The sequence below is a fragment of the Oncorhynchus clarkii genome, chromosome 23 (genome assembly GCF_045791955.1).
Source record: "Oncorhynchus clarkii lewisi isolate Uvic-CL-2024 chromosome 23, UVic_Ocla_1.0, whole genome shotgun sequence".
In the NCBI taxonomy this organism is placed as follows: Eukaryota; Metazoa; Chordata; class Actinopteri; order Salmoniformes; family Salmonidae; genus Oncorhynchus; species Oncorhynchus clarkii.
Genome location: NC_092169.1, coordinates 29,896,804 through 30,168,942, shown reverse-complemented (window position 1 = coordinate 30,168,942; position 272,139 = coordinate 29,896,804). Strand labels below are relative to the sequence as shown.

General features: G+C 41.8%; 6 protein-coding genes and 2 long non-coding RNA genes across 16 annotated transcripts in view; 5 read left to right on the top strand and 3 right to left on the bottom strand.

Moving 5' to 3' along the window:
* The first annotated feature begins 4,356 nt into the window (after positions 1-4,356).
* LOC139381682 (transmembrane protein 100-like) lies at positions 4,357-16,666 on the top strand. The gene is made up of 2 exons (XM_071125375.1): positions 4,357-4,805; positions 14,884-16,666. The coding sequence occupies exon 2, from the start codon at positions 14,913-14,915 to the stop codon at positions 15,387-15,389; it is 477 nt and encodes a 158-aa protein (XP_070981476.1). The 5' UTR covers positions 4,357-4,805; positions 14,884-14,912; the 3' UTR covers positions 15,390-16,666.
* Positions 16,667-31,168: 14,502 nt separating this feature from the next.
* LOC139381269 (small integral membrane protein 36) lies at positions 31,169-31,575 on the top strand. The gene has a single exon (XM_071124734.1). It carries the CDS (start codon positions 31,210-31,212, stop codon positions 31,573-31,575), a length of 366 nt encoding a protein of 121 aa, XP_070980835.1. The 5' UTR covers positions 31,169-31,209.
* Positions 31,576-38,842: 7,267 nt separating this feature from the next.
* LOC139381236 (syntaxin binding protein 4) lies at positions 38,843-146,897 on the bottom strand. Its single transcript, XM_071124700.1, has 24 exons — positions 146,755-146,897; positions 146,507-146,580; positions 144,509-144,604; positions 141,317-141,389; positions 139,140-139,214; positions 133,775-133,866; positions 133,011-133,191; positions 132,334-132,460; positions 132,043-132,149; positions 131,434-131,737; positions 131,235-131,307; positions 129,118-129,218; positions 127,833-127,929; positions 113,817-113,938; positions 112,703-112,792; positions 112,519-112,584; positions 105,675-105,857; positions 102,440-102,556; positions 101,537-101,586; positions 93,934-94,066; positions 51,959-52,106; positions 49,171-49,530; positions 45,250-45,461; positions 38,843-41,130 (listed from the first exon to the last, which is right to left on the bottom strand). The coding sequence occupies exons 1-24, from the start codon at positions 146,871-146,873 to the stop codon at positions 40,915-40,917; spliced, it is 3,216 nt and encodes a 1,071-aa protein (XP_070980801.1). The 5' UTR covers positions 146,874-146,897; the 3' UTR covers positions 38,843-40,914.
* A 26,204-nt stretch (positions 146,898-173,101) lies between these two features.
* LOC139381872 (cytochrome c oxidase assembly homolog 11 (yeast)) lies at positions 173,102-182,110 on the top strand. Of its 7 annotated transcripts, none has more exons than XR_011628589.1 (6): positions 173,117-173,222; positions 177,475-177,871; positions 178,248-178,403; positions 178,775-178,900; positions 180,279-181,423; positions 181,564-182,110. XR_011628589.1 is itself a non-coding variant. In XM_071125698.1 (5 exons), the coding sequence occupies exons 2-5, from the start codon at positions 177,539-177,541 to the stop codon at positions 180,477-180,479; spliced, it is 816 nt and encodes a 271-aa protein (XP_070981799.1). In that variant the 5' UTR covers positions 173,102-173,222; positions 177,475-177,538; the 3' UTR covers positions 180,480-182,110. The 7 variants fall into 7 exon arrangements, 5 of the variants coding, with proteins under 5 accessions (XP_070981799.1, XP_070981800.1, XP_070981803.1 ...); XR_011628590.1 differs by having other exon boundaries at positions 173,133-173,311; XM_071125698.1 differs by having other exon boundaries at positions 173,102-173,222; positions 180,279-182,110.
* A 198-nt stretch (positions 182,111-182,308) lies between these two features.
* On the bottom strand, positions 182,309-183,060 carry LOC139381873 (uncharacterized). Its single transcript, XR_011628591.1, has 3 exons — positions 182,874-183,060; positions 182,573-182,689; positions 182,309-182,375 (listed from the first exon to the last, which is right to left on the bottom strand). It is a non-coding gene; the product is annotated as an uncharacterized lncRNA (long non-coding RNA).
* Positions 183,061-185,169: 2,109 nt separating this feature from the next.
* On the bottom strand, positions 185,170-187,597 carry LOC139381874 (uncharacterized). Its single transcript, XR_011628592.1, has 3 exons — positions 186,141-187,597; positions 185,755-185,992; positions 185,170-185,272 (listed from the first exon to the last, which is right to left on the bottom strand). It is a non-coding gene; the product is annotated as an uncharacterized lncRNA (long non-coding RNA).
* A 3,677-nt stretch (positions 187,598-191,274) lies between these two features.
* LOC139381871 (RAB40B, member RAS oncogene family) lies at positions 191,275-242,892 on the top strand. Its single transcript, XM_071125696.1, has 6 exons — positions 191,275-192,218; positions 225,260-225,320; positions 229,087-229,147; positions 239,941-240,018; positions 240,570-240,792; positions 240,960-242,892. Exons 1-6 carry the CDS (start codon positions 192,077-192,079, stop codon positions 241,265-241,267), a joined length of 873 nt encoding a protein of 290 aa, XP_070981797.1. The 5' UTR covers positions 191,275-192,076; the 3' UTR covers positions 241,268-242,892.
* A 13,139-nt stretch (positions 242,893-256,031) lies between these two features.
* Positions 256,032-272,139, top strand: part of LOC139381390 (caskin-2-like) — an 81,129-nt gene continuing 65,021 nt past the window's right edge. Inside the window, exons 1-2 of one of the 3 annotated variants that reach the window (XM_071124879.1) lie at positions 256,032-256,444; positions 258,223-258,808. In XM_071124879.1, the coding sequence (XP_070980980.1) occupies positions 258,715-258,808 (94 nt within the window). In that variant the 5' untranslated portion in view covers positions 256,032-256,444; positions 258,223-258,714. Of the gene's footprint in view, positions 256,445-258,222; positions 258,809-272,139 lie in introns of those variants that run through there. The other 2 variants (XM_071124877.1, XM_071124880.1) reach the window with 2 other exon arrangements.

Below are 272,139 nucleotides of genomic sequence, written 5' to 3'. Positions count from 1 at the left end.
TGCCTAAGGCACGTTCACGCAGATGAGCAGGGACCCCGGGCATCTTCCTTTTGGTGTTTTTCAGAGTCAGTAGAAAGGCCTCTTTAGTGTCCTAAGTTTTCATAACTGTGACCTTAATTGCCTACCATCTGTAAGCTGTTAGTGTCTTAACGACCATTCCACTGTTCTATAGTTTATGGTTCATTGAACAGGCATGGGAAACGGTGTTTAAACCCTTTACAATGAAGATCTTTGAAGTTATTTGGATTTTTACGAATTATCTTTGAAAGACAAATCCTGAAAAGGGACATTCCTTTTTATGTTGTCACTGAAAAATACTGTTGGCTGCAACTGTGTTAAAACCGGTTTAAACAGAGTACTGCAGATGTATATTTTGCAGTTGTGAAATTATTTTGATGTAATATGAAAGTAGAGGGCTCGTAATCTAACGGCAGAACAGCTAAATGTGTCGTTAGATGCTTTTTTGCCCTCCCACATCACTGTATATACACACAGAAGACCTCCGCTAAACATAGGATCACATGGTTTATCTGTCTCTCTGTGACCACGATAACTTCAGAACAAAGTTGACTACAATTACAAAGTTGCCAATGTCTTTGCAATTAATACAAACAACCAACGTATAAAAATATGGTTCAAATAAAAATCGAGATGACTGCATTAAAATATAAATGCAGTAGGCTATAGGCCTATTTCAATCATATTGAAATACATTTCATGTTCAATAAATTAACTGTAATTTGTCTCAGTATATTAAATGATTTGTAGCCTAATGTGCGCAATGTTGTGCAAAATCTGTGATTTAGTGCATTTTCATTGGGTAACGCCTTGATCATACCGATAGCGTCATTGCAAAATAGTATGCAGCATCATCTGGATGTGTGCCTCAAAAGTTCACCATTCACCTTCTGCCAAGCCGTCTACACATACAGTTTGACTCATAGGTTCGATGAATCATTTCTACAAGCATGTCACCTGTGCAACTAGAGAAAAAAAGATCACCTTTACTCCACACACAAAGACACATACAAAGCTCTTCCTCACACTCCATTTGGCAAATCTGACTATAACTCTATCCTCTTGATTCCTGCTTACATTCAAAAACTCAAACATGAAATACCAGTGATGCCTCAATACTACGAAGTGGTCTGATGAAGCGGATGCTAAACTACAGGACAGTTTCGCTAGCACAGACTGGAATATGTTCCAGAATTTATCTGTTGACATTGAGGAGTTTACCACATCAGTTACCATCTTCATTAATAAGTGCCTTGACAACGTCATCCCCACAGTGACAGTACATGCATATCCCAACCAGAAGCTGCCGCTTTCAAGGAGCAGGACACTGGCAGCATCATGCTGTGGGGACGTTTTTCAGCGGCAGGGACTGGGAGACTAGTCAGGATCAAGTTAAATATGAACGGAGCAAAGTACAGAGAGATCCTTGATGAAGACCTGCTCCAGAGCACTCAGGACCTCAGACTGGGGCGAAGGTTCACCTTCCAACAGGACAAGGTGGGAGTGGCTTTGGGACAAGTCTCTGAATGTCTTTGATTGGCCCAGCCAGAGATCGGACTTGAACCTGATCGAACATCTCTGGAGAGACCTTAAAATAGCTGTGCAGCGACGCTCCCCATCCAACCTTACAGAGCTTGAGAAGATCTGCAGAGAAGAATGGGAGAAACTGCCCAAATACAGGTGTGCCAAGCTTGTAGCGTCATACCCAAGAAGACTTGAGGCTGTAATCGCTGCCAAAGGTGCTTCAACAAAGTACTGAGTAAAGGATCTGAATACTTACAATACCAGTCAAAAGTTTGGACACACCTATTCATTCAAGAATTTTCTTTATTTTTACTACTTTCTACATTGTAAAATAACAGTGAAGACATCAAAATTATGAAATAACACTCCTCCTCCATGTTTCACGGTGGGAACCACACATGCGGAGATCATCCGTTCAACCACTCTTCATCTCAAAAGACAAGGCATTTGGAACCAGAAATCTCAAATTTGGACTCATCAGACCAAAGGCCAGATTTCCACCAGTCTAATGTCCATTGCTTGTGTTTCTTGGCCCAAGCAAGTCTCTTATTATTATTGGTGTCCTTTAGTAGTGGTTTCTTTGCAACAATTCCACATGAAGGCCTGATTCACACAGTTTCCTCTGAACAGTTGATGTTGAGATGTGTCTGTTACTTGAACTCTGTGAAGCATTTATTTGGGCTGCAATCTGAGGTGCAGTTAACTCTAATGAACATATCCTCTGCAGCAGAGGTAACTCTGGGTCTTCCTTTCCTGTGGTGGTCCTCACGAGAGCCAGTTTCATCATAGTGCTTGATGGTTTTTGCGACTGCACTTAAAGAAACTTTCAAAGGTCTTTGTTCCGCATTGACTGACATTCATGTCTTAAAGTAATGATGGACTGTCATTTCTCTTTGCTTATTTGAGCTGTTCTTGCCATTAAATGGACTTGGTCTTTTACCAAATAGGGCTATCTTCTGTATACCACCCCTACCATGTCACAACACAACTGATTGGCTGAAACGCATTAAGAAGGAAAGAAATGCCACAAATGAACTTTTAACAAGGCACACCTGTTAATTGAAATGCATTCCAGGTGACTAACTCGTGAAGCTGGTGAGAGAATGCCAAGATTGTGCAAAGCTGTCATCAAGACAAAGGGTGGCTACTTAAATATATTTTGATGTGATTAACACTTTTTGGGTTACTACATGATTCCATGTGTGTTATTTAATAGTTTATAATGTCTTCATTATTATTCTACAATATAGAAAATAGTAAAAAATAAAAATAAAAAAACTGGAATGAGTAGGTGTGCCCAAACCAGTCATATTCTTTTTTTTCATTTTTTTTTATACATATGCAAAAATATCTAAAAACTTGTTTTCGCTTTATCGTTATGGGGTATTGTGTTATTATTGATGAGGGTAACAAATTATGTAATCCATTTTTGAATAAGGCTGTAAAGTATCAAAATGTGGAAAAAGTCAAGAGGTCTGAATACTTTCCGAATGCACTGTATCTACAATATGTCAATTTCCTCGTACCTGTCACGCCCTGGTCTTAGTATTTTATGTTTTCTTTATTATTTTGGTCAGGCCAGGGTGTGACATGGGTTATTTATGTGGTGTGTTTTGTCTTGGGGTTTTTGTAGGTTATGGGATTGTGGTATAGTATAGTAGTCTAGGAAAGTCTATGGTTGCCTGGAGTGGTTCTCAATCAGAGTTAGGTGTTTATCGTTGTCTCTGATTGGGAACCATATTTAGGCAGCCATATTCTTTGAGTGTTTCGTGGGTGATTGTTCCGGTCTCTGTGTTTGTTTGCACCAGATAAGGCTGTTTAGGGTTTTGGTCATTATTATCTTTATTAAAGATGTATCGACATAACCACGCTGCATTTTGGTCCTCCTCTCTTTCGACGGAAGAAAACCTTAACAGTACCCCTACACATCGACTCGGTATATCGCCGAGCTGTCATTGGCCATTGTGTATTTGTTCCTTCTGTTTCTCGTGATACAATTGTTTTGTTTAAAAAGCATGTGACAATTAACATTTGATTTGTTTCCTCATAAAGGATGATGTAATCCTCCTGAGGATGAGCTGGCCAATCAGCAGTCTACTGTATGAATATTTTTTATGACCAGTATAAGCCATTCTGTTGTTCGAGTATGCCCTAACCATTCCAACACAGAAAAGCTGCTTTATAACATATTTAATTACAATTTCTTGGAAGGAAAATTGCTAGTAGATACCACAGACGTCCAGTCATTCCGCTAATGCTAGTTAGCATTGGCTCTCAAAACTACCTCTAACTTCTTTCATACTGGAGAAAGAGACATCTGACTGAGGAGGTAGATAAACGGCCTCATTTCCAAAATCCCGAAGTATCACTTTAATTATAGGTCATATTTAATAGAAATCTGGAAACACTGGAGAGTTAGTTACTCTAAAGGCCATTCCTCGTTAGTACATAGGTACTCGTTGACACCTTGACACACTAGTAGAACTGAACAACATGGATAAGACAAAGTATTATGTCATAACAGTAGACAAGTTAATTTTGCAATTATGTTATATACACTACTGGTAAAATAATCAAAAACTAATTGAATTTTTGTTTGAATACAGAATCAGTTGTGACGCTATGGTCATAAAAATTGCAATTGTGTTTGCTGTATACTTTAAAATAAGGGCTAAGGGTGGAAAGGGTTAAAAGTTTCCTTGCTCGTTCAGTAGGTGAGGGGGAGAGGAAAGTCGTGTCTCACAGACACTCCCCCCTTTAGCTATTGATTTCCCCCTGCGTGATTCTCCAAGACGATGTAGACCAGATCATTGCAAAGAGCCACAGCTTTCTAGACATGCCTGCACGACACATAGACAGTGTATAGAGAGAATAGGAGTGAGTGGAATGAACGGTGGTAGGCTATATATCTCATTCTGGGGAAACCTCTGCGCATATAATATGCTGGTGCTAAAGTTAAACAGGATAGTCGTATATTCTATCTGTATTTGGACAAAAAAAACGACCTGATAATGGACAAAAAACGAATGGATGACATACAACTTCAAGCTCGAGATGATAGTGAATAGGCTGACGGTTGCATTCCCTTACCACAAAGACGCACTGTTTCAGAAGACTGAAGAGCTCCAGGATACAGTAAATTCAACTGATGTATTTTACCTTAATTGTGAAATTCACAGTTATTGGCACTGAATACTATATTCCTGAAACTACAATATATTCATGGGTTAAGTGTAAAATATGGAATCAGTCAGCATTTTAAGGTGAGTAATTAGATGGTTTTTTTCATTCAAAGTAATCTTTATCACGCGCGCCTAGGCCAACGAATATTGCATCACATACTAGTTGACATCGACAGAGAAGAGTTGATGACGGATCCCAGCTAGCACATAACGTTCTGAGAACCATAGGTTTCTTCAAGCTTGGTGAGAGCGTGGTTGACCTATGGTTATATTACATACAATCTTTCTGGGAATGGTGCAGGAGAGTTGCTTGGCTTTGGAACATTCTCAGCACAAAAAAAAAAAAATCTTGGTATTTAATTACTTTACAGTACAGTTCCTCCAGCATTCTGAGATTCTGCAATTATAAAATGTTTAGCAAAATCAACAATTCCCTGCATATTATGCGAGGGTGTGCAAATTTGACCAATCACCACACTATTTCCACATAAAACAGTCAAATAATCGCAATATTATTGCATAAAACTGACCCATCACAGCAATACAAAAAGAGGGCTGATAATTTCAACCAGTCACCGCACATTTACTGCATAATATGGTTCAATCAAGCCACACGTCAACATTCGTCAGCGCATTTTCACTTTGCATATTGCCAATGGAAAATGTCAGAATTGCTGCAGCAAAATCAAGCTTATTTGCCTGCAAATATCACAAAATCCTTGCAAAATCATAGACTACTCTATGGATGCAAGGACTGACCATCCATGATATCCAAATTATTTTTTCATTTATGTTTTGAGGCTATATAGTGTTTTATTTTATTTACAAACATTGCAGTAAAACAAGTAAATATGTTGGGTTCTGATGGGGCACGACAGTTTAACTAAGCTCATTAGGCATTTATAAGTTATGTTATTCAAGAATCAATGGATATATATCATTAATTTAGAATTCCAAAAATTTATATAGCAACTGCAGATTTTCCCTTTAACAGAACATTTCCTGAAGGTTCAAACATGGTTTACATTTAATTCAATTTGTGGTCATGTTCTGTGGTAATTTCAGTACTTCAGCATAACCTTTCCTACATGCTTCTATTTTAGGCCAGGCATCACAGACTGAAATTAAAATTTTGAATCTACCTATAAATGTTTTGATTTGTTGCTATTTTGGTTCATTAGTATTTTCAAAAAATAAACATAAAAATGTCAACAATTTATATTTTCTTTAGTTTATCATACTAAAGTCATCAACATTTTAATGAATTTCTACCACTTTAAAAAGGACATACATCAATCATTTAAAAATTCACTACGTTGAATTACTGTACACATAATTTCAAAACCCATTTCATAGACAATGTTTTCAAACTGTACAACATTTAGTAACTTACTTTGAAGAGATGGTTATTGGGTTTAAATAGGCTTTTGTCATTTGGTACTCTTCATTCAGTGTACTTGTCTTTAACTGCCATTTCCCAAAAGTCAGACTCTTCCCAACTCATTATTCTCAGCTTCAGAAGCATCTACATTTACCACATTTTGTATGGTTATCCTTAGATATATTCTCCAGACGTGGCCAGAGGGAATTGTTTATATGCTGTAAACATTTTATTTTACACTGATCAAAATTATAAATGCCCATGTTTCATGAGCTGAAATAAAAGATCCCAGAAATATTCCATATGCACAAAAAGCTTATTCCCATCAAATTTTGTGCATAAATTTGTTTACATTGCTGTTAGTGAGCATTTATCGTTTGCAAAGGTAATCCATCCACCTGACAGGTGTGGCATATCAAGAAGCTGATTAAACAGCGTGATCATTACACGGGCACAACTTTTGCTGGGGACAATAAAAGGCCACTCTAAAATAGGCAATTTTGTCACACAATGCAATACCACAGATGTCTCAAGTTTTGATGGAGCATGCAATTGGCATGCTGATTGCAGGAATGTCCACCAGAGCTGTTGGCAGAGAATTTCATGTTAATTTCTCTAGCATAAGCCACCTCCAATGTTGTTTTAGAGAATTTGGCACTACGTCCAACCGGCCTCACAACCGCAGACCATGTGTACGGCGTTGTGTACGGCGTTGTGTACGGCGTTGTGTGGGCGTTGTGTACGGCGTTGTGTACGGCGTTGTGTACGGCGTTGTGTGGGCGTTGTGTACGGCGTTGTGTGGCCGTTGTGTACGGCGTTGTGTACGGCGTTGTGTGGGCGTTGTGTGGGCGTTGTGTATGGCGTTGTGTACGGCGTTGTTTACGGCGTTGTGTACGGCATTGTGTGGGCGTTGTGTACGGCGTTGTGTGGGCGTTGTGTACGGCGTTGTGTGGGCGTTGTGTACGCCGTTGTGTGGGCGTTGTGTACGGCGTTGTGTGGGCGTTGTGTACGGCGTTGTGTACGGCGTTGTGTGGGCGAGCGGTTTGCTGATGTCAACATTGTTAACACAGTGGCCCATGGAGGCAGTGGGGTTATGTTATGGGCAAGCATAAGTTACATACAAAGAAGTCAATTGCATTTTATTGATTGACAATTTGAAGGCACAAAAATACCACAACGAGACCCCCGAGGCCCATTGTGAGGCAGATGCATATCTGTATTACTAGTCATGTGAAATCCATAGATTAGAGCCTAATGAATGTATTTCAATTGACTGATTTCCTCATATGAAATGTAACTCTGTCAAATCTTTGACATTTTTGCATGCCTCCAACACCTCCAACTCAATCATCAAGTTTACAGGCGACACAACAGGACTAAGCCTGATTACCAACAATGACAAGACAGGGAGGAGGTGAGGGCCCTAGCGGAGTGGTGCCAGGAAAATAACCTTTCCCGCAATGTCAACAAAACGAAGGAGCTGATCGTGGACTTCAGGAGACAGCAGAAGGAGCACCCCAGTATCCACATCGACCCGACTGCAGTGGAGAAGGTGAAAAGCTTCAAGTTCCTCGGCGTACACATCACTGACAATCAGAAATAGTTCACCCACACAGACATTGTGGTGAAAAAGGTGCAACATTGTTTCTTCAACTTCTGGAGGCTGACAAAATGTGTCTTGGGCCCCTAAGACCCTCACAAACTTTTGCAGATGCACCATTGAGAGCATCCTGTTGGGCTGTATCACAGCCTGGTATGGCATGTGCAGCGCCCACAACCACAGGGCTCTCCAGAGGATTGTGCGGTATGCCCAACGCATCACCGGAAACACATTGCCTGCCCTGCAGGACGCCTACAGCACCCGATGTCACAGGAATGCCAAAAAGATCATCAAGGACATCAACAACCCGAACCATGGCCTGTTCAGCACGCTATCATCCAGAAGGTGAGGTCAGAACAGGTGCATCAAACCTGGGACCAAGAGACTGAAAAACAGCTTCTATCTCAAGGCCATCAGACTGTTAAATAGTCATCACTACCCAGCCCCCAGCCTACCCAGTATGCTGCCCTGAACTTAATTTGTGGAATTTCTTTCCTTCTTATTAACGCGTTTGATTGAGCCAATCAGTTGTGTTGTGACAAGGTAGGGGTGGTATGCAGAAGATGGCCTTATATGGTAAAAGTCCATATGTGACCCATTTCAGGAAACTAGGCATATGTCGAAGGGTACTAGTTCAAAGGAGAGCCGTTTGAACGTTATCTTTAAAAAAAATCTAAATGCGTTTTTTGTCAGAAATGTCTTCTCGAACATGTGAACTTTCATGTGCTTTAATAACAAACTTGTTTGCCACCTGTAAATAGAAATAACATTGTTAAATTACGACCCTAGTTGGTTTAGCCACAGAAAAAGCCAGCAACTTTCCCACTAGCCATGATTGGCAGAGATAATGAGTGGGCTGGACATGCAGAAAGATGAGTTTGGATACCATATAGCGGGGCTTCTGTCTATTTGAACTGGTCAGTATGTCTAGGTAATGCAAATAGTCTGGGTAGCCATATGACTAGATGTTCAGGAGTCTTATGGCTTGGGGGTAGAAGCTATTTAGAAGCCTCTTGGACCTAAGATTGGCGCTCCGGTACCGCTTGCTGTGCGGTAGCAGAGAGAACAGTCTATGACTAGGGTGGCTGGAGTCTTTGGCAATTTTTAGGGTCTTCCTCTGACACCGCCTGGTATAGAGGTCCTGGATGGCAGGAATATTGGTCCCAGTGATGTACTGGGCAGTTCGCACTACCCTCTGTAGTGCCTTGTGGTCGGAGGCCGAGCAGTTGCCATACCAGGCAGTGATGCAACCTGTCAGGATGCTCTTTTCAGTCTCCTGAAGAGGGAATAGGTTTTGTTGTGTCCTTTTCACAACCTCCTTGGTGTGCTTGGACCATGTTAGTTTGTTGGTGATGTGGACACCAAGGAACGTAAAGCTCTCAACCTGCTCCACTGCAGCCCCGTTGATGAAAATGGGGGCGTGCTCGATCCTCTTTTTCCTGTAGTCCACAATCATCTCCTTTGTCTTGATCACGTTGAGGGAGAGGTTGTTGTCCTGGCACCACACGGCCAGGTCTCTGACCTCCTCCCTATAGGCTGTCTCGTGGTTGTTGGTGATCAGGCCTACCACTGTTGTGTCATCTGCAAATTTAATGATGGTGTTGGAGTCGTGCCTGGCCATGCAGTCATGAGTGAACAGGGAGTACAGGAGGGGCCCCTGTGTTGAGGATCAGCATGGTAGATGTGTTGTTACCTACCCTTACCACCTGTTTGCGGCCCGTCAGGAAGTCCAGGATCCAGTTGCACAGGGAGGTGTTTAGTGCCAGGGTCCTTAGCTTATTGATGAGCTTTGAGGGCACTATGGTGTTGAATGCTGAGTTGTAGTCAATGTATAGCATTCTCACATAGGTGTTCCTTTTGTCCAGGTGGGAAAGGGCAGTGTGGAGTTCAATAGAGATTGCATCATCTGTGGATCTGTTGGGGCGGTATGCAAATTGGAGTAGGTCTAGGGTTTCTAGGATGATGGTGTTGATGTGAGCCATGACCAGTCTTTCAAAGCAACGGGCAGATTACCTTAGTGTTCTTAGGCACGGGCAGTATGGTGGTCTGCTTGAAGCATGTTGGTATTACAGACTCGGACAGGGAGAAGTTGAAAATGTCAGTGAAGACACTTGCCAGCTGGTCAGCGCATGCTCGCAGTACATGTCCTGGTAATCTGTCTGTCCCCGCGGCCTTGTGAATGTTGACCTGTTTAAAGGTCTTACTCACATCGGCTGTGGAGAGAGTGATCACACAGTCTTCCGGAAAAGCTGGTGATCTAATGCATGTTTCAATGTTATATGCCTCGAAGCGAGCATAGAAGTAGTTTAGCTCGTCTGGTAGGCTCGTGTCATTGGGCAGCTCTCAGCTGTGCTTCCCTTTGTAGTCTGTAATGGTTTGCAAGCCCTGCCACATCCGATGAGCGTCAGAGCCGGTGTAGTACGATTCGAGCTTAGTCCTGTATTGACGCTTTTCCTTTTTGATTGTTCATCGGAGGGCATAGCAGGATTTCTTAAAAGCTTCCGGGTTATAGGCCCACTCCTTGAAAGCGGCAGCTCTAGCCTTTAGATCAGTGCAGATGTTGCCCGTAATCCATGGCTTCTGGTTGGGGTATGTACGTACAGTCACTGTGGGGACGACGTCATCGATGCACTTATTGATGAAGCCAATGACTGAGGTGGTGCACTCCTCAATGCCATCAGAGGAATCACGGAACATATTCCAGTCTGTGCTAGCAAAACAGTCCTGTAGCTTAGCATCTGCTTCATCTGACCACTTTTTTATTGATCTAGTCACTGGTGCTTCCTGCTTCAATTTTTGCTTGTAAGCAGAAATCAGGAGGATATAATTATGGTCAGATTTGCCCAATGAAGGGTGAGGGAGACCTTTGTATGCGTCTCTGTGTGGAGTATAGGTAGTCCAGAGTTATTTTTCCTCTGGTTGCACATTTAACATTATGATGGAAATTTGGTCAAATGGATTTAAGTTTCCCTGCAATAAAGTTCCCGGCTACTAGGAGTGCCGCCTGGGTGAGCGTTTTCTTGTTTGCTTATGGCGGAATACAGCACATTCAATGCTGTCTTAATGCCAGCCTCTGACTATAGGGGTATGTAAACAGCTACAAAGAATACAGATGAAAACTTTCTTGGTAGATAGTGTGGTCTACAGCTTATCATGAGATACTCTACCTTAGGCTAGCAATAGCTCGAGACTTCCTTAGATATCGTGCACCAGCTGTTATGTACAAAAATACATAGTCCGCCGCCCCTTGTCTTACCAGACGCCGCTGTTCTATGCTGCCGGTACATCGTCTAACCAGCTGTTGATATTGTCGTCGTTCAGCCGCGACTCTGTGAAGCATAAGATGTTACAGTTTTTTATGTCTTGCTGGTAGTTTAATCTTCCACGTAACTCGTCGATTTTATTCTCCCAAGGATTGCACGTTTGCAAGCAGAATGTAGAGAAGTCGGGGCTTATTCGATCCCCTACGAATTCTCAGAAGGCAGCCGGCCTTTCGCCCCTCTTTCACCGCCTCCTATTCACGCAGATCACGGGGATCGGGGCCTGTTCCCAAGGAAGCAATATATCCTTTGCGTCGGGCTCGTCAGAGTCATGAAAGGGAAAAAGTATTCTGCTAGTCTGTGGTGAGTCTTGTGGTGAGTCTTGATGTCTAGAAGTTATTTTCAGTCATAAGAGACAATAGTGGCAACATTATGTACAAAATAAGTTAAAAAAAGAAGTTACAAACAATGCAAATAAACAAACAAAAAAATGCAATTGGCTGGGGGCACGTAAAAAGTCTGCCTTCTTCTCTGGCGCCATCTTAAACGTATCGCGTAGTAAAACTGTGTAAGCCGAATGTCAATTGTAATGCAAAAAAATATTTTATTAATGTCTACATTCAACTTGTAAAAGTTGATTGTGATATGATTCAGATTATTTATTTTATTTTGGGGTGTTGTCCCGCCGCAGGAGTGGGCAATTCCAGTCCTCCAGGGCCTGATTGGTGTCACAGTTTTGCCCCAGCCCCAGCTAACACACCTGACTCCAATAATCACCTAATCATGATCTTCAATTTAGAATGCAATTTGATTAAACATCTGTGTTTTCCTAGAGATTGAGAAAAAGTGTGACACCAATCAGGCCCTCGAGGACTGGAGTTGCCCACCCTTGTGCCTGGCCTTAAAGTCATATTCTCAAATTGTTCAGAGAACTTTAAAAAAGAACGTTCTTCTGTGGGAATTTCAGCACTTCCACAGAACATTCCACACAAGTTCTACAGTGCCTTGCAAAGATATTCATTCCCCTTGGCCCTTGATATTTTGTTGCATTACAACCTGTAATTTAAATAGATTTTTATTTGGAGTCCATGTAATGAACATACACAAAATAGTCCAAATTGTTGAAGTGAAATGAAAACAAAACTTGTTAAAAAAAATATATATGTAAACTGGAAAGTGGTGCATGCATATGTATTCACCCCCTTTCCTATGAAGCCCCTAAATAAGATCTGGTGCAACCAATTACCTTCAGAAGTCACATACTTAGATTGCACACAGGTGGACTTTATTTAACTAAGTGTCACATGATCTGTCACATGATCTCAGTATATATACAAATGTTCTGAAAGGCCCCAAAGTCTGCAACACCACTAAGCAAGGGGCAAGCACCGCTATGAAGACAAAAGAGCTCTAAAAACAGGTCACAGACAAATTTGTGGAGAAGTACAGATCAGGGTGGTGTTATAAAAAATATCCGAAACTTTGAACATCCCATGGAGCACCATTAAATCCACTATTAAAAATGGAAAGAATATAGCACTACAACAAACCTGCCAAGAGAGGGACACCCACCAAAACCACCAGGCAAGGAGGGCATTAATCAGAGAGGCAACAAAGAGACCAAAGATAACCCTGAAGGAGCTGCAAAGCTCCACAGCGGAGATTGGAGTATCTGTCCATAGGACCACTTTAAACCATAAACTCCACAGAGCTGGGCTTTACAGTAGATTGGCCAGAAAAAAAGCCAAAAGCCATGTGGGAGACTCCCCAAACATATGGAATTGGGTACTCTGGTCAGATGAGACAAATTTACGCTATGTCTGGCGCAAACCCAACACCTCTCACCACCTCGAGAACATCATCCCTACAGTGAAGCATGGTGGTGGCAGCATCATGCTGTGGGGATGGTTTTCATCAGCAGGGAATGGGAAACTGGTCAGAATTGAAGAAATGATGGATGGCGCTAAATACAGGGAAATTCTTTAGGGAAACTTGTTTCAGTCTTCCAGAGATTTGAGACTGGGATGGAGGTTCACCTTCCAGCAGGACAATGACCCTAAGCATACTGCTAAAGCAACACTGGAGTGGTTTAAGGGGAAACATTTAAATGTCTTGGAATGGCCTAGTCAAAGCTAAGATCTTAATCCAATTGAGAATCTGTGGTATGACTTAAAGTTTGCTGTACACCAGTGGAACCCATCCAACTTCAATGAGCTAGAGCAGTTTTGTCTTGAAAAATGGGCAAAAATCCCAGTGGCTAGATGTACCAAGCTTATAGAGACATGCCCCAAGAGACTTGCAGCTGTTATTGCTGCAAAAGGTGGCTCTAACAAAGTATCGACTTTGGGGGATGAATAGTTATGCATGCTCAAGTTTCCCATTTTTTGTCTTATTTCTTGTTTGTTTCACAATAAAAAATGATTTTGCATCTTCAAAGTGGTAGGCATGTTGTGTAAATCAAATTATACAACCCCCCCCCCCCCCCAAATACATTTTAATTCCAGGTTGTAAGGCAACAAAATAGGAAAAATACCAAGGGGGTGAATACTTTTGCAAGCCACTGTATTTAATGTCATATTTTTACTACATTCGGGGAATGTTCTACATCCACAAAATAACTATTGCATTTTGCAGCATATGATGACTCTTTGCTTCTTGAAAGTCCAATATCTGATAAACTTGACTGCTGACATGCAAAGCATTTTGGGACTGTATCAACAGTGGACTAATGAAAAAAAGTTATATTTAAGCAATGTTTTCAGAACTTTCTGAGAATGTATGGTTCTCTTTTATGCTAGTTCTTTGCAATAAAGAAATGTAAAAAAAAAAAACATCCACATCAATTGTCTCTAAATTCCGTTCTCAGAAAATAAACAAAACTTTCCCTAAAAAAACACAAGAAAACTTTAGCAATGTTCAGAAAACGTTCTAAGATTGTTATTTAAAAACATATATATTCTGTTCTCAGCATCAACAAAAATCTCTCTAGCCTCTATCTTGGTTAAATGTGTTCAGGTGTGTTGGCTGCGCTTACTATTTGGCCACACCTGATCTTATGGAGTGATTGTTTCCTTTGAAATGGGTTCTGTTTGAATTGACTAAAATGTACAGCTTTGTATGCGTAACAAAACACAGCATCCTAACTCTATCCTGGTGGTGCAGTGGACTAATTCCAGTGATAGAGAACAGGAGCACACAGCTTCAAATCTCAATGATGCTGTATCAGATTTTTTTTAAACAGTTTACATGATTAATGCCTAAACAAATGAATGTCCTACCCAAAATAAGTCTTATTGGAACATTCAGTGAAGGTTTTTAGAAAGTTATTCAAAAACCTCGAAATTTCGTTCTTAGAGTGTTAAGAAAACTTTCAATAATAACCACTACAAAACTTTAACAATATTTAGAAAATGTTCTCAGAATGTTATTAAATTACCTTCAAATAACCCCAAAACCATACGTTCCCACAACTTCCAAGGAACCAAATGTGCTAGCTGGGATCATAGCGTTTTTTTTTATAGCTTTAGGCTACATTATTTATTTCATCATTAGAGCGGACTGTTTATCAAATTGGCTGGCTCCTGTTTCACAGAGGTGTCGTAATGTTAGCTGCCTTTCTCTGGGAAATTTGACAGTTATGTTGCGCACTGTCGACGCCTCACGTCCAACTGCCAACAATGCATCCGGTGGAAATATTACTGCCAGGGCATAGACATTGGCACAGAGATCTTTCATTTCAATGGGAACAGGCTTCAATTTAGAGACCTACCTCAACTCACTGTAATTCAGTAAATTGTGAACTGCTGACATCCTTTATTTTTGTGCTAATCCTTAAGGTGTAGTCAGGGTTTTCTCTGTTTTGTTTTCAATATGACTAAAATGTATTTTTCTCTCTCTGTACGCCACGCTGATTGACAGACTCAACAGGTTGACCACTGAAAATTAAGATGGCCCACCATTTCCTAGCTAACAAAATCTCTATGCCAGATGACCCCATCTGCAGAAACTCACCGAAAGTCCCAAAAAGTGCCATGAAAATGCCAACATCAACCTCCGAGAAAGTCCCCAAAGAGAAATCCAACAACAACAAGAAGGACTGTAGCGTCGTCGTGACGACTGTCCCGTTAATCAACGAGATGCAGCTGACAGCGGCCACAGGTGGGGCGGAGATGTCGTGCTACCGGTGCACAGTGCCATTCGGCGTGGTGGTCCTCATTGCCGGTATTGTGGTAACTGCTGTGGCGTACATGTTCAACTCACACGGCTCCACCATCTCGGTGCTGGGGCTGGTTCTGCTGTCAGCCGGGCTGGCTCTGCTGGGGTCCAGTGCCGTCTGTTGGAGGGTCCGGCTGGGGCGGAAGAAGGACCGGAGGAGGGAGAGTCAGACGGCCCTCATGCCCAACCATGGTGTCTGTGTGGTCTGAGCCCTGAGGGAGATAGTCACTGTTAAATAGAAGTTTGAACAATTTGAAGTTTGAATGAAGAGGTAATGAACAGAGACTATTAGAGAGAGATGAGGGATGTCAGAGGTGGTTGGGTATGAAGGACTCACACATTGTCCAAAACAGATGCTTAGCTGAAGGACTAGAATGGCCTAGAAAGACAATCTGTACTGTAGGTAAGATCCTATCTGTAAGGACTAGAGTGGCCTACAAAGACTGGCAGGTAGCCTAGCAGTTAAAAGAGTGTTGAGCCAGTAACCAAAAGGTTGCTAGATGAAAAATATGTTGCTGTACCCTTTAGCAAAACAAGTACAACCCTAATTACCTATTCAGTTGATATACTGCCTAGAGATCTAGATGAACACAATTGTTCATCGGGTGGGGAGGATGTTGTAACTTTAATGTGTTACAGAGTTAATGTTTAAGTTTATTAATCCTCCCCCCTGATGAACAATTGTGTTCATCTAGATCTCTAGGCAGTATATCAACTGAATAGGATAAGAGTGTCTGCTAAATTACAAGGAAGACCAAGACTGATCATGAAGATGGAATAACCAAATTATTGGAGAGGAAGGATGGAGTAGGGTAAATTTGCCCATAGATTCTGATCTTCAGGCTCTTTTCATTTTCCTTACTAATGGTTAAGGTTAGGATTGGGGTAGAGGAAGCTGATCCTAGATCTGTACTTAGGGGAAACTTCACCCTGGAGCAGAAAGGATAGTTGCACGGAGGACCATGATTCTCCATTCTACTATACTCATGCATGTCATGTGATGCATCTGTGACTCTATGGCTGCTCAATTGATGTTTCAAGTGAACATTTCATAGGTACTTATGTTATGTCTTAGATATGAAGACAGTAGCTGACTTTACAGGATCAAATCACCCTTTATTACTGCGTAAAGTGAACCTAGGAAGTGATTGCCTAAATGAAGTCAATGTATCTCTCAAGTTCGATATGCATGATTTTTTATGCTTCCAATGTAATTTTGTAACTGCCTATTATGCCTATTATTGATTAATTTGATACAGTTTGTGCCAAATGTACAGTTTTTCATTGTTAGTATAGTACAAGACCATAGCTGTGGCAAAGCAAGTTGTGGTTTCATATGTACCATTGTACTCTGGTAAAGTTGTATTTTCATGATATTTATGACAAATCTGTTGATATATATTTGGAATATTTGTGCCACTACACTTAAGATGTTAAATCCATGTGCCAATAAATCTGTCAATCAACCAATAAATCAATCAACCAATCAAATGACATTTTATTCGTATATATCCCTATTAACAAAAACATCAGTATCAGTAACTAAGACTAAGCCATTTCACGTTGCTCTCTGCATATTGTATTTCTAAATCAAGTTTGGGGAGTTTGAGGGGACTGGACAGTGGTAGTGGGGTGGAGCAGTGGGGGTAGTTGTATTTATAGTGTGTGTTTACGTTGCTTAGCATCCTTCCAACGCCAACGGAGATAATCAAATCATTGGGTTGCGTCACTGTGGGGCTACCGGCTACAACACGTTGTCGCTTCCAAGGCTCTAACTTTATCTCCACTGGAATGGAGCATGCAGGGAATGCTATGGGAAGAGAGGGGGGCAGAGTGAGCAAGGAAGAGAGGGAGAGAGAGGCAGAGAGAGAGAGAGAGAGAGAGAGAGGGGCAGAGAGGGGGAGGAAGAGAGAGCCATAGGGAGAGAGAGGGAGAGAGAGAGAGAGAGTGTTGCATCACTCTGACACCGGAACTGTAGATCCAACAGTCATCACTTTGAGAGTTCTCAATAAATACACAAGGGAGTATTCTCTTACAATCCACATAAACACACACACAGAGTCCCAGTACTTGACGTAACTGTGGAGGATAAAATAGACGTAGGCGATGAAATGTGCAATGATACAGTAGTAGAAAATTAAGTCATGATGTCCATTGGCATCATGACTTAATATAGAGCACTACTTTTGACCACTTGTGCACTACATGAAGGGGGGGGGGGGCATTTCAGACACACACTAACCCCAATTGGGCAATAGTTAGATAGAACCCTATATAATCCTGTTAGCCTGAGTGCCAGCCTGTTTGTTCTATCATCCCAACTCCCAATGACAGCAATGGAGTACACAAGAGCACAGACAGATCTGTTCCACTCAGTCCCTCCCTTCCTGAGAACATTGTTGGTGTCGGATTCAGGAACCAGAGGTGTGGCAGCAGTGTCCCCCACTATCTCACGCGCGCACACACACACACACACACACACACACACACACACACACACACACACACACACACACACACACACACACACACACACACACACACACACACACACACACACACACACACACACACACACACACACACACACACACACACACACACACACACACACACACACACACACACACACACACACACACCTTGTTCCCTGTGAAAGGGCCTGGAATGCTACCACAGGGAAATGGAAAATGGACTAACTATTAAAAGGGCTAAGGGATCAGAGAGAGAACAGGAAGAAGGTTAGTAAGACTGTGAGACTACACACCCTTTACTAAAACTTTGAACAATGCCCCTCCACTCCACCCCAATGCCCCCAGATGCCAATTGTCATCACTGGGCACCGCACTCTGTTTATTTAAGTGAATATGATCCTTAATAAATCGCTTCACACCTCTGCAATGGGCTTTAAAATAACCCTGTTCCCAGTCAGCATTGGTTATATAATTATACTGTAGTAATATCAGTAAAGGTGCGATGAGGACCATGACACGGTGCTATTCGCAATTTGACGTTTGCTGCAATGCAATTTGACAAATGTCTAGAATCTAGAGTCAACAGGAGTTTGTGAGATGATGCAGTTATAGTGTTTTATAACATTTTATGTTACATGTTTGCAATATTACACTGAAAACCTGATTCTGTGGTTCCAAGTTTTCACATTGCTTGTCTCCGGCAGGTGTAGTTGCTATGAAGTAGGAACATTGCTAGCCAATGACAGTCAGTCCCTTTATTTGTGTAATAGAGCTAATTTCCTACCTGCTCCTCTCCTCTGCCCGTATCTGGCCAATTAACTGTGTGTGTATGTATGTGTGTGTGCGTGCTTTGGCGTGTGTGAGACAGTGGCTCAAAGTAATGGCTGCTGATGGTAATCCATCCTATCACAGGGAATCCTGTGTGTGTGTGTGTGTGTGTGGGGTGGGGGGGGGGGGGGGGGGGGGGGCATCCTGAGAAGTCAAGTCAAAAGTCATTCTCATTAACTTCCTGTTCCTGTTTTCAGACTTCAGTCAGCATGGCAATACAGACCCCTTTTGTTACGCCACGATCCCAAGATTCATTTAGTGGTGATTTGGAATATAAAATAACTTAGAACTTCTGTTCTGCATTAGTACTTTTGATGTCAGTACACTCTACCCACATTATGAGTACTTGAAAGCATGAGAGTACTTTTAACAGCTGTCCCAAAAACTCCTTTAAACTTCTGAGATTTCCCCACATCTGCACTTGAGCTGCAACCTTGTTGGTGGGTTTCATTTCAAAAGCCTTTTATTTGGGGCCGAGTTGGGAGGGATGTAGGCGTTGCTGGATCTCCAAGAGGGAGGAGGACTGTTAAAGGAGGTCTGTGGTTGCGTCACAAATGGCGCCCTTTTCCCCATAAGGCTTTGGTCAAAATTTGTGCACTATATTAGGGATTAGGGGGCCATTTGTGATTCAGACAAAGTTTGTGAGTTCAGCTGTGACCTCTAGCATCAAATTTGTATTTGATTTATTTAACCTTTATTTAGCCAGATGAGTTAAGAACAGTCTTGAAAGAAGATCGCTCGTTAATGTTTGTGACAGCCAGGGTTCAAACTGAAATGTCCATCTTTTGAATAAAACATAATGTGCAGACTATTTCCACAACTAAACAGTCTGAGATACAAACAGTACAAGAAAATATAAAGTCCACTACATTCTTATTGGCATGATTCTTTAGGGACCAGAAACAGTTTTCATAAAGATGTCAAAGTAGGAGTGCTGATCCAGGATCAGGTCCCCTCTGTTAAACACTTCTTAGGGCTGCAATCCCGTTAACGGGATTGATATGACAACAGCCAGTGAAAGTGCAGGGCGCCAAATTTAAAACAACAGAAATCTCATAATTACAATTCCTCAAACATACATGTATCTTATACCGTTTTAAAGGTAATCTTGTTGTTAATCCCACCACAGTGTCCGAATACAAATAGGCTTTACAGCGAAATCACCACAAACGATTAAATTAGGTGACCACCAATTCACAGTAAAACACAGCCATTTTTCCAGCCAAAGAGGAGTCACAAAAAGCACAAATAGAGATAAAAATGAATCACTAACCTTTGATGATCTTCATCAGATGACACTCATAGGACTTATACATGTATGTTTTGTTTGATAAAGTGCATATATATATAAAAAAATCTCAGTATGCATTGGTGCGTTACGTTCACTGTTCCAAAAACATCCGGTGATATTGCAGAGAGCCACATCATTTTACAAAAATACTCATTATAAATGTCGATGAAAATAAAATTCTTAGACAGAGAAATATAGATATACCTCTCCTTAATGCAACCGCTGTGTCATATTTTTAAAAAACTTTACGGACAAAGCAAACCATGTAATAATCTGAGTGGGCGCTCAGAAAAAAAAAAATAATTATCCGCCATGTTGGAGTCAACAGAAATCAGAAATCACATCATAAATATTCCCTTACCTTTGATGATCTTCATCAGAATGCACTCCCAGGAATCGTAGTTCCATGATAAATGCTTGATTTGTTCAATAATGTCCATTATTTATGTCCTAAGTAGTTACTTTTGTTAGCACGTTTAGTACACAAATCCAAACGCTCGTGCAGGTCCAGCCGAACGTCGGACGAAAACTTCAAAAAGTTATATTACAGGTCGAAGAAACTTGTCAAACTAAGTAAAATAATCAATCTTTAGGATGTTGTTATCATAAATATTCAATAACGTTCCAACCGGAGAACTCCTATGTCTGTAGAGAAGCAATGGAACGCAGGTCGCTATCATGTGAAATGCGTGTGACCAGGACCTGGCTCTCTACCAGTAGAAGCCTCATTCAAGTTTCTAAAGACGGTTGACATCTAATGGAAGCCCTAGGAAGTGCAACTTGATCAATATCCCACTGTGTATTCAATAGGGGCTGGGTTGAAAATCGACCAACCTCAGATTTCCCACTTCCTGTTTGGATTTCTTCTCAGGTTTTTGCCTGTCATATGAGTTCTGTTATACTCACAGACATCATTCAAATAGTTTTAGAAACTTCAGAGTGTTTTCTATCCAAATGTACTAATAATATGCATATATTAGCAACTGGGACTGAGGAGCAGGCTGTTTACTCTGGGCACCTTTCATCCAAGCTACTCAATACTGCCCCTGCAGCCATAAGAAGTTAATATAATGTTATACATTATTATCTAAAATCCCCTCCTACTCTGACACTCTTTGTGAAAACGGGCCCAGATGCTTAGCTTCCTAGCCTTTTACTACAGTAGAGACTTCACAGGGGGTATTTCAATTATGTCCAGTTCCAGTGATTCACATAGACAAAGACCTGTTCAAATACTTTTGCTTCAAGCTTTGTAGTGAACTCCTAAAGACCATGCAGCTACCCAGAAAACATGTCCACATTGGCACGATGTGGGCCCAATCTGGGTGACAATATTAGCGCCACATAGACTGCCCACATTGGGCCGATGCGCCTTGGCTCATCGGCTCCACATTGGCCCAGTGGTGGCAGTCCATATCTGATGAGGGCAGCCCTCACTTTGCCTGAATTAAGCCCATCTTTTCCCAGCAAACATGACTACATTGGCACGATGTGGGCCCATTGCCACATTGGACCCATGTAGAGTAGGCTGCTGACATTGGGCCAATAAGCCGTTGCTCATCGGTTAGGTTCCACATTGGCCCCAAGGCAGGTGGCCCCAAGGACAGCCCTCACTTCGCCTGAAATAAGCCCACCTTTTTGGATCGGCTGCTTGTTACATTGTATCAGAAATGTAACAAAGTTTTTACTATCATATACACTGAGTGACCAAAACATTAGGAGTAGAAACGGAATAGAGCTACGCACAAGCAACATCCTAGAGAAAAACCTGGTTGAGTCTGCTTTCCAACATACACTGGGAGACAAATTCACCGTTCAGCAGGACAATAATCGAAAACACAGGGCCAAATAAACACTTGAGTTGTTTAACAAGACAACGTTAAATGTTCCTGAGTGGCCAAGTTACAGTTTTGACTTAAATTTGCTTGAAAATCTACGGCAAGACTTGAAAATGACTGTTTAACAATGATCAACAACCAACTCCAGTCAACCTCCTCTGCTTCAGCCAACTTCTATGTTGATGTCCTGCCAAAGAACACAACTTTTTTTTAAATTAGTATATTTATCATGGACCATATATAAAGTATTGCACAACATAAGTATTTCAACAGTAGAGCTTTTTCCCATCTGTTGCCCCTGAAGATGGACATTACATTAAATGAAGAAACAGGCCATGGCAGTCATGCTAGCACCTTGTAAATTCTAGGTTTACAGGGCAGCAATTTCATGCATTACTAGTATACTACTGTTCAGGGCTGGGTTTACCTGTGTGAACTGAAACTGTAGGTTGGTAGCACCTTAATTGGGGATGATGGGTTCGTGGTAATGGCTGGAGCAGCGTAAGTAGAATAGTATCAAATTCATCAAACACATAGTTTTATGCCATTCCATTTGCTCCGTTCCAGACATTATTATGATCCGTCCTCCCCTCAGCAGCCTCCACTGTGTTGAACCATTGGTTACGCTTGCAAATAGGGGGAGATCGCAAATGTCAATTTGTCCCAGTCTGATTTTGACATGCACGCAGTAGGTCACTTTCTGAAATAATCCATTCTATTTTCATATTTACAATGTGTATGAGTTCACTATGTACAGTACATGTCCTGATGTGTGTACAGTGCATTCGGAAAGTATTCATACCCCTTGACTTTTTTCACATTTTGTTACTTTACAGCATTATTCTAAAATGCATTAAATCGTTTTTTCCCCTCATCAATCTACACAGAATACCCCATAATGACAAAGCAAAAACAGGTATTTTTAAATGTTTGCCAATTTATTAAAAAAAATTATAATAATGAAATATCACATTTACATAAGTATTCAGACCCTTTACTCAGTACTTTGTTGAAGCACATTTGGTAGCGATTACAGCGTAGAGTCTTCTTGGGTATGACGCTACAAGCTTGGCACACCTGTATTTGGGGAGTTTCTCCCAGTCTTCTCTGCAGATCCTCTCAAGCTCTGTCAGGTTGGAAGGGGAATGTTGCTGCACAGCTATTTTCAGGTCTCCCCAGAGATGTTCGATCAGGTTCAAGTCCGTTCTCTGTCCCGAAGCCACTCCTGCTTTGTCTTGGCTGTGTGCTTAGGGTCGTTGTCCTGTTGGAAGGTGAACCTTTGCCCTAGTCTCAGGTCCTGAGTGCTCTGGAGCAGGTTTTCATCAAGGATCTCTCTGTACTTTGCTCCGTTCATCTTTGCCTTGATCCTGACTAGTCTCCCAGTCTTCTCTGCAGATCCTCTCAAGCTCTGTCAGGTTGGAAGGGAAATGTTGCTGCACAGCTATTTTCAGGTCTCCCCAGAGATGTTCGATCAGGTTCAAGTCCGGTCTCTGGCTGGGCCACTCAAGGACATTCAGAGACTTGTCCCGAAGCCACTCCTGCTTTGTCTTGGCTGTGTGCTTAGGGTCGTTGTCCTGTTGGAAGGTGAACCTTCGCCCTAGTCTCAGGTCCTGAGCGCTCTGGAGCAGGTTTTCATCAAGGATCTCTCTGTACTTTGCTCCGTTCATAATTGCCTTGATCCCTGCCTCTGAAATGCATCCCCACTGCACCATGGTGCCAGGTTTCCTCCAGACGTGACGCTTGGCATTCAGGCCAAAGAGTTCAATCTTGGTTTCATCAGACCACAGAATCTTGTTTCTCATGGTCTGAGAGTATTTAGGTTCCTTTTGGCAAACTCCAAGCGGGCTGTCATGTGCCTTTTACTGATGAGTGGCTTCTGTCTGGCCACTCTACCATAAAGGCCTGATTGGTAGTGCTGCAGACATGGTTGTCCTTCTGAAAGGTTCTCCCAGAGTTCTAGAGGAACTCTAGAACTCTGTCAGAGTGACCATCTAGTTTTTGGTCACCTCCCTGACCAAGGCCCTTCTCCCCCGATTGCTCAGTTATGTTACTGATTACAACCAGTGCCGGCCCTAGCCTTTAGGGAGCCCTAAGCAAGCTGATGTGGAATTTCACAGGCAAAACGTTTAAGTGACCCCCCTCTTGACAGCAGAGAGAAACATTCTACCTTCTTGCCCTTTGTGCTGTTGTCTGTGCCCAATAATGTTTGTACCATGTTTTGTGCTGCTACAATGTTTTGCTGCTACCATGTTGTTGTCATGTTGTGTTGCTACCATGCTGTATTGTCATGTGTTGCTGCCATGGTATTTTGTTGTCTTAGCTCTCTCTTTATGTAGTGTTGTGTTGTCTCTCTTGTCATGATGTGTGTTTTGTCCCATATATATATACAGGATATATTATCCCAGGCCCCGTCCCTTTTGCCTTTTGGTAGGCCATCATTGTAAATAAGAATTTGTTCTTAACTGACTTTCCTAGTTACTTTTAGAGTATATATGCTACAATTCTACTAATTTTGCTATGGGGCATATATATATATATATATATATATATATATATATACAGTGCCTTGCAAAAGTATTCGGCCCCCTTGAACTTTGCGACCTTTTGCCACATTTCAGGCTTCAAACATAAAGATGTGTATTTTTTTGTAAAGAATCAACAACAAGTGGGACACAATCATGAAGTGGACCGACATTTATTGGATATTTATTTCTAACTTTTTTAACAAATCAAAAACTGAAAAATTGGGCGTGCAAAATTATTCAGCCCCCTTAAGTTAATACTTTGTAGCGCCACCTTTTGCTGCGATTACAGCTGTAAGTCGCTTGGGGTATGTCTCCATCAGTTTTGCACATCGAGAGACTGACATTTTTTCCCATTCCTCCTTGCAAAACAGCTCGAGCTCAGTGAGGTTGGATGGAGAGCATTTGTGAACAGCAGTTTTCAGTTCTTTCCACAGATTCTCGATTGGATTCAGGTCTGGACTTTGACTTGGCCATTCTAACACCTGGATATGTTTATTTTTGAACCATTCCATTGTAGATTTTGCTTTATGTTTTGGATCATTGTCTTGTTGGAAGACAAATCTCCGTCCCAGTCTCAGGTCTTTTGCAGACTCCATCAGGTTTTCTTCCAGAATGGTCCTGTATTTGGCTCCATCCATCTTCCCATCAATTTTAACCATCTTCCCTGTCCCTGCTGAAGAAAAGCAGGCCCAAACCATGATGCTGCCACCACCATGTTTGACAGTGGGGATGGTGTGTTCAGGGTGATGAGCTGTGTTGCTTTTACGCCAAACATAACGTTTTGCATTGTTGCCAAAAAGTTCAATTTTGGTTTCATCTGACCAGAGCACCTTCTTCCACATGTTTGGTGTGTCTCCCAGGTGGCTTGTGGCAAACTTTAAACAACACTTTTTATGGATATCTTTAAGAAATGGCTTTCTTCTTGCCACTCTTCCATAAAGGCCAGATTTGTGCAATATACGACTGATTGTTGTCCTATGGACAGAGTCTCCCACCTCAGCTGTAGATCTCTGCAGTTCATCCAGAGTGATCATGGGCCTCTTGGCTGCATCTCTGATCAGTCTTCTCCTTGTATGAGCTGAAAGTTTAGAGGGACGGCCAGGTCTTGGTAGATTTGCAGTGGTCTGATACTCCTTCCATTTCAATATTATCACTTGCACAGTGCTCCTTGGGATGTTTAAAGCTTGGGAAATCTTTTTGTATCCAAATCCGGCTTTAAACTTCTTCACAACAGTATCTCGGACCTGCCTGGTGTGTTCCTTGTTCTTCATGATGCTCTCTGCGCTTTTGACGGACCTCTGAGACTATCACAGTGCAGGTGCATTTATACGGAGACTTGATTACACACAGGTGGATTGTATTTATCATCATTAGTCATTTAGGTCAACATTGGATCATTCAGAGATCCTCACTGAACTTCTGGAGAGAGTTTGCTGCACTGAAAGTAAAGGGGCTGAATAATTTTGCACGCCCAATTTTTCAGTTTTTGATTTGTTAAAAAAGTTTGAAATATCCAATAAATGTCGTTCCACTTCATGATTGTGTCCCACTTGTTGTTGATTCTTCACAAAAAAATACAGTTTTATATCTTTATGTTTGAAGCCTGAAATGTGGCAAAAGGTCGCAAAGTTCAAGGGGGCCGAATACTTTCGCAAGGCACTGTATTTTTTTGTTGCCATTTTACAGCTAATTTCCTGCAATTCTACACATTTTACCACATGGTGAAGATACATTTTTGCAGTTTTGAAGTGAATTTCCTGCATCTACAAATTCTTCCATGACATACCAAGTTAATACGATATCTGAGTGAGAGTGACAAACAAAATCAATGGGGGCCTCCCTGGAGATTAGGGCCCATGGGCATGTGCTCTGAGTGCCCAGTCGGTAATTCGACCATGATTACTACATGTTTAGAATCTAAAACATTTTAGCTGACATGGGCTAATTAAGTGACTGCAGTGACTGACATAACAAGACAACAACTGTTGATGCACAACCAAAGTTCAAAATTGCACCTTGTGTACTAGTCTAACTTCTTCTTCTTCGATGAGGTTTAACAGCGGTTGGCATCCAATATGTTGCATAACCGCCACCTACTAGACTGGAGTACCACTCCCTTATACTTTGCTTGAAAAAATAAATAAATACACAAATACCCTACCATCTAACACTACACTCACAAAAAAATCTAAAAACAACACCACCCTACTCCACTATTTAAATCTATTTAGTCCTACCTCAGGCCAACAACCTGAAAGGACGGGACACCACCACTTAACACACCTTGTAACTCTTCTGATGTCAAGTCTCGCGCACCCAAATACCTTTCTGCAGCTGTCACCACAACCTCAATCTTCCATCCCTGCAGTACAGTTGATAACCATTGCTATAAATGCTAAAAATCCAATCTTACTGAAGCATATATCACTTGTTGGCCTATCCCTCTGTACTGGTACAGATCTACTACTGACACCACACTACTGACACCACTCCTCTCAGGATCCCTCCCCCTTGTCCCTTGACCCATCTTCCTCTACTTTTTCACTGCCTCAGCATACGACAACTTTTGCACCACTCTAGCCCTGGAAACCTCAACCTGCCTCTTTCTCAAGGGACATATCTGATCCCCACCCCCATGGGCACCCCTACAATTAGCACATACCACTTCCTTCCCCAATGCTACCTAATTCCTTTGTCTTATGCCCTTCTGAACACTTCTGACACCTAGGAACCTCACTCCTACACACTTTTACCACATGCACATAAGCTTGACACCTTTAACAACCGATTCCACAGTACCCAACTCTGTTTTCACCCACCCTGAAACCACAAATGGATCAGCCTAAAGGCAAGGGTACACTTTTTCCAAACATTTCACTCCTGATGTCACAGACTCACCTTTATCCTGACCCTCATTGCAAGCCTCGGGCTCCGAGAACACCATACCTACCACCTCCGATACTTCGCCCTCATTCACTTCAGCTCATTATGTCTTCAGCTCACTATGCTTACACTTTCTGCCATTCATCTTTAACAAACCATCTCCCCTTTTGTCCACCATTTTTAACCGACTCAAGCTCACCGTCTTCCTCCCTCCACTCAAGTCCTCCTCCGTATTCCAAGTATATGTCTCCTTATGATAATACTGCAATTTTCCTGTCATACATCTTGTTCTTGCATTCTCAAGGGACGCCATTTAACCGGCTGTCACAATCTCCGTACAATCAGCACGAACCCCTCGGGATGTAACGCTCAACAGTGCATTCCACTTATAATGCGCTGCATCGTCTTGATGTTATTTCTTTATTAAAAACTACCGCAACGCTTATCAATTTCTAACAAGCGCATTCTTCCAACCAACATCTCGTGTTGATAGCTCACCAAATGTGATTCAGCCTGCCTTCTCTGTGAAAATGATTCCTGCTGATGGAACAAGACCGTACTATTCTAACCTTCAACAGTAAGTTGGGACCCCCGACTGGTCGCCTATGTCGCTTATGGCTAGGGCCGGCTCTGCAGGTAACTAGTATCTGCACTGTAAAACCAGATGTTCTGGCTGCTCAACCATTTTAATGAAACCGATTACCTCAACAACATTCAGTTAAGAAACTGAAATAGCTTAAGTGAGCAGTACTGCCTTCATATGAGTAATACAAGTGCAGTTTGTTTTAGTACAGTGTACTTACATTTAACACCCCCACTAAGCCAGGCCTCCAATCATTTCCCAGTGTGCCTTGGCTCTTTAAATTAATTGTAGAGTTACCAACCATGACTGAATTTGCTGGTGACAGAGACATTGTTGTTGAATTAATTTATTATCAGTGCAGTGAGTGAGTTCCTAGGTGAATATTATCATTGAAACATTTTATATATTGTAAGGCCTAATGCAGTGGCCTGAAACCCATAGTATGAAGGTCACATCAGGCCTTGCAAGAAGTGTTGCAAAATTCCACAAACTTTCCAGTAATCTTCCAACCAGGAGTTCTGGAAAACCTGGGAAATGTTTCAGAATTTTGCCACCCTAAATCTAAATGGAATCTAGCCAGTGTTACGCTAACCAACAGTTTACATTTGAATTCACCCACAACCCACATACAGTTGAAGTCAGAAGTTTGCATACACCTTAGCCAAATACATTTAAACTCAGTTTTTCACAATTCCTGACATTTAATCCTAGTACAATATCCCTGTCTTAGGTCAGTTAGGGTCACCACTTTATTTTAAGAATGTGGAATGTCAAAATAATAGTAGAGAGAATGATTTATTTCAGCTTTTTTATTTATTTCATCACATTCCCAGTGGGTCAGAAGTTTACATACTCTCAGTTAGTATTTGGTAGCATTGCCTTTAAATTGTTTAACTTGGGTCAAACGTTTTGGGTGGCCTCCCACAAGCTTCCCACAATAAGTTGGGTGAATTTTGGCCCATTTCTCCTGACAGAGCTGGTGTAACTGAGTCAGATTTGTAGGCCTCCTTGCTCGCACACGCTTTTTCAGTTCTGCCCACAAATATCCTATAGGATTGAGGTCAGGGCTTTGTGATGGCCACTCCAATTCCTTGACGTTGTTGTCCTTAAGCCATTTTGCCACAACTTTGGAAGTATGCTTGGGGTCATTGTCTATTTGGAAAACTAATTTGCGACCAAGCTTTAACTTCCTGACAGATGTTTTGAGATGTTGCTTCAATATATCCACATAATTTCCCTCCCTCATCATGCCATCTATTTTGTGAAGTGCACCAGTCCCTCCTGCAGCAATGCACCCCCACAATATGATGCTGCCCCCCCCGTGCTTCATGGTTGGGATGGTGTTCTTCGGCTTGCAAGCATCCCTCTTTTTCCTCCAAACATAAAGATGGTCTTTATGGCCAAACAGTTCTATTTTTCTTTCATCAGACCAGAGGACATTTCTCCAAAAAGTACGATCTTTGTCCCCATGTGCAGTTGCAAACCGTAGTCTGGCTTTTTAATGGCGGTTTTGGAGCAGTGGCTTCTTCCTTGCTGAGCGACCTTTTCAGGTTATGTCGATATAGGACTCGTTTTACTGTGGATATAGATACTTTTTGTACCTGTATCCTCCAGCATCTTCACAAGATCCTTTGCTGTTGTTCTGGGATTGATTTGCACTTTTTGCACAGAAGTACGTTCATCTCTAGGAGACAGAACGCGTCTCATTCCTGAGCGGTATGACGGCTGCGTGGTCCCATAGTGTTTATACTTGCGTACTATTGTTTGTACAGATGAACGTGGTACCTTCAGGTGTTTGGAAATTCCTCCCAAGGGTGAACCAGACTTGTGGAGGTCTACAATTGTTTTCTGAGGTCTTGGCTGATTTCTTTTGATTTTCCTAGGATGTCTCACAAAGAGGCACTGTGTTTGAAGGTAGGCCTTGAAATACATCCACAGGTACACCTCCAATTGACTCCAATGATGTCAATTAGCCTATCAGGAGCTTCTAAAGCCATTACACCATTTTCTGGAATTTTCCAAGCTGTTTAAAGGAACAGTCGATATAGTGTATGTAAACTTCTGACCCACTGGAATTGGGATACAGTGAGTTATAAGTGAAATAATCTGTCTGTTAACAATTGTTGGAAAATTACTTGTGTCATGCACAAAGTAGATTTCCTTGCCAAAACCATAATTTGTTAACAAGGAATTTGTGGAGTGGTTGAAAAATTAGTTTTAATGACTCCAACCTAAGTGTATGTAAACTTCCGACTTCAACTGTATATAATGACTGCCAGAGTTAGGAACTGTAGGAGGAGACCCTAAGCCATTTAAACTGGAATTACAATTTCAGTAACGGGTGCAAAAATGAAATGATTGGATTAGTTTAGAAATGTTTTATTTATCTTTGTGTAGCATAACATTTAATCCATCAATCACTCAATGTACATGCAAAAACACAGATATTAAAAACAATTCCAAAACATCAACCTTCAATGGATCATGCTGGGAAAAAAGTGCATTTGTTATCATTACAAAATGTAGTTGGTGTGACATTCATTTAGTTTTGAGTCAGAACCATATTTAAGTAATAATGACCATTCATTGACTTTGATTACAACAAGTTAAAAATGCCTTGGGGTTTACAGTGTGCAACAAATTATATTTAAGAAAGTAACCTATCCAAACCTGCTCATGTTTATCATCTCATTTGTTGCACTTAATTTGCTGTCCAATAGGTGGTGACACGTTGTGTTATAGTGACCCTGCCACTGTGACCTTATGATCCAGCAGTGGCTTCCATCAAAGGTGAGACTTAAAAGAAACAGCTTTTGGTACTTTCTGTCCCCAACAGGCATCCTTCCGTTGATCTCGTCATGTCCTTGCAGACTTGATTTCTGTTCTATCATCCCTTGTGGTCACCGGTTAAAACCACAGAATGTTTTAGCCTGGTGGTCCAGTCCACCATGCACACAGTCCCTAAAACGTTGTGTCCTTTCTACACAAGATACTATGTTCTCATACACAAAGCACTTTACCAAACTATTACATAAGGGGAGAGTGGGGTATGTTGAGCCATTTTTTAACTTTCAGCATCACTACATCAAGTGGAATATAGTATCCTTTCTAACAAAGAGATATTTATTTCAGGATGTTGTGTATCCCTGGAAATAATCTGAATTAATGTAAACATAATAGTTTGAAAACTGCATTTGAGTGTGTGTTATGTTGACAGTCCAACAATAATTATGTCCTCCATTTAAATTGTGTATAATTTGGCTTCCAGCAAGGCTACTGTATGTGCAGTTGACAAAATTAAAATGGTGGCTTAAGTTATTAAACTGAGCTATTTTAATAATTGTCAGGAATTCAAGGTTGTCGGAGAGGCGTGGATTAACACGATGCACAAAGCCTTCATATCCACTCTGATCTGATCCCTCACTCTCTATCATTTGCTCTCTCTCCCCGATGCCATCATCTCTCTCTCTCTCTTTTCTCTTCTCTCTCTCTCTCTCTCTCTCTCTCTCTCTTCTCTCTTCTCTCTTCTCCCCCCAAAGGCTCTGGCTCCTCTGGCCGGTACCCTGTCGTTTCTTCCTTTTGCGGCAGCGGGATATGAAGCATCACCATGGGTTTCATGGAATTCTACCTTGAGATTGACCCCGTGACCCTGAACCTCATCATCTTGGTGGCCAGCTATGTCATCCTCCTTCTCGTTTTCCTCATCTCTTGCATCCTGTACGACTGTCAGGGGAAGGACCCCACCAAGGAGTACGCCCCCGCGCCCCCTGCGCCACCCAGCCAGTCGCCCATACGCCTGGTGATCATGCAGAACTCTCCTACCTCATCTCGCTGTGAGCGGCAGAGCAGCCAGAGTCAGACCCAGAACCAGAACAACACGGCTCCTCCAGAACCCAGCAGGAACGACTACGAGCCACCAGCGCTGACGCCCACCCCCGACCTGGGGAGGGAGAAGAGAAGCACCCTGGTCTGACAAGGAGAGGGGAATGAGGTGGTGGGTCCATGACTGAAGAGAAGATAGATACTAAGTACTGGAATTAGACAATGAGGAGGAGAGAGGGAGGAGAGGAGAGATTTGGTTGTATAGACAAGGACTGCACTGGACTGGATGGCATTAATTGCTGCTGTTTTGTACTTTCTTTTTGATATCGCTGAGGGGAAAGCTAAGAAGGTAAGCAGGGAGTTGTTGTTGGTGTGTGTGTGTGTGTGTGTGTCCCTTTTGCCCTCAGAACAGCCTCAATTTGTCGGGCATGGACTACAAGGTGTTGAAAGCGTTCCACAGGGATGCTGGCCTATGTTGACTCCAATGCTTTCCATAGTTGTGTCAAGTTGTCTGGATGTCTTTTGGGTGGTGGACCATTCTAGATACACATGGGAAACTCTTGAGAATGAAAAACTCAGAAGTGTTGCAGTTCTTGACACACTCAAACCAGTGCGCCTGGCACCTACTACCATACCCCGTTCAAAGGTACTTAAATCTTTTGTCTTACCCATTAACCCTCTGAATGGCACACTTACACAATCCATGTCTCAATTGTCTCAAGGCTTAAAAATCCTTCTTAAACCTGTCTCCTCCCTTTCATCTACACTGATTGAACTGACATCAATAAGGGATCATAGCTTTCACCTGGACTCACTTGGTCAGTCTATGTCATGGAAAGCGCAGGTGTTGTTCCTAATGTTTTTTTACACTCAGTGTAGTTCAAAGTTGGCATTGGTGAATGCAAGTAACCCCAAAAAAGAAGTCAATCCCTAATGCAGATGTTTTACACTGGGTTCCCCCGTCAAATCAATCAATATATCCAGGCTGTTACCACAGTTTGTGAGTCATCAATGTGATTAGTTAATTGAACACATTTTTTTTAATGGAAGGAGACATTCATGGAAACATTAGCCCAATTCCTTTTGTGGGATGTTTGGAAGAACATGCAAATAGAATAGTGATATGAGACAGTAAAGTGCTTTTAACCTTAAGTCTTGCATGCAGGTGTGACCTGGCATGTAAGGGAAGCTGCAGTAAGGGAATCCCCCACCCACATGTATGCTCGCAGACATAGAGACAGATAAACAGACAAACAAACTCACACACACACACGCACGCACACAATTTGGCATGCAAAATTTGATAAATTATGAATGATCGGATAGACACACGATGAATGCATAACAGCAATCCAAGAACAGGCCGACAGTGAGACACTGGGGGACCACTCCCCTATGATAAGAACATTCAGTGACCACCAGACCCTACTATCATCCCCAACCCCCACTACTATAACAAGTCTCCGTCTCTAAGCCGTCTGCTTCTGTTGAAACCTGTCCATCCTTGGCCCTCCAAATCCTGCTTTATCCCGCAGGCACAAACCTCATCAGCAAAATGAATGTGGCCTGAGAGCACAAAGCCTCCCAGTCAATGAATGAATGCATGTCTGGCTTCACTCTGTCAATGATTGACTTATATTAGGTTTTAACATATGAGCGTGATGTAAAAGCACTGTGAAACATTGGCTATTGTAAAAGAGTTAAAGCCAGACGCACTTTCATCCAGAGTGACTCATGATAGGTGCATTCATATAAGGAGGCTAAAAAACAGACCCACAGGATGTGTTCCAAATGGCACCCTATTCCCTACATAGTGCACTACCTTTGACCAGAGCTCTGGTCAAAAGTAGTGCACTATATATGGAATAGGGTACAGCTCTGATCAAAAGTAGTGCACTATATGTGGAATATGGTGTATTGAGACACATACACAGTTATGGTAAACATTTTTTTGAGGGGCTTTCCAAAAAGGCAACCTTGCATATTTAAAGCATCTGTTTTAGTGATCAAAGGAGTGAAGCTATTTCAAAGAGGGGCACTTTGAAAACCTCAGTTCTGCTATAATTGTGTCATGTTGAATTGTACGTTTCCTCCATGTTATGTCCCTAAGCCATCAGCAGTAACGTCTGGTGCCCGCTGGGACAGATGTGGACACTTTTAGCATATAGATAGTTTTACTTACACAAATGCATGTGCTACCAGGAACCCCTATGGCAGTTTAAAATAGAGATGCAGTGTGGATTACATAAGATAAAGAGCATGAACATGACTAGAAGAGAGACATTTACATTTGGACTACTACCCCATCTAGTGTCTGTTTTAAAGCCTAACATTGGGCTTTTCTTGTAGTGTCCAGTGTTCCATCTGATGTCCCGTAGTTGCCTGCCCTGCCTTGTCCATATTCCCCATCGCTGAGCCCTTGTAGGTGGCAGCCAGCTGGAGAATTCGCTTGAACCCTGCAGCTTTTCAGAGCTCAAGCCAATAGCCATCATATTTGCCTTAACTGCAACAGGTGTAGGATCTTAATTTGATCACCCTGTTTTGCAGGATATGTAAACTTGTAGTGTATTCAAGATTTTATAAGGCTTCTAAGTTTGTAATGTCCACTTCAAAATGTCAGACTTGATTTGCCCTAACTAAATATGTGTCAAACCCACTACAAAAATGCGATTCTGCAGTTTAACAAAACGTTGGACTAATTACACAATAGCACTTGCATTGTAGCCTGTTTTGAAATGTTTATTATGAAATTGCACTTATCCAGCCTACATGCTTGTAAATACCCTTTGCTATGTTGTTTTTTAATATGTGATCTTGTCTGAATGTTTTATGACTGCTGCAAAATGTTATTGCCTCTGAGGTCATTAATGCTTTCTGAATCTGAAAAATCTCCTTTACTTATAATCCACCCAATAATACACATTTCCTGTTGCTGCGGGATTATTTTCCTGCTGTTAGAAATTACTCAAATGAATATCCTACACCTGTAGTTACAGTAGCTAACATGCATAAAGTAAGGTTTAGAGCTAGTGTTTGGTTGGGTTAGCTCGCTAGTTAGTTTCGATGCTGTAATAGCTTGCTATATCATCTCTACTAATGCATCAACTGAAGCTATACATCAGTTGAAGGTAATGTCTCCTCTCGCTGTCTTTCCCCAGGGCAGCAGACCAGTGTGCAGTCATCACCACTCAGAAACCAGAAGATCTCGGACATTATGGAATCACTCTTCTCTCCTGTTCACCCCATCGCTACACTGTTGGGCATGAATATGTCAAAAGGGCCAACCAACGATGCCCTGCCACACCTCACTAAGAAGGAAACACCGTGAGATCAGAATCTACAGTACACGTATAATGAAGGAACTATGAACTCACAGAGAACTGCAATACCTACAATACCGTTCTCTTCGTCCACTGGAAAACTACATATTCCATGCACCTTTTCTGCTGTAATTCTTGAAAAATAATTATAGTGTCTAGCTTCTTGGACAAAACAGTGTCTACATTGTAATTTATATGCTGCACTTGAATGACAATGACTGTTTAGGACTAGGTGTACAACTATTTCAATGAATGTCAGGCCTCTTGGCAGCTAGCTACTGTACTAAATGGAAATTTAGCTGACACTTTAATCCAAAACAGATTACAGGTAATACATATTCAGAATATGACGTCAATTGTGGGAATCAAACCGTCAACTCAAACCAATCAACCAATGAACCAACCAACGAAACAATCAACTGACTAACCAACCATTCAACCAACTAACTAACTAACCAAACATCAGAACCATTCAATGGGCTCGTTCGACATTGCAGCTGACAGTGCAGGTGACTGCCGACTGACTGATCTACAAACTACCTTGCATCACAAACAACTACTCATTATAATTTGTAGATCAGTCGGATAGTTACAATTTATCCAGGATACATTATAGTTTCGCAAAGATTGTCTATTATATTCACGATAGTCGATTGACCACTCTAACAATAGAAATACATGTGCTCAAAGATGAAAGGCAGGCGGGAGGAAGCTAGATAAGGTGGGACCATTCTGGCCAATGAGAGGGCAGATATGCGTGTGAACAACAGGCCATAGAGTTAGATAGAGGACTCATATTTGTAACTGTGGTATTATAGCGTCTGTGACAGCATGGGCAGCACCATTGAAACTATGTCCATTTCAAGGTAGTCCATTTTCTTATTCATCGGCTGATTGCTCCCAACTCATAGGAATCCCCACATAGTTGACAACTTTAAAATGGTGGAAGCCCTCAATGGCAATATGCATTTTAAGACAGGTTATATCCATCATGAGCCATCCATCTGTCTCTATCACAACAGGCACAACTCCGAAACAAAGTTGTTTTTTTTCAAAGTTATCGAAATGCCAGTTGCGTCCACTTATATCAGTGCATTTGAGACAATTGAACCATTATGAAACTTCTATTAGATCAAATAAGCCTCAGGTAGAAAATTAGCAATTCAATTCGACACTCTCTCATTGACCTCCATACAAAAATTCATTGACTGGAGTAGGATGTGCTGTGACTGTCCTCCGCTCAGCCACATCAAGACTCAGTCACGTCAAGTCATCCACTCTGCCACGACTTTGAAAAGAACCAAGTCAGAGAGTCCTGCCACCGTGGGACTCGACATGCTAAAGCCTCTTACGTAAAACATTTTTTATTTTAAATACTATGGCCTGCTCAGCTCGGTTCCCATCAAGACCAACCAATGACATGACCAATCACAGCACCCCATTTGCAATGTGAATTGCAGCAAATTATACTTCCCACGGGTTTGATGAATTAGTCAGACTCAACTCCACAGAGTATTATAAAGCGAGGGCTATGTATTCCTTCTGATATCTGCTCTGCTTTTGTCCTCTCTGCAGGGTTACAAACATTTACTCTTCCAAACAGACCAATTTGTTTTGGTCATATTCTGGGCTTGACATCAGTGGTAGTGGTACTAATAAGGTGTGGACATCAGTTAAGTGACTTAGTCTTGTACGGGAGATAAGTGTGGCACACAAGAGGGAGGATTTAAAATCAAATTTGACTTGAGCCAATGTTCAAGTGAACTTGGTAGCCTGGGTCGTATTCATTTGGTATGAAATGGAAGCAAACAGGGAGGGACTACCTGGACTTTTTCAATAAGAAACGGTATTATCTACATGTACACTAATGAATAAAACCCAGGTTTTGGGAAGGCGTTATACATATCATGTAAATTACTAACTGTTGCTCTCAAAATACAGAATATAATTTATCAAATGTAATTTTTGTGGTACATTATTACTATAGTGCATGAATATATAGCACATTAAAAGTATCACAATAGTATGACTAGTCCAAGACCCTCTAAATAATATTGTATAAAAAAAAACGAAGAACTAAACTAGCTCCTGGGTTTGTGTAGGCTACATAACAGAGAGAAAAAGTAAGACATTCTACTACGTCAGAATTTCAAAGTGACTATACCAAACCAGCATGATACAGTACATATAACACACACACACACACACACACACACCCCCAGAGTACAGTAGTAGGCTATGCTATGGGAGTGGAAAAGAGACTTTTGGAAACAGTATGTCATCTGATACTTAAAAAAAACAACAAGATCAGCTTTAGAGACATTTCTTTCTATGTTATTTTCCGAAATGTGTGACATGCAGATGGTTATTGAATTCTATCTTGTCTTGTTGCTTTTTTTCTCACCGAATGTCATAATGTGAAACCACCGAATTGAACCAAGAGGTCGTAGATTGGTTCCAAATCGACCCGCCTTTTTTCATCACCCAAAGGATCACATAACTAGCAGATGATATAAACTGTTTTATTGTGATCATGAGAAACATAATCAAAAAGACAGCATGTAAGTGCCCTGGGGAACCCATCATCTGGGGAACCCATCATCTGGGGAACCCATCACCTGGGGAACCCATCATCTGGGGAACCCATCATCTGGGGAAAAAATGCACGCACAAAAAAAATCACACAAAAGGAACAAATGAACATGAGATTTAACATACAGTACAAGTCAAAAGTTTAGACACACCTCATTAAAGGGTTTTTCTTATTTTCTATACTGTAGAATAATAGTAAAGACATCAAAACTATTAAATAACACATATGGAATCATGCAGTAACCAAAAAAGTGTTAAACAAATTCTTCAAAGTAGCCACATTTGCCTTGATGACAGCTTTGCACACTCTTGGCATTCTCTCAACCAGCTTCACCTTGAATGCTTTTCCAACAGTCTTGAAGGAGTTCCCACATATGTTGAGCACTTGTTGGCTGCCTTTCCTTCACTCTGCGGTCCAACTCATCCCAAACCATCTCAATTGGGATGAGGTCAGGTGATTGTGGAGGCCAGGTCATCTGATGCAGCACTCCATCACTCTCTTTCTTGGTCAAATAGTCCTTACACAACCTGGAGGTGTGTTGGGTCATTGTCCTGTTTAAAAACAAATGATTGTCCCACTAAGCCCAAACCAGATGGGATGGCGTATCGCTGCAGAATGCTGTGGTAGCCATGCTGGTTAAGTGTGCCTTCAACTCTAAATAAATCACTGACAGTGTCACCAGCAAAGCACCCCCACACCATCTCCTCCATGCTTCACGGTGGGAACCACACATGGTGGAGATCATCCGTTCACCTACTCTGCATCTCACAAAGACATGGCGGTTGGAACCAAAAATCTAGTTGAATAGTTGATGTTGAGATGTGTCTGTGACTTGAACTCTGTGAAGCATTTATTTGGGCTGAAATTTCTGAGGTGCAGTTAACTCTAAATAACTTATCCTCTGCAGCAGAGGTAACTCTGGGTCTTCCTTTCCTGTGGTGGTCCTCATAAGATCCCGTTTTTATTTAACTAGGCAAGTCAGTTAAGAACAAATATTTTTTTTTACAATGACAGCCTACCCTAACCAAACCCTAACCGGGCAACGACGCTGGGTCAATTGTGTGCCGTCCTATGGGACTCACAATCATGGCCGGTTGTGCTACAGCCCGGGATCAAACCAGGGTCTGTAGTGACGCTTCTAGCACTGAGATGCAGTGCCTTAGACCGCTCAAGAGTCCCAGTTTCATCATAGTGCTTGTTGGTTTTTGAGACAAATTGTAAAAAATTATAATTTGAAAACTCTGGAATGAGTAGGTGTATCCAAACTTTTGACTGGTACTGTAAGTGTTTGTTTTTGGGACATTACATTATTCTATATCAAAACTACATACAAGTAAGAATTTAAAAGAGATCCAGATATCAATATTTTCTTAGACTACAGCAAATGAACAGTCTAACAAAACATACAAGACAAAATGGCCTGTCGGTTTCATTTGTAATGTGGTCTTTAGTAATGTCCAGGCAAAGTATCTAAATAACAGCTTTTGTTAAAAGTGAACAAGTTCTTAATATACATAGTTTATTTTTAAAATACACAAGAAATATATATGTTGGGAAAAATACTGTACAAAAACATGAATATCTTTGTATAAACAATAAAACCTTTAATATATCAATATATCCTTTGTATACTGAAATGTTTTGGTCTGTAGTAAAGATATAAAGGGATTAGGGTATATTCCACCGTACTGTATAGGCAACACCATTCATTCGCCCAACGTACTGTGTGACTGTTATCAGGGGAGGAAGGCTCATATAATGGCAGAAACCAAGCAAATGGAAAGGCATCAAACACCTGCAGACCATGTGTTTGATACCATTCCACTGATTCCACTCCAGTCATTACCACGAGCCCGTTCTCCCCAATTAAGGTGCCACCAACCTCCTGTGTTTGTTATATACTGTAGTACATCTGTTACATTCATCTCGTTGGGTCACAGAGAGCATCTGTGCAGTGTCCATACTAGGACAGTCTCAGTAGGACTTCTTTCAATCTGAGCAGGACTGAGAGGCTGTCTTAATACGGACACTGACAGAGAAAAGTCATGCTCGGGAAGAGTAAAAGAAAATGATAACGTCTATTGTCTATTGCATGGATGCTGATAATGTTCAAATTTGAATGCTTGAAGAGGAAATAAACATGCCAGATTATATGTTAATACAAGTAATTACAAATTAAATAAAGAGGGTCGTTCCATGCGTGTCTGTGACAGTAAGCTTGGTAGATAGGAGACCAAGACCCTACGGCTTTATGGGCTTATTGCTTTAGCTTCTGACAGTTTGTCTGTACAACATGGTGAAACAATGATCTGGTGACAGGTAACTTGAAACAACCTGTGTTAACAAAGTTATAAATAACACTGTCAAAACCTACAAGCTCTCACAGTCTTACATCACAATAAGACGTTCATACATGTTTCTCAATCGTTATATTTCTAAGTTGATCCAAACGTCAAATTTCAAAGTGTTTAAGGTTAAGTTTAGGCATTAACTCTGAATGGTTAAGGTTAGGGATAGGTTAGGGATAAAACAAAAATATAAAAACATCTTTCTATCGCTGGATTCAAACATGCAACCTTTGGAATCCGAGGCAGATGCTTACACCCATCCGCAACATCGTAGCAAAACCAAAACCTTCTTGTTAGTAACAGGGCTCACTGTTGCCCCTTGTGGCTGTTTTCCACATCATCTCCCGACGTCCTCAGACATGGATAGACGTCAAATACTGACTTGTATCACAGGTGACCTGCCTGGTCATAACACTGCCATATGAACGAAATGAACAAATGACAAAGCTGACATCATAGAATGCTAGCCTGGATGCCAGTCTGTCTCTGCGTTAGCTAACATGCTGTTGCCTAATGAGAAACAGTTGTGTACCCAGGCTAGCGGTATGTAGGCATTAGAGAGGTTTCAAAGTGTGAGCAGTGCAGTCATTCTTTACATCAAGATTCTACACTTTACAAACAGCTTATCTCTGTCAAAGCATAAGAAAGGGTGGGGGGGATTAAAAAGAAAGCTGGATGAAGTGGGACAGGTAACGTCAGCGGAGACATCTCAGCTGACATAACCTATATTTACAGTATGGAAACCATAGAAAACCATGGCAACCACAGACACAAGATCATCAACAGACGATAACATATGTTATGGATCAAGAGGGAGTTGGATAAGGGTAGGTAACATAACATTCAACATACATATTCATAAAAAAATGAAATGCCACAGAAAACGCCGTGGACAATATGTACAAACCACCGTGTAAGGAAAATAACAAATAAAAACATTAGCCATGTGTGGATAAATTTATATAAGAAAGAAAATAATCAAATTAAAAACACATAACCCAGAAATAAAGGAAACACATTCTGTTTCATACTCACACTTTACACAACGTTATCCGCTTTCACTCTAAAGTGCCAATCAGAGACAGACATGGGTGAGATAAATGGGGGGATTGATTGGGTGGTTGTCTCAGACAGCTGTAAGCTCAGCCTCTCAGCCTCATATTTTGTGTGTGTGTGTGTGTGTGTGTGTAGTTGCTATCTGTGTTTGAGTGTATTCTGTCTCAGTCCCATTACAGAGGTCCGTGTGTGGCCTGGTACTTGACCACTATGTTTTTGGTGCGCCCCAGCTCTCTCCTCAGGTCGCCCACCTCCATCCTCAGTGCTGAATTCTCTTTTTCCAGGAAACCCGCTCGGATGGCGATCTGGTTCTCTTTGAGCCGACGGGCGTCCCGTGACCTCTTGGCAGCCACGTTGTTCTTCTTACGCCTCACCCAATACCTGTCATCCTGCTCGAGAGGTGCAAGTGAAGAGAGCGGGGAGTTAGAAGAGGGGAAATGTCCCACTGGGCAAAAACTGATTGAATCAATGTTGTTTCCACGTAATTTCAACCCAAAAAGTCTGTGATGAAGTTGAATCAACATGGAAAACTAATTGGATTTGCAAAAAGTCATCAACTTAAGGGCATTTCGTCTTTTTTCACCCAACTTTGAACTTAAATCCAATGACGGTGAATTGTTTAGTTGATTTTACGTTTAATGTGAATTTGTTGACAACTCAACCAAATGTAAATCAAAACTAGATATCGAACGGACTTCCGTGCCCAGTGGCACAGTTAATTATAAACTCCTGAGAGCTAATTTATAAACGTTGCGTATGTACAAAAAAAAAAAAACATTAATGTACCAGTTTTCACGCAAAAGTTGGCATTTATATAAACTGAACTTGAAGTGAGAATGTGCTTAGCTTCCCACAAACTTTAGAATATGCACAATTTTTAGTGGGACATCTGCGTCTCAAGTAGAAGAAAGAAGTTAACGTATTGCATTGCAATTCTAAAGTAGTTAGAAACAGGCATCTATAGTACATTTGGAAACTATTCAGACCCCTTCGCTTTTAACATTTTGTTACGTTACAGACTAATTATAAAATTGATTAAAACATTTTTTTTCTCATCAATCTACACACAATACCCCATAACGACAAAGCATTTTTGGAAATGTTTGCAAATGTATTAAAAATAAAAAACAGAAATAGCTTATTTGCATAAGTATTCAGACTCAACATTTTGCTCAGGTGCATCCAGTTGCCATTGGTGATCCTTGAGATATTTCTACAACTTGATTGGTGTACATCTGTGGTAAATTCAATTGATTGGACATGATTTGGAAAGGCACAGAACCTGTCTACATAAGGTCCCACAGTTGACAGTCAAGTCAAAGCAAAGACTAAGCCATGAGATCGAAGGAATTGTCCTTAAGCTCAGAGACAGGATTGTGTTGAAGCAAAGATCTGGGGAAGGGTACCAAATCATTTCTGCAGCATTGAAGGTCCCCAAGAACACAGTGGCCTCCATCATGCTTAAATGGAAGAAGTTTGTAAGCACCAACACTTTTCCTTGAGCTGGCCGCCCGGCCAAACTGAGCAATCGGGGGAGAAGGGCCTTGGTCAGGGAGGTGACCAAGAACCCGATGGTCACTCTGAAAGACCTCCAGAGTTCCTCTGTGGAGATGGGAGATCCTTTCAGAAGGACAACCATCTCTGCAGCACTCCACCAATCATGCCTTTATGGCAGATGGAAGCCACTCCTCAGTAAAAGGCACATGACAGCCCGCTTCAAGTTTGCCAAAAGGCGCCCAAAGGACGCAGACCATGAGAAACAAGATTCTCTGGTCTGATAAACCAAGATTGAACTCTTTGGCCTGAATGCCAAGTATCACATCTGGAGGAAACCTGGCACCATCCCTATGGTGAAGCATGGTGGTGGCAGCATCATGCTGTGGGGAAGTTTTTCAGCGGCAGGGACTGGGAGTCTAGTCATGACTGAGGGAAAGATGAACGGATTAAAGTACAGAGAGATCCTTGATGAAAATCTGCTCCAGGGCTCTCAACCTCAGACTGGGGTGAAGGTTCACCTTCCAACAGGACAATGACCTTAAGTACACAGCCAAGACAAAGCAGGAATGGTTCCGGGACAAGTCTCTGAATGTCCTTGAGTGTCCCAGCCAGAGCCCGGACTTGAACCCGATTGAATATCTCTGGAGAGACCTGAAAATAGTTGTGCAGCGATGCTCCACATCCAACCTGACAGAGCTTGAGAGGATCTACAGAGAAGAATGGGAGATATTCCCCAAATATAAGTAAGCCAAGCTTGAAGCATCAAACCCATGAAGACTCAAAGCTGTAATCACTACCAAAGCTGCTTCAACAAGTTACGGGTATGAATACTATGTAAATGTGATCTCATTTTTATATACATTTGCATTGTGTGTAGATTGAGGAAAGAAAAATAACTATGTAATCCATTTTAGAATAAGGCTGTAACGTAACAAAATGTGGAAAATGTCAAGGGGTCTGAATACTTTCCCAAGGCACTGCATTTCCTTTCTATGATCATTGCAGAATAAATAATTTTTCTGACTATGATGGTTTCATACTTGCCAAGTAGCTTATAGGCCTAGAACGTACCATCTCTCATTTAATTGGACCCACTTTAAAAAAGGTTAAATAGAATAAATTCCTCACCACATTTTCTGGCCATGAAGGGCTCATATTCTTGAAGAAGCTTTAACCTACAACAAATTACCATGGCATCTCTCATTTCATTTGGCCTATTAGACTATTGTTTCAAGTATTTTGCTCTATGCATCCAAAAGGGAGCGCAGTTAATATACAGTAGAATTTAACAGACAGCTAATATACAGTAGAATTTAACAGACAGCAAATATACAGTAGAATTTAACAGACAGCTAATATACAGTAGAATTTAACAGACAGTTAATATTTTGCTTTGAAGTGCGTAGGCTACCACAGTAGTTTTTTTTTATTTTTGAGTAGACATACTAGACAATGTATAAAAATTTGCGGCCAGTGCAGTATATTTAGGATTGGGAAAAAGTTAACGCAAAACATCACCGATTTCAAATGATCCGTTTACAGTTCCACATCAACTTCCAATAGTTTTTCCTCTTTCAGAAACTGTCAGATACAGCAAATGTTACTGTAAAAATGTAAAACATTCTACCAATACCTCCAGAGACATTTGATCAAGTTGGCCATTGCTATTTCCTTTAGAAACTAACTTGGCCTAATTCCAGTCATTCCAAAGTATACAGTAAATAAGGGCATTACTGTCAACATAAAAGGTGGAGTTTTAATGCTCATTCATGCGTGCATAGTTTCAGCACCGGTCTGATTTTTAATGGGCAACATGTATGTACATGGAGTACTGGGCAATGACACACAGTACAATACTGTAAAATTGAACAATGAAAAAACGCAGTGGAACTGGCTTGAGGTCCAGAGTTGAGTTTGAGGGATCTTTCAAGTATATTTTAAATGCATTCTTTGGGATATTTACCTGGTACCAAAACAGGTCAAACACTGTAAAGGGGTTACATTTGGCAGTAGCTTACAGGCAGCTCATAGCAAGTCAAATTATGCATTTCATATTACAGTACACCTACTGTAATATAAATACAGTATCACAGTACAAGTACATCATAAAATTGGCTGTATTATACTGTAAAAAAATTTAATGCCACTGTAATCAGAATAAATTATGAATGGATGAATTAAAGAGGGGATGGGTTTGTATTTTACTATAATTACAAGGGATTGGTGCAAGCAGGCTGGCTGCTTGATAAAGTGTTTACACATTACAGAATATTTTGTGTTTTATATCACTTGACCTTCTAGGGGCCTTAAAGGCTTCCAAACTGGCAGTAACTAAAAGGCAAAACACAGCAAAATGCTGAACAATTTAAGGTTTAATACTTACTGCCACTCTAATCTGTCATCTATACATTTTCAATAGAGGGAGCATTATCACATGTGAGCTAAATTGGTATAGCATTCTCACTCCCGGGTGCAACAATTATAGCGTCTTAAAAGGCACACCTCAAAATACGTTAATGAGCCAGAAACAACAATACCATGCACCCACTAGTGGTCAAAAGGTCCAAAGATACAGTACGTTCACTCCATGAAAAATCACTCCGTGAAATTAAACACATCCATTTGCTAACATAATGCTCTCCCATTAGAAAATGACCCCTCCTCTCTCTTTCTCTGGCAGCTAGTGGAGTTTTCCCCATAACCTTTGTATGCCTGCACAATCAGCTTTCAGTCAATGTACTAAAACCATGCATGGATCCACCTTTATGTGAACAAACTTAAAAAGGCAAATCCCATAAGTCTTTCACACTCACACACCTTGTTTTTATATGACTTTGATGTTGTGAAACCAGACTATAATCAGTATTAATGGCTCTGTCTACATGCCATTCATTCACTGTGATTATCATCTATAAATAATAGATGAGTCAGCGTTATGACCAATTCTACCTGTTACATAATCAGGGATAACACAGCGCTAAGTAATCTGATAGATTAGATGACACACACACCTTCATGTCATCAGGGAATAACACCTTGCGAGCCTTCTTGAACATGGGCTGTGGTTTGAGCTCCTCGGGGGCAAACTTGCATTTGCGGGGGTCGAACATCTCCTGTCCCGGTACACTGGACAGGGCCAGGTCAGCAGGGTCGGGCTCATAACTCATCGGCACCTGGATGGACTCTGGGTCGATGGGGCTGGGAGTGTTTCTGGATGGCAGGGCTAGAGAAGGGGAGGAAAACAACAACAGGATGTTAGAGACATGGAAATAGGCTAGAGAAATGTATTTGATAGAATTATAGAAATTACCTCTGCATACTTTTTGGGTTGGTGTGTTGGTGCACTATTTTCAAGACATTCATGACATTCATGAAAAGTGACAAATTGAAAGTAATGCATTTTTATTCCCAGCACCACAAACAATTGCACTGTTATTATAATGTATCCAGTAGTAGTGGCAAACAGTGGCCGCCATGGGGCACAAGACACAAAGCTAACACTCACAACCTACACCAAAATTTGCCATTGTGTGAAACATACCAGTGTGAGTACCTACATTTCCCCTCTTTTCCCTCCAATTCCCATCCAAAAATAAACTCTGAACCAACTACTGGACAGAAGCACATCGGTTCTAAAATGGGTATGTGGACAGGGCTCATATTATAAATCTCTATCCACTTGTCTCTTACACAAACATTATGCATGGATGTATATTTGAATTGAGTGGAGACTGGAGGCCAGCTGGTGTGAGATGGAAGAGAGAGAAAGATAGTGCCAGAGGCCCTGCTCCTTTTCAAATGACATCTGAACCTCATTCTCAAATCAAAGTGTATTGGTCAAGTGCCCAGGATACAGAAAAGCCCTACAGATCTGAACCTGATGTGACGACTAGGCCCTTCTCTAACTGAGCTGAGGTATAATAGTTGTATAGAAAACCTGTTTTTTATTTGCACTTGTATTCAAATTCAGATTCACATTTAATTTATAATCACACTCTAACAAGTGTCCAGGAGGTGTACTTGTACTTCAAGCTGCCTCGCGCTACTGGAACAGGAGACAGCCTCCTGCCTCTATGGGTTGTTCTGGCTCGGACAGGGCTTACTTGGTCAAGACTTTCTTATCTACTTAACTAACCGCTATTTCAGGCTCAACTTCTACCAGAGAGAGAGTCGGCTGGTGGACGAGATTAATCATACTGATTCGGTCTGAGATTTACAGTATCATAGATCTATACCTAGCTCAGCTACACAGGGATGTACAGAGACAGATTTAACCTCCAGTGCAGATAAAGATTTCACTTCAATCAAGAGAAGACAACAGATGCTTCTTAGAAGTGAGTAAAGCACCTGCTAATCAGAAGTGCCTGAGACGAGTGACTAAGGAACAGAACATTACACTAATTAGCTAAAGGGATGCACTGAGAGAGATTTGACCTCCAGGTGAAGATTGCCTTCTCTTGATTGAAGTGAAATCTGCTTCTCAGAAAAGTGTCTTAGGCTGTGTTTACACACGTAGCCCAATTCAGATCTTTTATTTGCATACCTGATATAAAAAATAAAAAAATGGAATCAGATCTTTTAAATATTTTCAAATACCCCAACAGTTTAAGGAATTGTTTACACAGCCACCCTAAGAACCCAATTCAGGTTTTTCTTCATATCAAATATTTTTTTCTGACTGTCAACACTCAGTTTTACATGTGACCAATATCAGATTTGCACATTCACGCTGATCTAGCCTCTGAAGTAGCACACAGATGCAATGCTCATTTCCTGTCATTGTCCTTTAAATTCTAGGGTGGTTGTCATGGTAATGGAAGGTAATGTGCATAACAAACACTTCAGAGTAAAGAAATCTAACCTGAGCATCCAGACTGAAATCAGGAGGAGAGCCACATAGGCTGCGTTTACACAGGCAGCCCAATTCTGATCTTTTTTTCACTAATTGGTCAGATCAGGTCTTTACCCAATAATTGGGCAAAACGCAGCCATATAGATGTGGGTTAACACCTGCCTCTCAGAAGAGAAGTACTTCAAATGAGTGACTTACAAAAACAGAACATTGCACAAATTAATCAAGTTAATTAAGCCTTGTTCAAACTGCAGGCCTTAATGCTCAAATCAGTTAGGTTTTTCAAATCTGTTTTGGAATATGACTGTCCAAACAGCAAGTTACAAGTGACCAAATCGGATCTGTGTGTGTTCAGACAGCAGTCATTTGCTGACATGGCTACACTCTTTGTCATAGTAATATCGGGTGTGCGTGCAGAGGTGTAGGCTGATTGGTGGTGGTGCTGAAGGTGACAACAATGTCTGCTTTGAATGTTCAAAATCATAGTGTAAGAACACTTTTAAAGCCTTGAAGGATAAGATAATCCAACTTTTAAAACAAGTCATTTTTGGCTAGCCACAGCAGTCAACTATCTAGGTGGCTGTTGAGCTTTCTAGCACATTCACTAATTTGTTTGTAAACAATTAACACGCTAGTTAGCTACCACGTGTTCTTGTCAAACTGTCAGAGTAGCTAGCAAGCAACAAGATATGCTAAATAACAATCTAAAAACCATTCGAGGGCAAATAAATCAGATTTGACCGCTCAGACAAGTTTCTCGGCCAGGAATCAGAATCGTATCCGATTTCAAACCACACCCCCAAACATCTTCCCGCAGTGGTGGTAGGGGTTGGAAGAGAGTAGTCTGACTGGCCTATATGCTGTTTACATTCTGTGGTTGGTTATTGTTGGTCCATATGTCGTATAGGTTAGATCAGTGGTTCCCAACTCCGGTCCTCGAATATCCCCAACAGTACACATTTTTATTGTAGCCCTAGACAAGGACACCTGATTGAACTTGTCAACTGATCATCAGGCCCTCAATGAGTTGAATCAGGTGAGTTTGTCTGGGGCTACAACCAAAATGTATGCTGTTGGGAACTGGAGGACTGGAGTTGGGAACCACTGCATTAGATTCTACAATGTGTGTTAGCTGGGTTCACGTGAGGTACCCCTGCTCATACTTCTGATCATGTCCCAGTTCAGGTAAGTAGAGCACAGTATGTACCTAAAACACAGATATTACACAGAGACAAGCCCAAGTCCAGGCAGCCTGAAGCGGTGTGTCTGCATTCTGTCTGCAACACACGTACTGGTCACAACATCACATCTGTTGAACTTCACACCTTTTCCATTTTGGGTTTGTGGCCTCTTCTAAGGAACCTAATAAAGCAGTCCTACACTCTATTCGTACTGGGCCTGCATTTTAATGGGGGCACAGACACTAAGGACTGTGACGGATACATGAGTCATCTTTTTCCTTCTCGTCTATTTTTATGTTGACATAATTTGTTCTGAATTCTGACACCCTCAGAATGCATTGGTTGGCTCATCCCAACCCAAGGCCAAGTATGAAATGAACAGACAGCTCTACACTGCATCTATTGATTTACTCATCGATTACGAGGTGACAATAAAATATGCTGCTGGACCCCTCGAGGTGACAATTAATACGGTTCAGAACTGCAATAGCAACTCTCATAAAAGTGGTCCTCTGTGACTCAGCTGGTAGAGCATGGTACTTGCAACACCATGGTTGCAGGTTCGATTCCCACGGGGGACCAGTGTGAACATAAATGTATCCACTCACTACTGTAAGTTGCTCTGGATAAGAGCGTCTGCTAAAATGTAAAACTAGTGTACATCTAACACCTTATTAACATGGTGACTAGAAGGTGTATTGTATTTTCACTTCAAATGATTGAGATTAGTATGATCGCAGAGCAGGGCTTAGGGGGAATATTTTCCCTAGTGACAAAAGGCAGGGAAAGGATGAATTTTATGGTGTACTGTAGGCGTGCACAATCTTGACCCTGCTCCTCCTTGTTTCCCTGTGTGTTTTGGTATGTATGCAAGGTGTGCATGTGTGTGTTTTACACACCTGTTCTGGTGAGACTACGGAGACAGTTCTGTGCGCCCATGCTTGTGTGTACCAACGTCGATGCGCTGGCATGGTTGCTAAGGTCGATCACCGAGGGCGACGGTGTGGTCGGGGCTTGTGACCTACTTGACGTCTGGTGCTGGGACTGTGATTGGTGCTGGTCACGGTGGACGGCGGTGGCGAGATCAGACGGAATGCCATTTTCTGACAGGAACTCGTCCAGATCCATGTACTCCAGCTGGAAATTGTCCTCATCGTAGGGGAGAGTCTTGTTCCACAGTGTGGGGCCAAGGAAGGCTGACTGTGGGGCACTCCTCTCCTCATCCAAATTCTTCTCCTTCTCTCGCTCCTTCCCAAACCCTAGAGAGAGCACTGTTAGTACCAAGACATTTTTTTTAAACAATGCTGCTCTATCACAAGGCTTGTATTATATTGAATATGCAGCATATTTATTTCAGTTTATTGTATCTGTAATTTGGGAGAATAAAGTATCCGCTATGGTAGGGCTATTCAACTCTTCCTTGTGAGGTCTGGAGCCTTCTGGTTTTTTGTTCTACCTGATAATTAATTGCACACACCTGGTGTTCCAGGTCTAAATCAGTTCCTGATTAGAGGGGAATAATTTAAAAAAAAGCAAAAGCAGTGGAACTGGCTTTGGAGTCCAGAGTTGACATTTTGAGGGCTCTATGGTATCCACCAGCTCATTTTCAAGTTTAGCTGGTTTGGATAACTGTTTTTTGAGGAGCAAAAAAGCTAGTATCTGGAAGTGAATCCCTGTACCTGCTTTAATAATGTTACTTCATAACAATATCTATCACCCAAAGTATCATGCTTGCAATCAATGAATCCATTGTACCAACATACATCACTGACAGCCACTGTGTTAGCGATATGATTAAATACATTCATTTAGGAGTAATAAAGTGAAGGGATAGTTAATTGCTAGCTAATTAACTTGTCAAGTGTTTGTCAGCTGACTAATATCTGAAATCATAGCTACTGTACTGGTGGGGATGGTTTGGCCAAATACAGATATGCACACCTTGGAATTTCCTCAGAAAATGATTCCAAGTATGTGACCAGGTAAAGACAATGAAGCAAATCATTATCAATTTGATCGAACATTTCTAAAAATCCATGTATAGCCTAGGCCAGGGGTATTCAACTCTTACCCTATGAGGTCCGGAGCCTGCTGATTTTCTGTTCTACCTGATAATTAATTGCACCCACCTGGTGTCCCAGGTCTAAATCAGTCCCTGATTAGAGGGGAACAATGAAAAAACGCAGTGGAACTGGCTTTGAGGTCCAGAGTTGAGTTTGAGGGATCTTTCAAGTATATTTTAAATGCATTCTTTGGGATATTTACCTGGTACCAAAACAGGTCAAACACTGTAAAGGGGTTACATTTGGCAGTAGCTTACAGGCAGCTCGTAGCAAGTCAAATTATGCATTTCATATTACAGTACACCTACTGTAATATAAATACATCTAATTTTATTGGTCACATACACATAATTAACAGATGTCATTGCGGGTATAGCGAAATTCTAGAAATACGTTATCAAAGCAAGTACTGTGTAATGACATACAGTACAATACTGGAAAATATTCTGTATTATACTATAAAAAGGTCAATACTACCGTAATCGGAATTCATAAATGGATGAATGAATGAAATTCATTGAGGGGAGGGATTGTTTGTATTTCACAGTATTTTATTGTAATTACATGGGATCGATGCAAGCAGGTTGGCTGCTAGGTAAAGTATTTAAACATCACAGTAGGTATATTAATGAATATTTGGTGTTTATATCATTTGTACTTATAGAGACTTTAAAGGCTTCCAAACTGGCAGTGACTACAGGGCAAAACAGACCAAAAGGACATAGCAAAATGCTCAACCATTTGAGGGTTAAAACTAGATGCCACTCCAATCGGTCTCCTAGACAAATTTACAGGGCACTATAACCACATTGCACACTCATCTTCTGCACATCTATCACTTCAGTGTTTAATTGCTATATTGTAATTATTTTACCACTATGGCCTATTTATTTATTGCCTTACCTCCCTTATCCTACCTCATTTGCACACACTGTATATAGACTTTTTTAAATTGAATGTATTGACTGAATGTTTGTTTATTCCATGTATTGTTATTCCTGTGTTGTTGTTTGTGTCCCACTGCTTTGCTTTATCTTGGCCAGTTCGCAGTTGTAAATGAGAACTTGTTCTCAACTAGCCTACTTGGTTAAATAAAGGTGAAATATATATATATTTTTAAATAGGAGTTCAAATTGTACAGCATTCTCACACACAGGTGCAACAGATATGGCCTCTTACAAGGAACGCCTAAAAATATGTTAATGAGCCAGAAACAACAACACCATACACCCAATAGTATTCAAAAGGTTTTTGGCACTCCAAAAATACTGTACTGTACTGTATTCTGTGTGGTGGAATTACAGTACCATTCGAAATACAGCAATTCTTTGCCCAGGCCACAACATTTTCTCACAATTAACTATAATTTACAGTATGCTGCAGTAAAAAGTTTGAGTATTTCACTGTTGATAATACCCCAAATTACCGTATAATTTACAGTTTTCTGTTACAGTGTAGATACAAGTAATTTATCCTATAAATAAACTACACAATAATACATAAATAAACAATGGAATTTAAAAGAAAAGTATATTTCTATACAAATGAGAATAATTTCAATTTAAGATAAGTTGTTCTATAGACTTCGAACATAACATAATAATACAAAATACTTCTTTCTTACCTTCATTTTGGTGTTCATGTTTGAGGAAGGGTAGCTTCATGGGGTTCTCCAATAGAGACTTCAGTACGCAGTGATTCGACGCAGGTAGAAAACTTGGATTCACCGTGAGATGCCTGGACATTATTTTATCCATCACTTCTTCCTTTAGCTGTAAAAAAAAATACACTAAACCTGGTCCTGGGGTATAATTATGCAGATAGGCTAATACAAAATATTAAACAAAACAAATAAATCTAAATCACAAGAATAGGTCGATTTAACCTGTTCAATTAGCCTATCTGGAGAGAAAAAATAACTCAGTGGGCAGATTGCGTGCAAAGCTGGTTCCAGTGCCACCGGCTATTCCAAAATCGGCTGTCGTCTGCAGCAGAAGACTGATAGCGTTCAAGAAGACAGATAGCGTTCACCCATTCCATTCATACCATATGTGAGAACCGAGGTATGTGACGTCAAACCCTGAGAGATACCGCCCCTCCTTCCTTGGGTGTGTGCGTGCGCGCGCGCGCGCGCTCGTGTGTGTGTGTGTGTGTGTGTGTGTGTGTGTGTGTGTGTGTTTCCCGACCAATTCATCATTACAATGAATGAGGCCAGTGTCAAAAAGTGATAAAACGCCACTCGGAAGTTCATTCTGGTCTTTATTCGGTCTGTCGTGAAAGTTACCTATGTGCTACTACAGTATATTATAATAGACCTAGTCTTATGCCCTGTGGCCTATAATTTATCTTAATGTTTAACAGGGTTCAAAGAAGCAGACATTGCAGGGCTATTCATCACCAGAATGCGCACAGAGAGTAATAGGCCTATTGGCATAATATCCGAGTTTGTGTGTAGAAAATCGAATTCAACTGTTATAACATTATGTAGGCATAAATTGGCCCTTGTTTCATAATAGGTGCAAGGTGCCATCAGTTTTGAATCCCTTGGTCTCTATGAGAAACGCATCCTCATATGTGAAACACATGACAGATTCGCTTTAAATTAGGCTATGATTTGTTCCCACATACATACAAGAACAGATGCATTTTGAGACTATTTTAAAGCGCTTTCGTCATGTTTCAAACGAGGAACTGTGAGAGCTCATTTTTTTTATACAGACCGCTTTTTTCGTCGGTCACGCTTTGAACGCACGGAACAAACCCTGTTCACCCGAGAACAGAGTGGAATGATTGGTCACGTGCATGGGCGCGGTTGACCTACTTTTGCCCAATAGCAGAGCGAGATATCCTGCGCTCGCTGCTCACCCCCTCCCTAGCCGGTTCTCACATTGAACCCCTCATGTGCCTTTGCCCGGGGAGAAAAACAACTCAATCTCACACAGTACTGGGGGAAGAAAAAAGGGCCCATACTCCTTGAAACAAGCCGTTTAGGCCTACAAATGAACAACTGCAGGATCCTCAACCTGAGTGCTGTCTTCTGCTGCCAGAATCCTCAACCACACCAGATCAACTGATCACATCACAGCAGTAGTGGTGCATGGGTACAATTACTGAGGAAACCAAGCCAGAAAAAAAGCCATATTACAAACTTTTTTGTGGTAATTGCTTGTTTGCTCTATAACCTGGTAATTCATCTGCCTTGCAATCGTGACATATAGGCCTAATGCCGAGAAAATTAGAAGACACAGTGTCAGAATGAATTCAACCACACCTTTGTTTCAAAACAAAAGTGGAGAGCAACTGTCCCATGAAGTCCACAAAGCATACTGCATGTGAAGTCCACAAAGCATACTGCATGTGAAGTCCACAAAGCATACTGCATGTGAAGTCCACAAAGCATACTGCATGTGAAGTCCACAAAGCATACTGCATGTGAAGTCCACAAAGCATACTGCATGTGAAGTCCACAAAGCATACTGCATGTGAAGTCCACAAAGCATACTGCATGTGAAGTCCACAAAGCATATTGCATGTAACAAACAGTTACATGACCTACAGCATGGTCAAGCAAGTTAATGTTTCCAACATTTTCAGACTATTAAACAACTATTGATTTAGAACCACGGAAAGTTACCAAATGTTGCAAAGAAAACAGGAGCTGCTTCCATTATTTCAGCACCATTTCATCTTCAACATCATCAAATCACCTATGTCTAATACAGTGACAACTAAAATATATAAAAAACAATGTAGTCCAATCAACATAAGCTAAATATGATGTGACTTTTCATGGTACTGATTTCTGTCTGTCTGTGTGTGTTTGTGTGTGTGTTCGTGCAAGTAGAAAAAACATGTTGACACCCTACTTGTAGAGAAATGCCAATGCCACCCGCCTCTCTTTCATGTTGACAAAACGATCTATGAATCTGTTATACAGTACATGCTTTTATGTTTTGTTGTCCTAGGCTAGCTGGCTAAAAATCTTGCTTGATAGCCTAACTTCCTGTCATGGGCAACGTTAGCTAGTTAACATTAGCCTTCTACATCTAGCTATATATTGAACTTCTATCCTCTCAGGCCAGGGGCACAATGTATGAATGTATTCACAGTTGAGCTCACTAAGTTTAACTCAAGTTGGCTATTATTTTGGCTATTATTGGCTATTATGATTGGCTATTATTTTGGCTATTATTGGCTATTATTGGCTATTATTTTGGCTATTATTGGCTATTATTGGCTATTATGATTGGCTATTATTTTGGCTATTATTGGCTATTATTGGCTATTATTTTGGCTATTATTGGCTATTATTGGCTATTATTTTGGCTATTATTGGCTATTATTGGCTATTATGATTGGCTATTATTTTATACTTTTTTTATCAAGGGAGGCCAAATGCTGGCAAGCTTCACCTGAAATCAATGCTACGGGCACTGTTTTGCTCGCTTGGATGCTTTCTCAAGTGAAATACATTCAGACTCTTGTGAATTGAAGGAACATTATAAAACACAGAGAGACAAAAGATAAATTACTTTTTTGTAAGTATTGGCCCCTTTTTTGGGGAAGTCTTGCTTCCCTTGCCATCCATGAATACATCCTACTGCATCACAGCAAAATGACACTTAGGCAGAAGAGGCAATTGTCTCAGTCCTGGACATAATGCAAATAATAAATAAAAGAAATCTGCTTGAGGCCCATGCTCCACTCAAAGCATAATGAATAAATAATTACAAAAACACCCATCAAAATCTGTCTGTTTAAAGCAGCAATCAGCAGTAGAAACAATAACAAAGAAACAATAACAAAGCGGGCTTCCCGCTCTTGGTTCAGTAAAAAGCTGAGGGATGGGTCTAAAGAAACGTAACCACTCAAATTCATAGACAAAGCTATGGATGCAAGGACTAACCATCCATGATATCAACATTATAGTTTTAACCATGTAATGAGGTGTTTGTTTACATTGACTTTGTTTACAAACATTGGAGTAAAACAAGCTTATATTTTGGTTACTGTGGGGTATGACAGTTGAACTAAGCTCATAAGGCATTTATAAGTTATATTCTTCAAGAATCAATGGGTACATCATTATTAACAACAATTTATGTAGCAACTGCTGATTGCCTTTTTAAGCTAGAGATGTCAGTTTTTTTGCATGGATCTACATTTTTTGCATGACTCTAAATCCACCGCAGCTGCCAATGTCCTTGTTATTTGTCAGACCAGGAGACATCCTGAAAATTGGTCCCATGAAGACCCCTTTATGGAAATATGGGACTCTCACGAACACGATGGTGTTCTCCGTGTCACGGGACTTGTCTGAAGGTAACCCAGAAAATGAATGGAAGTGAATAGAGAATTTCCAGGTAAAAAAAGGTATACAGGCAATTCCACGATAATTCAAAAATATAAATAATTCCTGAGCTTTCTTATCTCTTAGATATAGGACAGACACTTCCAAACATACTTTCTTTTGATAAAATGTTGGACTGTCTGTTTTTCCATGTATGAATCTGGTAACACAATAAATATTTATTTTGTAAAAAAGACAGGTGCTACTGGTAATACCATAGTTGAGGACATGTAAAATCCTACAATGTGATTTTCTGGATTTTTTTTCTCATTTTGTCTGTCATAGTTGAAGTGTACCTATGATGGAAATTACAGGCCTCTCTCATCTTTTTAAGTGGGAGAACTTGCACAATTGGTGGCTGACTAAATACTTTTTTGCCCCACTGTACATGGGCTACATACTATACACTGAGGGTACAAAACATTAGGAACACCTTCCTAATATTGAGTTGCACCCCTTTTGCCCTCAGAACAGCCTCAATTTGTCAGGGCATGGACTCCTACAAGGTGTCGAAAGCGTTCCACAGGGATGCTGGCCCATACTGATTCCAATGCTTCCCACAGTTGTCAAGTTGGCTGGATGTCCTTTGGGTGGTGGACCATTCTTCATACACACGGGAAACTGTTGAGCGTGAAAATCCCAGCAGCTTCGTAGTTATTGACACAGTCAAGCCGGTGTGCCTGGCACCTACAACCATACCCCGTTCAAAGGCACCTAAGAATATTGTCTTGCCCATTTACCCTCTGAATGGCACACTTACACAATCCATGTCTCAATTGTCTCAAGGCTTAAAAATCCTTCTTTAACCTGTCTCCTCCCCTTCATCTACACTGATTGAAGTGGATTTAACAGGTGACATTAATAAGGGATCATAGCTTTCACCTGGATTCTTTTCTGGTCAGTCTATTGCACACTCAGTGTATAAAAAGTAAGACAGAGTGGCGGTGTTTCAGTTTGCGCTTAGTGGGAGTATAATTTGTTTTACAACAGGACAATGACCCAACACACCCCCAGGCTGTGTAAGGGCTATTTGACCAAGAAAGAGAGTGATGGAGTGCTGCATCAGATGACCCAACACACCCCCAGGCTGTGTGAGGGCTATTTGACCAAGAAAGAGAGTGATGGAGTGCTGCATCAAATGACCTGGCCTCCACAATCACCTGACCTCAACCCAATTGAGATGGTTTGGGATGAGTTGGACCACAGAGTGAAGGAAAAGCAGCCAACAAATGCTCAGTATATGTGGGAACTCCTTCAAGACTGTTGGAAAAGCATTCCTCATGAAGCTGGTTGAGAGAATGCCAAGCGTGTGAAAAGCTGTCATCAAGGCAAAGGGTGGCTACTTTGAAGAATCTAAAATCTATTTTGGTTACTACATGATTCCATATGTTTTATTTCATAGTTTTGATGTCTTCACTATTATTCTAATGTAGAAAAGAGTAAAAATAAAGAAAAACCCTTGAATGAGCAGGTGTGTCCACATTTTTTACTTGTACTGTACAGTATACAGTGGGGAGAACAAATATTTGATACACTGCCGATTTTGCAGGTTTTCCTACTTACAAAGCATGTAGAGGTCTGTAATTTTTATCATAGGTACACTTCAACTGTGAGAGACGGAATATAAAACAAAAATCTAGAAAATCTAATTGTATGATTTTTAAGTAATTCATTTGCATTTTTGCATTTGCATAAGTATTTGATCACCTACCAACCAGTAAGAATTCCGGCTCTCACAGACCTGTTAGTTTTTCTTTAAGAAGCCATCCTGTTCTCCACTCATTACCTGTATTAGCTGCACCTGTTTGAACTCGTTACCTGTATAAAATAAACCTGTCCACACACTCAATCAAACAGACTCCAACCTCTCCACAATGGCCAAGACCAGAGAGGGTGTAAGGATATCAGGGATACAATTGTAGACCTGCACAAGGCTCGGATGGGCTACAGGACAATAGACAAGCAGCTTGGTGAGAAGGCAACAACTGTTGGCGCAATTATTAGAAAATGAAAGATGTTCAAGATGACGGTTTATCACCCTCGGTCTGGGGCTCCATGCAAGATCTCACCTCGTGGGGCATCAATGATCAAGAGGAAGGTGAGGGATCAGCCCAGAACTACACGGCAGGACCTGGTCAATGACCTGAAGAGAGCTGGGACCACAGTCTCAAAGAAAACCATTAGTAACACACTACGCTGTCATGGATTAAAATCCTGCAGCGCATGCAAGGTCCCCCTGCTCAAGCCAGCGCATGTCCAGGCCCGTCTGAAGTTTGCCAATGACCGTCTGGATGATCCAGAGGAGGAATGGGAGAAGGTCATGTGGTCTGATGAGACAAAAATAGAGCTTTTTGGTCTAAACTCCACTCGCCGTGTTTGGAGGAAGAAGAAGGATGAGTACAACCCCAAGAACACCATCCCAACCGTGAAGCATGGAGGTGGAAACATCATTCTTTGGGGATGCTTTTCTGCAAAAGGGACAGGACGACTGCACCGTATTGAGGGGAGGATGGATGGGGCCATGTATCGCGAGATCTTGGCCAACAACCTCCTTCCCTCAGCAAGAGCATTGAAGATGGGTCGTGGCTGGGTCTTCCAGCATGACAACGACCCGAAACACACAGCCAGGGCAACAAAGGAGTGACTCTGTAAGAAGCATCTCAAGGTCCTGGAGTGGCCTAGCCAGTCTCCAGACCTGAACCCAATAGAAAATCTTTGGAGGGAGCTGAAAGTCCATATTGCCCAGTGACAGCCCCGAAACCTGAAGGATCTGGAGAAGGTCTGTATGGAGGAGTGGGCCAAAATCCCTGCTGCAGTGTGTGCAAACCTGGTCAAGAACTACAGGAAACGTATGATCTCTGTAATTGCAAACAAAGGTTTCTGTACCAAATATTAAGTTCTGCTTTTCTGATGTATCACATACTTATGTCATGCAATAAAATGCAAATTAATTACTTAAAAATCATACAATGTGATTTTCAGGGTTTTTGTTTTAGATTCCGTCTCTCACAGTTGAAGTGTACCTATGATAAACATTACAGACCTCTACATGCTTTGTAAGGAAAACCTGCAAAATCGGCCGTGTATCAAATACTTGTTCTCCCCATTGTATACACAGAGTTAAAAAAGGGCTAAAAGTAAAACAAATTGACCTGGAGATGTTTTTCAAATACTGATATATACTGTATTTATTTTCAGTTCATAGCAACTACACATTTTCTTATTGTGCAAGCTATAGTCCTATAATGGAACACTTGCAGACACATGCACAGATAGGGTTCAACCAGTACCTGAGATCTTGCCAGTGATGATGTCAATCAAATTTCTCTGTAAGGAGTCATTGTCACTACTCTTGCTTAAAATGTGTGGCAAGTGTTCGGTATAGGCCTATCGCCTGTGCAAAAAAAGAATTCACTACAGATGCAGTTGAAATATTATAAGGAATTACATTATATTTTTTGTGTGGGTGGGGTGGAGGGGGTCATTTTTAGCACCTTCCCCTCACAAAGATCTTTGCATGGCGCTGAACACTTGAAACAGTGAGTGGGCGATTCACTGCATGTACAATATTCCCCTGAGCTCTCAGTCTCTCTCTTGCTCTTTCTATTGTCACGCCCTGACCTTAGTTATCTATGTTTTATGTATTATTTTGGTCAGGTCAGGGTGTGACGAGGGTGGGTATGTGTGTTTTTGTCCTGTCTAGGGTTTTTGTATATCTATGGGGTTTTTGTATGTCTAGGTAATGTAGGTCTATGGTGGCCTGAATTGGTTGCAAATCAGAGGCAGCTGTTTATCGTTGTCTCTGATTGGGGATCCTATTTAGGTTGCCATTTTGGTTTTGTGGGTTATTGTCTATGTGTCGTTTCCTTTCAGCACTTGGTTTAGATAGCGGCACGGCTTTAGTAAAATAAGTATGTATTCATATCACGCTGTGCCTTGGTCTCATCAATACGACGAATGTGACATCTCTTCTTTCTCTCTCCTCAAGATAGATGTCATTTTTAAGCAGACTAGAAATCATTTCAGACCGAGAGCCCTTTCACATGATTTTGTTTTAATCAATCATAAGATGTGGCAATTTAGAACAATGCAATCTATTAGGAATGTCCTATATATCCTTAAGGTCAAAACGGTCTTGTTTTTATGATATCTCCCTAGTACACACACTCTAATCCACTATATTGTGCCTGTACCAATAACAGATTGAAAATAAGATTAGCATGAACAGAATGACCTAAATCAGCCAGTTTGTTATGTACTCCAATATCTTGATCCTACTTTGCCCTGCACACACACACTTTAGGCCCCTCAAACTTATCTCTGGAATCGACACCAGTCCCACTGCATTTTTTTCATTGTTCCCCGCTAATCAGGGACTGATTTAGATCTGGGACACCAGATGGGTGCAATTAATTACCAGGTAGAACAGAAAACCATCCGTCTCTGGACCTTGTAAGGTCAGAGTTCAATAGCCCTGCTCTAGGCTATCTGATAACCCTTTGTTGTGCAATGAAATTAACTGAAAACACCGATTGTGGTTTGACACAGATTTGGCTTCTTTATTTGACAATAAAACATAGCTGGCTGAAGGCCAGCTCTCAAACTACATTTGGTTCTGAGATGCCGAGATTAATTTTGTTTTATAGTTATTTTTACCAACCTTCTCTGTCTCTGAGGAAACTAATTGATCTCTACCTTCATTCACTGCTATTTATTTATTCATTTTTTTAACAGCAACTTTGTCAAGAGAATGAAAATGCTGTGCCAGTAACATAACAAAAGGCTGAAACAGCAGCAGTCTGGCATAAAATGTGTCCAAATGGCACTCAGGTTGCTTTATAGTCCACTACTTCTGACCAGGCCCTGTAGGGTGAAATTTTGACCAGGCCCCGTAGGGTGACATTCTGACCAGGCCCCGTAGGGTGACATTCTGACCAGGCCCCGTAGGGTGACATTCTGACCAGGCCCCATAGGGTGACATTCTGACCAGGCCCCGTAGGGTGACATTCTGACCAGGCCCCGTAGGGTGACATTCTGACCAGGCCCCGTAGAGTGAAATCCTGACCAGGCCCCGTAGGGTGACATTCTGACCAGGCCCCGTAGGGTGACATTCTGACCAGGCCCCATAGGGTGACATTTGGGAGGCAACCCTGACTCTGGGTTTTAGTGGAATCTCTAGTAAAGCAAGACCAGATGTGTCTCCTCCCAACTAAAGCAGTCAGTCGTCAGTCAGTCAGTCGTCAGTCAGTCAGTCAGTCAGTCAGTCAGTCAGTAGCCCGAACACTGTCACTATAGAACTATGGGGCTGTCAGAAGACTGATCACAGGCAGCACACACTTATACACACACACTTGTTTTTTCTATCCTCGTGGGAACCTAACATTTATTTACTATTTTCCCTAACCATAATCTTAACCCGTAACCCTAAACCACTTACCCTAATTCTAACCCTAACCCTAACCCTAAGTTTAAAATAGCCTTTGTCCTCGTGGGACCGTGGGAAAGGGATAATTTTCCTTCTTTTACTATCCTTGTGGGGACTTTTGGGGATTTTAGGCCCCCACAGGGATAAAAGAACAAGACCACACACACACACACACACACACGTTCTCTCTCTCTTTCTCTCTCATTCAAAGTTCTGTGTTGCATAGAGCCGTGACGAGGAGTAATTCTTCAACATATTTATTTTATTAACTTCAATTACAAAAGTCACCTAGACAACAAACAAACCACAATTGCTTTAAAGTCTCAGTTAAATGTGGATGATCATTGGAAAGATCTGTATCTACTATGAAGTTAGAGATGGTTTAGGCCACAGGTGGCACACAAGTAATGATATGCAGAACACTGGTAATGGTTGGTTAGACATGAACACAACACACTTGGGGCTCCCAAGTGGCGAGGCGGTTTAAGGCACAGCAGCTCAGTGCTAGAGGCGTCACTACAGACCCTGGTTTGATTTCAGGCTGTATCACAACCTGCCGCGATTGGGAGTCCCATAGGGTTGATACACAATTGGCACAGCATCGGTAAGGTTTGCCGGGGTAAGGTTTGGCCGAGGTAAGGTTTGGCCGGGGTAGGGTTTGGCCGGGGTAAGGTTTGGCCGGGGTAAGGTTTGGCCGGGGTAAGGTTTGGCCAGGGTAAGGGTAAGGTTTGGCCTGGGTAAGGTTTGGCCGGGGTAAGGGTAAGGTTTGGCCGGGGTAAGGGTAAGGTTTGGCCGGGGTAGGGTTTGGCCGGGGTAAGGTTTGGCCGGGGTAAGATTTGGCCGGGGTAAGGTTTGGCCGGGGTAAGGTTTGGCCGGGGTAAGGGTAAGGTTTGGCCGGGGTAAGGTTTGGCCGGGGTAAGGGTAAGGTTTGGCCGGGGTAAGGTTTGGCCGGGGTAAGGGTAAGGTTTGGCCGGGGTAAGGGTAAGGTTTGGCCGGGGTAAGGGTAAGGTTTGGCCGGGGTAAGGGTAGGGTTTGGCCGGGGTAAGGTTTGGCCGGGGTAAGGGTAAGGTTTGGCCGGGGTAGGGTTTGGCCGGGGTAAGGTTTGGCCGGGGTAAGGTTTGGCCGGGGTAAGGTTTGGCCGGGGTAAGGGTAAGGTTTGGCCAGGGTAAGGTTTGGCCGGGGTATGGGTAAGGTTTGGCCGGGGTAAGGGTAAGGTTTGTCCGGGGTAAGGTTTGGCCGGGGTAAGGTTTGGCCGGGGTAGGGTTTGGCCGGGGTAAGGTTTGGCCGGGGTAGGGTTTGGCCGGGGTAAGGTTTGGCTGGGGTAGGGTTTGGCCGGGGTAGGGTTTGGCCGGGGTAAGGGTAAGGTTTGGCCGGGGTAAGGTTTGGCCGGGGTAGGGTTTGGCCGGGGTAAGGTTTGGCAGGGGTAAGGGTAAGGTTTGGCCGGGGTAGGGTAAGGTTTGGCCGGGGTAGGGTTTGGCCGGGGTAGGGTTTGGCCGGGGTAAGGGTAAGGTTTGGCCGGGGTAGGGTAAGGTTTGGCCGGGGTTAGGTTTGGCCGGGGTAGGGTTTGGCCGGGGTAAGGTTTGGCCGGGGTAATGTTTGGCCGGGGTAGGCCGTCATTGTAAATAAGAATTTGTTCTTTATTGACTTGCCGAAGTTAAATAAAGGTTAAATAAAAACAAAAAATTAGGCTGCATTTAGACAGGCAGCCCAATGATGATATTTTGCCTAATTATTGGCAAAATATCTGATTGGTCAAAAGACCAATTAGTGGCAAAAGATCAGAATTAGGCTGCCAGTGTAAACACAGCCTTAAAGATCTTTAAAATACTGTTTTATTGATTGCATAATGAGTTGAAAGCAATACAGGACTCTGAATGGACATGTTATTGCAGAATTTTGAGCAACTGGATAAAGATAGCAATGCTGGGCTCAATTGGTGAGTACTGGTTAAAGAACAGGTTAACTTACAACAGCAAATATGATGATGTTCGATAACTACCCTTGCTATTATATGCTTTCGTTCCTTAATTCTTATTAAAACATGAGTTAGGCTGAGCTTTCAACAGCAAACTCTGGTCTATTGTGACTCAGAGACAATTCTGAGTTCGGAATGTGGACCTCTCGGAATGGCATTTAAAGGTGCAGCTCAAGGAGCAAACAGAAAGAAAAAAAACGAGAGCAAAGATAGTCACTTCACCGACCAACCTTTTCTGCTTTGTAAAACAAAAATACTCATTCTGAACCTGGTTTCAAAGGATGAAAAGGGGTTGTGACATTGTTTGAGTTCTTTGAAAAGATGGATGGTGGAGGTGGAAAGAGAGATGAAGAGAGAATGTTTGGTCATTGTTCCTAAAAGAGTTAATAGGAAAAGAAAGAAGAACATAAATAATAGAGAGGAAGGTGGAGAGGATATTCCAGTAACTACGTAAAAAAAACACAGAGTGAGATAATAAAGAATCATCATTCAACTCCATTGAACCGGGAAGCTAGCCTTGTGCAATTCATTTGAACATAATTCACTTACGTCTAGTTTCGCTGTAAAAAAAATTAAGTTTCCAACCGCATATTCACCAGAACAGCTAATGTAATGCCATTTAATGAACCACTGTGTATAGCTAGTTATATGATTTTAAGGACACAAGGTGTTTGTTGGGGCACCTAAAGGGTTCCAGCTAGTTTTCTCTGTATCCATCTCTATGGTTCTTCAGAGTCTCCATTTGTACAGGAGGACAGGTTGAATGACAGGTGTTTCACAGCTGCCTGAGGGGTATACTACGAAGCAGGTTTGAGGAGTTAGCGAGGTAACTTTGGTCAACTCTGAGTTCAACTCGCGATAACCGTTCATACAAAAGTGGCTCACCTTTTAGCCAGGTAAATTTCTAAGGCAAGGGATCCTTCAGAACTCACAGCTAACTCCACTTACTCTGCATGAAATGATTGAGCCACGAGTTGAGAACCAATGAAATCAGATTCCCTCCCTCTTGCAAAGATTGCATCATCATCATCCCCTTCATTTGAGGAAGACGACTGATTACATCTTTTATTAATCAAATATTTTTCTGTGTAAAAAAATAGTAATTTTCACATTACACTTTTAGTAATGGCATAATGCATTTTAAACTTCACACAAAGTAACAGTTTTGTATGACTTAGCTAATAAAATTATTTTATTGATAGGAGAAGGGAAAAGGGGCTTGTGGTTGTGCATTGATAAGCACACCAAACCACACCCGAGTCAGCATTAAAGATAAATAATAAAATAAAGACAGCACTTCTAAAATACTATTTCCCCACATAGCCGGCGGAATTTTCACAATAACTTTTCTTTCATTTTGATTTCGGTAGAAATTCAAATGTAGCACTGACTCGCTCATGGATTGATGTTTCAGCATTGTCTCAATGAAGAGTTCTGCATTCAACTAGCCATGTGTGACATGCATGCGCAGTTACAAGCCTGCTAGAGCTAGCGGCAGGCGGACGAGCAATATCAAATCACATTTTATTGGTCACATACACATATTTAGCAGATGTTATTGCGGGTGTAGCGAAATGCTTGTATCCACCGTGGTAGTACGGATGAAGCCTGAGCTGTAATGTGAAGCTAACTGAAGCTGGTTAACAACCCGGAGTAGATCTAGCTTGCTTCGTAGGATTCCCTTCAGGTGTGTTCTTTTCTTCTCTTGGGGAGGTGCCACTACAGAACGTTGAGATGTAAATATAATGTACAGGGATGCCTGCCAGGCCTGTCTATTCTCCAACTCCAAGACACACATGATATCTAGTCTATGCATTGCAATACACGTCTATATAAAGATTCTGTAATGTTATACCCTATTGAATCTGCCCCTTTTTTCTCAGGCATCCTCATAGCCAGGCTGCAGGTCATTGGATGGGTCCACGATGTTGTCTGCGCCACATAACTGGCACAAGGCAAAAATAGGGCACATAGCAACACATCACTCTCAGGTCATCACCCCTGAGCCCTGTTCTATTGAAGGGATCAACCTGCTTAACATCTATGAGCTTCTAACCCTAAATAACATCAGTTTAGTGAGTGTCAGTGTGCACTGCTCATGTGGGCTGTGTAATGTTGTGGGTTAGATACTGTAGGTACGGGTTGTTTGACATGGACAGACAGAAGGACACATTCAGAATTACAGAATGCATAGGTGTCATTGAACAATGGTAAAAATACACAGGTGTCATTGGACAATGTTAATTAATAATGTTGGTTAGACATAATACTGGTGCTCACAAGCCTGGGCATCTGACAGTTCCTGTAATCAACAAAGCAACTGTATATCCCTGTTAGGCAAGACAACAACAAGTAGACTAAAGTGGAAACAGACTGGCACCCATATTGGTGTAAAGTAATCTTTTTGCCCGTGAAAGTACTGCAGACAGATATAGCCGCTAATACAGGACTATTAAAGGCCCAGTGCACTACTTTTGTGAATATTTTTTTTTTTTAACCACCCCCAAAAAAGGATTTAGTTTTTCTTCTTCAGATTTTTCAAGGAGTTCTGCAGTACCCTCAGCACCCCTACTTCCCTGTTCAATAGTGTACTAAGGAAACAACCCAATCTCCAGGGCATGTCACTACTACCACATTACTCCCTGGTCTTTCATTTAGTCATCAAGCACATTACGACACATCCCACAATTCCCTGCATGTTTTTATGCACAGCCAGCAGGGCTAAAAGTGTGCGTAAGACTGAGATTAAAGCAGATCTATGTTTGGGTGAGTATATTCTATGGTTTACTGGAGTTGCCGCTCTACGGCAGCAGTTGAATGTTTCCGTCTGTAATAACAGAAGTTCCCATTAATGGAATTGTCACAAATGTCATAGTGAGGAGACCAAAGCGCAGCGTGATGTGAATCCATCCTTTTAATGATAGATGGAAACAAACACGAAGTAAACTTAAACAAACAAAATATCAACACGACCGTGACCGCTATAAATACTGAGTGCAAACATGCAACATCACATAGACAATAACCCACAAAATACCCAAAGACGATGGCTGCCTAAATATGGTTCCCAATCAGAGACAACGATAAACAGCTGCCTCTAATTGAGAACCAATCTAGGCAACCATAGACATACATAAACACCTAGATGGTCAACAACCCCATAAACCTACAAAAACCCTAGATAGTAAAAAAACACATACATCACCCATGTCACACCATGACCTAACCAAAACAATAAAGAAAACAAAGAATACTAAGGTCAGGGCGTGACAGGAATAAAAAAGGGGTGTGACTTTGTGGAACCTTGTCACAACATTGATAGGCATTGATTGATTATGTAACTGGGGTTCAATGGATTATTTTAATGATGTATGTTTCTTTGTTGTTTGTTGTTGTTAACCCTCAAGCTACCAACATAATTCACATACATTGATTACCAACGGGGGTCATTTTTACCCCAATAAGAAACTATTGGAAGAAGCAACAATCATGGCAAAATATCCTTAAACATGATTAATTTAAGTAAATAAAACAATTATCAAGACACTGTTATTTTATCAAAATTACAGTTAATTTGCATATTCTTTCAAACGAAAATATGCAGAAAAAGAATTCAAGGTTATTTTGCATTTTGTACAGGATCATCAGAATCACCTTTATTCTCTGGACCCAGTTATAGGTGAATACATAAGGTGCTCCATCTCTGCAGGTGATCTGTCTATCTGGTCAAAATCATTATCATCTGATGATATGTACTGTACAACTTGATATTGTGACTCCAGAGAAACCTGTTTTCAAATTATGACTTTTTTAAAAGATTTGCCCTAGAATAACTACTTTTTTGAGAATACACACCAATACAGCCCTCTTTATAGATTCAGAGCCTATCTGAGCTAAAGTAATTTTGAACACAGTCCCCTCCGTCATTTCACAGTTGGATTCTGGAGGCGGGATTATTAAGGGGTTAGGGTGACATCACCTTAACTCTCATTTTAATACACCAATGATAACATGACATTCTCTTACCTTATTTAAATAAGTACCGCCTTGTAAAGAACATCGGAGAAGGCGTGTTTGTGGAGGGGTGTGGTTTCGCTACTGTTATTTTCACTGTCATTTTCCTGTTTTTTATTTATTTACTTATCTATTGTTTACCTAATACCTATTTTTTACTAACAAATTGCGCTGTTGGTTAGGGCTTCTTAATAACTTCTTTGGGATAGGGGGCAGTATTTTCACGTCCGGATGAAAAGCATGCCCAAGGTAAACTGCCTGTCACTCAGGCCCAGAAGCTAGGATATGCATATAATTGGTAGATTTAGATAGAAACTTTAGAGTGGTTTCTAAAACTGTTAAACTGCTCAGCCCCCTGTACTCCTTGTTCACCCACGACTGCGTGGTCATGCACGCCTCCAACTCAATCATCAAGTTTGCAGACGACACAACAATGGTAGGCTTGATTACCGACAACAACTAGACAACCTACAGGGAGGAGGTGAGGGCCCTCGGAGTGTGGTGTCAGGAATATAACCTCTCACTCAATGTCAGCAAAAAAAGAGATGATCGTGGACTTCAGTTAACAGCACCCCCCTATCCACATCGACGGGACAGCTGTGAAGAGGGTGGAAAGTTTTAAGTTCCTCTGTGTACATATCACTGACAAACTGAAATTGTCCACGCACACAGACAGTGTGGTGAAGAAGGCGCAACAGCACTTCTTCAACCTCAGGGGGCTGAAAAAATGTGGCTTGTCACCGAAAACCCTCACTAACTTTTACAGGTGCACAATTGAGAGAATCCTGTCGGGCTGTATCATTGCCTGGTACGGCAACTGCACCGCACACAACTGGCAAGGGTCTCCAGAGGGTGGTGCGGTCTGCACAATGCAACACCAGGGGCAGACTACCTGCCCTCAAGGACACCTACACCACCCGATGCCACAGGAATGCAAAAAAGATAATCAAGGACAATAACCACTCGAGTCACTGCCTGTTCAACCTGCTTCCATCCAGAAGGCGAGGTCAGTACAGGTGCATCAAAGCTGGGACAGAGAGATTAAAAAATAGAAGCTATCTCAAGGCCATCAGATTGTTAAACAGTCACCACAAGCACAGAGAGGCGGCTGCCTACCTACAGACTTGATATCATTGGCCACTTTAATAAATGGAACACTAGTCACTTTAATAATGCAACTTTAAAAATGTTTACATATCTCGCATTGTTTACATACACTTAGGTTGGAGTCATTAAACCTAGTTTTAGACCACTCCACAAATGTCTTGTTAACACACCATAATTTTGGCAAGTTGGTTAGGACATCTACTTTTTGCAAGACACAACTAATATTTCCAACAATTGTTTACAGACAGATTATTTCACTTATAATTCTTTGTTTCACAAGTCTAGTGGGTCAGAAGTTTACATACACTAAATTGACTGTGGCTTTAAACAGCTTGGAGAATTCCAGAAAATAATGTCATGGCTTCAGAAGCTCCTGATAGGCTAATTGACATAATTTGAGTCAATTGGAGGTGTACCTGTGGATGTATTTCAAGGCCTACCTTCAAACTCCGTGCCTCTTTGCTTGACATTATGGGAAAATCAAAAGAAATCAACCTCAGAAAAAAAATTGTAGACCTCCACAAGTCTGGTTCATCCTTGGGAGCCATTTCCAAACGCCTGAAGGTACCACGTTCATCTGTACAAACAATAGTACGCAAGTATAAACACTATGGGACCACGCAGCCGTCATACCGCTCAGGAAGGAGACACGTTCTGTCTCCTAGAGATTAACGTACTTCGGTGCGAAAAGTGCAAATCAATCCCAGAACAACAGCAAAGGACCTTGTGAAGATGCTGGATGAAACAGGTACAAAAGTATCTTTATCCACAGTAAAACGAGTCCTATATCGACATAACCTGAAAGGCCGCTCAGCAAAGAAGAAGCCACTGCTCCAAAACCGCCATTAAAAAGCCAGACTACGGTTTGCAACTGCCCACGGGGACAAAGATCATACTTTTTGGAGAAATGTCCTCTGGTCTGATGAAACTAAAATATAACTGTTTGGCCATAATGACCAGGGTTATGTTTGGAGGAAAAAGGGGGAGGCTTGCAAGCCGAAGAACACCACCCCGTGCTTCACGGTTGGGGTGGCAGCATCATGTTGTAGGGGTGCATTGCTGCAGGAAGGACTGGTGCACTTCACAAAATAGATGGTATAATGAGGTAGGAAAAGTACGTGGATATATTGAAGCAACATTGCAAGACATTAGTCAGGAAGTTAAAGCTTGGTCGCAAATGGGTCTTCCAAATAGACAATGACCCCAAGCATACTTCCAAAGTTGTGGAAAAATGGCTTAAGGACAACAAAGTTAAGGTATTGGAGTGGCCATCACAAAGCCCTGACCTCAATCCTATAGAACATTTGTGGGCAGACTCAGTTACACCAGCTCTGTCAGGATGAATGGGCCAAAATTAACCCAACTTATTGTGGGAAGCTTGTGGAAGGCTACCTGAAACGTTTGACCCAAGTTAAACAATTTATAGGCAATGCTCCCAAATACTAATTGAGTGTATGTATACTTCTGACCCACTGGGAATGTGATGAAAGAAATAAAAGCTGAAATAAATAATTCTCTCATCTATTATTCTGACAATTCACATATTTAAAATAAAATGGTGATCCTAACTGACCTAAGACAGGGAATTTTTACTAGGATTAAATGTCAGGAATTGTGAAAAACTGAGTTGAAATGTATTTGGCTAAGGTGTATGTAAACTTCCGACTTCAACTGTATACAATGTATACTGTATCCTTCACTATCTATTCTTTACTATTTATTGCATCTTAGCCAATCTGTCACTACTCATCCATATATTTTATACTTATATATTCTTATCCCATCCCTTTACTAGATTTTGTGTATTACGTAGGTTTTGTTGTGGAATTTGTTAGATATTACCTGTTAGATTCGGCTGCACTTTCGGTTCTAGAAGCATATGCATTTTGCTACACTCGCAATAACATCTGCTAACCATGTGTACGTGACCAATACAATTTGATTTGAACTGATTGAACTTGGCTTTCTGGCTTTTATTTCTGTATCTGCAGCTGGTTCTAACATAGAGAACCAGGAGAGTGAGTCCCTCGTGCCCAGAGACAGAGCACAAGCTCTGGCCTCGGAAAGAGTAGTGAGAGGAGTCTGGCCACATGAAGCAGGGAGGGCTGAATACTAGCTTTGTCAAGGGCCTTTGCCCCTAACATCCTGGGGCAGTGGACTGAATTAATTTGACTGTTTCTGAGAAATAAAGCATCAAATAAAGCATTACAGCTGCTTACAACAAACCCCTCAGAATGTCATAGAGAGATTCATCGAGAAAATAAGTGAGAGAGGGAGAAAAAGGGGGGATGTGAAATGATCAATAGAGGATCATTGTGCTAGGTTCAGGTTAAGTAGATAATTGTGAAGTGTGTGTGTGTGTGTGTGTGTGTGTGTGTGTGTGTGTGTGTGTGTGTGTGTGTGTGTGTGTGAGCGCATGTTTGTGTGTAGTGACTGTAAATACGTCACTCATTGAATGCTTAATCCAATATTACAGCTAATAACCGTGCTGGCTCCTCCGGGCCCTTACCAATCCCCAGTCCCTCTGCTCCTCATCACTCCTTCCCCTTCCATCTGCCTCTCCTGTGAGGGGAATCAGCTAGGCCTAATTGCCTTCCCTCTCACTCTGCTCCAGCCCTGGATAGCTCCTCTCCTCGGTCACCCTGGTGTCACTGTGGCCTCCACAGGCGGCATGGCCCATAATGGGCCTGACTAATGTGCTGCTCCAGGAGAATATGAACAGCTGCCATACTTACAAAGTTAGAACACACATACACACACTTGGCATCACAGAATGAGTCTGATGAAAATGTGAGCATCCCCTCCCCTCCTCGGTCACGCTCTGCCCAGGCTGCAGGACACTTTTCAGTCAGCATGTTGCTAATACACTTGTATACACACGCACAGACACACACACACAGCATGTTGCTAATACACCTGTATACACACGCGCAGACACACACACACAGCATGTTGCTAATACACCTGTATACACACGCACAGACACACACACACAGCATGCTGCCTGACACATACTCAACATGCTGCTTGTACACACACACACACTCTCTCCACTTTCTTGTCGGGTTGCCAAGAAAAACAATGCCAAAAAGTGATTACAATATTTCAGCTGAGGGAGGAGAAATGACACAGTAGGTGTAACACATAAAGCCAGCCTTGTGTTTTGTTGTTATTAAATGTGAGCATCCCTCCCCTCCTCGGTCACGCTCTGCCCAGGCTGCAGGACACTTTTCAGTCAGCATGTTGCTAATACACTTGTATACACACGCACAGACACACACACACAGCATGTTGCTAATACACCTGTATACACACGCACAGACACACACACACAGCATGTTGCTAATACACCTGTATACACACGCACAGACACACACACACAGCATGCTGCCTGACACATACTCAACATGCTGCTTGTACACACACACACACTCTCTCCACTTTCTTGTCGGGTTGCCAAGAAAAACAATGCCAAAAAGTGATTACAATATTTCAGCTGAGGGAGGAGAGTAGGTGTAACACATAAAGCCAGCCTTGTGTTTTGTTGTTATTAGTGTCAATATTTAATTCTGACTCTATTAAGGAGGTGTGGCATGGACCATATTAAAGGGGTGCAGCAGGATCTAACATTGGAGTGTGTAAAGTTCATCTTCGAGTGTTTAATGATGAAGATGTCGGTTTTAGGATGGACACAAAGCTATTAAAATAGAAGGACTACACCTGAGCACTTGTGAGGGAAAAAGAGGCAGAGAACTGAAAGAAAAAGACCTAGGGATAGAGACAGGAAGAGATGGAGAGGGAAATACACAGAAATATATACAAATACAGAGGGACAGAGGGACAGAGCAAAAGACAGAGAAGATAGATGACTACCTGTAGGCGACAGCTCCTCTGTGTGTTAAAGCTCCTGTGGAGTTTGGGTCCCTGCCCTTGCATTCTACCTCTGCGTTTGGAGGAGTGGTGCCCCATCCATCAACATCACTCTGGGACAAAAGAGCTAAAGCTGCCAAGTGACAACTCACCCACAGCTTAGATGATAATTGTTGCAATGATTACTATACTGTACCGCAGTCCCTGAGTGCCATGGAGAATACACTGAGCGCAGATTCATGACTGTCATGCTTGCATCATTACTACAAACAAAACTGCTTTTTTATCTCAAATACTTTTTATTGTGCTCCTAAATGTCTTTATGTGCTCCTAAATTGTTCTACTTAGGTGCACACGTGCTCCTCGTAAAAAAAAGGTCAGCGTAGAGCCCTGTGGGGTTAGGATTAGGGGTAAGCCTCGTGTGTAAACATTTGCATAAGACTGATAGATGGAGGAGCATTTTTTGGGCATGGAACCATGTACTCACATAAGTAAGCAGTGTGTGTGTGTTTGGCTACAGGAGACAGGAAGTGGTTGTGGCTGGCATGCAAAGACTCATCAGGATCACTAACCACCACAAGGGATTGGGGTAACACTGCAGCGCACAGTGGACATTGGCTGGTGATATCCAATAAACTTATACAGTGCCTTGCGAAAGTATTCGGCCCCCTTGAACTTTGCGACCTTTTGCCACATTTCAGGCTTCAAACATAAAGATATAAAACTGTATTTTTTTGTGAAGAATCAACAACAAGTGGGACACAATCATGAAGTGGAACGACATTTATTGGATATTTCAAACTTTTTTAACAAATCAAAAACTGAAAAATTGGGCGTGCAAAATTATTCAGCCCCTTTACTTTCAGTGCAGCAAACTCTCTCCAGAAGTTCAGTGAGGATCTCTGAATGATCCAATGTTGACCTAAATTATTAATGATGATAAATACAATCCACCTGTGTGTTATCAAGTCTCCGTATAAATGCACCTGCACTGTGATAGTCTCAGAGGTCCGTTAAAAGCGCAGAGAGCATCATGAAGAACAAGGAACACACCAGGCAGGTCCGAGATACTGTTGTGAAGAAGTTTAAAGCCAGATTTGGATACGAAAAGATTTCCCAAGCTTTAAACATCCCAAGGAGCACTGTGCAAGCGATAATATTGAAATGGAAGGAGTATCAGACCACTGCAAATCTACCAAGACCTGGCCGTCCCTCTAAACTTTCAGCTCATACAAGGAGAAGACTGATCAGAGATGCAGCCAAGAGGCCCATGATCACTCTGGATGAACTGCAGAGATCTACAGCTGAGGTGGGAGACTCTGTCCATAGGACAACAATCAGTCGTATATTGCACAAATCTGGCCTTTATGGAAGAGTGGCAAGAAGAAAGCCATTTCTTAAAGATATCCATAAAAAGTGTTGTTTAAAGTTTGCCACAAGCCACCTGGGAGACACACCAAACATGTGGAAGAAGGTGCTCTGGTCAGATGAAACCAAAATGGAACTTTTTGGCAACAATGCAAAACGTTATGTTTGGCGTAAAAGCAACACAGCTGAACACACCATCCCCACTGTCAAACATGGTGGTGGCAGCATCATGGTTTGGGCCTGCTTTTCTTCAGCAGGGACAGGGAAGATGGTTAAAATTGATGGGAAGATGGATGGAGCCAAATACAGGACCATTCTGGAAGAAAATCTGATGGAGTCTGCAAAAGACCTGAGACTGGGACAGAGATTTGTCTTCCAACAAGACAATGATCCAAAACATAAAGCAAAATCTACAATGGAATGGTTCAAAAATAAACATATCCAGGTGTTAGAATGGCCAAGTCAAAGTCCAGACCTGAATCCAATCGAGAATCTGTGGAAAGAACTGAAAACTGCTGTTTACAAATGCTCTCCATCCAACCTCACTGAGCTCGAGCTGTTTTGCAAGGAGGAATGGGAAAAAATTTCAGTCTCTCGATGTGCAAAACTGATAGAGTAATCGCAGCAAAAGGTGGCGCTACAAAGTATTAACTTAAGGGGGCTGAATCATTTTGCACGCCCAATTTTTCAGTTTTTGATTTGTTAAAAAAGTTTGAAATATCCAATAAATGTCATTCCACTTCATGATTGTGTCCCACTTGTTGTTGATTCTTCACAAAAAAATACAGTTTTATATCTTTATGTTTGAAGCCTGAAATGTGGCAAACGGTCGCAAAGTTCAAGGGGGCCGAATACTTTCGCAAGGCACTGTATAAAAATCTAATCAAATAAAATTTTATTTGTCACATACATATGGTTAGCAGATGTTAATGCGAGTGTAGTGAAATGCTTGTGCTTCAAGTTCCGACAATGCAGTAATAACCAACAAGTAATCTAACTAACAATTCCAAAACTACTGTCTTGTACACAGTGTAAGGGGATAAAGAATATGTACATAAGGATATATGAATGAGTGATGGTACAGAGCAGCATAGGCAAGATACAGTAGATGGTATCGAGTACAGTATATACATATGAGATGAGTATGTAAACAAAGTGGCATAGTTAAAGTGGCTAGTGATACATGTATTACATAAGGATACAGTCGATGATATAGAGTACAGTATATACGTATGCATATGAGATGAATAATGTAGGGTAAGTAACATTATATAAGGTAGCATTGTTTAAAGTGGCTAGTGATATATTTACATCATTTCCCATCAATTCCCATTATTAAAGTGGCTGGAGTTGAGTCAGTGTCAGTGTGTTGGCAGCAGCCACTCAATGTTAGTGGTGGCTGTTTAACAGTCTGATGGCCTTGAGATAGAAGCTGTTTTTCAGTCTCTCGGTCCCAGCTTTGATGCACCTGTACTGACCTCGCCTTCTGGATGATAGCGGGGTGAACAGGCAGTGGCTCGGGTGGTTGATGTCCTTGATGATCTTTATGGCCTTCCTGTGACATCGGGTGGTGTAGGTGTCCTGGAGGGCAGGTAGTTTGCCCCCGGTGATGCGTTGTGCAGACCTCACTACCCTCTGGAGAGCCTTACGGCTGAGGGCGGAGCAGTTGCCGTACCAGGCGGTGATACAGCCCGCCAGGATGCTCTCGATTGTGCATCTGTAGAAGTTTGTGAGTGCTTTTGGTGACAAGCCGAATTTCTTCAGCCTCCTGAGGTTGAAGAGGCGCTGCTGCGCCTTCTTCACAATGCTGTCTGTGTGAGTGGACCAATTCAGTTTGTCTGTGATGTGTATGCCGAGGAACTTAAAACTTGCTACCCTCTCCACTACTGTTCCATCGATGTGGATAGGGGGGTGTTCCCTCTGCTGTTTCCTGAAGTCCACAATCATCTCCTTAGTTTTGTTGACGTTGAGTGTGAGGTTATTTTCCTGACACCACACTCCGAGGGCCCTCACCTCCTCCCTGTAGGCCGTCAATTGTTGATTGGTCAACAAAGTTACTTGAATAACAAATTTGACAGACAGGGAGTGGCTGGCGTGCCAAAACTCATGATTACTACGCTACTAAGTAACCAGCACAGGATCGTACAGAACTAACCTGTATCGTCTGGGATGCTACATGACCTTGTAAAGGAGTATCCTCCATTCCAAATCTAACCCTAGCCCTAGGTTCTTCTTGCATCTGAAATCTATCACATTATAGAATTAATAACAGATGGTAGAAGTCAAGGACTGACAGGATCGACAACCCATTTAGAGGGAGAAGTTATTGTAGTTTATTTGCATCATGTACAACTTTGTGATAGTACAAGACAAATATACAGTACCCACATTAACAACTTTAGTCATTCAAATAATTTCAGCACTTAAACATGTTTTAATACCAGAACGTATTGTATGAAATATATTGTAATCTTCAAAAATTCCAATGTGAAATGAAATTGGTCAATATCTTGATAAATGCTTCAGCCTGTGGAGTGATCAGAAAGGGTTGTTTCATGTGATTTGAGATTGACAGGATGTATATAATCAGTCATGATCAGAATAATGCAAATTAACTTTTTATCGGAAGGATTTTTGTTAATTTTGATAGTCTTGAAAGGCATCATCCATACTACGACGGGGGATATTGCTCGTCCACCTGCCGCTAACTCCAGCAGGCTTGTAACAGCGAGTGCATGTGGCTATTTGAACGCCAAACTCTTCATTGAGAAAATGCTGAAAAAAATCTATCCATGGGCAAGTCTGTACCACATTTTAATTTGTGCCAAAATCGAAATAAAATAAAAGTTATCTTGCAAATTCAGTAGGTTATTGTGTGAAATAGACTTTAAGAAGTGCAGTCTTTATTTTCTTGCTTTGGTGTGTTTATTAATGCACAAGCACTTTTACCCCTCAACCCAATCGATAAAATCATTTGATAAAGTCAAACAAAAGTTTTACTGTGCGTGAACTTTCAAATGCATCCTGTCATTACTAAATGGGTAATGTGATAGGTATTTTAATATGACTATTTTTATCCAAATAACAAATATATTTGATTAATAAAATGTTTGCGAGAGGGAGGGCAATCTGATTCCATTGGTACTCAACCCTTGGCTCAGTACTATCAATCAGAGCAAGTGGAGTTAGCCGTCAGTTAGATTGCCCCAGAGCAGGTAAGTTCTGAAGGATTCGTTGGAAATTTACCTGGCTAAAAGGTGAGCCACTTTCGTGTGACCGGTTATCCAGAGTTGAACTCAGAGTTCACCAAAGTTAGCTCGCTAACTCCTCAAACCTGCTTTGTAGTAAGGGGCTCAGGTCAACTCCATTCAATTACAACCTTTGCGCAAACAGCACTGTGTGATTAGGTTGAGTGTGTGTGTGCGCGCATGTGTTTAGAAGGGCTAGGTAAGTAGGTCAATCCAATATCAGGCGACCCAAAAAGTGTGTGTGTGTGTGTGTGTGTGTGTGTCTCAGAAAGCCCATCTGGTTGAAACCTAATGTAAGATGGTTTTCTCTCAGCAATACATACTGTAACCAGGAACACTGACCCCATGGAAAATTACTAAGATTTGGATCTGGGGAAAGGAGAAGATTGTCCAAAGGTGCAAACACACACACACACACACACACACACACAAACACACACACACACACACACACACACACTTAGATAAACGTCTGTTGTTTTTGTAACCATAGATCCATTGAAACAGAAGCTCATGTCTTGCTTTACCATGGGTTACACAACCACAACAGGGATGATCATTTTCATCAACTGTTCAGCCAAAGTAAAACATTTCACGTTCTAGATGGAAATAATCAATTGGGCAACATTTTATCAGGTAAAAATTATGTGAAAGCCTGTCTCCTTATCCTTCAATGGAGATGTTTCAGTATACAGTGCATTCAGAAAGTATTCAGACCCATTGACTTTTTCAAACACAGGTTTTTTCAAACACAGGTTTTTAGAAATGTGTAAAAAACTGAAATATCACATTTACATAAGTATTCAGACCCTTTACTCAGTATTTTGTTGAAGCACCTTTGGCAGTGATTACAGACTTGAGTCTTTTTGGGTATGATGCTACAAGCTTGGCACACCTGTATTTGGGGAGTTTCTCCCATTCTTCTCTGCAGATCCACTGAAGCTCTGTCAGGTTGGACGGGGACCGTCTCTGCACAGCTATTTTCAGGTCTCTCCAGAGATGTTCGATCGGGATTAAGTTGGGGCTCTGGCTGGGTCACTCAAGGACATTCAGAGACTTGTCCCGAAGCCACTGCTTTGTTGTCTTGGCTGTGTGCTAAGGGTCATTGTCCTGTTGGAAGGTGCCCCAGTCTGAGGTCCTGAGTGCTCTGAGGAGGTTTTCATCAAGGATCTCTACGTACTTTGCGCCGTTCATCTTGCCCTCAATCCTGACTAGTCTCCCAGTCCCCGCCGCTGAAAAACATCCCCACAACATGATGCTGCTGCCACCACCATGCTTCACCTTAGGGTTGATGCCAGGTTTCCTCCAGATGTGACGCTTGACATTCAGGCCAAAGAGTTCAATCTTGGTTTCATCAGACCAGAGAATCTTGTTTCTCATGGTCTGAGAGTCCTTTAGGTGCCTTTTGGCAACTCCAAGCGGGCTGTCATGTGCCTTTTACTGAGGAGTAGCTTCCGTCTGGCCACTCTACCATAAAGGCCTGACTAAGGCCCTTTTTGGTACCCTTCCACAGATCTATGCCTTGACACAATCCTGACTCGGAGCTCTACAGACAATTCTTCAAACTCATGGCTTGGTTTTTGCTCTGACATGCACTGTCAACTGTGGGACCTTATATAGACAGGTGTGAGCCTTTCCAAATCAATTCCAATCAATTTAATTTTCCTCAGATGGACTCCAATGAAATCATTATGTAAATAAGATAATACATTTGCAAATATTTCTAAAAACCTATTTTCGCTTTGTCATTTGCATCACTGTCTGGTATGGCAACTGCTTGGCCTCTGACCGCAAGGCACTACAGAGGGTAGTGCATACGGCCCAGTACATCACCGGGTCCAAGCTTCCTGCCATCCAGGACCTCTATACCAGGCGGTGTCAGAGGAAGGCCTTAAAAATCGTCAAAGACTCCAGCCACCCTAGTCATAGGTACAGCAAGCGGTACCGGAGTACTCTCTGTTATTATCTATGCATAGACACTTTAACAACCTTACCCGCATGTACATAATTATCTCAATTACCTCAACACCGGTGCCCCCGCACATTGACTCTGTTCCAGTTCCCCCTGTATTTAGCCCCGCTATTGTTATTCACTGCTGCTCTTTAATTGTTTGTTTTTCTTATCTCTTAATTTTATTTAAAAAAATGTATAGGTATTTTCTTAAAACTGCATCGTTGGTTAAGGGCTTGTAAGTAAGCATTTCACTGTAAGGTCTACTACACCTGTTGTATCCGGCGCATGTGACAAATCACATTTGATTTGATTTAATAAGGCCATAACGTAACAAAATCTGGAAAAAGTCAAGGGGTCTGAATACTTTCCAAATGCACTGGAAGTGCCTAAATGATCTTTTATCTACTGTACTTAGATTTTTGTTTATGCATACATGTGTATAAAGATGTAGGATCTTTATTTGAGCCAGTTTGCTACATAAGGAAAATAATCCTGCAACAACAGGAAATGTGAATTATTGTGTGGATTATAATTAATGCACATTTTTGTAGACGTTGATACTTTTTTCGAAATGGAAAATTCAAGTCTGAAATTTCAAAGTGGAAATGACAAAGTTCAGAAGCCTTTTAAAACATCAAATACACTACAAGTTATATGTTTCCTGCATTGCAGAAAAGTTCTCCTTCAACAGGGTGATCTAATGAAGACCATACACCTTTAGATGACAATGATACCAATAATGTATAGATGTTGTAATGCATTATAGATGACTCCAAATCAAGTACTGTACCATGTTGGTCTATGCCTGCTTTTAGTGTCATAAAACTCTATTTGAGTGGTCCACAATGTGGTTATTAAAATCTCTCATACATTTGTTTTAACCCTAACTAACATGTGGGGTTGTCCAATATTAGATTGACCTAGTTATTGACCTACTTACCTACCCCTATACAACACACATACACAGACCCCTTGACTTTTCCCAGATTTTGTTACACGCTTACATAACACAAAATGAACACAATAGATTTTCCGATTATGCCAATGTCCTCTTAAAAATGATCAAACACCAGAAAGGACTTCCTTTCACATAACTTTCACAGGACTTTATTTCCTTTCACATAAGCACTTAATATCGTTAACGCCCTCAGAAGGCAGACTGAGATGATAAAAGGAATGAAAAATGGTAGAAGTGTAACGAAACAGTCTGGCAGCCTCTATTCCTACCATACATTTTCTAGTTCACTGACTCATTTAATCAAGGACAGTACATTTGTATTTGTTTTGTTTAATCTGAAATTCACCTGTGATTGCCAGAAATGACAACTGAGAGAAAGATAATGTCCCAATGGGCACCCTATTCACTATGTCGTGCACTATATAGGGTTTAGGGTGCCATTTGGGACTCACAAGAGAGACTCATCCAAAGCTAAAGTGATGAAACACCAGGCTTGGGTAGCATGCTGTGTTTTGTTCAGATTATCGTTTACACACCCCAGATTCACCATGACCCATTAGCCTCAGGTGAGAGCACAGAGATTGTTAAAGGAACAACATTGTATCTGTCTCATTATGCCGTCTGTGAGAGCATGACCCCATCTCCATTTTTCATTTTCTTATTCTACTACTTCTATGAGTTGGTAAACAACCTGAAAGGGTGCAGTGTGTTGTTTGAACAGGTAAAACAATTATGGAATGTCTGCACACGAGTATAATTCATTGGCTGATCCCTCCTGATGACCTAGATGGAACTACGTGATCCTTCCTTAACCCATAGGATGTCCCACTCAGTTGACTACTTCAAAATGGTGAACGTCCTCAATGGTGCTGCCCATGCTTAAACAAGCTTTGGGGCACTAGAGTCCTCTATCTCTAAGGGTGAGAGTTAGATAACCTAGCTGATTGGCTGCTTCACCTTTGACTGGGAAAGTTCAAGAGGGGTCAAGTGCCTTGTTGCAAACAGGATGCCTGTATTGACACTGGAAGTCTATGGGTATCTGCTAGCATAGAAAAGCATGCTAGCAGATACCCATAGACTTCCAGTCATTGAGCTAACGCTAGTTAGCATTGGCTCGCAATTTTTTTATAGGGAATTGTCAGAGGCGGTCTCATATTGTTATATCACCAACATTTTGAGAATAAAGGTGCTAACATGGCCTCCATTCTAAAACCTGGCCAAACTCTTAATATACTGCATGGCTCTGCTTCTCCCTGCTCATAACCTGACAACACATGGCGCTGGAATAGAACTGAATGAAACAATCGGAAACAATTTACTCCTATATGGTTCCTGATACAGTTACTGTATATTGTACTCCCTGAATAATCTTGTTAGTGATGATGCAAATATTTAATCTGTTTTCATCTCAATCATCTTGTTGGCTTAGTTCTTCCTTCCCTGTGGTTTTGATGTCCCAATACAAATCAAATCAAATTTTATTGGTCACATACACATATTTAGCAGATGTTATTGCGGTTGTAGCGAAATGCTTGTGTTCCTAGCTCCAACAGTGCAGTAATATCTAACAATACACACAAATCTAAAAGTAAAATAATGTAATTCAGAAATGTATTAATATTAGATTGAGCAATGTCGGAGTGGCTTTGACTAAAATATAGTAGAATAGAATACAGTATATACATACGAGATGAGTAAAGCAGTATGTCAACATTATTTAAACATTATTAAAGTGACTAGTGTTCCATTATTAAAGAGGCCAGTGATTCCAAGTCTATGTATATAGGGCAGCAGCCTCTAAGGTGCAGGGTTGCATAACCGGATGGAAGCCGGCTAGTGATGGCTATTTAACAGTCTGATGGCCTTGGGATAGAAGCTGTTCTTCAGTCTCTCTGCCCCAGCTTTGATGCACCTGTACTGACCTCGCCTTCTGGATGATAGCGGAGTGAACAGGCTGTGGCTCGGGTGGTTGATGTCATTGATGTACACGCCGAGGAACTTGAAGCTTTCCACTTCCTCCACTGAGCTTCCCGTCGATGTGGTTAGGGGCGTGTTCCATTTGCTATTTCCTGTTTTGTTGACTTTGAGTGAGAGGTTATTTTCCTGCCACCACTCTCCCAGGGCCCTCACCTCCTCCCTGTAGGGTGTCACGTCTTTTGTTGGTAATCAGACCTACTACTGTTGTGCCATCAGCAAACTTGATTGAGTTGGAAGCGTGCGTGGCCACGAAGTCATGGGTGAACAGGGAGTACAGGAAAGGGCTGAGCAAGCACCCTTGTGGGGCTTCTGTGCTGAGGATCAGCGAAGTGGAGGTGTTGTTCCTACCTTCACCACTTGGGGGCACCCCGTCAGGTAGTGCAGGACCCAGTTGCACAGGGCGGGGTTGAGACTCAGGATCACAAGTTTAATGATGAGTTTGGAGGGTACTATGGTGTTGAATGCTGAGCTGTAGTCAAGGAACAGCAGTACCGGAGTGCCAAGTCTTGGACAAAAAGGCTTCTCAACAGTTTTTACCCCCAAGCCATAAGACTCCTGAACATCTAACCAAATGGTTACCGGGGACTACTTGCATTGTGTGCCCCCCCCAACCCCTCTTTTACACTGCTGCTACTCTCTGTTTATCTTATATGCATAGTCACTTTAACTATACATTCATGTACATACTATCTCAATAAGCCTGACTAACAGGTGTCTGTATATAGCCTTGCTACTCTTTTTCAAATGTATTTTTACTGTTATTTTATTTATTTACTTACCTACACACACACACACACACACACCTTTTTTTCGCACCATTGGTTAGAGCCTGTAAGTAAGCATTTCACTGTTGTATTTGGCGTACGTGACAAATAAACTTTGATTTGATTTTGTCCAGATGGGATAGTGCAGTGTTATGGCGATTGCATCGTCTGTGGACCTAATGGGGCGGTAAGCAAATTGAAGTGGGCCTAGGCTGACAGGTAGGGTGGGGATGATATGATCTTTGACTAGTCTCTCAAAGCACTTCATGATGACAGAAGTGAGTGCTATGTGGCAATAGTCATTTAGTTCAGTTAGCTTAGCTTTCTTGGGAACAGAAACAATGGTGGCCATCTTGAAAATTGTGAGGACAACAGACTCGGATAGACAGCGATTGATTTAAATACAGTTGAAGTCGGAAGTTTACATACACCTTAGCCAAATTGCTGGGATAATTACTTGTGTCATGCACAAAATAGATTTCCTAACCGACTTGCCAAAACTATAGTTTGTTAACAAGAAATGTGTGGAGTGGTTGAAAAACGAGTTTTAATGACTACAACCTAAGTGTATGTAAACTTCCGACTTCAACTGTATTTAAATCAATCGCTGTCTTTCCGAGTCTGTTGTCCTCACAATTTTCCTTGTTATCGGCTGCGACGGTGACACTGTATTATCCTCAAAACGGGCAAAGAAGGTGTTTAGTTTGTCTGGAAGCGTAACGTTGGTGTCCGTGACATGGCTGGATTTCTTTGTGTAGTCTGTGGTTTCCTGTAGACCCTGCCACATACGTCTCGTGTCTAAACCATTGAATTGCGACTCTACCTTGTCCCTGTAATGGCATTTTGCTTGCCTTGCGGAGGGAATAGCTACACTGTTTATATTCAGACATATTCCCAGACCTCTTTCCATGGTCAAATGCGGTGGATTGTGCTTTCAATTCTGCTCGAATGCCACCATCCATCCACGGTTTCTGGTTAGGGTAGGTTCGCTATGAAACACTGTCAGAAAGACTCACCCTCTCTTAATAGATAGTGAGAAAGTTCTAAAAAGAAAACGTCACTCACCAGTGACTTGATAAGCTGACTTAGCTAACGTGGCCTGCCTGCTCAGTGTGCTTGCTAGCTACTACTATCTAGCTTAATTGCCAAACACAGAGACGGAACATAGCTAGCTATCTAGCTAGTGATTTTGAGCACTGTTAAACAGCGTATAGCAGCTTGTGCTTTACTTACGATAGTTTGACAGCTTGTTGATGATGAAGTTGTAGACACGTTCTCAGAAATCAGTCCTCAGCGCAGTCTGCAGCAGCTGACTAGACGATACTGTCTGCAGTGCACTGACTTGTTTTCATGTATGTTTTGTAACATGAGAAATACTGCACCCAACACCTTATTTAGAGGTAAAATTGTGTGACTAAGACTTCCTCTGCAAAAACTCCTAAATTAATGACAGATTTCTTGATTTATCTTAGATATTGACTATTTTTAGGAAGTGATAGTGTTTATGTTGTGCTATCGTGACTCAAGAGGGACAAACAGTAACTGACAGGGTACGATAAAGCGAACATAACACACCCACATGGAACCATGGTACCAAAGCAAGCCAAGGAAGCTGCACTAAATGGCTCAATCAAGCTAGTCATCTTGACTACTTTCTTATGTTATTTTTGCTGGCACCAAAACATAAAAGAGTGTTGATAGGGGACAGAATGCGGTCGGACCACCAAATAATTAGTATGTACATTATTCTTACAGAATTCCCTACATAACATAAGTACAGCAGATCCCCTTATTGTATGCAGCACTTCCTGTCTCAGCCTCCAGTATTTATGCTGCAGTAGTTTATGTGTCGGGGGGCTAGGGTCAGTTTGTTATATCTGGAGTACTTCTCCTGTCCTATTCGGTGTCCTGTGTGAATTTAAGTGTGCTCTCTCTAATTCTCTCTTTCTCTCTTTCTTTCTCTCTCTCGGAGGACCTGAGCCCTAGGACCATGCCTCAGGACTACCTGACATGATGACTCCTTGCTGTCCCCAGTCCACCTGGCCGTGCTGCTGCTCCAGTTTCACCTGTTCTGCCTTATTATTATTGGACCATGCTGGTCATTTATGAACATTTGAACATCTTGGCCATGTTCTGTTATAATCTCCACCCGGCACAGCCAGAAGAGGACTGGCCACCCCTCATAGCCTGGTTCCTCTCTAGGTTTCTTCCTAGGTTTTGGCCTTTCTAGGGAGTTTTTCCTAGCCACCGTGCTTCTACACCTGCATTGCTTGCTGTTTGGGGTTTTAGACTGAGTTTCTGTACAGCACTTTGAGATATCAGCTGATGTACGAAGGGCTATATAAATAAATTTGATTTGATTTGATTTTAAATCTGCCTTTAGAGGCCATGCAATTCAGTACTCATCTTTAAAACTAAAACTATTTAGGTTAAGAGTTCATATTGAAAAAGTAAATAGAGGAACTAACAGTACAGATAGTTTTTATTATCTAACATTCACCAAACAATATTTTAAAAGAGGAAGCAAAATAATTTAAGCATATGTTTTCAATTCAGTTTCCTCAATCTCTACTAACTGAAGTTAATTGTAAGGATTGTTTTTCTATTAATAGTGTAAAATGAACATCTGTACAGAAAGACTCATGTGAAGGCCTGATTACAGAGGAGGATCTTCTAGATGCAATTAAAAACCTTAAAGTCTGGGAAAATCTCCAGGGCTGGATGGCAGAATTTAGATGTACTAAAAAGTCCATTATTAACATGTTTTAACCACTCCTATTAAAAAATGCTAGACTATCAAATAGTCAGCAAGAAAGTCTGATTTCACTATTACTGAAACAGGACCCATGTGGTACATATAAAGATCCAGTCAACCTAAAAAACTGGAGAACCTTTACACTTCAGTGTTGTGATGCCAAAATCCTATCAAAATGCATAGCACATAGATTAAAAAGGTATTGTCAGATATTATTCATCCTAATCAGACAGGATTTTACATGGATGATACATTGGAGATAATATAAGACAAGTACTGGAAACAATAGAACACTATGAAACATCTTGGAAATCATGCCTGGTATTTATAGGGAACTTTGAAAAGGCCTTTGATAAAGTACGACTGGAGTGTATACATATATGAATGCCTGGACTATTTTAACTTTGGAGAATCTCATATACAATGGGTTTAAACTATATATACTGTAGTAATCCCAGGTGTAAAATAGTAAATAATGGCTACTTCTCAGAAAGTATTACATTGTCGAGGAGTAAAACAAGGTTGTCCATCGAAATGTTAGCTATTAAAATCAGATCCAACAATAATATCAAGGGATTAGAAGTCCAGCTTTTTAAATCAAAGGTGTCTTTGTACCCTGGTGATTCATGTTATTTCTGTCATTTAGATCCATGCATAGCCTCATTGAGAATTTAGATAATTGTTCAAACCTCTCTAGATTAAAACTGAATTATGTGCACCACATTACTTTTAACTATTGGATCTCTAAAAAAAAGACAACTTTTACATTACCGTGTAGTTTACCAATAAAGTGGTCTGACGGTGAAGTGGAGATACTCTGTATCCATATCCCAAAAGAAAGAAATGTCACTGCAATACATTTTAATAGAAAGTTGGCTAAATTAGATACGATTTTGCTACCATGGAAAAGACAACACCTGTCTATTTGTGGAAAGATCACACGGATTAATTATTTAGTCATATCCCAGTTTACCCATTTATTTATGGCCCTGCCTACACTTAACGACTTGTTTTTTTAAATATACGAGAAAAAAATATTCCACTTTATTTGGAACTACAAGCCAGACAAAATTAAATAGGCCTATTTATATAATGAATATGAAATCGGGGGGCACAAATTAATAAATATTAATACATTAGACCTCTCACTAAAGGCTTCAGTCATACAAAAACTATACTTAAATCCAAACTGGTTCTCTAGCAGATTAGTATGAATGGCTCACCCCGTGGCCTTTACCCCTTCATTCAGATTACAAAATCTCACTTTCGGTTATTTGAAAATGAAATCCTCTCCAAAATATCTATATTTTTATAACACGCAATTTAAATCTTTGTTGCAATTTCAGTTTAATACACCAGAAAAGACAGAACAAATCTTAGAACAAATATTACAGTTAAACTCAAATATACTAATTGATAAAACAATATATATTTTTGGAAGAAATTTAAAAAAACGTTATAATCTTTGTAAATTCTATCATAAATAGCACTGGTGGAGTTGTCACAGATGCAGTTAACAAAACTATATGGAAATGTCTGCTGCATCCAAAACTACAACCAACTGATTGCAGCATTACAGCAGAAATGGAGAAGGTGGAAAGAGAAGGTACGGAACTTCTCTGTCAGCACTGCATTAAAGACCCAAATTGTCTAAAGAAAATTGTGATAAATAAAAAAGTATACCAATTTTAGTTAAGGACCAAAAAATGTACAGTTGCGCCATACAGGTTGAAAAATAGTTGGGAGGAGATTTTTGATGTACAGATTCCATGACATATGGTCTATGAACTGATACATAAAACCATGCCGGAATTAAAACCTGAGTTTTTCTATTTAAATTATACAAAATTCTTGCAACTAATAGAATGTTATATATATATATATATATATCACAGTGCCTTGCGAAAGTATTCGGCCCCCTTGAACTTTGCGACCTTTTGCCACATTTCAGGCTTCAAACATAAAGATATAAAACTGTATTTTTTTGTGAAGAATCAACAACAAGTGGGACACAATCATGAAGTGGAACGACATTTATTGGATATTTCAAAACTTTTTTAACAAATCAAAAACTGAAAAATTGGGCGTGCAAAATTATTCAGCCCCTTTACTTTCAGTGCAGCAAACTCTCTCCAGAAGTTCAGTGAGGATCTCTGAATGATCCAATGTTGACCTAAATGACTAATGATGATAAATACAATCCACCTGTGTGTAATCAAGTCTCCGTATAAATGCACCTGCACTGTGATAGTCTCAAAGGTCCGTTAAAAGCGCAGAGAGCATCATGAAGAACATGGAACACACCAGGCAGGTCCGAGATACTGTTGTGAAGAAGTTTAAAGCCGGATTTGGATACAAAATATTTCCCAAGCTTTAAACATCCCAAGGAGCACTGTGCAAGCGATAATATTGAAATGGAAGGAGTATCAGACCACTGCAAATCTACCAAGACCTGGCCGTCCCTCTAAACTTTCAGCTCATACAAGGAGAAGACTGATCAGAGATGCAGCCAAGAGGCCCATGATCACTCTGGATGAACTGCAGAGATCTACAGCTGAGGTGGGAGACTCTGTCCATAGGACAACAATCAGTCGTATATTGCACAAATCTGGCCTTTATGGAAGAGTGGCAAGAAGAAAGCCATTTCTTAAAGATATCCATAAAAAGTGTTGTTTAAAGTTTGCCACAAGCCACCTGGGAGACACACATGTGGAAGAAGGTGCTCTGGTCAGATGAAACCAAAATTGAACTTTTTGGCAACAATGCAAAACGTTATGTTTGGCGTAAAAGCAACACAGCTGAACACACCATCCCCACTGTCAAACATGGTGGTGGCAGCATCATGGTTTGGGCCTGCTTTTCTTCAGCAGGGACAGGGAAGATGGTTAAAATTGATGGGAAGATGGATGGAGCCAAATACAGGACCATTCTGGAAGAAAACCTGATGGAGTCTGCAAAAGACCTGAGACTGGGACGGAGATTTGTCTTCCAACAAGACAATGATCCAAAACATAAAGCAAAATCTACAATGGAATGGTTCAAAAATAAACATATCCAGGTGTTAGAATGGCCAAGTCAATGTCCAGACCTGAATCCAATCGAGAATCTGTGGAAAGAACTGAAAACTGCTGTTCACAAATGCTCTCCATCCAACCTCACTGAGCTCGAGCTGTTTTGCAAGGAGGAATGGGAAAAAATTTCAGTCTCTCAATGTGCAAAACTGATAGAGACATACCCCAAGCGACTTACAGCTGTAATCGCAGCAAAAGGTGGCGCTACAAAGTATTAACTTAAGGGGGCTGAATAATTTTGCACGCCCAATTTTTCAGTTTTTGATTTGTTAAAAAAGTTTTGAAATATCCAATAAAAGTCGTTCCACTTCATGATTGTGTCCCACTTGTTGATTCTTCACAAAAAAATACAGTTTTATATCTTTATGTTTGAAGCCTGAAATGTGGCAAAAGGTCGCAAAGTTCAAGGGGGCCGAATACTTTCGCAAGGCACTGTATATATATATACATACATACATACAGTGGGGCAAAAAAGTATTTAGTCAGCCACCAATTGTGCAAGTTCTCCCACTTAAAAAGATGAGAGGCCTGTAATTTTCATCATAGGTACACTTCAACACCAATGTGTCGGAGGGACCAGTGTACAACTGGTGACTGAAGTCAGCGTGCGTGCACCCGGCCCGCCACAGGTGTCTAGTGTGCGATGGGACTAGGACATCACGGCCGGCCGGGTGCACGCACGCTGACTTCAGTCACCAGTTGTACACTGGTCCCTCCGACACATTGGTGCGGCTGGCTTCTGGGTTAAGCGGGCAGTTTGTCAAGAAGCAGTGCGGCTTGACAGGGCCGTGTTTTGTAGGACGCATGGCTCTCGACCTTTGCCTTTCCCGAGTCTGTTGAAGCGATGGGACAAGACTGTAACTTCCAATTGGATATCACGAAAAAGGGGTAAAAAAATTATAATTTTAGGTTCAGCACAGTAGAAAAATATATGGCAGCTAGAAACCTAAACTGGATGGTCTTCAGAGATAGATGGGAGGGGTTGAGTAGCTCAAGGCTGGGACTAAAAACCAACAAAAGATAACTAATGTAAAATATACTGTCAGTGAAATGTATGTAGTATGTTTAAGTATTATTTTCCATTAGTTTACTCCAATTACGGGAGGGGTGCTTGAGTTAGGGGAAAATAATAACATAAAAATATAAAGATATGGGGGACTGCAGACAATTACATTGGCTTCTGTCAATCTATCTGCAATATTAAAGCTGATATTTTTAAAAATATATATATTATAAAAAATAAACCACTGCACTAAATTACATCACATCTGTCATTATTGTCAGTGCTTTGAAAGGCTAATCAAGGGCCATTACCTCCACCATACCTGACACCCAAGAGGAACATCTATGTGAGAATACTATTCATTGACGACAGCTCAGCTTAACACCATTGTGCGCTAAGCTCAGGCCCTTGGGTCTGAACTCCTCCCTGTGCAACTGGTTCCTAGAATTCCTGACGGGCCGACCCCAGGTGGTGAGGGTAGGCAACAACACCTCCGCCACACTGATCCTCAACACGGGGGGGGGGGGGGGCCATGTGTGTGTGCTCAGCCACCTCCTCCTATACTCCCTGTTCACACACAACTCTAACTCAATCATCAAGTTTGCTGACGACACAACAGTGGTAGGCCTGATTACCAACAACAACGAGACATCCTACAGGGAGGAGGTTAGAGCCCTCTGGAGTGGAGCCAGAAAAATAACCTCTCCCTCAATGTCAACAAAACAAAGAAGCTTATCTTGGACTACAGTAGACAGAAGAGGGAGGATGCCACCATCCTCATTGACAGGGCCACAATGGATAGGATCAAAACCGCAATGGATAAGGTCAATAGCTTCAAGTTCCTCGTGGTGCACATCACTGAGCACCTAAGACCCTCACAAACTGCACCATTGAGAGCATTCTGTCGGGCTGCATCACTGCCAGGTATGGCAACTACTCCGCCCTCAACCGCATAGTTCTCTAGAGGGTGGTGCGGACAGCCCAACGCATCACAGGGTTCATGCTTCCTGACCTCCAGGACATTTACCACACTCGGTGTCAAAGGAAGTCTAAGAAGATCATCAAGGACCTCAGTCACATCGACACACACACACACGCACAGCCAACGCTGCTGTATCATGTTATAGAGACATTGAACCAACCACTGGTCACTTCCCGTTTCACACTGTGTGTTTAAATACTGTATCCTCAACATAGCTTATTCTAATATTTCTACAGCTGCACATTGTATTTTAGTTACACTGATTATACGCACCACATATTTATTTATATACTTGATTCTTGACATAGTTCACTATATATTGTGTTTACTGCTGTACATTCTTAGTTGATCTGGTGTAAATTCCCCCGGTGTACATACTGTATGTATAGATTCCATTTTGATACTGCTACATTGCAATTTGGGTTGTTAATTGGATTCGTCCTTCCATTCTTTTTTGTATTTTTCTTTACAATGTATTTTTCTTTACATTGTAATTGCTTGAGATTTGACTACATTGCTAGGAGTTAGCAACATAAGCATTTCGCTGCACAGCTACTACACCTGCAAAACTGTGTACGTGACCAATAAACTTGTATTTGATTTACTCTCCAACACTGATGGTTAGCTACTGACCTGATCACAGGTGTATGTATGATGATGTTTTGTATTGACTAAGGTCTTATTGTACATTTCTAGATACACTTGTACAAACATATATACAGTGCCTTGCGAAAGTATTCGGCCCCCTTGAACTTTGCGACCTTTTGCCACATTTCAGGCTTCAAACATAAAGATATAAAACTGTATTTTTTTGTGAAGAATCAACAACAAGTGGGACACAATCATGAAGTGGAACGACATTTATTGGATATTTCAAACTTTTTTAACAAATCAAAAACTGAAAAATTGGGCGTGCAAAATTATTCAGCCCCCTTAAGTTAATACTTTGTAGTGCCACCTTTTGCTGCGATTACATCTGTAAGTCGCTTGGGGTATGTCTCTATCAGTTTTGCACATCGAGAGACTGACATTTTTTCCCATTCCTCCTTGCAAAACAGCTCGAGCTCAGTGAGGTTGGATGGAGAGCATTTGTGAACAGCAGTTTTCAGTTCTTTCCACAGATTCTCGATTGGATTCAGGTCTGGACTTTGACTTGGCCATTCTAACACCTGGATATGTTTATTTTTGAACCATTCCATTGTAGATTTTGCTTTATGTTTTGGATCATTGTCTTGTTGGAAGACAAATCTCCGTCCCAGTCTCAGGTCTTTTGCAGACTCCATCAGGTTCTTTTCCAGAATCGTCCTGTATTTGGCTCCATCCATCTTCCCATCAATTTTAACCATCTTCCCTGTCCCTGCTGAAGAAAAGCAGGCCCAAACCATGATGCTGCCACCACCATGTTTGACAGTGGGGATGGTGTGTTCAGCTGTGTTGCTTTTACGCCAAACATAACGTTTTGCATTGTTGCCAAAAAGTTCAATTTTGGTTTCATCTGACCAGAGCACCTTCTTCCACATGTTTGGTGTGTCTCCCAGGTGGCTTGTGGCAAACTTTAAACGACACTTTTTATGGATATCTTTAAGAAATGGCTTTCTTCTTGCCACTCTTCCATAAAGGCCAGATTTGTGCAATATACGACTGATTGTTGTCCTATGGACAGAGTCTCCCACCTCAGCTGTAGATCTCTGCAGTTCATCCAGAGTGATCATGGGCCTCTTGGCTGCATCTCTGATCAGTCTTCTCCTTGTATGAGCTGAAAGTTTAGAGGGACGGCCAGGTCTTGGTAGATTTGCAGTGGTCTGATACTCCTTCCATTTCAATATTATCACTTGCACAGTGCTCCTTGGGATGTTTAAAGCTTGGGAAATCTTTTTGTATCCAAATCCGGCTTTAAACTTCTTCACAACAGTATCTCGGACCTGCCTGGTGTGTTCCTTGTTCTTCATGATGCTCTCTGCGCTTTTAACGGACCTCTGAGACTATCACAGTGCAGGTGCATTTATACGGAGACTTGATTACACACAGGTGGATTGTATTTATCATCATTAGTCATTTAGGTCAACATTGGATCATTCAGAGATCCTCACTGAACTTCTGGAGAGAGTTTGCTGCACTGAAAGTAAAGGGGCTGAATAATTTTGCACGCCCAATTTTTCAGTTTTTGATTTGTTAAAAAAGTTTGAAATATCCAATAAATGTCGTTCCACTTCATGATTGTGTCCCACTTGTTGTTGATTCTTCACAAAAAAATACAGTTTTATATCTTTATGTTTGAAGCCTGAAATGTGGCAAAAGGTCGCAAAGTTCAAGGGGGGCGAATACTTTCGCAAGGCACTGTATAGGAAGTAGAACATTGCACTGCATTTCATGTTGCATGAAAGATCAGTCTGTCCGTCCACTAGACGATGACTACAGAGAAAACTTGAGTAAATATGGATGGAACACAACTCCACTGGACAGAGGCTGAACATCGAGGTTGCTTAACACTCAGTCCCTGGTCCATTCAACTCCACTGGACAGAGGCTGAACATCGAGGTTGCTTAACACTCAGTCCCTGGTCCATTCAACTCCACTGGACAGAGGCTGAACATCTCGAGGTTGCTTAACACTCAGTCCCTGGTTCATTCAACTCCACTGGACAGAGGCTGAACATCGAGGTTGCTTAACACTCAGTCCCTGGTCCATTCAACTCCACTGGACACAGTGGCTAAACATATCGAGGTTGCTTAACACTCAGTCCCTGGTCCATTCAACTCCACTGGAAGCAGTGGCTAAACATCTCGAGGTTGCTTAACACTCAGTCCCTGGTTCATTCAACTCCACTGGACACAGAGGCTGAACATCTCGAGGTTGCTTAACACTCAGTCCCTGGTCCATTCAACTCCACTGGACACAGAGGCTGAACATCTCAAGGTTGCTTAACACTCAGTCCCTGGTCCATTCAACTCCACTGGACACAGAGGCTGAACATCTCAAGGTTGCTTAACACTCAGTCCCTGGTCCATTCAACTCCACTGGACAGAGGCTGAACATCTCGAGGTTGCTTAACACTCAGTCCCTGGTCCATTCAACTCCACTGGACACAGAGGCTGAACATCTCGAGGTTGCTTAACACTCAGTCCCTGGTCCATTCAACTCCACTGGACACAGAGGCTGAACATCTCGAGGTTGCTTAACACTCAGTCCCTGGTCCATTCAACTCCACTGGACAGAGGCTGAACATCTCAAGGTTGCTTAACACTCAGTCCCTGGTCCATTCAACTCCACTGGACACAGAGGCTGAACATCTCGAGGTTGCTTAGCTGCTGTATTGTCTTTAATTCTGCTGTCTGATACTCCCGTGCAAGGATGTCCTTCATTTCCTTACAGGCTGCTCCACTAAAAAACAACTATTGAGATTATGTGTATAGTAACTACAGAGGTGGGTTGGTGTCGGTTTTCCAGTTGGTTTTGGTTGGCTTGGTAACTATGGAGGTTGGCTTGGTGTATGATGAGCTGATTGGTTTTGGTTATCCGGTTGGTTTTACTTGGCTTAGCAACTAGGTGGTTTGATGTCGGTTATGCGGTTGGTTTTGGTTGGCATAGTAACTATTGAGGTGATTTGGTTGGTTTGGTGTCTGTTATCCAGTTCGTTTAGGTTGGTTTCAAAACTACGGTGGTGATTGTTGAGCTGATTGGATTTGCATGCTAGGCCAGGGACAGAGACGATATGCAGGCATGCAGCAGGTCGACTCGTAACACGACGAGTCAAGATGATAGATCACTTACAGCCCACCTCGAGGATGGCTCTAACAGTCCGTGTGAGTTCTTTAGCCTCTGCAGCTAGTGTAGCCGACGTCCACTGGGACTTCTTCCCCACGCGGGCTCCCAGGGGTTGAGAGGAAGCGCCGTGCTTCATGTCACCAGAGCTGCAGAGAAACAGACAGGTATAGAGTTAACCTTTCAAGCTTACAGCACTTTTACACTGTTTTTACCATGGCTGAATTCAATAATCTAGCAAGAGAAAACTCTATGGATATTGGCTTTCACCTGGAATTGTCAAATTTATGTCTGACATAAAATAATGATAAGATAATAAGGATATGGATAGGCTAGATAGGATGAAGTCAGAAGTGATGCAGGAAAATACTGTACTCTTACTTAGGGATGTTATTGTAAAGAGTAGATGACATAGGCTGTACTACAGTTGGTCTGGAATATAGAGTATAGCCTTGTCTCAAGTTAAGCAGTTGGTTACAACTGTGAGCGTTGTGGAGACCAAACAAAACTAGCAGAGTTGTATTGTGGGTGCAACTACTCTCCTTATTTGACCTAGATATTTTGTGTGTATGTATTGATGTGGAGGCTACGTGTGCCTTTTTTAAATTGATGTAGTTCTGTTCTTGAGCTGTTCTTGTCTACTAATGTTATGTATTATGTCATGTTTCATGTTTTGTGTGGAAGAGAAGCTGCTGCTTTTGCAACAGCTAATGTGGATCCTAATAAAATACCCCCCCCCCCCCCCCCCCAAAAAAAAATAATACCATAGTCTGAATTCAATTCAATAGTGTTGCTAGAAAATACCGCAATATTGCCGAAATTATGTTTCTGTAAAAATGGTTATTGCCACAGTTAATGGGGGATATCAATATTAGAGAAAGATAAAGTAATTCTTGTCTGACAGTGACTGATTCAGTAATTATATTATGACAATGAGCAATGGATATAATTATCTTTGTTTACCATTACCGAGGTGTAAACAACAACATGTCAACCTACATTTCATCTGTTACAACTACTGCCCTACAAACGACTAGGAACACCTGCAGTTCTAGGAAGAAAACATATTGTCAAAGGTGTTTATCTAACAAAATGGTCTGGTTACCTAAGACAGAAGGTTACTTTAAAGTCCAATGCAGCCATTTCTGAATCGCCGAGCTGACTAGGTGAAACATCTATTGAGCAAGACATTTAACTCTAATTGCTCCTGTAAGATAAGAGAGTCTGTTAAATGACTAAAATAGTCTGAGTAGGGAGGGGTAAACTGGCTGTTGTTGGCAGAGATGTTTGGAAATCTCCTTTCTTATTGGTCTATTAACTAATTTACTCCATCCCACCAAAACAGGCAGAAATTTCAGTCTTTTCAAACAACTATTATCATCATTTTCACAATTTCACAGTGTAATTCCAACCTCAGTGTGGAAATATATATAAAACAGGAAAATCTCATTTTTGACTGCACTGGATCTTTAACATAAAAACGTTGGGAGGTTGGTCAGGGACGCGAACGTCTTCGAATCGTGTCTGGGACACCTTTAGCATCTTAGCTAATTAGCAACTTTAGCTAATCCCAACCAAACGCGTTTTGCAACTACTTAGCATGTTAGGTAACCCTTATCTAACCCCTAATCCTTAACCCCTAACCTACCTAAACTTAGCCACAATTGCTAAGCAAATGTTTACTACAAATGATAACACAAAAATATCCATGATACTCTACGACTGCTAATATGTATGATACTGTACAACCACTGGACCATTTGTAACATATCATGGAAAATGGGACATAAAAAAATAACTATAATATCATGCAAATGGGTATGAGACAGCATTGTTGTCACAAATCCATGTGAGACTGACTGGACAGCTATATTGAGGTTTTCCATTGACCTACAGATTGACAACAGAACACTGGGTAGGGGCTAGCACAGGGGGTCTTTGTAAAAAGTGTTTCAAACTGACACAGACTAATGCATGTTACGTAGTCAGACTTACAAAACAGGACGTTGTCTAGGTCTTCAGAGGGCCAGAACTAATCATCACCCCACGGTGTTTGCTAAAAAAACTGTACAAACTGCAGCTCAATACCCAAGTGGAAAGTAAATATATTTAAATATACTTATATCATACTTGAATATATTTAAGTATATAGAATTATGTCCATAATATATACACACTTTAGTATATTTAATTTGGAAAACATTTTAATACATTTAATGTCACCTTTAATAGTGTTTTATTAGCATTTAAGTATATTAAAATATGCCCATTAGAGCATTAAGGGCGGCACCTCACTTGCGGTTGGTCAACCAAAAATAAGGTTTGCTGTATCTGTCAGCGTTGTGTCCAGAGCATGGAGGCGCTACCAGGAGACAGGCCAGTACATCAGAAGACGTGGAGGAGGCATAGGAGGGCAACAACCTAGCAGCAGGACCGCTACCTCTGTCTTTGTGCAAGGAGGAGCAGGATGATCTCCAGCAGGCCACAAATGTGCATGTGTCTGCTCAAACGGTCAGAAACAGACTCCATGAGGGTGGTATGAGGGCCCGACGTCCACAGGTGGGGGTTGTGCTTACAGCCCATCACCGTGCAGGACGTTTGGCATTTGCCAGAGAACACCAAGATTGGTCAATTCGCCACTGGCGCCCTGTGCTCTTCACAGATTAAAGCAGGTTCACACTGAGCACATGTGACAGACGTGACAGAGTCTGTAGACGCCGTGGAGAACGTTCTGCTGCCTGCAACATCCTCCAGCATGACCGGTTTGGCGGTGGGTCAGTCATGGTGTGGGGTGGCATTTATTTGGGGGGCCGCACAGCCCTCCATGTGCTCGCCATAGGTAGCCTGACTGCCATTAGGTACCGAGATGAGATCCTCAGACCCCTTGTGAGACCATATGCTGGTGCGGTTGGCCCTGGGTTCCTCCCAATGCAAGACAATGCTAGACCTCATGTGGCTGGAGTGTGTCAGCAGTTCCTGCAAGAGGAAGGCATTGATGCTATGGACTGGCCCGCCCGTTCCCCAGACCTGAATCCAATTGAGCACATCTGGGACATCATGTCTCGCTCCATCCACCAACGCCACGTTGCACCACAGACTGTCCAGGAGATGGCGGATGCTTTAATCCAGGTCTGGGAGGAGATCCCTCAGGAGACCATCTGCCACCTCACCAGGAGCATGCCCAGGCGTTGTAGGGAGGTCATACAGGCACGTGGAGGCCACACACACTACTGAGCCTCATTTTGACATGTTTTAATGACATTACATCAAAGTTGGATCAGCCTGTAGTGTGGTTTTCCACTTTAATTTTGAGTGTGACTCCAAATCCAGACCTCCGTGGGTTGAGGCCACACACACTACTGAGCCTCATTTTGACATGTTTTAAGGACATTACATCAAAGTTGGATCAGCCTGTAGTGTGGTTTTCCACTTTAATTTTGAGTGTGACTCCAAATCCAGACCTCCGTGGGTTGATTAATTTGATTTCCATTGATAATTTTTGTGTGATTTTGTTGTCAGCACATTCAACTATTCCTACGGGGAACCAGGATCAAAAAGTATGAAAATGTATGCACTCTGGATAAGTGTCTGTTGTTTATCAGGTTCTACTGTAAGTGACATGGCGATGTGTCGACTACAACAGCATAAAACCATGTGTTTTAAAAAGCATGATCAAATGAATGAGCCAGCTACAGTAATATTGAGAAATAGTTTGGTCGATTTTCTTGGGTCAAATAAACCACTTATCTACAGTGCCTTGCGAAAGTATTCGGCCCCCTTTAACTTTGCGACCTTTTGCCACATTTCAGGCTTCAAACATAAAGATATAAAACTGTATTTTTTTGTGAAGAATCAACAACAAGTGGGACACAATCATGAAGTGGAACGACATTTATTGGATATTTCAAACTTTTTTAACAAATCAAAAACTGAAAAATTGGGCGTGCAAAATTATTGTAGTCATAGCAGATAATATTCTAATCTTTGGTGACTTTAATATTCGCATGGAAAAGTCCACAGACCCACTCCAAAAGTCTTTCGGAGCCATTATCGACTCGAGTGGGTTTTATCGAGTGGGTTTTGTCCAACATGTCTCTGGACCCACTCACTGTCACAGTCATACTCTGGACCTAGTTTTGTCCCATGGAATAAATGTTGTGGATCTTAATGTTTTTCCTCATAATCCTGGACTATCAGACCACCATTTTATTACGTTTGCAATTGCAACAAATAATCTGCTCAGACCCCAACCAAGGAACATCAAAAGTCGTGCTATAAATTCACAGACAACACAAAGATTCCTTGATGTCCTTCCAGATTCCCTCTGTCTACCCAAGGACACCAGAGGACAAAAATCAGTTAACCACCTAACTGAGGAACTCAATTTAACGTTGTGCAATACCCTAGATGCAGTTGCACCCCTAAAAACTAAAAACATTTCTCATAAGAAACTAGCTCGCTGGTACACAGAAAATACCCGAGCTCTGAAGCAAGCTTCCAGAAAATTAGAACGGAAATGGCGCCACACCAAACTGGAAGTCTTCCGACTAGCTTGGAAAGACAGTACCGTGCAGTACCGAAGAGCCCTTACTGCTGCTCGATCATCCTATTTTTCTAACTTAATTGAGGAAAATAAGAACAATCCGAAATTCCTTTTTGATACTGTCGCAAAGCTAACTAAAAAGCAGCATTCCCCAAGAGAGGATGACTTTCACTTTAGCAGTGATAAATTCATGAACTTCTTTGAGGAAAAGATTATGATTATTAGAAAGCAAATTACGGACTCCTCTTTAAATCTGCGTATTCCTTCAAAGCTCAGTTGTCCTGAGTCTGCACAACTCTGCCAGGACCTAGGATCAAGAGAGACACTCAAGTGTTTTAGTACTGTATCTCTTGACACAATGATGAAAATAATCATGGCCTCTAAACCTTCAAGCTGCATACTGGACCCTATTCCAACTAAACTACTGAAAGAGCTGCTTCCTGTGCTTGGCCCTCCTATGTTGAACATAATAAACGGCTCTCTATCCACCGGATGTGTACCAAACTCACTAAAAGTGGCAGTAATAAAGCCTCTCTTGAAAAAGCCAAACCTTGACCCAGAAAATATAAAAAACCATCGGCCTATATCGAATCTTCCATTCCTCTCAATTTTTTTTGAAAAGGCTGTTGCGCAGCAACTCACTGCCTTCCTGAAGACAAACAATGTATACGAAATGCTTCAGTCTGGTTTTAGACCCCATCATAGCACTGAGACTGCACTTGTGAAGGTGGTAAATTACATTTTAATGGCATCGGACCGAGGCTCTGCATCTGTCCTCGTGCTCCTAGACCTTAGGGCTGCTTTTGATACCATCGATCACCACATTCTTTTGGAGAGATTGGAAACCCAAATTGGTCTACACGGACAAGTTCTGGCCTGGTTTAGATCTTATCTGTCGGAAAGATAGTTTGTCTCTGTGAATGGTTTGTCCTCTGACAAATCAACTGTACATTTCGGTGTTCCTCAAGGTTCCGTTTTAGGACCACTATTGTTTTCACTATATATTTTACCTCTTGGGGATGTTATTCGAAAACATAATGTTAACTTTCACTGCTATGCGGATGACACACAGCTATACATTTCAATGAAACATGGTGAAGCCCCAAAATTGCCCTTGCTAGAAGCATGTGTTTCAGACATAAGGAAGTGGATGGCTGCAAACTTTCTACTTTTAAATTCGGACAAAACAGAGATGCTTGTTCTAGGTCCCAAGAAACAAAGAGATCTTCTGTTGAATCTGACAATTAATCTAAATGGTTGTACAGTCGTCTCAAATAAAACTGTGAAGGACCTCGGCGTTACTCTGGACCCTGATCTCTCTTTTGAAGAACATATCAAGACCATTTCAAGGACAGCTTTTTTCCATCTACGTGACATTGCAAAAATCAGAAACTTTCTGTCCAAAAATAATTCAGAAAAATTAATCCACGCTTTTGTCACTTCTAGGTTAGACTACTGCAATGCTCTACTTTCCGGCTACCGGGATAAAGCACTAAATAAACTTCAGTTAGTGCTAAATACGGCTGCTAGAATCCTGACTAGAACCAAACATTTTGTATCATATTACTCCAGTGCTAGCCTCCCTACACTGGCTTCCTGTTAAGGCAAGGGCTGATTTCAAGGTTTTACTGCTAACCTACAAAGCATTACATGGGCTTGCTCCTACCTATCTCTCTGATTTGGTCCTGCCGTACATACCTACACGTACGCTACGGTCACAAGACGCAGGCCTCCTAATTGTCCCTAGAATTTCTAAGCAAACAGCTGGAGGCAGGGCTTTCTCCTATAGAGCTATATTTTTATGGAACGGTCTGCCTACCCATGTCAGAGATGCAAACTCGGTCTCAACCTTTAAGTCTTTACTGAAGACTCATCTCTTCAGTGGGTCATATGATTGAGTGTAGTCTGGCCCAGGAGTGGGAAGGTGAACGGAAAGGCTCTGGAGCAACGAACCGCCCTTGCTGTCTCTGCCTGGCCGGTTCCCCTCTTTCCACTGGGATTCTCTGCCTCTAACCCTATTACAGGGGCTGAGTCACTGGCTTACTGGGGCTCTCTCATGCCGTCCCTGGAAGGGGTGCGTCACCTGAGTGGGTTGATTCACTGATGTGGTCATCCTGTCTGGGTTAGCGCCCCCCCTTGGGTTGTGCCATGGCGGAGATCTTTGTGGGCTATACTCAGCCTTGTCTCAGGATGGTAAGTTGGTGGTTGAAGATATGTGTGGGGGCTGTGCTTAGACAAAGTGGGTGGGGTTATATCCTTCCTGTTTGGCCCTGTCCGGGGGTGTCCTCGGATGGGGCCACAGTGTCTCCTGACCCCTCCTGTCTCAGCCTCCAGTATGTATGCTGCAGTAGTTTATGTGTCGGGGGGCTAGGGTCAGTTTGTTATATCTGGAGTACTTCTCCTGTCCTATTCGGTGTCCTGTGTGAATCTAAGTGTGCGTTCTCTAATTCTCTCCTTCTCTCTTTCTTTCTCTCTCTCGGAGGACCTGAGCCCTAGGACCATGCCTCAGGACTACCTGACATGATGACTCCTGGCTGTCCCCAGTCCACCTGGCCGTGCTGCTGCTCCAGTTTCAACTGTTCTGCCTTATTATTATTCGACCATGCTGGTCATTTATGAACATTTGAACATCTTGGCCATGTTCTGTTATAATCTCCACCCGGCACAGCCAGAAGAGGACTGGCCACCCCACATAGCCTGGTTCCTCTCTAGGTTTCTTCCTAGGTTTTGGCCTTTCTAGTGAGTTTTTCCTAGCCACCGTGCTTCTACACCTGCATTGCTTGCTGTTTGGGGTTTTAGGCTGGGTTTCTGTAGAGCACTTTGAGATATCAGCTGATGTACGAAGGGCTATATAAATAAATTTGATTTGATGTGAAGTGTTCCAAAAAACACATGGTTTCAAATGATTTCACATGAACAAAACATGTGGAAATATCATGTGAAATCATGTGTTTTTTTTGTAAGGGTGTATACACTGTGAATGAATGAGATTATCTGAAAGATAGCCCACTATTGAAGAAAGAAGCAGAAGAAGCAGACATGATTCACTAGAAATGTGAACAATGCACATTCTTACCTACAGCTCTTCACGGGACCTTGGTTTTCAATGAGGAAGTCTTGAACATTCTAAATGGGAAGGAATGTAAACGTACGGATTATTTTAGTTGATATATGCGTCTCAAATGACACTCCCATTTCCTATGGTACACTACTTTTGACCAGGGCATATACATAGGGCTCTGGTCAAAAGGGGTGCACTATATTTTTTATTTTATCTTTATTTAACTAGGCAAGTCAGTTAAGAACAAATTCTTATTTTGTGGGGAATAGGGCGCCATTTGGGACACATTAGACACGACCACTTTTCTGAACACTACAACCCTATTTATCAGACATTGGTTCAAATACTATTAAAGTATTTAAATTACTTTCACATACATTTCAAAGTAAATATTTGGATTTTAATATTTTGAAATACAGTTGGAAAATATTAGCATGTATTTGAAAATAATCAAATACACAGACAAGTGTATTTTCAAATACACATATTAAAATACTCTCATGCATTTAAATCCAGGTCAGTTTGGTTCAAGGGGTATTTGCTATGTTTTTGGAAATAAGTATTTGAAATTATTTTAAAGTAGTATTTATAGGAAATTATTTGAAAAAAATAGTTCAAATAGAAGTAGTTGATTCAGCTACAATTTTTGAAAATACTCAAATACACTAGAAAATACGTATTTGAACCCAGGTCTGCTATTTATAAACTTGTCATTATTCAGAGATGTAAATGCTCATTTCAGTTTGTCTTTATATTTCTGTATTTTCTTTCTGAGGATGTGAATGATATGAATTCAAATCTGTTTCTCCTTCTCAAATCTGTTTCCCTTCACACATTGTAAACCAGATATGAAGTAATGGTCTTCGAGAGAGAGTTAGTGTTGACATTCAGTAATCACAGTACACACACATACAGTACCTCCACGAAGTTGAGCAGTTTTCCCATGGACATCTCAAAGCCCTTTTTGGCCCCCTCGTTCTTACGTAGTTGACACTCCAGAACGGCAACTTTCTTCTTCAGCTCCTCCACCTCATCCTATCAGGAAGGACATCACACTAGGTCATCAGCAGGGGTTCTACTGAATGGCCTGGATCTGGATGGGTTTTCATTCAGAAATTGAAAGATTGTCTGTATTTTTTATTATTGTGATTAAATCGCATTGTCTAAAAGCGTTCAAAATACACTGAAAATGTCCAAAATACATCTATACAGCTAAAAACAACAATGCGATGTCAAATCAAGTTGACAGTGAGGTTAAAGTGTGATTATCAATATAACAAATTTTATAACAAACTTTAAATTACAGCTCAATTTGAGCTAAATCTGAATTTGTGATTCATCTTGATTAATCACAGCAAATCCTGGGATTAACAGCCCCAATTTTCAATAAAATTACATATTTTCAATAAAGTGTCATTCATTGATGATAGTTAAATTATTTAAAAACTATAGCAAAAGTTTGTATTGACTTTTCTGTGACTGCCAAAAATGTGATACGTTTCATGTAGGCTACGTGCCAAAAGTGTGATACGTTTCATGTAGGCTACGTGCCAAAAGTGTGATACGTTTCATGTAGGCTACGTGCCAAAAGTGTGATACGTTTCATGTAGGCTACGTGCCAAAAGTGTGATACGTTTCATGTAGGCTACGTGCCAAAAGTGTGATACGTTTCATGTAGGCTACGTGCCAAAAGTGTAACTGGTGATATAATTATGGTCCAGGTAAAGGTCTCCCGAACAGGATGGAGAAAACCTGGAACGGGATCACAGACCAGAGGATTGGGGATCTGGTGCGGACTCAGTATGGAAGGGTGGGGAGTGACAGGAGGGAGAGGGAAAGCAAGGGAGAGAAGTTAAGAATGATGAGATGGGTCTACATTTATTTTACTCACACAGTGAAGGAGTAAATCCTGCAGTCTCGGACAGGAAGAGGGGGGAAATCAGGAGCAGACTTTTCTCAGCACAGGGGAGAGGGAGGAACCTGGAACGGACTCACACAGGGAGGAAATGAAGGAACCAGGAGCAGGGTCCAGCAGGGTTTGGGTGTGCTCGACACACTGGATGACAGGATGGACAGAAGGAAATACAGACAAATGGAAGGAAGGGAGAGTAAGGAACTACTTCATTTGAAGACAGGGGAAGAGAGAGAGTGTGAGAGAGAAACAGAGACAAAGACACATACAGAGAGACAGATACAGATAGAGAGAACAGGGTATAGTAAGGCCCCTCAGATCTAGCAGAGCTCCCTGTGGTTGATACCTTACACCAAGATAATATAATACATGCTTTTGAGGAATAGACTGTTAATTATTCCAACAGGGGAATGTAGTCTGTTACCTCAGTCTGGGCATGGGTTTTATGCTCAACAGAGAAAGAGGAAAGAGAGAAGGGGGTCTCAAATCCGAGAATGGCGGTTGACAGGTTTAATGGTAATTCTGCTTCTCAAAAGTAGTCTCTGGTCCAAAGTAGTACGCTATGGGTGAAAATAGTTATGTTAAAAAGTGTGTAGGCTATAGTAGCTCTGGTCTAAAGAAGTGCACTACATGGAGAATAGTTGCTCTGGTTAAAAGCAGTGGTGGAAAAAGTACCCAATTGTCATACTTGAGTAAAAGTATAGATACCTTGATAGAAAGTTATTCAAGTAAAAGTTACCCAGTAAAATACTATTTCAGTAAAAGTCTAAAAGTATTTGGTTGTAAATATACTTAAAGCTTCTTGAAGCTAGGGGCCACTATTTTTATGTTTGGAAAAATAACGTTCCCAAAGTAAACGGCCTATTTCTCAGGACTAGATGCTAGAATATGCATATAATTGACAGCTTAGGATAGAAAACACTCTAAAGTTTCCAAAACTGTAAAAATATTGTCTGTGAGTATAACAGAACTGATATTGCAGGCGAAAGCCTGAGAAAAATCCAATCAGGAAGTGACTCTTATTTTGAAACCCCTGTGTTCCTATGCATCCTTATTGCCCATTGAAAGGGATATCAACCAGATTCCTTTTTCTATGACTTCCCTAAGGTGTCAGCCTTTAGAAATAGTTTCAGGCTTTTATTTTGAAGAATGAGCGTGAACGACCACATTGCGTAAGTGGACAGGTGGGGGCTCTCAGAGTGATTTGTGCGCAAAAGAGAGAGGCGGCCATTGTTATTCCCGGTCCTAGTGAAAAGCCAACTGTCCCGGTTGATATATTATCGAATAGATATTTGAAAAACACGTTGAGGTTTGATTATAAAAAACGTTTGACATGTTTCTGAGTACATTATGGATATAATTTGGAATTTTTGTCTGCGTTGTCGTGACCGCTCTTTCCGGTGGATTCCTGGGCATAACACAACAAACGAATGGAGGTATTTGCATATAAAAAATATCTTTATGGAACAAAAGGAACATTTGTTGTCTAACTGGGAGTCTCGTGAGTGAAAACATCCGAAGATCAAAGGTAAACGATTAATTTGATTGCTTTTCTGATTTTCGTGACCAAGTTACCTGATGCTAGGTGTACTTATTGTTTAGCTGTGCTATCGATAAACTTACACAAACGCTTGTATTGCTTTCGCTGTAAAGCATAATTTCAAAATCTGAGACGATGGGTGATTAACAAAAGGCTAAGCTGTGTTTCGCTATATTTCACTTGTGATTTCATGAATATGAATATTTTCTAGTAATATTATTTGACTGCGCTATGCTATTCAGCGTTGCTGATGACAAATATACCGGATCCGGATTGGGTGGTTCTAAGAGTTAAATATCAACAGTAAATGTAATTGATCAAATATACTTAAGTATCAAAAGTAAAAGTATAAATCATTTCAAACTCCTTATATTAAACAAAGCAGACGGCACCATTTCTTGTTTAAAAAATTTACTCAGACATAATTTACAAATTATTAATTTGTGTTCCATGAGTCCGCCAGATCATAGGCAGTAGGAATGACCACATGTTCTCTTGATAAGTGTGTGCATTGAGTAAAAGGTACATTTTCTTTAGGAATGTAGTGAAGTAAAAGTTGGCAAAACATAAATGATAAAGTACAGATACTTAAGTACTTTACTCCACTGGTCAAAAGTAGTGCAATACACGGGGAATAGTGGCTCTGGTCAAAAGTAATGCAATAGGGATTATAGGGTATGATTTGAGAACCAGTCTGTTACCTTAGCCTGGCCGGCCTGCAGCTGTTCGTTCCTCTGGGCCTTGAGCTCGGCTATCTCAGCCTCCAGGAGATGGATCACCTCCTCATAATCCATCTCCATCCCCCTGGCCTGCTTCTGGGCTGCTACAGCCAGGTGGATCCGGCTCCGCAGAGCACGGCTCTCATCCGTCCCAGACTTTACCTCCTACCAGGGAGAGTGACGAGGAGAGGAGAGTCAAACAGGCACAGGAATATGCTGTAGGTAAAAGTTCAGTGCACTTTGAACTTGTGTTGGAACATTTTACTGCTTGAATGAATGAAACATTATTTATTTAGAAACGGTGCTTTGCTTTAATTTGTCTCTTAAATTATTGTGTCCTATTTCAGAGGCATTTTAGCTTTCTTTTGTAATTCTCTGCTAGAGGATAAAAGTGTTCTGAGGTGTGTGACATTGACACCCACAAACAGGTCTCCAGTGGTGGAAAATGTACTGATTGTCATACTTGAGTAAAAGTAAAAGATACCTTAATAGAAAATGACTCAAGTAAAAGTCACCCAATAAAATACTACTTGAGTAAAACTCTAAAAGTATCTGGTTTAAAATGTACTTAAATACAGTGGTGGAAAAGTGTTGATACTTGAGTAAAAGTACAAAGTAAATGCTATACATCAAAATCCTTATATTAAGCAAACCAGGCGCCACAATTGTCTTAATTTTTTTTACGGACAAGCGGGCACACTCCCCCACTTTTGGGTGTTATCCCTGATGTATGGAGTAAAAAGTACCTTATTTTCTTTAGGAATGTAGTGGAGTAAAAGTAAAAGTTGTGAAAAATATAAATAGCAAAGTAATGTACAGATATCCCGAAAAACTACTTAAGTAGTTCTCCAAAGTATTTTTACTTCAGTACTTTACACCACTGCAGGTCTCCCTCACTCTCCACCAGCTAGAGCAGAGTCAACACGCTAGAGCAGAGTCAACACACTAGAGCAGAGTCAACACGCTAGAGCAGAGTCAACACGATAGAGTAATCAACACACTAGAGTCAACGCGCTAGAGTGGTATTAACACGCTAGAGCAGAGTCAACATGCTAGAGCAGAGTCAACACGCTAAAGTGGTGTCAACACGCTAGGGCGGTGTCAACTTGCTAGGGCAGAGTCAACACGCTAGGGCAGATTCAACACGCTAGAGTGGTGTCACAACGCTAGGGCAAAGTCAACACGCTAGGGCAGAGTCAACACGCCAAAGTGGTGTTAACACGCTAGAGTAGAGTCAACACGCAAGGGCAGAGTCAACACGCCAAAGTGGTGTTAACACGCTAGAGTAGTCAACACGCTAGGGCGCTGTCAACACGCTAGGGCGGTGTCAACACGCTAGGTCAGAGTCAACACGCTAGGGCAGAGTCAACACGCCAAAGTGGTGTTAACACGCTAGAGTAGAGTCAACATGCTAGAGCAGAGTCAACACACTAAAGTGGTGTTAACACACTAGAGTAGTCAACACGCTAGGGCAGAGTCAACACGCTAGGGCAGAGTCAACACGCTAGGGCAGAGTCAACACGCTAGGGCAGAGTCAACACGCTAGAGTAGAGTCAACACGCTAGATGAGAGTCAACACGCTAGCGCAGTCAACACGCTAGAGTACAGTCAACACGCTAGAGTACAGTCAACAGGCTTGATCCGAGTCAACACGATAATCAACACACTAGTGTTAACACGCTAGAGTGGTGTTAAGACGCTAGAGTAAACATGCTAGTGACACATGATGGATGATGGGACTACCTTGGAGAGAGAGACAACCTGACAGACTAACCTACATAATTACATAAGGTCGTTTTTCCTGACCACTTGACCTGAAAGAACTCCTAGCCGTACCTGATACTATGATAATACGGTAGATAATTGACACAGAAGGCATGTGTTGTGGCCAATCTCTACAAGCTGTAGCGTAATATTGAGTTGCAGTTCATGGTTTTTAAAAAAAACGTGGGATGGCGATGCCTCTGAAGACTTAAAAAAAACAATGTTTCGTAAGCCTAGTGGCATAACATGCATTAGTCTGTCAGTTAGTTCAAAGTTCAAACCCTCTAGCCAATGTTCTATTATCAATCTGTAGGTATGTGGAAAACCTCAATATAGCCGTCCAGTTATAAAGTCTCCGATGGATTTATTTATTTTCTTCCACAAACTATTTCTCTGTGTGTGCTTGTGGTCAATGCTGATCCCTGCTGTTGGCTAAAAATAAACACCTAACTCTCTGTGACCTAGATCTCCCCTGGTGTTCCCTACATGGAACACATGTGCGCGCACACACACACACACACACACACACACACACACACACACACACACACACACACACACACACACACACACACACACACACACACACACACACACACACACACACACACACACACACACACACACACACACACACCAGACCATCTGTTCCTGTGACTGGAATACTGGGAATTCTATATATTCTCAGAACCGACATTCAGAGAACAGAAGGAGAGAGAGCTAGAGAGCGAGGGATAAGATCACTTAAGCTGGGATACATCTCACAGTCATGTGAATGAGTTGCCCGAGTTAGCAATGACCAACAGCATCAGTACACAGGAAGGGCACGATAGGGCAGAGCAACATACAAGCTGTAACTCTAAACACTGAGTAAGCCCTCAATATTGTATCTTTATATACTGTTAGTCTGTGTCTCTCCTTTTCCCCTCAGCTCTACAAAAGAGCATTAATAAAAAATCTAACCAATCCCCATGCAAACTGATCAAACATGGATTTATCAGATGGCATTGTAAACCTTCACAAAATAGCAACAGCAGGACATGTCCCTGGATCTATTCAATACATAATTCAGTTGTTTTACTAGTAAATTATGTATTTTCTTTATCCGCTTGTGTAATGTTTTCTGTGTGCTGGCTGGGATGACAGCAGGGATTAGGTTCTGTAATGCTGCTACCCTCTGAGCCTGAAGCTGCTGAGTCTGCAGGGAGCAATATACAGAGCTCTTAAAGGCAGCATCCCAAATGGCACCCTATTTCTTATATTGTGCACTTAGCAACAGTCATCGAAATTGTTAAAAAGGTTTTAAAAACATTTATAATATTTGATCCCAGGCTGTGTCGCGACCAGGAGACCCATGAGGTGCCGCACAATTGGCCCAACGTCGTCCGGGTTAGGGGAGGGTTTTGCCGGCCGGGATGTCCTTGTCCCATTGCACTCTAGCGACTCCTTGTGGCATGCCGGGAGCATGCATACTGACTTCCGTCGGCAGTCGTACAGTGTTTCCTCCAACACAGTGCGGCTGGCTTCCGGATTAAGCGGGCTGTGTGTCAAGAAGCAGTGTGGCTTGGCAGAGTCGTGTTTCGGAGGACGCATGGCTCTCGACCTTCGCCTCTACCGAGTCCGTACAGGAGTTGCAGCGATGGGACAAGACTGTAAATACCAATTGGATATCACGAAATTGGGGAGAAAAAGAGGTAATAAGTAAAAAATATATTTCTAATTAATGCAACAGCTGGATAATGGGTGAAGATACTCCAAACTTTTAGAAATGTTATAATCCTCAGATATTGACTGAATTATTACACATAAAACATTTTACTGGCACAGACAAATAATGGAGTTTTACTTTTATTAGAATGCACTCATTTATACATTTTCTTATGGTATCAGGTATTTTTGATTATATTCTGTGTTCATATAAAAATAATTATGTGTGCCTAATTTACATAAATATAGTATATTTGCATATATGCATAAATTAACATAAAGGGGAGAAACAGGGCGGCAACCATCAAACACTTGTGCCATCTTCCCTACCTGCACTGTCTAGACTGCCTCAATAACTACTGTTGTTGTCTTGTTCACTTGCATAATTCAACAAGTGTGTTAATAGCAGGATACTCTCAGATTCAAAATCCACACACACATTATACCTATCTAAACATACTTTACATTGCTTTTTGGCAACAATGCAAAACGTTATGTTTGGCGTAAAAGCAACACAGCTGAACACACCATCCCCACTGTCAAACATGGTGGTGGCAGCATCATGGTTTGGGCCTGCTTTTCTTCAGCAGGGACAGGGAAGATGGTTAAAATTGATGGGAAGATGGATGGAGCCAAATACAGGACCATTCTGGAAGAAAACCTGATGGAGTCTGCAAAAGACTTGAGACTGGGACGGAGATTTGTCTTCCAACAAGACAATGATCCAAAACATAAAGCAAAATCTACAATGGAATGGTTCAAAAATAAACATATCCAGGTGTTAGAATGGCCAAGTCAAAGTCCAGACCTGAATCCAATCGAGAATCTGTGGAAAGAACTGAAAACTGCTGTTCACAAATGCTCTCCATCCAACCTCACTGAGCTCGAGCTGTTTTGCAAGGAGGAATGGGAAAAAATGTCAGTCTCTCGATGTGCAAAACTGATAGAGACATACCCCAAGCGACTTACAGCTGTAATCGCAGCAAAAGGTGGCGCTACAAAGTATTAACTTAAGGGGGCTGAATAATTTTGCACGCCCAATTTTTCAGTTTTTGATTTGTTAAAAAAGTTTGAAATATCCAATAAATGTCGTTCCACTTCATGATTGTGTCCCACTTGTTGTTGATTCTTCACAAAAAAATACAGTTTTATATCTTTATGTTTGAAGCCTGAAATGTGGCAAAAGGTCGCAAAGTTCAAGGGGGCCGAATACTTTCGCAAGGCACTGTATGTTGCAGAGGCAGTAGCTTATGTTGGGTCTGCAAGAGGGACTCCGACAAGAAGCTCTTCATGTATTCGTAATCTTTATTTATAATGGTTTGCTTGTACTTCTGCCCAAACCTGGTCCCGGAGGGCCAAAACACTTCTGGTTTCCATCCTCTCCTTTTAAATCAGGGACTAATTCAGATCTGGGACACCAGTTGAGTGCAATTAATTATCAGGTAGAAACAAAAAACTGAAATGTTTCAGCCCTCCGGGACCAGTATTGGGAAGCCCTGCTGTAGAACTTAATCTGATAACCAGGTAGTGACTACATAATATGCAATCAGTGTCGTGACGAACATGATGTACAGGAGGAAGATAGAGGGATATGGAGAAACCGAATAAATATGTTACTATCCTAGTGCCTGTTGGGATATATTACATTTGGAAATTGATCTGTGTGCTTTATGCTTCAGAGGATGAGTCCCAAATGACACACTATCCCCTAAGTGCACTACTATGGGCCTAGTCAAAAGTAGTGCACTATATAGGGAATAGAGTGTCATTTGGGATGCAACCAGAGAGAAGAAGAGGTGTGCTGTGTCAATGACTCACAATACAGGGAGGATCTATTTAGGGTGCACCCGCCTCTATTTTCCCTGTAGGCTCACACATCATACAGTAACCCTACACGGTGCCGTCCGTTTCTCCCTCCTACACACGGTGAGTATTGCCGCGGTGCTACTACAATACAGCATGTGCTTAAATCCCGTGTTCTCAACACACTCAGAGAGAAAAGATGCTTAGGAATGATGACGACATGCATGGAGGGGAAGTTTGAGAGAGTGTGTGACTGCTCTAGTGTCCCGTAGCGAATTAAGGAGTTCATAATGAGGGGTTTGTTGGTTTCAGTATGTGACGCTCATGTGGTTGGGTGTATGCAGTATGTGATGCTCATGGGTTATCAGTTTATCGGCCGTGTCCGAATACCCCTTGATGCATTCTACCATAAATAGCAGGGTTTTTGGGTATGCACAAATAGAAAGTGTTACAGCATGTGAAATGTCAAATGTAGTAAATGCCAGGATGTCATACTAATTTTGGCTATTCATCTACTAGAATTCTCCGCACACGGTTGAGGAAGAGAATTGTCTTTCTCTACCCACGTGCGTTTGACAACAGCTGATAATCAGATAAGGGGACGTGCTGTACAAAAACAAACGAATGGCGGGAATTAACGCAATTACACATTAGGCGCTCCCGAGTGGCATCTCAGTGCTAGGGGCGTCACTACAGACCATGGTTCGATTCCAGGCTGTGTCACAACATGTCGTGATCGGAGTCCCATAGGGTTGCGCACAATTGGCCCAGTATCATCCGGGTTAGGGTTTGGCCGGGGTAGGCCGTCATTGTAAATAAGAATTGTTCTTAACCGACTTCCCTAGTTAAATAAAAAAAACATGATGCATTCTTAGTATGGATGAGCTTAGTTTATATTCGTTGCTTACTGCGTTTTTACTAAAAAGTACGTTCTAAATAGTATGTAGTAAGATTAGTACAGTACACATTATGTCGTTAGTAAGTAGTAGGCAAGGCAGACTTCAGACATGGTCATCCACAAGACAAACCTGGACAATCTTGTATGAAGTCCACAGTCTAAGACCAAGAAAACACCATCGCTTGCTGAATATAAACTGTAATCTAGATACATGCATTTAAAAGATTGCATGCTAGTCTTATGCTACCTCTTCACGACCGGTCATTAACAAAACGTCAGTTGGACTCAAGCACAGGAGGCTGGTGGCACCTTAATTGGGGAGAAGGGGCTCGTGGTAATGACTGGAGTGGAATGGTATCAAACACATCAAACACATGGTCTGCAGGTGTTTGATGGCATTCCATTTGCTCGGTTTCTGCCATTATTATGAGCCGTCCTCCCCTCAGCAGCCTGATATGGCCTCAAGTGTCTGGTTTGTTCTCTGCTTCTTCATTAGACAAAGAACCCTACAGAATACAATGCATGTATGTAAGTGTGCATGCTTGTGCAGAGCGTCCTCTGGTGAATCGGCAAACTACGCACCCCCCAAAAAAGCTCAACAGTAAGTGAGCTTCAGATGTATGCGTAAGGTCAGATAAAGTATACTAAAATCACCTGTTTGACCATGTTCAGCTCTTCCTGCATCTGCAGGTGAAGTTTCTCTGACTCTGCCAACTGCTCCTGGAGAATGTAGAGACACGGCAAGAAAATAAAAAGTCTATATATTCTCTAAAGTCTACACACAAATGTTCCTGTTTTCTGACCTACGAATGTTTGATTTCTCTAACTCCTGTGATACCTGTAGTTTCTTGATCTCTCTCAGAGCCTCGATGTGGTCTTTCCTCAGTCTCTCCATCTCCTCCAGGTCATCAGAGTCAGACAGTGAAGGCTGACAGATACAGGACAACAGGGACATTATTAGACAGAGACAGTGAAGGCTGATCTAACAGTGAAGGATGATCTGGAGAGACAGGAAGACAGAGGGACATGAATAAAGGCTCTACTTCACACAATCACAGCAACGGAACATGGGACTAACAACTTGTCAAAGGCTTTACATCAAACAGGCATTACCAGCATGTATAGCATCAACACAGGAACACATCATTAAAATAACATGTTACTACATGATTTAGTTACAGTCTGTATTACACTCTCACACACACACACTACAACATAGAAACCCATGCATATAGGCCAGTGGTTTTCAAACCTATCCTCGGGGACCCCTAGATATTTCACAACTTTGTTGTAGTCCTGAACTAGCTCACCTGGTGCACCTAAAATGGGCTTGATAATTACAGTAGTTGACAAGTTGAATCAGGTGTGCTAGCTCTGGAACAGTTCAAATACATGGAACAGATGGATGTCCCAACAGATGGGTGTCCCAAAACCCCTAATAGATCGGTTACTGAAGACTTTACAGCAAACATATATTGTACAATCACACTACTACACACATTAATCCCCTTCAAGCAGAGCATCAACAGGTCGACATCCATAACCACTACTACACTGTACACATGGATGTTTACTACAGCAAACAGCAATGCTACAATAGAGAAACACTGTTAGTGCAGGGATGGGCAACTCTAGTCCTCAGGGCCTGATTGGTGTCACACTTTTCACCCAGCCATATAGCTGACTAAATTAATTGCATTCTAAACTAAAGACCATGATTAGTTGATTATTGGAGTCAGGTATGTTTGCTGGGGCAAAAGTGTATCACCAATCAGGCCCTGAGGACTAGAGTTGCCCATCGCCACCTTAGCATAAGACAGAGCTGCAAATCATCATACCCATTTGAAATTTCGCAGTCTGATGTGCACTTAACCAACTACAATGCATTAGCTTTGACGTCTTCACAGAAGAAAACCCTAGAGGCTAAAGTGTACAGTATTAATATCTCCTACCGTGTTGGTAGGTGACTCTAGGAGACTGGAGAGGTCATCTGACACGAACCTGGAGCCTTGACCTCCGGCCCCTGACTCCTCAAACTGAAGCTTGAACAGCTCCCGTGTCAGTGTCTCAAAGTCTGCACAGAGTAATAACATGTGTTTTATAATCACAATCTAGAAATATAGATGCTCGTTGCACAATTTTGTATCGCTGAAAAACACATAAGAAAAGACTGTTGTTACAGTTTCAATAGAAACATGCTACATTATACATACAGTTGAAGTCAGAAGTTTATATACACTTAGGTTGGAGTCATTAAAACTCGTTTTTCAACCACTCCACAAATTTCTTGTTAACAAACTATAGTTTTGGCAAGTCGGTTAGGACATATACTTTGTGCATGACACAAGTCATTTTTCCCCCAAAAAATGTACAGACAGATTAAGAAGAAAAAAAAACAAATCAGCCAAGACCTCAGGAAAAAAATTGGATACCTCAAGAAGTCTGGTTCATCCTTGGGAGCAATTTCCAAACACCTGAAGGTACCATGTTCATCTGTACAAACAATAGTACGCAAGTATAAACACCATGGGACCATGCAGCCGTCATACCTGTCATGGCCGTCGAAAGAACTAGACCAAAGCGCAGCGTGGTGAGCGTACATATTCCTTTTATTTAGGATGACACCAACAATAAACAATACAAAACAACCGTGAAGCTTAAGGGCTATGTACCACAAACAAAGTTAACTATCCACAATCACAGGTGGGAAAAAGGGCTGTCTAAGTATGGTTCTCAATCAGAGACAATGCTAGACAGCTGTCCCTGATTGAGAACCATACCCGGCCAAAACAAAGAAATACAAAACATAGAAAATAGAACATAGAATGCCCACCCAAATCACACCCTGACCAAACCAAAATAGAGACAAAAAAAGATCTCTAAGGTCAGGGCGTGACAATACCGCTCAGGAAGGAGACACGTTCTGTCTCCCAGAGACGAACGTATTTTGGTGCAAAAAGTGAAAATCAAACCCAGAACAACAGCAAAGGACCTTGTGAAGATGCTGGTGGAAGCAGTTACAAAAGTATCTATATCCACAGTTAAATGAGTCCTATATCGACATAAACTGAAAGGCCGCTTAGCAAGGAAGAAGCCACTGCTCCAAAACCGCCATAAAAAAGCCAGACTACGGTTTGCAATTGCACATGGGGACAAAGATGGTACTTTTTGGAGAAATGTCCTCTGGTCTGATGAAACAAAAATAGAACTGCTTGGCCATAATGACCATTGTTATGTTTGGAGGAAAAAGGGGGAGGCTTGCAAGCCGAAGAACACCATCCCAACCGTGAAGCACAGGGGTGGCAGCATCATGTTGTGGGGGTGCTTTGCTGAAGGAGGGACTGGTGCACTTCACAAAATAGATGGCATCATGAGGTAGGAAAATTATGTGGATATATTGAAGCGACATCTCAAGACATCAGTCAGGAAGTTAAAGCTTGGTTGCAAATGGGTCTTCCAAATGGACAATGACCCCAAGCATACTTTCAAAGTTGTGGCAAAATGGCTTTAGGACAACAAAGTCAAGGTATTGGAGTGGCCATCACAAAGCCCTGACCTCAATCCTATAGAAAATTTGTGGGCAGAACTGAAAAAGCATGTACGAGCAAGGAGGCCTACAAACCTGACTCAGTTACACCAGCTCTGTCATGAGGAATGGGCCAAAATTCACCCAACTTATTGTGGGAAGCTTGTGGAAGGCTACCCAAAACGTTTGACCCATATTAATAAATGTAAAAGGCAATGCTATCAAATACTAATTGAGTGTATGTAAACTTCTGACCCACTGGGAATGTGATGAAAGAAATAAAAGCTGAAATAAATCATTCTCTCTAATATTATTCTGACATTGTACATTCTTAAAATAAAGTGGTGATCCTAACTGACCTAAGACAGGGAATTTTAATTAAATGTCAGGAATTGTGAACAAAATGTGTTTAAATGTACTTTGCTAAGGTGTATGTAAACTTCTGACTTCAACTGTATGTATTGTAGAGGAAGTTCTCTGGATGAAAGAACATTTATTATAATGTCCTCTTTCAATAAAATCAGCAGACTTGTGTGGTCAAGATAACCCACATGAAAAAATACTAGAAGTATACTATGGTATAAATACAATAGTATTCACTGTAGTGCTTTTGCATACTTGACTATTCACTGTAATGTTTTTCCGGATACTGTGGTATTTACTGTAGTATACTGTAGTATTTACAGTTAACTATTGTATACATACTGTAGTAAAGAAAACTGTAGTATATTCTATAGTATTTAATGTAGTGTTTTTGTAGATTGTAGATTGTAGTATAGTGCAGTATTTAACTGTAGTGTTTTTGCAGACTGTACTACACTATAGTATTTACTGTGGTGTTTTTTCAGGCATTACTGTAGCATTTACTATCGTGTTTTTGTTGTATTATCTTTGACACAAACGCGGAGGCTTTCTCCATCTGGAAACCTACTGGATAAATACTAAAAGATCAAATGTTCCATAACTTGTAGGTAGGACAGATAATTCAGCACTTCTGCTCTTTTGTATAACCTGTAGGGATTATATTATGAGGTTTACTATAGAATTCTATAGTTAGTGCTGTAGTATTCTATAGTAAACTGTAGTATTTTTTTCATGTGGTTGCTGACACATGCCAGATCTTACAATGCCTGGATAAGTATTTTACCTATCAACTAACCACATTATATGTTATAGCAATCTGGTGCCCAACGGCACAGTCAATGAAATGACATGCAATCATGGGTTGATGCATGCAACGTCTGAGCAGGAGAACGCGGCCAGAGATAGTGAACGGGTTAGCTAAGGTAAAGTGGTAAGGTACAGTAAATGTCAGCGTTAGAAAGCTAAGGTAAAGGTTAAGGAACTAGTGTAATGTTGGATGTGTTCAAGTTAGAGTCAGCATAAAGATCAGGCTTAAAATGAGGGTACAACTGTAAAAAATGACTCTGGATCAATTAACATTTTTTGCATCAACTAGTTTTGAATTAGGTTCTCATTTTTAAAAAAAATTGGGGTTGAAACTAGGGTTGAAAAATTACAGGAACTTTCAATAAATTCCCTGGTTTTCCTGAAATCCCAGTTGGAGGAATCCCAGAATAAGAGGGAAAAAGCAGGAAATGCAGAAATCTCCAACCAGGATTGCTGGGAAATAAGGGAATTTATTGAAAGTTCCCAGAATTTTGCAACCCTAGTTGAAACCTAATACACTGCTCAAAAAATAAAGGGAACACTAAAATAACACATCCTAGATCTGAATGAATGAAATATTCTTATTAAATACTTTTTTCTTTACATAGTTGAATGTGCTGACAACAAAATCACACAAAAATTATCAATGGAAATCAAATTTAACAACCCACAGAGTTCTGGATTTGGAGTCACACTCAAAATTAAAGTGGAAAACCACAATACAGGCTGATCCAACTTTGATGTAATGTCCTTAAAACAAGTCTAAATGAGGCTCAGTAGTATGTGTGGCCTCCACGTGCCTGTATGAGCTCCCTACAATGCCTGGGCATGCTCCTGATGAGGTGGCGGATGGTCTCCTGAGGGATCTCCTCCCAGACCTGGACTAAAGCATCCGCCAACTCGTGGACAGTCTGTGGTGCAATGTGGCGTCGGTGGATGGAGCGAGACATGATGTCCCAGATGTGCTCAATTGGATTCAGGACGGAGGAACGGGCGGGCCAGTCCATAGCATTAATGCCTTCCTCTTGCAGGAACTGCTGACACACTCCAGCCACATGAGGTCTAGCATTGTCTTGCATTAGGAGGAACCCAGGGCCAACCGCACCAGCATATGGTCTCACAAGGGGTCTGAGGATCTCATCCCGGTACCTAATGGCAGTCAGGCTACCTCTGGCGAGTACAAGGGCTGTGCGGCCCCCCAAATAAATGCCACCCCACACCATGACTGACCCACCGCCAAACAGGTCATGCTGGAGGATGTTGCAGGCAGCAGAACGTTCTCCACGGCGTCTCCAGACTCTGTCACGTCTGTCACATGTGGTCAGTGTGAACCTGCTTTCATCTGTGAAGAGCACAGGGCGCCAGTGGTGAATTTGCCAATCTTGGTGTTCTCTGGCAAATGAAAAACGTCCTGCACGGTGTTGGGCTGTAAGCACAGCCCCCACCTGTGGACGCCGGGCCCTCATATACCACCCTCATGGAGTCTGTTTCTGATCGTTTGAGCAGACACATGCACATTTGTGGCCTGCTGGAGGTCATTTTGCAGGGCTCTGGCAGTGCTCCTCCTGCTCCTCCTTGCACAAAGGCGGAGGTAGCGGTCCTGCTGCTGGGTTGTTGCCCTCCTACGGCCTCCTCCACGTCTCCTGATGTACTGGCCTGTCTCCTGGTAGCGCCTCCATGCCCTGGACACTACACTGACAGACACAGCAAACCTTCTTGCCACAGCTCGCATTGATGTGCCATCCTGGATGAGCTGCACTACCTGAGCCACTTGTGTGGGTTGTAGACTCCGTCTCATGCTACCACTAGAGTGAAAGCACCACCAGCATTAAAAAGTGACCAAAACATCAGCCAGGAAGCATAGGAACTGAGAAGTGGTCTGTGGTCACCTCCTGCAGAACCACTCCTTTATTGGGGGTGTCTTGCTAATTGCCTATAATTTCCACCTGTTGTCTATTCCATTTGCACAACAGCATGTGAAATGTATTGTCAATCAGTGTTGCTTCCTAAGTGGACAGTTTGATTTCACAGAAGTGTGATTGACTTGGAGTTACATTGTGTTGTTTTAGTGTTCCCTTTATTTTTTTTGAGCAGTGTATATATGATTCAATTCCGACTTTTATGTTTGATTACTAACAAACCTAGTTGCAACCTATTTCTTTCAACACGCAACTTACCTTTCCCCTTTGGTTAAACTTAATAAATAACATAAATACAAAATAATATATACAGTACCAGTCACATGTTTGGACACACCTACTCATTCAAGGGTTTTTCTTTATTGTTACTATTTCCTACATTGTATAATAATAGCGAAGACCTCAAAACTATGAAATAACACATATGGAATCATGTAGTAACCAAAAAAGTGTTCAACAAATAAAAATATATTTGAGATTTGAGATTCTTCAAAGTAGCCAGTCTTTCCCTTGATGACAGCTTCGCACACTCTTGGCATTCTCTCAACCAGTTTCATGAGGTAGTCACCTGGAATGTATTTCAATTAACAGGTGTGCCTTCTTAAAGGTTAATTTGTGGAATTTCTTTCCTTCTTAATGCATTTGAGCCAATCAATTGTGTTGTGACAAGTTAGGGGTGGTATACAGAAGATAGCCCTATTTGGTAAAAGACCAAGTCCATATTATGGCAAGAACAGCTCAAATAAGCAGAGATATGACAGTCCATCATTACTTTAAGACATGAAGGTCAGTCAATGCTGAACATTTCAAGAACTTTGAAAGTTTCTTCAAGTGCAGTCGCAAAAACCATCAAGTATGATGAAACTGAGAACCGCCACAGGAAAGGGTTACCTCTGCTGCAAAGGATATGTTCATTAGAGTTACCAGCCTCAGAAAGGAGACTGCGTGAATCAAGCCTTCATGGTCGAATTGCTGCAAAGAAACCACTACTAAAGGACACTAATAAGAAGAAGAGACTTGCTTGGGCCAAGAAACATGAGCAATGGACATTAGGCGGTGGAAATCTGTCCTTTGGTCTGGAGTTCAAATTTGAGATTTTTGGTTCCAACCGCCATGTCTTTGTGAGATGCAGTGTAGGTGAACCGAAGATCTCTGCATGTGTAGTTCCGACCGTGAAGCATGGAGGAGGAGGTGTGATGGTGAGGGGGTTCTTTGCTGGTGACACTGTCTGTGATTTATTTAGAATTCAAGGCACACTTAACCAGCATGGCTACCACAGCATTCTGCAGCGATACGCAATCCCATCTGGTTTGGGCTTAGTGGTACTATCATTTGTTTTCAACAGGACAATGACCCAACCCACCTCCAGGCTGAATAAGGGCTATTTTACCAAGAAGGAGAGTGATGGAGTGCTGCATTAGATGACCTGGCCTCAAACAATCCCCCGACCTCAATCCAATTGCGATGGTTTGGGATGAGTTGGACCGCAGAGTGAAGGAAAAGCAGCCAACAAGTGCTCAGCATATGTGGGAACTCCTTCAAGACTCTTGGAAAAGCATTCATGAAGCTGGTTGAGAGAATGCCAAGAGTGTGCAAAGCTGTCATCAAGGCAAAGGGTGGCTACTTTGAAGAATCTAAAATATATTTTCATTTGTTTAACACTTTTTTGGTTACTACATGATTCCGTATGTGTTGTTTCATAGTTTATGTCTTCCCTGTTATTCTACAATGTAGAAAAGAGCCAAAATAAAGAAAACCCTTGAATGAGTAGGTGTCCAATTTTGACTGGTACTGTATATATATATACACAGCCTATTTTTTCTTCATGTTGTACTAAGTTGATTTTTACTTAGGAATTACCTATCGAAATTGCTTCAATTGTGGTGCAAGCAATTCAATCTAAAAACCTGTTAATCAAGATATTACATTGGTTCTTTAACATGAAATAATGACTCCAAACACTTTCTTTACATAAGACTTTCACAGTAAAGGGACATACCACAGCTGCTCTTTCACGGTGTATGTCCATTAATATGTTATTAACATAGGCCTAAAATATGTGTCATAAAGATCAAGTGTTTTCTAACTACTTGCAAATTTGAGCATTTCTGCATCTCCCCGGTAGAAACGCATTTTTAACATTTCCTGGTTGTGAGCAAACCACAATATGCAGAATTTATAGCAATAGCAAACAACGTTGAGAATGGGTGTCAACAGGTAGCTAACGTTACTTGCTGGACCAACCACTCGTTCATAGTACATCAGCTTGCGAAGCACTATTTATTTTTGTGTCGACAACAACTGTAAAGTTTAGTCGTGAATTGGTGCTCAGTACCTTGGATGTGCAAACTACAAGCATGCACAGACTGCTGGGGTAACGTTTCATTGATTACCTTACTAAGGTGTCGAGCAGAGGTAATTTAGCTAATTTAACTAACTAGCGAACTACATTTGTTTATCTAAAGCAAAATCTAGCTTGCTCGCTTTCATAATACTCTGGCTAGACATTCCAAGGCAAATCAATGTAATTTGCCAGCTGCTATCTGGCAATGTGATTTGTTACGTTGCAAGATAACGTTAGCTATATTAGATTATGTTGGCTAAAGCCTACCGGACCATATCTAACCATTTGCTAGCTAGCCAACTAACTACTGCAGAGGCTAACGTGACTGCTCTATGTGTTCTATTTCCAGAGTCCGATACAATCAAGATCTGCAACAGCATCAACAGCAAGCTCAGCACCAGGAACTAGTGTTACCGCCCTACTACACTCCAGCCATCGGACGTCCGGCCTGCCATCAACCATTGAGGGAACGCTTCCTTTGAAATCAATGAAAGCTGCTATACTGCCCACGTTACGTCACACCCAATAGATAGATTAGCTGTCAACATCACAATAATGATACGCTCGCTTTAAATGGGGAAGAAGTCCGTGTTGTTGTGATTCTGGATGGCCAGATAGCTAGCAAGAAAGACAAGAATCTACCATGTAGGGAATCGTAGGTGGCTCATTTCAGCTAGTTTTATCTTGTTCTTGATACTATGTCTTGTTTTGAGGTGTTTTGACTGATGTCACGTCTATGCTAACATGGCAAAACAATTGCTGGCCAGCTAACCAACAATTGTAACAATGTATTTGAGAGACAATAAGTGCTCATTGCGCAAATGTATTTATGTTTTCAATAAACATTGGAGACGAAATCTTTACATGTTGTCAACAATCTAAGACAACCCTGTCTATTTGGCCCCATAGAATCCAACGCGTGCGCTATCTTGTCTACAGCAGCGTCCAAGGTCAAGAATCGAGGTTACAATTCTCGATGGATGACGCGTGCGTTCATTCTATCTTGTGAATGGAAAAAAATAGATTTTGGTTGGTTTCTGGTGTAGCAGATAGAACGTCACATTGATACAATGCTGATTGCAATGCGGGTAGTGTAGCTGACTTATAAGTTACCTTTGCTAAAGTCTTTCCATGACTCCATGATGAGCAAATACATATACTGGAGCTTGGCATCAACATGGTCCGTGTCTTGATGTCATAGTTGGTGTGTTTATAAGTAGGCTACAACTTCTGTTGTTCTCTCTGTATGGAGGCTTAGTTGATTGTTTATGCTTGAAGTCTAAATTGGAGAAAAGCAGAGTAAGGATGGGATGGTGTGGGTGACTGACTGGTGTCTGTTGGGGATGGGTATTGTGTGTGAAGGTTAGTACGCATGACTCTATTGACACAAGGGGGATAGGTATATATAGTACCTTGTTTCAGTGTGTATTGATGGGGTAGTAAAGTAGTAAAATGTTGGCTAATCACTGACTACTGCTGATGATTACCTTGACACCAGTTTCAACCGTAGATTATTTAGACCCATTGGATGAGACTTTCAGCAGAGAACAAGTTCAAGATCAACATCATCTGACTCAGAAGAGGAAGAGACTGCACAGGGCTGGCAAGAGACAAGTGTCTGAGTCCAAGGTCATGGAACTCATGAAGTTCTGCCAGACCAGCTGCCATTGCCCAACACAAGATGAGGTTCACCAGCCGAAGAACATTTTGCCAACACCTCATACATATTCAGTTAGACTGATGTTGTAATGTAATATAGAACGTTGTTGCCCAACACTGGTCCTCGAGCACCCCCAACAGTACATGCTTGTATTTTAACCCTGGACAAGCACACCTGATTCAACTAATCATCAAGAGAGTGTTTGCCATGGGCTACAACAAAACTGTAATGTTGGGGGTACCCAAGGACCAGGGTTGGGAAACACTGATATAAAAAGCCTTGTATACTCACAACTGCATTGTGGTATAGATATTGCTAACTGTACATAATGGTGTTTTATATAATATTTGTGTAGTGTACTGACAAGTGACTAAATGGTTCCAGCTGCATGAGAAACCAATAAAGTGTTGACTTCAACTTTTGGATCAATTTGTGATAGTCATTAAAGGTATTTGGAAGTAACTAGCTACAATCTTAATGCTAAAACAAACAATGCAGGGAGTTGGTGTATCATTTCAACTTTAATTTGTTGGCAAGTAAACATGTTTAAAAAAACTGTACATTACTCTGTCAATGCAGCAAATAAGTAGACAACTCAAAATGTATTGGTCACATACACATATTTAGAAGATGTTATTGCAGGTGTAGCGAAATGCTTGTGTTTCTAGCTCCAACAGTGCAGTAATATCTAACAATACACACAAATCTAAAAGTAAAAGGATGGAATTAAGAAATACAGTGCATTTGGAACGTATTCAGACTCCTTGACTTTTTCCACATTTTGTTATGCTACAGCCTTGTTCTAAAATTGATTAAATTGTTTCCCCCCCCCCCTTCTCATCAATTTACACACAATACCCCATAATGATAAAGCAAACAGATTCTGAATTTTACACATTTATTAATTAAATAAAAAAGTGAAATATCACATTTACATAAGTATACAGACCCTTTGCTCAGTATTTTGTTGAAGCACCTTTGGCAGTGATTACAGCCTTGAATCTTCTTGGGTATGACGCTACAAGCTTGGTACACCTGTATTTGCGGAGTTTCTCCCATTCTTCTCTGCAGATCCTCTCAAGCTCTGTCAGGCTGTATGGGGAGCCTCATTGCACAGCTATTTTCAGGTCTCTCCAGAGATGTTTGATTGGTTTCAAGCCTGAGTGCTCTGGAGCAGGTTTTCATCAAGGATCTCTCTGTACTTTGCTCTGTTCATCTTTCCCTCGACCCTGACTAGTCTCCCAGTCCCTGGTACATCCCCACAGCATGATGCTGTCACCACCATGCCTCACCTTAGGGATGGTGCCAGGTCTCCACCAGACATGACGCTTGGCATTCAGGCCAAGAGTTCAATCTTGGTTTCATCAGACCAGAGAATCTTGTTTCTCATGGTCTGAGAGTCCTTTAGGTGCCTTTTTGGCAAACTCCAAGCGGGCTATCATGTGCCTTTTACTGAGGAGTGGCTTCCGTCTGGCCACTTTACCAGAAAGGCCTGAATGGTGGAGTGCTGCAGAGATGGTTGTCCTTCTGAAAGGTTCTTGCATCTCCAAAGAGGAACTCTGAAACTCTGTCAGAGTGACCATTGGGTTCTTGGTCACTTCCCTGAAGTGGTGCACTGTCAACTTTGGGACCTTATATAGACAGGTGTGTGCCTTTCCAAATCATCTTTAATCAATTGAATTGACCACAGGTGGACTCCAATCAAACATCTTCAGGATGATCAATGGAAACATGATGCACCTGAGCTCAATTTCGAGTCTCATAGCAAAGGGTCTGAATACTTATGTAAATAAGGAATTTCTGTTTTCGCTTTGTCATTATGGGGTATTGTGCGTAGATTGATGAGGAAAACAATTATTTAATAAATTTTAGAATAAGGCTGTAAAGTAACAAAATGTGGAAAAAGTCAAGGGGTCTAAATACTTTCCGAATGCACTGTACATATATATTAGGATAAGCAATGTCAGAGTGGCATTGACTAAAATACAGTAGAATACAGAATATACATGTGAATTGAGCAAAGCAGTATGTAAACATTATTGATTAGTGGTTCATTATTAAAGTGACCAGTGATTCCATGTCTATGTACATAGGGCAGCAGCCTCTAAGGTGCCATCACTAGCCGGCTAGTACTGCGAAGTTGCTTAGAAGCTAGAAGCAGAGTTGTCATGTCTGTCGGCGCTATCTTGCTCTTTCATGGCTTGTATTCAAGACAATGTTCATTTACTCTAGTGACCTAAATGAGTTTACACAGCAGTATGCTGGAACAGTTATGGCAATGTATGACATATATACAGTAGGAGGAAAATATACTACTATCGCCTATATTAAACACTACAGTTCTACTAAGGGAATACTTGCATATGGTGTGTTTGGGTGGTGCAGTGTGGAGTTCGGAGCCACTTTGATACAATGGGATATTGTTGTTATGGGACCTTCCACATCTTCCCTTAAGTCATCAACTTCATTGTATCCAACAGACTGTCCATCATGTGAGGGATAAATTGCTTGAATGGCACCAACAACACACACAGGCAAGGGGATTCAATACCCTCTGCCTAGCATCTCCACCGCGTAAAACAAACTCCAAAAATAATCTGTAAACCACCAATCTATTGTCTGTAAGAGAATGACAAAAACGCTATTAGAATTTCATGGACAATCGTGTAATGACTGATTTCTTACTGTAGCAGCATGGTGTAAAATATGAGACATCTCACAAACAAATGTGAGCTAGCTATTTAGCTACAGCACACAGGTATAGTTTCTCCAAGACTAATCTGAGTCATAAAGCCAAAGTCATTCCTTTACTCTTCGTCATCACAATCAAAACATTTATCCAGTTTGGCTCCTAATGAGATGCACTGAGTCTAGCTAGCTATAATGTTAGACTACAGTACATTTGGGGTATAGCAAACAAAGCTAGCTAGCTCAACTTGGCTAGCTTGGCTTGTAAATGGTACTAGCAAGCCCCGTTATGGCCGAATCGATCACAAAATTATACTGTACTGAACAACACTGCCTTGTGTAAAAATATTTTACATTGCCATCTAGCTACCGACAGCAAAACAACTTGTTTGTCATTTGCCATCCTGGTCCAGCTGGTCTATGCTGCCGTCTCCAGTTGATCTGGGAAGTTCTGAAGGATGTCTCCAGCACCCCTCTATCCACGTGTGCATAGAAACATTGATTGTCTGTCACACACACACAATCCATGGGGTTTGCAGTGACCCTCTCCAGTAAGAACTGTCCGCGATCGAATTCATTGCAGCACAGGCTTATTTTTTCTGTCAGCATGGTTGGACAGCACCGGCAATTCAGCATTCACAATTCTATTTATCTCTCTCAACTCTGCTTCAGTATATTACAGCTCAAATGAATAGCACTATATGTCCCTATGTAAAATAAAATCAAAGACTGTTTTGTAGTCAAGCTCTTCTTGGAAAGAGGAATCATCAGAAGCAGCCATTGTAATTATTTAGCAATCTTGGATAGACGGTGCACGTTAACATGGCTCCTGTGAACCCGTAGAAACTAGTACTGCCCCTGTTTTGAAAAGCCTGCCTTTGAGGGTGGGAACACAATTGGACAAGGAACTAGGGCTACCGTCAGGTTGCAGTCTTTACAAAGCCAGGTAAAACGTGTCAACCTAGATATCCTGCAATGTCGTGGCATATAAGAACACCGTTGAGACAGGTCCAATGGCTATATTGAAGAAGGCCAACCATATCTACTCACTGCAAGCGTTTTTATCCCAATCGGTGAACACAAAGGCCACAATAATTCCTACAAAACTCGACCTCATTCCCTTTTAGATCAGACAGCAGGCTCAATCAACCGATGACGCAATTGGTTGACCTCTCCCAGCGTGAAAATAAACAAATACCACTATGGTACATAATTATGTCTGAAACACCTCTCATCGATCATAATTATGTAGGGAGACTGGAACAACACCCCAAATAATGTCTAACGGTGAAGTTTCACTTTATCTGGTTACAATATTGTAACCAAATGGTGACCATCTCATCAATGGAAACCTTCCCAGGCACTTTAATATCACAATACTTACACAGATGTACTGTAATTTAAGATTCCGTGCAGTCAGTGAACATTATAACAATAAAAAAAACATCTCAACAAAAGACATTACCTGGAATGATATTCACTCTCAAGGGTGGCCAAACAATTAAGTGAAAGTAGGCCACGCCTTCATCTCTTCTAGTAGGCTGCCGCCGCTACATTGCACCCACCACTATTCAATGTGAATGCACATGAGGTGAGAGTGGCCAAACAATTAAGTTCAATAGGCCACGCCTTCATCTCTTCTGGTAGGCTGCCGCCGCTACATTGCACCCACCACTATTCAATGTGAATGCACATGAGGCGAGAGTGGCCAAACAATTAAGTTCAATAGGCCACGCCTTCATCTCTTCTGGTAGGCTGCCGCCGCTACATTGCACCCACCACTATTCAATGTGAATGCACATGAGGTGTTGAAAGTGTTATAGGCTTTGGGGTTTAGATTGATTTGGTTTTCGATGTTGGTTTTGTTTGGGTGTGGTTTGCCTTGATTGGAATCCTCCTCTTTGGTCAGGATGTGTTGCCCCTGTCGCCTGGTTAGTTAGTCGTTAGTTTCCCCTGTGCTGGCCCAGTGCTCCAGATAGCATGAGAGATGTTGGAAGAGCGATACCACTAGCTCTTCCTTTTTAAGTTGAAGTCTTGTCTCACCTGCTTGGTTTGCTCCACGGTTATTTGCACTCCCCTACCTACGTTGGTGTGGGTTTTCTTTTCCTTTAGTTTCTGATATCAGGCAAATCTACTGGGTGTGTGTTAAGACCACATTAACACAAGTTTGCTTGGTCAGAATCCAGTCTGTAGGCACCCCCATGGATGCCTTTCAGAACCAATTTTAAACCCCCACCTGTTTCGTTCTGGTTTTCAACGTCATTTGGTTCCCTATTTCTGTTGAGCGACGATTTTTGGTTTCTTATTGGGGAACTTAACAAAAGCAATTTAGAAGCTTTCATTCAATAAAAAAAAAAAAAACATTTATCTATACAGTATAGTTTAGATATAGCTGGAGATTATATGTGTTACCTGTGTATGGTTAAGGGTCAGGTAAGGTAAGGGGTTATCTTGCCTGCGTAGAATAATAATTAGGGTCAGGTAAGGTTATGGTGAAGTGTAGTCTTACCTGTGTAGGCCACGGCCCCAGCAGGCTTAGGGTTAGAGTTAGGATCAGGTAAGGTTATGGTGAAGTGTAGTCTTACCTGCGTAGGCCTCTGTCCCAGCAGGCTTAGGGTTAGAGTTAGGATCAGGTAAGGTTATGGTGAAGTGTAGTCTTACCTGCGTAGGCCACGGTCCCAGCAGGGTCTGTTCGCAGTCTGGCCCTCAACGTCTGTCTCTGTGCCTCCGTAGGATTCAGTCCTAATGCATCCAGAGCCTGCCAACACACACACACAGAGTTTATACACACCGCATCAAAGACACACACCCTACCCTCACACATTTATACACACATGACTACACACACAGAGAGTAGTAAACACACGCACACCTAGTGTGCTGAATGTGAATAGTGCCTATCGATTTTCCAATGATGTTGTGGGAGAGGGATTGGAGCAGCTTGAACAACATGCACCACAACGCGTGCGCACACACACACACAGTAACATGCACATTGGCTTGACTGTACGCTCTTAGAAAAAAGGGTTCCAGGTAGAACCCTCTGTGAAAAGGGTTTTTACGTGGAAGCCAAAAGGGTTTTACCTGGAACCAAAAATGGTTATTCTATGGGCACAGCCAAAGAATCCTTTTAGGTTCTAGATAGCATGTTTTTTCTAAGAGTGTAGGTATCCATTTGATTAGACCAGAGCAAATGACTGGCCAGCAGCAGTAATAGCTTATTGAGCAATGCCTCTGCAGGGAGGGGTCAAAGTCAACACAACCATTACACTGCAATGACCCTAGCATCAAACCACATCCATACTGTACACATACATCTACAGACACACCAAGACAATCACAAACATTCTTACACACATACTCACAAATCCTCAGGTACAGGCACATACAGTCATACCAGTGGAGGCTGCTGAGGGGAGGACGGCTCATAATAATGGCAGGAACAGAGCGAATGGAATGGTATCAAACACATAGAAACTATGTGCTTGATACCATTACACACATTACATTCCAGCCATTACCTCAAGCCCGTTAAGGTGCCACCAGCCTCCTGTGAGTTATACAGTTATTATTTGTTAAACAAAAGCTCTTTCTCTGAACTATTGTATTAGTATAACATCTTTATGTGCATACACTATAGCTCATTGTTTGTCATTTTTATTTATAGTCTTTTTTGCTCTTTATCAAGGGTGCCAATCATTATGGACCTGACATTACAGTCCACCAATACACGCTAACAAATACACACACTTCCACACACACACACACACACACACACACACACACACACACACACACTTCCACACACACACACACACACACACACACACACACACACACACACACACACACACACACACACACACACACACACACACACACACACACACACACACACACACACACACACACACACACACACATACACACACGCACACACACACACCTGCTCCAGCCTCTCCAGTTTGAGGCGACTGATGGAGCTGAGGGAGCACTTCCTGTGTGGTGTGTGCTGGATGCTGTTTGGCTGACAGGCAGGGTAGGATTCTGAGTATCGGGACACAGGTGAGGTGTTAATGTATCTCTTCTTTGACGTTTATGACTTATGTTTATTGCATTTACATGAGAGAGAGAGAACAGGTCTGCGTTCAGTACATAACAGTGTAATAGAACATTCAATTGAACGGAAACGTTACTGAACTGAACGACCAGTTGAAAAACGGGGAGGGGTTGGGTTATGGGTTTACAATGCAGACCTGCTCTTTAAATGCATCACTCGTTGCTTCAAGCCACATCCCAGCACACCCACCAAAAGGAGCAAACGTATCTCAAAGTCTTTTCAGTACAAGAAAGTTTGTGGAAAATGTTTTGTTCAGTTAAAAACGCTCAGCGATGTAGCACACGTTTAAGTGAACTGAACGCACCCCAGGTGTAAACAGACAGTATCACAGAGTCTGGAGCGAGGCATAATTAGAGAGAAAGGCACAGAGGAGAAAAAGACAGAAAGAACGAGGGAGGAAATTACTATTCTGATGGACGGCTCTGCTTCACAGCTTTTCAAACCCCCACATTATATTTGTTAAAAATGTACCAAGCTCACGACATAGCAAGATGATAGACATATGCAGTCCTTTGTACAGTCCTCTGACAGACATACAGATATAGTCTTCTGTAGCTCTGTTGATAGAGCATGGCGTTTCCAACGGCAGGATAATGGGTTTGATTCCCGGGACCACCTGAACGTAAAATGTATGCAAACATGACTGTAAGTCACTTTGGATAAAAGCATCTGCTAAATGGCATATGTTGTTATTATTATTATAACAAATTGAAAGTTTGGAAGTGGTGAATCGAGGTAGTTCAGGTAATTAGTATAGGTAAAGAAGGTAGACAATGTATGTAAAACAGTTTTAAGTTACGTTGACAAATGCAGTAAACGTTTAAAATGTGTGCATAGGAGTCATATCTGATTAAATGGCTGCACCAACTGAACATTCACATTCTGGGCAACACTTGAAGGAAGCCTATCTGCCAATCATTCACATCTCTGTATCAACTGATCATTAACATGTTGAGCAACACAGAACATCCAGACAACATCACTCATCATACCAAAGCCGCTCAAAGAACATTATTCTGAGAAGGGATTCCATCCGGAAGATGACAGTGTCTTGTTTTTGACACCTCCAGGTCCAAGTGTGGGACGAAATGTCCCCTAGACTGTGTAGACTAGACATCCAAGGCCAGATTAGCCTTTTTCCACCTAATAGACATGTCTTGTTTTGACACATTCAGATGAAGCGTCTCCCGCCTCACTCGATCTCCTCCTTCCTGGCTGCACGCCACACCACGCTACATCTGTCCTACCAGTCTACACAGCCAAATCTCCAGTGTTAAAAAACAAACAGAGTTAAATCAACACTGAAAATGTTGAGTCTGTGGACCCATATAGGCACCGGAAGTGTTACATTAACACACTGCTAAGTGTAAAGCCTTATTCAAATAGTAACACTCTCAGTGTGAATTAGATTTTTTTTTACACTGGATAATTTGCTGTGTATCTTCTCTATGTACCAACGCAACAGTCTCTGATATATCTGATTTTGGGTTCCCAAATGGCTCCCTATTCCCTATACAGTACTTTTTACCAGAGCCCTATGGGCCCTGGTCAAAATTAGTGCACTACATAGAGAATAGAGTGCCATATGTGATGCATTCAAAGTGTAGGTGTACTGTATGGGAGGGTGGGACTGGGACATGTCTTAAAGCCATGGGACACCATGTTCCCAAATGTACATCAACAACTAAGAAATGTCAGAATAGTTATATTAGCCCAGAGGCAAATGTGAAGGTGAGACAGAGAGGGAGAGAAGAAGAAAGAAGGAGAGAGAGAGAGAGGCTGAGAGAAAGAAAGGCTAAGAGAGAGAGGCTGAGAGAGAGAGAGGCTGAGAGAGAGAGAGGCTGAGAGAGAGAGCAAGAGAGAGAGAGAAATAATTGGAGGAGCGAAAGAGAGAAAAACAGAGACAGAGACACAGAGATGATAGAGAAGTAGACAGATCTCACCAGGCTTGGCATCTGTGGTGCTGGGACTCTGACGGGGGGAGGAGACACACGTCTGTTCTGTTCTCATTCGAACCTGCAGGACACAACCACACAAACCACACCAACCATTAATACTATGTAGGAGGAATAACCATATTCACAGAAGACTGGTGTGAGTGGGTGTGTGTGTTGAACTTGTGTTCGAGCCTCAGCCTCTAACTTGGCTAAGGTTGACAGATGGCAGAGTCTCGCTGGCGGGGTTGGGGGTGGAGGTGTTCTTGGGCACCACCAGGGGAACCCCAGGGAGGGCTGCAGGGAGTGTGGTTCTCCTGTGCTGGAGCAGTGAGGCAGGGGGAGGCAGGCCCCCCAGCACAGCCATGGTCTCTCTCCTGATGGGGGGCACTGCGGGGGCTCCGCTGACTGGGCCCTGGGGGGTGATAGGGCTCTGGGGGCCACTGCTGGAGGAAGCAGAGCTGGAGGAAGACCTGTGTCTCATAAACGCTATCTCCACCGTAGGGTCTGGTCTGAAGAAGGACAGAGAAATGAGAATGGATTGGAATACTTATAAAATAGGAAATATGGATACATCCCAAATGGCACTATTTTTTACCAGGGCCCATAGGGATCAAGTCAAAAGTGGTGCGCTATTTAAAGAATAGGGTGCCATGAACACATCCTAGGTTACAGTTCACACAATTACTACAGTAGATATGTTTACTCTTCTTCTACTGTATCTTTATACAGGAACCCCTTGAAAACAAGGTGGTAGACCTTAGGAGGTTTATCCTGTCAATACATATTCAGGTAAAGTCATACAGGTGCGCCCCACCTGAGTTTGGTGCGTGTCAGGATACTTCTAGCCTCCTCATAGGTCACTCCAACTAACGACTCCTTATTAATCGACACCAGCTGATCTCCTGGCTGTAGTCTACCGTCCTGGAATGCAGATAGAGAATATCATTAGCCTATAGTTTGACTATAATAAACATGGTCATTGTCAGTTGAACCAACACATATTTTTCCTGTCTCACACTTTTTCTTCCCACAAAACCCCATGTAAAAACCCATGAATAACACCTGATTCCCCCTGTATCAAAAGGTAAACATAGTGACAAGTCACCCTCTGGCAGTCTCCTCCAGGTATTATTTCCTGAATCAACACCATTGGTCCCTCGGCTCGGTTAGCTCCGCCTTTTATGATGAGGCCCAGGCCTGTTCCCTTTGAGATGCATATCAACTGAATGACGCTGTCGAGAGAGCGAGAGACAGAGAGAGAGGTATATAATAGGGCAGGGAAAGAGAGAAAGATAGAAAGGGGCAGTCAGGGAGAGAGGAAGAGGAAGTGAGAGTGTGCAGTATATCTCAGACTAGCACACAAACTGTGAGCATGATTAAATAAACACACAAAAACACATCAGTTTCATTCAGGCTGTCCCTGAACAAATCTCTCTTCCTTTGTATTTGTATCTTTCTCTATCTCTCTCCTTCTATACATGTGAGGGTTTCTCTTCTGTCAGAGAGCAACGTGACTGTTCAGCATCATGCACACATTCAATATATTGTTTTGTGTTACACAACTAGATCTTATATAAAAGGATATCAAGGATAAACTGTTACAACCTTTCAATCTATCTTAGTGACACAAGGACATCAGGGATATATAACCTGGCCAAACCTGGCCAACCTGGAAAAAATCTTCTGTCTGGATTTTAAATTATGAGGACAAACAGACAGTGACAATAAGTTCAATATTCCCGGTGCTCCAACTGTCTCGTTCTATTTCTGCTTGACACTTACTTGTTGAAGACGTGCTGTGTAGGGGTTGTGTTCGGGTTCGATGTGTAGGGGGGCCCAGTGGTATAGAGGGGTCCAGGGGTGTAAGGGGGTCCTGTGACCCCCTCTTTAGGGCTGAGGAGCTGGCTGGTGGGACTGGTAGATCTGGAGGAGGAAGAGGAGGAGGCCGTGTCTGTCTTGCCTCCTGGGGGGGAAGAGAGAGAGAGAGAGAGAGAGAGAGAAGAGGTTTGTTACTTCCGATCGATGACATACATTGGTACAGGAGCCAATAATTAATCACACATTGTGAGGTGTAAAAACAGCTCTTTTGATTAGCATAGAGAAACACCTACACACGTTAGCCACATTGTTGCCCAATGTTCTCATGCATATCTCAAGGTAGGATTCAGTGCTCTATTATTTTAAATAATGCCGTGTTGAATTTGAGTGTCGGTGAAAGGATGTTTGGAGAGGGAGGCGGATTGCGAGAGGAGCTGGTCCAGCACTCAGTTGGAGAAGGTGAAAACAATTGTTAATACGGATGAGAGTAAAGATTGTGAAAGGAAAAATGAATGAGAATTAGGAGTGTGAAAGTAGGAAGATAATGGTTAAGAGACTATAGTGTTACATGGAGATGAGGAGGGGAACGGGGGACAACCAGGTCTTAGGTACAGTGGATGAGTCCCAAATGGCACCCTATTCCCTATATAGTCCACTACCTTTAACCAGGGCCCTTTTCCCAAATGGGAGCCATTTGGGACACAAAGGTCCTAGGTACAGAAACTCACCTGTAGAAAGCTGTGTAGGGGAGACTCTCCCTGAGCTTCCTTTAAAACTGCTTTGAGAACCATACTTATTCATCAACTCTATGAACTCCCGCCTGGAAGACACACACAAACACAGACCCACGCTGTTAATTTACCCATAGAAACAGTGCAGTAGATCTCTGTCTCCCTCCCATGGTCAGAGAGACATTGATTCCAAGTGACATCTGACGGGCGTGAGCTCATTAAAAGTGACTTCTTTGTCAGTGGTTGAGATTAGGATTATTTGAGCTATATCAGATCAGGCTGCTAATCCAGTTTAATCTTGCAGTAAAGAGTCTACTGTTTTAAGAGTTCAGGTAAAGAGTCTAGGTGCTTGGAGCCCTTGTTGGAGCCCAGTCATAACCTAATAAGTATGTCTTGGAGAGAGGGATTGACCTCTTGCCACCAACTGTCTGATCTGGGATTCAGTTTTGTGTCATAGACACTACAAAAATGAGGGTTCCTTGAGAGTTCTTTGTGGAACCATACTGACCCAAAGAACCCTTGAGCCCTTCAGTGATTGTTTGCACAGGTTCTTTCATCTTTTAGTGATAATTCAAATATAGGGGTGGCAGTTTATTTGAATATTTTGGGGTGTGGTTTAAGCACAACTCTTTTTGTGCAATGGTGAACGAGACTGTCATTCTAGTTTATCTAATCTGTAGGTTGTTCACCTTGGTTTTTTCTGGATGAGAAGGGTCCACTTCAGGACATAGTGAGCCCGGATAGTCTTCTGTCCCTAATATGTCAGCTTGTATATGTCTAGCTGTCTGGTTGTTGGGCCGTTGGGTGTGACAGTAATGTGGCTGACAAACAATGAAAAGCACAGAGCCTAGCAGAGTGCCAGGTCCCTTTATGTCAGGCCCGGTGTACAAGACTGGGTGAGACGTGACAGGAGAGAGACAGACGACGGAGACATTTCCTCAGCAGTTAGAACTAGAGTCACAGAGGATGCTATGGAAGTTTTTAACTTTAACCAGCTGAATGACTCATCACAGCATTCTGAGGTAATATTACTGTCCTGGCTTTGAGACAGTGTTGTAGTCCAGTCTCGAGACCACATTGAGTGTCTCGGTGTCGGATACATTTGTACTCGGTCTTGACAATAAGGACTCATAATTTCTTCCCGAGACGAACGGAGTAAAAAACTCATAATTATCAGCTTCCGTTCAGTCAGCGCATAAAACTGCGTATTTCTTGAAGCATTAGCTTAACAGCCTTTATATCTATTATAGACTTTTGCGCAGTGGCGAACCTATAGGCCTTCGGGTTGTGATAGATTCGTGATTATAAAAATAAAGCAACCGTAATATCAGCGCACTCATGTAGGAGAATGCACTTTTTCTAAAACACAAAATGGTGTAACGTTAGTGGATGGTATAAGCAGCTATAAACCATATACCCACTTTTTTTCAGTGGACTTTGCGTATATACTTCTTAATCCTTACGGATGCATATCAAAGTAGTGTGGTGGAGGTATACGATTTATCAATGATGTAGTACAAAAGAGAAATCATGCACAAAGTAGCCTGCACAATCGCAAAGGACGTGAAATATATTCACATGCGCGCCGCACACAAATCCTAGGTTCAACGGAATATCATCATCAGGCAGCAAGTGTGCAGCTCACAGAAGAATGACATCGGTAGTCGGTAGGGTAGGAAATTATATATACCAGTATGCAAACCAGGTATTGAAAAAGTTTAGTGCGAAGTGTTGGTTAGTAGGCTATTTTTGATGCCCAATTGTCATCATGCGTTGCGTGCATCAGGGGCGTAGACATGGATGGGCCTGGGTGGACAGAGGCCCACCCACTGGGGAGCCAGGCCCTGTCAGGCCCACCCAACCTGATTTATGTTGTTTGTGGTATTGTTGTGGACATAGAAAAAATGTATGGTCTATTAAAAAAAAGAGCTTTTGAGAGTGGAAATAAAATTGAAAAAACATAGGAAAGCATAGGATTTTTCACACATGGTGCCATTCCTTCACTGGGCAGGCTGTTTGGGAACTTTATGGCAAAATTAGAGTATACCCACTTCTCCAGACACCACTGCATAGGACCAATGGAAAGACGGCAGTCACACACAGCATGATGTTAAAGGATAAGCAGTCCATAAAAACACGACCATTAAGCATTTCCCAATCGAAATTTACAACTATTAATTCCCATTGCAAAAAGCATGTCAAGTTTAGCACACAAAGTAACTGGTGACCTGAAGTTTAAAGTAGAACTGACAGCATTTTAACTACATCAAACAAACAAACAAACAAACAATCATAATATCAGTCAAAAATATCAAATTCCCAGTTTATGCTACAAAACTAACTTTATAAGAGGTTTTAAAAATAGGTTATATTTGATTCAACATTCCATGAGGTAAACTAAAGCATTGTTGGCAGAATAGATGGATGCAGTTCAATGCATGATTGATATAATTCACCAATACATTTCTTGGTGGTCCAAAAAATATTGCTATCAGGTTGTAAATCATAGCTGGCCTGGTTCATCGTTTCAGTTTGAATGACTCGATATTCTGGACAAAAACAGACAAATGTAACTAATGCTGGGAATGTTAATACAATCAAACTAGCAAGGGCAATGATCACGTCAGTCATAATGTGGCTAATATGCTAGCGTATCTATGTAGCAAGCTAAAAAAACATGGAGCCTAATGGTAGCTAGATCGCTAGCTAGCTAGCTGCTAGGAGAATGTCATGTCATGCCATTGGAGGAGTGGGTGAGTGACTGACTTTTCCCCCTCATATCATTTTTTGGTGGCTATACACAGCTAGAGATGCAGGTGTCATTTGATTAGATAGCAAGAACTTGATTGACTGTTATCCAGTTAGCGTATCTCTTGCGTTCACAAATTCACGATGGCTATTTACAGTCAGTAAGCGCAGGTTTAAAAAAAAGTAATAGTTACTCAAGAACGCTCTAGATAACATGTAAACAGCCTAACCAGCTCTGCTACGGCAAGTAAAATGGTCAGAATGAGGTGTTCTCTCATTTGTGTCTGAAAGTAGCTATCTAGCAAGCTAGCCAACTTTAGCCAGTTAGCTTGGGTGCTTGGTTGGGACAAGCATGCATTGGCAGGCAAGCTGCAGAAGGATGAGGCGGCTACAATACCCCATCGTTTATCAATGCAAATTTGACTGTAAATTTGACGGTGTTTTTGTAAAAATGGTCCGACCCATTAAGTCAAAATGTGGTTGGTTGATTCCACCGTCACTCCAAAATGTTGCCCTAATACAATTGAATGGCAGGAGCCTTTATCTAGCTTCTGATGGCCGATCTAGATTAGCTAGCTAGATGTATCTCCCCCAGAGACCAGCAAAGAAATTCCTGAATGGATCTTTTTTTCGCTTCAGTGTTAACTCTTTCCAACAAATACCGAAGAGATAAAATCAGAACATCATTGAAAATAATATAATTATCATTATTATTATTATTATAATCATTTTTGTTTTATAAATCCTTAGCCCTTCTCTGCAGGTGTAGAAGGTCCATTGTTTGGTTTAGTAATAATTTGTAGAGTGGCTCTATGTTCCCTCAGCATGAATGTTTCCACTATTCTAAATGTTCTAAAGAATCCATGTTGTTCTGAAATATGAACACAGAAATACTGGACATTTTGACCTCTTAATATGGTGGTGATTTGACAAAATTACAATCATGGTCTTGAATTTTAATTTGTATTTTTTTTGGTCTCGTCTTGACTCGGTCTCACCCCCCCTCCAGTCTTGGTCTTGACTCAGACTCAATTTGCTCCAGTCTTGGTCTTGAATGGTGTCTCACTTTAGGTGGTCTCAAAAACAACACTGCTTTGAGCTCTGTTTCAGAGCAGCTCTGCTTTCAGATCAAGTCTTGATTGATGAACTTTAGGTGTTTCTATAGATCACTTTGGCTATCTCTCATTGGCACAGGTTGGTAACTGCATCATTCAAATATAACTATGAAGTATTCTGAAAAGAGTGCCAAATGCAATAGAAGCAAACACCCTTGCAGCTATGAATGAATGTGCTTTATCTGTCCTGTCATAAGCCCTTTTCTGAATCTGCGCATTTGACATATGTATGCACACATGACTGTAAGTCACTTTGGATAAAAGCGTCTTGTTAATGGCATGTAGTATTATATTATTTATACATCAAGGCCTCAAACACTGTTACGAAACACTCTACCTTTCTTCCCTAAACTCTGTTTCTGTCACCCTATTCCCTATATAGTGAACTATTTTTGACCAGGGCTCTGGTTAGGAATATAATATTATTATTACATTATATATGACAATAGAATATAGGGCACCATTTGGGACGCCTTGTCTGTTTATGAGCGAACACTACCAAAGCGCCTTAATGTTCTTACTGTATTAACCCTATTTTTAGATTGATCAAAAACAAATCAAGGGGTTTATCACCACTCAGCTCCTAACAAGATTAAGCCTCGTTCAGTAGTGACAACAATGATGAAGTACTCTGATGTAGTGCACCCTACCGTACATCGACTACACACAACCTCACAGAGGCTAAGCACTACACTGCAATGGAAAACTGTCATTTATACAGTCATTTTAGATATTATCAACCATAAAACATTCTAAAAATTTTAACAACAGCATGCTGTAAAATGATGGCGCATTGTGAGAATATTGCTGTATTTCGAAAGGTACTGTAATTCCACCCCACAGAACACAGTACTGTACCATATTTTTAGAACATATTTTGAGGCGTGCCTTGTAAGAGGCAATATTTGTTGCACGTGTGAGTGAAAATGCTGTACCAATTTTACTCCTATGTGTATACTTCTTTAAAAGTATAATACCTTCTACCTTCAATCTGACGGTATTGTACTGTATGTCATTACACAGTACATGCTGAAGTGACCGTATTTATATTACACACTGTTGTGCTATACAGGGCTCATGTGGAAAGGACACCTCCCTGTCAAAAAAGTTTTGAAAAAATGTCAGTAGGTGTACTATAATGTGAAATACAGCCACCAAGCTGCATGTAAGTTACTGTAAAAATAGTAGGGCATAGACTCCACACTTGAGGTCTCTCAGGTTCATCTCAGAGCAAAAAGGTCCAGTGATTATCATAGCATTACTCCTTCACACAGTGACACAGCACAAATCAGACAAGGCTGTGTGTTGCATTTTTCTTTTCTGTGCTTTGAGGTCAGGATTGGAACTTTTAAGAAGAGTTTGAAATGATTGGTTAAATGCTCCAAAGTATAAATAATTTCAACCAAGACCAAGAACGGCAAAACTTTTGATGAGAAAAAAATACAAAAATAAAAAATATATATATATTAAATGTATTAAATAAAGTCAGCCTTGGTTACCTGCTTTCATCGTCCCTGGCAACCATCAGAGACATGTGATTGGAGGCTGATGCTGACCGGAGGATATCAACCGCCCTATAGGACCACAGGAGAGAGGAGAGCAGTTTAAACACAACACCCAGGTTCAGGAAAATATGCGTCTCAAATGGCACCCTATTCCCTTTATAGTGCACTGCTTTTGACCAGGGCCCATAGGGAATAGGATGCCATTTGGAACACACAGGTTGCTCCAACCGGACATAACACTTTCAGACATATAGTGCATTCGGAAAGTATTCAGACGCCTTGATATTTTCCACATTTTGTCCTCATCAATCTACATGCAATACCCCATAATGACGAAGCAAAAACAGTTTTAGACATTTTTGCAAATGTATTAAAAAAAAATCATTTAAAAACAGAAATACTTTATTTCCATAATTATTCAGACCCTTTGCTATGAGACTTGAAATTGAGCTCAGGTGCATCCTGTTTCCATTGATCATCTTTTGCTATGAGACTTGAAATTGAGCTCAGGTGCATCCTGTTTCCATTGATCATCCTTGAGATGTTTCTACAGCTTGATTGGAGTCCACCTGTGGTAAATTCAATTGATTGGACATGATTTGGAAAGGCACACACCTGTCTATATAAGGTCCCACAGTTGACAGTTCATGTCAGAGCAAAAACCAAGCCATGAGGTCAAAGGAATTGTCCGTAGAGTTCCAAGACAGGATTACGTCGAGGCACCGATCTGGGGAAGGGTACCAAAAAATGTCTGCAGCATTGAAGGCCCTCAAGAACACAGTGGCCTCCATGATTATTAAATGGAAGAAGTTTGGAAGCAGCAGACTTCCTAGAGCTGACCGCCTGGCCAAACTGAGAAATCGGGGGAGAAGGGCCTTGGTCAGTGAGGTGACCAAGAACCCAATGGTCACTCTGACAGAACTCCAGAGTTCCTCTTTGAAAATGGGAGAACCTTTCAGAAGGACAACCATCTCTGCAGCACTCCACCATTCAGGCCTTTCTGGTAAAGTGGCCAGACGGAAGCCACTCCTCAGTAAAAGGCACATGGCAGCCTGCTTGGAGTTTGCCAAAAGGCACCTAAAGGACTCAGACGATGAAAAACAAGATTCTCTGGTCTGATGAAATCAAGATTGAACTCTTAGGCCTGAATGCCAAGTGTCACATCTGGAGGAAACCTGGCACCATCCCTACGGTGAAGCATGGTGGTGGCAGCATCATGCTGTGGGGATGTTTTTCAGCGGCAGGGACTGGGAGACTATTCAGGATTGAGGGAAAGCTGAACGGAGCAAAGTACAGAGAGATCATTGATGACCTCAGACTGGGGCGAAGGTTCACCTTCCAACAGGACAACGACCCTAAGCACACAGCTAAGACAACACAGGAGTGGTTTCGGGACAAGTCTCAGAATGTCCTTGAGTGGCCCAGCCAGAGCCCAGACTTGAACCCAATCAAACATCTCTGGAAAGACCTGCAAATAGCTGTGCAGTGACACTCCCCATCCAACCTGACAGAACTTGAGAGGATCTGCAGAGAATGGAGAAACTCCCCAAATACAGGTGTGCCAAGAATGTAGTGTCATACCCAGGAAGACTCGAGGCTGTAATCGCTACCAAAGGTGTTTCAACAAATTTAAGGGTCTGAATACTTATGTAAACATTTTTTTTAGACATTTGCAAAAATCTTGAAGAACCTGTTTTTGCTTTGCCATTATAGGGTATTGTGTGTAGATTGATGAGGGGAGTAAAAACGATTTAAACCATTTTAGAATAAGGCTGTAACGTAACAAAATGTGGAAAAAGTCAAGGGGTCTGAATACTTTCCCAATGCACTGTAAATACAGTAGACATACACATCATAGCCCTCTATGTACAAAATCCAGTTGTTTTTTTATGCAGCGTGTGGCATTCAAGGAGATTATTTCCGTGCTTCTATGTCTGCATTGCTTGCTGTTTGGGGTTTTAGGCTGGGTTTCTGTATAGCACTTTGACATCTGCTGATGTAAAAAGGGCTTCATATATACATTTGATTGAAAACATGTTTGAAAGACAAAAGTCAATGAAACATGCTTTAGAGACTAATAAGTTAAGGATCAGTAAGAATAAACAAGAAATCTAGTATAGCGTCATTCACATCTTAGGTTCAGAGTCTACCACTGTGCACTACTGACCTACCTCTCGTTGGTTACTCGTCCTCCTAAACTCATATTATTGACTTCCAAAACGAGGTCGCCCGTTCTAAGCCGTCCTGGAGTAGAGAGAGTGAGAGCATTTTGCCATCATCAGCAACAGAGGATGTTTATCAACTAGGGCTGTCAAACGACATAAAACAGAATATTGAGTTAATCGCCCGGTTGCATCACCGCTTGGTATGGCAACTGCTCTGCATCTGACCATCAGGCGCTACAGAGGGAAGTGTGTAAGGCCCAGTACGTCACCGGGTTCTATATAGGATCTATATACTAGGCGGTGTCAGAGGAAGGCCCCAAAAAATGTCAAAAGCTCCAGTCACCCAAGTCATGGACTGTTCTCTCTGCTACCGCACGGCAAGCGGTACCGTAGCGGCAAGTCTTGGAGCAAAAGGCTCCTTAACAGCTTCTACCCCCAAGCCATAAGACTGCTGAACAATTAATCAAATGGCCACCTAGACTATTTACATTGACCCCCCCCATCACGCCCTGACCTTAGTATTCTTTGTTTTCTTTATTATTTTGGTTAGGTCAGGGTGTGACGAGGGTGATATAGAGTGGGGCAAAAAAGTATTTAGTCAGCCACCAATTGTGCAAGTTCTCCCACTTAAAAAGATGAGAGAGGCCTGTAATTTTCATCATAAGTACACTTCAACTATGACAGACAAAATGAGAAAAAAATCCATAAAATCACATTGTAGGATTTTTAATGAATTAATTTGCAAATTATGGTGGAAAATAAGTATTTGGTCAATAACAAAAGTTTCTCAATACTTTGTTATATACCCTTTGTTGGCAATGACAGAGGTCAAACAAAGTCTTCACAAGGTTTTCACACACTGTTGCTGGTATTTTGGCCCATTCCTCCATGCAGATCTCCTCCTCTTTACAGCCAAAGCAAGACAAGCATTTGTGTAGGTTTATCGATAGCATAGCATTATGCCTAGCTAGCAGCAGGCAGCTTGGTCACGAAAATCAGAAAAGCAATCAAATTAAATCGTTTACCTTTGATGAGCTTTGGATGTTTTTACTCACGAGACTCCCAGTTAGACAGCAAATGTTCATTTTGTCCCATAAAGATTATTTTTATAGCCGAAATACCTCCGTTTGTACTTCACGTTTGGTTGAGAAATACACCGGAAACTACGCCGAAAAATATTCCAAATTAGATCCATAATATCGACAGAAACATGGCAAACGTTTTTTATAATCAATCCTCAAGGTGTTTTTCAAATATCTATTCAATAATATATCAACCGGGACAGGTGGCTTCTTAGTAGGAAAGAGAGAAACAATGGTCGCATTTGTCTATTATGCACAAATCACTCTGAGAGCCTTCAGCTGACCACTGACGCAAAGGCTCATTTTTCAAAATAAAAGCCTGAAACCAAGTATTGTGACACTATACACATTAGTGAAGCCATAGAAAAAGGAATCTGGTTGATATCCCATTCACTGCTCAATAGGGACGCATAGGAACACAGAGCGTTCTAAATAAGAGTCCCTTCCTGATTGGATTTTTCTCAGGCTTTTGCCTGCAATATCAGTTCTGTTATACTCACAGACAATATTTTTACAGTTTTGGAAACTTTAGAGAGTGTTTTCTATTCTAAGCTGTCAATTATATGCATATTCTAGCATCTTGTCCTGACAAAATAGCCCGTTTACTTTGGGAACGTTATTTTTCCAAAAATTATTATAGTGCCCCCTAGTTTCAACAGGTTTTTAAGAGCATGTAAGTAAGCATTGCACAGTAAGGTCTACTACACCTGCGCTATTCGGCAGGTGTAATATAATACAGCTATTAAATATGGCCTAAGCTAGGTTACTTATCCATGTTCCTCAACATGAACTAGTTACAAGCTGCTACTAAAAGAATTGGGATAATTTTCTTAAAGTAATTGTCCAGGGAAAATCACACTTTTAAAACTCATACCCAAATAATGCTGTCGACTCATCCTATACTCGTTTTTGTGGCCAAAGCATACATTGGAGAAAAAACTCCACCTCAAACTTGTATCTCGAGCAGACTGTTTCATGATGTCATCTTCCTTAGGAAGCCACACCATTCCAACACAGAAAAGCAGATTTTTAACATACTTAATAAATACAAAATTGGAAGGAAAAGTATATCACTCTTATTTTTTATTTCCTTTGGTATTTCATAGAAATGTGGAAACACTGGATAGTTACTTTAAATGTTTTGACCTGAGAACTACAACAAAAGCAGTAGCTAAATGGAATGGATGTCCTGTTCTGATCAAATAATTGTGGGAAATTAGAGTTAAATCAAGAAGCATTCAGCCATGGCATTGTAAACATTCTCGTTTGGTTAGCTAGCTAGCTAACGTTAGCATAACTAGTTAGCTACTTCTGTGCAAATTACGTTTTTGCTGTTATTCAAAGAAATGCCTGAGAATGTGTTGATGATTGAACTTTCTGTAAGTTTTCCTTTGAAATTGTTGCTCAAATGCTGCACGCATAGTGGCAGCTCTCCAGGAGCTGTTATCTGCTAAGACTAAGAGCACACAGCACAGCCAAGGGGGGCAGTGTTCTGGTCTAGAAGCACGGTTTAGACTGCTCCTACAGTTTTGCTTCGGTACTGCAGTTTAACTAACACCCGGCCCAGAAAGACAATTTCCATAGACGGCCACATAGAGAAGTCAGAAGTCAGAAAATTCCTAATAAGACACTTTAGACATCACTTTTTTGCACAAAACATCCATTGAATTATTCAAATAATTGTCGCTGAGGTCAATTTTTTTTCCATCACTCACAGCCAAAGATATTAAAATGTTATATTCATCCGATGTCTGCCATTTTTTGGGATGATGTTGCTGCTCGCGCTGCTCGCTGTGCGCACTGAGTGCTAAATTAAAATGTTTGTCTGTATAAACTGGATGCAACCTGGATATAGATGGTCCATACCTTGGACCCAGTTAATATTACACCTCAATGAGCACAGCAGAGTGTGTGTGTGTGCTGCGCTTAAAAGGGTCCATGAGTAAACAGACTTGGGTGAAGAAATGGAGATGCCATTAACAGCTTAAAAAAAATTACAGCATTAAAAATGTCAAAAGTTAACTGTAATTAATGCTTTAACTTTGACAGCCCTATTATCAATATAGTAGTAAATGATACAAAACAAAAAAACAACAACAACCAGACATTAACGTACCATCCTGAGCAGCCAGACCTCCCGGTAACACCCGCTTGATGAAGATCCCAAACTCTTCCCGTGTTTGATCTCTGTAGCCACCTATGATTTTCAACCCTGGATGAGAAACAAGGGACAGAAGTAAGGGTAACACTTTATACTACAGGTCAGAAGTTTTAGAACAACTACTCATTCAATGGTTTTTCTTTATTGTTACTATTTTCTACATTGTAGAATAATAGTGAAGACATCAAAACTATGAAATAACACATATGGAACAATGTAGAAACCAAAAAGTGTTAAACAAATCAAAATATATTTTATATTTGAGATTCTTCAAATAGGCACCTTTCCCTTGATGACAGCTTTGCACACTCTTGGCATTCTCTCAACCAGCTTCATGAGGTAGTCATCAGGAATGCATTTTAATGAATAGGTGTGCCTTAAAAGTTAATTTATGGAATTTCTTAATGCGTTTGAGCCAATCAGTTGTGTTGTGACAAGTTAGGGGTGGTATACAGAAGATAGCCCTATTTTGTAAAAGACCATGTCCCTATTATGGCAAGAACAGCTCAAATAAGCAAAGAGAAACGACAGTCCATCATTACTTTAAGACATGAAGGTCAGTCAATAAGGAACATTTTAAGAACTTTGAAAGTTTCTTCAAGTGCAGTTGCAAAAACCATCAAGTGCTATGTTGAAACTGGCTGTCATGAGGACCGCCCCAGGAATGGAAGACCCAGAGTTACCTCTGCTGCAGAGGATACGTTCATTAGAGTAACCAGCCCCCGGAATTGCAGCACAAATAACAGACACATCTCAACATCAACTGTTCAGGGGAGACTGTGCAAATCAGGCCTTCATGGAATTGCTGCAAAGAAACCACTACTAAAGGACACCAATAATAAGAAGAGACTTGCTTGGGCCAAGAAACACAAGCAAGGGACATTAGACCGGTGGAAATTTGTTCTTTGGTCTGGAGTCCAAATTGGAGATTTCTGGTTCCAACCTCCGTGTCTTTGTGAGACGCGGTGTGGGTGAACGGATGATCAACCGCATGTGTATTTCCACCATAAAGCATGAATGAGAAGGTGTTATGGTGTGTGTGTGCTTTTCTGGTGACACTGTCTGTGATTTATTTAGAATTCAAGGCCCACATTAAACAGCATGGCTACCACAGCATTCTGCAGCGATACGCCATCCCATCTGGTTTGGGCTTAGTGGGACTCTTTGTTTTTCAACAGGACAATGACCCAACACACCTCCAGGCTGTGTAAGGGCTATTTTACCAAGAAGGAGAGTGATGGAGTGCTGCATCCAACCTCCACAATCCCCCGACTTCAACCCAATTGACATGGTTTGGGATGAGTCATACCGCAAGAGTGAAGGAAAAGCAGCCAACAAGTGCTCAGCATATGTGTGAACTCCTTCAAGACTGTTGGAAAAGCATTCCAGGTGAAGCTGGTTGAGAGAATGCCAAGAGTGTGCAAAGCTGTCATCAAGCCAAAGAATAGCTATTTGAAGAATCTCAAATATAAAATATATCTTTATTCATTTAACACTTTTTTGGTTACTACATGATTCCATATGTGTTATTTCATAGTTTTGATGTCTTCACTATTATTCTACAATGTAGAAAATAGTAAAAATAAAGAAAATCCCTTGAAAAAGTAAACTTTTGACTGGTAGTGTATATGAACCACCAGTAGATAAAATATATGGGGTCTTCTATCTAACTAGCAGATAGTACATTTAGGGCAATTTCGAGGTACAATATCGGAGCTACCATTATTTAGAAAGTTGCGGTGTGTTAGCTAGTTTTTGCGGGGGGAAATGTCGCTCTTAGACTTGCTATAATAAACATTCATTGCTAGGGCCAAGAGTTTTTCCTTCACAACCTGACCAGGGAAACCTCTGGGCCCCAGTTATAGCCTGATAAAACATTATACATGTATACACTCACTGTAGCTACATGTATTCATAATGCACATCACATACGAGGTGAAGTTCTATACTGACCCAGTCCTTTCTTGCAGTCACAGAACTCCAATCTCTCGATGGCCCGGTTGATGCCGTGAGGTCCCATGATAGTCCTGGAACACACAAACACCTCCTCTGTCACGTCGTCCCAACGTTTACCATTTGAAAAATAAATATTAAGCCCTTCCCTTCCTCGTCGACTGAGAAAGAAGAATACTTATGACAGATAGAAGGAGAGAATGGAAGAGTTAAGGGAAGAGATAAAGCAAGAGAGAAAAAGTGGCGACCTCTCACAGTCACAGAGTTCGTTGAATGAGCTTTCGTCTTCGGTCTCGAGATGTAATTGAATCATAGTCCAAAGAATTTCGTTAGAATAGGTTCCGAGAGCAACACCAATTAGTTCCATAACCAGCTGTGGATTGGCTTTAGAGACAAGCTGGGATGAGATGTGTCAGGAGCTGCCGCAAGAGTGTGCAGAGAGAGTGTGTGTAGGAAGTGTGCGGTCTGCGGAGCCACCAAAGTGTCTGGCGAGTGTGTGTGGGCGTCCAGAGTGGCTGCAAGTGTGTGTGGTGAGTTTAAGGTGAGAGTATGTGAGGCGGGTGTGCGTTGGGAGTGTATGTGGGGTCAGAAGCAGCAGCCAGACACAGACTGACAGGGTTTTAGCATCAGGGGAAAACAAAAACACACTGTCTCATCTCTTCATAGGGAATTTGACTGGCAGAATCACATCAGCTCAGGCTGTCCAGACCAATCTCCCTATGAGCCATTCTCGGCATTAAAATGCACCATATGACAGTAATAACCAAGGACTTAGCCCAATCTGAAAAGAAGATTTGTTGTTGAGAATTAATGCCATTATGCTGGTAAATTGTACAAGGTCAGAAGTTTTTCCAGGCCAGCTCATGTGATCAGGGAAAAGTTTTCCTCGCCCTAATTATTTCATATAGTAAGGTACAGGAGCTTTTTTCTGAATCCGTCAACAGGAAAAATTCCTGGCCTTATACTGTAAACAGTATGCAAGCTGTGTCACCAATAGGAGTAAATAGGTTACAGCAGCAAAGAGCTTCTAGATCTTTTAAATTATGAAAAAGTAATTACAGTCTAAACGGGTGCATTAGGTATTGGAAAACGCTGCTGCCAATCTGCAGACCTGGGAGGACAGGACAGGGCAGGCGAGGTAATCCTCTGGACAGACACACACAGGAAGAAGCAGAGGACAAAGGCTTTGGGCTCAAACTAGGGCAATGGATGACTACAGTCAATACAATTGTTTCAAACGTAGTGTACACACAGATGTTGACATCAGGTGCACTTTAGGTGCTAAATGAACAGTGAAAATATGTATTTTCCAGACATCAAAAATATATATTTTCTGGATGTTGAAAATAAGCATTTTCCGGACTTTGAAATCAGGTGCATTTTAGGTGCTTTACAGACGTCAAAAATACGTATTTTCCAGATGTTGAAAATACATAATTTACAGACGTTGAAAATACGATTTTTCGGTCATTGATTCTATGGCCAAATTTCAACTGCACATACAGAGCATTTGGAAAGTATTCAGAGCCCTTGACTTCTTACACATTTTGTTACGTTACCAACTTGTTCAAAAATTGATTAAGTAAAAAAAAAAAAAACAGGAAAACATTATTTACGTAATTATTCAAACCGTTTGCTATGAGACTCGAAATTGAGCTCAGGCGCATCCTGTTTCCATTGATCATCCTTGAGATGTTTCTACAACTTTATTGGAGTCCACCTGTGGTAAATTCAATGGATTGGACATGATTTGGAAAGGCACACACCTGTCTAAAGAAGGCCAGTTTTATTGCTTCTTTAATTAGAACAACAGTTTTCAGCGGTGCTAACATAATTGCATAATTTCTAATGATCAATTAGCCTTTTAAAATGATAAACTTGGATTACATAACACAATGTGCCATTGGAACACAGGAAAGATGGTTGCTGATAATGGGCCTCGGTAACGCCTATGTAGATATCCCATTAAAAATCTGATATTTCCAGCTACAATAGTCATTTACAACATTAACAATGTCTAAACTGTATTTCTGATCAATTTGATGTTATTTTAATGGACAAAAAGTTAGCTTTTCTTTCAGAAACAAGGACATTTCTAAGTGACCCCAAACTTTTGAATGGTAGTGTAAGTAGGAAAAATGTATGTACAGCAGTAGTTACATAGGATGAGCTATGTCAAGAATACAGCATGTATTGGGAATGGCGCCGGAGGAGATGGCTGCCGTTTTACGGGCTCCTAACCAATTGTGCTATTTTGTGTGGTTGTTTAACTTATTTTGTACATAATGTTTCTGCCACCGTCTCTTATGACCGAAAAGAGATTCTGGATATCAGAACAGCTGTCACGCCCTGACCTTAGTGTTCTTTGTTTTCCTTGTTATTTTGGTTAGGTCAGGGTGTGACATGGGTGATGTATGTGTTTTATCTTGTCTAGGGGTTTTGTATGTTTATGGGGCTGTTTATTTTCTAGGTGTTTATGTAAGTCTATGGTTGCCTAGATTGGTTCTTAATTAGAGGCAGGTGCTTATCGTTGTCTATGATTGGGAACCATATTTAGGCAGCCATGTTCTTTGGGTATTTGGTGGGTGATTGTTTCCTGTGTCAGTGTTTGTGACACACGGGACTGTTTCGTTGCCAGTTCACTTTGTTGTTTTGTATTTGTGTTCATGTTAAGTTTTCATATTAAATACCATGGACACTTACCACGCCGCATATTGGTCCGATCCTTGTTTCACCTCTTCAGAGGAAGAGGAGGAAATCTGCCGTGACAACAGCGATTACTCACCTCGAACTGGACAACGATTTGTTCTTTAACGAGTCAGACACAAAGCATTTACTCCAGATACCAGACCAGGCCCAAATCCCTGTCATTCGCATGAAGAAAATATGACGAATACAGGGGACGCAGGTCCGGGTGCCTTGTTAGAATTAGTTGGCGAGTGGGTAACCCGCCTCCACCATCCATCCTATTGGCCAACGTGCAATCATTGGAGAATAAACTGGATGAGCTCCATTCAAGACTATTAAAAACTGTAATATCTTATGTTTCAAGAGTATGAATGACGACATGGATAATATACAGTTGCCGGCAGGACAGAACAGCTGACTCCGGTAAGACAAGGGATGTCGGTCTGTGTCTATTTGTCAATAACAGCTGGTGTGCGAAATCAAATATTAAGGAAGTCTCAAGGTTTTGCTCGCCTGAGGTAGAGTATCTCATCATAAGCTGTAAGCCACACTATTTACCAAGAGAGTTTTCATCTATATTTTTTGTAGCTGTCTGTATACCAGCACACACCGATGCTGGCACTAAGACCGCACTCAACGAGTTGTATAAAGCCATAAGCAAACAAGAAAATGCTCATCCAGAAGTGGCGCTCCTAGTGGCCGGGGAAGTTAATGCTGGGAAACTTAAATCAGTTTTAACCCCAAAAAATTGTGTATATTTTTGAAAACAATTTATTTATTTTTTCTCCACAATTTCATGATATCCATTTTTTTTCTTTATCTGAAGTACTTTGAAAGGCTGATCATGGCTCACATCAACACCATCATTCTGGAAACCCTAGACCCACTCTAATTTGCATACCGCCCCAACAGATCCACAATTTGCACACAGCCCTTTCCCACCTGGACAAAAGAAACACCTATGTGAGAATGCTGTTGATTGACTACAGCTCAGCATTCAACACCATAGTGCCCACAAAGCTCATCACTAAGCTAAGGACCCTGGGACTAAACACCTCCTTCTGCAACTGGATCCTGGACTTCCTGACGGGCCGCCCCCAGGTGGCACGGGTAGGGAACAACACATCTGCCACGGGGGCACTGCAGGGGTGGGTGCTTAGTCCCCTCTGGTACTCCCTAGTCACTCATGACTGTGTGACCAAGCATGACTCCAACATCATCATTAAGTTTGCTGATGACATGACGATGGTAGGCCTGATCACCGACAACGACGAGACAGCCTATAGGGAGAAGGTCAGAGACCTGGCAGTGTGATGCCAGGACAACAACCTCTCCCTCAACGTGAGCAAGACAAAGGAGATGATTGTGGACAGGAAAAGGAGGGCCAAACATGTCCCCATTCACATCGATGGGGCTGTAGTGGAGTGGGTTGAGAGTTTCAAGTTCTTTGTTTTCCACATCACCAACAAACTATCATGGTTCAAACACACCCAGAAAGTCAGGAAGAGGGCACGACAACGCCTTTTCCCCCTCGGGAGACTGAAAAGATTTGGCATGCGTCCCCAGATTCTCAAAATGTTCTACAGCCGCACCATCGAGAGCATCCTGACCAGTTGCATCACAGCTTGGTATGGCAACTGCTCGACATCCTACCTTAAGGCAATACAGAGGGTAGTGCATACAGCCCAGTACATTACTGGGGCCAAGCTTCCTGCCATCCAGGACCTTTTATACTAGGCGGTGTCAGAGGAAGGCCCAAAAAATTGTCAAAGACTCCAGTCACCCAAGTTATAGACTGTTCTCTCTGCTACCGCACAGCAAGCTAAAACCGGAGCGCCAAGTCTAAGTCGAAAAGGCTCCTTAACAGCTTCTACCCCCAAGCCATAAGACTGCTGAACAATTAATCAAATATTTGGCATGGGTCCTCAGATCCTCAAAAAGTTAAATGGCTACCCGGACTATTTGCATTTTTTTACTTGGAGCTCTGCTACTCACTGTTTATTATGCTGTATATCCATAGTCACTTTACTAGCCTGTTCCACCGCACATTGATTCAGTACCGGTACCCCCTGTATATAGCCTTGTAATTGTTATTTTATTGTTAGTTTATTTACTCAATAATGAACTATTATTTTTCTTAAAACTGCATTGTTGGTTAAGGGCATTTCGAGTAAGGTCTACTCCACCTGTTGTATGTGACAACATTTGATTTGATGTACGTATAAAGTGAGTAATCAATTTGATAAAATTCTCTGAGATCAAATAAAATGTCAATTGAATAATATGGCATGAATGGTAATCGTATCTGTATCTAACTACAGAAACTATTTCAGAACAACAAACATTATGTAAACATTATTAAAGTGACCAGTGTTCAATAACTATGTACTTAGGGCAGCAGTGTCTAAGGTGCAGGGCAGGGTACCGGGCAGAAGCTGGTGGCTATTTAACAGTCTGATAGCCTGTTTTTCATTCTCTCGGTCCCAGCTTTGATGCACCTGTACGGTCTCCACCTGCTAGATGGTAGCAGGGTGAACAGGCTGTGGCTGAGGTCCTTGATTCTGTAGTTGTACTGGTGGGCAGGCAGTGTGACCCCAGTAATGTGTTGGGCTGAGCGCACCACCCTCTAGAGAGCCCTGCGGTTGTGGGCGGTACAGTTGCCGTACCAGTGATATACCAGTGATATAGCGTCACAAAATGCTCTCAGTGGTGGATCTGTAGAAATTCATGTTGAGGACAAGACACATTTCTTCACCACAGTGTCAGTATAGAGGGACCATTTCAGGTTCTCAGTAAAGTGCATACCAAGGAACATGCCACTCTCAACTCTCTATACTGGTGTGCTTTTTCTGCTGTCTCCTTGAGTCCATCATCAGTTCCTTTATTTTATTGACTACAATAACGTTCTCAGTAATGGTTACAGATGTTCTCCTTGCTATGAAAGTGATATGTTGTTGTTTATCTACCTTAGTGGAATGCACTGATTGTAAGTAAGTTACTCTGGATAAGAGCATCTGCTGAATGACAAAATGATAAATATAAAAACAAACACATGCAAAGCATGCTGGGTATTATTCTATTGAGCTCCTCCCCTTAACACATATCCAAATGGACCAAAATCTGAAAAGAATCATAGACATTTAGGCTGTTTCACAAGTTGGAACATCACGGTACAGTATGGCATGGTACAGGACAGTAGAGTTTTATTCAGTAGAGTACAGTAGAGTGTAATTGAGTAGAGTACAGTACAGTACAGTTTAATTCAGTACAGTATAGTTTAATTCAGTAGAGTATAGTACAGTTTAGTTCAGTAGAGCAGAGTACATTAGAGTAAAGTAGGGTACAGTACACTATACTTTACTGTACTCTACTGTATTGTACTGTACTCTACTTTTCTTTACTGTACTGTGTACTGAACTGTAATATGCTGTGCTCTACTGTACTGTATTGTGCTGTACTGTGCTGTTCAAACTTGTGAAACATAGATGTCTATGATTGGTTCAAATTTGATCCGGTCCGGACCATATCTGAACCAATTATAGACGTCTGTGTTTGTCTACGTCTATGTTTGTCTGTGGACGTTGAAATCAAGTCCAGACCAGACCAAATCTGAACCAAACTTATATATTTGCCGATCTTTCACTCATTTGTGCTTTACTTGGATGACAAGAAACCACCTTTTTCGGTATGTCTACGGCCTATGTTGGCCCTGCTCAGGACTCTGTATTGAACTGACCCTGTAAGTAGCAGTGGAAAAGGGTTCGACATTCCAGATTTAGGAAGAGCTGACCTGGTTTTCTGACTTTCCTCTCCTTCCTCTCCTCTTCTTTCAATTCCTATTGATTCCCTTCCCCTCCTCTCATCTCATTTCATTTCATCAATACCACCTCCTTTTCCTGTCTTTTATTTCCCTCTCCTGTCTTCTCTCCTCTCTCCTTTTCTCCTCTTCTCTCCACCCCTACACATCTATCCTTTCCTCTCCTGTCATTTCTGTGATCTCCTCCAGCCCCCTCCCCCTTTCCCCTCCCATCTTGTCCTCTCCTCCCTCTTCTGCTCTTCCCCTTCCCCTTCACAACAAAAGCCCACATTTCTAAATTTAGCCCAGGAGATTACACTGACCAATAGACAATGACCAAGACGGACAGTTACTGTCTTCAAAGTCTCATAGCAAGATATCTAAACAGCTATTGTTTCTTGAAACCTACAAAAGACTATTATAAAAACACCCTATAGCCTACATTACCACATATAGAACCCTCTATCAATAAACAGCGAGTGAGTCGTTTATAGTGCGTTATTGGCGGAGTAGCGACGAAACAGCTCCGTTCTTCCTCCTGCTGCAACAGTAATATGGTAATACAGGATAGGCCAGCACCGGTCACAGGGCTCTAGCTGCTATAGGCTACTGGTTTGGGCAACTGGTGGCTCTCCCCCTTTTGTAGGCCCGCGGACAAATTTCCAACCAAAATAATAATAATATATATAAAGTACCAATAAAAAGTTTGGACACACCTACTCATTCCAGGGTTTTTCTTTATTTTTTACTATTTTCTACATTGTAGAATAATAGTGAACACATCAAAACTATGAAATAACACATATGGAAGTAACCAAAAAAGTGTTAAACAAATGAAAATATATTTTATAATTGAGATTCTTCAAAGTAGCCACCCTTTGCCTTGATGGCAGCTTTGCATACTCTTGCCATTCTCTCAACCAGCTTCACGAGGTAGTCACCTGGAATGCATTACAATTAACAGGTGTGCTTTGTTAAAAGTTTATTTATTTCCTTCTTAATGCATTTGAGCCAATCAGTTGTGTTGTGACAAGGTAGGGTTGGTATACAGAAGATAACCCTATTTGGTAAAAGACCAAGTCCATATTATGGCAAGAACAGCTCAAATAAGCTAAGAGAAACGACAGTCCATCATTACTTTAACTCTTTTGGGATAGGGAGCAGTATTTTCACTTTTGGATGAATAGTGTGCCCAGAGTGAACTGCCTCCTACTCTGTCCCAGATGCTAATATATGCATAGTATTAATAGTATTGGATAGAAAACACTCTGAAGTTTCTAGAACTGTTTGAATGATGTCTGTGAGTATAACAGAACTCATATGGCAGGCGAAAACCTGAGAAAAATCCAACCAGGAAGTGGGACATCTGAGGTTTGTAGTTTTTCAAAGCTTGACCTACCGAATACACAGTGGGATATGGATAAAGTTGCACTTCCTACGGCTTCCACTAGATGTCAACCGTCTTTAGAAACTTGAATGAGCATCCTACTATAAAAGAGGGGCTCATGAGACCTGTTTGAGTCAGTGGTCTGGCATAGTGCCTTGGTCTCATGACGCGCGCTCCCGACAGAGTTACCTCTCGTTCCAGTGCTTTTCTTCAGACATAGGAATTCTCCGGTTGGAACATTATTGATGTTTTATGTTAAAAACATCCTAAAGATTAATGCCATACATTGTTTGACATGTTTCTAAAGGACTGTAATGGAACTTTTTGAGTTTTTGTCTGGACGAAGTGCCTGCGCCTCATGAAGATGGATTACTGGGCTGAACACGCTAACAACAAGTGGCTATTTGGACATCAATGAAGGACTTTATGGAACAAAATCAGTCATTTATTGTCGAACTGGGATTCCTGGGAGTGCCTTCTGATGAAGATCATCAAAAGGTAAGTGAATATTTATGGTGTATTTCTAACTTCTGTTGAATCCAAAATGGCGGATATTTCTCTGGCTGGATTGGGCTCTGAGCGCCGTTCTCAGATTATGCTTTTTCCTTAAAGTTTTTTTGAAATCTGACACAGCGGTTGCATTAAGGAGAAGTCTATCTTTAATTATGTGAATAACAGTTGTATCTTTTATCAATGTTTATTATGAGTATTTCTGCAAAATCACTGGATGTTTTGGAATCAAAACATTACTGCACGTAACGCGCCAATGTAAACTGCGATTTTTGGATATAAATATGCTGATTATCGAACAAAACATACATGTATTGTGTAACATGATGTCCTATGAGTGTCATCTGATGAAGATCATCAAAGGTTAGTGATTAATTTTATCTATATTTCTGCTTTTTGTGACTCCTATCTTTGGCTGGAAAAATGGCTGTGTTTTTTTTTTACTTGGCTAGGACCTAACATAATCATATGTTGTGCTTTCGCTGTATTTTTTAAATCGGACACGATGTGTCGATTAACAATATGTTTATCTTTCATTTGCTGTATTGGACTTGTTAATGTGTGAAAGTTACATATTTCAAAAAAATATTTTTGAATTTCGCACGCTGCCTTTTCAGCAGAATGTTGTCGAGGGGATCCGGCGGAACGCCTGCCCTAGAAAGGTTTTAAGACACCATCAAGCGCTATGATGAAACTGGCTCTCATGAGGAGCGCCACAGGAAAGGAAAAACCAGAGATACCTCTGCTGCAGAGGATAAGTTCATTATAGTTACCAGTGTCAGAAATCGCCAAATTAACTGCACCTCAGATTGCACCTCACAGTTCAAGTAACAGACATATCTCAACATCAACTGTTTAGAGGAGACTGCGTGAATCAGAACTTCATGGTCGAATTGCTGCAAAGAAACTACTACTGAAGGACACGAAAAAGAAGAAGAGACTTGCTTGGGACAAGAAACACGAGCAATGGACATTAAACCAGTGGAAATCTGTCCTTTAGTCTGATGAGTCCAAATTTGAGCTTTTTGGTTCCAACCTCCATCTTTGTGAGACGCAGAGTAGGTGAATGGATGATCTCTGCATTTGTGGTTCCCACTGTGGAGCATGGATGAGGAGGTGTGATGGTGTGGAGGTGCTTTGCTGGTGACACTGTCAGTGATTTATTTAGAATTCAAGGCACACTTAACCAGCATGGCTACCACAGAATTCTGCAGCGATACGCCATCCCATCTGGTTTGGGCTTAGTAGGACTATAATTTGTTTTTCCAACAGGACAATGACCCAACACCTCTAGGCTGTGTAAGGGCTATTTGACCAAGAAGGAGAGTGATGGAGTGCTGCATCAGATGACCTGGCCTCCACAATCACCCGACCTCAACCCATTTGCGATGGTTTGGGATGAGTTGGACCGCAGAGTGAAGGAAAAGCAGCCAACAAGTGCTCAGCATATGTGGGAAGTCCTTCAAGACTGTTGGAAAAGCATTCCAGGTGAAGCTGGTTGATAGAATGCCAAGAGTGTGCAAAGCTGTCATCAAGGCAAAGAGTGGCTACTTTGAAGAATCTCAAATATAAAATATATTTTGATTTGTTTAACACTTTTTTTTGTTACTAAATTATTTCATATTTGTTATTTCATAGTTTTGATGTCTTCATTATTATTCTACAGTGTAGAAAACAGTACAAATCAAGAAAAACCCTGGAATGAGTAGGTGTGTCCAAACTTTAGACTGGTACTGTATGTTATCTTATTAGGACATTAATTCTCTGGACGCAGTGCTAGTGACAATGGATTCAGTGGATTAAACCACAATGGCCTAGTAGTATTGTGCCGTGGTGATCAACTCAGCTAAACAGAGATCAGGCAGACCAGACGTTTACCTTCTTTTTGGTGGTGAGGATGTGTCTCAGGGCAGTCCTCAACTTGCAGCTTCATTAAGTAGTACCCGCAAAACACCAGTCTCAATGTCAACAGTGAAGAGGTGACTCCAGGATGCTGGCCTTCTAGGCAGAGTTCCTCTGTCCAGTGTCTGTGTTCTTTTGCCCATCTTAAACTTGTATTTTTTTGGCCAGTCTGAGATATGGATTTTTCTTTGCAACTCTGTCTAGAAGGCCAGCATCCCAGAGTCGCCTCTTCACTGTTGATGTTGAGACTGGTGTTTTGCTGGTACTATTTAATGAAGCTGCCAGTTGAGGACTTGTCAGTTTCTCAAACTAGACACTCTAATGTACTTGTCCTCTTGCTCAGTTGTGCACCGGGGCCTCCCACTCCTCTTTCTATTCTGGTTAGAGCCAGTTTGCACTGTGCTGTGAAGGGTGTAAAACACAGCCCTGTACGAGATCTTCAGTTGATTGGCAATTTCTCGCATGGAATAGCCTTAATTTCTCAGAACAAGAATAGACTAACAAGTTTCAGAAGAAAGGTCTTTGTTTCTGGCCATTTTGAGCCTGTAATCAAACCCACAAATGCTAATGCTCCAGATACTTAACTAGTCTAAAGAAGGCCAGTGTTATTGCTTCTTTAATCAGAAAAAGAGTTTTCAGCTGTGCTAACGTAATTGCAAAAGGGCTTTCTAATGATCAATTAGACTTTTAAAATTATAAAATTGGATTACCTAACACAGTGTGCCATTGGAAAACAGGAGTGATGGTTGCTGATAATGGGCCTCTGTATGCCTATGTAGATATTCCAAATTCTGCCGTTTCCAGCTACAATAGTCATTTACAACATTAACAATGTCTTCATTATATTTCTGATCAATTTGATGTTATTTTAATGGACAAAAAATAGCTTTTCTTTCAAAAACAATGACATTTCTAAGTGACCCCAAACTGTTAGTGTAAATATAAACTCAGCAAAAAAAGAAACATACCCTTTTCAGGTCTTTCAAAGATCATTCGTAAAAATCCAAATAACTTCACAGATCTTCATTGTAAAGGGTTTATACACTGTTTCCCATGCTTGTTCAATGAACCATAAGGGCTTGTAGGCCTGTTGTAAGGCAGGTCCTGACCAGACATCGCCGGCAACAATGTCGCCTATGGGCACCTATGGGCACAGACCCACCGTCGCTGGACATCCTCCTCCCTCATGTGGTACCCTTCCTGCAGGCTCATCCTGACATGACCCTCCAGCATGACAATGCCACCAGCCATACCCATACTGCTCGTTCTGTGGGTGACTTCCTGCAAGACAGGCATGTCAGTGTTCGGCCATTGAGCACGTCTGGAACCTGTTGGATCGTAGGATGAGAGCTAGGGCCATTCCCCCCAGAAATGTCCAGGAACTTGCAGGTGCCTTGGAGGAAGAGTGGGGTAACATCTCACAGCAAGAACTAGCAAATTTGGTGCAGTCCATGAGGAGGAGGAGGTACACTGCAGTACTTAATGCAGCTGGTGGCCACACCAGATACTGACTGTTACTTTTGATTTTGACCCCCTTTTGTTCAGTTTATGTCTCAGTTGTTGAATCTTGTTATGTTCATACAAATATTTACACATGTTAAGTTTGCTGAAAATAAACACAGTTGATATGAGAGGACATTTCTTTTTTTGCAGAGTTTATATATATATATATTGAACTTCCGGCGCCGACAGAGATGGCCGCCTCGCTTCGCGTTCCTAGGAAACTAAGAAGTGTTTTGTTTTTTTACGTGTTATTTCTTACATTAGTACCCCAGGTCATCTTAGGTTTCATTACATACAGTCGAGAAGAACTACTGAATATAAGATCAGCGTCAACTCACCATCAGTACGACCAAGAATATGTTTTTCGCGACGCGGATCCTGTGTTCTGCCTTTCACCCAGGACAACGGAATGGATCCCATGCAGCGACCCAAAAAAAAGACTCCGAAAAAGAGGGAAACGAGGCGGTCTTCTGGTCAGACTCCGGAGACGGGCACATCGTGCACCACTCCCTAGCATTCTTCTCGCCAATGTCCAGTCTCTTGACAACAAGGTTGATGAAATCCGAGCAAGGGTAGCATTCCAGAGGGACATCAGAGACTGTAACGTTCTTTGCTTCACGGAAACATGGCTCACTGGAGAGACGCTATCGGAGGCGTGCCAGCGGGTTTCTCCACGCATCGCGCCGACAGAAACAAACATCTTTCTGGTAAGAAGAGGGGCGGGGGCGTATGCCCTATGGCTAACGAGACATGGTGTGATGAAAGAAACATACAGGAACTCAAATCCTTCTGTTCACCTGATTTAGAATTCCTCACAATCAAATGTAGACCGCATTATCTACCAAGAGAATTCTCTTCGATTATAATCACAGCCGTATATATCCCCCCCAAGCAGACACATCGATGGCTCTGAACTAACTTTATTTGACTCTTTGCAAACTGGAATCCATTTATCCGGAGGCTGCATTCATTGTAGCTGGGGATTTTAACAAGGCTAATCTGAAAACAAGACTCCCTAAATTGTATCAGCATATCGATTGCGCAACCAGGGGTGGAAAAACCTTGGATCATTGTTACTCTAACTTCCGCGACGCATATAAGGCCCTGCCCCGCCCTCCTTTCGGAAAATCTGACCACGACTCCATTTTGTTGATCCCTGCCTACAGACAGAAACTGGTCCGACCAAGCTGACTCCACACTCCAAGACTGCTTCCATCACGTGGACTGGGACATGTTTCGTATTGCGTCAGATAACAATATTGACGAATACGCTGATTCGGTGTGCGAGTTCATTAGAACGTGCGTTGAAGATGTCGTTCCCATAGCAACGATTAAAACATTCCCTAACCAGAAACCGTGGATTGATGGCAGCATTCGCGTGAAACTGAAAGCGCGAACCACTGCTTTTAATCAGGGCAAGGTGACTGGTAACATGACCGAATACAAACAGTGCAGCTATTGCCTCCGCAAGGCTATCAAACAAGCTAAGCGTCAGTACAGAGACAAAGTAGAATCTCAATTCAACGGCTCAGACACAAGAGGCATGTGGCAGGGTCTACAGTCAATCACGGACTACAAGAAGAAATCCAGCCCAGTCACGGACCAGGATGTCCTGCTCCCAGGCAGACTAAATAACTTTTTTGCCCGCTTTGAGGACAATACAGTGCCACTGACACGGCCTGCAACGAAAACATGCGGACTCTCCTTCACTGCAGCCGAAGTGAGTAAGACATTTAAACGTGTCAACCCTCGCAAGGCTGCAGGCGCAGACCAGCTGGCCGGTGTGTTTACGGACATATTCAATCAATCCCTATACCAGTCTGCTGTTCCCACATGCTTCAAGAGGGCCACCATTGTTCCTGTTCCCAAGAAAGCTAAGGTAACTGAGCTAAACGACTACCGCCCCGTAGCACTCACTTCCGTCATCATGAAGTGCTTTGAGAGACTAGTCAAGGACCATATCACCTCCACCCTACCCGACACCCTAGACCCACTCCAACTTGCTTACCGCCCAAATAGGTCCACAGACGATGCAATCTCAACCACACTGCACACTGCCCTAACCCATCTGGACAAGAGGAATACCTATGTGAGAATGCTGTTCATCGACTACAGCTCGGCATTCAACACCATAGTACCCTCCAAGCTCGTCATCAAGCTCGAGACCCTGGGTCTCGACCCCCGCCCTGTGCAACTGGGTACTGGACTTCCTGACGGGCCGCCCCCAGGTGGTGAGGGTAGGTAACAACATCTCCACCCCGCTGATCCTCAACACTGGGGCCCCACAAGGGTGCGTTCTGAGCCCTCTCCTGTACTCCCTGTTCACCCACGACTGCGTGGCCACGCACGCCTCCAACTCAATCATCAAGTTTGCGGACGACACAACAGTGGTAGGCTTGATTACCAACAACGACGAGACGGCCTACAGGGAGGAGGTGAGGGCCCTCGGAGTGTGGTGTCAGGAAAATAACCTCACACTCAACGTCAACAAAACTAAGGAGATGATTGTGGACTTCAGGAAACAGCAGAGGGAACACCCCCCTATCCACATCGATGGAACAGTAGTGGAGAGGGTAGCAAGTTTTAAGTTCCTCGGCATACACATCACAGACAAACTGAATTGGTCCACCCACACAGACAGCATCGTGAAGAAGGCGCAGCAGCGCCTCTTCAACCTCAGGAGGCTGAAGAAATTCGGTTTGTCACCAAAAGCACTCACAAACTTCTACAGATGCACAATCGAGAGCATCCTGGCGGGCTGTATCACCGCCTGGTACGGCAACTGCTCCGCCCACAACCGTAAGGCTCTCCAGAGGGTAGTGAGGTCTGCACAACGCATCACCGGGGGCAAACTACCTGCCCTCCAGGACACCTACACCACCCGATGTTACAGGAAGGCCATAAAGATCATCAAGGACATCAACCACCCGAGCCACTGCCTGTTCACCCCGCTATCATCCAGAAGGCGAGGTCAGTACAGGTGCACAAAGCTGGGACCGAGAGACTGAAAAATAGCTTCTATCTCAAGGCCATCAGACTGTTAAACAGCCACCACTAACATTGAGTGGCTGCTGCCAACACACTGACACTGACACTGACTCAACTCCAGCCACTTTAATAATGGGAATTGATGGGAAATTATGTAAATATATCACTAGCCACTTTAAACAATGCTACCTTATATAATGTTACTTACCCTACATTACTCATCTCATATGCATACGTATATACTGTACTCTATATCATCGACTGCATCCTTATGTAATACATGTATCACTAGCCACTTTAACTAGGCCACTTTGTTTACATACTCATCTCATATGTATATACTGTACTCGATACCATCTACTGTATCCTGCCTATGCTGCTCTGTACCATCACTCATTCATATATCCTTATGTACATATTCTTTATCCCCTTACACTGTGTATAAGACAGTAGTTTTGGAATTGTTAGTTAGATTACTTGTTGGTTATTACTGCATTGTCGGAACTAGAAGCACAAGCATTTCGCTACACTCGCATTAACATCTGCTAACCATGTGTATGTGACAAATAAAATTTGATTTGATTTGATTATATATATGAATAATAAAATGCTTTCAGTGTTAAATGACTAAAACCAGATATAAAGTATGTAGAAAAAAGATAATGGAGCTATGTATTTTTATAAATAATATAATCTTTGAGAACTAACAACCAGTCAGGGAGAATGAAAAATTCCAAAAATGTCATGGTATATTTTAGATTTTGTTATACATTTTAAGTCACTCAGATAGCAAAAGAACAAGGCAAAAGCCATGGCAAAATGTGTAGAATTGGAGAAAACTAGCTTTAAACTGTAAAATGTTCTCTTCGCCCCATGACAAAATGTGTAGAATTGCAGAAAATTAGCTTTAAACTGTAAAATGTTCTCTCCGCCCCATGACAAAATGTGCAGAATTGCAGGAAATTAGCTTTACAACAGAAAAATGTTGTCTAAGCAATTTCTAAAGCAATAATTTTGCTAGGGCTGTCTGGGAGTGGTCTGAGTGGGGAGGAGAAAACTGAAAACTAGCTGTTATTGGCAGAGAGGTTTTCAACTCTTTCTTATTGGTTAATTAGCTAATTTGCCACCGGTGATGTCACCAGGAAGGCCAAAACTCCCTCCCACCAAAACAGGCTGAAATTGCAGGTGGTCTTTTCAAACCGTTCTTAAGCTGAAAGGGCATTATGATCATTTTCACAATTTCACAGTATTATTCCAACCTCATAGTGTAGAAATATATATATAAAAAACAGGGAAATCACGTTTTTGACTGCACTGGGACTTTAAAAGAGTGAGGAAGAGGATGATTAATTAAGCAACAGAGGATGAAAATGAGAAAGATGGACATACCAATAAAGTAGAGATAGCCCATCGAATCGTTCTGCCTCCTTAGGCAGCAGTGGCATCGCAGGGAAAGAGAAACTGAATCACTTTCTCTCACAGACAAACACACACACACGGACAGAAGGCGATAAACTGACACCCACCCACACAGACACACACACACAAATATTACAGAGCCATGGAAGATGACAGCAGTCAGTTGTTTGGAGGGAGATGAGATGAGGCACTAGCAGTTCAAACAGGGTCGGTGCTGTGTAACTGCAGAGAGAGAAAGAGACAGATTGAAATCCGCCTAGACAGAGAGAGAACACGCCTGCCTACCTTTACCACTAATCCCTCCTGATACCCGTCCATCACTGGCTGCCTCCCCTCACCTCTCCTTCCACTGTCACTGGGCGTCAGGGGCGTCAGCGTTACACACACAATCTAAGAAACACACACACACAGCCACACACGACACACCCACATACTCACCTGAGCTGTACCTCTGTCCAATAAGCTATCATGGAGAGACAGATGGACTGAAAGGAGGGAGAACAGAAAAACAAATAGGTAAAACTACGCAACCATGCAATTAGGGAAAGAGAGATGGAATAAAAATGTATGAAAAACAGAAAGGAAAAGAAAGACAACAATGTTAAGTTGAGGTCCCTGTGGAGAGAGAGCCTAATGGGTAATACTAAACTACTCTAATTCCATGCGTCTCTGTCTACTACAGCTAGTCATTTACTAGGATTGACATCATAAAAAAAATCCCCTTCAAAATCCGTCTATTTAAGCCTATGGTTTAAACTCGAGATGTATCTGGTGTTTTGTATGGGATGCGTCTCAATCCACCACATTTCGGCCTTCTGCATTGGTGGTGGAAAGTGGCAGAGCTACAGGGCTGTTTGTCAGACTAGCAGACATCACGAAAATAGGTCTTCTCACAAAAACATCTGTTTGGGATGAGACTCTCATAGACATGATGGTGTTCTCCGTTTTGCTCTACGACCACCACAAGCGTCACAGGACTCTCTGAAGGTAAACCAGTACCAGTTTAACTGATGGAAGTATGGAAGTAGTTTTGTGCCAACAAAAAAAGGGGTTAAAAATGTGTCCAAAAAAATTATATTTCCTGAGCTTTGTTATATCTCCTATATAGGACAGAACTTATTCCTCATTATTTATTTTTTGATTGTCTTTTTTGCCATTTATGAATGTGTTATTCAATGTATTTCTATGGGCTATAGTAGTAAAGGCCAAATTCAATATTTTATCCCATTTTATTTTTTTTTTTTCTACCTACTGGCGTCCTAACATTCCATATCAAATAACTAAATGATCCATGGTACGACCATCTTAAAACAATTCCATAAGTTATCTTAGCAGAACCCCCCCCACCCCCCCAATCAGATAAGTAGATACTACAAAGCCAAAAGAGTTTTGTCATGTTATGTTGTTAGTAGATGATCAAAAATGAAGATAGACAGTTATCTAAGTGCACCGGGCCATGCAAAATGAAGTTCACTTGGATTTAGGCTAGATCAACAATGCACGTTTTGCAGAAATTAATTATCAAATACCCATCGGATTAATGTCATTGTTTAGTTCAAAGTATGGCTTTATTTTGCTGAACCTCCTGATCTTTATTGGCCAATACAACTTGCAGGATATCATGGTAACCAATGTTTGTGTCAGACATTATACCTGTATTTACTGTTACTGCTGCTTGTAATGTTAGTACTCAGGTTAGCATGTGGCGAGCTAAAGCTACCATCGGCCAACAACAGAGTTTTAGCCATTTTGGTTATAGACGTTCAATGTCTACTATGATGGTAAAGGTTTATCTTGATTTTGTGTAACAGTATGAGAATATGTTGAACTGCTAATAATAGTGATGTGTTTCAAGGCTGCTAGTGGGTAGCTAGTAGGGGTTAAGCCCAAATCACAGTCAGACGCCGTCAAAATTTGCATGCGAGACTAGAGAGCGTCAATTCACATATGCCAATTTAATTGTCTCGAGAATCCATAATAAACAGTTGTATTTGCTATGTAGCCCTTGTGAATTATTGATTGTTGTTGTTACTTTTGACTCACCATATATGTTCTACAGGAGCCACTGTACCTGCCTATTAGACTGTTATGTTAGCTCACGAACGTGAGAACAGTAGTAGCTAATATACCCGAGCAGTTTATAAATAATTTAGCTAGTCTCGTTCATTCTACATAACAGTATTCTTTCGTGAAATTGGAGTTCCTTCGAGTTTCCCAGCCATAGCCTGCCAAGGCTACATGCCTGTGATCGAAATCAACACAGGTAGGCATAACGTTATTGTTTTCAAATATGTATTGGCACTGGCAGTATTATTATTATCAAAACTAAATAGACACTATAACTTAGACACTGTACATCACAGGATATGGTCAGATGATAAGTTGACTTTATTCAGAGTGTGAAAATATTTATTCAAAAACAATGAGGACTCGGTATGATGTGGTTCTTTGCCGTCTTATGTGGACAGTGGCTTCACTCTTGTCGTATATTCACTCATGTGATCTTCTCGTCACTTTTCCGAACGATTTTCCAACATTACTTCAGTCAAATTCTGGTCAAATAAAATAAAATATCCCAAAATACAAATGTAAATTTTTACCTGTCGTATTGGGACTTTTAGTTGGAAGGTTGAAACCAAACATAATGTTTATTAACAGCAACCTAATTCTGCAATCTTCTTTTAAACAGTGATTAAACATAGGCAGTGTCAACCCGGTCTCAGAGCATTTTGTATTATTATGTACGTAAATCCGACATACTCAATTTAGTATGACATGTTACGTTTCGTATGGTATGTATTAATTTGTGTATGTCCATTATCCATTTGTATATGTGACAAATTGCAATTTGTATGATATGTTACAAATGATGTGGCTAACGTTAGCTAGGCTAGAAGTTAGGGTTAAGAGTTAAGGTTAGGAGTTAGGCAAGGGTTAGCTAATATGCTAAGTAGTTGCAATGGAGCTAAAAAGTAGTAAGTAGTCAGCAAATTAGCTAAAATGCTAAAGTTGTCCATGATGAGATTTGAACACGAAACCTTTGAGTTGCTATACATTTGCGTTATACACCAACCCGACCAAAAGTAAAAACCCAACCCAACCAAAAGTAATGGTGATGGACTGCGCTATTAGTATGCATAGGAGGCCTACAATATTGAAGTGCTATTCTGAACAGTTTTAAATCAATGTACAGGTAACTGCCAAAATAATGAATACACCTGAGTAAATGAAGTGTTTGCTTCCACACAGGTGTGGTTCCTGAGTTAATTAGGAAATGAACTTCCCATCATGCTTAGGGTCATGTATAAAAATGCTGGGCAGGCCATTATTTTGGCTACCATGGCTATGCTCCCATCCAAAGGGCACGAGTGGTCACAATGTAAACCTTATGCCATGGCCATCACAGTCACCAGATCTCAACCCAAATGAACACACATGGGAGATTTTGGAGCAGCACCTGAGACAGCAGTTTCCACAACCATCAACAAAACACCAAATTATGGAATTTCTTGTGGAAGAATGGTGTTGCATCCCTCCAATAGAGTTCCAGACTCTTGTAGACTATGCCAAGGTGCATTGAAGCTGTTCTGGCTCATGGTGGTCCAACGTCCTATTAAGACACTTTATGTTGATGTTTCCTTTATTTTGGCAGTTACCTGTAGCTATACTGTTTGTCATTGTTAAAGTGTGTAAAATCTATGTAGCCTAACAAAGGTTCTTAGGATAGGCCTAAGGCAGGGTCAAGACCTAACCTTGGCACTTCCGGTCACGGAAGTCACAAGAATTAGGTTGTGTTGCATGCATCAACCAATGGTTGCGTACCACATCATCGACTGCGCCGTCGGGCACCAGATTGCTATGACATACGATTTGGTAATGTTGCGTTTGTGACAAGTTGGAAGGTGGTATTTACCACATACGACTGTGAAGCATCCACTTGAACGCCCCTCTAACTCGTAATTACTGGTGGGAAACTGGTCTATCATCCTTGCGCGCCAACCTCTCCCACATGCTGAACTCTGACGTAACGTACTAAGGAAATGGCCTCTAAAAGCATTTTCAGCAGTTAAATGTAACAAAAAATTCTTTATAAAAAACGATATATTAATATTGTTTTTGAACACGTATTTGTTTACTAGCATGATAGCTGTAATTTTAGTTTATGGTTGCAGCAGCTTGTTGAAAATAAAGGAGAGCCGCACACTAGGAGCTCAGATGCAAAAATGTAATATCCAACGTTTCGACAGGCAAGCTGTCTTCATCAGGGTATAATCACAAACACCGCAGGGTGACTCGTTGATATAGTGTCAAAAGACACACAGGTGTCTGTAATCATGGCCAAGTGTGGCCTAATATCATTAGTTAATTCTCAAATATTAAAATGGCCTACAAAGAAAAGAACAGCATACAAAAAACAGATGGATAGCATACGATCATAGATTCATTTTAGACTACACAAGCTTACAATTACAATGGCAAAAGTCACAATAATCACAAGAATGGATTCAGATCAAAGTTTACGTTGAGACCGAAGGGAGCAAGGGTTTTTAAATTAAAGATCCAGGCAGCCTCTCGTCATAAACCCATACAAGATTACTTTGAATATAGCCAAAGGGAGCGTGATAAGATCATTGTTTCGGAGTCCCTTTTTTGACATGCCGGGAGGTAATTCTGACCTCTCGAAATAACTGTTACATTTATCTAAGCGCCAGATGAGAACGCATCTACACATAGTCACTCTTAGTGATTATGTGCGTCAAGGCACTATTCCACGGGGACTCGTGGCAAAAATAACGATAATTGGGACAGCCCGCAGATGATTTCTGTGAGCGCTGGTGTGCCATCCTGAACAAATGCTCTATTGATTTAATTACATTAATTGTTGACCAGCTGAAAATGATTTTATTGAAATGGTTAACACGATTAAAGACAAAAGCACAGCTCTACAAATAGCTGTTAATGATGATGGCATATTCAATGAATTGATAAACTAACCAAGCACTCCAAGACAAGTGGTCTACAGAAATAAAGGAACATAAAATCAATTCAACCAAGACAAAAAAGACAAGGCCGAGGATAAAGTAAACTTCTGGAGAAACCCTGACAAAGGAGGTTCCTCCTCTCCATGGCAGACGCAGGAGGAATGACGCTTACTTCGATCCACCCCCGTCTGATCAACACTCTACAACCAGCGCCTCATCGGCTTCCAGTGGCAGTTTTTTATTCAAAGAGACTGGGCCGACCGAAGGGCGGAGGTGGCCGCAGGCACGCTCATCGACGAGATGCCGCACCCGACGGGGAAGAAGAAGAAACGACTTTCAGAGGCAGAGGGGACCATTCACACGGTCCCAGAACCCACAGGACTGAGTGTCTTTAATGTATCAAGCAAGATATTGAGCCTTGCCCATGTCTCCTTGCTTTGTAAAGGACACCAGCAGTATGATCTCTATCATTGAATCTCTTGATCCTCTCCCTGAGAATACCTTGTTAGTTACTTTTGATGTTGAGTCGTTATACACAAATATATTCCACACGAGGGTGGTATTGAAGCTATGGAACATTTTCTTCTGCAACGTGACCCTAATGAACTACCTTCCAGTGCCTGCATTATAACATTGGCTGAAATAGTACTCACACACAACTACTTTGTGTTTGTAAATGATTGATTTATTCAGACGAAGGGTACTGCTATGGGATCCCCCATGGCTCATAACTATGCTAATTTGTATGTGGGTCACATGGAGAAAGTCTATTTTCAATCCTCTCAAATGTTTTCTTGCCTAACATCATTATTTGGAATCGTTATATTGATTTTTTTTTCTATGGAGGGGTGACGCAAAACAGCTCCAGGCGTTTTATGCTTTTCTTAACTCCTGTTCTGATCATTTGAGATTTACTATGCAAACTGATTTGACGTGTATCAGATTTCTTGATCTTGTGTGAAAATAATGTTCTATACACTGATCTTTACAGGAAACCTACTGATCGTAACTGTTTGTTGAGGGCTGACAGTTGTCACCCACTTCCCTTGAAAAATAGTTTGCCCTACAGCCAATTCTGTCTAATCAAAAGAATTTGCAAAAAACATTCAGGTTTCGACAGAAATATGGCTGAGACGCAAAGAAGATTCAAGGAGAGGGAGTACAAAAATGATCAGATTAATATTGCCATTGAAAACAAAACAAAACGAGACATGACCTTTTTCAAGGTCAGTCTCTCAAAAAGACACATTCTTGTGTTCTAACTACCAGCTATTCAAAGTGCTCTGAAAAAATTAAGGGAATTGTTCACAAACATTGGCACATTCTAAAATCCGATGATAATCTCTGTAATGTGTTTTCGGACCTTCCCTTGTTCGTATTTTCATGGGGCAGAGACCAATTGATACACTCGGATTTACCACCCCAATATATTCCTGAACGGATTTACCTTTTTTTGTATGCTGTTCTTTATATGCCATTTTAATATTTGAGAATTAACCAATGATATTAGGCCACACTTGGCCATGATTACAGACACCTGTGTGTCTTGACACTATATAAACGAGTCATACCGCAGTGTTTGTGATTATACCCTGATGAAGACAGCTTGCCTGTCGAAACGTTGGATATTACATTTTTGCATCTGAGCTCCTAGTGTGCGGCTCTCCTTTATTTTCCTCATCTAAATAGGTGTGCGTTTATTTTTCTTCTAGATTGCAGCAGCTTGTTGGCCATGAGCCAATCTGCGTTTCTCAACGTGCATCCAACTGGTATTTACCGCTTCACACACTGATAATTACTACCTTCCCACATGGTTATCAATGCAGCATTAGCTGATACGTAAAATACCTATCCAGGCGTTGTAAGATCTGGCATGCATCAGCAACGTCTGATCAGGGGAACACGACCACCTGGCTGGCTTTCGCTAAATCCACAGCCAGCTGTGAATACTTACAGATTAACACATGCGCCATCATTTTGGAGGAAACATAGCCTTAATATATAGACAACACTAGTGCCCAAAAGCCTGTTTTAGCATGGGCAGTGCTATTGAGGACTTTCACAATTTTGAAGTAGTCAACTGGTTGGGACTTCGTTTGAGTTAAGGCATGATCACATAATTCCATCCAGGTCATCAGGAGGAATCAGGCAATGAATTATACTTGTGAGGAAACATTCCATAACTGTAGGTGGCAGTAAATGTTCAACCTTGGCTTTATACCTGTTCAAACAACACACTCCAGGTGGCAGTATGCACCCTTTCAGTCTGCTTACCAACTCATAGAAGTAGTAGAAGAATAAACTGTACTACTTCAAAATTAAGATGGCCTCAATGGCGCTGCCCATGTGCTCACAGAGGGCATAATGGGACAGATACAAAGAAGAGTCCTTGAAGGTTAGTGCTATCCAGGGTCCGTGTGATGTCCCTACCTTAATCCTTACCATAACCATTTTAAATGTCAACTTCAATGGGTAGGGAAGTCCTAAGGATCCCAGGTTGCAAGGACCTTGACTATCTCTATGGTGGTGGTGCAGTCTCCTTCATACATGCACCCAATCAGAGCACACAAGCAATTATTTCAAATGGAACAATATGCTCACAGTACAAAATCACATGATTACCCACTATTTTCTGCAATTCATGGAGCAACCACCCTCTTACAGTTTAATAGCTGATTAATTATATCAAAGATTATGTATATACTGACAAGACACATGTCGCTCCGCACTAACAATGGGAGTAGTCCACAAAGCTCACGGCGGACTGTCTAGCGCCTATTCTTTCTTTCTTTGGATTAATAAATACATCTAATTTTTCACATCCTTTTTTGAATATTCGTTGAGGGTTATTGACGTCAACTGCCTGTATTTAATGGAGAGAGATGTGGTGGTGTAAAGTACTACTTAATCACCCTGTCGTCTCAGATTTTGAAATGATGCTTTACAGCGAAAGCAATCCTTTTTTTGGTATCTGTACTTTACTATTTATATTTTTGATAACTTTTACTTCAGTACATTCCTAAAGAAAATAATGTACTTTTTACTTCATACATTTTCACTGACACCCAAAAGTACTCGTTACATTTTGAATGCTTAGCAGGACAGGAAAATGGTCCAATTCACGCACTTATCAAGACAACACATGGTCATCCCTTCTGCCTCTGATCTGGCGGACTAACTAAACACAAATGCATCTTTTGTAAATGATGTCTGAGTGTTGGAGTTTTCCTCTGGCTATTCATACATTTTAAAAACAAGAAAAATGGTGCCACCTGCTTTGCTTAATATAAGGAATTTGAAATTATTCATACTTTTACTTTTGATACTTCTTTAATTTATTTTCGGCAACAGACATATACAGCAAAATGTGGACCCAGAGGATATCACTTGAAAGTATTAATTAAAACATTTCCAAAGTGATCCTCTGGGGAAAAACAATAACACATAATGATTAAAAGACAATACAAAATTACACAACCATACATTCATTTATATTGACATCCTAAAAAGTGTCACTATGCACTGCACTTATCCCTAACCTTAAAAATCAAACATATTAATTTCACAATAAAACAATTTATTAATTGCACATCATTCCGATCCTTCAAATAAGCCTGACCAGCAGTAGGGGGCACAAGGAGCATTGGAGTGGTTTCCCTGACAACAACCTTATCCAAATGGCAAACTTAAGTATATTATAACGACCCTGAGTTTATAAGACACTGCCGCACGAGCATGCTTTTGCGGCACAGTCGATAGCACGCTGGACCTCGGGCTAGAAGGTTGAGGGTTCGAGACCTGCTCCCTGCTGTTTCATTACAATATCTAGAACCAAATACTTTAAAACTTTTACTCAAGTAGTATTTTACTGGGTAACTTTTACTTGTAACTTTCTATTAAGATATCTATACTTTTACTCTAGTATGACAATTGGGTACTTTTTTCACCACTGAAGAGATGCTACTAGCGTCATCCCATGAATATGCATAGCCATCTCGAGATCAATATAAACTCCAATATAAAGTGTTTTTTCCCCAAAAAGTTGCCCGGGATGTCACGTCAACTACTTAAATCAGTACAACATAAGCATTACAAAACGTATATTCAATCAAATAAACCTCACGTAGCAAATAAGCCATTCATTTTTTAATGACGAAATTCGGTCGATACATTGACCTGCATAGAAAAAAATCCTTGCTTGGTGGGCGAAACAACTAAAAAACGCCACCTGCTGGAAGGAGTCCGATTTTCAGACGAATTGGGCTTCTCTCTTCAGCTCTCATTGCATTCAAGTCAACAGTCAACTTCCCACAGGTTTTCTCTGAATACATTTTCTACGAACAAAGGCTATACAGATTTAGCATTTCAGGGCTATTCCAATAATTATAATTCTGAATGTGTGTTAACAAGTTGTGAATGCGGGTTTAAGTAGCCTACTACAGTAGCTGGCGAAGGAGAAATACAGACCATCTAATGTAGCTTTTGGTACTATTTCCTGTGTTGAATGCATTTCCTCTATGTATAATCATATTTGGATGTACTAATTTTCTAAGTGATTGTGTGTTAAATAGCTAATTATTGTCAAGAAAGGTTGAGGGAAGAGGAATGGCTGTCGGTGTGGTCATGAGGTGGGAGTAAGATGGAGGACATGGATAAAAAGGAGACAAGTGGAACATGTTTTGAGTGAATATGGAGTGGTGGATCACACAGATCTTTTGGAAGAGCTACAGAAGGAACTTGAACATGACGAGAGTGAGGGTGAATTAACTGCGGTGGCAGCTTCGGTGAAGACCGCTGAGTTTGAGCCTCATCTTGATGATGACAAAGATATTCCTGACCCAGTGGGAGTTTTTTACCTTATGGATCTGATTCCTAGATGTGAGGTACCCATGGTGATGGCGATCAGAGGTGTCCAATGAGAGAAAGGCAGGTTGAGGTTGCCAGGATCAGAGTAGTCCACAAAGGTGTCCTATGCTGAGGTAGTGAAGAGAGTAGTAGAGGAAGATGGGTCCAGGGTGAGGGCTCTTAAGAGGATCCCTATGAGTAGGCCGAGGCCAATAGAGTGATCGGAATAACCTGTGCTTCGTTAAGGTTGTTTTTGTTTGGTGCTCTTGGCCATGGTTGTCAAGTACTGCAGGAATGACATGTAAATCAGAGAGGATAGATGTTGTGGCAGCTGCAGAGAAGTACTTGGGTGTACAAGATGTTTTGAACAGGATCAGATGGGGCCAAAGTAATGGAATAGTTTTGAGGTTTTAATGGGTGCAGGGTTAGTTGGTCATTTGTATTTGTAATTTTTCACAACGTGTAATGAATTCATACTGTACTACAGATTAGTAGGCTGATACACTGCCAATACAGTAGGTGGCGGTAGGCACCTAAAACATTTGAAGAAAAAGAAGAGCTGGCGGAACAATAGCACTGCCCGGAACCTATGATTATGGTCCTCGTATCAAGGGGGGGACGTTAAACCGCTGGACCATGCTTTTCTTATGTTTTGTAATGTACAATCCAAGGTTGTGTGGGAGCTGAATTTACTTGGTGAGTTATTAACACTATCATCTAACGTTACCTATCACATTGACTTTGGGCAGTATCAACACTAAACGAGACCTTGGCGGCATGAGCAGGTACGATTTATATGTAGTTTGTAGCTACCAAAGCAATTTACCCGTAGCTAGCTACATTAGCCTGCGCATGTTTACTAATGAATAATAGTTTCCTATGGATTTTTTTTTAGAAACGAACAGTAGTTAGCTAGTATATGTTATATTGTGTAGCTAATCTAGCGAGATGATAATATTAAGGGGTTTCTCAATGCTCTTTCACATCGGCTGTGTTGAGAATATTCTGGCCAACCATGTCTGTCTTTATTTTCACAGCTCAAGAGGTAACGTTACTCTACTGTTATGTCTTGTTAGCTAGCAGATTGTAACTGCTAATGATGCTCCATTAGCCTTACATGATAAGTACCGTTTGGCGTAGCACTGAATTTTCGACCAACCTTAACTTTGCGATAACTTCGTTCTCGATTCGGTCAAACACGTATCTTCTAACATGTATGTCCCTCTCCAGTTGCAGGTTTTTCGTTTGAATTCAGAAAATGCTCCGTTATTAAATACGAACTATACAGAAATCGCTCTTCCTTTTCCTGGTTGTTAAAATTCGAATAATTTTGTGACAGCAAGCAAGTAGTGTATAGTGTAGGGAATCATTTTACCATCTAAACCACTGTGAAATGTATTTTCCATAACCAAAAATGCAGTGGTGTAAAGTACTAAAGTAAAAAATACTTTAAAGTACTACTTAAGTCGTTTTGGGGGGGGGGTGGTGGTGTTGTATCTGTACTTTATATTACTATTTATATTTTTGACAGCTTTTACTTTACTACATTCCTAAAGAAAATTATGTACGTTTTACTCCATATATTTTCCCTGACACCCACAAGTACTTGTCTAATTAGTCTTTCACTATTGTCTAATTCGCGCATTTATAAAGAGAACATTCCTGGTCATCCCTACTGCCTCTGATCTGGCAGACTCACTAAACACATGCTTCGTTTGTAAATTATGTCTGAGTGTTGAACTGCGCTCCTGGCTACCCCTAAATATATATATAAAAAAACAAGAATCGTGTCGTCTGGTTTGCTTAATGTAACACATTTTAAATGATTTATACTTTTGATACTTAAGTACATTTTAAACCAAATACTTTTAGACTTTTACACAAGTAGTATTTTACTAGGTTACTTTTACTTTAGTTATTTTCTTTTTTAAGGTATCTTTACTTTTACTGCAAAAAATGTATTTTCAGCTCGTTGAAGCTGGTGTACCAAACTGAAAGTAAAACATGCAAAAACGAAAGTTATGAACGGGAAGTATAGAAGTAATGCACATAGAACATATACCGCTTCTTAGACTTGCTTTCAATATGAGTGACAGATCTATAATGCACATTTGTATGTGAATATGGCTGGGTCCCCCAAAAAGTTACATATTGCAGCTTTTAAAGAAATCAATGTTTTGTTCCATGAACTAATCCAACCTTGTACTCCATCTTGTCTATTTTAACTCTTCCCTCATTAATCGAGACAGTTGTGTCATGACATGCGGCACTTTGTTGTGGACACACCTGTCTCAGTCATTGGGCTAGTTTTAGTGGTGAATGCAACAGACTGTTGATGACACAGGATGTTGTTAGTACCTTAATTGGGGAGAACGGGCTTGTGGTAATGACTGGAAATACATCAAACACAGCTATTCCATTTGCTCCATTCCAGCCGTTATAGAGCTGTTCTCTCCTCACCAGCTTCCTGTGGTTGATGAAAGTCTAAGAGTGAAGTCGGGGGAGGTGCATCTGTAACAGCCGAAAGTCGGACACTGATGTGGATTTCCACCCGCAAGGTTCAGTGCAACATGACAGTGTTTATAAAAGTTGTCTCCAACCCCCATATCACACACTCACAAACTGAAAATGTGTGTCTGTTGAACATAAATTGGTGAGAGATCATTATATTACATTCATTTCTACATATCCACTGAATACATTAATTGCGGCAGAGTTGGTTCCTGTTTGTCACGTCTTTGGTCATGTTCGCATCAAAAACACCTTAATGATTGATTGACAATAGAGCCTCCCACAATGCAGGTGATGAATGTTTATCCCCATAATGCAACACACTTTTTAAAAGGCCGACTTGACAACTGAAAGGCTTGAACGCCCAATGAAAGAAGATATATAAATAGTTTAAATATACATTTATAAATAGGCAAGATGGCAGCATACACATTGTTGGATTACTTCATGGAGCAAAAAAACAAACCATTTATTTTAATAACTGAGCTTTTTCTAAATTCAAACAAACCACCTGCAACTGAACACTGATATTTTAGAAGATATTTTTGGGCGAATCGAGAATGAAGATCGTATCGCCAACTTAAGCTTGTGGAAAATTCTGTGCTACGCAAAACAGTACTTATCCTGTAAGGGCTAATGGAGCATCACATTAGCTAACAGACTGTCTTACTAGCTAGCGAAGGGTTTTGCTTCCTTGCTTTACCAATTATGTTTTATAAATTCCGTTTTTATCTGTATTTTTACCAGTGAGAGGTTATTGTAGTGCAGTGAACCGGCATTAGCTACAGTTGAAGTCAGAAGTTTACATACACCTTAGCCAAATACATTTAAACTCAGTTTTCACAATTCCTGACATTTAATCCTTGTAAAAATTCCCTGTCTTAGGTCATTTAGGGTCACCACTTTATTTTAAGAATGTGAAATGTCAGAATAATAGTAAAGAAATATTTCAGCTTTCATTTCTTTCATCACATTCACAGTGGGTCAGAAGTTTACATACATACTCAATTAGTATTTGGTAACATTGCCTTTAAGTTGTTTAACTTGGGTCAAACGTTTCGGTGACTTTTGGCCCATTCCTCCTTACAGAGCTAGTGTAACTCAGTCAGGTTTGTAGGCCTCCTTGCTCACACGCTTTTTCAGTTGAGGTCAGGGCTTTGTGATGGCCACTCCCATACCTTGACTTTGTTGTCCTTAAGTCTTTTTTTGACAACTTTGGAAGTATGCTTGGAGTCATTGTCCATTTGGAAGACCCATTTGTGACCAAGCTTTAATTTCCTGACTGATGTCTTGATGTTGCTTCAAAATATCCACATAATTTTCCTCCCTCATGATGTCATCTATTTTGTGAAGTGCACCAGTCCCTCCTGCAGCAAAGCACCCCCACAACAGGATGCTGCCACCCCCGTGCTTCGCGGTTGGGATGGTGTTCTTCGGCTTGCAAGCTTCCCCTTTTTCCTACAAACATAATGATGGTCGTTCTGGCCAAACAGTTCTATTTGTGTTTCATCAGACCAGAGGACATTTCTCCATGTGCAGTTGCAAACCGTAGTCTGGCTTTTTTGGAGCAGTGGCTTCTTCCTTGTTGAGCGGCCTATCAGGTTATGACGATATAGGACTCGTTTTACTGTGGATATAGATACTTTTGTACCTGTTTCCTCCAGCATCTTCACAAGGTCCATTGCTGTTGTTCTGGGATTGATTTACAATTTTCACACCAAAGCACGTACATTTCTAGGAGACAGAATGTGTCTCCTTCCTGAGCGTTATGACGGCTGCATGGTCCCATGGTGTTTATACTTTCATGCTATTGTTTGTGGAGATTAACATGGTACCGTCAGGCATTTGGAAATTGCTCCCAAGGATGAACCAGACTTAAAACCAGAGGTTGGTTTCTTTTGACTTTCACATGTCAAGCAGAGGCACTGAGTTTGAAGGTAGGCCTTGAAATGCATCCACAGGTACACCTCCAATTGACTCAAATGATGTCAATTAGCCTATCAGAAGCTTCTAAAGCCATTACATAATTTTCTTGAATTGTCCAAGCTGTTTAAAGGCAGTCAACTTAGTGTATGTAAACCTCTGACTCACTGGAATTGTGATACTGTGAATTATAAGTTAAATAATCTGTCTAAACACTTTTTGGATAAATTACTTGTGTCATGCACAATGTGATGTCCTAACCAACTTGCCAAAACTATAGTTTGTTAACAAGAAATTTGTGGAGTGGTTGAAAAATTTGTTTTAATGACTCCAACCTGAGTGTATGTAAACTTCCGACTTCAACTGTAGCTAGACTTGTTGTTATGCCTTAACACTGCTGAAGTGGTGCTGTCAGTTTAGCCCAATCTATCCCTGAACCTATCAGTTATCAACATGAAGGTTTAGTTAATTCAGAAACATTCACGTTAACACATTTCAATGTTTTCACACCCAGGTGAACCCAGATAGGAGCAGCATCTGACTCGACTGAAGCTTGAACTTATAAACCCACTGCAGTCATGCTACTCCCCATCCTTGTCCGTGAGTCCCTATGCTGCTCAAAGAACTCTGTCTTACGGACATCCTCAAACATACAGACCTGTATCAGGGGTCTTCAGGGCAAGGGAGCCAGGGGCCTCCACAGCTACGCCCAGTGGTTCCTCTGTAGGAGGCTTCCCTCACGCCTCAACACCCAAATACGGGGGGCCAAGAGTTGGAGGAGCCAGACCAAGCAGCAGGAGGATGAGTGGAGGAAGAGGAACAAGACGGTGCTGACGTATATCGCTGCTGCGGGGGTGGGGATGATCGGCATGTCCTACGCTGCTGTACCCCTCTACAGACTCTACTGCCAGGTAGGAGCATAATCATATATTTAGAGAGTATGGACATTAAAGTTTCTGCATTATTATGTATTTACATGACACTGTAATTCAAAATGTCGTCCATGTTAAACTATATGGCTCTGGGACGGGTAGGAGAGCAGAGATGGACCCAGAGAGACATACAATGTTTGATACAGTAGTACTGCCACTTGAAGATTTTTAATGTTTTATTTGTGGAGGTAGATATAGTAGCACATCTCAAATTGCTGGTTTGCTTACAAGTCATTATAGAAGCTTTCATGAAATCTGGAACTAAGTATTACAAGAAGACCTGAAAATAGTGGGTGAAAGATGGATGGATTAATTAGATAGCTGAGTGTCTCATCTGTTGTGTGTCTGTCTCTAGGCGTCCGGTCTGGGTGGGACGGCGGTGGCAGGTCACGATGCAGAGCAGGTGGAGACGATGACGCCGGTGATGGACCGCATCATTAAGATCACCTTCAACGCTGACACACACGCCAGCATGCAGTGGAACTTCCGCCCGCAGCAGTCTGAGATATACGTAAGACATGCTTAATATAGTGCTCTCCCTTCACACACACACACCCAGTAAGGAGGATACATTAGAAGACTGACAATTAAACCATTACTTTTAGCAGAAAACAAATCCTTAGTGTGTTTTAGTTATCTTATTATTATTACGTTTTTTTGAACAGGGACAATGAACAACAAAACATAACTTTCAGTACACTTGAGAAAAGATACGTTGTACCAGATTTAACCAACAGCTAATATCCATCGGCAGTCCCCAGGCAGGTGAACAAGAAAAACATATGGACATATAGATGCGTTTCCACAATTAAGTCAAGACATTGGTCACAAGTATGTTTGTGTTGTTACAATAGGTATTTTATTGCGTATGTTGTGTTCCAGGTGGTTCCAGGAGAGACTGCCCTGGCCTTCTACAGAGCCAAGAACCCTACAGACAAACCTGTTATTGGGATCTCCACCTACAACGTTGTGCCCTTTGAGGCTGGACAGTACTTCAACAAGATACAGGTACTAATGAACATGTAGTCCATGTCATTAATTTATTTAAAAAAAAAATATATATTTCACCTTTATTTAACCAGGTAGGCTAGTTGAGAACAAGTTCTCATTTACAACTGCGACCTGGCCAAGATAAAGCAAAGCAGTTCGACACATACAACAACACAGTTACACATGGAATAAACAAAGTTACAATCAATAATACAGTAGAAAAAGTATATACAGTGTGTGCAAATGAGGTAAGATAAGGGAGGTAAGGCAATAAATAGGCCATGGTAGCGAAGTAATTACAATATACCAATTAAACACTGGAGTGAATAGATGTGCAGAAGATGAATGTGCGAGTAGCGATACTGGGGTGCAAAGCAGCAAGATAAATAAATACAGTATTGGGATGAGGTAGTTGGATGGGCTATGTACAGGTGCAGTGATCTATGAGCTGCTCTGATAGCTGGTGCTTAAAGCTAGTGAGGGAGATATGAGTCTCCAGCTTCAGTGATTTTTGCAGTTCGTTCCAGTCATTGGCAGAGAACTGGAAGGAAAGGCGGCCAAAATAGGAATTTGCTTTGGGGGTGAACAGTGAGATATACCTGCTGGAGCGCGTGCTACGGGTGAGTGCTGCTATGGTGACCGGTGAGCTGAGATAAGGCGGGGCTTTACCTAGCAAAGACTTGTAGATGACCTGGAGCCAGTGGGTCTGGCGACGAATATGTAGCGTGGGCCAGCGGACTAGAGCATAAAGGTCGCAGTGGTGGGTGGTATAAGGTGCTTTAGTAACAAAACGGATGGCACTGTGATAAACTGCATCCAGTTTGCTGAGTAGAATATTGTCATCTACAAAATAGCTTCCATCGCCAAAGTCGAGGATCGGTAGGATAGTCAGTTTTACTAGGGTAAGTTTGGCGGCGTGAGTGAAGGAGGCTTTGTTGCGGAATAGAAAGCCGACTCTAGATTTGATTTTAGATTGGAGATGTTTGATATGAGTCTGGAAGGAGAGTTTACAGTCTAGCCAGACACCTAGGTATTTATAGATGTCCACATATTCTAGGTCGGAACCATCCAGGGTGGTGATGCTAGTCAGGCGTGCGGGTGCAGGCAGCGAACGGTTGAAAAGCATGCATTTGGTTTTACTGGCGTTTAAGAGCAGTTGGAGGCCACGGAAGGAGTGTTGTATGCACCTCTTCATTGATTGTCAGTCTGCAATACTTTTTTGGGTAAGCACTGCAGCTCACATCAGTGTTGAGACAGGTCTCGCTTTAGGTGGTCTTGAACACAACACTGGCTCACACACAGCTTCATATACATTATTTAGTTTGTTGTGGGGACTCCTGACCTAAATTGAACCTCTGATATTTACCTCGATATCGAATCTCTTCTCCCCTCCCAGTGTTTCTGTTTTGAGGAGCAGCGGTTGAACCCTAAAGAGGAAGTGGACATGCCTGTGTTCTTTTACATCGACCCTGAGTTTGACGAGGACCCACGTATGGCCCGTGTCGACACCATCACACTCTCATATACCTTCTTCGAGGCCAAGGAGGGACAGAAACTACCCCTCCCTGGATATAGTCCGATTTCCCTACACAGCTGAAGATTGGCCTCATACTATTTATTGTTCTCCTCAGAGATGCTGAGTTAGTCCAATATATACAGGCATTCAATCCATATCGTGGATCTACAGGATGTTACACAAAATGTTAAGGTGTGTGTATTAGACACAGATGATTGCTGTAATAGTCATTCATCCCTGAATCTGATAATGCAAAGATAATATACGAAAATGATCATGTACAGAGAAGGGGTTATGTAAAAATGTTGTCCATGTGATGACACATCAAGTGTCTAAGACTGTACAGTGTTCTTCAATCAAATAAATTATGATTTGAGCTATGAGGACTAATCAGACTGTTCTACCCCCCCCCCCCCCCCCATTTAAAAACTTCTTGTGACTCTCAAACCCGGATCCGGGAGCGTAATCATAGCCTCAAACTAATTAGCATAACGCCGCGGACAAATCTTCCTATTCATGAAAATCACAAATGAAATATATTGAGACACAGCTTAGCCTTTTGTTAATCACACTGTCATCTCAGATTTTCAAAATATGCTTTACAGCCAATGCTAGACAAGCATTTGTGTAAGTTTATCATGGCATATTGCTATGCTAGGCTCTGCTACCAGCAGGGAACATTTTCACGAAAATAAGAAAAGCAATCAAATTAAATCATTTACCTTTGAAGAACTTCGGATGTTTTCACTCAGGAGACTCCCAGTTAGATAGCAGATGTTCCTTTTTTCCAAAAATATTATTTTTGTAGGCGAAATAGCTTCCTTTGTTCTTCACGTTTGGCTGAGAAATCGACCGGAAAATGCAGTCACTACAATGCTGAACTTTTTTCAAAATTAGCTCCATAATATCGACAGAAACATGGCAAACGTTGTTTAGAATCAATCCTCAAGGTGTTTTTCACATATCTATTCGATAAAATATCCACCGGGACAATTGGTTTCTCATAAGAAGCGATTGGAAAAATGGCTACTTGTGTACTTTATGCAAGATTTTCTGCGGGAGCCATCATGTGGCCACTTGCTCAATGTGGTCCCTTACGGCTATTCTTCAACATAAATGCGTAAAAAGACGTCACAATGCTGTAGACACCTTGGGGAATACGTAGAAAGCGTAAGCTCATTCGTAGCCCATTCACAGCCATATAAGGAGTCATTGGCATGAAGCGGTTTCAAAAAATGCGGCACTTCCTGATTGGATTTTTATCTGGGTTTCGCCTGTAACATCAGTTCTGTTGCACTCACAGACAATATCTTTGCAGTTTTGGAAACGTCAGTGTTTTCTATCCAAAGCTGTCAATTATATGCATAGTCGAGCACCTTTTCGTGACAAAATATCTTGTTTAAAACGGGAACGTTTTTCATCCAAAAATGAAAATACTGCCCCTAGAGTCACAACAGGATTTATTAAGGGTCAATTTATCCCTCTGAACCTTGCAAATGCCTTTTGTTTGTATTGCTGCAATTTCACCACTAGAGGTCATCACTAATCATTATGGATGCGTATATCTGCCGAATGATACATCAATATGTTTGCCATTTATTTTCCCATTTACCTGCTCATAATCGGACAATTCAAAGACAAATGTGTTGTTCTCTGAGAACTTTCATTTGAGAATTTCCCCACAATCTCTTAAAGTTTTCCTTTTCAATTGCTACCATGTTTGTGCTTATTCTTTCTTTTAAAAACATTTCATTTTTGGCCTGTCGATATAACAATTTACATTTGTAAAGTGCTTTTCATCATACAGGAATAATCTGTGTGTTTTTAAAAAAGAAAAAAAAAACCTATAGGGTACCAGTCAAGTTTGGACAACTCTTGAATGAGTAGTTTTTTTTCTTTTTTTTTCTTACACCCGCTTGATTAAGATCCCAAACTCCTCCTGTGTTTGATCTCTGTAGCCACCTATGATTTTCAACCCTGGATGAGAAACAAGAGACTGAAGTAAGGGTAACACTTTACACTACCGGTCAAAAATGTTAGACCACCTCATTCAAAGGTTTTTATTTTTACTATTTTCTACATTGTAGAATAATAGAGGACATCAAAACTATGTAATAACACACATGGAATCATGTAGTGAACACTTTTTTGGTTATCTCAATTTAAAACAGCACCTCCAGCCTCTCACTGATCTCTTCATGTTCCCTGGAGAGATCGACCATCTGCTTCTGAACCTTAGCCCTGGCATCACGCTCAGCCTCAATTTCCTCCTCCAGCTCCTCAATATGGGCCTAGAACAGGGGCAGGAGCAGGGGGGGATGAATACTACAATACAGTCAAAAACACCATCTTTTACAATGTTAAGCAGCATAAGCAAGAAGCATCATCTTTCAAGCAACTGAGCCACCAGGAAAAATGTGTGCTACCTGATGAAATACTTGAGAAATAAACTTGAGTTTAGATCCCGTACTGTACCTGGAGTTCCTAGATCTCTTTCTGGAGCTGAGCTCCCAGAGACTGCTCATCCTCAATATTGCTGTGGCCTTGGTCAGAATGTTGACTTTGTCCTTCTCTCCTTGCCAGTCATCCAGTGTCTGCTTGTGGGACTCTTGGAAGGCTTTCTTCTCCTTGGTCAGCTTGGCAGCACTCCTCTGTCAGGTGTCTGGAACAATATACACTGCTCAAAAAAATAAAGGGAACACTTAAACAACACAATGTAACTCCAAGTCAATCACACTTCTGTGAAATCAAAATGTCCACTTAGGAAGCAACACTGACTGACAAATTTCACATGCTGTTGTGCAAATGGAATAGACAACAGGTGGAAATTATAGGCAATTAGCAAGACACCCCCAATAAAGGAGTGGTTCTGCAGGTGGTGACCACAAACCACTTCTCAGTTCCTATGCTTCCTGGCTGATGTTTTGGTCACTTTTGAATGCTGGCGGTGCTTTCACTCTAGTGGTAGCATGAGACGGAGTCTACAACCCACACAAGTGGCTCAGGTAGTGCAGCTCATCCAGGATGGCACATCAATGCGAGCTGTGGCAAGAAGGTTTGCTGTGTCTGTCAGCGTAGTGTCCAGAGCATGGAGGCGCTACCAGGAGACAGGCCAGTACATTAGGAGACGTGGAGGAGGCCAACAACCCAGCAGCAGGACCGCTACCTCCGCCTTTGTGCAAGGAGGAGCACTGCCAGAGCCCTGCAAAATGACCTCCAGCAGGCCACAAATGTGCATGTGTCTGCTCAAACGGTCAGAAACAGACTCCATGAGGGTGGTATTAGGGCCCGACGTCCACAGGTGGGGGTTGTACTTACAGCCCAACACCGTGCAGGACGTTTGGCATTTGCCAGAGAACACCAAGATTGGCAAATTCACCACTGGCGCCCAGTGCTCTTCACAGATGAAAGCAGGTTCACACTGAGCACATGTGACGAGTCTGGAGATGCCGTGGAGAACGTTCTGCTGCCTGCAACATCCTCCAGCATGACCGGTTTGGCGGTGGGTCAGTCATGGTGTGGGGTGGCATTTATTTTGGTGACCGCACAGCCCTCCATGTGCTCGCCAGAGGTAGCCTGACTGCCATTAGGTACCGAGATGAGATCCTCAGACCCCTTGTGAGACCATATGCTGGTGCAGTTGGCCCTGGGTTCCTCCTAATGCAAGACAATGCTAGACCTCATGTGGCTGGAGTGTGTCAGCAGTTCGTGCAAGAGGAAGGCATTGATGCTATGGACTGGCCCGCCCGTTCCTCAGACCTGAATCCAATTGAGCACATCTAGGACATCATGTCTCGCTCCATCCACCAACGCCACAGACTGCACCACAGACTGTCCAGGAGTTGGCGGATGCTTTAGAACAGGTCTGGGAGGAGATCCCTCAGGAGACCATCCGCCACCTCATCAGGAGCATGCCCAGGCGTTGTAGGGAGGACATACAGGCACGTGGAGGCCACACACACTACTGAGCCTCATTTTGACTTGTTTTAAGGACATTACATCAAAGTTGGATCAGCCTGTAGTGTGGTTTTCCACTTTAATTTTGAGTGTGACTCCAAATCCAGACCTCCATGGGTTGATAAATTTGATTTCCATTGATAATTTTTGTGTGATTTTATGGTCAGCACATTCATCTATGTAAAGAAAAAAAGTCTTTAATAAGAATATTTCATTCATTCAGATCTAGGATGTGTTATTTTAGTGTTCCCTTTATTTTTTTGAGCAGTGTACTTTTCAAACACAACCAATTTCCAGAGTTGGCTCTTTGGTACTTTTGTAAATTTTACCCATTTTATACATATAAATTGACAATGTAGATCTTTAACCAAACACAGACCTCCTTTGGGATTGCACATTAGAAAATCACCAGCAGACGGAGTCAAATAAATTGTGGTGGTGCTAATAACATTTATCATAACTTTGATTTACTGGTAGAGTAAATTGTTCCAAACAACAGCTGAATCAAAAAGGGTACTATTGAGATATTAACATTTGTAATGTTTAATAAATTACTGTGAATTTTTTCATTTCACAATGTTGACACTCCATATTTGAGCACAAACTATAAGAAGTATAATGACAGCAAGAAGTTGTCTGTATCATGTATGGTTTACGGATCATAAAATCTTACATGGGGGTGTGGAAAGGGGTCTAAAATGTCCTATTTCATCAGGATTAAAAATGGTTTGTGATTCAAATGTAAAAAGCATGTCAAACATCCTTCCTCCCAATTAAGTTACTATGTCAGAATTGCCAGAACAATCTGACATACCAAAAATATTTTCGGCCTGTGCTGGCGTGGAATTGCTCAATAATAAGGCGGGCAGATCTGGTTGCACCTCAGAGTATGGTTGTGGATAGCTGGAGGAGACCTGCTGAAAGGATTTGCAAATCACATTTTATTGGCCACATACACATGGTTAGCAGATGTTAATGCGAGTGTAGCGAAATGCTTGTGCATCTAGTTCTGACCGTGCAGTAATATCTAACAAGTAATCTAACAATTTCACAACAACTACCTTATACACACAAGTGTAAAGGAATTAATTAGAATGTGTACATATAAATATATGGCCGAACGGCATAGGCAAGATGCAGTAGATGGTATCGAGTACAGTATATACATATGAGATGAGTAATGCAGGGTATGTAAACAATATATAAAGTGGCATAGTTTAAAGTGACTAGTGATACATTTATTACATCCAATTTTTTTATTATTAAAGTGGCTAGAGATTTGAGTCAGTATGTTGGCAGCAGCCACTCAATATTAGTGATGGCTGTTTAACAGTCTGATGGCCTTGAGATATGTTGTTTTTCAGTCTCTCTGTCCCTGTTTTGATGCAGCTGTACTGACCTCGCCTTCTGGATGATAGCGGGGTGAACAGGCAATGGCTCGGGTGGTTGTTGTCCTTGATGATCTTTTTGGCCTTCCTGTGACATCGGGTGGTGTAGGTGTCTGGAGGGCAGGTAGTTTGCCCCCGGTGATGCGTTGTGCAGACCTCACTACCCTCTGGAGAGCCTTACGGTTGTGGGCGGAGCAGTTGCCGTACCAGGTGGTGATACAGCCCGACATAATGCTCTCGAATGTGCATCTGTAAAAGTTGGTGAGTGTTTTTGGTGACAAGTCAAATTTCTTCAGCCTCCTGAGGTTGAAGAGGTGCTGTTGCGCCTTCTTCACCACGCTATCTGTGTGGGTGGCCAATTTCAGTTTGTCCGTGATGTGTACGCCGAGGAACTTACATTTTTCCATCTTCTCCACTACTGTCCCGTCGATGTGGATAGGGGGGTGCTCCCTCTGCTGTTTCCTGAAGTCCACGATTATCTCCTTTGTTTTGTTGACGTTGAGTGTGGTTATTTTCCTGACACCACACACTAGTTGTGCAACCTCTGACTAACTATTGCATGGGGCATATCTCTAGTCTAGCAATAGATACTGTTGTTTTGGCTGTATGGCATCATTGAATGAGATTGCCAATAGTTAGCTAAGATATATCAGTTAGCTTACAATTTACAGTAACAGCAGTTCATTTTTAAGTCAATACACTATCATTAAAAGGTGCAGCAGCTAATAACATCATACACTTATCTGCAATAATATTTTGGTCAGAGTAGATTTTGTATTCTAGATATAACACTAAGAGAGGCATAGCCATCTAATTACTAGGCATTGTGAAAATTCCATAATCTGAAAAGGTTCAAAATGATCTGATTTAGTGTCCAATAAAGAACGCATATTTTGGCCAATGGATAAAATAATATGTTAATTGTGTAGATACTCCTTTAATAAAACAAATGGTCCAAATCGTATGTATTCTATCATCATGCATTCAAACATTATTTTAGTTATTTACCCTTGTGGGGATGGCCAAGATTAGGGTGACGAAATCAATGGTTCACCGTTGGACTCGTCATCTTTCTTCTTGAATCCGGAGGACATAAAACAATATAGGGGTAAAATAGTTTTGGGAACATAAAATGTGATCAGATGTTTCATCGTTGAGAAATGAGCAGAATGTAAACCAAGTTTCACCTAGTTCCATCCTCTCTCACTACCCGCGACTTGACTTCCTTTCACTACCATATTTTGTGGTGAGAAAACGTTCTAAAGGGATGCTTCAGCTTTATAGCCCCTGTTATGTGTCTGAGTTACCCCTTCCAAGCACATTAGGGCTAGTTAACATTCGCTAGCTAGCTAACCAGTACATTTAGCAGAAAGGGTCTAGTTAAATGGTAGCATTTAGCTAACCAGGATTACCATAGCTGTATAATTTTAATGTTGTAGTTAGCCACGTTTTGGTTAGTTAGTTTTGCAGCATCAATGGCTGTCTAGCTAGCTAGCAAGCTAACTATTGTTTACTTATTGAAAAACAATAGCTAGATATTTCTGTTAAGTTTATTAGCTAGCCAACTAACTAGCTAACATAATTTTTTACATGTGTATCATCCAATATTTTCTTAACTCAAAATTTAAGCTAGCTAGTTTTGGCTGTTTTGAACTGCAACCTAATCACATTGGGAATTCATTGGCTATAACTAGTCTTTTTGCCTAGTAATGATGTCATTCTTGCGTTCTACGGTCAGAAAATGACATCTTCACCAAAAAGTAGAAAATACTAAATTAGCATTATTATTAAGTGTACAATTTTTTATAGAGACATTTGCCTGTTACCTAGAAATGGAGAAATCTTACCTTGGCACTGTATAAGCGTTTAACCCCACCTACATGTTAACATTGACATGTCAAGTTGTTTTTTGGTTTACATGCAAAAAAAGAAAACGAGATTAAAAAAAACTTCATTTTCCCCCTATCTTGTTTTTGCATATAAACCAAAAAACAACTTTATATTTCCATTTTCACATGTGGGTGGGGTTAAATGTGGATGCCTGTCATTGGCTAAATAAACAGCCAACACTTCTGGTCCCTCCAAAATAGCAGTTCCCCTTTTTAATTATATTAATCTACTATTAATAAATCTATTAATGCCAAGATCAGGTGATATTTCTCCATTTCTATTTTATATTTAAGCAAACATCTGGAGAAATTAATGCATTTTATTAATCAATCACAGACCAATATTTTGGAGAGATTGGCTACAGATGGGAGTTTGGACCATGTCTGGTTTGTTTAAAGATTGTTAAATGATGGAGCTGAGTAAATTGAAGAATAAGACCGGCTCGACCAACCATTTTAGAATAATTCCGATTGTATAGGCAGTCAAGTCAGAGATAGAACCATTACATTTAAACAGGATTTGAACAATTTATAAAACCATAGAGTTACACCTGGTATTGAGGGTGTATAAATTATTAAACAAAAAAAACAAGGGGACTACATCTTCCCTTAAAGTGATGCTACAGAGGTTTTCTATAATTTTAGCCAGTAGTTTGGAAAATAGCCCTCATGAGCCAAAACTGGACCCCGAAAATGGTGTACAATTGTGTACTACGTCATCCAGTTAGTATGACATGTAACGCCCTGCAAAAAAAAAAAATTAAATCCTGAAATTCTTATGTTACAAATTCGAATTAGTACAATAAGTTACGAATGTGCAAGTGCTTAAGATCCCGTTCAATTTTCTTAAGGGGAAAATTGGGTAAAGATTTGAAGATTAATATACAAGAAATTGAATGGGATTTTTTTTTTTAGAAAGGGCAGAGTCCAAAACACAAATGGTTTAGTATAATATAATGAATAGATCTTACTGGTCTCCCTCTAAAATGCACAAGGCAAAAATGACAACCGACAGCAAATGTTGGAGATGTAAATCAGATGACGCTGGCCTTGTTCATATCACCATTGTCCTCATGGTGAAATCCCTGAGCCATGATTGGACTCACCTTGTTGTGCTGTTCTCACTTGAACAGGAAGGTGGCGCGGCAGTCCATCGTGGGCAAATTTTGCCATCAAACTTTGTCATCAGTCTGACATTCTCTGGATTTATGAACAGTGAAAAAAACAAGGTCAAATGATGTCTTTAGTGATCTTTAGGTCGGAGCTCTAGAAAGAGGCCCGAGTTCCCAACTTGGAATTCCGAGTTGGAAGACCGTTAAAAACATATTTTCCCCGTCAGAGCTAGTTTTTTCAGAGTTCCTTGTCTGGAACTCACTGAAGTCTGAGATTTTCCAGTTCCAAGTTTCCAGTTGTTTTGAAAGCGGCAGAAGTCATGCTGGGTTGACAGCATGGCCAATGTTGAATGTTTATCCTTTTAAGCTTGGAAAAGATACCCTTATACCCAGACTTTTACCGCACATCCACTCCATTGAATAGCAGGCTAGTGATTGTTTTGCAATGCTTCAGTTAGCCAAACCACACATTGTTGAATTTGTGATTTCCAACTTGTGTAATGTTTATATCCAATGGCCAATTAGCACCGATACGTTTTATCTATAATTTCTCTTCATTATTAATCTTCAAATGACAAGGATTGAAAAGGATTTGCCAGTAGATTGTTGACTTGATTCATGATGATGACTGCTAGCTAAGATTTTGAAAGTATGATGTCCAATCAAAGCTACTGTAGATATCACGTGATTTGACATAATTTTATCTGTGGCCAATGACCTTGAGCCTTCTTGGATGGGCACTTCTAATGTAACTATGGCAGCACCCAAGGGGCTTGAATTTTTGAGCTCTCCCCGTAGATTTTGCGGTGACGTAGTGTCCCCATGAGTGACAGAACACTGAGCCAATCACGGCGCAACTAGAGAACATTACCAACCCCTACACTCTGCTGACTGCCCCACCACCACAGAAAACACTGAGCTAGGCTGAAACACCTCCATTTTGGAGCTGCCTTACTCAAGAAAGCAAAAAAGAGACCATGTTTGTATGCAGCTTCATTAAGTCAATTATATACATATTTTTTTACATTGTTTACAAACTGATATGGGACACGTATTAATGCCAAAATAACATGCAAAACAGGGCCCCCCAAAAATGAAGGGTCGCCACAGGACTTACCATAACTTGAATACTTATTGACTCAAGATATTTCAGCTTTAAATGTTGTATTAATGTAGAAAATGTTCTACAAACAAAATTCCACTTTGACATTATGGGGTATTGTGTGTAGATCAGTGACACAAAATCTCAAAGTTATAAATTCCGGCTGTAACACAACAAAATGTGGAAAAAGTAATGGGGTGTGAATACATTCTGAAGGCACTGTATATGAAAAAAACCCGTACACGTATACATCTGAACTTTGCATCTAGAATGTTGCAAATGTATTATGTGTACTACCGACAATACACCACCCGAGGGCAGTAGATTAACCGTAATCATTGCTGGTAGACGCACTCAAAAACTGTGGCGCACTAATGAACTCCGGTAGTGGACGATATTATCTGATGTAATATGAGCAAATAAAAAAATTACCACTCAAATAAAAGCATTGAACAGAACATTTAAGAAATTCTGTCAAATTTAAGTCGCATCTTATTTTCTTTAAATTATCTCAATTTCACAATATAAATTCAGTAAAATAGGCCACCAGCAATGTTTTATTATCTTGTACATTATGTCCCATACCACTGATGTTGTAGGCTAATAACGAATTTGTAATTAGGGTACAAAATATGTCCATGTCCGTATTCATTCCTCGAATCCATCCATAGTCTGGTGCCTGGTGTGCAATTACGCAATGGCCACAGTGGAGTTGGAACTGGCGCCAGAAGGCAGCTCCTCTCTTATTGTTACATAACCCAGCTGATCAACAGACCCGCGGCATCCATCCATCCACTACACTGTGTAAACAATATTGTACTGCTGCGCAATGCAATGTTTACTCACTGATGAATGTAGGCTACACTGTCTCGTTTGGTATTAGAATACCTCAATCATTGTATGATAGCCTATTTACAGGACAAGCGCAGCCTAATATGTTATATTCCTATTGAGCAGTAAATAACATGTAAACAGCCCTTCATTAATAATGGTGCAGTTGTATTTTTCTTGAATCATGTACTGTATAGGCTATGTAGCCTATTGTCTCATACTGTTTTTCTTAGGGAAAACGTAATCCATTAAATGTGGTAATACTATTATTGATCATGTTTTAATCCGGTTTTTCATTATGATTCCCTTGTCAAAATGATTGTAACTGTTTTTCTCTGTTATGTGCTGTTGTTTTGGAGCGTGGCTGACTGCGCCATTGTTGTCTGAATAGAATAGCCTAATTAATGTCCCTAAATCCTCCGAGGTGTTCTGCGTTACGTCAGAAATCAGAAATCGTGCCCAGCCAAAACAACAACAAACACAAACCGAGCCATGCTGGCTGTTGCTAAACCAGCGGCTGCTGCGGACATCTGCAAACACTGACCCGGAATCAGTTCAACCAGCCGTCATCCTATCCCTTCCTACGGGATTAAAATCACGAACACTGATCTCAAATCAGTGATAGGGTGGATTCCAGCTCAAACCGCACAAAATTTGGCTACCAATGGTAACCACACCCCCCTATTGAATCAAATGGGTAGGCCTATATGGGGATTTTGACAGACGTTTGCAGCGACTAGCCTACTACCGACTCAAGACTGCCCTAGCAACCCGGTGGATGAGCCAACCATAACCGTGTAAAACTCGAGACTCTGCCGCTACTGGGGACAGGAAACGACAGAGATCAGAGAGAGCTGCGGAACAGTGTGGCTGGCTGGCGGTACAATACAGCGTTATAACAAGTATGGTACTTGGTATGGTACGTATGGTACTTTCAAGGCACGGTAGCGGGAATGGAGGATTTGTGGAATGACGATTTGAACACTGGGACAGGTTCGGCGTGAGCGGCAAGCTTTGATGTTACAGTGGAACACACGGTAGATGTAGGTTAATTTGTAGAATTGTTTGTTACATTGTGTTGTCACTTTCGTTGGCAAAGTTGACATTTGTAGCTTTCATTCAAATTCCTATTTTAGGAGACTTCAAATCTGTGTTTGATGCATTTATTCTAAATTGATATAAATGGATAGAGTTCCCAGATATGAATTATGATAATATATATAAGGCCATCCACTGGATGAACTGTCAAAGAACACCAGAGTCAACTTGACTCGCTTCTTTGCTACTTTAATTCGTGCGTCACACAGCTCAAATCTTGAGTTGGAAGATAAATAAAAGTGATTGAACAGTCTTGTACAAGTTGTTCCATGATGGAACATAATCATTCTTCACCGCGAGGATGAACCACAGAACCAGCCCCGTCAAGGCTTACGATTTTCTGCTTAAGTTTCTCCTGGTGGGAGACAGCGATGTGGGAAAGGGGGAGATACTGGCGAGCCTCCAGGACGGAGCCAGCGAGTCTCCGTATGGCTACAACATGGGTGAGTGTCCAGTATACCACGGCAGCCAGAACTATAAACAAACAAATGACATATTTTCATTTCAAACACGTATTTATAGAAAATATTGAAGATTACATGTTATGATCACCAGGACTCGATAATATAGAACTTTTTTCAATGTTTTTATTGCACAACAAACAAGTGGTCACACAGAGTACGCTTTATGCACAGCTTGTTCTGGATGGTAGGTGTCATTAGAGCCCCGAAAAGCGCTGTGGTCGTCATGCTTTAGCTAGCCAGTGCACATTCTTTAGGTTTAAAGGGTTATATTTAGGATTAGTGGACCAATACCAAGACTGGACATGTCATCTTGGACATCTGAGAGTAAGTTTGCATCCCAATCGGCACCCGATAGTGCACTACTTCAGACCAGTGCCCTATTTTTGACATTCACCTCTTCTCTAGGAAAAAAAATCATAGGCGTTTTATTACTGGGGATATTAACGTAATGGCATGTCTCAGGGTGGACACATTGGCAGTCAGGATCTCTAGTCTCCATCAAGTGTTAACACCCCTTATCCCCTTATCCAACTGTCGGTGGAGAAACAAGTTTTTGAGTGTTCAGAAATAATGACCGGCATGGAAGAGGCTAGAGTCTTCAGAGGTGTAAGGATACTTATGCGTTTGAAATGAGTTTTTTTGGTACAGTTCCACATAAAAGGAGTGTAATAAAAGCTTGGGCATATGTACCACAACATATACAAAAGCATGTGGACACCCCTTCAAATTAATGGATTCGCCTATTTCAACCATACCCGTTGTTGACAGGTGTATAAAATTGAGCACACAGCCATGCAATCTCCACAGACAAACATTGGCAGTAGAATTGCCCATACTGAAGAGCTCAGAAACGTTCAATGTGGCAACGTTATAGGACGCCACCTTTCCAACAAGTTAGTTTGTCAAATTTCTGCCCTGCTAGAGCTGCCCCGGTCAACTGTAAGTGCTATTATTTTGAAGTAGAAACGTCTAGGAGCAACAACGGCTCAGCCGCGAAGTGGTAGGCCACACAAGCTCACAGAACAGGACCGCCGAGTGCTGAAGCGCATAGCGCGTAAATCTGTCCTCGATTGCAACATTTACTACAGAGTTCCAAACTGCCTCTGGAAGCAACATCAGCACAATAACTGTTCGTCGGGAGTTTCATGAAATAGGTTTCCATTGCCGAGCTACCGCACACAGGCTGGAGCGGTGTAAAGCTCGCCGCCATTGGATTTTGGAGCAGTTCTCTGGAGTGATGAATCACTCTTCACCATCTGGCAATCCGACGGACTAATCTGGGTTTGGCGGATGCCTGGAGAACGCTACCTGCCCCAATGCATAGTGCCAACTGTAAAGTTTGGTGGAGGAGGAATAGGCCCCGTAGTTCCAGTGAAGGGAAATCTTAATGCTACAACATACAATGGCATTCTAGATGATTCTGTGCTTCCAACTGGGGAAAGCCTTTTCCTGTTTTAGCATGACAATGCCCCCGTGCACAAAGCGAGGTCCATACATAAATGGTTTGTCGAGATCGGTGTGAACTTGACTGGCTTGCACAGAGCCTTTACCTCAACCCCATCGAACACCTTTGGGATGAATTGGAACGCTGACTGCGAGCCAGGCCTAATCTGCTAACATCAGTGCCCGACCTCACTAATGCTCTTGTGGCTGATTGAAAGCAAGTCCCCGCAGCAATGTTCCAACATCTAGTGGAAAACCTTCCAAGAGGCTGTTATAGCAGCAAAGGGGGGACCAACTCCATATTAATGCCCATGAATTTGGAATGAGATGTTCGACGAGTAGGTGTCCACATACTTTTGGTCATGTAGCCAGCCGTATGTCTCACCACCAGTTGCTTTTCACCACAATGCGTAACTTGAGTATAACACCCTAAAGGTGGTAGGTACAGCGCCTTCAGAAAGTATTCATACCCTTTGACTTATTCCACATTGTGTTGTGTTACAGCCTGAATTCAAAATTGATTAAATATATTTTTTAATCTCACAAATCTACACACAATACCCCATAATGACAAATGGAAAACATGTTTTTAGAACTGTTTGCAAATGTATTGAAAATTAAATGCAAAAATATCTCATTTACATTCACACTCCTGAGTCAATGCTTTGTAGAAGCACCTTTGGCAGCGAATACAGCTTTCAGTATGCTGTGTATGTTATCATGTGTGTGGATGCATGTGTCTGTGCCTATGTTTGTGTTTCTTCACAGTCCCCACTCTTCCATAAGGTGTATTTTTACCTGCTTTTTAAATCTGATTCTACTGCTTGATTCAGTTGCCTGATGTGGAATAGAGCTCCATGTAGTCATGGCTCTAGTATTGCACACAGAGTTAGGCCATGCAACTTAGTATGTGACTTTGATTTTGTGATTTGTAAAAATATGTATATTTTTAATTGACCTTATTTAGGCTTGCCATATAACAAAGGGGTTGGATACTTATTGACTCAAGACATTTCAAAATATAAAAATATAATTCCACTTTGACATTATGGGGTAATGTGTGTAGGCCAGTAACAAAAAAACAACCTTTTATACATTTGAAATTCAGGCTGTAACACAAGAAAACGTGGAAAAAGTCTAGGGGTGTGAATACTTTCTGAAGGCACTGTAGATGCGATTTCAGAGGCATGTCCAAGCTTGTTTCTGCAACCTAGAGAAAACTCTCTCCAGCGTTGGTCGAAGACAGCTCAGGCATCAGACAGCTAATCATGCAAAGCCTACACAAATGTGTTCTGATAAGTCAATACCTCAGTTAATGCATCTCCACAACATCCAGCACACAAATTGACAGAAGAATTCGGAGGGGAAAAATAACAGCTGCTGCAGGGCATGAACCAATTATTGTGTTGTGGGCATAAAGACACATTGTTAATACACAATAAAGTACATCTTATCTTATCCAAAACTCTACCATAACCATTAGGGGAAACACAAAACTGAACTTGAATCAACGTTTAGGGGAAACGCCATCCTACTCTGTTAGTTGTTTAAGGGAGAGCTTACCTCAGAGACTGACTGTTATAGTTCCAGGCCTGGGGAGAGCACTACAAAGGGATGTCCTCTCTGTGTACTCTGGTAACCTCCGTGTTGTCCTTTGGTCTGGTTGATATACAGTGTTCCCATACAACTGGCCTATTAGATATAGTCACACAGGTACGTTTATGAAGTGGCGGCTGTGATGGTAGGCCTATTTGTGGCTTATTTATTAGTGGACATGTATTGTGCACTTTTATTGTAAATAAGAATAGAATATGTTTCTGAACACTTCTACATTAATGTTGCTGTTACCAGGATTATGGATAATGACGAATGAATCGTGAATAATGATAAGTGAGAAAGTTGCAAAATGACAATTATTTACCATTCATTTCTATTGGGCGCATCATAATCCGAAACAACCAAAACAAATGGCAAATGCAGCCAACAAGTTTGTAGTCACAAGTTTGATGTCGTCATGGTGTGTTAGGAATATGGGACCAAATACTAAACTTTACTGCTTTAATACACCTTCAAATGGGGGGACTAGATACATCAAGTAAAATGGTAAAATAGATATGTATGAAAATACCCTCAAATAAAAGGTACAATTCTGTACTATCACCTCATATGAAACATTTGATCTCAAATCTAAAATACTGGAGTATAGAGCCACATTAAAATATGTAGCTTCAGTGACATGTATTCATGGATGCCAAGGGAAGCCAGGCTTCCCCAAAAGCGGACCAAGAAAAAAACATAACAAGATTATTTCTCTTTCGTCTCTGTGTTTCATAATGTTCCTTCTATTCGCAAGAGGCTGAATGTATCTCCCAGGAGAAAGTATCCAGGCAAGTGAAACAGCTCCCCTCTGTCTTTGTATGTGTAGCCCATCTACCTGATGCTGTTTGGTCAAAAAGAGTACGATTTTGCTGCCGCCTGGAGCATTGAATGCAAGGGAAGCCAGCCTCCCTTGATCATTTTTTTAAATACAATAATAGCCCATCAGCGTTGAGCTAAACTGAGTGAGTTTAACTGTGAATGGTCCCGTAGCACCAAAAAAAGTGTCAAGGGAAGCCAGTTTGGACTTGCCTGCACACCAATCACATCACATCAATAGCCAAATGTCATTGACAGAAAAATTGTCCTCCAGTGGCTAGCTAGATAGCTAAAATTGGCCCTTTCCTAATTTAGCCATGGACGGAGATAGGGATTTGGACTTGTGGTTTTACTTAATTCTCTGTACTGGCCAATGATTATAACGGCGTTTCTGATCCAACCATAAATTCATAGGATGGAAGTTCAATATGTAGCTAGATGTAGTAGGCTAATGTTAACTAGCTGGCTAATCATTGCCCATGAAAGGAAGTTAGGCTTGAGAGCAAGCATTTTATCCAGGTAGCTTAGGACAACAAAAACTAAGTGTGTACTGTATGACGGAGTCATAGACCGTTTTGGCAACATGAAAAAGTGGAGGATGGCATTGGCGTTTCTCAACAAGTAGGGTGAGTAAGCCTGTTTTTCTACTTATTTAGCCTACGTTGATTGGACTAAATGGTTTTTGGAATCTTTTAGTTGTCACTGTATTAGACTAAGCAGAGGTGATTTGATGATGTTGAAGTTGAAATGGTGCTGGAATAGTGGAGTCAGCTCCTGTTTTCTTAAGTAAATCTCCGGTGTTCTAAATCAATAGTTGTTTGTAGTCCGAAAACTTGCTTGACGATGTTGTAGGTCATGTAACTGTTTGTTACATGCAATATGTTTTGTGGACTTCACATGCAATATGTTTTGTGGACTTCACCGAACAGAGGTTGCTCTCCGGTTTTGTGATGAAACAAAGGTGTGATTGAATTTATTCTGCCACTGTCTTCTTATTGTCTTGACCTCTAGGCCTATATATCACGGGGGCAAGGCATATGAACTAACAGGTTTTAGAGCAAACAATGCAATTATCACAAAATATACAGTAGGTTGTAATATGGCTTTTTCCCTGGCTTGTCTTCCCCAGTGATTTTACCCACGCACCTCTACAGTTTAGCTTCACTGTTCAAATAAATACGTAGGGGAGTGTAGTGCACTATTTTTGACCAGAGCCCTATGGGCCCCGTTTTGACCAGCTCCCTATGGGCCCCGTTTTGACCAGCTCCCTATGGGCCCCGTTTTGACCAGAGCCCTATGGGCCCCGTTTTGACCAGCGCCCTATGGGCCCCGTTTTGACCAGGGCCCTATGGGCCCCGTTTTGACCAGAGCCCTATGGGCCCCGTTTTGACCAGAGCCCTATGGGCCCTATAGTGGCCATTGTCTTGATATCAGGGCCTATTCACTGACAAGACAGTCTGGGCCAGTGTCTGTAAATAAATGTTTGGACTTCGGGTTTAGTGTCTCATCCAATGGAATGAGAGTAGGTAAGTGAGTGTTGAAATATGTTGATATGACAACAGCTCAGTGTTCAGTAATAAATGGTGTGCGAGTCACCGTCAACTGTTTGATCCAGCACTGACTCCAGTTAAGGTGTCTGAGTGAGAGAGAGACATTGAAAGAGAGGCAGAGGAATGGGGAGATGGTGAGAGAGAGATGGGAGTCTAGATATTAGGAGAGAGGAGTTCTGTCTCTGCTTAAACTCTGGTACATAGCAACAATTGCTAGAGCGACAATATAGCTGCCTCTGCTCCCCTGCCTGGATGATGGGTCTTGCACTATGGAAAGACTTGCTGCTCCTCGATGAATACTGGCTTTATTAACAGTTAGCTCAGTCCCTCTCTCTCTCTCTCTCTCTGTGTGTGTGTGTGTGTGTGTGTGTGTGTGTGTGTGTGTGTGTGTGTGTGTGTGTGTGTGTGTGTGTGTGTGTGTGTGTGTGTGTGTGTGTGTGTGTGTGTGTGTGTGTGTGTGTGTGTGTGTGTGTGTGTGTGTGTGTGTGTGTGTGTGTGTGTGTGTGTGTGTGTGTGTGTGTGTGTGAGTGAGTGATTTGACTGCCAGATGGATGAAGCGTGATTCACCACTCCAGCCGACGCTTGTGGCATTGCGCATGGTGATCTTAGGCTTGTGTGCAGCGCTCGGCCATGGAAACCCATTTCATGAAGCTCCTACTGCCAATGTTTGTCTATTAGGATTGCATGGATGTGTGCTCGATTCTATACACCTATCAGCAATGGGTGTGGCTGAAATAGCCAAATCCACTCATTTCAAGGGGTGTCAACATACCTTTTTATTTTTAAATGGTGGCATGTGAGTCTGACTGGCTGGCTAGTTGCAAGTGGAGAGCAGCACAGCCCAGCAGGGGAGCATTCAGTCTACTTACTTTCAAAGTCCCCGCCAGTAGCAATGGAATGTTTTCGAGCTGACATGAGTCTATTATTGCATGTAGCACAGAACATTGTTATGCAGTGTTTTACAGTGTTTGTATCCCAAAATGGCACTCTATTCCCTATACAGTGCACTCCTTTGGGCTCAGCACAAACGTAGCGCACTATGTTGGGAATAAGGTGCCATTTGGAACACAGGCAGTCTTTTTTTCTATGTAGTGTTTTTTCTGCTCTGCAACTGTCAGAAAGTGTAACACCTGGGTTCAAATACAGGTGTATTTGAGTATGTTTTATTTTAAATACTTTTTTCTGTGTATTTGAGTATTTTCAAATTCACAACCCAAAACAAGTAGTTTTATTTGAGTATTTGAATGGGTATTTGCATTTAAAAAAATTGTCTTCCTAATTGTATGTCTTCCAAATTGTATTTGAAAGTCTTTTCAAATACATATTTCAAATACTATTTCCAAATACTGTGTTTGAGTATTGTGTTTGAGTATTTTCAAATACTTTCCAAGTGTATTACTATAGTATTTCCAAATACATTTTCAAATGTAGGTTATCTGAATACTTACTTCGGAATGTATGGGAAAATAATTCATTCATTTTAAATAGTATTTGAACCCAGGTCTGGAAAGTTTCACCCTATTAACACGCCTCTGAGAGGGAGTTCCCAACATTCAATGTGAAGTACTTTTGTGATTCAGGGAAAGTGTTATAGGCTATAAATGCAAGACATCATTATAATCATCATCAGTGTTTGTTTATCTAACTGATGTTTGTTTGACTGATTCCTAGAGGGAGCTGCATGAAAGGTAGTCAGACTTGAGTTCCAAATGGCACCCTATTCCCTATGGGTCCTGGTCAAAAGTAGTGCACTATATTGGGGATAGGGTGCTATTTGGGATGCAACCCGTTTTCCTCAGAGGATCTTAGTTAACTGTTAATTACCTTATTTTCTCTGTTAGTGTTTTTTCCTAATGTTCTAATTAGAACAATGCCAAGCGTCATCATCTAGAGCAGTGGTTCCCAAACTTTTTATAGTCAAGTACCCCTTCAAACATTCAACCTCCAGCTGTGTACCCCCTCTAGCACCAGGGTCAGCACACTCTCAAACGTTTTTTGCCATCATTGTAAGCCTGCCACACACACACACTATACGATACATTTGTTAAACATAAGAATGAGTGTGTGTTTTTGTCACAACCCGGCTCGTGGGAAGTGACAAAGAGCTCTTATAGGACCAGGGCACAAATAATATAACAATAATCAATAATTTAGCTCTTTATTTAGCCATCTTACATATAAAACCTTATATGTTCATAAAAAATTGTGAATAACTCACCAGAGGTTTGACTTTTTCTTCCAATTTGAACCTTTATTTACAGTTGAAGTCGGAAGTTTACATACAGAATCCACTCTCACATAGGTAGGTGGTTGCAAAGGGCATCAGTTTCTTAACAGCGCAATATGCCAAGGCAAACAAACTCTGAGCGCAGCCCTATCCAGAAATGTTCAGATATCGGTAAGTGGACTGGAGGCAGGGCATGAAAGGAATAACAAATCCAGTTATTTGTGTTGTCCGTTTCAGGAAAGTACCTGAGTAATTGCACTCCCAGCTCACTCAGGTGCTTTACTATATCACATTTGACATTGTCTGTAAGCTTGAGTTAATTTGCACACAAAAAATCATAGAATGATGGAAAGACTTGTGTGTTGTCCTTGTTAATGCAGACAGAAAAGAGCTCCAACTTCTTAATCATAGCCTCAATTTTGTCCCGCACATTGAATATAGTTGTGGAGAGTCCCTGTAATCCTAGATTCAGATCAAGCAGATAGGCCAGTCATAATGCAAGCTGTCAGTGTAAGGGTTTTCCTGTGGTGAAGTAGAGGCGGACCAAAACGCAGCGTGGTTATATTGATTCATGTTTAATAAAAACGATAAACACGAACACTACAAAAACAATAAACGTGGAAAACCAAAAACAGCCCTATCTGGTGCAAAACACAGAGACAGGAACAATCACCCACCAACACACAGTGAAACCCAGGCTACCTAAGTATGATTCTCAATCAGAGGCAATGAACACTACTGACACCTGCCTCTGATTGAGAACCATACTAGGCCGAAACATAGAAATACCCAAAACCTAGAAAAACAAACATAGACTGCCCACCCAACTCACGCCCTGACCATACTAAATAAATACAAAACAAAGGAAATAAAGGTCAGAACGTGACAGTACCCCCCCCCCCCTCCAAAGGTGCGGACTCCGGCCGCAAAACCTTGACCTATAGGGGAGGGTCTGGGTGAGCGTCTGTCCGCGGTGGCGGCTCTGACGCGGGACGCGGACCCCACTTCACCATTGTCTTAGTCCGCTCGCCAGTGGCTCACTGGCGGCCCCTGGCTCACTGGCGGCACTGGCGGCCCCTGGCTCACTGGCGGCACTGGCGGCCCCTGGCTCACTGGCGGCACTGGCGGCCCCTGGCTCACTGGCGGCCCCTGGCTGACTGGCGGCCCCTGGCTGACTGGCGGCACTGGCGGCCGCTGGCTGACTGGAGGCACTGGCGGCCCCTGGCTGACTGGCGGCCCCTGGCTCACTGGCGGCCCCTGGCTCACTGGCGGCCCCTGGCGGCACTGGCGGCACTGGTGGCCATTGGCTCACTGGCGGCCCCTGGCTCACTGGCGGCACTGGCGGCCCCTGGCTCACTGGCGGCACTGGCGGCCCCTGGCTGACTGGCGGCACTGGCGGCCCCTGGCTGACTGGCGGCCGCTGGCTGACTGGAGGCACTGGTGGCCCCTGGCTGACTGGTGGCCCCTGGCTGACTGGCGGCCCCTGGCGGCACTGGCGGCCCCTGGCAGACTGGCGGCACTGGCAGCTCTGGGCAGACGGGCGGCTCAGGCGGCGCTGGGCAGACGGGAGGCTCTGGCAACGCTGGAGAGACGGGTAGCTCAGATGGCGCTGGGCAGATGGGAAGCTCCGGCAACGCTGGAGAGGAAGGCTCTGGCAGCGCTGGACTAAGGAGCTCTGGCGCCTCTGGACTGAGGGGCGGGAGCTCTGGCAGCGCCGAACAGGCGGGAGATTCCAGCTGCGCTGGAGAGGAGGGAGCACCTGTAGGGATGAGATGGAGAGACAGCCTGGTGCGGGGGGCTGCCACCGGAGGGCTGGTGCGTGGAGGGGGTACCGGATAGACCGGACCGTGCAGGCGCACTGGAGCTCTTGAGCACCGAGCCTGCCCAACCTTACCCGGTTGAATGCTCCCGGTCGCCCTGCCAGTGCGGCGAGGTGGAATAGCCCGCACTGGGCTATGCAGGCGAACCGGGGACACCGTGCGCAAGGCTGGTGCCATGTAAGCCGGCCCAAGGAGACGCACTGGGGACCAGATGCGTAGAGCCGGCTTCATGGCACTTGGCTCAATGCTCACTCTAGCCCGGCCAATACGCGGAGCTGGTATGTACCGCACTGGGCTATGCACCCGCACTGGGGACACCGTGCGCTCCACAGCATAACACGGTGCCTGCCCGGTCTCTCTCACCCCCCGGTAAGCACAGGAAGTTGGCGCAGGTCTCCTACCTGGCTTCGCCACACTTCCTGTGTGTCTCCCCCCAATAATTTTTTGGGGCTGCCTCTCGGGCTTCCTTACCAGCCGTGTTCCCTCATATCGCCGGCTCCTCTCTCCGGCTGTCTCTGCTCTCCTAGCTGCCTCCACCTGTTCCCATGGAAGGCGATCCTTTCCCGCCAGGATCTCCTCCCAGGTGTAGCAACCCTTGCCGTCCAATACATCGTCCCATGTCCATTCCTCTTTGCACCGCTGTTGCTGTTGCCCGTTACCACGCCGCTTGGTCCTGTTGTGGTGGGTGATTCTGTCACGGTTCTCTTGTGGTAGAGTAGAGGCGGACCAAAAAGCAGCGTGATTATATTGATTCATGTTTAATAAAAACGATAAACACGAACACTACAAAAACAATAAACGTGGAAAACCAAAAACAGCCCTATCTGGTGCAAAACACAGAGACAGGAACAACCACCCACAAACACACAGTGAAACCCAGGCTACCTAAGTATGATTCTCAGAGACAACTACTGACACCTGCCTCTGATTGAGAACCATACTAGGCCGAAACATAGAAATACCCAAAACCTAGAAAAACAAACATAGACTGCCCACCCAACTCACGCCCTGACCATACTAAATAAATACAAAACAAAGGAAATAAAGGTCAGAACGTGACAGTCAGACAAGTGAAAATGATGGTCAGTATAGAAAACTTTAAGCTTGTCTCTCAATTTAAAAAAATGTGTCAATACTTTGCCCCTTGATAACCAGCGCACTTCTGTATGTTGTAAAAGCGTTACATGGTCGCTGCCCATATCATTGCATAATGCAGAAAATACACGAGAGTTCAGGGGCCTTGCTTTAACAAAGTTAACCATTTTCACTGTAGTGTCCAAAATGTATTTCAAGCTGTCAGGCATTTCCTTGGCAGCAAGAGCCTCTCGATGTTGCAGTGTACCCAAGTGGCGTCGGGAGCAACTGCTTGCATGCACATTACTACTCCACAATGTCTCCCTGTCATGGCTTTTGCACCATCAGTACAGATACCAACACATCTTGACCACCAAAGTCCATTTGATGTCACAAAGCTGTCCAATACTTAAAAAATATCCTCTCCTGTTGTCCTGGTTTCCAGTTTCCAGTGGTTTACAGAAGAGCATTTATGACCCTCCATAAATGTAACGGACATATACCAGGAGCTGTGCCTGGCCCGCCACGTCTGTTGACTCATCCAGCTGTAACGCATAGAATTCACTGGCTTGTATGCGAAGCAGTAATTGTTTCAAAACATCTCCTGCCATGTCACTGAAGTATTGTGAAACAGTGTTGTTTGATGAAGACATTGTCTGTATAGTTTTTGGGCCTTTTCCCCAGCATTGTCCCAGCCATATCCTCTACAGCAGGAAGAATTAAGAACCTCCACAATAGTATGGGACTTGACTGTCCAAGCCACCCGGCAACTCACCATATAAGACGCTTCTAGCCCCTTCTTATTAATGATATCTGTTGCTTTTATTACATGTCTTACTACTCAAATGTCGGCTTTATTCTTGCTCAAAAAACTCCTATGGCTTATGATTTATTTAATGATTTATTTCAGATTTGATTTCTTTCCATTCCCAGTGGGTCAGAAGTTTACATACACTCAATTAGTATTTGGTAGCATTGCCTTTAAATTGTTTCACTTGGGTCAAACTTTTCAGGTAGCCTTCAACAAGCTTGGGTGAAGTTGGGTGAATTTTGGCCCATTCCTCCTGACAGAGCTGGTGTAACTGAGTCCGGTTTGTAGGCCTCCTTGATCGCACTCGCTTTTTCAGTTCTGCCCACAAATTTTCTATGGGATTGAGGTCATGGGCTTTGTGATGGCCACTCCAATACCTTGACTTTGTTGTCCTTAAGCCATTTTGCCACAACTTTGGAAGTATACTTGGGGTCATTATCCATTTTGAAGACCCATTTGTGACCAAGCTTTAACTTCCTGACTGATGTCTTGAGATGTTGCTTCAATATATCCACATAATTTTCCTCTCTTCATGATACCATCTATTTTGTGAAGTGCACCAGTCCCTCCTGCAGAAAAGCACCCACACAACATGATGCTGCCACCGCCGTGCTTCCCGGTTGGGATGGTGGTCTTCGGCTTGCAAGCCTCCCCCTTTTTCCTCCAAACATAACGATGGTCATTATGGCCAAACAGTTCTATTTTGTTTCATCAGACCAGAGGACATTTCTCCAAAAAGTAAGTTCTTTGTTCCCATGTGCAGTTGCAAACCGTAGTCTGGCTTTTTTATGGCGGTTTTGGAGCAGTGGCTTCTTCCTTGCTGAGTGGCCTTTCAGGTTATGTCGATATAGGACTCGTTTTACTGTGAATAGAGATACTTTTGTTTCCTGCAGCATCTTCACAAGGCCTTTGCTGTTGTTCTGGAATTGATTTGCACTTTTTGCACCAAAGTACGTTCATCTCTAGGAGACAGAACGCGTCTCTTTCCTGAGCGGTATGACGGCTGCATGGTCCCATGGTGTTTATACTTGCGTGCTATTGTTTGTACAGATGAACATGGTACCTTCAGGCGTTTGGAAATTGCTCCCAAGGATGAACCAGACTTGTGGAAGTCTGTGGCTGATTTCTTTTGACTTTCACATGATGTCAAGCAAAGAGGCACTGAGTTTGAAGGTAGGCCTTGAACTACATCCACAGGTACACCTCCAATTGACTCAAATGATGTCAATTAGCCTATCAGAAGCTTCTAAAGCCATTACATAATTTTTGGGAATTTTCCAATCTGTTTAAAGGCACAGTCAACTTAGTGTATGCAAACCTCTGACCCACTGGAATTGTGGTACAGTGAATTATAAGTGAAATAATGACTTGTGTCATGCACAAAGTAGATGTCCTAACCGACTTGCCAAAACTATAGTTTCTTAACAAGAAATTGTGGAATGGTTGAAAAATTTGTTTTAATGACTTCAACCTAAGTGTATGTAAACTTCCGACTTAAACTGTATGTGTGGTAGTATGCATGTGTTCATACTCTGACTGTTATTGCACTCCTTTATAAAACCACTCATTGAGAATGTGTAATAGTAACCAACATTTAACTGATTATACAGTGGAAGTAATCTAATTAATGATCTTCTGGATAATACAATTAGGGAGGCATGGTAAGCTCTCTCTGAGGAATTTCATTTTCTATATTTTACCAATTAAGAAATGTTTTCCATAATTATTTTGAGATCTCTACATTGCTACTTTAGGATTGTAAACAAAAAGTTCTGTCTGACTTTTCCTGGGTTGTAGCTTGAATTTTATACATAGAGGACCATATCCACAAGCTGAAGGGTGTGTGGGTATTCTCTTGCTCGACCAGTGATATCTGTTGGATGTTTGTACACTATAATTTATCCTGGTTGCCCTGACATGGTTTGTTCTCTGTGGCCCTGCTGTGTTTTTCTTTAGTATCACAGGACATGATGAATCTGATGTGTGTTTATATAAGAGCCACAGTTTCCTCCACCTCCAGGCTGGTTTGGCTGTTTTTCCGCAGCATGAAACAAAGCTGCTTCCCAAATGCCACCCTTTTCCCTTTATAGTGCACTACTTTTGACTGGCCTCTGGACAAAATAGTGCACTGTATAGGGAATAGGGTGCCATTTGGGATGCTGACAGTGTTTCCCCTTCTGTACTCTGGCCAATAATTGCTGTTGATGTTAGGCTACTAAATGTGGAATCAACAGGATCCAAGGCGCATCTCAGTTTTCTGGGTCAGCTCTACTAATAGGAGGAAATAGAAGGAGAGAGTGGAAGCCCGTCTGTGATCAGCCCGTCTCCGTGGCCAGTGATCAGCCCGTCTCCGTGGCCAGAGATCAGCCAGTCTCTGTAGCCAGAGATCAGCCAGTCTCTGTAGCCAGAGATCAGCCAGTCTCTGTAGCCAGAGATCAGCCAGTCTCCGTGGCCAGAGATCAGCCAGTCTCTGTGGCCAGAGATCAGCCAGTCTCCGTGGCCAGAGATCAGCCAGTCTCCGTGGCCAGAGATCAGCCAGTCTCCGTGGCCAGAGATCAGCCAGTCTCCGTGGCCAGAGATCAGCCAGTCTCCGTGGCCAGAGATCAGCCCATCTTTGTGGCCAGAGATCCCCTACATACAATCACCTCCAAAATTACTGGCACCCTTGATGAAGATAGAGCCAAAAAGACTGTATTAAATAATTATAAATACTTAACTACAGTATATTGTATGCTCAAAAATGTGTTTATGTATATTTTTTTATACTAGTAATACAAGTAATAAGTGTTAAAATTATTGGTACCCCTGTTTTCAATACTTTGTGCACCCTCCCCTTCCAAGGATAACAGCACATGGCTTAAAAAAAAAATGTTTTATGAGGTTGGAGAACACATTAAGAGGGATCTTTCCTTCATACAGGATGTTTCCAGATCCTTGATATCCTTGGGTCTGTGCTTATGGACTGCCCTCTTCAATTAAAACCACAGGTTTTCAAATGGGATTCAAGTCCAGAGACTGAGGTCAATTAACCAATTCTTAGTGGATTTCCATGTGTGCTTGGGGTTATTGTCTTGCTGGAAGATCCCCTTGCGGCCAAGTTTCAGCCACATGGCAGAGGCAACCAGGTTGTTGTCTAAAATATCATAGTACTTGGTAAAGTTCATGGTGCTGTTGACCTTAAAGGGAGACTTCGGGTTTTTGGCAGTGAGGCCATTTATAAACTTCTCCAGAGTCAGGTGAACTTGTGGCTACTACCTCTAACTTCCTTCATACTGGACACAGAGACATATTTATGGTATCCACAAATTAATCTAACTCTGGGGATACCAAATCCAAAATGCCAAAATCCCTTTAACAAGGGCCCAAGGCCCAGTGGAAGCAAAACAGACCCATAACATCAAAGATCCACAACCATATTTGACAGTAGGTATGAGGTTATTGTCTGCGTATGCATCCTTCTTTCAAGGCCAAACTCACCACTAGAGTGAGTCGCCAAAGAGCTATATTTTCATCTTATATGACCATACCACCCCGTTCCGGTCCAAGTGCCAATGCCGTTTAGCAAACTCCAGGAGTTTACATGTGTTGGTTGTTCTTAATAAAGACTTTTATGGCAACCATTCCAAATAGCCTCTTGGCATGGAGGTGGCAACTAATTGTAGATTTGGAGACTTGCTGACCTCAAGATGCAACCAAGTTCTGGAATTCTCCAACTGGGGTTGGACTTTTCTTTGCATCCCAAATCATCTTCCACACAACATTTGGGAACAAGACACACTTGTATCCTTCACCAGGCAAGTTTACCACTGTTCAATGGTTTTAAACTTCTTAATTGTTGCCGTAATAGTGGTAAGTGGTATATTTGTTTTTCAGTTGTTTTTTTGTTCCCATTGCCTGATTTATGAAATTCAACCACCATTTGTCTCTTTTCATTTGTGAGTTCTTTGCCATGGATGACAAAGGGATTTTACATGCATGTTACCAGGGGGTGAAAGTAGATTTAATTTCTTCTGGAACCTTCTATGTGTGCATGCACTTTAATTACAATTTTAATGGACCTAATCATAGAAATACATATAGAATTCCTATTAATTTAATAGGACCTCTTTGGGCTTAATAGTAAAGATTTGTCATTTAAGCCTACCTTTTAATGTGATATAAACACAACCAGTCATGATGTTTTCATCTGATTGTCAAACAATTATTTTTTGCTCATCTCATCTTTTGCTCACCCATCTGTAAATAGCCCACCCAATTTACCTACCTCATCCCCATACTGTTTTTATTTATTTACTTTTCTGCTCTTTTGCGCACCAGTATCTCTACTTGCACATGATCATCTGATAAATTATCACTCCAGTGTTAATCTGCTAAATTGTAATTATTTGCCTACCTCCTCATGCCTTTTGCACACAATGTATATAGACTCTTTTTTTTCTACTGTGTTATTGACTTGTTTATTGTTTACTCCATGTGTAACTCTGTGTTGTTTGTTCACACTACTTTGCTTAATCTTGGCCAGGTCGCAGTTGTAAATGAGAACTTGTTCTCAACTAGCCTACCTGGTTAAATAAAGGTTGGCAATAATGTTGGTCTGTAGTGCACTACTTTTATCCAGGGCCCATGGGGCTTTCGACAAAAGTAGTGAACTATGTAGGGAATAGGGTGCCATTTGCCGGGCAGTCGGGGAGAGATGATGGCTGAGTAAATTCACTCTGGCTATCTAATCCGATTTCAGAGGACTCATCTGAGTGCCAGAGCAGCAGAATAACTGATGAATTTACGAACACCCAACACCCATGAATATGGCCGGTGTCAGTAAACATTGGCAATAAAAGTGTAATTAAATTGTGCCTGTAGCGCAGTTACAGTCACCAACGCTCTGGATAACATAAAAACAGCCTAACCAGCTCTGCTAGGGCGAGTAAAATGGTCAGATTGAGGTGTTCTTTTGTCTGGAAGTAGCTAGCAAGCTAGCCAACGTTAACCAGTTAGCTTGGGTGCTTGACTGCCGTTGTGAGGTCAGAACGGTCGGATCAACCCTACTCCTCGGCCAGAGTGTCCAGTGCATGCTCTGAATTTACGAACGCCCAGTGGGTACTCTGAGCGCACTCTGGCACTCCAGATTGAATTTTCAAACGCACCCTGAGTTGGAGCGCTCACAGGTGAATGACCACAGACTCCAGAAGCAGTGGAACAGTTGGAACACAGACAGTGGAGTGACCACAGACATTCTGGAATCCTTCCATAAACTGTTATTCCAGTCCCAAGCCACGGAACAGTTCCAAACCAAAATTAATCACTTGATAATAGTTCAGAACACACACCACACACACACACACAGGGAAAGAGGCACGTATGCACACAGACAGACAGGCATAGGCATACACACACACACACACATTTGAATAATTATTTTTGAAGAACAGTGTCTGGAACACAGTTCTCCATTTTGACTTTAATTTGCTCTTTTAACTGAATGTATAGTAAGATGAGGTGTTCATGTTTTAAATGGCCCTCTGTTTTTATTCTTGCTACATCTGTATAGCACTTCTTACAATTGAGTCCATGTTTTCAAAAACAACCACTGAAGGTTCTATTAATGGTCAAAAGAACAGAATGTTTGAAAAGCCAATGAGTCGAAGAGAGTGTATTTGAACTGTATGAGTTTAGAAATGTTTGACAAACTGTGTGTGTGTGTGTGTGTGTGTGTGTGTGTGTGTGTGTGTGTAGCAGTTCTGTGGGGGCTGCTGATGCCAGGAGAGGATGACTCATCTTTGTATCTGATCCCACTCAGACAGAGCGAAAGAACGAGAGAGAGAGAAATGAAAGAGAGAGAGAGAGATTGACCTTGGCAAACGTATTAAAAACGCTTGTATGAAGCATCTGATCTAAACACACAGTAGACTTAACCCTAAAAGCACCAACAGGGATCAAAAATGTAATAAAGCCTTTTTTTATCCTTCTGAAATGTTGTAAAAACATTGGAGATTGGAAAGCATGGTGGGAGGGATCTTAGACCTTTCCTCCATACAGAATCTTTCCAGATCCTTGATATCTATCTAGATTGTCATTGAACATTTTAGATTTTGTGGTCAATGAACCATTTCTTTGTGGATTTTGATTAGTGCTTGGGGTTATAGCCTTGCTGGAAGATCCAATTGCAGCCAAGTGTCAGCCTCCTTGGCAGAGGCAAACAGGGATAGTAATTGCTTAATTAACTCAGGAACCACACCTGTGTGGAAGCACCTACTTTCAATATACTTTTAATCCTTCATTTACTGAAGAGTTCCCTTTATTTTGGTAGTTACCTGTACCTCATAACTACAGTAAAATATGGTGGTGGGTTTTTTATATTATGGGGCTTTGTTAAGGTCAACGGCATCATGACATTCTAGCCAAAAACCTGGTTGCCTCTGCCAGGAGGCTGACACTTAGCCGCAAGTGGATCATCCAGGAAGACATTAACCCCAAGCACTAATCAAAATCCACAAATAAATGATTAAAGGAGAAGTTATTTTTTACAACCAAATCTCTATTTTTGATATAAATTGCATGTTTTAGAAGGGTCCAGATAACTTTTTTGCAATTTCACAAGGTTTTGAGAAACTTACCCCAAACAGAAAATTGCTTCCTCATCCTCGTTGTGTAGTATGGGGGCCCTGAAAAAAACATTAAAAAAATCTCAATAAACAACCCCAAAACGTCCTTTTAGAAACGGCAAAGCTCTCAGTATAGTGATGCAGGGCTTTAGATGTTGTACACATGAAGTTGTCATTTAGAACTTTATCTGCAATGTTATATTCCCTTTTGCGCAACTCAAGTCTTGAGCGGTTCTGTTTTACGTGTAGCCTGCTGCTACAAGTAACTGACAAAATAAAGGAAACACCAACATATATAGTGTCTTAATAGGGCGTTGGGCCACCACGAGCTGCCAGAACAGCTTCAATGCATCTTGGCATAGATTCAACAAGTGTCTGGACCTTCCTGTGTGGAAGCACCCCCTGCTTTGTATCCCTCATTTACTCAAGTGTTTCCTTTATTTTTGCAGTTACCTGTAAAATGGACGGAGAGATATCGCTCAAGTGGCAACAAAATGGAATAAAACCCAGCAGATAAAGTTCGGAATAACATAATTTAATGTCAACAGCATTTAAAGACCTGCCTTACGATACGGAGAGCTTTGCTGTTTATAAAAGGGTGTATTTGGGTTTTTGGATCCTTTGTTCATGTTTTTCAGGTCCCCCATACTACACAATGAGGATGAGGAAGTGATTTGCTGTTTGGCTTAAGTTTCTCTAAAACATGTGAAATCACAAAAAAGGCATCTGGACCCTCCTATACTGAACAAAAAAATTAATGTAACATGCAACAATTTTAAAGAGTTACAGTTCATATAAGGAAATCATTCAATATAAATAAATATCTGAGGCCTAATCTATAGATTTATTTGACTGGGAATACAGATCAGCATCACAGATACTTTAACAAAAAGGTTGGGGCGTGGATCAGAAAACCACCATTTGCCTCATGCAGCGTGTCACATCTCCTTCGCAAAGATTGATCAGGCTGTTGATTATGGCCTGTGGAATGTTGTCCCACTCTTCTTCAATGGCTGTGCGAAGTTGCTGGATATTGGCGGGAACTGGAACACAGTGTCGATCCAGAGCATCCCAAATATGCTTAATGGGTGGCATGTCTGGTGAGTATGCAGGCCATGGAAGAACTGGGACATTTTCAGCTTCCAGAAATTGTGTACAGATCCTTGCAACATGGGGCCGTGCATTATCATGCTGAAACACGAGGTGATGGCGGCATATAAATGGCACGACAATGGGCCTCAGGATCTTGTCACGGTATCTCTGTGAATTCAAATTGCCATCGATAAAATGTTTGTTGTTCGTAGTTTATGCCTGCCCATTCAATAAGCCCACCGCCACCATAGGACACTATAGGACACACACACAAGTTCCCCAAATCCTTTTCCCATCAAGTCTTTAAAGGCACCAAAGAAGGGTTCTTTGTCATGAATGATTCCATATATATCTGAAATTGCACCCCTAGGAAGCTTGTTCAGCTCAGATGCTCTCAGGTGTGTTAGCTCTGACAAAGTTCATAGTCTGGAGATAGAGGAAAAAGTGGGATTGGGGGGAGATTGAACTTTTCCTGTAGCTGAGCAAAAGAGGCAAATGCATCACAGGATAATTGGGCTAGTGAGGAGAGGCCTAGTGAGTGCCAGATGGCAAAAGCCCCATCATTCAAAGATGGAGGAAATAAAATTTTCTGATTGATTGGGCCTGATAGAGAAAAGCCTCAGAGGCTAAAGGCTAAATGGAACTGATTCCACATTTTAAGAGACTGCTTAACAATTGGGTTGACACACCTTTTGCCTAGGGACACTGGGAGAGACGAGCACAACACAGAAGAAAGTGCAGCAGGTTTACACGATTCAGACTCCCATCTGGACCCAGAGTGGTCTAGGGCCAGTAGGATCAGTCTGCAGCCAGTACAAAAGGGCTCTGAAATTTGCAGCTCAATAGTATGTCTGAAAATTTGATAGAGCTAAACCCCCCAATGCCTTAGGCTTCTGTAAATGTTTTCTACCAATCCGTGGTACCTTGCCATCCCAAACAGTGAATTAAAAAACATATTTTGGAATAAAAATGGATAAACATTGAAATAAATATAACAATTTGGTCAACACATTCATTTTAATTACATTAATTATTCCAATAAGAGAAAGAGGTAGCAAATTCCAAAAAGTAAAAGCAGCCTTATTTACAGGAAAAGCCCACTCTTGCCTAGATTCAGCTTGTACCCTGAGATTGATCCAAACTTTTTAAAAACAGAAGGCACGTGTCAATGAGGTATCAGGGTTGGAGATAAACAGAAGGAGGTCGTTAGCATATAGCGAGATTTTCTGCTCTAAGCCCGTCCTGATTATTCCTTGAATGGCATCATTAGAGCGTAGTGCAAAAAGCAAACAAAGCAAACAACAAGGGGGAGAGTGGACAACCCTGTCTGGATCCGCGGTGCAAGGGGAAAAGTTAGAGGACAAGTTGTTTGTCCGTACCAAAGCCATGGGGGAAAAATAAAGACTCTTTATCCACACAATGAATTTGGGGCCAAAGCCAAATCTATAAAGATAATCCTACTCAACGCGGTCAAAAGCTTTTTCCGCATCAAGTGAGACCACCACCTCTGGGTCCTCCGACGCTGGGGAGTACAGTATATTCATAAGGCGCCTAATATTGAAAAACAAATGCCTATTTCTCACAAAGCCAGTCTGGTCAGAGTGTATTACTTGGTGCAGCGAGCCTTCCATACGGATGGCTAAAAACTTGGCTAGGATTTTTTAATCACAGTTTAAAAGCGAGATTGGGCGATAGGATCCACATTCCAGGGGGTCTTTGTTTTTCTTTAATAGTAATGAAATGTAAGCCTGATGAAGACTAGGCAGTAGCTTTGAGATATTAAGGCACTCTACAAATAATCGAGACAAGAATGGGCAAAGCAGACCAGAAAACGTCCTGTAAAATTTGGTTGGAAAACCGTTCGGACCAGGTTATTAACCACTTTTCATTGCGGACACTGCTGTTACAATCTCCTCAGGTGTAAATTCTTCCTCTAGACAGTAATGGCAGTCTGTATCAATTGAAGGCTTATTCAAGCCATTAAAGAAGGAATCAATCAGCAAATGGTCTTGAGGGGATTCAGAGGTGTATAGCGCAGAGTAAAATTGTTTGAATTGATCGTTGATCTCTTTATGAATAACTGTGATGGGGTCCTTATTTGTGGCGCTCTAAATGTAGATCAGAGGAAGGATCCGTAACATACTTCTCATCCAATGTGGCTATGGATTCGCTCAGGTCCCGAAGTTGCTGAGAGCAAACTTTGTTTTGGTTAGCTGTATAATAAATAATTTGCCCACGTAGGTATGCTTTGAGAGACTCCCATATGAGTTAATAAAACCTTAAAACCTTAATTTAATTGAATTAAAATGACTGAATGCTTGTAAGGCAAGCACACTAGTTGATCAAAACATTAGACCACATCAAATAAGCCTGAATGGGTTCGCCAACTCCCCAACTATACAAGACTGTTATAACTAAACATAATTGTACCACAGGTGGGCTACTTACTATCCACAGTTTGCAAGCAACAGTTGCTGATCTATGGACAAGTTCAAGACTTCTTGATGTGACGTTGAATGTGAGCCATAGCCTCATCCGGAGACTCAAATGTGTAGTCTTTACCATCATGAGATAGCCATAAACGGGCCTGGAATCACAGTCCATACTTCACACCTGGTTGGTCCCGTAGTAATCGTTTGGCCTGTCCGAAAGCTGCGCGCTGACTGGAAACCGTGGGCGAGTAGTCCTGGTAGATGGAGAAGCTCTGTCCTTGAAAGCTCAGAGTGCTATTTCGGGCTTGTCGGAGAATCTCCATCTTCTCATGGAGAGAGTGCACTCGAAGAATTATGTCACTGGGCTTCTCACCATCCCGGGGCTTTGGGCGCAGTGACCGGTGGGCACAATCAATCAGGGGCTTCTCATCTAAGGCAAGAACATCCTTCAGCAGCCCAGAAACTAAATCTGTGGCGCGAGGCATTTCCGCTGACTCTGGGACCGATACAAGTCTCAGGTTATTGTGGCGAGAGAATCCCTCTAAACTCACACAGCTCTCCTTCACCTTTTTCAAATCCGCAGCCAGGCGTTCCACGTCAGCCTCCAGGGATGTAGTTAAGTCAGAGACATTGGTAGCGGAGGTCTCCAGTGCTGCAATCGTTGTAGTGTGCGACACTGTTGTTGTTTTGAGTGACGTGATTGCTGGCACCGTCTCGTTCCGCAGGATGGTTAGATCTGCTTTTAATGTATCAGAAAACTCCTGTATTCGGGCCTCAATCGTAGCAACAACCTCCGTTTTCATTTCAACTATCTCAGAGTGTAGTAGTTTCATGGCCTCGAGAATGTTCATTTCAGGGCCGCTAGGCCAAGCCGCACCCCCGGGTAAAGTGTGAGTCCCCGGGCCCTCAGACTCAGGAGAGGGCGGTGATGAGTGGGTCTTGTAGGACGGGTTCTTTCAAAGTCATGTTTTTGGCCTTAAGTTTCGTCGACATGCTGACATTCGAAAGCAAAATAGTCTTGGTTTTTACAGAAAGGGATCACCAAATTAATATTTGAAAATAAATAAATACGGTTCTGCTGCAAAATTCACATAAACTTTAAGAATACAGCGGGAGCAAACAGAAAACACGACAGTCGCACATGGCCAACCCCCCAGACCAGAGGCCATTTCACCAAAAAGTACGATCTTTGTCCCCATGTGCAGTTGCAAACCGTAGTCTGGCTTTTTTATGGCGGTTTTGGAGCAGTGGATTCTTCCTTGCTAAGCGGCCTTTCAGGTTATGTCGATATAGGACTTGTTTATTGTGGATATATAATTACTTTTGTACTTGTATCCTCCAGCATCTTCACAAGGCCCTTTGCTGTTGTTCTGGGATTGATTTGCACTTTTCACACCAAAATACGTTCATCTCTAGGAGACAGAACACATCTCCTTCCTGAGCTGTATGACGGCTGTGTGGTCCCATGGTGTTTATACTTGCGTACTATTGTTTGTACAGATGAACGTGGTATCTTCAGGTGTTTGGAAATTGCTCCAATAATTAACCAGACTTGTGGAGGTCTACAATTGTTTTTCTGAGGTCTTGGCTGATTTCTTTTGATTTTCCCATGATGTCAAGCAAAGCGGCACTGAGTTTGAAGGTAGGCCTTGAAATACATCCACCGATACACCTCCAATTGACTCAAATTATGTCAATTAGCCTATCAGAAGCTTCTAAAGCCATGACATAATTTTCTGGAATTTTCCAAGCTGTTTAAAGGCACAGTCAATTTAGTGTATGTAAACTTCTGACCCACTGGAATTGTGATACAGTGAATTAAAAGTGAAATAATCTGTCTGTAAAGAATTGTTGGAAAAATTACTTGTCATGCACAAAGTAGATGTCCTAACCGACTTGCCAAACTATAGTTTGTTAAAAAATTTGTTGAGTGGTTGAAAAATGAGTTTTAATAACTCCAACCTAAGTGTATGTAAGTAACAAATATAAAATAAAAGTAACAAATAATTTAACAGCAGCAGTAAAATAACAAGCAAGGCTATATACAGGGGGTACCGGTACAGAGTCAATGTGCGGGGACACCGGTTAGTCAAAGTAATTGAGGTAATATGTACATATAGGTAGATTTAAAGTGACTATGCATAGATTATAAACAGAGAGTAGCAGCAGCCTAAAAGAGGGGTCTGGGTGGGAAAGGGCAGTGTGGAGTGCAATAGAAATTGCATCATCTGTGGATCTGTTGGGGCAGTATGCAAATTGGAGTGAGCTTCCGGGTTAGAGTCCCGCTCCTTGAAAGCGGCAGCTCTACCCTCTAGCTCAGTGCGGATGTTGCCTGTAATCCTTGGCTTCTGGTTGGGGTATGTGCGTACAGTCACTGTGGGGACAACATCATCGATGCACTTATTGATGAAGCCAGTGACTGATGTGGTGTACTTCTCAATGCCATCGGAAGAATCCCGGAACATATTCCAGTCTAGCAAAGCAGTCCTGTAGCTTAGCATCTGCTTCATTTGTCTACTATTCATTGACTACAGCTCAGCGTTCAACACCATAGTACCCTCAAAGCTCATCACTAAGCTAAGGATCCTGGGACTAAACACCTCACTCTGCAACTGGATCCTGGACTTCCTGACGGGCCGCCCCCAGGTGGTGAGAGTGTGCCACGCTGATCCTCAACACTGGAGTCCCCCAGGGGTGCGTGCTCAGTCCCCTACTGTACTCCCTGTTCACCCACGACTGCATGGCCAGGCACGACTCCAACACCATCATTAAGTTTGCAGACGACACAACAGTGGTAGGCCTGATCACCGACAACGATGAGACAGCCTATAGGGAGGAGGTCAGAGACCTGGCCGGGTGGTACCAGAATAACAACCTATCCCTCAACGTAACCAAGACTAAGAAGATGATTGTGGACTACAGGAAAAGGAGGACCGAGCACGCCCCCATTTTCATCGACAGGTCTATCTATAGTGGAGCAGATTGAGAGCTTCAAGTTCCTTGGTGTCCACATCACCAACAAACTAGAATGGTCCAAACACACCAAGCCAGTCGTGAAGAGGGCACGACAAAGCCTATTCCCCCTCAGGAAACTAAAAAGATTTGGCATGGGTCCTCAGATCCTCAAAAGGTTCTACAGCTGCAACATCACTGCCTGGTACGGCAATTGCTCGGCCTCTGACCGCAAGGCACTACCGAGGGTAGTGCGTATGGCCCAGTACATCACTGGGACTAAGCTGCCTGCCATCCAGGATCTCTACACCAGTCAGTGTCAGAGGAAGGCCCTAGAAAATTGTCAAAGACCCCAGCCACCCCAGTCATAGACTGTTCTCTCTATTACCGCATGTCAAGCGATACCGGAGTGCCAAGTCTAGGACAAAAAGCTACTCAACAGTTTACCCCCAAGCCATTAGACTCCTTAACAGGTAATTAAATGGCTACCCGGACTATTTGCATTGTGTTCCCCCCACCCAACCCCTCTTTTATGCTGCTGCTACTCTCTGTTTATCATATGTGCATAGTCACTTTAACTATACATTCATGTACATACTACCTCAATTGCCCCGACCAACCAGTGCCCACGTGCATTGGCTAACCTTGCTATCTGCATTGTGTCCCACCACCCACCACCCGCCAACCCCTCTTTTACGCTACTGCTACTCTCTGTTCATGATATATATGCATAGTCACTTTCACCATATCTACATGTACATACTACCTCAATCAGCCAGACTAACCGGTGCCTGTATGTAGCCTCATTACTGTGTATAGCCTCGCTACTGTTATAGCCTCGCTACTGTATATAGTCTCGCTACTGTTATAGCCTCGCTACTGTATATAGTCTCGCTACTGTTATAGCCTCGCTACTGTATATAGTCTCGCTACTGTTATAGCCTCGCTACTGTTATAGCCTCGCTACTGTTATTTTTCACTGTCTTTTTTACTGTTGTTTTTATTTCTTTACTTACCTATTGTTCACCTAATAAATTTTTTGCACTGTTGGTTAGAGGCTGTAAGTAAGCATTTCAATGTGAGGTCTACACCTGTTGTATTCGGCGCACGTGATTTCACATGTGAAAGGTTATGTGATCATGTGAAAAGCCGAATTCAATATAATTTCAATGTAAGAATCCCCCCAAATTGTGACACTCACCGATTTCAACGCCCCCCTTAGTCACTTTATCCCGGCACTGGGTCTGGCATGCCATCAGTGTCTGTAACAGATGGCAGAGAGGTGAGATGGAGGGATGAAGGTTGGCAGATGGACATAAAGGGAGGAGTGACTTGAAGCATTCAGCCTTACTGTACTAGGCTACTGGATGCAACCCAAATGGAACCATATTCCCTTTATAAGAGTGAACTTTATAAGGAATAGGGTGTCATTTGGGGCGTACCCACTGTAGATGGTTCAGGGATGTATAAACTCAGAACCATAACGTCTGCATGAGAGAAAGGGCTGAACTATACCTTCACCAAGTTAATGCAGCTGTTTCTTATTGTCTGGATGAGTAGCCTCATTTGCACTAATGACACCACAATTACACTTAAACATTATAACCTAGATAAAGCATTTATTTACTGTGAGTGTGTGTGTGTGCGCCAACAGTGAACTGTTGTTATGATGTACATTGAGTTTTTTAAAAACATTAAGAACGCCTGCTCTTTCCATGACAGACTGACCAGGTGAATCCAGGTGAAAGTTATGATCCCTTATGGCCCTTGTTGAATCCACTTCAATCAGTGTAGATCAGGGATATCAAAGTAAATCAGAGCATGGACTATATTGAGCACGGGACAGACATAGACTATTATGTTTAGTTTTTGTACGTGCATACAACTGGCCATTGTTTTATTAGAACAAATATGGCTCTTTATAATGTCCACTAAGGCACATAGGATACTGTATAATCAAAAAGTATTTAATAACTACAAATAACAAAAACGTAGCTAGGTTGTTGTAACATTTCAACTTAAAACATGTTGAAAATGTTTTTTGCGCCGCATGGATCACCGGTGTGGTTGAATGCAGCATTACTTTATGCTGCATTCAAAATGTATTGTGGTTGAGTAGCCAGCCTAGGCTACTGCTCAAATGTTGCTGTAATAGGCATTCATGTTTCTCCTTTGAATTGGGTTTTGTTGCAGGTTTTCGTTTTTTGCTTATTAATTTTCAAACTTTAAAAAATCCAAGCCAGACTGCAACATTTTAGTAGCCTAGCTAGGACAGTGGCATGTGTCAGTAGCCTACACTTTCCATCTGATGCGCTGTACGGGACACGAAAGTAGCGCAATTGATGTTGAATTCACCGATGCAAGCGCATCAGACTGTAATTTCATGAAGTAAATGGTTCAACTGTTAACTAATTTATACTCCCTTGTGTGTCATGTTGCCCATTAGTAGTAATTCATACCCGCGTGTGAATCCTTTATCTTATAACATTTTGACAACCAAGATTACATTTTCTGCAGGCTAGGCACCAAAACGTGGCATGGACATTTAGCCAACAACAGTTTTAAACTTTCGGTCTGGTAGAAGATACGATCAGTGCCATTAGTTATGATATGATCCAGCCTTACCGTGGCTGGCTTGTGTGTACAGTGGGGCAAAAAAGTATTTAGTCAGCCACCAATTGTGCAAGTTTTCCCACTTAAAAAGATGAGAGAGGCCTGTAATTTTTATCATAGGTACAAAATTAGAAAAGAAAATCCAGAAAATCACATTGTAGGATTTTTTATGAATTTATTTGCAAATTATGGTGGAAAATAAGTATTTGGTCACCTACAAACAAGCAAGATTTCTGGCTCTCATAGACCTGTAACTTCTTCTTTAAGAGGCTCCTCTGTCCTCCACTCGTTAACTGTATTAATGGCACCTGTTTGAACGTGTTATCAGTATAAAAGACACCTGTCCACAACCTCAAACAGTCACACTCCAAACTCCACTATGGCCAAGACCAAAGAGCTGTTAAAGGACACCAGAAACAAAATTGTAGACCTGCACCAGGCTGGGAAGACTGAATCTGCAATAGGTAAGCAGCTTGGTTTGAAGAAATCAACTGTGGGAGCAATTATTAGGAAATGGAAGACATACAAGACCACTGATAATCTCCCTCGATCTGGGGCTTCACGCAAAATCTCACCCCGTGGGGTCAAAATGATCACAAGAACGGTGAGCAAAAATCCCAGAACCACACGGGGGGACCTAGTGAATGACCTGCAGAGAGCTGGGACCAAAGTAACAAAGCCTACCATCAGTAACACACTACGCCGCCAGGGACTCAAATCCTGCAGTGCCAGACGTGTCCCCCTGCTTAAACCAGTACATGTCCAGGCCCGTCTGAAGTTTGCTAGAGAGCATTTGGATGATCCAGAAGAAGATTGGGAGAATGTCATATGGTCAGATGAAACCAAAATATAACTTTTTGGTTAAAACTCAACTCGTCTTGTTTGGAGGACAAAGAATGCTGAGTTGCATCCAAAGAACACCATACCTACTGTGAAGTATGGGGGTGGAAACATCATGCTTTGGTGCTGTTTTTCTGCAAAGGGACCAGGACGACTGATCCGTGTAAAGGAAAGAATGAATGGGGCCATGTATCGTGAGATTTTAAGTGAAAACCTCCTTCCATCGGCAAGGGCATTGAAGAAGAAACGTGGCTGGGTCTTTCAGCATGACAATGATCCCAAACACACCGCCCAGGCAACGAAGGAGTGGCTTCGTAAGAAGTATTTCAAGGTCCTGGAGTGGCCTAGCCAGTCTCCAGAACTCAACCACATAGAAAATCTTTGGAGGGAGTTGAAAGTCCGTGTTGCCCAGCAACAGCCCCAAAACATCACTGCTCTAGAGGAGATCTGCATGGAGGAATGGGCCAAAATACCAGCAACAGTGTGTGAAAACCTTGTGAAGACTTACAGAAATTGTTTGACCTCTGTCATTGCCAACAAAGGGTATATAACAAAGTATTGAGATAAACTTTTGTTATTGACCAAATACTTATTTGACCAAATACTTAAAAAATCCTACAATGTGATTTTCTGGATTTTTTTCTCTCATTTTGTCTGTCATAGTTGAAGTGTACCTATGATGAACATTACAGGCCTCTCATCTTTTTAAGTGGGAGAACTTGCACAATTGGTGACTGACTAAATACTTTTTTGCCCCACTGTATGTGGGTCTAGGAGGAGGTAGGTGTGTGTGCGTGTGTGTGTGGTGTGTGTGTGGCATTGCGCTGACATTTGGTGTGCAGCACGTTGGCAGTGCTTGCTGTGACTTCGCGGGCGGTGTTGAAGCGGGCCAAAATTAATTGACAACCCAAATCAGTACGCGGGCCAGATAGAAATGTGTCACGGGCCAGATTCGGTCGCGGGCTCGCCTTTGACACCTGGTGTAGATAAGGGGAGGAGACGGGTTAAATTAGGATTTTTTTTGCCTTGAGACAATTTAGACATGGATTGTGTATGTTTGCCGTTCAGAGGTTGAATGGGCAAGACAACATTTTTTAAGTGCCTTTGAACGGGGTGTGGTAGTAGGTTTATGTCAAGACCTGCAATGCTGGGGGGGTTCTATTGATTTTTATACTCAGTGTATATTAACAGATATTAGAAGGATTACCTTAACCTCTTATGTATCATCACCTCTCCACAGTGTACTGTGTGTGTGTGTGTGTGTGTGTGTGTGTGTGTGTGTGTGTGTGTGTGTGTGTGTGTGTGTGTGTGTGTGTGTGTGTGTGTGTGTGTGTGTGTGTGTGTGTGTGTGTGTGTGTGTGTGTGTGTGTGTGTGTGTGTGTGCGCGCGCACCTGCATGCATGCACACATACTGTATCTATGTTTTGCGTGAATCTTCCTCAAGGTGTATATTAACAGATATTAGAAGGATTACCTTAACCTCTTATGTATCATCACCTCTCCACTGTGTGTGTGTGTGTGTGTGTGTGTGTGTGTGTGTGTGTGTGTGTGCGTGCGTGCGTGCGTGCGTGCGTGCGTGCGTGCGTGCGTGCGTGCGTGCGTGCGTGCGTGCGTGCGTGCGTGCGTGCGTGCGTGCGTGCGTGCGTGCGTGCGTGCGTGCGTGCATTTATGCACACATACTGTATCAATGTTTTGCGTGAATCTTCCTCAAGGTGTCAGCACAAACTATGTCCAATCCAATACTACAATGTCACGTCCGCATGTAAACAACGTCTCGGAACAAGACCGCTCCAAACCCAACCAGACAGTTAGGCCAGGACAGACATACAGTGTTAAGACCTACATTCTTGACCCCCCTTAAAGGCAGGAGTAACACCTAGATGGATGCATTATGGGTGCAGGTCATGAGGAGGGTGTTTGCCAGGGGTGACAGTTGGACTGGGGAACCAACACTTAATGTGGAGGAAAAGCATTAAATGTGATTTGTCAGCTGCCATTGGCATCTATGAGCGCACATACGGAGGCTCGCACGCACACATATGAACATGTTAAAATTGTGCTGCTGTCAGAAACACCTCTCAGTGAACAAAAGTAGAGAATGGCTTTTCTGCCCTGATTACTGTAATTACCAGGACTTGTCTGATCTCACTGGAATTAAAAACACAGTACATTCTGCTGCTTCCAGACGTGGTAAGGCTCCGAGTACATACTGAAGCTTCATCTTAATGCTCACAGATACCCAGTGTGTGTCTGTGCATGCGTGCTTGCATCTGTGTGCGCGCGCGTGTGTGTGTCTGTGTTTGTTTGCGTCTATGTGTGTGTATCAGGGTTTCTGTTAGGAAAATGTTGCTCCGGACATTTGACCTGCAGCATTTTAATTTACTGGTCATTTGAGAAATTTACCGGACCCATATGCATTGGGTGCGCAACCTGATAAGGGCGCCCACCCATGGGGCTCAGAATGACAGAAGTCACATTTTGATTATGGTAATTCATGTTAACAGAACATGCAAATTGAGGATGCAACGATGTGCGGTCCTTCTTACGGAATTCTGATGGACACTTTGAAGATGCTAGAATAACTTTCCACACAGACTTTTCCTCAGCCAACAAGACGAGTAACGAACAGCCAAATCACTGGCCTATGTCAATCTACTATCCCCATAGTAGAAAACTTTACCTATTCTGTTGGCTAGCTTGTCGAGAAAGAAATAGCCTATTCCAAACAGACTCTGGGACAGTTGTGGAACGATAGATTCCAAATTCATACAACCAGTAGGCCTAGGTTACATCATTTTTTTTAAAGCAATGAGTCTAAAACCACAGATCAGAACGTTTAGCTTAAAATGTTGATGGATTATTATTTCTTCACATTTAAGTGCAGCAAGGCAGCAGACTACGAGCAAATGTTCGATCCATAATGCAATTATTGGGAAAACACCGTTGTCACACATGCGAGCGGTTTCATGTGACAGAGATTCAACTATTCTTTGGAAATGTTGAAAGAGGGGAGATCTACTATGTGCCTTTGGCTACTGGACAATGAAAGAAAGTTGATATAAAATAATTCCCTCCACGGATATGGTCTGATTTTGGCTAGGCTACTTTGAAGCAAAGTAAGACATGTCTCATAATATGTTGTAAAACGTCCAGGTTCAAACATATGTTACCAAAATGCCTACTGGTGTGACTGGATGATGAAGCCTGCCTTCCGTTGCCTGTGCGTTTGCTGTTTGAGATGCTGTAGCAGCAGCTCTCGCGCTGTCTGACATATTTAATGCTCACAGGCTCTGTATCTGTATGTTGTAAGCGTGTAATAACTAAGATACATGACGAAAATACTGTACACACGCCACTTTAATTACACTAAATTATGAAACCTAACCTATACACCGATAAGCATGACCAGTCAAATATATTTACATCAACTGGCATTACCATCAGTGAATAGGCTAAGAAGTATGAAATGTATGCACTCACAACTGTAAGAGCGTCTGCTAAATGACTGGCATTTTAATGTAAAATGTGTGCATGCTGCTGCTGTCACTATGTAGCTTCAGTATTTGTGCTGTGCTGTATGAGTCATGCCCTCTGGGTGAGATCCTGTGTGGGATTTCATCATCCAGTACTGTACGACTTAACCCTTACATGGTCATGGTTTTAGCTTGATTTCAATGAACACATGTTATTGTCATCTTCACACACGTCATTCCATGGTGATAAGGTAATGTCTATGGGGTGATGGGTTAATAATGGATCTGGTATCCAGAGAAAACCAGGATTCCTGAGCTTTGACACACATGCACGAACACACGAGCACACACAAACACTAGGAATCCTGTGGAGAGAGAATGTGAGAAGAATGTGGGAATTATGTGGATCTTTCTAGGGATAGTTGTTCTTTTCACTGCCTTATAGAGACAGAGAGACAGAGACAGAGACAGAGAGAGAGAAAGGGGTGAAGACAGCTGGAGAGAGGGAGGTAGTGAGTAAGGGGGAGGTAGGGGGTAGAGAGGGGGGGTAGGTAGATAACGTAGAGAGAAAAGAGGGCATAGAGACAGAGAATGTGAGAATATGTAGATTTCAACAGGATCAGAGAATCAGATTTCCATCCCAGCTTTCTATGATTAGTCTGAGTGACCTGTGCGTGCATGTGAATGTAATCTGTGCATGTGTTCATCCGTGTATGTGCTGGATAGAGATTACAGTTTGTGTAATGTACTGGATAGAGATTACAGTTTGTGTATGTGCTGGATAGAGATTACAGTTTGTGTATGTGCTGGATAGAGATTACAGTTTGTGTATGTGCTGGATAGAGATTACAGTGTGTAATGTGCTGGATAGAGATTACAGTGTGTGTAATGTGCTGGATAGAGATTACAGTGTGTAATGTGCTGGATATAGATTACAGTGTGTAATGTGCTGGATAGAGGTTACAGCATGTGTATGTGCTGGATAGAGTTTACAGTTTGTGTATGTGCTGGATAGAGATTACAGTGTGTAATGTGCTGGATAGAGATTACAGCATGTGTATGTGCTGGATAGAGTTTACAGTTTGTGTATGTGCTGGATAGAGATTACAGTGTGTGTATGTGCTGGATAGAGATTACAGTTTGTGTATGTGCTGGATAGAGTTACAGTTTGTGTATGTGCCGGATAGAGATTACAGCGTGTGTATGTGCTGGATAGAGATTACATCATGTGTATGTGCTGGATAGAGATTACAGCGTGTGTATGTGCTTGATAGAGATGACAGTTTGTGAATGTGCTGGACAGAGATTACAGCATTGCCTCAGTGCTTACTTTACACATCTACCCACCTCCCTGTCACATGGTCTACTTCCCAAATGGCACCCTATTCCCTATTTAGTGCACTATTTTTGACCAGATCCCATATGGCTGCAGACATGTTAATTTACCCAGTTTAATCTCCATCCTGCCTCTTCCACGTTACCTCCTGAAACATACACAGCCTTATTAATACCCTCTTATTCATCTCTCTCCCCCCTCTCTCGCTCTCTCCCCCTCTCTGTCTGTCATGTAGAATAATCATGACAGCTCAGACATACTGTCAGGGCCTAGATACATCCAGAGTAGGCTAACAGAGATGTTATTAGCATCTGTTTCTCTTGTTTGGTGTTGTTGGCAGGAATCGACTACAAGACGACAACGATACTCCTAGACGGAAGAAGAGTCAAGCTGCAGCTCTGGTGAGTGAAGTCACTGTACACAACACACACAAGCACGCATGCACAAACACACCCACCCGGCCGTTGCCATGCTAAACTAATCCCAATTCCACATCAGGGTTATTGGAACATATTGAAACTGTAAATGGGACTCTATGGCCTCCTAGTTCCTGTCCCAAATGGCACCCTGTTTCCTATGTAGTGCACTACTTTCGACCAGGTCCCATATGGCTCTATATACTGTAGGTGATAGAGTGCAATTTGACTGTATCATGTTGATCAGATTAGGAGAAGAATAGAGTATTGTCAGCGAGAGAGAGAGAGACATTCCTGAGAGTTGTTGTAAGGAGAAGAGCAATGGGGGAGAGAGCTCTGTACATAGGCTCAATAAGAAACATGTGAGTCTGATTACACTAAGAGGAATTGTAGCCAGATTTGTCAAAGCAGCAGAATAGGGATGAGGGAAAGACAGACAGACACACACACACACAAAACATACAGTGCCTTCAGAAAGTATTCGCACCCTTTGATTTTTTTTGTTTTTTTGTTACATTTTGTTACAGCCGGAATTTAAAATGGGTTAAATTCTGAGCTTTTATTGTCACTGGCCTAAACACAATACCCCATAATGCCAAAGTGGAATTATGTTTTAAGAAATGTTTTGAAATTGATTAAACATAAAAAGCTGAAATGCCTTAAGTCAAAACCCCTTTGTTATGTCAAACTTAAATAAGTTCAGGAGTAAAATTTGCTTAAAGTCATATAATAAGTTGCATTGACTCATCACTCTGTGTGTAATAATAGTGTTTAACATGATTTTTGAATGACTACCTCATCTCTGTACCCCACCCACACAATTATCTGTAAGTTGAGCAGTGCATTTCAAACACAGATTCAGGGAGTTTTTCCAATACCTCACAAAGAAGGGCACCTATTGGTAGATGGGTAAAAAGAAAAAGCAGACATTGAATATCGCTTTGAGCTTGGTGAAGTGTGTATCAATGCACCCAGTCACTACAAAGATACCAGGCGTCCTTCCTAACTCAGTTGCTGGAGAGGAAGGAAACCGCTCAGGGATTTCACCATGAGGCCAATGATGACTATAAAACAGTTACAGAATTTAATGGCTGTGCTAAGAGAGAACTGAGGATGGATCAACAACATTGTAGTTACTCCACAATACTAACCTAAATGACAGAGTGAAAAGAAGGAAGCCTGTACAGAATAAAAAATATTCCAAAACATGCATCTTGTTTGAAACAAGGCACTAAAGTAATACTGCAAAAAAATGTGGCAAAGCAACTAACTTTTTGTCCTGAATACAAAGTGTTATGTTTGGGGAAAATCCAATACAACACATCCATATTTCCAAGCATAGTGTCATGGGTGTCATGTGTGTCATGTGTGTCATGTCATGGGTATGCTTATAATTGATAAGGACTGGCGAGGTTTTCAGGATAAAATATGAAACGGAATCAAGCTAAGCACAGACAAAATCCTATGGTTCAGTCTGCTTTCCACCACACTGGGAGATTAATTCACCTCTCAGCAGGGCAATAACTTAAAACACAAGGCCAAATCTATACTGGAGTTGCTTACCAAGTAGACAGTGAGTGTTCTGAGTGACATTTTTTGTTGTTTTTTTTGTTGTTGAATTTTTACCTCGTTTTTGTCCTCTATTTTATGGTATCCAATTGTTTAGTAGCTACTATCTTGTCTCGTCGCTACAACTCCCGTACGGGCTCGGGAGAGACGAAGGTTGAAAGTCATGCGTCCTCCGATACACAACCCAACCAAGCATCCAACCCGGAAGCCAGCTGCACCAATGTGTCGGAGGAAACACAGTGCACATGGCAACCTTGGTTAGCGCGCTCTGCGCCCGCCACAGGAGTCGCTGGTGCACGATGAGACAAGGATATCCCTACCAAATCAAATTTTATTTGTCACATACACATGGTTAGCAGATGTTAATGCGAGTGTAGCGAAATGCTTGTATTTTTGTAATCCATTCAGGCTGCCAACCCCTCCCTAACCCGGACGACGCTAGGCCAATTGTGCGTCGCCCCACGGACCTCCCGGTCGCGACCGGTTACGACAGAGCCTGGGCGAGAACCCAGAGTCTCTGGTGGCACAGCTGGCGCTGCAGTACAGCGCCCTTAACCACTGCACCACCCGGGAGGCCCTGAGTTACAGTTTTTACTTAAATCTGCTTGAAAATCTATGGCAAGACTTGAAAATGTTTGTCTAGCAATGATCAACAATCAACTTGACAGAGCTTGAAGAATAAAAAAATGTTAATGGTCAAATGTTGCACAATCGAGGTGCTCAAAGCTCTTAGAGACTTTTACCCAGAAAGACTCACAGCTGCAATCTCTGCCAAAGGTGATCTAACATGTATTGACTAAGGGGTGTGAATCCTAATGTAAATGAGATATTTCTGTATTTAATTTTCAATAGATTTGCCGAAATATCTATAAACACGTTTTTACTTTGTTATTATGGGGTATTGTGTGTAGATGGGGGAAATGTATGTTTTTGTAATCCATTCAGGCTGTAACACAACAAAATGTGGAATAAGTCAGGAGGTGGGAATTGTTTCTGAAGGCACTGTACACACATATGCACAGATGCACACTAACCCACATCACACACACTCCGTGGTTCCCATCGTGTGTCCTTTGCCCTCCTCTTCTTTACTCCTAACCCTTACCATGAGAGTGCTACTTTTATTTTTACAGGGTTTTGCTTTTAGTCAAGTCAATATTAAATGATTCATCTGGAAACTGTGTTTGATGTCTAAAAGGATGAGACACGTTATTACTTTAACAGGAGGGCTGTTAGTAATGCTCTCTATCCTCCTCACCATGGCTACACGCTAATCACAGCTAGCAAGTGTGGCATTGGGGGAAGGGGAACATTGGTAAAATGCTAGCGTGGCATGGTGGAACATTGGTCAATTATAGAGTGGCTAACATAATAACAAAGAGATAACAAGCATTAGCGTGCAGAATTGGCCAGTTGTGAAAATTGTGAACTTGGCAAGGATATCCAATCTGCAGGTGGAGTAGGCCTACGGATACACACAATAAGATCATTGCAAATCTGCAGCTTGTGAGAAGAAAGAAGAATATGAGTATCTAAACGACGTGGGGTTATTCTGTTATTAATATATTGCCATTTCTATACTCTATAAAACTAAAGCTTCTCCCTTCATAGTAGGCTAGTGTGTGAAATATGGTATGGGGTGTCAGTATATGAAATTATATCAAGAAACAAGTGTTCAATGTTTTATATGTGCATGACTCTCATCGAGACTGTGTGGGCGGGCGGGCGGGCGGCGGGCGGGCGGGCGTGCGTGTGTGTGTGTGTGCGCGAACCCAAACACTGCTGTGCCATCCAGGTCTGGAGAATGCAATCTGGAAACATGTTATTGTTTTAGCTCTGTACTCTCACTACCTTACCCAATTGCATTCTCTTAAATGCAGGCTTAATCTTAGTGTTTTGGTGTTTATTACACCACAGTAGGTTTTTGAATATATGTAGTTAATCCCCTCTTTGTAAGGGATGTATGAATTGTCTGAATTTCACAGCCAAATATACTATACATTTGAGAAGTTATCAGTGTTGCTAAACATAGATAATTGGTGATTGTCTGACAAATGATAGCAATAGATGCCTTGCCTTTATAAAGTCATTATAATAGGGGTGGAATGTTGTTGGAATACTGTGTGTTTTGATTGACATATGGTTGACATTCTTAACCCCTGACCTCTGTGTGTTGTTTCAGGGACACCTCTGGCCAGGGGCGATTCTGCACCATCTTCCGCTCTTACTCCAGAGGAGCGCAGGTATGTGTGTTTGTGTGTGTGATTGAGTTAGATTCTTTCTTCAGTACACTGTTTGATAATGGGTTACACATTATTGTTTCACAATTCCAAAACAAATAACATGTTTACAGCAGGGGAATGTTTCTCTTGGCTGCTGCTGCACACTCTATAGTAAACCCTAATGTATAAAACCTTACATGGTTCTGTGGAAACCTCACCCAAAAAAAACAGATTTCATCTCTGAGGAAAGGAATAGCCTTGAGCATTTCAACATAAAGAACACAGTAGCCCATTTGAGAATGTTTTAGAATCAGCACATACAACCTGTAAATACTATGCTGTCGACCTCCACATGCACAAGTCTTACTGGCTGTGCTAATATTATAGAATGGGTGCATGCAAGTACATGTTTTCACATCCATCTGTATATCAGCACCATCACTACTGACCCCAGCACCCTTTCCTGTGGAAACAGTACAGTATGGGTGGATGGGGGTGCACCTATCTAAACAGGGACAGTGGATGGGCTTGTGCACTGTTCAAAATAAAAACTTTAATGGTACATCAATGTTAGTGGATCCAGTATGTAGAAAATCTATTTAGTTCAACCACAATGGCGCCGGAAGAAATGGCAGCAGTTTTACGGGTGCCCAACCAATTGTGCTATTATGTGGGTTTTTTTCGCTATATTTGTAAATAATTTTGTACATAATGTTCCTGCAACCGTATCTTATGGCAGAAAGGAGCTTCTGGATTTCAGGACAGCGATCACTCACCTCGGATTAGACAAAGATTTTTTCAACAACAAGCAAGACTCACGTGATATTCTCCAAACACCCTGCAGGGCCAACATCCCAGTTATTCGCAAGAGGAAGCGACGCAGGTACAGAGGACAAAGAGCCGGATGCCTCATCAGCACCCGCAGAAGGCGAGTAGGAAAGATGCCGTTACCGTCAATATTACTCGCCAACGTGCAATCATTGGACAATGAATTAGACGAGGTACGATCACGAATATCCTACCAACGGGACATCAAAAACTGTAATATGCTATGTTTCACAGAGTCGTGGCTGAATGACGACATGGATATTCACCTAGCGGGATACACGCTGCACCGGCAGGATAGAACAGCACACTCCAGGAAGACGAGGGCGGGCGGTCTGTGCATATTTGTAAACAACAGCTGGTGCACGATGTCTAAGGAAGTGTCTAGATTTTGCTCGTCTGAAGTAGAGTATATTGTGATAAATTGCAGGCCACACTACTTGCCTAGAGAGTTCTCAGCTATACTTTTATTTACCACCACAGACAGATGCTGGCACTAAGACCGCAATCAGTCAGCTGTATAAGGAAATAAGCAAACAGGAAACCACTCACCCAGAGGCGGTGCTCCTAGTGGCCAGAGACTTTATTGCAGGGAAACTTAAATCAGTTCTACCAAATCTATATCAACATGTTAAATGTGCAACCAGAGGGGAAAAAATCTAGATCACCTGTACTCCACACACAGAGACGCGTACAAATGAAGCAGATGCTAAACTACAGGACTGTTTTGCTATCACAGACTGGAACATGTTCCGGGATTCTTCCAATGACATTGAGGAATACACCACATCAGTCACTGGCTTTATCAATAAGTGCATCGAGGACGTCGTCCACACAGTGACTGTACGTACATACCCCAACCAGAAGCCATGGATTACAGGCAACATTCGCACTGAGCTAAAGGGTAGAGCTGCTGCTTTCAAGGTGCGGGACTCTAACCCGGAAGCTTACAAGAAATCCCACTATGCCCTGTGACGAACCATCAAACAGGCAAAGAGTCAATACAGGGCTAAGATTGAATCATACTACACCGGCTCAGACGCTCGTCGGATGTGGCAGGGCTTGCAAACTATTACAGACTACAAAGGGAAGCACAGCCGCGAGCTGCCCAGTGACACGACACTAGCAGAGGAGCTAAATCGCTTCTATGCTCGCTTCGAGGCAAGCAACCCTGAGGCATGCATGAGAGCATCAGCAGTTCCGGACGACTGTGTGATCACGCTCTCCGTAGCCGACGTGAGTAAGACCTTTAAACGGGTCAACATACAGAAGGCTGCGGGGCCAGACGGATTACCAAGACGTGTGCTCCGGGCATGTGCTGACCAACTGGCAGGTGTCTTCACTGACATTTTCGACATGTCCCTGATTGAGGCTGTAATACCAACATGTTTCAAGCAGACCACCATAGTCCCTGTGCCCAAGAACACAAAGGCAACCTGCCTAAATGACTACAGACCGTAGCACTCAGGTCCGTAGCCATGAAGTGCTTTGAAAGGCTGGTCATGGCTCGCATCAACACCATTATCCCAGAAACCCTAGACCCACTCCAATTTGCATACCGCCCAAACAGATCCACAGATGATGCAATCTCTATTGCACTCCACACTGCCCTTTCACACCTGGACAAAAGGAACACCTATGTGAGAATGCTATTCATTGACTACAGCTCAGCGTTCAACACCATAGTACCCTCAAAGCTCATCACTAAGCTAAGGAACTTGGGACTAAACACCTCACTCTGCAACTGGATCCTGGACTTCCTGATGGGCCGCCCCCAGGTGGTGAGGGTAGGTAGCAACACATCTGCCACGCTGATCCTCAACACTGGAGCTCCCCAGGAGTGCGTGCTCAGTCCCCTCCTGTACTCCCTGTTCAACCACGACTGCATGGCCAGGCACGACTCCAACGCCATCATTAAGTTTGCAGAGGACACAACAGTGGTAGGCCTGATCACCGACAATGACGAGACAGCCTATAGGGAGGAGGTCAGAGACCTGGTCGAGTGGTGCCAGAATAACAACCTATCCCTCAATGTAACCAAGACTAATGAGATGATTGTGGCCTACAGGAAAAGGAGCATCGAGCACGCCCCCATTCTCATCGACGGGGCTGTAGTGGAGCAGGTTGAGAGCTTGGTGTCCACATCAACAACAAACTAGAATGGTCCAAACACACCAAGACAGTCGTGAAGAGGGCACGACAAAGCCTATTCCCCCTCTGGAAACGAAAAAGATTTGGCATGGGTCATCAGAAGGTTCTACAGCTGCAACATTGAGAGCATCCTGACCGGTTGCATCACTGCCTGGTACGGCAATTGCTCGGCCTCCGACCGCAAGGCACTTCAGAGGGTAGTGCGTATGGCCCAGTACATCACTGGGGCAAAGCTGCCTGCCATCCAGGACCTCTACACCAGGCGGTGTCAGAGGAAGGCACTAAAAATTGTCAAAGACCCCAGCCACCCCAGTCATAGACTGTTCTCTCTACTACCACATAGCAAGCGGTACAGGAGTGCCAAGTCTAGGACAAAAAGGCTTCTCAACAGTTTTTACCTCCAAGCCATTAGACTCCTGAACAGGTAACTAAATGGTTACCCGGACTATTTGCATTATTTGCACTATTTGCATCTCTTTTACGCTGCTGCTACTCTCTGTTTATCTTATATGCATAGTCACTTTAACTATACATTCATGTACATACTACCTCAATTGTCCCGACCAACCAATGCTCCCGCACATTGGCTAACTGGGCTATCTGCATTCTGTCCCACCACCTGCCAACCCTGCTTTTTACACTGCTGCTTATATGCATAGTCACTTTAACCATACCTACATGTACATACTAAATAAGACTGACTAACCGGCGTCTGTATGTAGCCTTGCTACGGTTATTTTCAAATGTCTTTTTACTGTTGTTTTATTTCTTTACACACACACACACACACACACACACACACACACACACACACACATACCTTTTTTTGTACTATTGGTTAGAGCCTGTAAGTAAGCATTTCACTGTAAGGTCTACACTTGTTGTATTCGGCGCACGTGACAAATAAACTATGATTTGATTTGATTTATCCCTGATAGGGTGCTACTCAACCCTACTTGCTTTACCGAATCCCAAACCACAGCTGATCAGCTACTGAGAATTCTCTCCTACTAGGCAATGAATAAAAATGACTTGGTGAATAAAGTTCTTATTTTTATGATTGTTACTCATCGGCACATTACTGAGCGGAGACTGGGTGTGACCATTGTGACAATGACAACACCACCATAGCGAGGCAGCAAACTGTGCTTCTTGAACACTGTCCAGTTCAACTGTGTGTGTGTGTGTGTGTGTGTGCACTGTGTGTATGTATGTGTGGAGTCAGGTCAGGATAAAACATCTCCTCATTGGTTTTTATGAGCATATACCTACGTGGTTGATTGAAAGATGAACTGAGGTCCACACTCCAGTCCAGTTGGTGGTGATAATGCACCTTAAAGTTGGTTGCCAACCGCCATATAAAGTCCAAAGAAGAAGAAAAAGCCTGAAAGAGGAGAGATTACTAGAAACAAACTATGTTGACCGTTTTATCTGTGGATTAATTGTCGGAGTAGATGACCTTGTACATTTCAGGTAAAATAACAACCCAATGTTTATATCCCAGGACAAATTAGCTAGCAACAACAAGCTAGCTAGCTAAATTGCCATAAATGTTTAATGCTTTTCAACCTGTCCCCAAATTAATATATTGGTTCAGAGATTGTTTTGATATTTCAACTTGGGTGTCTGGTCTGGGTGGACAAAATCAACTTGGGTGTCTGGTCTGGGTGGACAAAATCAACTTGGGTGTCTGGTCTGGGTGGACAAAATCAACTTGGGTGTCTGGTCTGGGTGGACAAAATCAACTTGCGGGCAATGACGTATGCGGACGCATGCACGGTCTGGTAAACATGTAACAGTTCTATGGAATGCAAACTGATGGAGAGTTATCTTGAATCCTCAGTGTTAGCAACTGGCGCCACCAGTGACAGTAAAACTTAATAGTAGTTGGCAGTTGGACAGACTACTCCAGCTAATTGTATTTATACAGGAATGTGCTATTCCCATGAGACTTTCTATAGTTTACATTGTATCCAATTAACGGAACAGTCTGCTTCATTGTCTCTGGTCTCCTGTACACAATATCACATATTTTACTGTGCATCTCCACTTAGAGAGTGTGTGTTTGTGTTTAAAGGCCCACTTTTTTTCAACTGAAAGATGATGCCCAGAGCTTACCAATGATGTTGAACAATTCAAGTCAATAAGTCATACTTTTAGGCAATGTATTATATATTTGTGGGAAATCTAAAATTGGGACATTTTTTTCTGTGGCAATGCCGTGCGTTTCCCATATGATATGACATGCTAATACTTTTCAGTCTACGTTCATTTTCAGAGCTGGGTTTTATTTAATTGTTACCACCCACCAGCATGGCATTGTTAATAATCAGAAACACCTGCAAAGTAATTTATGTCTGTAATAAAGCCTTTTTGTGGGGAAAAACTCAATCTGATTTTCTGGGCCAGGCTCCCAGTGGGTGGGCCTTGCTCCCAAGTGGGTGGGCTATGCCACCCTTGGCTGCGCCACTGCCCAGTCATGTGAAATCCATAGATTAGAGCCTAATGTTCATTGCTCAAAAAATAAAGGGAACACTAAAATAACACATCCTAGATCTGAATGAATGAAATATTCTTATTAAATACTTTTTTCTTTACATAGTTGAATGTGCTGACAACAAAATCACACAAAAAATGATCAATGGAAATCAAATTTATCAACCCATGGAGGTCTGGATTTGGAGTCACACTCAAAATTAAAGTGGAAAACCACACTACAGGCTGATCCAACTTTGATGTAATGTCCTTAAAACAAGTCAAAATTAGGCTCAGTAGTGTGTGTGGCCTCCACGTGCCTGTATGACCTCCCTACAACGCCTGGTTGAGGTGGAGGATGGTCACCTGAGGGATCTCCTCCCAGACCTGGACTAAAGCATCCACCAACTCCTGGACAGTCTGTGGTGCAACGTGGCTTTGGTGGATGGAGCGAGACATGATGTCCCAGATGTGCTCAATTGGATTCAGGTCTGGGGAATGGGCGGGCCAGTCCATAGCATCAATGCCTTCCTCTTGCAGGAACTGCTGACACACTCCAGCCACATAAGGTCTAGCATTGTCTTTCATTAGGAGGAACCCAGGGCCAACCGCACCAGCATATGGTCTCACAAGGGGTCTGAGGATCTCATCTCGGTACCTATTGGCAGTCAGGCTACCTCTGGCGAGCACATGGAGGGCTGTGCGGCCCCCCAAAGAAATGCCACCCCACACCATGACTGACCCACTGTCAAACCGGTCATGCTGGAGGATGTTGCAGGCAGCAGAACGTTCTCCACGGCGTCTCCAGACTGTCACGTCTGTCACATGTGCTCAGTGTGAACCTGCTTTCATCTGTGAAGAGCACAGGGCGCCAATGGCGAATTTGCCAATCTTGGTGTTCTCTGGCAAATGCCAAACGCCCTGCACGGTGTTGGGCTGTAAGCACAACCCCCACCTGTGAACGTCGGGCCCTCATACCATCCTCATGGAGTCTGTTTCTGGCCATTTGAGCAGACACATGCACATTTGTGGCCTGCTGGAGGTCATTTTGCAGGGCTCTGGCAGTGCTCCTTCTGCTCCTCCTTGCACAAAGGCGGAGGTAGCGGTCCTGCTGCTGGGTTGTTGCCCTCCTACGGCCTCCTCCACGTCTCCTGATGTACTGGCCTGTCTCCTGGTAGCGCCTCCATGCTCTGGACACTACGCTGATAGACACAGCAAACCTTCTTGCCACAGCTCGCAGTGATGTGCCATCCTGGATGAGCTGCACTACCCGAGCCACTTGTGTGGGTTCTAGACTCTGTCTCATGCTACCACTAGAGTGAAAGCACCGCCAGCATTCAAAAGTGACCAAAACATCAGCCAGGAAGTATAGGAACTGAGAAGTGGTCTGGTTGTCTATTCCATTTGCACAACAGCATGTGACATTTATTGTCAATCAGTGTTGCTTCCTAAGTAGACAGTTTGATTTCACAGAAGTGTGATTGACTTGGAGTTACATTGTGTTGTTTAAGTGTTCCCTTAATTTTTTTGAGCAGTGTATTTATCTCAATTGACTGATTTCCTCCTATGAACTATAATTCAGTAAAATCGTAAATTGCTGCATGTTGCGTTTATATTTTTGTCCAGTATGAATAGTATACTTGCGGGATATGATTGCATTTTGTAACCCTGCTACCCCCGTCGTCCCAAGAAGAATGATTTTGACCACTAAAGTCCTGTTTCACTGCTTTGGTTGGTGCTAAACCACAAGTGTCTATCCTATAATGAACAGGCACCCCTCAAAAGAAAATTTAAGGAACTTGTTTATTTATTTTGTTGTTCTGTTGTTACATTTGTATTGTTGTTTCGTGTCCGTAGCGCTCAGGGTGTTGTTACATGTCATTTGCGACATGAGTCATTGTAGCTTATCATTTCACTTCCCTTGTGAGAACCATGAGCACGGGTTGACTTGGCTTTGCTGTACTGCAGCCAAAGCCTGCCACCAGCCTACCTACCAAAGGTTGCATCATGTCCATTACACAATGTAGAAAAACACATCTCTTATGGAAGATGCCAAAACTTTGGAGATAACAAAAATGCAGAAGTCAAAAATACTGGTTTCCATCTGTGGTAAAGTTTTCCTTATTATGCTTATGACAAATCCAGCTCCTGGCTAATCTTTGGAATACGGTGTAGTAAAAAAAACGTACATATCCCAACTGGAAGCCATGCAACATCCGCACTGAGATTAAAGACTAGAGCTGCCACTTTCAAGGAGCGGAACACCAACCCGGACGCTTATAAGAAATCCTGCTATGCCCTCCAACAAAACAAGCAAAGCGTCAAGACTAAGATCGAATCCTACTACAAGGCAAGCAACACTGAACCATGTGTAAGAACACTAGCTGTTCCGAACGTCTGTGTAATCAAATTCTTTGTAGCCGATGTGAGTAAGACCTTTAAACAGGTTAACATTCACAAGGCCGCAGGGCCAGACGGATTACCAGGACGCGTACTCAGAGAATGCACTGACCAGCTGGCAATCGTCTTCACTGACATTTTCAACCTCTACCTGACCCAATTTGTAATACCTACAAGCAGACCACCTTAGTCTCTGTGCCCAAGAACGCCAAGGTAACCTGTCTAAATGACTATCACTGCGTAGCACTCACATCTGTAGCCATGAAATGCTTTGAAAGGCTGGTCATGGCTCACATCAACACCGTCATCCCAGACATCCTGGACCCACTCCAATTTGCATACTGTCCCAACAGATACATAGATGACACAATCTTTATTGCACTCAACACTGCCTTTTCCCACTTGGATAAAAGGAACACCTACGTGAAAATGCTGTTCATTGACTACAGCTCAGCGTTCAACACCATAATGTCCTCCAAGCTCATCACCAAGCTAAGGACCCTGGGACAAAATACCTCTCGCAACTGGATCTTGGACTTCCTGATGGGACGCCTCCAGGTGGTACGCCTCCAGGTGGTACGGGTAGGTAGCAACACATCTGCCACGCTGATCCTCAACACCGGGGCCCCTCGGGTGTGTACTTAGTCCCCTCCTGTACTCCCTGTTCACCCACGACTCTGTGGCTGCACAAGACGCCAACACCATCATTAAGTTTACCAAAGACATGACAATGGTAGGCCTGATCACCGACGATGAGGAGACAGCCTATAGGGAGGAGATCAGAGGCCTGGCAGTGTGGTGCCAGGACAACAACCTCTCCCTCAAAGTCAGCAAGACAAAGGAGCTGGTCGTGGACTACAGGAAATGGAGGACCGAGCATCTCCACATTCACATCGACGGAGTTGTAGTAGAGCAGACCGAGAGCTTCAAGTTCCTCAGTTTTCCCACCCCTCGACTTTTTCCACATTTTGTTGTGTTACAAAGTGGGATTGAAATGGATTTAATTGTCTTTTTTTCAGCAATCTACACACAATACTCTTGTCAAAAATGATTGAAAATAAAACACTAATATCTTGATTAGATAAGTATTATTCAACCCCCTGAGTCAATACATGTTAGAATCACCTTTGGCAGCGATTACAGCTGTGAGTCTTTCTGGGTAAATCTCTAAGAGCTTTGCACACCTGGATTATACAATATTTGCCCATTATTATTTTTAATTCTTCCAGCTCAGCCTTTATCAAGTTTTGCCACAGATTTTCAAGCTGATTTAAGTCAAAACTGTAACTAGGCCACTCAGGAATATTCAATGTTGTCTTGGTAAGCAACTCCAGTTTATATTTGACCTTGTGTTTTAGGTTATCATCCTGCTGAAAGGTGAATTTGTCTCCCAGTGTCTGTTGGAAAGCAGACTGAACCAAGTTATCCTCTAGAATGTTGCTTGTGCTTAGCTCTATTCCGTTTCTTTTTATCCTAAAAAAACTCCCTTGCCTATGGTTGAAAATATGAAGAGTGGGTTGTGTTGTGTTGGATTTTCCCCCAAAACACTGTATTCAGGACATAAAGTTAATTTCTTAGCAATGTTTTAGCAGTTTTACTTTAGTGCCTTTTTGCAAACAGGATGCGTGTTTTGGAATATGTTTATTCTGTACAGGCTTCCTTATTTTTACTCTGTAATTTAGGTTAGTATTGTGGGTTAACTACAATATTATTGATCCATCCTCAGCTTCCTCCTATCACAGCCATTAAACTCAGTGACTGTTTTAAAGTCACCATTGGCTTCAAATCAAATCAAATTTATTTATATAGGCCTTTGTACATCAGCTGATATCTCAAAGTGCTGTACAGAAACCCAGCCTAAAATCCCAAACAGCAAGCAATGCAGGTGTAGAAGCTTCATGGTGAAATCCCTGAGCAGTTTCCTTCCTCTACGGCAACTGAGTTAGGAAGGACACCTGTATCTTTGTAGTGACTGGGTGTATTGAAACACCATCAAAAGTGTAATTAATAACTTCACAATGCTTAATGGGATAGTCAATGTCTGTTTGTTTGTGTTTTTTTACGCATCTACCAATAGGTGCCCTTCTTTACGAGGCATTGGAAAACCTCCCTGGTCTTTTGGGTTGAATCTGTGTTTGAAATTCACTGCTCGACCGAGGGGCCTTACAGATAATTGAATGTGTGGGGTACAGAGATGATGTAGACATTCAAAAGTCATGTTAAACACTATTATTGCAACTTATTATTTGACTTGTTAAGCACATTTTTAGTTGTGAACTTATTTAGGTTTGCCATAACAAAGGGGCTGAATACTTATTGACTCAGCGTTTCATTTTTAATGAATTTGCCGGCATTTATAAAAGTATAATTCCACTTTGACATTATGGGGTATTGTGTGTAGGCCAGTGACACACACTCTCAATGTAATCCATTCTAATTTCAGGCTGTAACACAACAAAATGTGGAAAAAGTCAAGGGGTGTGAATACTTTCTGAAGGCACTGTATCATGGTCCGGAAAGTGGTACCGAGGTATCAAGTCTGGAACCAACAGGACCCTGAACAGCTTCTACCCCCAAGCCATAAGACTGATAAATAGTTAGTCAAATAATTAACCAAATAGCTACCCTGCATTGACCCTTTTTGCACTAACTTTGACTCTTCACGTACACTACTGCTACTGTTCACTGTCTGTCACTTTATTCCTAGTTATATCTTCCTCAATTACCTCATACCACTGCACATCGACTCAGTACTGGTACCCCTTGAATATAGCCAAGTTATCATTACTCATTGTGTATCTATTGTTATTTTTATTATTACGTGTTTTACTGTTCTATTATTTCTCTATTTTCTTTCTACTCTGCATTTTTGGGGAGGGCCAATAAGTAAGTATTTCACTGTTAGTCTACACCTGTTGTTTATGAAGCATGTGATGAATACAATTTTTGATTTGATCTCTCAGGGTGTGATCTTGGTCTATGACATCACCAACCGATGGTCGTTTGATGGTATTGACAGATGGATTAAGGAGATAGATGAGGTAAGAGACATCGATCATTCACTCTCTCTCAGAAACAGTAAATCTCAAATGTGTCCCAAATTGCACCCTATTCCATATTCCCCAAAGGGCTCTGGTCAAAAGTAGTGCACTATAAAGGGAATAGGGTGCCATTTGGGATGGCGCCACATGGTAAATTGCAGTCTACATCACTGAATCGCGCCTATTGCTCTATGATGTAAGACACGTTGCTCAATTTCTGCTTGTGATAATGACTAAACCTTCTCCAACCCACATCTCTGGCCTTTGCTCCAAAACAACTCACACACTAATTAACTAGCCACACAGAGTTAGACTTTCAAGATAGCCCATGTTATGTGAATAATATTATTCACCTTCAATTAAAAATAAAATATGCTCAACGATTGATTCTTGACATCCTTTTTGCCACCTTGGGACCTTCTATTACCACTCCATTATTTGACTTATTACAGGGAAGAACACAATGTAACACATACGCATATACACACCCTTATTATGTACTAACAGAATCTGTACCTCACTACTTTCTGTTTCCCTTCCTGTCTACCCAGCATGCACCGGGAGTGCCTAAGATCCTGGTGGGGAACCGGTTACACCTGGCCTACAAACGCCAGGTGACCACAGAGCAGGCCCAGGTGTACGCCGAGAGGTTAGGGGTCACCTTCTTTGAGGTCAGCCCGCTGTGCAACTTTAATATCACAGAGTCCTTCACAGAGCTGGCCAGGATAGTCTTAATGAGGCATGGCATGGAGAGACTCTGGAGGCCTATCAAAGGTGAGGCAGCGTAAACTGAGCCTAGAGCAGCTAGTTCTTACTCTCTCTCATTGTTTTACACAATGGTGCCCTCTCGTGGTGTAATATTTATATTTGTGAAATATTAAATATTCTGTCTCTCTCACACTCCCCCCCCCCCCCCCCCACCTTCTCTCTCGCTCTCTTAGTTTTGAGTCTTCAGGACCTGTGCTGTCGTTCCATCGTGTCCTGCACCCCTGTCCACCTTGTTGACAAGCTTCCTCTCCCCCTGGCTCTCAAGTCCCACCTCAAGTCTTTCTCCATGGCCAACGGCCTCAATGCCCGCATGATGCACGGACGGTCCTACTCCGTCACCACCACTGCTGCCAACACCACCCACATCGCCACCAAGAGGACCGGATGCCAGCTGCTAAAAAAGAAAAAACTCTTCCGTCCTCCACCGCTCAGCCCGGCGGCCGAACAGAGCTGCACTGGCAAGAGCTGCAAGATCTCCTAGCAACCAGTTGATACAGGAAGAGGAAGTCCTTGGGGAAGAAGGTTGTCATCACATGAACAGGAAGTTGGTGTTGATCACTAGTGCAGCCAAAGATGGTGGATAAATGAAGATGAACACCGAGGCTGTTTACCATTGAAAAAAATGGTCACAGTTTCGGTCTGCTTAAGGGGTGGCTCTCCCATAGGCACCAATGTATTAGCAGCTGGGTCTGATCTACTTAGTTCATTGACTGTATATGAGCGAGTGAGATGTCTTCCTTCCTCTTCCGTCTCTGGTGCAGCCATAGACTTAGATAGTCTTTGCGTCATTATTTCTGTCCCATTATAATAATAATTTGGTAGGTGCTTACAAGTGTGTATTAATACACATGTGAATTGAAAATGTTATTTTTTGCATATCCCAATGCTCCCTGAGACACCCACAGATAGTAGGGTCATGGCCAGGGTCTGCCGTTATCAACAAGAACCCTGGAGCAATTAGGGTTATGTGCTTTGCTCAAGGGCACATTGACAGATTTTTCACGTTGTCGGTTTATGGATTAGAACTAGCAACCTTTCAGTTACTGGCCCAATGCACTAACCGCTAAGCCACCTGCCCTATAGGAAGTCCCACCCAGTTGAATACTTCCAAATACTGAAAGTCCTCAATGGCGCTGCCCATGCTAAAACAAGCTTTTGGGCACTAGAGTCTTCTATCTACTTCTATGGGTGCAGCTCGTCTAGGTTCACCAAGAGCCAGCCACATGAGCTTAGAGGGAGTATTCAACGAGAGGTGAATTTAGCATTCAGTGCATTCAACTAAGGTAGATAAACAACCACATATCACATCAATGGTAAAAGTTTTTTTTTTGTTACAGTTACTGAAAATGTTGTAGTGAAGGCGTATACTTGCAAATATATTTTGTATTTTAGTTTGATACATTGGTCTTTAGAGTATCTTGTATTTAGAACAATAAACATTTGATGTATCTTTTGCCTATCTCTGATTGTGCATAAAATGTTTCCAGAAAAACGATGAACATATGTACTGTGTAAAAATATAGTACTATTGTGTACAATATTTGTGGATGATCTGTGGTCCTCTTTGCACTGTTTTCTCACCCACTGCGATCAATGACACAAAGCATTCAAATTAGTTTTAATCCTGTAGTCTAATTTCACAATGAAAGAAATGTTACTGGACTGGTCTTATAAATGGTATACTACACACCTCTGCCTTTAAAAACATACTGGACAAAGCCTTTTTAAGATCTAGCTACTTGTTTTACACATACTTTTTACAGCAAAATACTATTTCTGCCGAAGTCATCTGGAACTTCAAGTCTGCAATTCTATGGAGAAACCATTTGTGTAGTGAATTTGTATGATATGTACAGTTATGACAATGTTGTTTGATACAATGTATTTTTTCTGTTATTTGGGTTTGTACTCATTTCCAAGTGTACAGTGACAGAGATTATACTATTTCAGATAGTGACACCAACACCAAAGACTTAGTAGACTGAGGACGTTACTGAACGAACAAGGGTTTTGTACAGTAAATATCACCACACGGATTTACAATAAACTTCACAAACAGGAACTGTCTTCTCTGCTCAGATAGTAATAATAAAAATACAAATAATTGATAGCATTTATATTACACTTTTCCACATGCTCAATGCGCTGTGAGGAGGGAAACTCACCTCATCTCACTTGATTATGTTTTTACCCACATGTCCCTGATGAAAACCTGAAAACAATGGGTGCATTCCATGTCACCCACTAGCTTTACTAGAGAGCGCTTTACAAAGGAGGAGGCATGAGTATTTTTATATACTGTATCTAATGAAGACCTTTATGGTCTCATGGCTGTTTGCAAATGAGGTGTGACAGGCTCAGCCATAGAGCAAGAACAGGTGCTTTTAAAATCTATCAGAAATGCTGAGAAATTGACCCATGGAAAGCTTTCCTGATTATTTTGGTCTTGTCTGTACTCTGGTCTCTTTGGTTATGTGTTGTTCTTCAATGAGAGTGTCAACAAGAGGATCAGCATTCGGTAAGTTCTCATCATAGCAAAGACTCCATAGATCCAGAGTTTCAGAAGACCTTTATTACCGACATACTGTCTACCTGGACAGAGACCAGCTCAGTAGTGTTAGTGAATGGAACCGATTGGCCCATTTCAACAACCCCTTTAGTTTCATGGGTTACAACTACATAGGTAATCTCTCTCGCTCTCTCTCTTTGATTGAGTGTGTGTACACATAATAAATGTTATGACAATTTGCTTCGGAAAAATATACGATTTCTAAGTAGCCAATGTCACTGGGCGAGTGGATGGCAGCAATTAGACTTGTTCTTTACGCGCCTCAAACTTGGCAATAGTGGTTACCTTGAATAAATGCATGTTTATCCGTAATGTTGACGAGCAATCTTCTGTATCTTGTTTGACGTTTCTTTCGTTTTCTTGCATTTGTTTGCAATAGTTTGATTGTGGTAAGAACCATGAGCTCTCCCACCATCCACATCCACACCATACGTTCAAACACCTGTGTGTTTATAGATCACATGATGTGTGTTTACCACCATTTGTCTGTCCCTAGTGGTCTGGAGTGTAATGCCCGAATATTACCATAATATAACATCAACCCAAATTGGCTCCAACGCTATATGTGTTTCTGTGAATATATCCAGTACCGTGTGTTATACTGTGTTTATAATGTATACCTCTGTATTTATGTGTCGTTTTAAAGGCAGCAGTGGATTTGATCCCTACGCCAGCGAGTCACCAGCTCCTGCCTGACCCTGTACCCTTGGCAGCAGGAGGTGGACAGGGTGTGTATACAGTTCCTTCAGAAAGTATTCACATCCCTTGACATTTTCCATATTTTGTTGTGTTACAGCCTGAATTGAACATTTATTACATTTTGATTTTGTGTCACTGGCCTTACACACAATACTCCATAATTATGTTTTTAGAAACTATTACAAATGAATTAAAAATGAAAAGAGTTAATAAGTATTCAACCCCCTTGTTATGGCAAGCCTAAATAAGTTCAGGAGTAAATAAATAAGTAACTGCCATATAGCAGTTCTGCAACATACTGCCAAAATAAAGGAAATACTTGAGTAAATGAGGGATACAAAGAATATTGAAAGTAGATGCTTCTACACAGGTGTGTTTCCTGAGTTAATTAAGCAATTAACATACCATCATGCTTAGGGTCATGTATAAAAATGTTGGGCAGGTCATTATTTTGTCTACCATAGCCATGCCCCAATAGAATGACGATGCTCCCATCCACAGGAGACGCGAGTGGTCACTGAATGGTTTGATGAGCATGAAAACGATGTAAACCATATGCCATGGCCGTCGCAGTCACCAGATCTCAACCCAATTGAACACTTATGGAAGATTCTGGAGCGGCGCCTGAGATAGTGATTTCAACCACTATCAACAAAACAACAAATGATGGAATTTCTCGTGGAAGAATGGTGTCACATCCCTCCAATAGAGTTCCAGACACTTGTAGAATCTATGCCAAGCTGCATTAACACACTTTATGTTGGTGTTTCCTTTATTTTGGCAGTTATCTGTATCATATTTAGTGGTGGACAAAGTACTCAATTGTCATACTTGAGTAGAAGTTAAGATACCTTAATAGAAAATGACTCAAGTAAAAGTCACCCAGTAAAATACTACTTGAGTAAAAGTCCAAACGTATCTGGTTTTAAATGTACAGTGGTGGAAAAAGTATAAAATTGTCATACTTGAGTAAAAGTCCAAACGTATCTGGTTTTAAATGTACAGTGGTGGAAAAAGTATAACATTGTCATACTTGAGTAAAAGTACAAAGTAAAAGTAAATGCTATACATCAAATTCCTTTTATTAAGCAAACTAGACAGCACATTATTTTGGGGGGGACAGACAGACAGGGGCAGACACCTACACTCAGACATAATTTACAAATTGCGTTTTTGTGAGTCTGACAGATCCAGTAGAGATGCCAAAGTGTTATATTGACAGGTTTATGAATAATTCTGTCTTGCCTGAGCATTAGAAATCTAACAAGTACTTTTTGGTGTCATGGAAAATGTACGGGAGTAAAAAGTACATATTTTATTTAGGAATGTAGTAGAGTAAAAGTAAAAGTTGTCAAAAATATAAATAGTAAAGTCCAGATATCCCCCAAAAATACTTAAGTGGTATTTAAAAGTATTTCTTACTTAAGTACTTCACATCACTGATCATACTATTCTCTGTATATGAGAATATATTATTACCTGAGAAAACATTATCATATTTTGTTGTTCTCTCGAGCTAAGATTGGATCCTATAATACTAAAAGATATTCCTGTCTTTTCGCTCAACCGGGTGCAGCACCTTGGACTACAAGAACTACCCAAACTTCTACAACTACAACAAACACCACTCACCAATGGTATTCTTCACCAATCACGATTATATACAGGAGATGAAAATATGGACGAATTTCCATGACAACAAATTAATCAAACTGTACCTGGAAAAATGACATGAATTTCACATCTGAAGATGTGATATCATGTGATTGTCACGCCCTGACCTTAGAGAGCCTTTTTATTTCTCTATTTGGTTAGGTCAGGGTGTGATTTGGGTGGGCATTCTAGTTTTCTATTTCTTTGTTGGCCGGGTATGGTTCCCAATCAGAGGCAGCTGTCTATCGTTGTCTCTGATTAGGAATCATACTTAGACAGCCTGTTTTCCACCCTAGTTTGTGGGATCTTGTTTTTGCACAGTTGCTGTATAGCCCTGCAGAACTTTACGTTTGTTTATATTTTGTTGTTTTCATATTTCGGTGTTTCAGTATAAAATTATCACAAACACTTTCCACGCTGCGCTTTGGTCTCATTCATTCAACGACGAGCGTAACAGAAATAACAGAAATAAATGCCATTTAGAATATTTTACTTTGAAAAGCACAATTGACATTAATTCAATTTAAACAGTCGTGGTTCCCTGCAGGTTTTGTTTAGTTCCCGGTTTGATCCATCGATTTCCTCCAGTACGTTTTAGGACATTCTTAGAACATTGTGTCAAGGTCCCCTAGAGGTTTTTTTCTTGAGGTGAAAATACAGTAAATCAAATGTATTTATACAGCCCTTCTTACATCAGCTGATATATCAAAGTGCTGTACAGAAACCCAGCCTAAAACCACAAACAGAAAGCAATGCAGGTGTAGAAGCACGGTGGCTAGGAAAAACTCCCTAGAAAGGCCAAAACCTAGGAAGAAACCTAGAGAGGAACCAGGCTATGAGGGGTGGCCAGTCCTCTTCTGGCTGTGCCGGGTGGAGATTATAACAGAACATGGCCAAGATGTTCAAATGTTCATAAATGACCAGCATGGTCAAATAATAATAATCACATTAGTTGTCGAGGGTGCAACAAGTCAGCATCTCAGAATATCAGTTGAATATACAACCTGAAAATATCTCCTGAAAAGCTATTCTCACCATAAGGCGATCGTTCTCCTGTATATTATGAGTACAGCGACTGCAATTAGAAGGCATAATGTTAATGTTACTAACGTTACTTAGCTTTGGCTGGTGGAGGTCCTGACGAACCACGTCCAGATAAAGCGTCCGGGGTGAAAAAGTTGAATGAAAAAAGTTGAGCAAGGGAAAAAATGAAAATATAAAATGGTCATTAAAAAGTTAAAACCATTTAGTTGGCAGGTAGCAAAGTAAGGTAAACGTGTTGCTCTTCCCTCCTCCAGACCAGGTGGGCAGAGACTTGTGCCTGCTCCTCTTCCTGCTCCACACATCCACACAATCTCACAAATAAGAGTACGGTTACAGTACAGTGTTGTTCCCTGGTGTACAAAAAGGTGAAATGCACACATAAGGTACCTTTAGAGGCACACATAGGAACTCACATGGTACTGGGCTGTACCAGCTGGGTGCATTCGCATGCTTTGAAATCGTTCGAAGACACCACTTGGCTAATGGCCAATAAGCTGAGTCAACCATAAAGTAAAAGTACAGCTATCATGCTTGTAAACAATTTATACCGTTCAAAAACACATGAATAGATTGCTTTTTATAAATAGTGTTTTGTTGTTACATTTAACTGCCGAAAATGCTGTTATCTAAGTAATTTCCTTAGTAGGTGATGTCAGGAGGTCAGCATGTGGGAGATGCAGCACAACTGCTTCACAGCTCATTACTGACACATTCACTTACAAAATTTGCAGAGCAGACCGTGTCAAAGGAGATGCTCTACTTACATCGGCATAACCATTAAACACTTAAATTGCTACAACACTTCCACTGATGACTGGCACAAATACACATATTTGACCACACCCCCTATATTCCCACAACAACCCACTATTACCTTGCCCCCACCTATCAAAGCAGTACCTTTATATTCAAAATATTGGGTAGAAAAATGTCCCATTATACCTATAAGGTACCGAACTGTATCATGTGAGTTCATATATGTGTAGCTGTGAAGTGTACCTTTGACCTTTGTGTACCCCGGGTAATAACAAGTAGTATTAACTTGGTGGCACTGCAGAAACATCAATACACGTTCAACCAAGAGGTAGCTAGGCTGGGTTTCTGTACAGCACTTTGATATACTGTATCAGCTGATGTAAGGAGGGCTATATAAATTCATTTGATTTAATTTGATATTCGCCTGTATTTTTCCTTACGTCCACCAAGAGCAGTTAGGGACCGTTAACGTAGTGACAAATCACATTTTTCAAATTTCAATAGCTCTTTAACCATTACTCCTAAAACTTTCAAAACTGATTGTAGCTAACCCGATGGCATAGACACACATTGCACACACGTATTTTTTGTCGATTTAAATCTCGCACTAATTTAAATGAATTATTTACATTTTTGAATTTCAATAGCTCTTTTGTCATGTGACCTACTGACTTCAAACACGGTTCAGAATGTCCACTGACTACCCTTCTATATTGTACACCCTTCAGTTTGTTCGTTTTAATCTCACATGTTTTTACATGAATTTTTCAAAATGTAAAACTTCAATAGCTCCTTGGTCATGTGACCTACTGGACTCAAACACACTTTAGAATGTCCACAGACTAGCCTTATATATTGCACACTCTTATTTGTGTACTGTAAAATCAAGCGGTGTAACATAAATTTTTCATAGTTTTACATTTCAATAGCTCCTTGGTCGTGTGACCTACTGACTTCAAACAAGGTGCAGAATATCCACTGACTACCCTTCTATGTTGCACACCCTTTAGTTTGTCCATTTTCATCTCACACGTTTTTACATTAATTTTTCTAATTTCAATAGCTCCATGGAACAAGTTCTCATTTGCAACTGTGACCTGGCCAATATAAAGCAAAGCAGTGTGACACAGACAACAACACAGAGTTACACATGGAGTTAACAATAAACAAGCTAATAACACAATACACAAATCAATGACACAGTAGAAAAAATAAAGTCTACATACAGTGTGTGCAAAAGGCTTGAGGAGGTAGGCAATAAATAGGCCATAGGAGCGAATAATTACAATTTAGCAGACACTGGAGTGATAAATGGAGTGATAAATCAGCAGATGATGATGTGCAAGTAGAGATACTGGTGTGCAAAAGCAGAAAAGTAGAAAAGTAAATCAAATAAAAACAGTATGGGGATGAGGTAGATAGATTGGGTGGGCTATTTACAGATGGACAATGTACAGCTGCAGCGATCGGTTAGCTGCTCAGATAGTTGATGTTTAAAGTTGGTGAGGGAAATAAAAGTCTCCAACTTCAGCAATGTTTTGCAATTCGTTCCAGTCACTGGCAGCAGAGAATTGTAAGGAAAGGCGGCCAAATGAGGTGTTGGCTTTGGGGATGATCCGTGAGATATACCTGCTGGAACGTGTGCTAGGGGTGGGTGTTGTTATCGTGACCAATGAACTGAGATAAGGCGGAGCTTTACCTAGCATAGACTTATAGATAGATGACTTGGAGCCAGTGGGTCTGGCGACGAATATGTAGCGAGGGCCAGCTGACTAGAGCATACAGGTCGCAGTGGTGGGTCATATAAGGTGATTTGGTAACAAAACAGATGGCACTGTGATAGACTGCATCCAGTTTGCTGAGTAGAGTGTTGGAAGCTATTTTGTAGATGACATAGCCGAAGTCGAGGATCGGTAGGATAGTCAGTTTTACTAGAGTAAGTTTGGCGACGTGAGTGAAGGAGGCTCTGTTGCAAAATAGAAAGCTGATTCTAGATTTGATTTTTGATTGGAGATGTTTAATATGAGTCTGGAAGGAGAGTTTACAGTCTAACCAGACACCTAGGTATTTATAGTTGTCCACATATTCTAGATCGGAACCGTCCAGGGTGGTGATGCTACTCGGGCGGGTGGGTGAAAAGCATGCATTTGGTTTTACTAGCGTTTAAGAGCAGTTGGAGGCCACTGAAGGAGTGTTGTATGGCATTGAAGCTCGTTTGGAGGTTAGTTAGCACAGTGTCCAAGGAAGGGCCAGAGGTATATAAAATGGTGTCGTCTGCGTAGAGACTGCCAGAGGTCTGGACAACATGCCCTCCGATTTGACACACTGAACTCTGTCTGCAAAGTAGTTGGCGAACCAGGTGAGGCAGTCATTAGAAAAACCAAGGATATTGAGTCTGCCGATAAGAATACAGTGATTGACAGAGTCGAAAGCCTTGGCCAGGTCGATGAAGACGGCTGCATAGTACTGTCTTTTATTGATGGCGGTTATGATATCGTTTAGTGCCTTGAGCGTGACTGAGGTGCACCTGTGACCGGCTCGGAAGCAGGATTCCACAGCGGAGAAGGTACAGTGGGATTCGAAATGTTCAGTGATCTGTTTATTAACTTGGCTTTTGAAGACTTTAGATAGGCAGGGCAGGATGGACATAGGTCTGTAACAGTTTGGGTCTAGGGTGTCACCCCCTTTGAAGAGGGGGATGACCGCAGCAGCTTTCCAATCTTTAGGGATCCTGGACGATACGAAAGAGAGGTTGAACAGGCTGGTAATAGGGGTTGGCGGCGGATTGTTTTAGAAAGAGAGGGTCCAGAATGTCTAGCCCAGCTGATTTGTACGGGTCCAGGTTTTGCAGCTCTTTCAGAACATCTGCTGTCTGGATTTGGGTGAAGGAGGGGGGGGGGGGCTGTTGGCCGGGGTTGGAGTAGCCAGGAGGCAGGCATGGCCAGCCATTGAGAAATGCTTATTGAAATTATCATGGATTTATCAGTGGTGACCGTGTTACCTAGCCTCAGTGCAGTGGGCAGCTGGGAGGAGGTGCTCTTGTTCTCCATGGACTTTACAGTGTCCCAGAACTTTTTGGAGTTAGAGCTACAGGATGCGTATTTCTGCTTGAAAAAGCTAACCTTTGCTTTCCTGACTAACTGCGTGTAATGGTTCCTGACTTCCCTGAACAGTTGCATATCATGGGGACTATTCGATGCTATTGCAGTCTGCCACAGGATGTGTTTTTGCTGGTCAAGGGCAGCCAGGTCTGGAGTGAACCAAGGGCTATATCTGTTCTTAGTTCTGCATTTTTTGAACGGGGCATGCTTATCTAAGATGGTGAGGAAATTACTTTTAAAGAATGACCAGGCATCCTCGACTGACGGGATGAGGTCGATATCCTTCCAGGATACCCGGGCCAGGTCGATTAGAAAGGCCTGCTGGCAGGGAGCGTCTGACAGTATGAGGGGTGGTCGTTTGACCGCAGACCCATAGCGGATACAGGCAATGAGGCAGTGATCACTGAGATCCTGATTGAAAACAGCAGAGGTGTATTTGGAGGGCAAGTTGGTCAGGATAATGGCTATGAGGGTGCCCATGTTAATGGATTTAGGGTTGTACCTGGTGGGTTCCTTGATGATTTGTGTGAGATTGAGGGCATCTAGCTTAGATTGTAGGACTGCCGGGGTGTTAAGCATATCCCAGTTTAGGTCACCTAACAGAACGAACTCTGAAGATAGATGGGGAGCGATCAATTCACAAATGGTGTCCAGGGCACAGCTGGGAGCAGCGGGGCGTTGATAGCAGGCGGCAACAGTGAGAGACTTATTTCTGGAGAGGTACATTTTTTAAATAAGAAGTTCAAACTGTTTGGGTATAGACCTGGAAAGTATGACAGAACTTTGCAAGCTATCTCTGCAGTAGATTGTAACTCCTCCCCCTTTGGCAGTTCTATCTTGATGGAAAATGTTTTAGCTGGGTTTGGAAATCTCAGAATTGTTGGTGGCCTTCCTAAGCCAGGATTCAAACTGGCTTAGTAAACTAAAACAATGATAACTAACCTAAACAACAGTATACAAGGCATATTGACATATGAGAGAGACATACAGCGAGTGACTGACAATCGAATGGTACTTTCAAGCAACCACAAAAAGCTACAGTCACGGGACAAAGATTTACATCCTAAATTATTACTCAGCCCAAGTCATTCTAAATGGAGAAAAAAGTTTTGTGCGCAAGCAAAGTCTGCCAACAGTACTAATATAATCTGTTAGTGGAATTTAAAAGGATTAACTATTGATATATATTTTTTGGCTTAGTGGCAAGCATGTGAAATTATTTATTTCAGGTGAACTTCGGTAACTACAATGCTATCATGAGTTTCTTGAATGTGAACCAGAACCACTGGAAGGTCATTGTGAGTAAAATCCTTTTTCCAAAATTGATTTAGGTATATTTTTGTGAAGGGGTATGAGGGTTGTAATATGGGTCATTTAATAGTAAAATCATTTAAGGTGTCAATACATTTCTATATTGCTTCCCAAGTATCTGCATGAACCATCAGGCCAAGTGTTGTCACGCCCTGACCTTAGAGAGCCTTTTTATGTCTCTATTTTGGTTTGGTCAGAGTGTGATTTGGGTGGGCATTCTATGTTCTTTATTTCTATGTTTTGTGTTTCTATGTTTTTGCAGGGTATGGTTCTCAATCAGTCTGTCTATCTTTGTCTCTGATTGGGAATCATACTTAGGCAGCCTGTTTTAGCCACCTTAGGTTGTGGGATGCTTTTGTTGTTGTTTTGTTAGCTCTGTCAACTGCGTTTATTTTCAGCAAACTTAACATGTGTAAATATTTGTATGAAGATAACAAGATTCAACAACTGAGATATAAACCGAACAAGTTCCACAGACATGTGACTAACAGAAACGGAATAATGTGTCCCTGAACAAAGGGGGAGTCAAAAGCAAAAGTAACAGTCAGTATCTGGTGTGATCACCAGCTGTACTGCAGTGCATCTCCTTCTCATGCACTGCACCAGATCTGCCAGTTCTTGCTGTGAGATATTACCCCACTCTTCCACCAAGGCACCTGCAAGTTTCTGGGGGGAATAGCCCTAGCCCTCACCCTCCGATCCAACAGGTCCCAGACGTGCTTAATGGGATTGCTGGCCATGACAGAACACTGACATTCCTGTCTTGCAGGAAATCAGGCAAAGAACAAGCAGTATGGCTGCTGGCATTGTCATGCTGGAGGGTCATGTCAGGATGAGCCTGCGGGAAGGGTACCACATGAGGGAGGATGTCTTCCCTATAACGCACAGCGTTGAGATTGCCTGCAATGACAACAAGCCCAGTCCGATGATGCTGTGACACACCGCCTCAGACCATGACGGACCCTCCACCTCCAAATCGATCCCGCTCTAGAGTACAGGCCTCGGTGTAACGCTCATTCAATTTGCAATTTATTGCCCTGGCCACATCTGCAGTCCTCATGCCTCCTTGCAGCATGCCTAAGGCACATTCACGCAGATGAGCAGGGACCCCAGGCATCTTTATTTTGGTGTTTTCATGTTCATTAATTGTTTATGGTTCATTGAACAAGCATGGGAAACAGTGTTTAAACCCTTTACAATGATTTTTACGAATTATCTTTGAACGACAGGGTCCTGAAAAAGGGACGTTTCTTTTTTTGATGAATTTATATAGAAAAACTCTAATACATTATCCTATTACTGTAAAAATGTATCTTATAATGACCATAACATTTACCCCAAAATTAATAGCAATGGCTAACAGTGTAGTTTCATGTTATCACATGTTGAACCACATGATTTCACATGTGGAAAATTGCATGATTTCACACGTGAAACATGACATTTCACAAGGGAAATCATGTAAAAACTTGTTTTTGGAACACTTTACATGTGACATTTCACATGTGGTGAACGCGTCTGCTTTTGAAGCACTTTACATGTTTTTAAATGTGCAATTCCATGTTATCGCTGTTCAGCTAAAATATTACCCCACCTGTGATTTGAACTCACTCACAACCGCTGGATTTGATTCGCTGATCTTTCTGCAGCACCACAAAGCCTTTAGCAGTCCTTTAAACATTCATTACCTATAATACATCTCTGCACTTATCAGAAGCGTGCCATCTGCACTGCTATTTTAGCTATCAGTTATTCTGACTATTCTCTCATTCATTGATTTATTTGACTTATTTCAGAAATTTCAGGGTTTGCTGTACAGGTGTCTAATGTTGGTGTGGCATATTATTCTGTTTTAATGATACTCCTGAATCACTATGATAAATATAATAGTTTTTCTTGAGTGTATTTTTAACAAAGCTGAGATTTACTTTGAAGTCTAAAGTGTAGGAATATAGGTGAAATCAGTATCTGACAGATATGGTGGCATAGCAAGAATATTGGCACGAGGTGAACCAAGAGGTTGTGAGTTCAAACCCAAAGTAAAGACATGTTGAAAAAGTTAGTTGAAAGCACTGTGTATATAGCCTTGTTATGTATTGTGTTACATTGATTAGATTTTTTTAACTTTAGGTTATTTAGTAAATATTTTATCAACTCTATTTCTCTAACTGCATTGTTGGTTAAGGGCTTGTAAGAAAGCTTTCACGGGAAGGTCTACATCTGCTGTATTTGGCACATTTGACTAATTTAATCTGATTTGATTTGATCACAACTCTTTTTTTATTTGCAGTTCATCACCTGTGAAATTTCACGTGAAAATGTTAATCTACATGTGAAAAGTTTTTGATCACATGTGAAAGTCCATCATATGTGAAGTGTTCCAAAAACACATGGTTTGACATGACTTCACACGTGAAAATCCACGTCATCACATGTGAAGTTTTGTGCAAAACATGTGGAAATGTCACATGTGAAATGGTTTTCCATAAGGGGAGGGAACATGTGGAGAAATGATGATGACAGGGAGAATGAAGAGGAAATACCATTCTTCTGTGTGTCCGAAATGGAACCATATTCCCTTTTTGGTGCACTACTTTCAACCAGGGGCTAAAGGAAAAAAGCTGAACATACAGTAGCTCCGGACATTTCTAGACATTTAAAGTTTCTCCTGTTTCTGTGTTGAATACACTGTGAATGGTACTGAAAGAGAAACACTCCCTCCCACTCATGTTTGAGTTCGGGACACAGAACATTCTTTGAATGATACAATAACTATTGTTATTTTAAATGTTACAATTGTAAAATGGTTTAATGAATCTGCTTCTGACCGTTTATTCTCTCTGTAAGAGAAAATAAACCACCAAGTGTAAATTATTCATTGTTCAAACAAGATTATAAAACATGTATTTTATTTTGTTACTTTTGTTTGAAAGCACACTGCAGTATTGTCTGCAACATGTGCATTACTCATGATACCCCGTCATACCACCAAGTGTCGCTAAAACCAAACACAACTTCAAACTGTGGCCCGGTCGAATTATGTTATTTGGGTTACATACACATAAACTCCTTTCCAAATCCTTTCAGACTATTTTAATACAGACGCTGCTTTTGAAGATGTATATACACAGAGGATACAAAACATTAAGAACACCTGCTTTTTCCATTACATAAACTGACCAGGTGAATCCAGGTGAAAGCTATGATCCCTTATTGATGATACTTGTTAAATCCACTTCAATCAGTGTAGATGAAGGGGAAGAGACAGGTTAAAGAAGGATTTTCAAGCCTTGAGACATGGATTGTGTATGTGTGCCTTTCAGAGGGTGAATGGGCAAGACAAAATATTTAAGTGCCTTTGAACCGGGTAAGGTAGTAGGTTCTAGGTGCATCGGTTTGTGTCGAGAACTGAAACGCTGAGTTTTTCACGCTCAACAGTTTCCCGTGTGTAATCAAGAATGGTCCACCACCCAAAGGCCATCCACCCACCTTGACACAACTGTGGAAAGCATTGGAGTCAACATAGGCCAACATCCATGTGGAACGCTTTTGACACCTTGTAGAGTCTATGCCCCGACGAATTGAGGCTGTGCGTATAATCAGTGTATATTGTAGCAAACGGAGGGAGTGGGAAGTGAACCCGCATCAGCGTGAAAGGCAAAAATCCTACACATTGGCCACCATTCCATTTCTGACACCATCGTAGCGAACTGACGGAGCGGGAAGCGAACCCGTGTCTCAGGCATGAAAGGCAAACACCATAAGATTAACAAATTTGGTATGAATTGTAAAGTGGCTCATAGCAAGGATCGATGCAATATGGTAAACCGACCTTGTCTTGTCTACTGGCAAACTTAATTCTGTCTCCAATAAATTATCAATTTCGCCTAACTACTGATACGGAGTCAGATACCTTTTACTCCCCTGGTGATTAAGGATAGTATGGGAGTAAAGTAATCCTATCCTAGATCTGTGGTACAGTAGCATACGAGTTGTCTCCCTCCGAAGTTCTTCCCCAGAGTTTTGATGCGTGCGGAGGCGGAGCCAAAACGTGGAGGAGTCGCTCGTTCAGCTCGAGTTCGCAGAGGGATTAGTCAAATTGAAAAGGTGTCAGATCCGCTCGAGGTCGCAGAGCGATTAGTCTAAATTGAAAAGGTGTCAGATTCGCTCGAGGTCGCAGAGGGATTAGTCTAAATTGAAAATGTGTCAGATCAGGTCTCCTAGCGCGCGCACGATTCAGTCGTACTGCCTGGCGAGGGTGACATTATTTTCTTGACCTTCAGTAAAACAGGGAGTAGGAAAAGAACTGAATGAAGTCAAGAGTTTGACTTTCAACCACTTATCAGAAAGTCTTCTGGATATTTTTTTCGCTAGCAGCATAACTTCTTTATACACAGATCTTCTGTGCGGTCTGCTCCTTGAGCCTCGGCTCCAAGCACCTGACAAACGCTAGCTGAGCACTACTTTACACTCCTCCAATCCTTCAACAGGGACCGGACAACCTGTGAACACATTTACAATACTGGTAAGATGTTTTGTCTTTGACCTCTTCGTTTGTTTATTATTGAGCAGTCTTGGAAGACCACAAATCAAAATCGGACTAAGCAATTTGCAAATTTGATACAACTTGTCGATAAAACGAGCCCAAATCTAGCTAGCAGCAACGTCCGACGTTCTATTAATTAGTTATTTTCTATCTAGCTAGATCTACCGTTATTATAATAATAATTTATATAATGTTCTGTCCTATTCTGTTCATTTGGTTCTATTCTATTGGGGTTCTAGTCTATTCCTTCGAAGTGTGGCAGGGTTTTCAAACCTCTCCTCGGGGACCCCCCAGACGTTCCATTTATTTGATATAACGTTACTGTACCAGTTTGTTTTCCTAACTACAGGGAAGCCCTCTAGCTATAGCAGCTCCGTGTTTGTTTACAAATGCTCATGTGCCTCCCTCAATGGACAGCTGCTCAGTTTGTTATGATGTTGTTATGACACCCTCTGAACTCTGTGTACTGGGCTTGATGGCAATCAAGAGGAGGGTCATGTACTAGCTGGCAGGCAAGGTGACTGAGTCTGTGACACATTGACATGTATGCCATTACTAGCCACTAGTTATCCAGAACAGAAATCGTATGGGGTAACTTCTGATTGGAATAAAAATGGATTCATGATTGCTGCCTTACATGATGCCTCCTCCCTTCACATACATGTAGCGCCTATCATTCCATATTATCATAGCTAATATGATGTGATCTGTTATTGTACTTGACCGTGTCTACTGCCTATTATTGTGTAGTCTCTACAATGACAGCATATGTGATAACTTAGCCCCACAACCTGATGGTAAACAGAAGCCCTGCTGTAGACAGAGAGACACACCAATAACAGTCCCTCCCAGCACAACCTTCCAGAAGAATGGGAGGAATTTGAATATAATTGAATAGAATGGGATAGAGTAGAATAGAAAACATTGTCTTTCAGAAGGGCATTTCTTTGCAAAGTCTTGCACAGGTGACACAAAAACACATTCAGTTGGAGGTACAAAGGCGGTACAATATTTTCGTGTTTTAGCCCAACACTTTGCCTCCCAGCTCCATTGGGTGTCTTAATTGCTGTTTTGTTTTCGCCCAGAAAACTCCTCTTTTAATTGGATCTGGGTGGCTGCAGCTCTGTGTGTGATCTCAGATATGCCTCATTCACTTGCAGCTGTACAATCCAAAAACCAAACTAATGTATTTTTCTCCTAAAACATTTATCCTGGATATGTTTTGTCCCGTAAGTGCTGCTGGCTGTGTCCCCTGTGATGTAGAATTTGGGCGATGGTATTAAGATGCGGTCACTTCTGCCTTTCAGTGTGCGCCCCAAATGTCACCCTATTCCCTATATAGTGTACTACATTTAGTACACTATAAAGTAGTAGGCTTACACTATGTAGGGAATAGGGTGACATCTGGGACAGAGCCCCCAGTTTACTTCTGTCGGGAAAAGTTTGCAGCTTTTTCCCTGACAATTGGCAGAGTTCCAGACAGCTCCAAGTGAAAAAGACATTTCCTAGAAGTTGAAGGAAAGTGGAAGGAGTTAAGGAGTAGTATTCTGACATGGAATGATCCTAAGATAACATTCCATGGTGAATAGGCTTCCTGAGTGAAAGAAAAACAAACACATTAGATTGGTTTTAGAGAGCCACCCATCCTTAATTATGTTGTAGTTACAACTTGTAATAACACCCAGTGCTTTGCTAATGCTTTTATTAAATAGTAGTGAATGCCCAGCTCATGATGACATGTCTGTGTGTTCTGGTAGGTTTTACTGTTTCAGGTTGGCGGAAACAGCTGAGAACCCAACACACACCTTGCCCTAAGGACAATTCCAGGCAGACTCCATTTGATTTACATCGGGACAGACAACCAGGCCCCATACACAAACACACACTCTGGAAACCAAGCAACAGAAGGCAGAGGAACACAGCCTCTAACAACCAACTACCCCACCTATCTCACCATCTCACCCAGTTGATGCCTAGCCTAACGTAGGCCCGGAGATAAAAATGTTCTCTGCTGGCTGTTCTGGTTGATTCCTATCTGACTGACACACGCAGGCAGACAGACTGGCTGGTTTGGGCGTTTTGTGACGCTCTTCTGTACGTTCATCATCATTGTGTATCCGAAGGAATCAACATGCACCTGACTGGGTAAGGTTGAGGCCTCGAATGCCAAGGACCACTTAGACCCGGTTGCGACAACTGACCTCGTAAGGACCGTGTGTGGTTACTCGTCACTGGTGTGGTGGTCAGTTATGGGTAAGGAACAGGACTTCCTGGTGGCAGTGAAGAGTGGAGACATCCTCCTGGCACACAAACTTCTGGCTAAGGTTAAATGCAACAAAACCAGTGAGTACCTAGACACACACACACACACACACACACACACACACACACACACATCTGCTTTCTCTTTCAATTCCTGATGCAGCCCATGTCTGCCTGTGTTTGTGTTCAGAGCATGTGTATCTGTTGGCTTGATGCAATGTACAGCAGAAGCATTGATAGCCTGTCCCTTATCTGAGTGATATTGTTCTCTGTATCTATATCAAAAGAAAAACGTTGTATTTAAAATAGCAGTATCAGGTTCAACCATCCACCACAACCAATCTAGGGGTCGGACAATTTGGATTTAAATGTAGTCAAACCCCTAACAATATGGCCTAATCTCCAAAACACAGATGCTGGTACTGTACAATATGTCTCAGGGTGTGCCTGGTCAAAAGTAGTGTACTGTATAGGGAATAGGGTGCCATCTCTCTCTCTCTCTCTCTCTCTCTCTCTCTCTCTCTCTCTATGAAACCTCTTTCTTGCTGTTATGTGCCTGTGCTGTGCTTACATCGTGGCTGCTGTTCTGCTCTGCTCGGTGGCAGGCTCAGAGGAACAAGGGCCTGTCCGTAGCACATGGGGTTAGCGTTATCCCTACACATCATGACATGCTGCTAATGCCTTTCAACAGTCAAACACTCATGGGCTAAATGTTTCAATTCTCGGGAAAGGAAATTAGTGGCGTAGTTGTTGCTTTCATTTTTTAATTTGTAGGGCTGGGAATTGCCATGGACCTCACAATATTATATTTTCACGATACTTAGGTGCCGATACGATATGTATTGCAATTCTTACGATTGTCATGATTCTATATGTGTTATGATTCAATACTGGGATTTTATTGGGATTCGATGTTCCAAATATATATATATTTTTTTACCTGACGAAGATCCGTTTCAGACCGAAACATTGTCAATAAAGCAGTGGATTGGGAGCTTTAACAGTATGTGGGCCTTCTTGTTTTATACTAGTATTCTTTATTAGTCCAGCACCTATGTTTTTAAGGATGTGCGTATGACCACAAACTTTTCCAAATATATTGCTCACCATATGTCTGCTGCACAGGGACAAGTGGGAGTCATGAGATTTATTTGCTGTTGATCAGTCATGTTAATAAAATTGCTGAAAACAAATTGGATACCTTTTTAAAAAGTAGATGGTGAACAAGCCATGAAGAAAAAATACTGGACTTTTGGTGTAGGCACAGCAAACTAATGCAAACATAATATCGAGATATTGTCAAAACGATATGGTATATCATCCAAAATAATATCCCAATATGTAACTGTTTCAATTGTTCCCCCCGTCACTATTCATTTGCAGTGTGGTTTATTTCACTTTACCAACTTTCCGGATGTAATGCATTCATCAAAGTGAAATTAGCCAGTTTCACTCTTGGAATATGCTTGTGTGAGTACTCTACTGGAGAAATAGGCTACTTTCTGATGCTTTGCAATGGCTCGTCTGTAATATTTTCCATTTGTAAACGAGTAGTTTAGTATCTCAGGACGATAAGACTTAACATTTGAAGGGCTCTATTTTAACAAACCTAATGCAATGGTAAATCTAAGCGCAGGCGTTAGCGCTATAGGTTCAGGGGTGTGTCAGAAATATTTTTGCTATTTTCACAACTACAATTATCGGCGTGAAAGGGCTGGGTTTTCATGAACAAACACGTTGTGGGTGTGTTGAGGCTTGTGCCCTCACTGGCCAATCAGAATGTGCTCCATGGCTAATAAATATGTGGTTGCTTCAAGTTGTGTATTTCCAGTCTTTTATGTATTCCCTTGGAATCAACTCCAATTCCAATGTTAGTCCGTTTATAGTTTGTCAAATGCCTTACCGAAATGAAATAACAAAATGTAGAGCTATCCTATCTTTGCTAAATACATTAACTTGAACCCATTTGCAGTCCACATTGTTCTAAGTAATTGCATGGCTTCAATAGCATTCACACTGATATAGGGGCTAGGCTTACTGTAAATTACATTATGGCTGACCATGTACATGCCAAACATTGCCAATAAGCCAGATTCAATTCCCTATTGATGAGGCCTAAAAAGAGAACCAATAATTCAAATCAAATTCGAAACAAAAATCAACCACAACTTGTTTTAAATAGGCTATGTCTATATACACTTACAGGCACCATCGTGTCTCCCTGTGGGTATGTAACATTAAAACAGAGCAGACTATGGAGGGTATGTAACATTAAAACAGAGCAGACTATGGAGGGTATGTAACATTAAAACAGAGCAGACTATGGAGGGTATGTAACATTAAAACAGAGCAGACTATGGAGGGTATGTAACATTAAAACAGAGCAGACTATGGAGGGTATGTAACATTAAAACAGAGCAGACTATGGAGGGTATGTAACATTAAAACAGAGCAGACTATGGAGGGTATGTAACATTAAAACAGAGCAGACTATGGAGGGTATGTAACATTAAAACAGAGCAGACTATGAGGGTTTTATGTACAGGACATCCACACTTTTCACAGTAGCTGGATCCAGTATAGATCCAATATAAAGAGAAAGGGAGAAAGTCTGTATACTGCTCCCAAATATATTTTATGAACATAATCGGATCTTACAGATCAGATCGTATTCTCACATCTCCAGGAGTTGCATTGCATGGGCACCACAGAGTTGGCACCATAAAACCAGGAAGGTAAATCATTCTAATAAGTTTGGTTGTAATAAAATGTTTCTAAATACAAAGTATACAGGCATAAAAGCAAATTAGAATGCTTTTGTTCCACTTGCATATGGGCAGTGTGTGTCACAGCTGGATAGGCTGTGTTTCAGCTGAAAAGCCATAACCAACTGCTGACGCTAAAACCAGCTTTTGGTTCGTCTTAAATATCCCTATCAGCGTATATAGCTCCACAGTGATCTGGTACTGTTACTTCCTGTATATAGAGCCGCAGTGATCTGGAACTGGTACTCCCTGTATATTGCGCCACAATGATCTGGTACTGGTACTCCCTGTATGTTGTTCCACAGTGATCTGGTACTGGTGCTCCCTGTATGTTGTTCCACAGTGATCTGGTACTGGTACTCCCTGTATGTTGTTCCACAGTGATCTGGTACTGGTGCTCCTTGTATATTGCTCCACAGTGATCTGGTACTGGTACTCCCTGTATGTTGTTCCACAGTGATCTGGTACTGGTGCTCCTTGTATATTGCTCCACAGTGATCTGGTACTGGTACTCCCTGTATGTTGTTCCACAGTGATCTGGTACTGGTGCTCCCTGTATATTGCTCCACAGTGATCTGGTACTGTTACTCCCTGTAAATAGCTCCACAGTGATCTGATACTGGTATGCCTTGTATATAACTCCATTCTTGTGGATATTATTCCTCTTGTGTTACTAGTTATTTTAAATATTTTTTAACTCTGCATTGTTGGGAAGGGCTCATAAGTAAGCATATCACAGAAAAGTCTACACCCATTGTGTTCGGTGCATGTGACAAATAATATTTTATTTGATTTGACGCGCACACACACACACACACACCATGTCATCACCATTGACCCTATTGGAGGGGTTAAGGATCTGGTCAATGCTACAGTCGTTCATCACCGCAGGAGAGCTGTAAGAATGACAGAATCCCAGATGCTCTGGTCTACACTGGCTGGTATAGCCCTGGCTAGGTGTCAATGAAGTTGAATAGCATGCCTATTGATTATGTGGAGCTGTAAAAGGTCTGTCTGTCTGTCTGATGGATTGGGGTTCAAACCCATTTTTAACTCTGTTAGTCAAGGTGTGAGGGCCAATCAGAAAGAAAGGGAACAGGTGGTAGTAGGTCACCATAGGGCCATAGACCAGGACTGCGTCCCAAATTTCACCTTATTTCATATATATATATATATATATACATACACACACACATTTCATAATATTTCCTATATAGTGCACTACTTTTGATCCATGTCCTATTGAGAGCCCATAGGGCTCTAGTAAAAAGTTGTGCACTAAATAGGGAATAGGTTGCCATTTTGGATGCAGCCCAGTGGTCAGAGACCTGGTAGACCAGAGTCTGGCTTTATCCTGAGTCTGACTGACCATCTGCTGACAGGTCCTGTCTCTCTGTCCTCTCCTAGACTAGCCCAGGCTACATCCCAAATGACACGCTATTCCCTGCATAGTGCACAACTTTTGATCAGAGCTACATAGGGCACAACTTTTGACCAGGGCCCATAGGATAGTGTACTATGTAGGGGATACGGTGTCATTTGGTACGCTACCCTAGTCTGGTCGTCCACTAAGACCCGCTATTATTGACCCAAAGAAGGTCCAAAAATGCAGGCACAACATTTTTGTGGAGGTGACCGATTCATCATGGCGATAGACATACTCACAGTGAACTATTTTATTCAGTAAGCTGATAGTGGACTATAGGAGACAGAATGGAGAGCACGTCCCCAACCACATCGACAGAGCTGTTGTGGAGCAGGACGAGCGCTTCAAGTTCCTTGGCGTCCACATCACTAAGTACTTAATAACCTCTTGAAACTCTGGGGGCGCTATTTCATTTTTGGATGAAAAACGTTCCCGTTTTAAACAAGATATTTTGTCACGAAAAGATGCTCGACTATGCATATAATTGACAGCTTTGGAAAGAAAACACTCCGACGTTTCCAAAACTGCAAAGATATTATCTTTGAGTGCCACAGAACTGATGCTACAGGCGAAACCAAGATGAAATTTCAAACAGGAAATGCCCCAGATTTTGGAGGCGCTGTGTTCCAATGTCTCCTTATATGGCTGTGAATGCGCAAGGAATGAGCCTACACTTTCTGTCGTTTCCCCAAGGTGTTTGCAGCATTGTGACGTATTTGTAGGCATATCATTGGAAAATTGACCATAAGAGACTACATTTACCAGGTGTCCGCTGGGTGTCCTCCGTCAAAACTATTGTGTAATCTCCAGGTGCGTGCATTTTATCATTTGGTTCAGAGGAGAAACCAAACGGCCACGCATGATTTATCATCGAATAGATATGTGAAAAACACCTTGAGGATTGATTCTAAACAACGTTTGCCATGTTTCTGTCGATATTATGGAGTTAATTTGGAAAAAAGTTTGCCATTGTAATGACTGAATTTTCGGGTTTTTTTCTCAGCCAAACGTGATGAACAAAACGGAGCGATTTCTCCTACACAAATAATCTTTTAGGAAAAACTGAACATTTGCTATCTAACTGAGAGTCTCCTTATTGAAAACATCCGAAGTTCGGGGCCTCCCGGGTGGCGCAGTGGTTAAGGGCGCTGTACTGCAGCGCCAGCTGTGCCATCAGAGTTCCTGGGTTCGCGCCCAGGCTCTGTCGTAACCGGCCGCGACCGGGAGGTCCGTGGGGCGACGCACAATTGGCCTAGTGTCTCCCGGGTTAGGGAGGGCTTGGTCGGTAGGGGTGTCCTTGTCTCATCGCGCACCAGTGACTCCTGTGGCGGGCTGGGCGCAGTGTGCGCTAACCAAGGTGGCCAGGTGCACGGTGTTTCCTCCGGCGCATTGGTGCGGCTGTCTTCCGGGTTGGATGCGTGCTGTGTTAACCTGTTGGATCTCTGGGGGCGCTATTTCATTTTTGGATAAAAAACGTTCCAGTTTTAAGCGCAATATTTTGTCACGAAAAGATGCTCGACTATGCATATTCTTGACCGTTTTGGAAAGAAAACACTCTGAAGTTTCAGAATCTGCAAAGATTTTGTCTGTAAGTGCCCCAGAACTCATTCTACAGGCGAAACCAAGATGATGCATCACCCAGGAATTAGCAGAATTTCTGAAGCTCTGTTTTCCATTGTCTCCTTATATGGCTGTGATTGCGCAAGGAATGAGCCTACACTTTCTGTCGTTCGCCCAAGGTCTTAGCAGCATTGTGACGTATTTGTAGGCATATCATTGGAAGATTGACCATAAGAGACTACATTTTCCAAGTGTCCGCCTGGTGTCCTGCGTCGAATTCGGTGCGCAATTGCCAGCTGCTTCCACTTTACCATTTGATTCAGGGGAGAAAGCATGTGTCCAAGAACGATGTATCAATGAAGAGATATGTGAAAAACACCTTGATGATTGATTCTAAACAGCGTTTGCCATGTTTTCAGTCGATATTATGGAGTTAATTTGGAAAAAAGTTCGCGTTTTGAGGACTGAATTTTCGGTTTTTTTTTGGTAGCCAAATGTGATGTATAAAACGGAGCTATTTCTAATACACAAAGAATCTTTTTGGAAAAACTGAGCATCTGCTATCCAACTGAGAGTATCCTCATTGAAAACATCAGAAGTTCTTCAAAGGTAAATTATTTTATTTGAAGGCTTTTATGTTTTTGTTGAAATGTTGCGTGCTGGATGCTAACGCTAATGCTAACGCTAAATCCTTTGTTTGCTAGCTACTGTTACACAAATTATTGTTTTCCTATGGTTGAGAAGCATATTTTGAAAATCTGAGATGACAGTTTTGTTTACAAAAGGCTAAGCTTGCGAGATGGCATATTTATTTCATTTCATTTGCGATTTTCATGAATAGTTAACGTTGCGTTATGGTAATGAGCTTGAGTCTGTATTCCTGATACCGGATCCGGTATGGGGAGTTCCAAGAGGTTAAGAAGCAGTGCGGCTTGGTTGGGTTGTGTATCGGAGGACGCATGACTTTCAACCTTCGTCTCTCCCGAGACAAGATAGGCCTACAACAATTGGATACCACGAAATTGGGGAGAAAAAGGGGTAAAAAAAAAAGAAAACAACCGAAGTTCTTCAAAGGCAAATTATTTTATTTGAATGCTTTTCTTGTTTTTGTGAAAATGTTGCCTGCTAGGCTTAATGCTAGATATCAATACTCTTACACAAATGCGGGTTGTGGTTGATGGTTGAAAAGCATTTTTTGAAAATCTGAGATGACAGTGTTGTTAACAAAAGGCTAAGCTTGTGAGCCAATATATTTATTTCATTTCATTTGCGATTTTCATGAATAGTTAACGTTGCGTAATGGTAATGAGCTTGAGGCTATAATTACGCTCCCGGATACGGGTTTGCTCGTCGCAACAGGTTTTAACATAAAATCTAATTATATTTGTCACATGCGCTGAATAGGTGTAGACCTTACCGTGAAACGCTTACTTACAAGCCCTTAACCAACAATGCAGTTTTAAGAAAATAGTTGCGAAAATATTTACTAAATAAAGTTTAAAAAAAATAATAATAATAATAATATGAACACAATAAAATAACAATTATGAGGCTAAAAACAGGGGGTACTGGTACCGAGTCAATGTGCGGGGGGTACAGGTTAGTCTAGGTAATTTGTACATGTAGGTAGGGGTAAAGTATGCATAGATAATAAGATAATAAACAGTGAGTAGCAGCAGTGTAAAAACAAAGATGGTTCACACATGCCCACACAGTCATGAAGAGGGCATGGCAGCGCCTATTCCCAATCAGGAGGCTGAAGAGATTTAGCATGGGGCCTCGGATTCTCAAAATGTTTTACAGCTGCACCATCGAGAGCATCTTGACTTGCTGCATCACTGCTTGGTATGGTAAATGCACCGCCCTTGACCACAAAGCGCTACAGAGGGTGGCGTGGACAGCCCAGTACATCACTCCCTGCCATCCAGTACCTCTATATCAGGCAGTGTTAGAGGAAGACCTGAAAAAAGCCACCCAAGCCATAGAATGTTTACTCTACTACGGTCCGGCAAACTGTACTGGAGCATCGGCTCTCGGACCACCAAGACAGCTTTTACCCCCAAGCCATGAGACTGCTAAATAGTCCATTTATGGAACCCAAACTATCTGCACTGACCCTATCCTGTTGTCTAGTCACTTTACCCTGCCTTCATGTACCTATCTACCTCAAATACCTTGAACCCCTGCACATTGATATGGTACTCCCTGTATATACACTACATGACCAAAAGTATGTGGACACATGCTCGTCAAACATCTCATTCCAAAATCATGGGCATTAATATGGAGTTGGTCCCCCCTTTGCTACTATAACAGCCTCCACTCTTCTGGGAAGGCTTTCCAGTAGAAGTTGGAACATTGCTGGGGGACTTGCCTCCATTCAGCCATGAGTGTTATTGAGGTTGGGCACTGATGTTGGCCGATTAGGCCTGACTCACTGTCGGCATTCCAATTCATCCCAAAGGTGTTCGATAGGGTTGAGGTCAGCACTCCTCGGCTGTTCTGTGAGCTGGTGTGGCCTACCACTTCGCGGCTGAGCTGTTTTTTCTCCTAGACCAGGGTTCCCGAACTATTGGCCCGCGGGTGGTTTTATTTGGCCCCCCAAGATTTCTGAGCAAATCTTTTTATAATAATATGTTTTAATACATTTAAATGTTGGACATAAAAGACTGTAAAAACACCAGGAAATCAGCTCCAAGTAATTTTAATTTAAGAAATCTATTCCCAAGTATTCCCACGCATAATAGAAAGACAAGTGGTCATATACAAATGTAATCAAGGTTTGAAATTATAATGTTTTCGTCAAACATTATATCTGTTTGGGCTTCTTGCGGTCAATTTGCAGTCTACAAATTATTTGTAATTATGTTCCGGCCCCCCGAACTTCCGCTCAACAAAAAATCATCCCACGGATGAATCTAGTTGATGATCCCTGTCCTAGATGTTTTCACTTCACAATAACAGCACTTACAGTTGACCGGGGCAGCTCTAGCAGGGCAGAAATTTTACCAACTGACTTGTTGGAAAGGTCCTATGATGATGCCACATTGAAAGTCACTGAGCTCTTCAGTAAGGCCATTCTGATGCCAATGTTTGTCTATGGAGATTGCATGGCTGTGTGCTCGATTATATGTACCTTTCAACAACGTGTGTGACTGAAATAGCCGAAACCACTCATTTGAAGGGATGTCCACATACTTTTGTGTACAGTGCCTTGCGAAAGTATTCGGCCCCCTTGAACTTTGCGACCCTTTGCCACATTTCAGGCTTCAAACATAAAGATATAAAACTGTATTTTTTTGTGAAGAATCAACAACAAGTGGGACACAATCATGAAGTGGAACGACATTTATTGGATATTTCAAACTTCTTTAACAAATCAAAAACTGAAAAATTGGGCGTGCAAAATTATTCAGCCCCCTTAAGTTAATACTTTGTAGCGCCACCTTTTGCTGCAATTACAGCTGTAAGTCGCTTGGGGTATGTCTCTATCAGTTTTGCACATCGAGAGACTGAAATGTTTTCCCATTCCTCCTTGCAAAACAGCTCGAGCTCAGTGAGGTTGGATGGAGAGCATTTGTGAACAGCATTTTTCAGTTCTTTCCACAGATTCTTGATTGGATTCAGGTCTGGACTTTGACTTGGCCATTCTAACACCTGGATATGTTTATTTTTGAACCATTCCATTGTAGATTTTTTAAAAATGTATTTATTTATTTTTTAAAAAAATTTACCCCTTTTTCTCCCCAATTTCGTAGTATCCAATTGTTGTAGTAGCTACTATCTTGTCTCATCGCTACAACTCCCGTACGGGCTCGGGAGAGACGAAGGTTGAAAGTCATGCGTCCTCCGATACACAACCAACCAAGCCGCTGCTTCTTTAACACAGCGCACATCCAACCCGGAAGCCAGCCGCACCAATGCGCCGGAGGAAACACCGTGCACCTGGCCACCTTGGCTAGCGTACACTGCGCCCAGCCCGCCACAGGAGTCGCTGGTGCGCGATGAGATAAGGACACCCCTACCGACCAAGCCCTCCCTAACCCGGGCGACGCTAGGCCAATTGTGCGTCGCCCCACGGACCTCCCGGTCGCGACAGAGCCTGGGCGCGAACCCAGGACTCTGATGGCACAGCTGGCGCTGCAGTACAGCGCCCTTAACCACTGCGCCATCCGGGAGGCTCCATTGTAGATTTTGCTTTATGTTTTGGATCATTGTCTTGTTGGAAGACAAAACTCCGTCTCAGGTCTTATGCAGACTCCATCAGGTTTTCTTCCAGAATGGTCCTGTATTTGGCTCCATCCATCTTCCCATCAATTTTAACCATCTTCCCTGTCCCTGCTGAAGAAAAGCAGGCCCAAACCATGATGCTGCCACCACCATGTTTGACAGTGGGGATGGTGTGTTCAGGGTGATGAGCTGTGTTGCTTTTACGCCAAACATAACGTTTTGCATTGTTGCCAAAAAGTTCAATTTTGGTTTCATCTGACCAGAGTACCTTCTTCCACATGTTTGGTGTGTCTCCCAGGTGGCTTGTGGCAAACTTTAAACAACACTTTTTATGGATATCTTTAAGAAATGGCTTTCTTCTTGCCACTCTTCCATAAAGGCCAGATTTGTGCAATATACGACTGATTGTTGTCCTATGGACAGAGTCTCCCACCTCAGCTGTAGATCTCTGCAGTTCATCCAGAGTGATCATGGGCCTCTTGGCTGCATCTCTGATCAGTCTTCTCCTTGTATGAGCTGAAAGTTTAGAGGGACGGCCAGGTCTTGGTAGATTTGCAGTGGTCTGATACTCCTTCCATTTCAATATTATCGCTTGCACAGTGCTCCTTGGGATGTTTAAAGCTTGGGAAATCTTTTTGTATCCAAATCCGGCTTTAAACTTCTTCACAACAGTATCTCGGACCTGCCTGGTGTGTTCCTTGTTCTTCATGATGCTCTCTGCGCTTTTGACGGACCTCTGAGACTATCACAGTGCAGGTGCATTTATACGGAGACTTGATTACACACAGGTGGATTGTATTTATCATCATTAGTCATTTAGGTCAACATTGGATCATTCAGAGATCCTCACTGAACTTCTGGAGAGAGTTTGCTGCACTGAAAGTAAAGGGGCTGAATAATTTTGCACGCCCAATTCTTCAGTTTTTGATTTGTTAAAAAAGTTTGAAATATCCAATAAATGTCGTTCCACTTCATGATTGTGTCCCACTTGTTGTTGATTCTTCACAAAAAAATACAGTTTTATATCTTTATGTTTGAAGCCTGAAATGTGGCAAAAGGTCGCAAAGTTCAAGGGGGCCGAATACTTTCGCAAGGCACTGTATATAGTGTAGCTCCATTCTTGTGCATTTTATTTTATTCCTCTTGTGTTACTATTACATATTTTTTAACTCTGCATCGTTGGGAAAGGCTCGTAAGCAAGCATTTCACAGTAAAGTCTACACCCGTTGTATTCAGTGCATGTGACAAATACAATTTAATTTGATTTGAACTTACATGCCCCCAGTGACAGCTTGAATTATATGGCTGTGGGAGGTTCTTGCTCCTCATGGGTGCTGTTCGCCCGTTGCCCTAACACTCCTTCTTAAAGGAAGACTATTGTTCGTATAGCTCCTCATTATTACCATTTCTATTGTCTTCTAGATACATGCTGGTGTTCGTGCTATATAATCCTAGTAGTCTGTCACTACATCTATACAAATGACTGAAGTTTCATGCAGAACAGAGGTGAATTTTAAATCTGAAAAACTAAACTTCACAACACAGTCCTTCACCTTCACATATTAATGCAACATAACCCCACATGTTAAAGCTCACACTCCTTTACAAACCATCCTGTTATTTTTAACATCTGCTAGTTCTCTAGCTCCCTCTCTTCATCTTTACCTCCTCCCTCCTTCGCTCCCTCATTCCTCTGCTCAAATCAGGGATATCCCAGATGGCCCAGGGTGAGATTACTGGACAGAGGGGTGTGTGTGGTGTGTGTGTTCCACTAATACCACTGTTCCATTTATCCTACAGTATGAAGCTATGGGTCGCCAACTAGAGTACCCTATTAGCTAACAGTAGTTATCTTATTATTAGCGATCAGTAGTCAGCTTGTTATTAGCTAACAGTAGTTATCTTATTATTAGCTAACAGTAGTCAACTTGTTATTAGCTGACAGTAGTTATCTTATTATTAGCTAACAGTAGTCAACTTGTTATTAGCTGACAGTAGTTATCTTATTATTAGCTAACAGTAGTCAACTTGTTATTAGCTGACAGTAGTTATCTTATAATTAGCTAACAGTAGTCAACTTGTTAGCTAACTGGGCTAAAGATATAATTGCGGTTGTCGACTCATTGTCTCGTCATGTCAGCCAAACATGCTAGTACAGCAAATACGCACGCACGCACGCACACACACACACACACACACACACACACACACACACACACACACTTTAATCCTGACCCCCTTCTTCCCAGGACAGATGGAGGAGCTTGTCTGGGATTGCCGAGGAATTTAACTGAAGGGGTTAAGTGTGTGTGAATGTGTGTGTGATAACGTCACTTAATCCAGCATAACTGTTATTTTATTACCTACGGTAGCTAGCATGCAAGCAGTGGATTCATCCATTCCAATAACATTTGATTTTCAGTCTTCCCTATCTTCTCTTAATCTTCTTTAGTCTCTCTCTCTCTCTCTCTCTCTCTCTCTCTCTCTCTCTCTCTCTCTCTCTCTCTCTCTCTCTCTCTCTCTCTCTAATAAGAGTCTAATAAGAGTCTTAACCATTAATCAGACAGTAGAGATGTATCATTCAGAAAGTATATGCCAGGAAACTCAGAGCACCTTGCCTCCAGGCAGCGTATGCACCCTTCTAGTCTATTTTCTCTCTCTCTTCATTAGGTTAGTATCTCTTTTCTCTCTCTGCAATAGGTTAGTCTCTCTTTTCTCTCTCTCTTCATTAGGTTAGTATCTCTTTTCTCTCTCTTTCTTCATTAGGTTAGTCTCTCTTTTCTCTCTCTTCATTAGGTTAGTCTCTCTTTTCTCTCTTCATTAGGTTAGTCTCTCTTTTCTCTCTCTCTTCATTAGGTTAGTCTCTCTTTTCTATCCATTAGGTTAGTATCTATTTTCTCTCTCTCTTCATTAGGTTAGTATCTATTTTCTCTCTCTTCAATAGGTTAGTCTCTCTTCTCTCTCTCTTCAGTAGGTTAGTCTCTCTTTTCTCTCTCTTCATTAGGTTAGTATCTCTTTTCTCTCTCTTCATTAGGTTAGTATCTCTTTTCTCTCTCTTCATTAGGTTAGTCTCTCTTTTCTCTCTCTCTTCATTAGGTTAGTATCTATTTTCTCTCTCTTCATTAGGTTAGTATCTATTTTCTCTCTCTTCATTAGGTTAGTATCCCTTTTCTCTCTCTTCATTAGGTTAGTATCCCTTTTCTCTCTCTCTTCATTAGGTTAGTCTCTCTTTTCTCTCTCTCTTCATTAGGTTAGTCTCTCTTTTCTCTCTCTCTCTCCATTAGGTTAGTATCCCTTTTCTCTCTCTTCATTAGGTTAGTATCCCTTTTCTCTCTCTCTTCATTAGGTTAGTATCTCTTTACTCTCTCTCTCTTCATTAGGTTAGTCTCTGTTTTCTCTCTCTCTCTTCATTAGGTTAGTCTCTCTTTTCT

What these genes read in the sequence shown, in the direction of transcription:
- LOC139381871 (XM_071125696.1), top strand. Translation starts at nt 192,077, where the DNA reads ATGAACCACAGAACCAGCCCCGTCAAGGCTTACGATTTTCTGCTTAAG. An exon ending in CTTACTCCAGAGGAGCGCAG is followed by an intron (nt 229,148 to 239,940) that starts GTATGTGTGTTT and finishes TTGATCTCTCAG; the next exon opens with GGTGTGATCTTGGTCTATGA. An exon ending in GGATTAAGGAGATAGATGAG is followed by an intron (nt 240,019 to 240,569) that starts GTAAGAGACATC and finishes CTGTCTACCCAG; the next exon opens with CATGCACCGGGAGTGCCTAA.
- LOC139381682 (XM_071125375.1), top strand. Translation starts at nt 14,913, where the DNA reads ATGGCCCACCATTTCCTAGCTAACAAAATCTCTATGCCAGATGACCCC.
- LOC139381872 (XM_071125698.1), top strand. Translation starts at nt 177,539, where the DNA reads ATGCTACTCCCCATCCTTGTCCGTGAGTCCCTATGCTGCTCAAAGAAC. An exon ending in TCTACAGACTCTACTGCCAG is followed by an intron (nt 177,872 to 178,247) that starts GTAGGAGCATAA and finishes GTCTGTCTCTAG; the next exon opens with GCGTCCGGTCTGGGTGGGAC. An exon ending in CGCAGCAGTCTGAGATATAC is followed by an intron (nt 178,404 to 178,774) that starts GTAAGACATGCT and finishes GTTGTGTTCCAG; the next exon opens with GTGGTTCCAGGAGAGACTGC.
- LOC139381236 (XM_071124700.1), bottom strand. Translation starts at nt 146,873, where the DNA reads ATGGAACTAATTGGTGTTGCTCTCGGAACCTATTCTAACGAAATTCTT. An exon ending in GAACTCTGTGACTGTGAGAG is followed by an intron (nt 146,581 to 146,754) that starts GTCGCCACTTTT and finishes TGTGTGTTCCAG; the next exon opens with GACTATCATGGGACCTCACG. An exon ending in TAGAGTCACCTACCAACACG is followed by an intron (nt 112,793 to 113,816) that starts GTAGGAGATATT and finishes TGTATCTGTCAG; the next exon opens with CCTTCACTGTCTGACTCTGA.
- LOC139381269 (XM_071124734.1), top strand. Translation starts at nt 31,210, where the DNA reads ATGGGTTTCATGGAATTCTACCTTGAGATTGACCCCGTGACCCTGAAC.